Source organism: Chelonia mydas, chromosome 7, assembly GCF_015237465.2.
Source record: "Chelonia mydas isolate rCheMyd1 chromosome 7, rCheMyd1.pri.v2, whole genome shotgun sequence".
NCBI classification, from domain to species: Eukaryota; Metazoa; Chordata; order Testudines; family Cheloniidae; genus Chelonia; species Chelonia mydas.
This window is the reverse complement of record NC_057853.1, coordinates 94,939,858-95,228,215: the sequence shown is the minus strand read 5'-3', so window position 1 is coordinate 95,228,215 and position 288,358 is coordinate 94,939,858. Positions and strand designations below refer to the sequence as shown.

Sequence of the window (288,358 nt, the reverse complement as noted above, 5' to 3'; positions counted from 1 at the left end):
TGATTCTCCCATGTGACTCCAAACCCCATCTTGTCACCTGTAATTTTCCACTAGCTGTGCTGAGGACTTTGTTTGAAACAATGGGTTTCCTTCCACATATCAGAAGCTATAAAAGGCCCTGGAAACATCTCAGTTTTGCCCCTTTCCTGCTCAAACCTCTGGACTGTGGACTTATACTAATGGGATCATTCTCACCAAGGGACTGAGGTCCTTTCTTGGGAGAGCCACTCTGGTCCTTGTTCCAGTCAGGCTAACATGTCCATGCCTCTGTGCCATGAGGGGCGGGGGAACCATTGCTGCAGACAGACAAGCTGCATATGGGCCAGGGCGAAAGCCGCATTGTATTAGAAGACCCTCCCTTGCTTCCCAGGTTAATCTCAGCAGTGAGATATCTTCCAGGATGAACTCCTGTGGAAAATGTGCGGAGAGTGTTCAGTATAGGTCCCCCCTGCAGCTGTTGGCTCTCCCCAAGGCACAGAAACCTAGAGGACAGTACAGCCATGAAACAATCAGTCCCTCTTAACCCAGTGCTTACTCACCATTTTGGGGCTCCCGTGGGTTATGTGTGCTCGCTTTGGGATGGGCAAATTATGCTATTGTGTAGACTGTGCTTGCCCTTCAGTATGGGGGAATCATTGCTCTGTCTGGTGTGAACAATGCTGCTTCTGTTAAGTGTTGCATTTTGCCTTTACAGATGAAATCTTGAGATCTCAGCCATCCGTGTTATCACCGTCCAAAAAACTTCAACGAATTAGGAAGAGGCCACGTAAAAGTGAAGAAGACATGCTGCATGAAGTCATGCAGCAGTCCCTTAATGAGAATCAAAAATTGTAGGAGTGGAGGGAGAGTGAAAGGAGGATCCGCCAGCAGAATGAGAAGTGCCAGCACAAAAGTGCGGAGCTCCAGCAGCAAAGCACGGAGCAGCTGATAAGCATCATGGAGCGCCAAGTGGACTCAATTCAAGTGCTTGTACCCATGCAGGCGGAGCACTACCATGCCCGCCCCCGCCCCTGCAGCCCTTGTCCCAAAACTCTTTCCCTTGTGCCCCCATGCCACCTCCAACCCACTTTCCCCGACAGCTGGGTTCTTATTGCCACCAGCTGCCTCCAACAACTGTAGCTTCACCACCCAGCCCTGAAAACTACGACCCGTACCAGCTGTACTCAACCCCCATCACCATGCATTATAGCCATCCTGAAGTGCAGCACTCATTGCACAGCACTCCGGACAGGAAGGCTGAGTATGAGAACAGGCCATACGCACATCTGTGATTGTACCGTTCCCTACCCCACCCCCTGGCCCTTTCTGTTTCCCAAGCAGTTGTGTTTCTTTTCAGTAAATGAATTTCATTTTCAATAAATGGATTTTTTGGCTTTGAAAACATTCTATATTATTTTTTGCACAAAGTAAAAGATACCTCAGTCCAGGAAAGCAACAGGCACTGCAAGTCAGTGTAGCAATCACAGATTCCTGCTAACATTGGAACCACTGCACTTCACTCCCATACAGGGCACCAAACATTACCGGTGACTTTCAGCCTCAGATTGCTCCCTCAAGCCATCCCTAATCCTTGCAGCCCTATGATGGGCCCCTCTAATAGCCCTGTTCTCTGGCTGTTCAAATTCAGCCTCCAGGTGTTGAACCGCTGAGTTCCATGCCTGAGTGAATCTTTCACCCTTCCCTTCACAAATGTTATGGAGGGTACAGCATGTGGATATAACTGCAGGGATGCTGTCATCAGCCAGGTCCAGCTTCCCATCCAGAGAGCACCAGCGGCCCTTTAAACGTCCAAAAGCACTCCACAGTCATTCTGCACCGTCTCAGCCTGTTGTTGAACCACTCCTTGCTGCTGTCACGGCTCCCTGTGTAGGGTTTCATGAGCCACGGCATTAAAGGGTAAGCGGGGTCTCCAAGGATCACAATGGGCATTTCGACTTCCCCTACAGTGATCATCTGGTCTGGGAAAAAAGTCCCAGCTTGCAGCTTCCTGAACAGGCCAGTGTTCCGAAAGATGCATGTGTCATGCACCTTTCCAGGCCAGCCTGCGTTAATGTCAATGGAATGCCCATGGTGATCCACAAGCGCCTGGAGAACCATTGAGAAATACCCCTTCTGATTAACATACAGAGGCTAGGGGGGCTGGTGCAAGAATTTGAATATGCGTCCCAATCTATCACCTCTCCGCAGTTAGGGAAATCCATTTGTGCAAAGCCGGCCACAATGTCATGCACGTTACCCAGAGTCACAGTTTGTCTGAGCAGGATGCGATTAATAGCCCTGCAAACTTGCATCAACACGATTCCAACGGTCGATTTTTCCACTCCAAACTGGTTAGCAACCGATTGGTAGCTGTCTGGAGTTGCCAGCTTCCAGATTGCAATAGCCACCCACTTCTCCACCATCAGGGCAGCTCTCAATCTCATGTCCTTGCGCTGCAGGGTGGGGGTGAGCTCATCACACAGTCCCATGAAAAGTCCCCTTTTCTCATCCAAAAGTTCTGCAGCCACTGTTCATCATCCCAGACTTGCATGACAATGTGATCCCACCACTTGGTGCTTGTTTCCCGAGTCCAAAAGTGGCATTCCATGGTGGTGAGCATGTCAGTGAATGCCACAAGCAATCTCATGTCGTATGCGTTACTCGAGTTGATATCATCGTTGGACTCCTCACTGTCAGTTTGGATCTTAAGGAGTATCTTGACTGCCAAACGTGACATGCTGGCGAGCCTCATCAGCATATTCCTCAGCAGTTTGGGCTCCATTCCTGCAGACTGAAAGGAAAGACAGAGCGCGCAGTAGAAAAAACGTTGAAAGATGGTGCCAAGTGTGGACGGAAGCAGAGGGATTGCTGGAATGAGAACTGATGCATCACGGGGCATTGGGACAGGACCCAGAATGCCCCCCCACCCCCTTCCCACAAGCCACAGCGCCAGAATGAGAAGAGGTGTGTTGTGGGATAGCTGCCCATAATGCACCGCTGCCAATGCCGCTGCAAGTGCCGCAAATGTGGCCATGCCAGTGCGCTTGTTGCTGTCAGTGTGGACAGACTGCAGCACTTTCCCTACTGTGCTCTCCGAGGGCTGGTTTAACTCAAAGTGTGCTACATCTGCAAGTGTAGCCATGCCCCAAGATGTTCTTTAGATTTCCCCTCTACATTCCTCTGTCTTGTCTCTCCTTCGTCCCTGCTGTGATTGCCTGAGTTGTCTCCAGAGTCTGATCCTTCAGCCAGGTTTCTATGTTTTGAACTTACCTGTGGGCTTTTGTCTCCGGTCCCCATTGACCCTAGTTTAAAGACTGCCTCTCTAGGTTAGCCAGTCTGTATCTGAAGATACTCTTCCGCTTCCTTAATAGGTGGACTCCATTGCTGCTTGGCAGTCCTTCTCAGAACAGCATCCCATCTTGATGACACCATCTGTGCAGCTGTGCATTCACCGCCAAAATGTATTGGTCTCTGCCTGGGGCCCCTACTCTTGACTGGAAGGATCAATGAGAACAGCACCTGCGCCCCCACACGTTCACCCCCCGAGCCCTGTAGTCACTGCTTATCTGCTCAGGGTCATACCTTGCAGTATCATTAGTGCCCACATGGTTGAGCAGCATGGGGTAGTAATCAGAGACCTGGATGGCCTCGACAATCCTTCCATAACGTGGATCCCTGGCGGGCAGCACATCTCCTGGGATACCATGTCCGGCTGATAGATGGATGCCTCCGTCCCACTTAGAAGTGAGTCACTGACCAATTCTCTTGCCCTTCATTCCATCTTGGAAGTGGTGTGGCCATGGTTCTCCTCGCCTTGTGAGAACATGGCTTCTCCTGCTCTACCTTTGGGGGAGGATAGTTTATATAAAGAGTGGAAGTCAGCCTGATGGGGATCAAGGAGAATGTACCTATAGGGGCAATCTGGCAGTGTGAGTAAAGAGGCCTTTCTCTCAATGAGCCAATGACTGCCCTTTCCTGTCTGTGACCTCTCTTTGCGTCAGCTGGGCAAGTGGCTGGAGCATTCTGTGTTCTGATCCCCGGACTATGGAGGAGCCAATGGGTAGCTGTTCTAGGCTGTGGCTGAGGCTGCTTTAATGTATTCCAGGGGCTAAACTAGTCTCTAGAGCAGCCCAGAATGTGTGAAATACAAAAGTGGCACAAAGCCACCTCTGACTCCACCCCCCCCCCCCCCACCCCGGCCTCCCCACTCCAAGGCTGGGCCTTTGTGTTGCACTTCTCAGAAGGGGTAACACAGAATTGAGTTCTGTACCTTTTCCCATAGCTTTATCTCCCATGTGTACGGATGCTGTTAAGAGCTGATATAATGGGTTATACAGAAGAACCCATTTTCAGTGCACAATAACAGTATTAATGGCCCTGCTAAGCCAAGGAACTATGCTACTCATTCTTGAGCGCCATCTACTGTCATCAACTATATATATATAGATAGATAGATAGATTAGATATGTGGCCAGAGCCAGAGCCACCTCTGTAACACAAATTATTTCCAGAGCTACTGCTATAGATCCTGCCTCCTCCCCACTGATCATCATTAACAGTTACAACCAACCCTTCCCAGAAATAGTGGGCTGTGACATAGTGTCCTGTGTTTGTTTGCTCTGTCTTATTGAGATTTACCTCCCCATCTTTAGGGAGGGAACATTTCTTATCTCTGTTTGTAAAGTGATGTGAAAATGTACCACACTATATAAAATATTTTCGACACCACAGTGAGATTAACAAGAAAAACGAACAATACATTCTAGTAGGGTTATAGTGCTTGACTTTTAAACAGTAATTGTAATTAATTAAGCAAATGTACAGGAGCAGGGGTATAGTTATCTGGGAGCTGGGGCACTAGGCACATGTGCAGGGTGAGCATGTCCCTGTGTATATGAGCTTGCATGGAGGGAGTGAGAGGAATTCAGGGCGATGCCCTGTGGAGCCACCACTGAATGTATAGGAGCCGGCATCAGGGTGGCTTGGATGACCAGACCAATGCTTACTAGGACTGGTTTCAGAGTAGCAGCCGTGTTAGTCTGTATCCGCAAAAAGAAAAGGAGTACTTGTGGCACCTTAGAGACTAACACATTTATTTGCGCATAAGCTTTCGTGGGCTACAGCCCACTTCATCAGATGCATAGAATGGAACATATAGTAAGATGATATATATATATACATACAGAGAACATGAAAAGGTGGAAGTAGTCATACCAACTGTAAGAGGCTAATTAGTTAAGATGAGCTAGTATCAGCAGGAGAAAAAAAACTTTTGTAGTGATAATCAAGATGGCCCATTTAGACAGTTGACAAGATAGTGTGAGGATACTTAACATGTAGAAATAGATTCAATATGTGTAATGATCCAGCCACTCCCAGTCTCTATTCAAAGCAAAGTGAATGGTATCTAGCTTGCATATTAAGTCAAGCTCAGCAGTTTCTCACTGGAGTCTGTTTCTGAAGGTTTTCTGTTAAAAATTGCCACCTTTAAGTCTGTTACTGAGTGACCAGAGAGGTTGAAGTGCTCTACTACCAGTTTTTGAATGTTATGATTCCTGATGTCAGATTTATGTCCATTTATTCTTTTGTGTAGAGACTGTCCTGTTTGGCCAATGTTCATGGCAGAGAGGCCTTGCTGGCACATGATGGCATATATCACATTGGTAGATGTGCAGGTGAATGAGCCCCTGATGGCATGGCTAATGTGATTAGGTCCTATGATGGTGTCACTTGAATGAATATGTGGACAGCGTTAGCCTCTTACAGTTGGCATGGCTACTTCCACCTTTTCATGTGGAAGTTTTCAAGTTGCAGTGGGGGAGGTTTAGGTTGGATATTAGGAAAAACTTTTTCACTAAGAGGGTGGTGAAACACTGGAATGCGTTACCTAGGGAGGTGGTAGAATCTCCTTCCTTGGAAGTTTTTAAGGTCAGGCTTGACAAAGCCTTGGCTGGGATGATTTGATTGGGGATTGGTCGTGCTTTGAGCAGGGGGTTGGACTAGATGACCTCCTGAGGTCCCTTCCAACCCTGATATTCTATGATTCTATGTTCTCTGTATGTGTATATATATATATATATATATATATATATATATATATATATATATATATCTTCTTACTATATGTTCCATTCTATGCATCAGGTGAAGTGAGCTGTAGCCCACGAAAGTTTATGCACAAATAAATGTGTTAGTCTCTAAGGTGCCACAAGTACTCCTTTTCTTTTTACTAGGACTGGGATGCTTGCCCTGAGAGCTAGCACCATGGTCAAAGCCAAGCCTGACCCAAATGCTGTGGTGAGACCTCTAGATTCTGTCACATCCTGGTGCAAAAGACTGGGTTTCACTTTCACTGTATCCCAGTGGAGTAATAGTGCCCACTACGTTAGACAGGTCTTTGACTATGGTTGATTCCACAAACAATTCTCCTTCAATACAATGGACCCCTCACATTTTGAGCTCTGTGTAGCTTGTCTGTCTCACCCACAGAAGTTGGTCCAATAAAAGATATGATCTCACCCACCTTCTAATAGTCTGGGACTCTCACTGGTACATCAACACTGCATACTCTCCTATTAAAGAAGGCATAAAGCATATTCTAAATGCTGGAGATGTACCAAAGCTACTGATTCATTGATACATATTCCCTGGAACTACTCTAAAGTGAAGGGTTTTTGGAGAGACATGCATGACTAAAAGTTTAATTTGCTAAAAGGAATAGCTACATTTAAAATAAAATTAATTTAGACTGGACTAATGCAAATAGAGGCCTTATAAACCCTTGAAATCTTTGTGCTTCACTTCACTTGCAAAAGTGAAAATGCCATTCATCTCCAAAGATTAAAGCCTGGTATCATAACATCAGGAATGGAAGCCTTTGAACGATTCCCATGCAAATGATGGTGAGAACTCAAAAAGCTTCAGGACATATTTAGTTACAGATTAATCATTTACTTTCTTTGTTTAACCCCGAGAGTTTGTATTTTATGTATAAACATGGCTGAGAAGTGATTCACCAACTGGATATTTTTCTAACACTTCTCCTCTCTTTTTGCTCTAATCCTCCTGCTTCTGGGATCCCTTCCCCCTCCCCCCAGACAGTCTCTTCTTTTCTAGATCTTTCTTTTTCTATCCATCGTTCTTCCTACAATATTATTGATAATGTACTTTAATGATCCTTTGAGTGACTTGTTTGTATTCCTTCCCTATCGTCTGCAGACATTTTTAAATAAATACAGATTTAATTTAAAAAAATCAAGCCTCAAACAATCTAGGAAACAAATGGTGCTTATATTTTGATTTACTTCACTCTGTGTGTGGTGTGTATGCACGCGCTTGTGTGTAGCTAAAATACTTAGCTTTTATCTTGCATCCGCATAGGCAGTGATGGAAAATTACATGGCACTGGTGAGAGTGGATGCTTTCAGGATGAGAGCCAATAGGATAGAATTTAATTTACACCACCTGAGGGCACTATTTCCCCACGTGTTCTAATTACTCATGAAAGGAGAGTGTGTCTGAAATATTTCAGTGCACTGCATACTTGCTAATTAAGGGAGAGGGGATGTGAGAGTCAAATCCTTCTCACCTTACTGAGGCAAGAGGGCCCACTGAAGTTAATAGGACTCACCTCAGCAATACAAGTCTATTTGTTGTACAGTTAAAGGCAAGCAGGGACATTATTTCCCTAACACATTCTCCTTTGCGCACAATTTTGGGAGATACAATCTTTTTAAATTATCTGTTACTATGTCATTGATATATTATGGCTTGGCTGTACCAAAGTAACAGTAGCTCAGGGTTGCCGAGTTTTCTTTTTCGTTGTTTAGACAATCTCTAAGTTAGCCCCTCTTCTCTCTTCCTGACCCTTCCCTATTTGTTCTCTCTCTCCTTCCCTCTTCAGTTTCCTCCCCTTCCATCCACTTCTCCCTTGTTCCCACCATGTCATTCATGCCCCTTTTCCCTACTCTCCTCACTGCGTAGTTGCTAACATGTGAAACATGTTGCAAGGAACACTCCTGCTAATAAGGGGGCAGTTCTGTGGCCCTTTTCGTGAGCTTTTAGGTTATTTTCTTCTCTGAAGGTGAGGGGGAAAAAAATCATTGCAAGCTCACCCAGAATCCTGCAGAGTACAGACAAGACTCGTCGATGACCCCCAAACCCTCTGGCCAATTTGAAAAATCATCCCTGAAAATAAAGTTACTCTCTTTTTATTCCTTCAGCTTTCCCTTCTCCCCTCTGGCCTGTGAGGCTTTTCCCATTGCTTCCCTGATCTTCCTGTGGCCCCTGGTGTTTTCTTGCTGGCATAAAGAGCACTCCTTTTCCTTCCCTGTAGCTGGGCCCAGCTCCATCCCCTTGCTAAAAGAAAAGGAGTACTAGTGGCACCTTAGCGACTAACCAATTTATTTGAGCATAAGCTTTCGTGAGCTACAGCTCACTTCATCGGATGCATACTGTGGAAAAAAATTCCACTGAATGCATCCGATGAAGTGAGCTGTAGCTCACGAAAGCTTATGCTCAAATAAATTGGTTAGTCTCGGAAGTGCCACTAGTACTCCTTTTCTTTTAGCAAATACAGACTAACACGGCTGCTACTCTGATCCCCTTGCTAAGTTGAGCACAGCTCTGGAGTTAGAGTCAAAAACTGGGAGCCACCTGTCTGATGCTAAGAGAAGCAGCATGTTCCCTGCAACATTGTTCCAGAGAGCGTTTACTTGCAGTGGCGTGTCAGAATCTGATACTGTCCCAGCCAAACCTATGGGGGACAGTATCAGATTGGTTTCTTATCTCTGCCACCCCAAGCTTACCAGAGTGATCCATGTGAGATATCGGGGTGTGGGTGGGGTGGGGGCAGCATCACTCAATGCTTTTGTGTGAGCCATATGCTCCTCCAGGTGCAGAGAACAGTCATGCTGAAGAAGAGACTGCTGGAAGAGAAGATGAAACAAAGCCAGGCAGGCTTTCTCTCTGCTCCTCAGCTTCACAGCTAGTGAGTGCTTCTACAGTGGGGGTGAGGTGCCAGAAAATGCCTCCTGTCCACATTTTTCTGACACCCCAAGGGGGCAGGAGACTGGCAGTTTCCCTATTCCACGTGACCCTGCCATCCCTCTTCTCCAGCCTCTACTGACCTCTCTGGACACCACGTCCCTTTTCGGGCTATTCAGAGATCGGGGCAGGGAAAGGGGACAGCTCCTGGAGTTCAGAGGCTCCTTTTCCCCCCCACCACTTGTGCTGCATGGCATCAGTGGGCATGTGCAGTTAGAACTGTCATGCCAAGCCCAGGAGAGAGCTCAGGCTACCCTTCTTAGGGTGCAGGTTAAATATCTTCTGCTTATTGGTCATTATTTAACTTAAAAATAATCCACGTCCCTTCAGGGAGTAAAGTGGGCACTCTCTTGTGAGGTCAGCAACTCCACTGGCTCGTGCCAGGGTGGGGGCCCAGTCTCTTCCCCAGCCCTTTGGGTGACTAGTGCCAACAGGGCCATAAGCAGGAAGCAGTCCTTGTTCTTAGGTGAGCTCCAAGTCTGCAGTTATAGTTAGTCCTTGAACAGGGAGTCAATGACTGAGACGCCTTGTACTCTCCTCCCAGTTCATGCCTCTCTCTCCTTTTTGATTTGGCCTGATTTGTCTGCTGGCTTAGGTCAATGGCACCAGAACCAGGAGACCAAGGGTTAGCATTGTCCCCCCAAACTGCAAGCCTAGGGCAGGTGTACTTCGCGGTGGGGGAGCTGATCACCATAATCAACTGCTCCATGGTGAAGCACAGCTGCTGCTGGTGCCACTCCTTGCCCCCAAACTATGCGTATGTTAAAAAGGTGGGGGGCATGGCCTCCTGGGTCTCCCCCCGGTTCTGGCGCAGGTGGCTCCCCCACTTCTACAAAGGTTCCAGCATCCTTGGCTTAGGTTCCTACAAAAATATGTTATAAAATAGCTGTGCTTATTTTTATTATTATTTTATTATTTATTTATTATTTTATTATTATTGCCTTATTTTATGTTCTGGCATGTTTATTTTTGTTTCTGTTTGTGTAGGCAGCGATGACAAATTAAATGAGTTAACTGTGTCACAGTCCATACAAGCTGGCACCCTTCCTGGTGCATTCAGAAGCAGAGAGGCCAAGGACCAAACAGACACAGAGACTGAAATAACTACTCATCACTCAGAGGGATCCCTCTAGGAAGTGGTGTTGCAGTACATTGCTGACCTAGTATGGGGAAGCTTCCACTGCTTCTTCTGAGGGTAAATAGCAGCTGTATTATCCATGTTTCAAACACCATCCACAAGCATTACAGTCATCTTAAAGAACCGCCCCCCCCCGCCCGACATTTGTAACCCATAGATCTGTGTGTGTTATGTTCTGCTGTCTGCCCCGTCCCGCACTTGGTTACAGCCCCTGCCTTCATAGGCTGGCTTTTTAGCTCAAGCTATAGTGACTATAGAAGCTAGGCTTTCAGCCCTGAAAAGCCTTGCTTTATTCCTCAGTGTGTTAGCTAAGATGTCAGCTGCCACACAAGTGCATGGTAAATGCATTTATTTATTAACTGCTTTTTTTCCAGAGTAATTTGATGCTTTTGCAAAAAACTCAGTTTCTAAGCCACACATGATTCTTAGGTGAAAACAAATCTACTCTGAATTTCATGCTTTGTTATGGATTGCTATAATGTTACCCATTTGCAGTCTGTTGCTCTACTAAAGAACTCACTTTTAAATAATCATTTGGTGTTACCTTCTGTAAGGGATTGTGATAAGATGTTTAAATTAGAAACCCATGACATGAGCAGTCACTGTATTCTTTTTACTTTGCTTGGATGTTTTAGTGACCCAAGAGTAAGTCAGAAACCATTTTTAGACATAGCTAATTGCTCTGCTGCCATGAGCCAGCTAGATTAGCCCAACTCATGCTTGTAAATTGCATCCACTCATTACAGTGGCATAAGAATTCTACTGTTTCTTCTATATTTGATGATAGAAATGCATTGGATGAATTGGTTTTCCATAATAGGATTTCTGGCTAGTGCTAATGGAAAATAAAAGTCATGTTAAATAAAGCTGTTTTAAAAAATACCTCTGGAGTGACTTATTATGCAGGAATTATCATTGTACTAGGAAAAACAAGAAAAATGAAAGGAGAAAAAGAAAGTTGGATTTATAAATAAAACTACTTATAATGGTCATAAGGTGAACCGTGTATTCGGGACAAAAAATACCTTTGGTTATCATGGAATATAAAATTGGTTTTGTAGGCCTAAAGAATGCTGTGGTTTCCCAGAATCCATTGCACTGCCAACTACAATATGACAAGCTTATCAGAAAGCAAAGCAGAAATATTTGTTGAAACTATTCAGAGCACTGTAATAGAGCAACAGCATTGACTTCAATGGAGTTCAGGCCCTAAGAAGGGGGAGGAGGGCGCTCAGGATTTTTGCAGCGTTGTAGGAAACCCTATGAAAATGGATAGAGCTGGTTTTCTGAAGTAGTTAGGAATAGATGAGTCTTTATCTCTCCCAATTAGGCATTACTTAACTGAGCATGGACAAGGGGATGAGGGGAGCAGTTAGGAAAAGAAAGATAAAGAGAAAGGGAGTCATTTTATTGCAAGACCAGTAGCTATGTGAGACTGAGGATGGAGAATGCTGACCATACCAACATTTAGCAGAATGAGACCGTTTGGCTGTGGAGACTCATGCAAGTATTCCATCTAACACTTTTACTTTGCATGTCTTAAGGAGATGGTGGGTATGAGGTTTCTAGAACACTCAGTTATACACTTGGCTATGCTTCCTTAGTAAGAATAATATGGGCCCTGTCTCAGAAAGGTACTTAATACATTCACAATTTTAGGCATCTAAGTTGTCCCATTGACTCTCATGTTTAAATTAATGGACATACTTAACTACCTTGCTGAACTGGGGTGATAAGAACTACTGAGAGTCTTTCTTTCCTTTAACTGGGAAAGCCCAATGGGATTCCTTCAGCAATAAGATCATCCATACGATGAGCATTTATTTTATGTTTCCTAAAGCTGATTAAAAAGTGTGATTTGCCAGAGTGAAATGTTGGATTATTTCAGAGAGGGGCATTTGGGAAAAGACATGAAAGAGCATTTTGAGATGGAACAGAGAATTTGAGGATAGCTCAAGAGAGGATGGAAAGAGGATTTCTCCTCAGAGCAACAGGGAATGTGGACTAAGGTTGGCCAATAAAATACAATAGCATGGTCCTTTTCAGTAAGAAGCTGCAAGGCAGTATAGGGATTTAGGGCTAGATCCACAAAGGGACTTTTGCATTGCAATCCTTGACTTTTAGATGCTTCTGAGAGCCTCAAAAACTCTGCTCAAGTGCTGCCTAACATCCCTCACTGCCTAAATTTTCACTGTAAAAGTCCTTAGGAGGCCCCTTTTTGACTGCTGGGCACTGCCTAAATTTTCACTGTAAAAGTCCTTAGGAGGCCCCTTTTTGATTGCTGGGCATACACACAGCTATTTCAGTCCTGCCCCGCCTAGCAGCTTGGCCCCTATCATACACCTAAGCACCACTGAGATTGTTAAATTAGGTGTTGCCCTGCCTATCTTGCCTTGGGGGCGCAATCCCCTAGGTGTGCTCAGAGCATGCCTAACTCCACACAAAATTATTTTGGGAGGAGGACTAGAACTCCCTTATAATACCTGGTACAGTAGTGAGGATGCTTGTCCAAAATGTGGGAGACCACAGTACAAATCCCTTTGTACCTAATGCAGGGAAGAGATTTGAACTAGGTTTGCCTATCTTTCAGGTGAGTGATCAAACTACTTGACTAAGGGCTATTCTTGTGTGGTTTCTCTCAGTCTCTACTGTTGAAGCTGTTCCCCAGGGTATGATAAATAGGCATTGGTCCACACCAGCAGGGAATGAATCTATAGTCTAGTGGTAAGGGCACTCATCTGAGAGACAGGAAACTCAAATTCAACTCCTTCCTTTACATCAGGCAGATGGGGGATTTGAGCCTGGGTCTCCCACATGCTGGATGAGTGCCTTAATCACTGGGCTAAAGGTTAGAAGACAAAAATGCTTGTTGACTCAATGGGTTTTGCCTGAGCTTGAACTTCAGGACTGGTTTTCTACACTAAGCTCTAGAGAGTGATAGTTGTGGGTGGTGAAACAAAGGGAAGCATCTCCAACGGCTCCCCCAAAAAGGGTGTTAAAAGCAAAAATAGCAAGCGAATGGTGTGTAAAAATGATTGCAACTTTATACCTACCAAATATTTTCCCCTGTGTGGCACATAGCAAATACCTATCTTCTGAAAGCTGAGATCTTATACTACCCTGAAAGAGATTTTTGAGAGACATGTGGTCTCTGTATGTGAAAAGCAAGGGTTGCCTTTATCTTTAAATACTACTTACACATACTTTGTTACCCACATACTTTCTCTTCTGTTTCAAGCAATGACTGGTACATTATTTTTCTTTGCTGACATTAATTTTTGACTATTAGACATCCAATTTGCCAAATTAATGATGACACTAATCCTTAAAAGTCTTTTCAACGTGTTTTGTTGTGTTGCTGCTCTTAATTCCAGATTGTGTATTCTCAGGTTACCCTTTTCACTTTCCTGACTTTCCCCCCACAAAGAGTTGAAAGGCTGGATTTGTTTATACTAGTTAACTTAGTGCCAGATAGTATTACATTCAGTTTAATCAACTATGAAAACTGTAAAGTGTAAATATAGCCTGCCTGCTGCTTAGAACAGGACATGTGTCTCGATGGATGATAACGTAGAAAAATTCTATGTGAACTCAAACTTCCAAGTCTACAGGGAAGAGAGACCAGAAAATTTCAGACCTAAATAAAATGAAACCCTCTGTAGAAGAAAGATTCAGATTCTTTCTGTAAAAAGATTCAGATTGCAATAGTTATAAGAGATGTCAAATAGGATTTCTCCTCAGAGAAACAAGGAAACGTGGCTGTTATTTTAATATGTGATATTTTCTTTTCAAATGCTAATATTTATGATAGGGCAATATCAGCATGAAGAAAATGAAAGGAAATTAAAATGAAAAATCAAAGCTGTCTGTAAAAATGAGGACCAGTGTATCTTTTAATGCATTTCAGAGGGAAAAATCATGTTATAGTCTATAATTAAAAAATAAAAATAAAGACAATTTCAAGATCATGAAAGGTGCCAAATTGAGAGCCCAGGAGAGCGACCTCCCACGTTACCCACAGCAGCTGCACTGCTGTATGTAGATGCTTCCTATATTGATGGGAAGGGGTTTTTCTGTCAATGTTGATCCACCACCTCTCTGAGAGGTAGTATGTAGGCTGCGGGAAGAATTCTTCCATTGACCTAGCTGCATCTACAGTGGGGATTAGGTTGACCGAACTAGCTCGAACAGGTTGTGAAATTTTTCACAGCCCTGATGTAGCTAAGCAGATCTATGTTTTAGGTGTAGACCAGGTCTAAACTTCCCCAAACTGTTCACAAATATGCTGCAAACTTAAATGCCAAAATTTGGTGGTTCCCTTTGAAAAGGTAAGATATTTGGATGGCAAAGCTATTTTCTCCCAAAACTTTACGGGGTTCCTTTTCCTCTCCTTTGGCTCCACCTCCCTCACTACCATTCCCACTAAAGGCTCTCAGGAACTTGCAGACATCTTCAATTGATACTATTACTCACTTGCAGACAAAACTCAGCAACCTATTGCCTTCCAACTTCTATAATTTTTTCTTCATCCTGAACACAAACCTTGCAACCTCCCTTTCTCTGATTCCCAATACCCTATGACACTGACTTCCTACGCCCTTCCAATAGGTTCCTTCCCACTGACCCCCAAGTAAGTTGAGAACTTTTGGACTTTAATGTTATGACTCTGCAGCTTTTACTGTCAGGGATGCTGTACATTTCACTCCCCAACTTTCTTAAAGAACCTTGGAGGAAAGAGGCAATTTATTTATCTAAACCTTTGGAAAAGTATGTCCAAAGATCAAGGATTGGTCTGAGTTTTTATTCCTGCAATCTGCTTTCCTCTTCTGAGATATAGGAACAGTAGTTGTGAGTTATAAGGTTATACACTGTAGGTACTATCTTTGAGATGAAAAGTAAAACCATGACACAGACTATTAGTATTCAGGATAGATTTTGTAAGAGGAGGGATGGCCAGTCCCATGGCCAGATTCTAATGCAGGTAATTAAATTCTGCTTACTTAAATTCCTTCTGCAGTTTCAGTTTGATTTGGAGTTCTTCATTGCCTGTCTCTAAATATTGTGTAGTGTTACTGTGCATTATTAAACAACAGCCTGTTTCATCTCAGAGGTGACTACATTTAACCGATGATTGAAATGATCATTATATGTAGTTTGCACAGAGAATAAGTTCTTGTAGCAATTTGGTTTCCTCTTTTAAGAAAGAAACCACAATAAGTTATTTTATTATTAACAGGTGGGTATGAGAGATTTTTGAACAGGAAAATGGCAAGGTGTACTTAGCTTTCCTTTCACTTACAACTAAAGTATAAATTAAAAAAAAGCAAATATAGCAAAGTATAAATTAAAAAAAAGCATATATTCTGGTATTTACAATTCACTTGTTTTTCTTAAACTAGCTACTTTTACCTCGATAGCATGAGACAAAATATTTTAATGCATTAGTTACATTTAATGTGAATGCTTTAAAGTATTTTTCTCTTTTGTATATTTTGCTATATGCTATACTTTACTCAGTGTATGTGATAAAGGTAATGTATAGGTGTTTGGATCAAGGTAAAAACTGCTAAACCCCCAAAATATATTACATTAGGGTTTGTTGACACACTCTTTATATCGATACTTGGGGTTTTGGATGCTTATGTGTGACCAAGGGGGTAGACTAGCTTGATGACATAGTCCATTAGAAACACTGATCAAGCAGCCTATGTTTTCTCCTTAAATGGGAGGATCCAGCACATCCCATCTTCTGCTCAGAAATTTCCAGAATTTTTTTTTCCTCATCTCATCAAACTACAAACATTTCTAATTATTTATCAGCCAAAACCTAATTCACAAGGACAAGAGCGTACTTGAGTATGTAGATGAAAAGATTCTATGGTGTCAGTGAATTCAATCCTAGGTCATTATAAAGCTAAATGGAAGACTGAAGCATGAACTGCGATCGCTTAATTCTCTGAAAATATCTGGATCAGCTAAATGGGTGCTATAATTCAGGGTTGGGTGATTTCAGAGAACAAAATGGTTAAGGAACATAGGAGTGCCCAATCTCCGCCTAAACTATAATCTGCGTTATATAACAGTATGTGTGTGTAATATATAAATGCCATATATCAATGCCACTCACTCAATCCCTTGCCAACTGCATTATTTTTTGTTAAACAATAATGGCTATGGCAAGGGACTAATGAGAGGGTGGAGTTCATAGATGGAGCTATTTATAATTATACGTGGAGCGTGTACTGCTGCCTATAGTTAAGATTACCTGTCACTTCCCATTAGAAGACCCTATTTGCAATTGTTTATAACTTTGCCAAACTTTAACCATTTGGGCTTAAATGTCTATACAAGATCTTTCCCTCAGGCTGAGTATTTTTCTGGAATTTTTAAGCTAAAATAGTTCAGCTTGGCATCCCCCCTCCCCATTTTCCTAACTGGGAAAGGGACTTTCATTAGACATTTGTGATGCTCGATCCTTAGATTTATAACAGTCCTTTTTATGGCCAATTTGTCACAGTAGTAGCATTTAACTGAACAGCTTCCCTTTGTTTTTGCAAACAACGTCCCTTGTTTTAGAATGATCATTTTTTCTAATTGTTTAAAAATGTTATGAACCAGATTATAATCCCCTTTTCCATTGTACATATTAGACACAGATCTGTATTTGTACGCTTCCCTCTGCCACTATAGCAGCTGCTTCCTCTTCTGGTGCACTGCTGCAAGGAAAGATTCAGGTTCTGTGGCAAATTCCATAACCTCTTGGACCGTCTTTAGCTTCCTTTTGCTGATTTTGATCTGCAGGTCCAAGTCCAGCTAAGCATCTATAAATCAGTCCATGGCCAATTTACCCTTGAAGTCCTCGATGGTCTCAGTGTATACCAGGAGCACAAGTCTCTGCAGGTTCTCTGCTTTTTCAGGTAAAGTCTCTTCTTTCCCTCTTTTTCTTGCTTTGAGTTGTGCCCTGGCTAGCTCAGATTGAGGGCTGGCCCCAAATATATCAAGGGCTTGTACTAGATATGCAGAACCATCAAAGGTGGCCACTCGAGTTAGCTGCTAGAAATGCCATCCTTTTGTCTACCTCCCCAGCCATTCCTTTAGTCTGTGAGGTTGAACAGAGCCAAAAAAAACCCAGTGAATTTTCCCCTCATTATCTGAGCTGGGACAACCCAAAGTCTCTAATCTTACTCAGGTCCTTCAGCTGACCCAATTCCACATCCAGGTGGCTGCCTTCCACTGTGGTCTGCAACGCTTTGATTTCCTTGTCAAGGTGACTTCTCAGCTCCTAAAGTTTCTACTGCAGCTCATCCATGTTAACAAGTGCCAAGCTGGCTAGGGCTTTCTGGGTCTTCCCTATTTCATGGAAAACCTTCTGATCTTTGGCAGTCAGGTTGCTAGTCACCTCATTGATTTGTCTTGTCATCTCTGACTGAAAACCCCAGTTTCAACACTTCCCATTTGTCTTGACACTTTGTAATTGGTGCCCCAAGAGAAATTTCATCTCTGTCTGCAAGTCATCTCTCAGCACATTCTGGGAAACCTCCAAATGCTACTTTAATTTCTTTTGTGAGGCCTCCAGCTCTTTTTTTTTGGTTCTTATTTTAATTCCTTTTGCAAAGTCCCTAGCTATTTCAGGTCTTGTTTTACTTCCGTTTGGCCTCAGCTGATTTCTGTTACCATTATCTGTTCCATCCTAGTTCAACAGAAATACTAGCTCAGCATTTCTCTTTGGAAACTGGATCTCATTCTTAACACTAGCATTACCTCTTTTTGACCTGAGCAGTTAATAAGCGTTATGGGCCTTGTGTGTTGTTTCTGCTAGGAGAACAAACTGATGGAGAATGTATAAAGTCCAGTTTGCCTGAATACAGGAGGCATGAAGCAGCAGGAGATATTTTCTTTGCTCACAATTACAAGCCTCTTTTAGCCAATATTTAGTTCAAAGATCTCTCTAGGTTTTCTCAGGGCCATGCATCCAGTGTTTGACTGGTTTGCGTCCTTGGCTTTCTACACCTCTGTTTCTGTGGGGTTCTCTGCTGCTTCTCTCTCTCTGTCTCTTTCACACCCACCCACCCCTCTAGTTAAACTCTATTTAGCAAAACCCCTTTGCTCACATGTGCCTTTGTTGTGGGTGGAGGCTGCTATTGTTTCAGCTATCTGGTTCCATAAAGCAGTGGCTCTCAACCTTTCCAGACTCCTGTACCCCTTTCAGGAGTCTGATTAGTCTTGTGTACCCCCAAGTTTCACCTCACTTAAAAACTACTTACAAAATCAGACATAAAAATACAAAAATATCACAGCACACTTACTGAAAAATTGCTCACTTTCTTATTTTTAACCACATAATAAAATAAATTAATTAGAATATAAATATTATACTTACATTTCAGTGTATTGTATATAGAGAAGTATAAACAAGTCATTATCTAAGAAATTTTAGTTCGTACTGACTTCGCTAGTGCATTTTATCTAGCCTGTTGTAAAAGTAGGCAAATATCTAGATGAGTTGATTTACCCCCCCGGCAGACCTCTGTGTACCCCCAGGGGTACATGTATCCCTGGTTGAGAGCCACAGACATAAAGGAGCTTAGTGGTTTCTTATAACTATCTAAAATGAAGAACAGTGGTTACACCTGCTAGTTTCAAGTTGATTTAACACAAACCATAACAATATGTGGAAACAGGGTTAAAGGATTTAAATATAGGCCTCTCAGCTGTAAGAAACAGAGCAACTGTCATGCTAAGTCTTAGCCTAATATCGCAGGACCTGTAGAAGCAGGGCTCACGTCAGAAGCGGATGGGAAGACAGCAGAGTAGAGTCAGCATGACCCAGCCTTGAGATAGCGACGTTTTGAGAACAGAAGTGAGAAAATACAGGAATGGGCAGGACATAACAAACAAACTGCAGATGTTTTTAATTAATGCATGCCACTAAAATGTACAAATGCTTGTGTGATATTGCTTGTACTTTGAAGAAACTGAGGCAGAGATGCTGTCTGTCAGCTGTGTTCTTCCCTTGCAATTGCATGTCCTGAATAAAGCTGTTTCTGATTTTGTTGCTTCCAACCTGAGAGTGAGGATTTAATTTTCTTCCACAAATATGACATGCTATATAATGCTATACACTTTGAAAAACTGGGTCCTAGGCATGTCAAATTGGGCACTGAAAATTAGTGGATTTTTTGACCTTAGCTCTGTGCCTCAGTTTCCGATTGTAAAATAGGGCTAATAATACTCTCTCTCATCTCACAGGGTGTTATTAAAATAACTTCATTAATGTTTGTGAAGTATGAGGATACTAGTGATAAGCACCATAGAAAACCCCATGAGGAAATTAATGATTGTGTCTTCAGTGCAGGATTTGACTAGTGTGCAGTAAATAGGTCATGGTGGCACAAATTCAACAATATTGAATCATTCTATATGCACAGTCTACACTCTGTTCTAAATGAGGCAGGGGTCCTGTGTAAAAAACAGACTGTGATCATGTAATTAAAGTCTGTATCAGAATGCATATACACAAGGGGACTGAATTAATGTTGCATGGGGAGTCTTAATTCTGGCATTTCCACAGTGCTTGACTTTTAAACTTTAACATAAAAAGCTATGTGTCAATATTATATATAATATAAAGTATTGGTACAGGATTAGTGAATGGGGTGGGGTTAATGGCCAGAGGCGGCATTACTTGTTTCTCCCCCATCATCAGTTATAGCACCTCAGTTCCCCCCCCCGCCCTCCCGCCCCAGCCGCATTAAATTAATGTTCCCTTTCTCCAAAGAAGTTACAGAACTAGAGGGATGCCCTTCACTTTACTTCTCAACTTCTTTCCTCATTTACATGGGGTTGGAGGTACCTAATTGTTTGTCATGCCTTTCTGTCCATGGCATGGGTTTGTAGGTCTCAGAGTTCTAGCCTCTCTCGTTTCAGACTTTGCTTGATAGAGTATCCTTGATCTTCCACATCATCTCTTCCTCTCCTCTTCCTATCACGCTTTCTTTGCTGGTCTTTCTTGTCCCCTTCTTATATCATGTTCAGCCCATCTCAAATGTGCACTCCACTGCCTATTTATCACTGACTGTTCCAAGTTCATCTTCCCAGAATTTTTTTCATGTGTACTCTTGTCTACCCTCTGTTTGACTGCCTTTCTCCTCAGCATATTATTTTCTACTAGCTATACCTTCTTTTCTTCTTTCTGTGTAAGACCCACCTTTTCTAAATCATACAGCAGGCAGGGACCAACGCAAGCAGCATACATCTTTCCTTTCAGTCTGTTACTTAACTGTCAGCCCTACAGGACTCCTGCCACCTTTTTCACTGCTGCCCATGCACGTTGGATTTTTCTTTTCAGATCTCTCTCTGATGGTACTAAGTGTCCTTCCCAAAGATACAAATTCAGCTTCTCTCCTGAAACTTCAAACAGCATTTCTTCCACCTTCCCTACTTGCATTATTTCAGTTTTCTTTGTGTTTACCTTCAAATCACGATCTTCTAACACATATTTCCACTCTGATACCATGTTTACCAATGATGTTGTGAAGGCCAAGACTATAACAGGGTTCCAAAAAGAACTAGATAAATTCATGGAGGATAGGTTCATCAATGGATATTAGCCAGGATAGGCAGGGATGGTGTCCCTAGCCTCTGTTTACCAGAAGCTGGGAGTGGGCGACAGGGGATGGATTACTTGATAATTACCCATTCTGTTTATTCTCCCTGGGCACCTGGCCACTGTCAGCAGACAGGATACTGGGCTAGATGGACCTTTGGTCTGACCCAGTATGGCCATTCTTATGTTAATGCCTCTTGGCTGCCAGCCAAAAGGGTGAGATCAGCAGCATACATTAGTTTTCACTGTGTCTCCATAGGTTCTGTTCTCTTACTAACTAAAATCAATAACTTGGAGGAAGAGAAGTGGACTTAGCACATTGCATTGTCTCAATCCCACCTTCACCTCAAAACTCTGAAATTCACAGTATTGGTGCGACGCTAGCTCTTGACCATTGATTCAGCTCCTATGTCATCTGCACTTCTTGCAGTCCCCCTCCCACTCAACTCAATACTCCAAACTCCCAGGGAACCAACTCATATGCTTTTTCAAGATCAATAAATGCTACACAGCAGTTACACCTTCCAGTCATCATTCTTTCAAACTTCTGTCTCATTGAAAAATATTGTGTCTATAGTATTCCCTCCCTTCCTCCTCTCCTATATTTCCCCCACTTTGCACCCCAACCTTGCCTCTAAAATTCTCTCAAGGACTTGAAGAAGCTGACTTAACAGATTGATGCCCCAGTTGGTGATCGGAAGGGTAAGTGTGATGTAAGTGATCCAAAGAAGCACATTCAATCCCATTCTCCAGGCATCTGCTATCCTAGCTTGGTCCCAGTTGACACATAATAATTTATGAAGTAACTTTACTCCAGTATATTCAACTGCTTTGATCATATCAACAGTTATTTGTTCTTCACAAGCTGCTTTACCATTCTTCATCTTATTCAGTGCTTCTTCTACCTTCTTAACAGAGATTTATACCTTTTGAGGCTTCCCGTAATTGTCCACACTGCTCAGACTTGCAACTCTCCCCTCATTTGGAAATATTTTTTTTCATACTTCTACCACCTCTTTCAGGTTAGTTAGCAAACAGCTCCAATCTTTTACACAAAGATTTCTTCATATCTTGAATTTCATTGTTTCTCTTTTTTGCGAACCCCAAAGCAAATTTCCAGCCATCACCTTCCTCTGCTTTTCTGTATAATTCCTCTTCAGTCTCCGTTCTGACCTTACCAACTGCTTCTTTTAGCTTCCTTTTTTGCCTGTTTATATGTATGTTTCATGCTTTCATTAATATGACCTGCTTTCTTAAATTCTTTGAATAATTCTCTCTTTGTATCTTCTCTGGTACATCAGACTACTACCACCAGCTTGTTCTTTGAAAGGACCCCATTGAACCACTCGTGCTGCCACATGTTACCTCCACCATCTTAAAGAAACAATCTATAAAGTGGCTCCATTCTTCCTCCACTGACTTCTTTGTCACTGGCAAAGCTTTAAAGCCTTCCTTTCCTTTTTGGCAGAGCTCTGCTTTTCTCCCCCTGTGACAGAGTGCTGGGCAATAACAGCTGAGCCAGTACTCTGGTCACTGCAGTTCCAATTAAATAGTGCAGAACAGACCTTGTTAAGAAAAGCAGTGCCTGACTGATGGGTGGAGGAGAGCTGGAAGGCTAATTAAGTCATTAGGCAGAGGATACAAAAAGGCATAGGAAAGCAGTAGGAGAGAGGAAGCATACAGAGAGAGGAAAAGAAAGATTACTCTTCCCTGCTTACCTCACGAGCGGAGGCCCCCCTAAGACCATAGGAGAAAGGCGGTATAGTGTTTTAGGGTGGTGGGAACCAACCTCATAAATAAACCACACTAGGTGTTTTAGCAGCATAAAGCATGAGAGATTTGTGGACTTGAGGAGAGGCAGAAGCAAGTGGGCCCTGATACTCTCTTCCTGCCCTTACATAACTACCAATGCAATATCTTCCTCAATTTTCTTTCCTTTCCCATTTTCTCAGGTTGCAGTCAGATTTTAATGATTAATATCTTATGTGGTCTTCCACATATTCACTCAGTACAGCCTTTATATCTTTCTCCATTTTCGTATTTCTCTTCTTATCAAAATACAGTCTCCTTGGACTTTACTTTTTCCTCTATAGTATATCACCATGTCCAATTCTCTTCCCCCCCAAACCATGTATTCATCACTGAAAAACCAGTAAAAAAACATCACCCATTTCTTTCTGTGGCAGGAGTCACTCACCTCACCACTGACCAGGGGTATCTGCACCTGTACTCCGTCTGCTTTGGGTGACCCCTAATGGCTGTTAATCTTCTAGACAGGCTTCAGTGACTCAGCCATCTGGCTGAGTGACACACAATCTGTTAGTGTACAAACAAAACAGACCCCTTCCAAAGTAGAAGTTCAACAGGGCCTATCACAGTGCCCTTCAGTTGCAGATTAGCCACTGGATCAACAGGGTCCATGTCCAGGGGCCCCGGCCAATTGGGGGGCCCCAGAAAAATGAGCACTCCCGCACCCTGACCTGCTTTGCCTGGTGCTCCTGCTGGGGAATGGGGCAAACCTCTGTGCCCTGACCCCACTCCTTAACAGGAGCCGGGAGCTGGGGGAGGGAAGAGGGAAGTCTACAGGCAGAAGGGGTGGGGAGGGGACCCCACTTGCTCTGGCCCAGGGCCCCATGAAAGCTTAATTTGCCTCTGCACTGTGTCTATCTGTAGCCCTGCCCCTGGGCTCAGTTCTAGTCTAATAGGGCCTATTATAGTACCCTCGATTGGTATCTTTAGCCCCGACCCCAGCTCAGCTTTCAGTCAGCCTAACAGGGCCTATTATAGTACCCTGATTATCCTTAGCTGCTCCTGGGCTAGCTTCCAAACTGTGTCTCAGCCCCACTTGGGCTAGCTTTCAATGGTCCCTGCTCTGTTATGGAGCAGTGCCCCAAGGGCTCCCTTGCTGATGACTCTTCACCCTGTCGTGAGACTTATTGACCCCAGCTCTCCAGATGAACCACTAGTTCAGTTCAACCCCCTTCCAGGGGTAACAAGGGTCAATTAAATGCTGACTCTCTTTGGGGTCTTCTGCCCCCTTCTCTGGGCCCGGTTAAACTCCCTTTTCTGGGCTGAGGCCACTCTGCAATGTGGGAGGTGAAGCGGGGGGGGGGGGGGCTGGGGAAGAGACCCAGGTCTGCCCACTACTTCAGGTTCCAACCCAGTGACACTGTAAGTAGCAGCTGCCTGCTGCTTCATTTTAGCTACTCGTTGCTGTATTTCTCTTGACCACTTCCCTTCTTAGCCCTGGTACTTCCAGTTTCACCCTTACACCTCAGGGACAAAATGCGGCTTGAGTACCAATAATCAGCCAGGAGCACTGCGCTTGGTCCTCTGGCTCCAGCCAGCAACTGCTCTGCCCAAGTACTGAAGCGCCTGCATTTAGCCATGAGCACCTTCCTTACTCCCTTGGCTCCAGCCAGCAACTGATCTGGTCTGTCCAGCAGCTCCTTTGACATGAGCCTGCTGGGCTCTGATTGGCTACTTCCCTGCAGCCTCTCTAGGTAGCCTGGAGGACCCACCTCTACTGTTCTTTCCTGGGGCAGGGCTGCAAGGCCTCCAGCAGGGGGCCTCCAAGGGCCTGATACACACCATCACACTCTCCTTCTGCATTTCCTTAGCCAAAGCCAATTTCTGGGCTCCCTTCACCAGTATGGCAGTTTAAATCACCATCAACCACTAACAAGGTGTTACTCTTAACCATAACCACCAACTCCGCCCACTCATTTCTAAAGCTCACCTTTTCTTCCATAGGTCAACCTTGTTGCTGAGCATGTGTTGACATCACACAAATAATCCTACTCTCTATCATTAACCATGCTGCTACAAGTTGGGTCATTATCATCAAAGAAGAGACTAATTCATTTTTTCCTTCAAACCAAATAATTTTAAATCCACCTCTCAAGATTTTACTTTTGCCTCCACAACATCTAGTTTCCTGCAGCTAGTATATGGATTTTCCTTTTAGTCATTGCCTCAACCACCTCTCCTGCCCTACCTGTAAGTGAATTTCCAGGTTAAAAATTCTCAGATCTTTGCCAATTTGTTACTATTGCCCAGAAATTGGTGTGTTGGTTACCTCCAATGTGGTAGCATGTTTTAAATGACTAGAGCACAAAAAATCCATAATACACAAAGAACCTAGGAGCTAAATTGCCTGCTGGTGCTGCCCCACTTTGCTAACCCTGTGGCTGTTTTCATTTGGAGTTTACTTTCTCCTAGATCAGTTCCATCCAAAGGTTCCAAGTCTGAACCACCTGAAGCTGAGAGTCATTTCCTGTTCTCAGGGCAAAAGCTGCCCTACATCTAAATGCTCCTCCACCCAGCTAGCCATTGGCCCTTTTAGGGATTGCTTGCTTACACCAGGCACACAGAGCTGTATTTGCCACTCAGTGAGTGTTACCACCCTCTAACATGTGGAGTTTGTGGTTGGGATGTCTGTGATGAATATATTTGTAACCCACACATCTCCTGGGTGTGGTGTTCTGTCCCATCTAGTGGCACCGAGATCACTGAGAGAGAGACAGGTTCATGAGTCTGCTCTACAGCTTTAGCTAACAAGCAGTTGGTTTCTAGCTCATGCGGTAGAGGCTCATGCACTAAGCTCCAGGGGTCCCAAGTTTGATCCCATCTGCCAACGACCAGGGTCTGCCGGTGTTACATATTTAAAATGATTTCCTTGATTTTAATACATGGTAACAGAGCATCCGACGGAGGGAAACTTTCCCCATAAAACCTCACAAGAGAAAAGTCTAGCACAAAGTATACAGATGTCTCACACAATATCCTGTTCACAAATTCCATTTTGATTATTACATTCTGCGTAACCTAAATTCATCCCATATTTTAATTGGATATGGTATTCTTAATCACTTCCTGTCCTCAATTGTTCTTGGGGCCAAGTTTTATCCCCAAGGTGCCTGCACTTCCAGCAGGAGATGCAGTGATTCTTGTATTATGCAGTTTATAAAATACTTTGGGGTTGTGTGGGATGAAAAGCACTATGTAAATGTAAGTTATTATAATTCGTTTTTTATTCATCACACACTAGGAGAGTTTTGGCCTTTGGCATAACATTAGATCGTTACAGCAATGCCAAATGTAAAATAAAACACTTGAGAATGCCATTAACAGAGACAAAAGAAGCACACATTTACGTATGTGTCAGTGAGATGAACCTTACAATGCTGTCCAAGGGCACAAATAATATGAATGAATAGAGCAGAATGTAAGCTCCTGGAGAGTAACAACAAGAAAAATGACAGCTGTTTCACTAGTGTTCCTTTCAATGCAGCTCATTTGACATATTAATTTATGGACTGTCAAACTTGAAAAAAACCTGCATGGTGAGCATGTTCCGCACTTAAAATAAAATAATCAAAAACCTGCCAGACACCTGAGTGTATAAAACAGAAGATAAAACAAAAATCAAATGCTCTTATCACTACTTCATTGATAAGAGAAAAAGTGGGGTTGGGGGAATTGGAAGCTTAACAAGAACATACAGGCAGGTTTGGGGTGGGCGGGGGGAGGGAGGGAATGGCAGCAAAAACTAAAACAGAAAGAGTTAATGTTAACTAAAGGGATTTAGGAGATAAGAAAGGCTTTTACTAATATACCATGGGCAAGACAAGCAGTAGGTAGAAGGCAGGTTCATTAATAAATCAGCTAGAGGAATGGAATTGATATGTCTTTTTTACCTCTCATCTAGGTCCCAATCCTGCAATAAACTCAGGTGCAGGGGATCCATCCCACAGAGCTCATTATCATATTGGGCTCTTAGGGTCAGATTCTGAAAGATATTTAAATGCATACAGATGCAGATAGGTGCATTCTTTTAAGTAACTTTATTGAAATTATTCCTAATTCATAAATGAGAGGAAAATCAGGTCCACTAACTCAACAATGTTACAGTTATCTATCTTTAACAAGAAAATAAGGAAAAGTTTGCACTATTACCAAAGCAGAACATTCAAATATCATAATCAGCCCCTTTTTTCAATCCCCTTCCAAATGAGCTTTTCAAAATAACAGATTTTTGGAATCTTTTTATTTGCCATCAGGCTTTTGAGCCTTTAACATTCACATTTTCAAGCTTGTCTCTGTAACTATGAAGGCTAGGAACTTACTTTTTTACCCTCTAGAGCTGGGGCTTGAAGAAAAACACCAAACACCATGAGACTCATGATAAAATCCTGATAGTTGGCAAGATTGAGTTCAGACAATTATCTATTAAATTAATTAATATAGTTGTCACTGAGTTATTAAGAGAAGCAAGAAAAATTACACCATACGTATTTGCATTAATGAATCTCTCTGCATCTTTATTTCTAAAAATATTATACTTTTTGCTGGCTGCATAAACACATCCAGATTTTTTTTAGTGCTGGGCATCACCGGAATTATTATTATTTCTTTCTCAGAGCCAACTTCTTGTCTAGATCTGGTAATAAATAAATAGAATTTCCCTATATTTAGAAAAAGTGTGCAATTTACAATCCTTAGTACTCACATGAGGAAATCTCAGTACTTTATTGCAAATTATGAATTTTAAAATGCACTTTTCACAATCATCAAAGTGCTGTACAAAACCATGACATGAAGGCACAAAGGAATTGCATATGCTTCAAGCCTGCAGTGTACAAAACTTCACTGGGAGTTCCATGGATGGAGGACCTGTGTGATTGAACCTGATGTTACAAGATACTAACACCCTCATCATCTTTTCACTAGATAGTAAATTATGCAAATCTGGTAAAGAACTCCACGTCAATTAAAAAGCTCTCACAGATTTGGCAAAAATGCTGATATTAAAAGCAAACCAGAAGTTGAACAAAAATTCTGATTGGGTCTACATACAGAACCCAAACTAGACAGGTAAAAGGGCAAACAGGAGTGAAAGACCTTAAGGCACCTCGAGGCAACTTCAGTAGGAGTTCAGCGCTTAGCAGAATCAGGTCCTAAATGCCCAGGTTCTGTATGAGAACTTTAAACTGTATACAAAGAGAAACATGACGCTAGTGAAGGAGCTTAATGAAAGGAATCACATAAGAAAAATGAAAACAGTAAAAGGTGAAATGATTTTCAACAGGTTGGAAGTTGAATAGGATACATGCCAGCAGACCAGTAAAGAGTCTAGTCCACCAGTAACAGAATCAGGGCATGCAGCAAGGTATCAATTATAGCAGTTTTCAACGTGAAATAGTGACACGTCTTGACTACAGACTCTTTCCCCATAATGCATGTCCCAGTTAAGAGGATTATTCGATATTACTGTTAAGAGGAAGAGTTACAATAACCTAATTAATCAGAGTAACTGATATTTGGAGAAAAAGGTTTTAAAGGATTTTCCTTCCCCTACAAAACCAGTACTGAAGAAGATTACAAAACGCTTCTTGTTTTACACTCTCTTTTCCTTAGTGAAATTTAGGTGCCTGAGGGCTTGTCTATACAGTGATTTAGTGAGCAACAATTTGGGATGTAAATCTACAGCGCACCAGCCTGCCATGGCATGAAGTGACCATGTGTATCCTGCTGCTGTGCTCTAAAAGCTCCATTGTGCATTTTGACGCACAATGCTTTACTGTTTAGAGTAAAGCGCTCTGTGGCACTCAGTGCGCAGTAGCAGGGGCCATATGGCAACTTAGAGTGCCACAGGTAAGAGTGCTGTAGATTTACACCCCAGGTTGCCATGCACTATGTGGCCTTAAATATAAGCCCTGAGTCCCCTTTGCAGCTTGGGTATTTATTCATTTCCACCTGTGCAACACACAATGGTGAGTATGCATACATTCCATACAGCTGTAAATACCACGCCAGGTGCAGGCAGGGGAGAATCGGGCCTTGTCTGTTTTGAAGGACCAGTGTCCAGCCTACTATCTCCCATCAGACCCTTAGAAGGGAGCTCTGTAGATAACTGTTAGTACTATATACTATCATCATCATTAAATACATTTAGATTTTAAAATAAAAATCTAGGATTCAAGTCCATGAAGACAGACATCTTTCTAACATCACTATGTATCTTTCAAGATCTGTTTGTGCTAACAATGTGTATGCCAAGGCTTATTCAAAAAATATAATCAGATAAAACCAGGCATGCAGAAAATGTCTGTTTCACATGATTGCATACCCAAGCTTAATCCTATCATAAATATCTGAAGAAGTTACTAACTACTTGACAAAGTATGAAAATAATATCTCCAAGAATTCAAGGGCTACTCATAGACAGTTGAGGCCTTGGAAGAAACTTACAATACATGCTTCTGACCTAGCTCTCGTCACCTATCAAAAGTGATCTTCCATATTAATTTTCCACATAAGAAACCTGTCTGTAAAGGATAGTGTTGACAATTCTATTGCACAACTGTAACAATGTATTAACTTTAATTTAACTACAAGAACCAAAGGAAGAAAAATGATCTTTGAACTAAACTGTTCTGTAGTGTGTATTGAGTTTAAATATGATTACTTCAGTATAGTTTACAAAAAACATTACACAAAAGGACAGCCTGCATTTTATTTATAGACCTCTTGAACCTGACAATATTAAACAATAGTTTGGTTTTATGACCATAGCCAATAGTCTGCAGGATACTTGGAGAATATTTACTTGTGAATGTGAGCGGAAAAATTATTTTGCGTGAATAATCATTCCACTAAGATTCTGTACACTAGTCTCAATATTGGAAAGGCCCAAGTGGAGGATTATATGACATATAATTCAAGGTATGGTACAGTGCAATACAAATACCACCAAATGAGTGCAATCCAGTTTCTGTGTGCATATCAATTTTCACTTGACAATTCATTGGTTACCTGCTGGTGAGCTTAAAAGGGCTGGTACTGCAAGATGCTCAGCATCCTCAATGTACTTTGAAATCACAGGGAACTGAGGGTGCTGCATATAACAAGAGGTGCTTACTGTGTCAGAGCATCAGGCTATGAGAAACTATAGTAGTTTCTAAACAAACTAAATGAGAACACCCAGTTCCTCTAGTACCCATAAAAGTGAGAGATCATTATCTCAAGCTATGGTGAGACTCAGTATGGACATTGTTATTTTGTTTTAACTCTGCCTCTACACCTAATAATTGTGCTAAGTTTGCAATTATTTCTTACACCAAGCCCTTGCTATCTCCAGTTAGATATTATTAATTATTAAAAAAATCACAATTAATAACAAACAACTGGACAATTTGTATTGTATAGCAGAAGCAAATTTATCTGAATTAAGTTTTAAAAAATGTATTTTTAGCTTCTTTTCACCTGCTGTCTATGGTCTGAACAAATCTTGTTGCATATGGGTACCTACCCCATAAAGTGCTGAGTGCCTCTCAAGGGCCGCTGAGTGCCCTAAACTCCTACTGAAGTCAATTAGAGTTGAAAGGATGTGGATTTATGCATTATTTTGCTCACCTAGGCTCCAATCTTGCAAACATTTAGACACATTGTTAATTTTACTATTATGAGTAGTCCCATTGAAGTCCAGAGGACTACTTGCAGTAGTAAAGTTAAGCATGTGTCTCAGTGTTTGCAGGATCAGGGCCATAGGGCCTGCACTTTTAGAGAGAGGTAAGGGATTGACTCTGTGTACACAAATTTGCAGAGGGACAATAGGGTTGAGGCCTGTTATTTCTCACCTCTATATATTATTTAAAAACATTTTTGCTGTTAACAAGCATGTTATCTCTGGAGACACAAATCCACAGTTTGAGAACCGCAAAACTAAGCATCTCTGATGGTATCTTCTAGACAGAGCACTGAGTCCCATTGGGTAGATAGAAAGATTAACCTAAATAATCTATAAGAAACCCCTGGTACCCCATAAGATTGGGTCCCTAATCCATGAATTCTTGGAACTCATTTACAAAACTTTTCTTAAACATTACATGAATATATTGTCTCATACTATAGAATTAGAATTTATAATCCCTAGTCCATGATGAGATATCTTTGAGCTATATTGTATCTTTAGATAGGTTTTTCCCTCAAAAAAAGCACTTTATCAAAAAAATCCGATTTAAATACAAAAAAATCCATTTTTTTTTATTTTTATTTTTAAAAATCATTGATTTTTATCCACCCTGCTTTCCCCCATGCTCAGCAGTCTTGCTTGCAATTCTCTGGCAATTTCTCCACTTACCACTAGCCCATCTCCAAGATACTTAAATGCAGAAAGCTTGTTTAGGTGCTGGCCCTCTTTGTTGATGTTCACCTATCTTGGTTCTGCATGGGTCACCCACATTGACTTCAGTCTTTTCCTTACTCATTTTGAGGCCATGGTTTGTTAGTTCCCTATTCCAGGCATCAATTGCCTGGACCAAATCTTCCTCAGTATGCACCATTAGCACAATATCATCTGCATAAAGCAACTTCATACCACCATCCATTTGGATTTGCTTACTTATGAAGTCCACCACAATTATGAATAGTAATGGACTAAGTGCAGATTCTTGGAGGTCTCCAACGTTTATCTCGAAACCCTTCATTACACCAAAGGTTGTCCACACTTTTGTTATGGAACCATTATACAAACTCATCACCATCTGGAGAAGTTCCTCTGGTACCCCACAGAATTGTAGCAAAGGCCTCAGAAGTAGCCTAGGTACTTTGTCATGTTCTTTCTCCAAATCAAGGAACGCCCATCTGTGCTCGACATTTCTCTCTAGGTTCTTTTCCACCAACTGTCTAGTAATGAATGTACCATATGTCATAGGATTGGTTGTATATGTTACTCCTAAATGATGGGTACAATTTCAGCAGTTTAATTACTTAGGGCCTGATTCTGATTAAGTGTTAAGCGTCACTGACTGCAATGGTATCTATGCGTGCTCAGGCTCTTGGTCCAGTAACCTCTTGACATCAGCCTCTTGGTCCAGTAACTTCTGGGAATAAGGAAAGAAGATATTGTGCTGGTAAGAGACAGGAGTAAATTGAAGGGAGGATTAGACTGGATACACAGAAGCAGAGTTAGTGAACTACACAAGTGGATTTTTTTAAAATGTGAAAAAAGTTTTATAATATACCTTGGTAATTGGGAAAACAGTTCCTCACCCCCTCATCCACCACCTCCTTCAAAAAAAGTGACAGCTTCTCTTATAAGTAAGAATAATTACTAAGGGTCCAGTTCTGTACTTCATATTGCTGGCCCTGAATTCTATGATTCATGTTGTAATGCACAATCATAGGAGGTGCTGAATAACTGCTGTAAGATGCTCCCATGTAAACCAATGGAGATAAAAGATACCCTGTACCTTCTCAGATATACTCCTGCCTTGCGTGGCTGAGTCTCTAATCATTAATGGCCTGATCCTGTGAGGCTGATGAGTGCCTTCATTCCCCAGTGAAGTCACTAAGGGAGTTCATCAATTCACAATAGGGGTTAAAGTTGTGCAGAACCTCTGTCCCCAGAGGATTTCATGTGAAGGCCTCATAATATACAATATAATTACTTCACGCTGACACTTCTACAGAATTTGATTAGAAACTCTTCTCTCCACCATCTGGACTAAGCTTTCTCTTTTATATAACTATTTTGCCTTGTTCATCTGCTCCTTTTTCTCATGGTATGTATATCTGAAAAGGAGGAAAAATTCACAAAAGGAGCCATAAAAAGAACAAAAAGTATTTGCATGTGTCTAAATTTAACGAATCCTTTGGCTTTCTGTGTGAAGTAGAAGCAGCAGCAGAGGAGGATGGAGAGGAGAGGGTACGTGAGGATTAATTGGACTGAGATGGACTTTGTGCAGCTGCTCTGTGGTGTGCCAAGTCTTGCTGCTCTGTGGTGTTGTTACTAAAGAGTAGCTTGCACATTTTGTCCAAGATGCTGATCCGTGCTAAGATTCATTCTCACCACAGTCTGAATGCAAGGAGCATCAGACATTATTATTTTCAAATCGCAGCATCGAGCCAAAATGTTTTCTCTTTTGAGCTAGTGTTATATTTTCTCCCCTTCTCAGTCCATAATATAATATTTCTTGTCCTGCAGTAATTGTGCATGCCCACTGCTAAGCTTTTAAAGTGAGCCCCCCCACCCCTAGTGGTTTCAATGTAATAGCAAGACACGCTTTAATAACACAGATCAAGAGGGCCATAGCTGCAAGAGCAATGCAGCATTGTAGGATGAACAGTTTGGGGCTCAAGATTTACAAAAGTGATTAGCAACTATGGATGTCTCAGTTTTTGGGTGTTCAACTTGAGACACACACACAAAAGATATTAATAATTCTCCAGTAATTAAGCATGAGTAAAAATACTTCCTCTTTTCACAAGAAAATAAGAAAACATATCAGGATCCAAACTTCTGGGGCCTTTTGTCCTTAGAAAATATTTTCCAAATATCAGTCATTCCTTTAATTAAGAGAAAGAGAAAAACTCTGTAATATTCTTTTCTCAGGTACATTTGTTACTTCAGCCTAATAAATTATTGTATTTTCCAGCCTATTGATATTAGCCTACATCCTTCATTCGGGTGCTTCAGATCTTCATTTTAACATTTCCCTGGAAGTTTAGAATGAACCTCCAGCATGGGATAACCAATCAAACTGTCAGTTCACTAACAAAGATAATAACTTCCAATCAGGTTAGAGAAAAAAAACTTTAACTAGAGAGGTTACCATAAAATGAAAAGAATCACAAAAAGTCAAATTATATTTTAAAATGAATTTAATTCCAATACTGCAGATTTTCACCTAAACAAGTTTTTATCCAGTTCTTAGTTCAGCCCTAAGTGATCTAATTAGATTAGATAGCAGCTCAAAAGGGCAGTGGGGGGGAGGAAGGGAAACTTTTCCTCCTTCTCTCTCTCTCTTTCTGAGCTTTAGACTGCTACTGTACTCGCATCACATGGGATACAGGCAAAAACTATGCCTCTACTATTGTAAGAGAATGTGATGATGATGGTGGAGTCTCACGTTCATGTTGACATACGAGGGTTCAACAAACACTGTAGGTGAACATGTATAGGAGATCAGATCAATCCAAGAATCGCAAACAATCCCAAGTGGAGTAGACAAGATTGTCCATGGCCATTGCAGGCTGTTGTAGCTTTCTCTTGCGCTGTTCGTGCTTTTCACATAAGGTGTTAATGTGCCTTGCTTCAAAGTGGTTAACAGTAACATGACAGATATGCCATTTAGGAATATGGACCTACATTTAGGCTGAAGTAAATTATGATTTTAAATTGAGTTTGAATGTTCACATGATCAAGAAGCTCAAAGTGTGAGACCAAAAAGAATAAAATTATGAGAAAGAAAAAATGTGTTAAATTTGTAGTGACCCTGGAAATACCAGCATCATTTTATGTAAGGCTTATGAAATAAGTTAATTGCACCTGATTAATTGGAAACCAGGTGCAGATGTAGCCCTAATACTCCCTTTTTTATTTTTGGCTAGGGTTCAATAATGTCACTTGCTTGTTATAATATATTAAAAGCAAGACTTGTGGAAGTTTGTTTTATCAGAGCTTTTTTCCTTACCCCGTTGGAGTAATATCCTGATGGGAAGGAATCTCCTGGGTCTGACGGTATTGTGAGTATTTTGGCCAATGTTTACAAGTGTATTGCTGTTAGGATATACAATACAAGTGTGTATATGCATATATAGATATTTTGGATGTAATCAATACCAAGTGACAGTTGAACTAATAAAGTAATGCTTGTATGGAAACTGAGTCATGGTAAACCTTAATAAACTTAAAAGGGAAATTATTTCCAACATGCCACCACATTGCTCTGTAATGGTCTGTTGCTTCCCAATTGCTGGGATCAACCTGACATGCTTTCAAGTTTGACTTCAGTGTGTCTTTATATCGTTTGTATTGGCCACCACAGGCACAGGTGCCTCATGTTAGCTGACCATAAAATATGGCCTCGGGTATTCCTGAGTCATCCATATGAATGAGATGCCCAGACCAGTGCAGCTAAGCTTTCATGAGCATGCTTTGAATGCCAGACATCCAGCAAAGATTAACTATTTTGATATTGGGACTCTTGTCCCAACATAAGATTCTTCAACGAGACCAAAGACAGCACCTACAGAACTGATAACATTTACTAATGTGGCAGTGATATGTTGTCCATATCTCACAACCATATAGATGCATTGTAAGCATGACTTCCCAATAAATATTTAGCTTAGTGCTTATTTTTATGCCCCTAACATTCCAAATGCAGAGCTGGCCTTGGCTACACAATGGATAATCTCATCATCAGTTGTGGCACTCTGTGACAGAATACTCCCTAGGTAGCAAAACTTCTTTCCAGACTTGAGAGGAGCCTTGTTGATCTTAATAATTGGGTAGACATGCATGGCCCCAGCACAAGTTGGTACAATGTTTCAGTTTTCTTTAGGTTGATTGTGAAACAAAAATGATTGACTGTACAAGTGAGGGGATCCGTTATAAATTGAATGTCATCAATCAAGTGAGCTATCTGTGCAGTCATCAGCAAATAGAAGCTCCTTAATGAGTAAATCTGCCACTTACATGCGAGCATGGGAGCGTTGCATATTGAACAACTTCCCATCACTGCCAAACTGGATAAATACTCCTTTGTCAATGTCATGAAATGCGTCCATAAGGATAGCCGAAAAAAGGATAGAAAAGTGCGTGGGAGTCAGCATGCAACCTTGTTTGGTGCCATTGATGACAGGAAAGTGGTCCTATATCTTACCATTTTCCAGCGCTCTGGCCATTATCCTGTCATGGAAGGACTGAATGACAGAAATAACCTTCACAGGACAAAAGTTTCCCAAATCCCTCATTATTTACAGACTCAAAAGCTTTAGTGAAGTTGACGATCACTATATAAAGACCACGGTTTTGATCTCAGCATTTTTCCTGAAGCTGGAGAGCTGTGAAGATCATGTGTCTACTGTCTCTACCAGACTGAAATCCATATTGAGATTCAGAAAAATAAGAAGACGATAAGAAGGGAGGATGGTTTCCAAAAGGTAGGTGTTAAGTCTATTTAACATTACCTGTGAAATAATTTTCCCAGAAACAAAGAGTAGGGAAATGCCGTGGTGATTATCACAGTTTGTGCTTTCACCTTTGCCCTGATAGAGGTGGACAGTGTTGGCACTGAAATCCTGTGGAACTGACTCTTGCTCCCAGAGAAAGTGGAAGAGCCATGTGAGGTGCCTTGCAGTGTGATAGCCACCCTGCTTATAGATCTCTGCTGGAGTGCCATCCAGTCCAGGCGCTTTCCCTTGTGACATCTGCTTGATTGTGTTATGGTCTTATATAAGGTGGGGGCTAGTGTAAGTTATTTTAACAGGTGTTGTGGAAGAACATTACCTGTAATTGCTTCCTTGAAAACGTTGGAAGGGTGATTAAGAAGCAAACTGAAATGTTCTATCCACTGGTCAAGTATTTCTTTTTGGTCAGTTAAAAGTTGATTGCCATTCAGTGTGCATATAGGTGTGATCCTGTGCACCAAGGGCCATTCACAGCCTGAAAGCCAGCAAAAGAGCTTTGGTATCTTTGCGGTCTGCTGCCATTTTTAACTGCCACTCTCTTGTCTTGCATTTGCAGCCTGGTCAGAAGTCTGGTCTGAAGAATCTATTTTGCTTGAAGACATGTAGCTTTCCTAGCTGCCAAAACTTTGTCCGCTATGTAGGCTCTACGGGTGGCACGCAGTGAGTTCAAGAGCCTATATATTTGGGTGCCATTCCCATCAAGCCTGTCCTGATGTTTCCTCTTAATAAAGCCAAGAACTTTAGCAGCCATATTATGTCATGTAAACAAACATGTAAACTGGGTCCAATATTCACTATTCACAGTTAATTCTTCCTGAAAATCAAAAATTTGTGCCCTAATAATGAATCTAAAAATCTACTTCATAAAGCAGACATAAAATCTAACTTGTTCAATGGCAAAATATAACAGTATAGTTCTAAAGTGGGCACTTAAATAATGAGGTTTCATAAAAAAATGCTCAACCTATCTGGGGAGCTTATTATTTCTCTTTCCTACAAAGTTCACACATCCCAAAGGACTTGTTAGTGGATACTAACTCCCTATAAGATTATATAGATCTAGAGATATTTTAAGACTTGAGAATCTTTTTGGATATTTCTGTTTGTATTAGAAAAAATGTTAACATAGAGGATATAGCATTTGAATTTGCACGTGGAATATAAAATGTGCAGTAATGGTTATAACAACATCTTCAAATGATTTATGATTATTTTCATATTCTGGGGAATCCTATTTTAAGATTATAACTAAGTGGTGTAAGGATGCAAATATTTTACCAGGATGGTTACATATGTGCAGAAAATATTTTGATGTATTTTAACTACAAATATTTTTATTTTGTAATGTTTGTAAAGCGTGCAGAATTGAAAGCCCTGGAGAGTACTGTGTTGTGTATATCATCACAGGGTCTGATCCTCTGGTCTGATCAAACTGTGCATGAGGCATGACTAGAGATGGGGCAATGGTGGCTTTAAGATCTTCATGCTTCCCCAATCCATGGGCCAGCCAGGGACAGGCTCATCCCTGGTAAAAGTTAGAGCAAGCTGAAGACTATGCTTATGTCTCGGGGTTTGTTCTGAAGAGCCTGTTTTGGCATCTAGGGCCTTGTCTTCACTACAGCGTTAGCTGTAACTTTAATGTTGCCCCAACTTGACTATTGTCATCACACAAAAATCTCAAGCTGGTGTTAAGCTGACCCATCAGGGAATGTGGGTTGAAGCTTGAGTGCTGCCGACCCTCGAGCTAGTAATGCAGTGGGAATGCAGCTGCTCTGTGCTGCTAATCCAATCACACTATGCTGCGCAAGTGCTGCTTTCCAGTGCAGCTGCTCTCACTTGAGAGCTAGGTTAATACAAGAGACTTTAACTCAAGCGGTGATAACATGAGCTAATTCTGCAGTGGCCAGGGACACTGTCAGGACATAGGGACATTCCTTGTTCGTGCCCCTGCATTGGTGAAGCAGCCCTGACCACCTCCGGTTACCCCCAATATAATGGAAACTGTTAGGTGGGACTGATCTTCTGGGTTTATGGCTTAGCAGTGCAAAGCAGCTGGAGTGCACACAGAATCAGGCCGTCAGAGGTACAACATAAGCAGTGGCAGTGCATGCTGCTTCAGTAACGTGCTTCTGTCCTGACCAGGAGTGACCACCTCTTTCAACCGCTGGACTCTTTTCCGAGATTGCCAGTTGTGGTGGTGGTGGTTTTGAGGTGTGGCACCTCTTCACTAGGAAGTGTACTGAGTGAGATTCCATTTAATTTGTGTTGTGATCTGGCAGATTTTTCAGAATTGTGAAAAGTGTAACATCTGTGGTAAGCCGCAGCTGTTAGCTTGCACTATGTAACAGCAAACAACTGAGTATGTGAGATGCATTTTAATTCACTATGCCATAGTGTAACTTTTTGAGCAAACTGCGGCAACATATATTGGTCAGATTTATTATATTGGTGGGCGACAGTCTGATTTTATGGATTTTTGGGTCATATTTAGGATATAAGATTTGGAGGACAAAAGATGTTTACTGAATATTAGGCGTGTCGCGAGGTCAAGACTCACTGGTGCAGCGCCTCCTGCTGGTCGTCTTGGGAATTAGCTCTTTCAGCACTCGGAGTGTCCTCTGCTGGACACCTGCCTCAGGCCCCGTGTCCCTCCCCGACCCCGGTGCCCCTTTACCTCGGGGTTCTGCCCCAGCAGCACCCACTCTCTGGGTCTCTCCTCCCGGGTAACCACCAACCCTCTATCCCCACCTTGCCTCAGTGGCTACTGCCAGTCATCATCTAGCCCCCTTTCACTGGGGCAGACTGCAGTCTGTAATGGCCACTCATCACTGGCAAGGGGGGTTTGGACCAGCTGCCTCTGCCTAACCCTGGACTTGCACTTCTGCAGAGCCAGTACCTTCTTTAGGCCTTGCACAAGGCCTGCAGCCTTGGGAGTTGCCAGGCTGGAGCTCCCCAGCTCCTCTTGCCTTTCCCCAGCACTACTCTACCTCTGGTACCCTGCTCCCAGGCAGCTAGGTCCGTCCGTCCGTCCGTCCGTCCGTCCGTCCATCCATCTCTCATTCTCTCTCTCTCTCTCTCCACCGCTAGAGAGAGACAGACCCATCTCTTCCCTGAGCCCTTATAACAGGGCCAGGTGTGGCCTGATTGGGGTGTGGCCCCAGCTGTGGCTGCTTCCCCAATAAGCCTAGCCTTTTCTCTCAGGAGTGGGGTAACTGCCCTGCTACAAGGAGGTATTGGCTTAGTTAGTCCTTTGTATATGGCAATTTCAGCTAAAAGTTTATTCATCTTATAATACTAATCACAGGTACTAGAATGGTCTGTTATGTCCACATAAGATATGCCTATAAAGCAGAGAGGGAACAGATCAGAGCTAAATTTCTGCAAATTGCTGAGACCAAACCAAAATCTTGGAAAATATCACCCCCCCCCCCAACAATTTTGGGAGGCCGGGATGTGTTGATGCAGTTCTGAATATTGCAGCTTGGGCCATTACTTGTTATTAATTTTTGAATTTTGACTGGAATTTCTTAATTTCTATATACTGCTTCTATACATACAAGAATTAATATGCATTACAAAGTTTATCATGTTAAATAAATGCATCATCTGTTTTCAGAGTCTATATTTCATATTAAATATAGCTAGACTGGGCTGTTCTTACTTCTAAAAGTGCTAGACTATTTCTCCAACTGATACCACAGTGTTAGCTGTGTGTGTCAAGTGAGATAAGAAAAATTAATAAAAAAGGCAAAATAAAACTCTCTCTGGCAGACATATTCATAAATATAGAAGACTGCTCTACCTAATATGCCATCAAAAACAGACATCAAATTTTTCTTAGTCAGTGAAGAGATAAAAGCATCCAGAGAGATTAAGGCTTCCACAGATAGTGTCTAGAAGCAAATCACAAGCTAGGAAGAATTAGCAAATTGGGACAAAGTTTACTTTTTGGTACAGAGACAAAAATATTTGATACACATTAAAACCTCCAATTTCTTTGTATTTTAATAAGCAATCCAATTACACTTAAGTGACGAAAAGGTTTCTATGACCCAGTTTCTATAACATAAATTAATGGGTAAATTGCCTTGCCACTAAGTTATCATATCAAGGCTCAATTTATTTCTTTTGCTTTGGATTTAATAATTTATAACAACAAACTGTGTTAAAAGGTCTTCCTTCTTATTCCTTTGCTTTACAAGTAAAAAAGCCTGCTTGATTTCCAATTCTAATTTATATTACATGATTGAAAACCTGTAAAATTACCATAACATGACCAAGGTCAGTTTAGGCAGAAGAGAAAGCAGCAGAACCACATTAATGGCTCTGTGCTATAATTGTTTTAATTAGGGCTGTCAATTAATTGCAGTTAACTCACGTGTTTAACGCAAAAAAATAATTGCGATTAAAATAATTAATCCCAGTTTTAATTGCACTGTTAAACAACAGAATACCAATTGAAATTTATTAAATATTTTTGGATGTTTTTCTACATTTTCATATATATTGTATTCTGTGTTGTAATTGAAATCAAAGGGTATATTATTTTTGATTACAAATATTTGCACTGTAAAAATGATAAACAAAAGAAATAGTATTTTGCAATTCACCTCATACAAGTACTGTAGTGCAAGCTCTTTATCATGAAATTGCAACTTACAAATGTAGATTTTGTTGTTGTTACAAAGCTGCACTCAAAAACAAAACAATGTAAAACTTCAGAGCCTACAAGTCCACGCAGTCCTTCTTCTTGTTCAGCCAATGGCTAAGAGAAACAAATATCAGGGGGTAGACGTGTTAGTCTGTATTCACAAAAACAACAAGGAGTCCAGTGGCACCTTAAAGACTAACAGATTTATTTGGGCATAAACTTTCGTGGGTAAAAAACCCACTTCTTCAGATGCAAGGTTTTTTACCCACGAAAGCGTATGCCCAAATAAATCTGTTAATCTTTAAGGTGCAACCGGACTCCTTGTTTTTTAAGAGAAACAAGTTTGTTTACATTTACAGGAGATAATGCTACCCTCTTCTTATTTACAATGTCACTAGAAAGCGAGAACAGAAATTTGCATGGCACTTTTGTAGCTCTCACTGCAATATATTTACATGCCAGATATGCTAACCATTCATATGCCCCTTCATGCTTCGGCCACCATTCCAGAGGACATGCTTCCATGTTGATGACGCTCGTTAAAAAAATAATGTGTTAATTAAATTTGTGACTGAACTCCTTATCACATGGAATTACAAGCCCACAGCAAGGATTTTCAATGACTCGGGGGGGGGCGGGGGGGTTGTGTTTCATATCCTATCACTGGAGAATTGCTAATATAGTGCCTATTTTTAAGGAGGGGGAAAAAGTGATTCAAGAAACTACAGGCTTTCTAGTTTGATCTCAATTGTATGCAAGATCTTGGAACAAATTTTGAAAGGGAAAGTAGTTAAATACATACAGGCAAATGGTAATTGGGATAAAATACAACATGGTTTTACAAAAGGTAAATGTGCCTGACAAAAATGGCTTTTTGATCAAAATGAAAATTTGAAAATTAGTAAAAATTGTCCAGTTTTTCAACCAAACCTGGTAACATTTCTTTTCTGATAAACATTTTAATTTGGTAAAAATAATAATTTTTGGTTTGGTTTTAGCCTCAAAATTTTGATGTTTGGTTTTGAAAAATCAAAAATGTTTCTAAATCAAACATTTTTTACCTAAAAAGAAAATATTTTACTGAAAACGTTTTTCATAAACTTTTTCCATTCCCGCCCCCCTCCCCCCGTGGTTGAAAGCAAAACCATAGAAAATTGTGAAAACAATTATTTAAAATTTTTTGCCATGAAAAGAAATTAGTATTTTTAACCACCTCTGGTAAAAATCTTAATAATTAACATTTCTAAAACACTCTTAGATCCTTGGATGAAATTTTAAAGTATAAATTATTATTTAGTTACAGTGCAATTTCTTAAAGAAGCTGGTTTTGTACTCTTATACTCATTCAGATAGAATGTCTTCCTGAATATTTATTGAAACCCTTTATAAAGGTTCAGGAGGTGAGAGGAGAGCAAAATTTGTTAATATTTTGACTCACAGGTCTTTCTCAGAACATTGCAGAGCTATAAAAAAAGCAATGCAATTGATAGCCAACCAATGTGATCATAGAGACAGCTTTCTGAAACAAACATACTCTTCTTCTGTGGAAGGTAGTTAGTAAATTACCTAACAGGTAAATTGTTCCTATCTCATATAGCAATGACCTGGGCAAATAAAATAAAAAATAAAATAAAATAAGTTCTCAGGCAAATATACAATTCAAAACTCCAACCAGAATGAATATCAAAAGGTATGTCCTGATATATTTAAAAATAAGACAGAAGACATTGTGGACATCTCAAAACATATACATCTGAACTCCAGTATTCAAAGTGAGATCAAATTCTTTCATAAGTTAATAAAGCAGAAAGATTGCCAAACAATAAGGTGGATCAAAAGGTCCAAAGACTAGTAATACTCCAGAGATTCTCAAATGCTCAGTGAAAATATCATTACATAGCAAGCTGAAAAGCCATCCCCGTGGTACAAAAATAAAAATCGCTGATATTTAACTATTTCCTTCATTTCACAGTTAGGTCGAATGCAGCTTCTATTACAAGTTTCTCTGATGCACAGGGTTCTTTCATGTAGAATGAAAGAGAAGGAGACACATATAGCTACAGTACTCGTTCTCAGCGAAGTTTAGTAGAGGTTGGGGGTTCTCCTTATTCATATCTGACTTTCAGAAAGAAATTTAATGAATGAAGCATCTGCCAGCATAGATCATAAAAATCTACCCAAACTCAGACCATGTTCTTTGTGCCTGTGCCTCCAATAAATCTTAATCTGCCTCTGACACAAACAAACAAGCATGTTACTCCATTTGATCCCTCAGACTAGGGTTACAGGCATCGCAGCAGTACGTCTTGAGGAGGGATTTGCAGGAGCAGAGAGTAGCACCTTCCAGCTTTCTGTACTGATTTCAGGAATGGGCATCTGTGAGCTCAGCGGCCCAACACCTGGGTATCAAGGTCATTTGCTACTCCTCCTTCAAATTTGTCCTCACCACTTCCTTTTACTGTGATGCCTACAAGGCATCAGCATCTTAGTTTATACTCATTTATTTAATGACTGGATTGTGGCCCAACCCTCCGTGGGGTTCCCTTTCATGACCTCCCTGCATCTCCACTGCAGGCATGGAGCGGTAGTCTGGGGCTGCACACCTAGTCCTCCCATGCAGATGAACAGGGATTGCTAAAGCAGGATAGGGAATGGACACAACATTCATTCACTGCCTCCAGTGGGCTGGCCAGCATAACTGAACCTGTGCAAGGGTTAGTAGTCTGGTCCTGGGCAGGGCCAATAGTCATTTACTACTTCTAGGGAGCAAGGGGAGAACAGGGAAGGAATTGTGCCTCTGTGGGTACTTCCTGGGCTCCTGCTGGGGCAGCACAGCTATGAGCTCCCCTTTTACATAGGCTTGTGCCTAAAAACATAACCCTTATTTATGTATTTCTATTAAAAAACTCCCATGCTTTTTACTGAGAAGTTATGCACAGACATTGTGCACACTTCCATTGTGAACTGGTTATTGTTACCCTTGTCCTCCCTTGCTGCTCCTCATCTACTGTTTGTCACACCTGTTTAATCTTTTCTTAAATTACATTGTAAGATCTTAGAGACATCAACTATTTCTACCTTTGTGTTTCTTCAATACCTGGAATAATGGGGGCCTGATAATAATTTAGGGTCTGAAATACAAACACAATACAAATGATAAATAAATACAACAATTAATACCAATCAAACGTTATCACACCACACCCATCATGTTAGGTTCAATCCATGAAATTCAGATCTGGAGCCAAATTTCCCCGAAGTTCAGTCATATCTGGGTCAGAGTTTTTGGTTACAGTTAATCTTTATTAGGAACTACTTTTTAAATACTGTTATGAGAGAGAGGCCCTGAACCAAAACCCTTGATCCAAACAGCCCTGAACTTTGGGGATGTTTGGATCTGGAGCTGAACTTCATGGCTCAGGCGCATTTCCAAATGAATTAGACACAAATTGACTCCCCTGTGCAGACATGTGGTCCAAATTACAGGGTAGCTCTGAATACTTCTGCTGCTCTGAGCCTTCACATTTGCTTCTGTCATCCCCACTAATACATTATTATGAGATAATTGGGACCTTTCTGTATGGAGGTGGTGTGGCTGTATTGGTTCTGATGTATGAGGCAGCTTGAATTTCATGGGGGCTTGATAATGAGTTTCTTGACACATTTTAAGTCTGGATTAAAAATGAGTTCAGTGAGTGAATGACAGATTGTTTGACTTTTGTTTGGAGGCTTTTTATTCACTCTTTATTGTGAGCCTAAGAGACCAATGAGCTCGCGAACTAAAAGCTTGTGAACCCAGAGGGACTTTTTTGCTAGGTCTTGGCTTATTGTGATTTAGAGCCAGCTGTAGATCCCACATATAAATCTCCATGAATCCAATTTTAAAAACACATAACTTTGATTGTTCCCCCTTGAACAAGTAATAATAAACTGAGATGAATGTGTCTATTACAGAAGCCTACATCTGTAAAATAAAAAAGTGTTGTCTCTTCTGTGCCAAGAAAGCAAATTCTGCTTTGTGAGACACTGCTGTTTCAAGCAGAGTCTGATCATGAAAAAAAATCTGACTTCGTTATAAAAGTCAATTAAAGTTACAATTGCATGTTGGAGAAAGGGCTTGTGATAATTACAGGAGAGACAGTGGAATAATTGTTTTTCTCCATATTTTGTCCTGGTGGTTGATAGCAGATTAATCACTGCCCACTGCCTCTTCCTCTGCAAAGGTTTAGTCACATAAATTGCTGAGTAGCCAGTTGCTATCCCATTAAATATAGTCAATAATTCTTGTCTACCTGCAATATTTGTACTTTGAAGATGATAAAGACAGTCCTGTTTAACCATTGACTTTTAAACTCTGATCAAGATGGACATGGCTGAGAGGTAAATTTCTTCACCATATATTTTCACTGTAGGTAAATATGATGAAAAAATGCAACATACTGATTTCTGACTCTGACTTTCACTTCTTCATAGCTTTGGTCTCAATATAATGCCAATGTTTAGTGCAAATACCACATGCAATCCTTAGAGAATGTGAAATCTAAAGCAATGTTTGAAGTATTTGCAAAGGATTGTAGATATCTAATGTCAAATTAAAAACAGATAGTCTTTTTCTTTTTAAACACAACGAGGAACCTGGCTAAAGATTAGATTCTACCACCCTTAGTCTTATGGAATCATACTGAAGTCATGCCTGTGATCTCACTGAAGTCAGTGGAACTTGTTGAATGAGTAGGAACTATCTAGTGAGAGCGAGAATTCCAAAATCAGGCCTTAAAAAAGAACATGGTGTAAGTTTTGGAATTATATCTTAAATAAAAACCACCACACGAGTAAAGACACATTTATTTACAGTTCAACGATTAAAAAGTAAATATAATTGATACAAACTCTTTCTGATCTTTTGGTGTTCTCTGTGTGTATGCTCTATGTCCTAATTCTTGCCTGCAATTTGATATGCACTATCAATTCTATCATATTTTGGGATCTTATTGATAAATCAAACATAATGCTGGGAACTGTGAAGTATCTACCTATGGAATTTATTCTCTATCTGATAGTGCATGATCTCAGGTTAGGTTCAGAGCTCTTGAAAATCTGCCATGTGAGACAAAGACCTGGATTACAGGAAGCACCCTTTCATTTTGTTTTCCATCTATTCTTTGCTTATCTTTAGTAGCAGATAAGTGGATTTTAACTGGATAACATGTACATCTGAATCCTCACAGAACATGAATCAAGGACAATGAGATCAGACATCAACAAGATGTGTACACGAGAATGCTCAGACAACCGGCTGATGCAGCATTAGAGCCAAACTGGGCTTTGAAAAAAATCAGTTTCCAATCCAATGACGCACATTTTCAAGTTTTGCCAGCAGTCAGAAGGTTGAGAGATGTCATGTTACAGAAGACTGACCACCAGCCTAGAAACCCGGAGCTCCTGAGTTTCATCCCAGCTCCAGTGTTGCCTGGTAGCATGGCCTTTGGTAAGTCACTTAGGCCTTATCTACACTACACAGTTTTGTCAACAAAAGTCGGCTTTCATCGACAAAACAGTGGAGGTGTACACATTGAAATGTTTCTCCTGCCGACGTGACTCCCCTGCTATGCTGACATAATAAAGCTATTACGACGAGAGGGATAGGACTTATGTTGGTTTAGTTAGGGCAACAAAGTGTCTGTGTAGACACTGCGTTCCTTACATCAGCTGTTGGCGGCCATTCTGGAGCTGAAGCCATGAAATTGACAAGAAAGCCAGCTCCTGGCTCCCCTTAGACTCTCCAGTCTATCTTGCCAGCCAGGCAAGCTAGACTTAGTAAAAAAATGGTCACTTACAACAAAAATCATACAATATTCAGGTTTCTTCCAGTCCCAAGAGACCAGTCACTTACCGCAAATCAAGTAGTACCCTATATCTTACATCAAAGACAAGGCCAAGCCTGTAATAAACTATCTAAAGGTTTATTAACTAGGAAAAGAAATGAGAGTTATTTGCAGGTTAAAGTAAGTAAACATATACATAAATGAATTGTAATCTATATCCTAAGAGTGACAGAGTTGTAGTGATCTGTCAATTCAAAGTGTCTTTCAGGGTAGAGTCAGGATGTAACCCCTGGAGATCTCTGGCTTCAGTTTAGTGTCTCTGGCCTTGTGGGAGTTCAAATAGCAAAGAGATAGAAATTTTTTTTAGGTTTTTGTTTTATTTCTTTTATTCAGCTCCAGATCCATAGGATACGCTTCCTTGCACATAGCAATTCTAACATGCGATATGGCCATTAACTAATCCTTTGTACTGCAATGTTCCTTGATGGCCCATCTGACTTTGATAGTTCTTCTGGATGGGCAGGGGGAAAACACTCTTCCCATCCGAGTTCACAAGTTTAGAGCAAATACTTTCAAAGTTATAAAGCAAAACTTACATATTTCCTTATATCATGGAATATAGACATTACAAATAAGATTAATGCATGCAACAACTTTCCAATATTCTATAGAGTGAAACATTAAATACATTCTTATAAGACTAACACCTATTTTGAGCAACACTAACACAGAAGTGCAATGGTTTGGTCTCCTGCTATCAATTTGTGACTTGTTAGCTAACGTCTGAGGCCTTAGCGAAAGCTGGCACTTGGCCTGCCAGCATCACAGTGTGCTCCTAAGAGTCTCCCATCTAAGAGAATTGTAAAGGGTAATTGTCACCCTATTGATTTGGAAACTGTAGAAATAGGAGCTGAACCCATTGTAGGTTAACACAGAATCATTAATTCAGTTCAAATAAAGAAAGGCTACACCTTCATGCAGACCATCTGCAGACATCTCTCTCCTCAGCAGGACAACTCGGGAAGAAACAGTGATAACAGAGAGTGACTGTTTATGTGCTTCTCCTCAAAAACTGCAGAGCTCCCAAGGAGGGAGACAGCACCCTGGAGAAGGCACTCCTTGCCTCCATGTCCCAAGGAGGAGTGCCACCTGTGTTAAGTCCCCTCTAGTTGCATAAAAGCAAAGGAGGTGATCTGGGCCCATGTGAGTTCAGTGAGCATTGATCAAGGATGAATTTAATCCACTCAGACTATATTTTAATAGGTGCAGATGGCTTTTTAGACACATAAAAGCATTAGCATTATTATATTTTAATGCCATCCTCCCCATTAACCTTCACACAGGCTCTTTATATATTTGTAGAACCTCCACTAGCTCTCTAAATAAGCAAAAGGGCAAGATCCCTCCCCATCACTCAAGAGAATGTTAGGACTGAACCTAGTTCTGTGATGGCTGAGGCATCATTTTCTATAAGGTTGTGCTATGCCATATTTGATGGATACAGTGAATCCCTCAGATGGCTGGTGTGCATTCTGCAGTAGGTCAAATATTCTCACCAGGGGAGTATTTTTTTCCCCACCAGAGGAGCAGCAGAGTTCACCTAACTTCCCCTCCTGCCCAACTAATCCCCACTCCATGAAGTCCTATCCTGGCCAGCACAATTTGAGGTGCAGATGTAGATGTATCTGCCAGAATCCCTGCTCTTCTAACAGTGTGGGCAAGGGTAAGATTTAGCCTTTATGGAACGTAGGACATGATCCTGTGAGGTGCTGAGAAGCTCCTGACTTCAAAGTGAGATGGGGTGAAGGTTGTCTCACAGGACTGGGCCTTAAAGTAGACCTCATCAAATCCTATTAGAAATGTCTCCATGGGTTGAATACAGTATGAATTACAACTAGAAGCTCTTAGAAGAATGAGCTAAGGATCATAAGGTGAGACTGAAACAACAGATCACATATCAGTTGTGGATATTTGGCACATCTCTCTCTCTCTCTCTCTCTCTCTCTCTCTCTCAAACTCACACACACACACATTTTGAAGAGGGCCCAGTCCTGCTCCCGTTGAAGTCAATGGCAGTCAGACTTCAATGGGAGTCTCTGATGTACCCTTTACCTCTCCAGGGACACGTGACAGTTGAAGCACAGAAAACTTTGCAAAGCCTGTATGTTATAACACAATTACTCTTTAGATAGCGCAAGACATGTACAAATCTGGACAAAATAATAAACACCTATATGCTTTTCTCTGCTTCAGTTTCCTCACCACTCTTGAGCATTCTTTGGGCTCAGGTCAGAGTCTTTATAATGAGTCCAGAATTCTTCCTCTCCTCTCTCTTCTGCAGATGGAACATGGAGTCTCCCCTCATGCCTTCTGGTCTCTTCTCCCTAAAATGGCCAGTGAACGATCCTTTCTTTTACAACCTCCTCTCCTATGTGTCAGGTGACCAGTGATTAGAGTCCTCCACCAGTGATCCATTGCTTAGTTACCTCCCCACTGGAGTTCAGGCTTGAAAAACTGGTTTGCCCTATGTGGTAGCCACCTTTGTCTCAGGGGGCTTCCATTGGAATGGAAGACTATCAAGGTTTAACAATGCTTCATTGTTAGCCTTCTTGGAATTTCAGTCCAGCGCTGAGGTACCAAGACAAAAGAGACAACAGACAACCCCACATTCAAAATGGAATTTGCAGTTGGACACAGATACAGTTGGAAAGTCCCCAATATAAAACAAGAATGCATAAACTGTACATAGATTCCCCAGATTGTCACACTGAGGTTTTGTTTTTGTTATTGTGATCTATTTTTCCACACACTGTGTAGACTATAACAACCTCAGTGGCTAAAATCTATTATTAGCCCTACAGAATGCAATGTCAAAGAAATTTCAAATAAATAAAAACATTGTAAAACTAATTACACAGCAGCCTGAATATGGGTGATGTTTCTTTTTCTACTGAACTTAGGAATTGTCACATTAGACTTTCAAAAGTATGACAAATGGCAAAAGTTTATGGCAGTAGTTTTCTAGGGTACATGTGGACACCCATTTTACACAAAACTTTATTTATAATCTTTCTATACTCATAAAAGAGCTTGTTGGACCCACACAAAAAGCCCAGGTGAAGCACACATGTATGATCAGTACACAATAAAGTATCTACATTTTAATTGCAACACACTTGAATTAGAAAACTTTCCAACCCCAACACACTTATACTGTATTTATATTTATTGCAGAAAGGACAGAAAAAAACCCAAACCAGTTCTTCATTCATCACACCCTTTGACGGCAGAGGAGCTAATTTTTAAAGTTAAAATGATTCTCTTTGAAATGAGAGATTCTGATGAACAGAGGCACAGATTGATTATATCCTGCTTCCATAAATGTTTTACTTTAGCTCAGAGTTCATATTAATTAATCTCACTGTAGATTTTATAGTTTGAAATTAATTATGCCCTTCAGATTTTCTCCATAGATTTTTTCAATGTGTATTACATAACAAATAATTTACCCATTCAAGCTTTAATTTGACATTCAAGGATGACGGAATATGTTTTTACTGAAGATATCGGGAACAGCTGACTAAGTTCCGAGTTATAAAGTCACAGACATCTATTTTTTTTAGAACTTCTGAAAATGAACTCACTCCAATACATCTTCAGTATTTTGTGACAATCTGTAAGTAAATATAGTTTGTTTTCATTCTTAGTATGGTATTTCGAGAGAGCATATTATATTCTTATCACTTTCAAGAATATTTTTAGTCTTCCTAAAGCCAGGTTTATGTCCAGTCACAAAGGTTAACAGATTTTCCCCTTAACCTTTTTGTCACCTTTGGATTATTTCCCACAATTATTCCCTTTGGGTTTACTCTAAGTGAAATTAAGTACTTTTTTCATATTTTACCTATCTCTGGCTGTTATTTAAAAACATCAGGTATTAGCACTGTTGTCAGCAGGTTTTTGTGCAGCGTTCCCATCCTGAAGAGATGTTCCTTATTTTAAATTTTAAAAAAATGCTGTGTTAGATCCCTGCCCCTCCTTCACCCATGCAGAAGCAACAGAAAGCTGCCTACAGGAATAGCTGGGACTCCCCTGATATAGTAGAGTGGCTGTTGATCAATACAGAATTAAAGGAGAGTAACATAATTAATGATGTTAGTATGGGCTTATGGAAAACAGATCCTGCCAAACTAACTTGGTATCGCTTTTTGATGAGATTTTTAAGTATGGCTTATAAAGGCAATAATGTAGATGTAATATACTTAGATTATGGTAAGGCATTTGACTTGTTGTCACATGATATTTTGATTAAAAAATAGAATGATATAAAATTAACATGGAACACATTAAATGGATTCAAAAATGGCTAATCGACAGTTCTCAGAATATAACTGTAAATCCATCATTGAGCAGATGTATTTCTAGTGGGGTCCCACAGAGATCAGTTCTTGTCCCTATGCTATTTAACATTTTCATCAATGACCGTGAAGAAAACATTAAAGCATCACTGATAAAGTCTGCAGATAACACAAAGATTGGGGGATTGATAAATAATGAAGAGGACTGGTCACTGATACAAAGTAATTTGGATTGCTTAGTAAACTGGACACATACAAACAATATGTGGTTCAATGAGGCCAAATGTAAAGACTGTCGGCCATACTTACATGGTGGGGGGGTCTCAATTCTGGGAAGCAGTGACTCTGAAAAAGACTAGGGAGTCACGGGTAGTGATCAATAGCTGGATGTCTAGTTGGCAGCTGGTATCAAGCGGAGCACCCCAGTGGTTGGTCCTGGGGCTGGTTTTGTTCAACATCTTAATTAATGATCTGGATGATGGGATGGATTGCACCCTCAGCAAGTTCGTGGATGACACTAAGCTTGGGGGAGAGGGCAGACACGCTGGAGGGTAGGGATAGGGTCCAGACTGACATAGACAATTGGAGGATTGGGCCAAAAGAAATCTGATGAGGTTCAACAAGGACAAGTGCAGAGTCCTGCACTTAGGACGGAAGAATCCCATGCACTGCTACAGGCTGGGGACCCACTGGCTAAGCAGCAGTTCTGCAGAAAAGGACCTGGGGATTACAGTGGATGAGAAGCTGGATATGAGTCAACAGTGTGCCCCTGTTGCCAAGAAGGCTAACGGAATATTGGGCTGCATTAGTAGGAGCATTGCCAGCAGATTGAGGGAAATGATTATTCCCCTCTATTTGGCTGGTGAGGCCACATCTGGAGTAGTGCGTCCAGTCTCGGGCCACCCACTACAGAAAGGATGTGGACAAATTGGAGAGAGTCCAGCAGAGGGCAACGAAAATGATTAGGGGGTTGGGGCACATGACTTACGAGGAGCGGCTGAGGGAAATGGACTTATTTAGTCTACAAAGGGAAGAGTGAGGGGGGATCTGATAGCAGCCTTCAACTACCTGAAGGGAGGTTCCAAAGAGGATGGAGCTTGGCTGTTCTCAGTGGTGGCAGATGACAGAACAAGGGGCAATAGTCTCAAGTTGCAGTGGGGGAGGTCTAGGTTGGATTTTAGAAAAAACTATTTCACTAGGAGGGTGGTGAAGCACTGGAATGGGTTACCTAGGGAGGTGGTGGAATCTCCATCCTTAGAGGTTTTTAAGGCCTGGCTTGACAAAGCCCTGTCTGGGATGATTTAGTTGGGATTGGTCCTGTTTTGAGCAGGGGGTTGGACTAGAAGACCTCCTGAAGTCTCTTCCAATCCAAATCTTCTATGATTCTATTCTATGATAGTCTGCTGAACAGGAGCTTCCAGGGTGATGCTGTGGCCAAAAGGGCTAATGAGACACTTGTATGTATATATATGTAATGTTGTAGCTGTGTCAGTCCCAGGATATTAGAGAAATAAGGTAGGTAACCTAATATCTTTTATTGGACCAACTTCTGTTGGTGAGAGAGACAAATTTCAAGCTTACACAGAGCTCTTCTTCAGGTCTGGGAAATGTACTCAGCGTGTCACAGCTAAATACAAGGTGGAACAGATTGTTAATCATAAGTAGTTAACACACATTTCAAGGGATCATTCAAGGTGAAGTGGCTTGTTAACACCCCTTCAATCATAGGGGGGAAAGAAAGGTGGTGGAAGTCACCTGGGTGGCAGGGGGGGGGGGTTGTTAGTGAGCTATAGCCATAAATCCGGTGTCTCTAGTCAGACTGTGATTTTTAGTTATGAATTAAAGCTCCCAGACTCATCTTTTGAAAGTACGGTCCTGGTTTCCTTTGAGGATTAGTGGAGTTAACCAGCAATTTCATCTTGAATGGTCCCTTGAAATATGTATTAACTACTTAATTAACTTATGTTAAACTATCTGTTCCACCTTGTATTTCGCTGGGACACTGAGCACGTTTCCCACATCTGAAGAAAAGCTCTGTGTAATCTCGAAAGCTTGTCTCTCTCACCAACAGGAGTTGGTCCAGTAAAAGATATTACCTCACCCACCTTGTCTCCCTTGTAGGTATAAATGGGGGAATATTGAGTAGGAATAAAGAGGCTGTATTATCTCTGTATTTGGAACTGGTATAACTGCTACTGAAATACAGTGTACAGTTCTGGTGTCCACAGTTAAAGAAGGATGGTGATAAATGGCAGAAGATTCAGAGAAGAGCTACAATAATGATTAAAGGATTGGAAAACATGCCATATAGTGATAGACTCAAAGAGCTCAAATTGTTTATCTTAACAAAGGAGAGCAAAAGAGGTGACTTAGATCACAGTCTATATGTATCTAGTTGGGGAACAGAAATTTGATAATGGGATATTCATTCTAGCAGACAAAGATATAACAAGATCCAATGGCTAGAAGTTGAAGCTGGACAAATTCAGACTGGAAATAAAGATTCAAATTTTTAACAGTGAAGATAATTAACTATTGGAAAAACGTTCTATATCACAGGCAATTTAAAAATTAAGGTTAAGTACTGCAGGACACACATTTTAGGAATGGGAAAAAGCTATCAAGACAAACAAAATTATCTTTTTATTTTTGTATTATTTTAGTTACACCTCCCTGCTTGTTCATAATTTTAGGACATAGGATGGTCATGTTTTCTGCCATTGTAGAGTTTTATCAAACACAAATACAGTAACTGGATCGATTAATCCATGGAACAATGATACTGACTCAATGGATTTACATGAGGGTAAATTTATCCTTTGGTTGAACCAATGACATAATGGGGAAAAAGAAAAGGAGTACTTGTGGCACCTTAGAGACTAACCAATCTATTTGAGCATAAGCTTTCGTGAGCTACAGCTCTATTCTGCCAGGCACGTGCCCCAAAAGTGGGTAGGTCTGGCTCAGGAGTAGGTAGGGCCAGACTTATCAGACAAGGACCTGATTCAGCAAGATTCCCAGGAAGCTTCTGCCAGCAGATTTTATAGCTTCCCTTCTTCATGGGTAAATCCTTTCTTTGCTGAAGCGACATCTCCATGCACAAATAAGCAAAATTGAGGATAGTGGGGGTAAATGTGGTTTTATAACTTTCCCCTTTGCATAATGTAAAATAACCCTCAGCTGTTGTAAATCAGCATAGCTGCAATGAAGTCGATCAATGTATGTTTATTTACAACAGCTGAGGCTCAGGGCAAGGTTTCTAGACTTGCAAAGTAATCTATAACAATCTCAATCCAGGAAACACCACTCATTCTGCCATTAGATGCGTAAACAGCTTCCCTTTGTGTGTGCATTTGAGTGCAGACATTGACTTTACAGCTGCAGACATAATAAGATGTAGCCCCACTCTCTGAATTTCTTTAAAACACTTTATGAATATTCTCTCAATGAAGTATGTTGCTGTTTTCACACCAGGGATGCATGGTAGGGAATGACATTATCAATATACAATTCTAGAAATTCATCATCAGTATAATTATGTCAAACTCATTCATATTTCTTCCTTGATGCCTCTTCATATTGATATAAATGATGGTGTTTTATTTAACAATAATTCAATTAGTAAGGTTGATTTCTACCTGATGTTTAGTAGAACCACATTTTGGCTCCCAGTGGAAGGTTCCCCTTTGTGCTTGAGTGTTTTCTATCAATCTTCCCCTTGTCCTTTTGATCTTGTCCTCTTTTTTGTCCTTCTGAGGTGAAAGCATCCATTCTGAGTAGCTAATAAAAAAAAAATATCCTGGAATGCAGAGTCCTCTTTGCTTGACAATCATTGGAAGGGATTCAGAGACTGCAATCTGTTATTCCTGTTTAGAATACTACTTTGCTGTTCCTTCTGTGGGTTATTATATCAATCCCAGAGCAAAATTTGGAGCTTCCCTGTAGACTTCATTATCTCTTCCCTTCTCCCCAATTCCTTTTTTATTTTTATGTTTCTCTACACCATAGACTCGTGGAAATTAGAGATAAAAAAGCCGTGTTAGAGTGTATACTTTGCTCCCTGCCAACAGTTTCCAATAGGGCATTGTGAAGTGCTATTCCCAGTGAGGTTTCCACAACATCTCTTAGGAAATAGGTCCACATTTTGGTTCCAAACGTCTGTTTTTACTGGATTATGTGTTTTACTTCATCTTTTTCACTTAATTCTTTACACAACATGTTTCTTAGTAACGGTAATTCCAGGAACATTTGCGCAGCTCTTTTCCCCTGTTGTCATATGTTTTGATATAACAAAAGTAAAAGTCACAGTTGAATATTCTTACACTCTCAATCCTCTAGAGCAAACTGTTCTCAGATACTCAAGAAGAGATGAACTGTGACAAGTCAAATTTAAGGCTCCTCTTTGTTTGGCCCTATGTCAATGTATCTTGTATTTATGGTTCCCTATACTGATTAATGGATGAATTGTTGCTCCAGTCCCCTTCAGTTTTAAGGAGGATGAGCATTCCAGTAGTTGCAGAAAATCTAGGAGGAGAATGGATATTATTATTTAGCTGAGTCACTGTCCCTCAGTAAGACCCTGTGTGAGACACAGGATTCCTTCTGCCTCCATATATCACAGCAGATAGAAAACCGAGTTCTGCAGCATTTCTTTGTAAACCAGGTACTGCATCTACAATGAGTTCCCCTGGCTTAATAATTTGCTGTTTATTTCCAGACTAATCTTCTTACTGCACAAGAATGTTAAGCTTGAATGTCACTATTTTTCATATTCTATTTTTAGATAATGAAAAGCAAGGTCATGCTTGTGATGGTTCTCAGGGTACCCAGGTCTGCGAGCCACTTTGTTACCCCTGCCTCCAGAGTGAGAGAGTCTTGCTTGTCCTAAAAGAATGTTAGCTCCCTAACACCAGTAGCCTTTCAGCCACTCAAGCCCTCTCCTCCAGGCTATGCCAGCACTGTCATTGTCTGACAAGTTAACAAGAGGTGCACTCCAGTCCCTGACACCTTTGAATTGTTCCCCTATGATATCTAGCGGCTGCATTGGCTACCCACAGAAATCCCAGCTCCTCTGCCTCCAAAGGAGCAGTGTATCCCAGTTTACCAGTTTTGCCTTAAAACCACGGGTCCGGTATAACACACAGCACTTGTAATGAAACAAAAGAAGGAATAGAGATTCACTTAGAAATGAGAAAGTGATGGAAACAAATGCTTACAATACAAACCAAAATAATAAAATGCAAACTATGGCCTGTACTTATTAATAGTTAACTTTCCTATCTAATAAAGTAGGGTTTCTCTCCAAAGTTCAGTCCATTGTAGAGCTGGCAGGCTTCATAGAAGCAAGGATCCAATCTTCCAGGAAAAACACCTTGCTCAACAAAATGGCTCCTCAGTAAACAGATCCAGAGTTCCCTGTAATACTGAGACAGTCTTATCTTTTTTCATAGGCAGGGTGAACCCTGTCTATTATAATGGTCCTTTTTAAAAAAACCCTCCAAGTGGTTTCAACTGTTTGCAGTTGTGTTTGGTGGTTTTCCAGTAGCAGTTCTGTGATGAGGCAGCAACTCCTACACAAACAAGCCATCACCAAGAAGTATCACTCCTTTGTGAATCCTTTTAACCTTAAGAGCACAAACCATAAGACCATAAGGGCATTAACTTCAATATAGTTACATTATTCCTCAATATTACCTGTATACACATCACAGTATGTTTATGAACTCGATAAGTTGCAAACTACGTTACCATTTCAGGACAAATGCTCTGTAAGCAATATATTTGATGTTGTCAGTTTGTCATGTTTGAGACAAGAGTTGTTTCAAAAGAATAGGGGACCCTTTTCCAAGGGCCCTGTGTATCACAGTGTTCATCTCACCTTTTGCCATCTGTCAGGATGATATGTATACAAGCAGGTGCACACCTCTGAAGACAGGTGAATACTGTCTAATGAAGTTGTATAGGTAATCAAAGGGTTACTGAAGCTGCCATTGTCAGTTTCAGGGGTCCCAGCATTATCATGCCACTGGTATTTGGAATAATGGACTAGATGAAGGGTTATTGGAAACAAAATTCTTATACACATTATAAGGGCCAAATCCAGAGATAGTAAGCAGCTGATGAACATCAACAATTCTCATTGATTAAAATGAGGTTTATTAAATTAAATGCATACAAATCACCCACCAAATCTCTAAGCACTTATACAAATACATTGAAAATCCACAACTAATCAAAAACAGTGTGCCTGGCTTGACCCCCTCATAGTTTATAAATCAGTTAGACAGCTGATGATAAACTAACCCCTCCTTGAATGCCCAACTATCATATACCCTGCAACTTACCACCTTATTAAAACCCTGGGACAATGAGAAAGCATTGCAGAACATCCAAAAATTGCACAATTTCAGGCTATTTCAGACTAAGGTGGGCGATGACAGAATGGAGCATCCCTTATGGAAGTGGCCTGCCCACCAGGGAACTGGTACCTTAAGCTCCTCTATTAAATACAGCTGAGGCATCACAGAACAAGGAGAAAAGTGGTCTATAAAAGAGGCAGGTCCCAAACCTTTTGCGTTGTTATAAACTAAAATCAACATCCTAAACTACACCCAGAAACTAATAGGCAGCCAGAATAGATACAGGGTACTGGTATAATGTATTCTAGACCAAAAACTTTACTTAACAGGCAGGTAGCCACATTCTGCATTTGCTTGAGTTTACAAATGGTCTGATGATACAGGACCATGTAGAGAGCATTCCAGAGTGTAATTTTAATTTGGAAAGGCACAGATAGTTGTAGTGAGGTCCACATCCAAAAGAAAGGGTCATACCAGTCTCAACAAGCAAATTTGGAAAAAAAAAAGCAGTCTTGATCACATTTGCTAACTGATCTTCCAGCTTTCAGAGTAGCAGCTGTGTTAGTCTGTATTCGCAAAAAGAAAAGGAGTACTTGTGGCACCTTAGAGACTAACCAATTTATTTGAGCATAAGCTTTCGTGAGCTACAGCTCACTTCATCGGAGCTCTGAATTGTGAACTTGTGTTAATCTTGACATGAAAGTGGTGTCCTGATTTGTCAGCATCACACTGGGGATGCCTACCTGAGAGAACATTTTTAGCAACTCATCAACAGTGGAATTATACTGGCGCTGCAAGGGGGCCTCCACATCCATGGAGATGAAGAGTGGATTAGTCCCCGACGAAACTTTGAAAATAAAAATTAACTAATGGGGTGGTGAGGGCATTTACTGACATGGTTAAACATCACCACCATTGTAAATAGTTTGGTTCTATCAAAAGTAAATTCCTCCACTTTTTCCAGATTTACACTGAACCTCAGCAGAACTAAGAGCCCCACCTGCTTTCATAAACACTTGATTGGACAAAGCAAATGCTTCACAGCCACTTATGTGAGTGAAGGCCATGGCTGTTTACAGAGTAGTATCCTGTGGGACTGACTTTCACAGACTCAATTTTAGCATACTGAAGTAATTCAAGGATACCATTACTAGTATCACATTGATTTAATATCCCCTTTCCTTCTCTAGGTCTCCTGGGACTGGTAAATTCAACCCAAGTTCAAAAACTGACATGTACAATTCCAGACAACAGACTTGATCTTAGGTAGCACAGTTCTTATCACCCTGAATTTGTCTTGCAGTTGGAATTACTGAGCGCATTTTACACAAACGTTATTTACATCCGCTCCTGACCTCTGACCTTATGTTACCTGCTCAAACCAACAGTAATTTAGCCACAGACTGAAGGTCTTGTCCAGCCTGCAATCTCCCCTCTTTGTTTACTTTATATAAGTAGTATTAGTCACCAGGGTCTTTGGTAAAGAAACAAGTCAGTCCCTAGCACTTATTCCAAGTAAAGCAGAGACTGCAGGAATGGGCTAAAAATCTGGAACGTGATAAATTCTTACATGGCAGGGCAGTTCACATTAATGTGGAAATGTTAACAGTTTATGTATACAGCAAAAGAAAAGACTCGTGAAAGGCCAGGAAGAAAAGACTGACCATTAATAGAAGTGGAAAAACCTAACATCAGGAAAAAAACCAAACAAACCTAGGAGTACTTTTGGCACCTGAGAGACTAACAAATTTATTAGAACATAAGCTTCGTGGGCTACAGCCCACTTCATCGGCTGCATTGAATGGAACATATAGAAAGAAGAAAAGGAGTACTTGTGGCACCCGAGTATGCATCCGATGAAGTGAGCTGTAGCTCACGAAAGCTTATGCTCAAATAAATTGGTTAGTCTCTAAGGTGCCACAAGTACTCCTTTTCTTTTTGTGAATACAGACTAACACGGCTGCTATTCTGAAACCTGTCATATAGTAAGAAGATATATACATACAGAGAAGGTGGAATTTGCCATACAAACTGTAAGAGGCTATGACCCAGCCACTCCCAGTCTCTATTCAAACCCAGTGGCTGGGTCATTACACATATTGAATCTATTTCCACATGTTAAGTATCCTCACACCTTCTTGTCAACTGTCTAAATGGGCCATCTTGATTATCACTACAAAAGGTTTTTTTTTCTCCTGCTGATAATAGCTCATCTTAATTAATTAGCCGCTTACAGTTTGTATGGCAAATTCCACCTTCTCTGTATGTGTGTGTATATATATATATATATATAATCTTCTTATAATGTGTTCCATTCAATGCATCCAATGAAGTGGGCTGTAGCCCTAATGCTCTAAGTGACCTGTAGCCCACGAAAGCTTACGCTCAAATAAATTGGTTAGTCTCTAAGGTGCCACAAGTCCTCCTTTTCTTTTTGCGGATACAGACTTACACGGCTGGTACTCTGAAACCTAATAAATTTGTTAGTCTCTAAGGTGTCATAAGTACTCCTGTTTTTTTGTTTTGTTTTGTTTTGTTTTTTGGATACAGACTACATGGCTTCTACTCTGAAACCTAACATCAGGAGAAAGGATTAAGGGTATTTGTTTTATAAAAGGAACTAAAAAATCTTGTACACTTCCTGGTTGTGTAAATATAAGTAAATAGCTGCAGAACTGTCTCTTTAAATGACAACAATTAAGAACAGCCCCCTGCTGACCAGAGCATTGCTTTGGCTTTTTAAATTTAATCATTATTAATTTTCAAGAAAAATAGTCTCACGAAAAAAAACAACAACAGAGAAAGCACATATAGCTGTGTTATTTGGATGAAAGAATGATCTGGAAAATAACATCCATAAGTAGAGCTGGATAATATAATTTTATGAAAATTTTTTTCAGTGGAAAATGCAGACTTGGCAACACCAAATAGTTCTATGAATTTGTGTTGATGTTGCTGAATTGTTTTGGTAAAAACTAACCAACCAAAAAACAAAACAAAAAAACTCTAAAACAAAAATCTAAATGTTACATTTTGATATTTTCTAAACAGAATGTTTTGCTTTTTCAATTCAAAACTACTTATTGCTTAGAAATTTTATTTTAAAAAATTTAAAATGCTCAAAAGTGCTCTAAATTGAAATGAAGTATTTCATTTTAGGTCAAACAAAACATTTTGCTGAAAATTTAAAAAAAAATATTTTCAATTCTATCTGAAACTGTTTTTTCCACCAGACAATTTCCAGTGACCAAAAATAAAATAAAATAATTTTAAAAAATCCAATATTTGCTCATCTCTTCCTGTAACACACCAAGACAGGAGAACCACTCCAGGATACAGCAAGTGTATATTGTAAAAATTAATAAAAATACACATCATGGGGAATCATATTCAGTCATAAAGTAGACCTACCAAAGAAGAAGAACAAGACAAACAAAATATAGATAGCCAAGACAATGAGACATGTGAAACCAAATTTCTGAGAATGTTGAACAGAAAAGGGTAGCACAATATCAAGATAGAAGGGAATACATTTAAATTGTAGCTAAAGTTACCAGTGATACAAATTAGCAGTACAATACAGCAACAGCATAAAAATGCCCAAACAGTAACGATCAACATATAGCCAAGGAATCTGTAACTGTCATGCAAATCTAGCTATGAACTAATTTCCTCCAATGTAAGTTAAATCCCACTTACAAAAATTACTTTTCAGGATAAAAACTTAGTATGAGGAACAGCATGCAGTGTGTGAAAAAGAGCTAAAGGACAGTATCAGGGTTTGGTTTCATTCTCACAGCTAATGGCATTTAAGGTGATGTTACATCATTTTAAATAACATGATAATATGAAACATTAATTATAAATTCCTAGGCCAGATCTTCAGCTGTCATGAATTGGCATAGTCAATGGAGCTATGGTGATTTACACCAGCTCAGCACCTGGACCATCAATTTTAACCAGTGTATTTTGATTTTTAATTATGCCACTTTTTGCTTTTTAATATTTTAGTTAGCTTTAAATTATTTATGAAGTTTGTGCTATTAAATTTGATCTGTTTGTGTATTGCCCAACCACTTCAACTGAGTGTATGCTGATGCTTTGTAAATAAAAATATTATTTTAAATGATGGAAGATGGGTTTGGTACTTTTGAGTTAAAAAATATTCTAGTATCTTCCCCACCATCTTTCCATCATCAGGTCCAGAAATTCTTATAATTCACTCTCTCTTAAAAAAATAGAAATCAGTTCTAGTTGTTTTAGTTAACAATATAGAAAAATCCCACTGTGACCAGTAATGCCACATATGAAAATGCTATGAAAAAAGTGAATGGAAAAATGAAATGAAGTTAAACTTAAAATTCCAAATCCAATCTTCTGTGGCTTCTTCTGAGGAAAAAGCATAGAGAACCTCTTCCCTTGCATTATCTACAGGGAAGACTGTCTCCAGCACTTGCCAGTAGAGATGGCTGACCCTTTTATCATGTCCTCCTGGGGCTTAGACCTTTGTATTCCTGTGACTACTGAAACCACTAACCTATGCAGATGCATTTTTATATTACTTTGTTCTCACTGCCCCCTAAACCTTGCCATTGATTCATGTTGTAGAGTGTCAAAATCCTACACTGTGAGCTCCTTAAGAAGAACTGTCTTTGCTTTTGGGTTTGTACATTGGTGCTCTGACTCCTGATTGGGATCCTTAGGCACTATCTCAGTAGAAACACTAATAAATAAATAATCTCTATATTCTCGGGCTGTTAAGGGGCATCCCCACCTGTGATATAATTTAGAGCAGCTTCAGAGACCCATCCATACGGCACCAGATCACTGGCTTGAAATGGGGAACTGAGCAGGCCAGCTTGGAAAGAGTAACATAACTAATAAATAGTCATAATGGTGATGAATAAAGATGAGTTAGAGACTGGGCATCTGATCATCTTTTTTAGAGGTATATGACTGATTATTAGGGTTCCTCTATATGCTACTATTCCGTGGTCATGACATACCAATTTCATTTGCTCATGTGTGTTTGTAAATTCTGTATTTGCAGTTACTAATGTGTGTATATGAGATTTGCTGTTTCTTTTTGCATATTGTGTTAGAGCTTGGACTGGTATAAACTGACGTAGCTGCAGAGCCTCAAAGGAAATATGCCAAGTCACAACAGTTGAGGATCTGATCCATAGAATTTGGTGATTGTGTCAAGTTATTTTCCCCAGTATTTTACATAGTGAATGATTTTAAGCAATTAAATCATAAGTGTGTGACACACACAAGACATCCTGGTGCCACTTGCTAAAAATATCTGGGAAAAACAGATACTCTTCTTGAGGAATAGAGTCTGCCACCCTTATTCCTGCTGAGTAGTAGCCTTATTTGTCAGGTAGCCTCAATGGGTGCAGGAGTATATTACTCAAGAAGTAAGGTGCAACTCAGTGTGAGTAAGGGAGCAGAACTTGACCCTTAATTAGTATGTGCTGGTTTGGTGCTGAAAATATAACTTTTTGTATGCTTTTATTACAAAATCAGTAAAAACCCCTTACTGAAAAAAATGTGTACAGTACAGTGGAAAATGACTAAGGAAATTATGATGAATATTACAGGCAACTGGTCTGATGTCGCTTCAGTTTTAGGGAATGTAAGTTAGCAATCAGAGTAGCTTAGATTTGGACAATTTTACACTGCAGTATCGTTGCCACATTTTACGCCTGCTCTGGCATGCCACCTAATGTTGTCAGGTCTGCCCTCTCTCAAGCAGAGGGAAGTAAGAAAGGAGGCTCCACTCTGTTGTGCTTCCAGCAGAGAGAGACATGAGGAAGATCACCCCTCCCTCATTAACAAAGGGATTGTTTCATTTTTACAAGGCTGTTTGGCAGACAGGGATTCCAGCCACAGCCTCATCTTCCCCCACAGAACAGGGGTGATCAGAGGTGTGTTTCTGTGTTGCTGTTGGCTGTGTCAGAAGGAGAAATCCTGCTGCTCCTGTAGTTGGGCTTTATTGCAGACGTGGTTACAGTAACAGCTGCCGTGAGAGGAAGACTACATTACTTGTCAGAGATCTCCCTGCTTGGACTTGTTCCCACTTCCCATGCACAGCACTAAATTTTCCTCTAGCCAAAACTTTTACTTCCTAGACTTCATTTGGAAAGGAAGATTCATGGAGCTTTTGTTTAAACGACTGTTGGGGATGGCAAATTCCTCCTTTTAACCTGAATATCTACCCCTTATACAATCAAATACTATCTGAGATCCTTCCCTTCTCTGGCGAGGGAGAGAAAGAAATGGATGTGTTCAGAGCACCTGAAAATGAGTCTCTGCTCTCTGGTTCCACTGCAAGCTCCACGCCTTGGGATCCCTTCCACCACCCCCTGGAAATCATCCAGCCCTGGAACTTCCAGCTTCTAGCTGCATTAATGTTCTTGGTGACATCTCTGTCACTCTCTGAGAATTTTGCTGTCATACTGGTGACCTTTAAGTTCAAACAGTTGAGGCAACCTGTCAATTATGTCATAGTAAACCTGGCTATAGCTGATTTTCTGGTCTCATTGATTGGTGGCACGATCAGTTTTTTTACCAATATAAAAGGCTATTTTTATATGGGACATTGGGCTTGTGTACTGGAGGGATTTGCCATCACATTCTTTGGTAAGCTTAACTTTGTTTATATTTTCATATTCATTTGTCTTAATATGAAGCCTTAAGAAAAGAAGTTTCCCTCAGGCTGAGGTCTGTGTTGTGTAGGTTTAGAATCAAACAGGAACATCAAAGTGGTTGTGTACACTGCAACTTTATAAAGTCACTGACTTTACATGCAAATGATTTCACTGGCTCTTTCCAATAAATTATGTTCTGTAGTTGCTGTGGCTTGCTGAGTTCATGTTGCTCATTGAATGTCTTTATCTTTAACATATGTTCGGTTATATTTTTCTGTAAAACAATGGTAGTAAAATATTTTAACAACAATATTTAACAATTTTCATGGTGTGTATGTGTGAGAGAGAGTGAGAGCAAGCACGCACCTGCTGTTCACAAAGTATGAAAAAATGTTTTGATAGTAAAACTCCTCTTATTTTATGAGGATCTTCCTATAGTTTGGGCAGGATTGTGATATTGCTGCAATAGTAATCTCTGACATACTATGCAGTGTCATAAACAAAGATCAGAAACTAATTTCGACATGATCTATTTCAAATCAGTCATTTTTCATGTCCCTTTCTTGTTGTGTTACTTTACTAAATATAAGAAGTATATTAAAAACTGAAAAAGAATAGTAAACCTAGCAAGTGATAGCCTTTCTCCCTACACCCCTTCACCTCCCAGGTCTTCAGCCCAGATAGGAAATTAAAATGAGGCATCCCATACAAAAAATAAATCAATGCCTGCATTCTAACTGGCTTTTTCTCTTTTTGCTGTTTTATAGCTGGGTATCATTTTTTTGAAGTCACATAGCAGTGGTAATCTCCTAACCAGGTCAGCTCTCGTACTCAAGGACAGTGCTAGAGAGTGAAGTCAGAAATATTGGTGTGCAGCCGTAACTATCCATACTGATGGATGAGAGCAGCCCGCTGTGAGTGACCCATAAGGAAGGTCCCTTACCCTCCACTGATAGCTCATCCATTCTAGAAGTTGCCAGATAGCATAAGGGAGACTGGGAAGAGCTGAACCTGCCAACTTTCTTGAATTATTCTGAAATATTAAGTACCTCAAAGTGTGAAAATTATATAGTCAGGGGATTGTATTTGTTTCTAGCAACCATATTTAGTTGGGGATTGGTCCTGTTTTGAGCAGGGGGTTGGACTAGATGGCCTCCTGAGGTCCCTTCCAAACCTGATATTCTATGATTCTATTTTGCCAAATAGAATAAGTCCAAACCACACAAGATCATGTACAAACCCTAAATAGGTAATTAGTACTATTATTTAGCAAGTCTGTAATTTTTTTCTTCTTCCTCAAAGTGCTTTACAAAAATTGACTAATTAAACCTTTCCACATACCTCCCTATGAGGTATTATCACAGATGGGATAATGGGACAAGGAATGTCATGGCAGAGCAAATGTCATTAACTCAGGAGTTGTTGGCTCCAGGTCTTGAGCTCAGATGAGGAGATATTGGAGTACTATGGCCTGCATTACAACTTAAAAAAAAAATCCATACATCTTTGGGCATAGAGTTCTGCAAATGAAATTGGCAGTGTGCGGGGAGTCAAAAGCTTTTGGGAAGGATTGCTGTGAATGTACAGGGCCAGACCTGTAGAGTTGTATTTGTGCAAGATTACAATTTAGAGAGGCTCAGTCTTAAGGGACAGTATTATGAATATAGGAATTTTGAGATGTGCCCTGGAAAGAGATTTGAGGACACAGTGTAGCTGTGTACAGCAGTTCGCTACAGACACTCTAGTTTTTTAAAATAGAAGTTGTATACCTTTCTCATTCACTGTTTTATTGTTTAATGAACCCCAAGATCATTACATGGTGTCAGAACTGCTGAATGAGAAAGAAACTGCAGTAATTCTGAGGTTAACTCCTGTGTTTGAAATGAAAGCAGAGGAAAGGGGAGCACATGGAGAAGTAAACAGAGAAGAACAAAAGGCTTTTGGATGTATTTTATGAGCACAATAGTAGCTTGTCTAGCTTAAGAAGAGAAGAAAGCCAAATATGGGTGTGTTGCAACCTCCACCCAATCTGCAATTATCAGGCAATATTGCAGAAAACTGGAATAAATTCTGACAGAGATTTGAATTGTATTTGTCTTCCATAGGAGAAGATGAAAAAAATGATAAAGTGAAATCAATCTTTTTGCATGTTGTTATGGAAGAAGCACCGAATATTTATAACAACTTTAAGTTTGAAGAAGGTAAAAGCATGAAGTTAAGTAAAATGTTGACTAAATTTGTGGAACATTGCATTGCAGAAAGGAATGAGACATTTAAAGAGAAATTTTTTACCTGCATGCAATGTGTCACACAATTAAGTAAACTCAGTAAAACCTGTGTCTTTGGTGAGTTCACAGAGTCACTGCTTAGAGACAGAATCATTTGTGGCACTAAAGACAATGTGTTAAGAGAGAGACTGCTCTGTGAAGGAGATTTAACTTGAAAAAAAGCCCTCCAGATATTCAGGGGGGCAGAAATTGTGAAAGCACAAACCAAAGAGCTGAATTCATCAGAAGGGGTTATCCATGTACTAAGTACAAAAGAATATAGCCAGAAAGGGTCAAATTAAAAAGTGGAACTACCAGCTATGAAAACGACAGCTAGCAGGGAGACTGGGTACAGGTGGTTATGTGGAAGATTTGGATCTCAGAAAGACCCCAAACATTGTTTTGCCTTTGGGAAACTCTGCCATAAGTGTGAAAAAAATAACCATTTTGCAAAATGCTGCAAATCCCAGAAAAGTCAAGTGCATGTAGCTGAAAACATGGTTGGGGAGTTTCACATAGGCGTGCCTGGATCAAGCAAAACTGATGAGATGGACTGGATGCTGCCAATGAAAGTGAATGAAGCAATTATTCCACTCATACTGGACAAGGGAGCTCAGGTTAATAGTCTGTCTGAACAAGATTATGAGGGAATGAAAATAGACCAACAAATATAAATATAATTGGTTATTCTGGAACAAATATACCAGTGAAGTGGAGGAGCATCGCTCGCGTCAAATATAAAAGCACCACATACAGGCTCCCGTTCCTTGTAGTACCAAAGCAGGTGACACTAATTTTAGGTCTGGCTGCCTGTGAAAAACTCAATCTGGTAGAATAGGTGCTCTCATTACAAGATCATACTGAACCTGGCTAGGAGATACTCATTTGGGAATATCATGATTTGTTTCAAGGATTGGTTGCTTGCAGGGTGACCATACAATCCAGATAAACAAGCTGATCCCTCCAGTTATCCATCCATGTAGAAAGGTGCCGTTTCAACTCTGTGATAAATTTAAGGCGGAACTCATAAGAATGGAAGCAATGCACATAATACAAAAAATTGAGGCACCAACAGAATGGGTGAGCTTCCTAGTCACTGTGGAGAAAAACAACAGTCAGCTACACATAGGCTTAGATCTGAGAGACCACAACAAAGCTATAAAAGGAGAACATATCAAACTGCCAGCCACACAGGAGATTATTGCTCAATTTGCGAATGCACAATATTTCAGTAAATTGGATTCCTCCTCAGAATTTTGGCACGAACAATTAATGGAAGAAAGCTCAACATTATGCATATTTCATATCTCATTTGGAAGATACAGATTCTTATGCCTACTCTCAGCATAGCTTCAGCACCAGAAGTGTACCACAAAACCATGCCTATGATATATGAACATATGAACGGTCTCAACACGTCAATGGATGATATCATAATCTGGGGTTCAACTAATGAAGAGTGTTATTTCAGGAAGTCTTAGATGCAGCTAGAGTTGCAAACTTGAAACTAAATAGGGAGAGACATGTTTCAGGGGTTCCAGAACTGACTTTTTTTGGAGATACTATTTCCAAAAAAGGTGTAAAACCTGACAAGAGGAAGGTTTCAGCCACTGAAATAATGCCATGTCCCCAGTCAAAGAAAGATGTCCAGCGGTTTCTGGGAATGTTAATTATCTTGGAAAATTCATATCTACAAAAGCAGCAGTTTTGAAGAAACTTCTAGAAAATAAAAGTGAATGGTACTGGCAAAACAGGAGGAATCATAGAGAAGGTTTGAAACAACAACTCATACAAGAGCCAGTGTTGAAGTTCTATGCACCAAGCAGGCCTATTAAAATTTCAGCAGACGCTTCACAGTCTGGGTTAGGTGCAGTGATTTTACAGAAACACGACGATTGTTGGCAACCAGGGGCGTACATATCCAAGTCAGTGATTGATGTGGAAAACAAATATGTCCAGATTGAGAACAAGCTTTTAGGAATATTGTTTGCCTGTGAGAGCTTCAAGCAATATATTTATGGCCAGACAGTGGATGTTGAAACAGACAGGAAGCCTCTCATAGCATTATTTGGCAAACTGCTAAATTACTGTATCTTAAGTAGTCAAAGAATGATGATAAAGCAGCAAGAGTATGATTTGGTTGTGACCTAAACACCCAGCAAATTCATGTTTACTATGATGCACTTTCCTGAGTGGTGACTCTCACTATGAAGCCAGAGAAGACCCAAGCGATAGAGATGCAAGCCTGTGTAGATCTGATTGTAAAGTCAATTCCTGTAGCTAACAAAAACCTGCAACAAATCAGAGGGGAAGCGATGAAAGATGAATCACTGGAGATCCTTAATGTGATAATTAAAGGGTGGCTTGAAGAAATATGCAGTTGCTGTCCAAGTATAAGAGACTATTGGTAGAGCCCTGTGCGGATACAAATTTATACTCACAGATGCAGATATCCACAGATATAAATTAATATCCGCGGAACTGCAGAGCTCTCCTGGGAATCACAGCGGTGAAGGGAGCAGAACATGGGGCCACCACTCCCAGGAGCCATTGCTCTGCACTGGCAGCTCCTCCAGTGCGGCTGTACTGATCCCAGCCCCGCTCACTGGGGCGGGCACCAGGCTCACCAGCAGCTGTCCTTGGTCACATTAGTGTGTGCAAGCAGACAGGAGATGCAGACAGCAGCAGAGAAGGGACGGAGAAGGGGTACAGCCACACCGGAAGAACTGCTGGCATGGGGCGCTGGCTCCTGGGATCAGTGGCCCCATGTTCTGCTCCTTTCACCGCTGCAGTTCCTGGGAGAGCCCTCCAGTTCTGCGGATACCGATTTATATCCACAGATATCCGCATCCGCGGGTATAAATTTGTATCTGCACAGGGCTCTAACTATTGGAACTGCAGATATGAACTTACTGTGATAGACTGAGTGATTTTCAAGGGCAGCAAGGTTGCAATACCAATAAATTTTCAGAAAGAAATGCTACAGAAGATCCACAAGAGTCATTTAGGAATTGAGACGTGCAACCAATGGGCATGAGAGGCAATGTTCCCTCTAATTTTTCCATCCAGGTATGGAATAAATTTTGTTATGTGCACCGAGGTAAAGTGTGCATGTGCGCCACCAGCAGAAACAAAAGATCTAGATATAATATATATTTTTAAAAAGTTACCATAGGGATAATTACTCCAGGACAGGTTAGGCATTTTAGAACTCACTACTCAAAGAACTAAATTTAAGCGCAAGAGAGAAATAAAAATGATGAAGTGCATAGACCAGTCAAAAAACTAAAATAACACACTTTGAAAGAATAAAATTACAGAGAATATATGTGCATTGCAGGAACTACCAACTACCAGACTCTCTCTGTGTGTGTGTGTGTATATAGACAGAGATACACACAGACTCTCTCTCTCTCTCTCTGTGTGTATAGACAAAGACACACACAGTGTGTGTGTGTGTGTGTGTGTGTGTGTGTGTGTGTAAGAGAGAGAGGAGAGAGACAGACAGTCAGAGATTGTGTATGCTGGGGAAGTCTGTGAGAGACTGTGCACTGTCTCTTTAAGGTAAAGGCACTCACTCACTGCCCAGTGTTCAGACCTCAGACCCTCTCTTGCTTGGAGTCCTGGGTAAGGCTGTTCTGTCTCCCCTGCTGGGGTTCAGGGCCGGGTGTAGGGGAACACCCTGACATCAGCCCCCCTCTCTCCCACTCTGCACAGCCAGCAGGAGGATCCCAGGAGCAGCAGGGGCTCCAAGGCAGAGGGCAGGAGCAACGTGAAGCAGCAGGGGGAGGGGCACCTGAATATACTCTGGCTCTGATAATCAACTGCGCGGCACTTCAAACATTCCTGGGAGGCCACCCCAGTGCGCAGCTTAGAGGGAACACAGATGAGAGGTGATGTATTGACTGTGGATCAAGCACGAGATTACTAATGCAGCAGGAAACTGCTTTTTGTGATTGAATTAAAAGCCATGCCTTGCACAGTGCCACAAAGGCCTTATGAGAAAGTAGGCACTGACTTATTTACCAAGCAAATGAAAGAATTATTTAATAGTCACAGATTATTATTCTCTGTACCCAGCACACTACTAGTAGTAAGTCAGTGATAGCCAGCATGAAGGGAATATTTTCAAGACACGTCATTCCAGATGAAGTCTTTAGAAATAATAGACTGCAATTTTCCAGAGCAGATTTTAGTCAATTTGCCACAAATTGGGATTTTCATCACAAAACATCAAGTTCAAATTACCCCCAATGAAATGGACTTGTGCAAAGGTCTATATGGACAGTAAAGAACCTTATGAAAAAAAACTTTTGATAGTGGGGGCATTTGAATAGCTCTTCTTCTGCTCAGCTGTTAATGGGAAGGATCAGATCTAATTTACCAATCTCTGGTAATTTACTGAAATCTCCTGACAATGAAACCACATGGAAGATGAAAGAAAATCAGAAGTGGAAGAAGAAATATTTTTAGAAAAAAGCCCATGATCTCCCATCTCTTAACCTAGGTAGTAGAGAGTGCCTGAGGAATTATACCTCTAATATTTGGAGCCAAAGCGATACCATTAAAGAACTGCTGCATGCCAGGTCTTACATAGTCCACACAGACTAAGGGGACACATTTTGGACTAATCAAAAGGATCTAAGATTAATTGCAGAAGTTTCCAAAACAGTGAATGTGGATTCTGGCATTTACTAACTGACTGATGGTTTATCATCAAAGGACAAAGGACAAACTGGAAAGCAACAAGAGAACTAGACACTAATGAAAGGCTGATACTGAGATGATTAGAGAGTGAGATCAAACATCCTGAAAGGCTCATAGAGACTTGCTAACCTGGCTGGAGAAGGGGTTGTGACAGTCTGTACCATTATCATTACCCTTTTTATAAAACTATGATAAATTTTGTACAAGGTATGCCTTGTGAGGTTTCATTTGAAAATTCATAATCTGCTGAACATTATTTTCCTGGTAAAATGTGTGTGGCAACATTGTATGTAAAGTTATAAGATTCTATTTTATAACTTTGCTATAATAGGCTCCAAGTTTAAGACAAGCAGGCCCAAACTAGTTTTTCAGAGACAAAGACACACTAGTGCCCCATCAAATAATCAGCATAATCAGATAAACTATTATAGACTATTACCTAGTTAAGCAGCCATTCTGTAGCAGGAAGAAGGATGTCAGTGAGAACTTTACATATTGACAATGGAACGGCTGGGAGCAGGGCTTAAATTCAGCAGAGCTTCGGTAAATATTTTCAAACCCGCAGGAGCCCCGGTGCCTCCCACGGGGCTGACACTCTGAGCCCTGGTGCCCCCTCCCCGCACAGGGCTGAAGCCCTGAGCCACAGCTCCCCCCAGCTAAAGCCCCAAGAGACCCCCCTCCCGGAGCTGAAACCCAGAGCCCCAAATTGGAGAGGACGTGTGGAGCTCCGGGAAATAGTCTCTGAGAATTTAAGTCCTGGCTGGGATCTTCCTTGTAAACTGACTGCCTGTCACGTGAACCCCAGCTGTAGATAATCCTCAAAGAGCAGAGAATGGTATAAGAATGGAGGACACTCACAACACAAATTACATGTCTCCACCATCTCTACTCACAGCAGCTACAATGCTTGAAAGACAAAGGAAACATCATTTGGGGAAAGGGGTCCTGGCTGGGATGCTTTTCATCCAATACAGACTGCTGTAGGCATATGGTGAGATTAAAACCTTTGCTTTGAATCTATTTAGTTTACTAAATTAGGTATTAGTTTGCATATTATCTTTTAATTTCTTTGTAACCAATTCTGATTTTATACCTCATTACATGTAGTCCCTTAAAATCCTTCTTTCTGTAGTTAATAAACTTCTTTTATTGTTTAACCTAAACCAGTGTGTGTTGGGATTGAAATGTTCGGGAACCTCCACTTGTGATAACAAATCTGGCCCATATCATGTTCCATTAATGAAATGACAGACATTCTATGATCTTGTATTGTCCAGAAGGAGAGAGCTGGGCAGAACAGGATGCACATTTCTGGGGACAAGTCTGGGACTGGGAGTTTGCTGGTGTCGCTCTACATGTAATTCATGAGTGGCTGGTCAGAGCATTCATTTAATTTAGCTGGGAGTGATTTTGCATGCTAGAGGCTGTGTGTGAGCAGGACCAGGAGTGGTTTGTTCTCACAGCAAAGCAGTGTAAAAAGCACTCCAGGTTGGACACTTAAGGGGACACAGCTGTTCAGCATTCCAGATTGTACCTGGGTAATGTCACAGGGGTATTTGAGGAAAATGAGTGGTAAAGAGTCATGTCAGAGTGATATGCAGGTAACCCCTCCTCTCTAGATAGTTGATACATTTTGTATATGGATTATAGTTTATGGAAACATATTAGTTGGGTCAAATTTAATGTATGTGTTATTAGATAGTTCTTCTATATACAAGAAATAAGAGCTAATTTTCTTTTAGGAGGGAAGATGTAGAAATAAGTTTGTGCAACATTATAATTTAGAAAAGCTCCCTCATGAGGGACAGTATTATAAATAGGAATTCTGAGATGTGCCCTGGAAGCAGATGGCCTGAGAACACAGTGCAGCACTGTACAGCAGTTCATCACAGACACTCTCTAGTTTTGTTAATAAAAGTTTCATTCCTTTCTCATTCACTGGTTTGTGACTTAATGAATCCCAAGATCACTACAAGACCCTCAGCCCCACCAAGACTGGTTTAACTGCCAAGCATGGGGGGAAGCTCTGCATGGTCTAGGTCTCCAATGACAGCTCCTACCCTCACTACTCTGGCTCCTTGGTGCATGAGGTACGTCTGGGGGGAAAGGAGTATCTACGATCCATGGGTAGCAGAATGGTTCCTTGAGGCGGCAGACAGCCGAGTGTAAGACAGAATTGCATGACAGTTTGAGTTACAAATGGGCTAAATCTGTTTCAGACTTTTGAAAAGTCAGCTTTTTAAGATAGATCTTACCCAATTATTCTTACAAGCCACACATGGCTTCCCTTGCACTCTGATAAGAAAAATCTTTCCGTGGCACACAAGGAACAAGAGGAGAAATCCGATGCAATTAAAACAATCCACACTTTGAGTTGGGTTTCTAAATCTGTGTACAGCAGGCCAAAGCTGTAGTCCAGTCTAAGAGCTTTTGCACACTCAAAATGAAACTCAAATATGGGGTAATTCTTTTACACATCCAACCTCTGCTTGAACTAATAGCAAGGGCTTGTGATGTAGGATGGAGTTTGCTTTTTGATCTACTGCTAAGATGGTATTGTAATGTCCTCTTTTTGACCAAGATGCACATTTTCATTACAGGAATCGTTGGTCTCTGGTCTCTTGCTCTGCTGGCTTTTGAGAGGTACATTGTGATCTGTCGTCCACTGGGAAATATGCGCCTGAGGGGGAAGCATGCAGCCCTGGGCATTATCTTCGTCTGGATCTTTTCCTTTATCTGGACCATCCCTCCTACCATGGGCTGGAGCAGCTACACCACCAGCAAGATTGGAACTACCTGTGAACCCAACTGGTAAGGTAACTCCGATAGCACATCAGTGAAAAAACAAAACCAGAGGCTACGCTAACTTAGGACTTGGCTACACTTGCGAGTTACAGCGCAATAAAGCAGCCCCAGGCACCCTAGCTTACTCCACATCCACACTGGCAAGGCACGTAGAGCACTCTGACTCTGTAGCTACAGAGCTGCTGGTACTCTACCTCGGCGAGAAGATTAACGCTTGTTGCGTAGTGGCTGAAACGCCAGGACGTCAGTGTGAATGAGGTGTTGCATTACTGTGCCCTGATCAGCCTGCGGAAATGTCCCATAATCCCCTTAAGTCAAGTAGCTACTCTTCTCATTGTTTTGAACTCGCCCTTTGAAATGTGGATATGCCCTTTGAAAGCTCCGTTTCTGACAACCATCTCCGAGACAAAGCAAGCCATTACTGTGGAATGCTGTGTGAGGAGAGAGGTGGAGAGGAGGAGGAGGTCTGCTGCTGTCTGAACTTACAAGACAGCATGCTGACATGCTTTAAGCCCCCCCAAAACCCACTCTCTCTCCCACCACATACACACAACACACTCCCTGTCACACTCCACCCCACTCGCCACCCCCCCATTTGAAAAGCACATTGCAGTCAATTGCATGCTGGGATAGCTGCCCATAATGCACCGCTCCCAGTGCCACTGCAGGTGCCACAAATGTGGCCACGCCAGTGCACTTGAAGCAGTCAGTGTGGACAGACTGCAGCGCTTTCCTTACTGCGCTCTATGAAGGCTGGTTTAACTCAAAGCGCTCTACATCTGCAAGTGTAGCCATAACCTTAGAGTCTGAAAGTACACACAATAGATTGTGTGTCCATTTATGTGCACCTCATTTGTGCTCACACAAGTCCAATATGTGCGCAAGCCCTCATTTGTGCATGCACAGAGGTATTTGCCCACAATATTCATAGAAATGTTTATGTACCAGCAAAAGAGCATTATATGTAATGTGTACCCTTTGAAAATTTAGACCAGAATATCCAACAGGTAGGTGGCTTGAGCCACCTATAATAAAATGTTACATTTCTGTACATCCCTGCATTTCAAAGGGTCACAAAATGTTTTATAATTAAATTCTGTTTATAAAATATATCTGTATGTGAGAGATACTGATACTCAGTGTCTTGTTAGACTATACTGATCTCTGAAAGCATCAGCCTTCTTACAGCACAACATATAAGGTTTGCTTTCTAATCTAGTAAAGACACACACTGATATTACTGGAGAACATGAAAGGATTCTTTTCCTCTCCACAAAACAAACTGAAGAAGTAATAATGTAATATTAAAAATATAATACATTTTGTGTTTTATACAGGTATTCAGGAGCCTATAATGATCATACCTACATTATTACATTCTTCACCACCTGTTTCATACTGCCATTACTTGTGATTTTGGTATCCTATGGAAAATTGATGAGGAAACTAAGAAAGGTAGGTACAAACACTACAAAGTAAACAAACAAAAAGGCATAATTACACAGTTGTTTGGAATTTTCAGCACATAAGCACTGTCCAAGACCACCAAACTGTGAGCAGATCGAATTTCCAGACAGAGCGTATAGTCAGCAGATTTATCATGGCTTGTTAAATACCCATTCTTCCACAGAGAAATTCATACAGATTAGCAATCACTCTTCAAAAGTCTGACGTTTGACTCATTTATCAGTACATCCTGTAAGTTAAATATCAGAGGAGTGAAAGAACATGCTACACTGTGTAAACAAACAAAGAAACGGAACAAGCCAATAAAGCTTTATTTACAGTTTTACTTCAAATCAGTGGAGTTTCTTCAGATTTAAACCAGAGTAAGTCAATATCTACTCGAAATTTCCAGGTTTTGGAAATGTTAAGAGCTGTGTTGTGGAATATGACAGTAATGCTTAAAAACAGCACTACTTAACACTCTGACACAAGATATTTACATGAGCTCGTAGAAACTGTAAATTACAGAATACTGTGCAGCACATATCATGGAAGGCAATAAACTGAATCCAGAAGGTTCTCCAGGGACACTGGGACCTGAAAAGGACAATAGGCTTAAAAAATGTTTTTGTTTGTGACTTAAAAATTATGCCAACTTTCTCAAAATAGTACACATACAAAAAAGGAATGCTCACAAATTTGCTTAAAGTGTGTTAATAAGCTACTCACTATGTTTTCCACCTAGGAAGAGAATATTACCACCTTTGTTTCATCAACAATGCAGCACCATCATAATCCTTCATCTAAGATTTAACGAAAGCAGGCTACATTGTACTGGGATTTTTTATTTAGTGTTTGAATATTTAAATGTCTGCTTTTATTTATTCTGCATGTCAAAACAGGTCCGGTGTGTAAAACAAGACAGAAGAGAAAAGTTAAGGAAATGAGTTTCTGAGCTTTCATCCCAAAGACAAGTTTTAATTGTCTACTGGGATAAGTTGGATAGGAAACTACATGTTGTGGGTGAAATCCTAGCCCTATTGAAGTCAATGGGAGTTTTTCCATTGACTTCAGTGGGGCCAGGACTTCATCCTGTAAATATCCAGGGGAGGCTAGCTGAAATAGCTGCACAAAGATTCATGTAGGTCTTAAAACAAAAAGCGTTCTCAAACTTGGGTGTTAACTGCAGAAGAACTTGTGCTTCTACTGTGCACAGACACTCTGATGTGGAACTGGACCCCTTCAGCAAAAGAGAGAAGTAAATTGCAATGTAGTAGAACCCCCAAAGCATTTATGCCTGTGTTGACTTCAGAACAACCCAAAGTCTCTAAACATTGTTGATAAAGGTGATGAACCTCTATTTCCAAAATCCATTACTCGTGGTTCCCCAAACAGTTTTTTTGTGCGGCTGCGCCAATGGGGCTGCCTTCCTTGGTGTAGTCAAAGCTGATTGCAGGACCAAGAGAATTTTTTTTTTGACATCCAGAAAAGAAAATTAAAATGTGGAGAGGAAGACGGGTTTCCTTCAGCACATGCAGCAGCTTTGATCAGCTGCTCTTCCTCGGGAGATGGTCACTCAGACAGGCATTTCTCCATAGAAAGGGGGTTTTCCTGTAGACTCCAGAAGCCAAAAAGAGAAATGGAAAAGAGGATATAAGATAGAAAAGGAAAATGACTTATTAACGAAGGGATGATAACAGGAACCTAAGACTCACATTACAGGTGCTGTTCAGGATTTAGCCAAAACTAGTGATGTTCCCTCTCTCTGGCTTGGTTTAGTCAGGAAATCTTTCACTATCAGGACAACGAAGACCCAACAGCGTCATGGTGGATTCTGGGGTTCAGGAATTATCTTCAAACAAGCAATGTCCAAATCTGTGACTTTACTAGGAGCGTTCAAGACCCCTTAGCATAGTTCTTTTAGTGAAGCCATTCAGTTTGTACTAATCTTTGTCCACAACTTTTGCCAACACTTTTATATACGGGACTGAGTTGGGGTTTCATTACTTTTGACAGGGTAAAGTACAGGCCTCTGCACAACAGTATGTTGATACTGGTTTCTTGCGTAAGGAGCTCTGTAATTGCCATTAGATTGTATTAAATACAGCAATTCAATACAGTAGAGAGGGATGCAAGCCTCAAAACTGGGGTCCTGAATGTTCCTAAATGCAGGTGTTTGCAGCTAGTGATTTTGTCTGGGGCCATCTCTGTTTGGAAACATGCTGCTCTGGGGTCTCATCAGTTTCTTTCCAAACAGAGCCACTCACCGCAGAACTCCCATCTCTCAATATTCATGTCTCCACGGATCCAACAGAAGGTTTAAAAAACCAGTTTGAAAGTTACTAAAGGACTGAACAATTTAAGGAAAGTTTTTAATTAGTGGTTTACAATAGAGATAAAGACCTTATGCGTCATTCCTTCATTTGTCATATAAAGCACCACTTCAGCGCTCCTTATCAATTAATTGGTCCTGGGTTTAGGAGGAATACATTGTCATCTGTGACAAGCCAGAATTAGAAGGGACAGGCTAATGTGAGACAAGTAGAGATGGAGCAGAGTCAAAATACTATCCAAACACAGTACCAGAAAAATACATCCTAGCTGTCATTTACACACGGGCACACAGTGTGGAGTAACCCACAAAAGCTCCATTAGGATTAATGGGAAGGAGTGGGTGTGTGGAAACAGAGTTTATAGCTCCTGTCAAGACTGCATTTCTGTTTAGATACTTTGCATCATTTGCTCATCTGTGGCTGAGAAACACTTTGCATAGCTGAAGGGAGAATGAGGCAAAAAGGCATCTCTTTTGTATTTTCTGAGTCCTGGAGACACTGCACTGGGCTAGTTTTCTGGCCCAGGTTAGAGTACCCTTTGGCCTTCAGCCTGCTCTCATCTGTGACAGCTGCCAAGAGCTCAAAGGGGACATTCCGGCAGCTAGGGATTGCAGAGGAACACCTCAATCATGCCATCGATGGCAGTTCTATGCCATCTGAAAAACTTACTTAGGTGAGAACCTCTGAGAACTGGATCTGCTGGGTTTATCGTCAGTGTGTGCCAGCAGAACAGTACAAAACAGCTGGAGCATGGCCCAGAATCCAGGCCTCTATTTATATACTGCAATACATCCCAAAACTTCAAAAAATCATGAGATTGGCCCCAAAAATCAAAAGATTAAAAAAAAAAATTTGAATCATGTTTTCAATCCTTCTTCTGTTTTCTGAACTTCCCTGTACCTGCCCTGTAATGTGTGTGGGATAACCCAGTGTTGCCAACTTTCACAAATTTAGAATCAGAGAGATGATTTTGCCCCCTCCCCCCAGTAGGAGCTCTCACTGCAGCCCCCAACTGAGTTTGGGGCCACACTGTGCGACTTGCTGTACAAACACAGAGTAAGGAAAAGTCATGAAGAATTTACAACCTAGTGCAAAATGTAGGGGTGAGTTAGTGGTGTGGGAGCTGGAACTGGGATTTGCTAAACGTATCGCATATAGGGGTCATCCAGCTTCCCTTAGATAGGAACAAGATCTAATCCCTGTTGAGCTAAGCAAGATACAAATAGATGACCTACAAGTGAAAGGCTCTGGAGCTCATTAGCAATACACTGAGGCACCCCTTAAGCACTAAAGTTACACATTCAAGAATGGGGCTGACTTTCTGGAAGGATAAGTTCATTTGAAATCAAGTTCTGACCTTTTATGGAGTTTACACAGGCAGGATCTTCTCCTTTCTGGGAACAGAGGCAAGATCTTCCACACATGTGTAGCTTAACCAAACTAAACAGCAACAAGGTACTCTTGTTCTTAAGAGTGTTCACTCTTAATCAGGAGTAACTCCAGGTGTAGCCAAGCCCTTGACAGTCTTGAATACATTCTGAATCTGCCACACGGTTCTTAAAAGGACAGCTCCCACTAACCAAAATAAAAACACTAAACATACAATCATGAAACCAATGTTAACACAACATCCAAATTCACTTCTAAATACATCCTGCAAGTCACTCCTTGGACTAATTATTACACAGACGTGTATAAATTTTTCACCTCCACACACACATCATCATCATTTGAACCCACAACTGTCAGCAACATAGCACCAAGCTCACCCACTTGAGTTACAGGAATAATTAATAGATGGAGAGTATGATATTTTCATCTGGGTGGGCTATGCCATATATGGAAAAACACCACACATATATAGAGTGGGTTATACAAGTATTTGAGAGACAGCAGTGGAATACTGAGAGAGCAGGCTTTGGCTCTCCTCTTCCCTTTATAGCTAATACTGCTCCTCTTATCTGTGGGCTACAGAATTCACCCTTCCTCCTGTTCTCGCTCCTAGCACTTGTTCATCTGTTTTCTCTACCTCTCTCTCACCCCATTTCTCTGAGCATCCGCCTCTCCACTTTTTCCTGCATCTGCTTTCTCTGTCCCTTTCTACCTGCTCCTTTTTTTCAGTTCACAGAAATGTTGGGGAGTGTAACAGGGAAATGGGATGGAGAAAGGAAGAGAAGAATGGACATGAAGGGAGATGTGATTTAGGATCACTGTCAGAGTTGGTGATGAAGTTGGTTTGTGAAAGGACTGCCACTGCATGGAGAGAGTGTGTGTGCCTTGCACATTGTGTCGCAAGCATCACCAGACCATTACACAGCCAGTTAAACATACTGTATTTGCCCTCTGCTCCTATTCTCCCTTGCAAGAATCACCACATGAAAAAATAGGATTGGCTTCTCCAACCTACACCTTAGGGGTAGGTTCCCAGAGCTCAGGGCTCTTTTTTATTGGCTTCTTCCCCACACGGCTTGTTCTGCAGTGTAAGCATGACCACCTATGCTCCAGGAAGTACAGACTTCTCTTGGTTGGCATCATGTGATGATGCTGTCACATGACACACTATGCGATACCTGTCTGCTGAACTCAAACCCGCCATGATTCAAAGAATTACTTCGGAAATGCATTTGCAAATATCCCCAAAGTGTTTGTCTTGTCCTAGTAGACACCATAGTCATAATGTATTAGCTCTGCCTTGGAATCAGGCGAACAATTTTTGGTACTGGAGATGAGCCTTGCTTGCAAAGTTTGGAGGATGGTTGGATCCTTCCCAAAATTTAGCAGTGCTTGGAACTGAGGTTTTGGGATGAGTCCCTCTCTATTTTGTATATTAGGAAATAATTAAAAGGAGACTTTGAAAACTGCCGAGTACAGCGTAAGAAAAATGCCAAATATCTTTGAGCTCCTGTGGGCTGGCTTGTATGCAGCTGAGACATCTTAACTGTGTGGGGACAGCTGGTAGGCCTTTGTGGAGCCTATAAAACATGTTACAGGTTCATTTTCTTTTGGTTTTGTGCTGAACTCCATTCTCTTTCTGGTTAGTCAGTACATTTAACAAATACAGTTCTCGTAATGCAGCTAGACTTTCCATTCTGAACATACAGTTCATCTTTCAGAGGAAGACTCAATCCTTGAAAAACAAACAAAACAAGTCCTCTCCGCATCTCTACAGAGAAAAAAATCAGTACATCTCCCAAAACAAAATCTTCTCTGAAGGCTTGACTACTTAACCTTATTTAATTTGGCCTTACAGATCCGATCTGGCTAGAAAACAAACTCCTTCAGTAAATATATGACAATATATGACTATTTCATTTAGGGATTTAGGTTTTCAGTTTAAAACTAAAAATAGCTGATAAAACAACATTGATTGTAACTGTTTTAGAATCTGCTTTTTAAAGAAATAAACTACTGAAAACAACTACCAAATAGAAAGAGGCAAGGTTCCTCACTAGGCACTCTGCTGATTTCACCCCTTATTACATCCAGTTCTTACTCTCTGTAGTTCGCTTCTTGGTAATGTATAAGAGTAATGCGGAAGCTCAGTGTATGGGTGTATAGGTGTGGTTACACACAGCTTACAGCACACAATGCAAACTATAAATGATCGCTTTTATGATTATTTGTAAAAGCGCTACATCTTTCTAATTACCCAAATGATATTTGCTCAGATGCAGGCTGTCACAGTTCAAATAAAACCATAAAAATTGATTTCTCTAGGAAGTTATAAGGCCTTAAAATAGCCAAAATAAACAGAAACGAGTAAAAATAGGAACTGAGAACTGGAATTCCTAATTCCTTCTAGAAATCCGACTTGTTTGGGAAGCGGTGCAGGAATTTAAATAACTTAATCCTTTAATCATCTGTTTCAAATGTATATATTACTCTCCTTCACCACCTTTCCTAAACCGTTACTACTGGTTAAAATACTCTAGTGTTCTTCTTCAGAGGTGACTGTATTTCAAATATGGGTGAAGTGATTCCTAGGTATGTGTAACCCAGGCTGCTGGGTGTTGCACTCTGTCCCCCTTTAGTGGCACCCAGACCAGCCAGAGACTGATGAGCCCGCTATAGCCTTGGCTAAGAGACATGTGTCTTTTAGTTCATACAGTAGAGGCTCTTGCGTTAAGTTCCAGAGGTCCCAGATTTTATCCCTGCTGACAATGACCGTTGTCTGTCAGTGTTACATAGGTACATATGAAAAGCACCATATAAATGTCATGGGCTCTTCGGGGCAGGGCCTGTCTTTTTGTTCTGTGTTGTACAGTTCTTAACACTGGTCTATGACTGGGGCTCCTACACACTAGCACAACATACATAAATAATTATTTGAGATGTATCATCATTACCATTAAGTACTCTTAATTGCTATAGTTTTAACTCACCTCACTCTTTGTTTCTATGCTTGACTGCAAACAGCCATCATTTCAAACATATCATAGAATGCCTCTATTCCTGCTAACTCTGGGGTTCCAAATTCACTACTGAGTTAGTCAACTTTAGGACTAAATAATTTGGAATCTTATGCAAAATCATAATGCCACAGAGCCACTTTTTTAAAAAAGGAAAATACATTATTGTAATCAAGCAATCAGTTTCAGGTATGTATTCCAATGAAAGGGGTAACAGCAATAAACCAATCTCTTTTCATACTAGATGTTATAAGCAAAACAAAACAAAATCATCCCTGCTAAATCAAGAGCAAATGCAATCAAACCAAGTGGAAAAACATATAGTGCAAAATTTAAAGCATTCCCCATTGGGAGTTAGGTGCCTAGGTGCTTTTAAAAATGCCATTAGGTGCCATCTGCATCTTTTGGAGCCTAAATACTTTTAAAACTCTGCCCCTAAAATGCCGCAGGAACAGGGGAAAATGTAGGGTTGTAACCGTTCAGCTGAATCTACTTTGTCACGTGCTATCATTTCCCTTTCCTCAGGTTGCCCAGCATGGGAATATCCCTCAACATCCTATGTCAAATAAATACCTCTAAGCTTCCCAAGTGCTCTTTGCAGGAAGACAACTTACCACATATGCGGTCTTAAACCTGCTGTGCTCAATTCACAGTGCTTCTTCCCTGCTCTCTGGTGGTGAAGGGCATGCAGCAGCAGAGTGTCTGATATACACTTCTGGCATCTCTGCTCCTTGTGCTCTAATGATCACTCCTGGTGACTAGGTAGGCACATGTACAACTACAATAAGGATAATTCCTGTTAACATTACTATCACACTTTTATCTGTCTCCAAAGCACTCTGAACAATTAGCACCATAATCAGGTGCTGCATATCTGCTATTTGACTCACCATGATCTCTTTTTTTTCCAGGTGCAAGCTAAACAGGGTGCAGGTCAGGCTTAAACTGGTTTAAGTGTCCATGTGCAAAGTTGCACTGGTTTAACTAATTCAGTTTAACATCAGACCTTTAGTTAAACTGGCACAATTTCTGCGTTTAGACCTATAGGCAGGATCAGGATCATAAAATGAAGGAAAAAGAAGTCTGAAATTGACGAAGCTGGTGAAGGAACTCATAAGGAGTGGTGCTTGGTTGGACTGATAGACAGAGAAGATGATTTTGTAGACGAGATCATAGCTTTAAGACAGGTGTGGGCAAACTTTTTGGCCCGAGGGCCACAACGGGGTTGCAAAATGGTATGGAGGGCTGGGTAGGGAAGACTGTGCCTCCTCAAACAGCCTGGCCCCCACCCCCTATCTGCCGCCTCCCACTTCCTGACCCCTGACTGCTCCCCCGGCCCATCCAACCCCCACCCTGGGACCCCCCCACGCCTAACCCCCCCCAGAATCCCACCCACTATCCAACCCTCCCTGTTCCCTGTTCCCTCTCCCCTGACAGAACCCAGAACCCCCAACCCATCCCCGCTTCTTGTGCCCTGACCGCGCCCCCCCAGGACCCCTCCCCTGCTCCCTATCCACACCCCGGCCCCCTGAATTCTGAATAGAGGGCCAAATCCTGTGCACTTTGCACATGACTAAAGTCAATAGGATTAAGTATTTCACTGGGATTGTGTCTGAGTAAGGCAGGAAGAATTTGGCTGGGAGATTGTAAAATAAAGAATTAGTGCTAAACTCCTTTGTAATCAAAGATATTGTCCTTTAAACCCCCCAAACTTTAATAATGATACTACTTGTAATTCACATAAGTCCTCAGTGAACCTCACATGCTATGATCTAGTCACAGCAACCTTACAGGTTGTCTTCAAAAAAGCAGCTAGTTTTCTTACTAGATTTACAGATCCGTGTCTTTGTTTCTTATAGTTAACTAATATATGCTAGTTTGCATACATATATATTATACTGATAATACTACCCACCATATATAGTCCCAGCATTTAAGTCTACACATTATTAAAGCAGTTATTTAGCCCAAATTGGCCTGTATCTTTGTTATAATCCTGTTCACTTAGGCTAAGTATCCCATAACAACTTGCATGAGCTGAAGCAAGCCTTGGCTTGAAGTAGTTAGGAAAACTGTCAGTATCAGGACATATGATTATTTCCTCATGGCAACAGGAAAGGAGTTACCCACACAAACCTATGAGATGTCTTGAGGCCCCTTGGTACCTGGAATGCATGTGCTCAGAACAAAGATAAAGGTACATCATGACCTGAATGCAGGGGTTCAGACCAAAAGATAAAGGGGTACCCCCATGGTACCAGAAACAAACAAGGTAAAAAGCTGTTTAATTGAATCTAGTTTCAGGTGACGTATATGGTACCTTTTACTGGTAAACAGGTAGGGTATAAAAAGATGGCTTTGGGGATGTAACTTCAGGGAGCACATCTTCTGCATAAGGGGAATGTAACATCACTGCACGGGACTGATCTTCTGAGATTGCTATCGTGTAGATCCTTTTTCCTGTACTATATTAATAAATCTGACTGACACGGATTATTTCCTCTGTTGAGTATATTTCATAACAAAATAACAAACCAAAGCGTGGTCAAGCAACTGACTATATAATTCATCAATATTATTTTCTACCAAATTTTCTGGAACCTTATATGTTTTTCTTTAAAGGTGTCAGATACTCAAGGCAGATTGGGGACTACAAGGAAACCTGAAAGACAAGTCGCTCGAATGGTTATTATTATGATCCTTGCATTTCTATTCTGCTGGTCTCCATATGCAGCCTTTTCCATTCTTGTCACCGCCTGGCCTTCCATTGAGCTGGAGCCTCGTCTGGCTGCAATTCCAGCTTTCTTTTCCAAAACAGCTACAGTTTATAATCCGATTATTTATGTCTTTATGAACAAACAGGTACTGTATGCCTTCAATACTCATATTTTGATATTTTGTTTGACTCATTCCTGAGTGAATGGCATTGTTTCAATAATTAATTATCTACCTACATGTTAATTCATTTAGATAAATATTGCTCCACTTACATTACACATCTTTCCGAATTAAAATAACCCAATATTTATATCCATCTACTGTATATTATGTATTGTAGACTCAAATTTTAGGGCAAGGACCCTGAGCTGGCTGGTCTCTAAGCTTTGCTGCAATATAAATATTAAATAAAATAACAATAATTAGTAATAGTAGTTGTAGAAGTTAGGGTTGGAGAAGAATGGGAAAAAATACCCTTACAAATTATTCTGGTTCCTTAATGAAAGTTCAGTTTGCAAGACTCTCCCATTCAATTTTTGTCGTTTTCTGGGCATTGCAACATTGGTGGATGTTGTGAGGTGTGTACATGGAGGAGCAATGCTAGGGTGTGTTTGCAGAATTTGTGAGAAGGGGAAGTGTGTGTGTGTGTGTGTGTGTGTGTGTGTGTGGAAGGGGAAAACGTTGGTGTGCGTGAGATAGCATACATTTTTCGGAGGGGTGGGGTGGGGAGGATTGGCTGCATGGAGCTGAAGGAGGGCTGACAAGGGGAAGAAACCTGACTGCTTTGCTGATAACAGACACAGTAATAAGAAACTCAGTGGAAAGGAATGGTTTGTGGGATGAACAGTAGTGGTTCGTGGTATTAAAAATCAGAATGCAGAGTATTATAATAAAGAAAAAAGGACTTGAAATGGAAGTTGTATCTAGGTGAGATAATGAAAGAGCAGCTGATGCATTTACTGGCACTCATGACTTTATTTGTTGTGTCAGCTGCAAATCTAAACATTTGCTGGTTCTGACAGCTATTTCCACACATTCCCAATCCTGAAATGTTGATTCACGCAAGGATTTCCAAGTGTTTTCATGCAAAACACAAACAGCCTCACAGAGATATTTTAAGCTTCATGGTAAGGTTTAAAAAAAAGTTAATCTCCTTTATTTTATAATTCTAGTTCCGGAGGTGTTTCATTCAGCTGTGCGGATGCAGTGACCGAGAGACTGCAACATGCAATATGAACCCAACTTTGGAGAGAGTGGTGCTAACCCAGGACAAAGATCGTGGTGAAATGTTCACAATAGCAGCACCCAACACCATTTCAAACAGGAGAAATGAGGATGAACAGAGGAGCTGCCATTTTTTTACTCAGTTGACAGTTTCAGAAAACAAAGTCTGTCCGATGTAAACAGAACAAGTTTTGAGATAAGAAATGCAGCACTACAGAATGTTCCCTTGTTATCAGTGGTTCATTCAAATGGTTGTCAGCAAGACTGTGAGGGCCCACAGTCTGGCAGAAATTTGCCTCTGGGGTTGCTGAGCCACAGAAGCACCAAGGGCCTCCAAGCTCTGCAGCTGTACGTATTCCTTGTATTCAGAGGGCAAAGAATCAGCATGCTATGTGACAGTGGAATGCCCCACTATTAACTGATTCCACACTATCCCTTTTCCAGTCCATCCACCCTCCTGGCTCCTGGGAATGACTTCAGGAGACTCCAGTGAACATATACTGGGACTTGACATGCTAACAGGGAAGTAGGTTCTCATTCAACTGACTGAACATTGTGAATTGGAAGAAAACAAAGGATCCCATGGCTCCAAATTAATAAAGATAAATAAATAATACTTAGTACTTGGCTGACTGGAGCTCAAACAGGTAGAGCTAAGGAGGGATTATGAGCTCTAATAACTTCAAAAAAGAAGAGAATGCAGAGTGCCCTGTATTCACTTATGATCTGTGGTACAGTTCCTTTCCCAAGCCACAACACTCTATGGCAATCAAGAGATGCCTCCAGATTCCCAGCCACTGTTTCATTAATGCAAACCCAGCCAGGGAGACTTCCCTAGAGCCCTTCAAGTCTCTCCTTTCCCCCATATCCTTGCCATACAAGAAAGTCCCTAGAATCCCCTGAGGTGGATTTATAACAGCTGACAATGATTGTGGTGGGGGGAGAGAAGAGGGCTAGGATGTAGCGCAATAAGGGAAATGTCACACCCCATTACTGTGCAAGTGACCTTTCTGAGGAGAAGTTCTATAGCTGGCTGACCTTCCCCTGTAGAAGTCTGCCTGATGCAGAGCTAGGATCCATTACCTTCCAGAGATCACATGGATCGGGAGGCTGCTGCTATTAATGATCTTTGGGTTTTTTAGTGAATGCCATTTGTAAAAGTCAACCCCTGGAGGAGATTATGGTTAAAAGGCTCAGCTCCAACAAAACTTTAGGCAGACTCTGTGTGTCCCTTTACCCAAGATGAATTCTTTCCCTTATCCCATACTTACTTCCCTGGTCCTTCTCTCATGACCAGAGAGCAACAATACCCGAAGTCCAAAGTGCAAACAATTCGATGTTTATTAGGGTGAACTTCCAGCAAGCATGATTCTAGTTTCCCTCCTTAGTGGCCCCCTGCCCAGCTCTGACACCACAGAGCCTTACACCTGTGTCCCTGTTCCCATTCCTGCCCTTAGCCAAACATGATTCCAATTTCCCCACCCCCACTCTGAAACCTGGGTCATGATGTACCTCTCAAACAAGGCAGCATAGCCCCAGGCCAGCAATCAGCTGTGAGCTGCACCATCTTCACTGCTCAGCCTAACAAATTTATTAGAGCATAAGCTTTTGTGAGCTACAGCTCACTTTATCGGATACAGTGGAAAATACAGTGGGGAGATTTTATATACACAGAGAACATGAAACAATGGGTTTTACCATACACACTGTAACAAGAGTGATCAGGAAAGGTGAGCTATTACCTGCAGGACAGTGGGGGTGGGGAGAAACCTTTTGTAGTGATAATCAAGGTGGGCCATTTCCAGCAGTTGATAAGAAGGGGATGGGGGGAGAATAAACAAGGGGAAATAGTTTTACTTTGTGTAATGACACATCCACTCCCAGTCTTTATTCAAGCCTAAATTAATTGTATCCAGTTTGCAAATTAATTCCAATTCAGCAGTCTCTCCTTGGAGTCTGTTTCCCCCCTACTGTTCTTGTCAACTACTGGAAATGGCCCACCTTGATTATCACTACAAAAGGTTCCCTCCCACCCCTGCTGTCCTTCAGGTAATAGCTCACCTTTCCTGATCACTCTTGTTACAGTGTGTATGGTAACACCCATTATTTCATGTTATCTGTGTATATAAAATCTCCCCACTGTATTTTCCACTGAATGCATCTGATGAAGTGAGCTGTAGCTCACGAAAGCTTATGCTCAGATAAATTTGTTAGTCTCTAAGGTGCCACAAGTACTCCTGTTCTTTTTGCGGATACAGACTAAGGCTGCTACTCTGAAAACTGCTCAGCCTGTGATCAGCAGCTAAGTCTACGTCTCTGACCTTGGATTCTGGATCTCAAGGATCCTGCCAGCATCAGGCCTCATCTATTCACTGTAGCATTGTGTTCCTGGGCCAAACACTTCAAACCATTATCTTATCTAAGCTTGGATGTCAGGAGCAGGGAGTGTAATGTAAATACAATTTCCATAAACAGTGAGAACAAAAAACTTACCAGCTTTGATCCTATGTGTTTTTGCATGTCAAATACTTAACGTTATTTACTAATAATGCAGAAATAAAATCTGCTTCCCCTGGACAGCATACACGCTCACCTCCAAAAATCAGGCTAGCACTTGAATGCAATAAGGAATTTAGTTTTGATGCAATCTTTGGTGTACATTGTATGAAATATCACTAAGGATCAGGCACAGTAGATTTGAAATCCTATATTTGTTCTTTTGTAACTGAGTGGAACTAGATCGATGTCAAATCAACATGCAGCGGCCGGCAGTGTTCATGGCAGTAAGGTGTTGTGAGGCAATATGTCCTTAATGTGGAAAACCATTATTTCTTGATTCAAGTGTTTATTAAATGCTACTAGAAGACAGCAATTATTTCACTGCATCCATGCTAGCCATATTATGTACTGGCCATAGCAATGCCATAGTGATAACAAAACCAGTCACCAAAACCCAGAGTTTTCATTTAAGTTTTGTTTTACTTCAGAGCAAAATAAGAATAAAATTCCTTCGCTGTAAATAAATCAGTGTTGTTTCTAGCTGATTTTTCCTCTTTTTTCTGTACAACATCAGATTACAAGGAACACAGTATGATAGAACCCTGAACAGTGAATGGATGTGTGACTGACACCAGCATGGCTGGCATATGAGGGATTGAATTGGGGACTTTCAGAAAGAAAAGCATGAATCTCTTCAGCTTGAGCTAAAGTGCCAGTTTCTGTAACAGACCTGTACCTTTGGCAGGTATAACTATACCTATAACTCAGAGTTCATCTCACAGCAGTCCTAGACAAGACTCCAATTACGTGATTACCACACCAGGGACTGAACCACAGAACCAAAAGCTTAAGTTGCCACAGCTTGAGTGAGAGTGCCAGACTCTCTAGCACTGGGATCCTCTGTGGACTGGGCACTGAGGGTGACACATCACATATGCTGACCGGTGGGTACAGATGCATTGATTTTTCTTTCACAGTTTAAACATCAACATTTTTATAGAATAATTTACCACTCCCAAAAGCTGCTGACATATATTCGACACTAACTTCACCAAGCCAGTGTATGTTAGCTCATAAAGAAATACATAGCCAAAAGGTGGGAAAATGCATCATCTCTTCCTCATCTGTCTCTCTTTTCACCACGACCTTCTTGTCTGAAACTTCATGTTAACAGGATTTACAATGTATATTCTCAGAATACAGGTTCTACAGAACCAATGGGATGCTGTGGGTGCCCTCTAGTGGTCACTATAACACATGACCATTAAAAGAATATATTACAGTACATGTATTTTGCTGGACAACTATCTAAGCTTACTTTTTTTTTTGGAAACCTTGCTGCTGGTGTTTTTTCTTAAAACGGTCCTGGTTCCTGGGCCAGATTCTGCCCTCAGTGACTTCTGTGCAGCCTTCAGTGATGATGCACGGGTGTCTCTGAGGGTAGAATTAGGTCCATTAGTTGAATTTCTGTCAGTTTTATTTGATAATTTAATCAGGACCTCCTTTAAACCCACACCTAAGGAACTCAAACTACAATATTCAGTAAAGAACCTCTCTTTTTGTTTTACATTTATATTGTTTTATGTGTAACTTTTTTCAAAAATCAATACCACAGAAGGTGGTCTGACATTTGCAACTTGAACCAATTTAGAAAAGGGTTACTTGTTTCTGAACAGTATGTATATTATATTCAGGATTAGTAAGTCTTTCGATTCACTGGCCATATACTGTTCTATCTAGCTGCAATATTTTTGGGGTGTTATTCTGCACAGGAGAGCCAGGGCTTTCTAGGGCAGGTAATTCCCATGTCATGGGATGGTTGGCTCATTATGCATGGAGGAGGAAAACAAATATCCTTTTGGCAGCACTGTGCAATGTGGAGATGTAATTCAAGTTCTACTAACCTCAGTTTTTGATATGTACTTCTCTTACCTCCTGCTCAAGCTGTGCAGGGTGAGAAAATTTCTCTTTGCCTCAGGCTATTGTAACCTCTTCACATGTCTGCGGAGAGGGGGTAAATGGGTGGGCCCTGGCCAATTTTCTTGGCAAAATTAAAAATGCACTAACCTGCAGTTGAGATTGGTGGACTATTGTCATCAGCTGGGGAAGGCTGGTTCAGAGACTGCTATATGTTCCCTGGTTCTGCATTGTTGTGGTGAGGGGAACTTCCTTCCTTCCTTCTTCCCACCCTGGGTTATTCCTTCCCCTTTGATTGTCACCGGGAGGAGGAAAATCTGTGGCTCAATAAGCTCCAGTCAGCAGCTGTCAGGCAGGGTCGTCTGGTACTCAGAATAAAGCTGGGCTCTCCCCAACCACGAGGCAGTAGAGCCCCTGCTAGCTAAAAGACCACCCACTGTCAGGCAGCAGAGCCATTACAGCTCCCCCACAGCAAAAAGGATCCCTCCTCCCCACCAGCCAAATGCTCCTTCAACAAGCAGCAAAGACCTTACCCAGGCAAAAGCCCTCACCAGGCTGCAAATCTATGCAGAGGACCCCCTCTAGTCCACTGGCCAGAATGCCCCCCACCCGATTTCAGAGCTCCCTAGAGCTTCCTCCTTGCTGGATGAGAGGTTCTACCCCTCAGACTCTCAGGCAAATGGCTCTTGCGCTACCCTTGCGGCCAGCAGAGCCCCTAAGTCTCACCTGTGCCTCCCCAATGGGCTGCAGCTCCTTGCAGAGCCCCCTCCCCCTGGGCAAAGAGCAGCAGAGACCCCTCTTCCTACCAAGCTCATTTGGTGCTGTTGCTCTTCAGATGCAAAGGATGGTGCTGGCAAGCTCCTCGGCCTCCCTGGCTGTCTGCTATACAGGCTCTTTGTGTAGCTCCTGAGGTGGGGGTGGAGCTCGGCACCGTGACTGCTCAGACTCTTTGGGGGCACATTCTTTTTAGCTGACATCATCCCTGTTCCATTCTTTCAGGGCGCCCCCAGAAGTTTTTCCCATGGTATGTGTAGTCAGTCTTCGTGGAGCCATCCCTGCTGCAGCTGCTGGCCCTAGTGCCTCACCAGCTGAGTCACCACCATGCTCAGTTCCTGCCTTCCAGCCTGGACATCCAGGTGCAGAGTCCCTCCCAACCTCTGAGAGGAGAACAGGCTGCTGGAAGTGGGGTGAGGCCCGGCTGGCCTCGGGAAGCCCTTGTGCAGGAGATGGTTGCATGGCAACAGTGAGAAGGAGTATTACTGTCAGACCCTCTGCTGTGTGCGCCCATTCAGGTTTGGCCTCGTAGCCCTCTAATTTGATGGAGAGGCAGTGGGGCCAAACCTGGGCCTTGTTGTGACCCCCCATGCATGGGGGTCACAATGTCACTCACTTAATTTTGGCCCCACAGCCCTGCATCATGACAGAGGGCAGGCAGGGCCAAACTTGAGCAGGCAATAGGATGGCCAGCACTGCTGCTCCTTGCCACTGCCAACGGTGCTCACCATGAGAAATGTGCACGTGGCTGTGGGTGCCACAGATGAGGAGCTTCTTTAGGATCAGGCAGCCACCAGCCTGTCCCTTCCTGGGCTGCACTTCACCTTCTTGTGCTGGGACTTGCCCATCATTATCAGCCACAACTGCTGTCAGCCATGGAGAGGTGGTCTTGGGCCTGTGGCCCTTTCCAGTAAGATGTACAATAAATGAGGTGCTTGGAAAGATTTAAAAATGGTTTTAAAAAACTTTTCTTGCTGACAGCTTAGTGTGCAAATTCTTTTCATTCTGGAAAATAGAGAAGTATAAGCAGCAAGGAGTCTCTGTAAGTCATGGATACCTTGTGTTACTAAGATTTCATAGACTTTCAGTAATATTTGCTCATCACACAGGTAAGAAGACATTTAAGGTCAAATACTAATATGAAATGTACATGGGTTTATGCTCAAAAAAGAATAAAATGTACAGTCAGAGTAAGACCAGGAAACCTAGCTTCAAACCCAGAAAACAGAATTCTATTCTATATAGATTCTCAGATGGTGCTCATCAGTGTAGAACAGGGGTGGGCAAACTACGGCCCCAGGGCCGCATCCGGCCCTCCAGATGTTTTAAACTGGCCCTCAAGCTCCCACCTGGGAGCAGAGTCAGGGGCTTGCCCCGCTCCGCGCGGCTCCTGGAAGCAGCGGCATGTCCCACCTCCAGCTCCTACGTGTAGGGGGCTCAGTGTACTGCATCTACCCCAAGCACAGCCCCCAAAGCTCCCATTGGCCAGGAACTGCGGCCAATGGGGGTTGCAGGGGAGGTACCTGTGGATGGGGCAGCCTGGTCGCACCTCTGCGTAGGAGCCAGAGGAGGGACATGCTGTTGCTTCTGTGAGCTGCTTTAGATAAGCGCCACCCGGAGCCTGCATCCCTGACCCCCTTCCATGCCCCAAGCCCCTGCCCCAGCCCTGATCCCCCTCCCGCCCTCTGAACCCCTCAGTCCCAGCCCAGAGCTCCCTCTTGCACCCCCAACCTCTCCTCCCCAGCCTCACCCCAGAGCCCTCACCCCCACCCCAACCCCCAATTGTGCGAGCATTCATGGTCCGCCATACAATTTCTATGCCCAGATGTGTCCCTCAGTCCAAAACATTGGCCCACCCCGGTGTAGAATCTGAGTTCCTACCAGTAGTGCATTAGGGTGCATGACTAACATCTGTCATGTGATGTTTGTTCTCTCATCCTTTTCCCAGGGGGAGAAGTGGGGACAGTGGAGTGTCTTCTTTTGATAGAGGGAGGGTTTTTTTGTTCCTTTTAAATGTACATGTTACTGTGTGTTTCTGTTAGAGAAGTGAAGGTCAAAGAACATTGTCTTCACTTGGAGCAGAAAGTCATGAGGTCTGTAATGGTCCTTACTTCCTGGGGGAATTCATTCCACAGTCTTGGACCAGCCCTGAAAAGATTCTGTCTCATGCACAGATGAGCCTTACCCTCTATTGTGCCTGAGCCATGAAGTTCTTGACCAGTCTTCATCCTTGACCTTTAGGTGATCTTTTAAATATCCTGGGCCCAGGCCACTTAGTGCCTTGAGAATAAGGACTGAGACCCTGAACTTTATTAATAAATAACGGGGAAGCCAGTATAGAGAACAGAAGACAGCTGTGATGAGCTCACAGTAGCTTGTGTTGCTGAGGAGATGCACTGTAGTGATCTGTGCTAGTTGGAATTTCCTAAATGCTGAAGGCTTCATGCCCATGTATACAGCATTGCTGTAATCCAGCCAAGAGATGAAGGTGTGAATAACTAAGGACACAGGTCAAGGGTTGACAGGATGAACTGTGTCTCCAAGCATCATACAGCCTCTGGAAATGCCCCCTTTCACTTGCTAAGCCCTAGACCAGGGGTTCTCAAACTGGGGGTCAGGACCCCTCAGGGGGTCACGAGGTTATTACTTGGGGGTTTGTGAGCTGTCAGCCTCCACCTCAACTCCCACTTTTCCTCCAGCATTTATAATGGTGTTAAATATACAAAAAATGTGTTTTTAATTTGGGGGGGGGGGGGTGGCACTCAGAGGCTTGCTATATAAAAGGGGTCACCAGTACAAAAGTTGAGAACTACTGCCCTAGACCTCTACAAGGGCAACTCCACAAGACTGGACAGCTAGATTCAGCACCCATGTTTCTCTCTGTAGCTGTCCAGCAGGTCCAAATGAGTTTAGACCCATGGTAGAGACTTTATCCCTGTAGGAAGCAGTACAACCAGTAGCTATTTGCAGCAATGCAAGACAGCATTTTCAAAACAAGATTGCAGTTACTAGTCAACTGAAATACACTATTCAAGCATCCTTAGGCGAGTTTGGAAATGTAAAATTTCATTACATGCCCCTCTTTTCCAAAGCCTTCTGGACTGCATCTCTGCTGCTGATGTGCAGCAGAAAATCTTAGAACCAAGTGACCTCTCACCTAGTCCTTTGTCTCAAGGTCTGTCCTGCTGCGTTCACAGGTTCTGCTTCCCTTGGCTCCTAGCTGTTAACAGTTAGTGTCTGGTCATTGGTCCTCCATTGTATCTCCAAAGCAACTTCATCCATATGTGGACAGTTGAAAGTTCATTCATACCAACTCAGACCTGCCTATATAATGAACACCCCACCCCTTATTCCTCCAGGCCAGAGGAAAAATTAACTCTTTCAGACCTACTGGGAAGCAATACAAAGTGAGTGGGTAAACTGAGTCATGCATATTTTCCATAAAATATTACCAAATTTCCACATTTTCCACACCAGGGCATCATCCACCAGTATGCGACAGACTTTCCTAGCCAACCAGAGAGGATAGAAAGCATTACTCCTGGATGCTGCTCTTTGAGAGCTTAGTGTTAAAAAGGAAACCAGGAGCAACCCTGAGCTATGGACTAAATGGACCAATTGTGGGTGTGCACCTTTAACCAAAGGAGACTGCAAACTCCTCTAAAGGCTTTCCCCTATCCCCTAGCATTACCGCTATCTTGCTGTGATTTAGCTTCAACCAGCTGTTCTCCATCTATGAGCTGATCTCATGCAAGCACTGGACCATCTTGATGATAATGGTGTTGACCTACAGACTGAAAATTTGCATCTTTGAGGTTTTATTATTTCCATGTTCATATGGTCTTGCAATTCTTGGCTTCACATTAGATTTTCAAGCTCACGGAAACCAGACAAAACTGAAAATCTTGGCAGAAAACCTGGGATTTTCACTGTATAAGGAGTCAAAAAGATTCACATACATGCCCACTGCCTATCTGAACAAATATGTTTTAATTCTGCTAGGACTCCTCACCTGATCCATCTATTCACCCTCAAATAATTTCTGTCTATATTCTGTCCGCAGATAGCACAGCCCATGTTCTTTATTGTAAGGTCTTTGGAGCTCATCAAATTATGTGTATTGTGAGCACATTTTTGAGTATGATACAAATTAGAAATAGCAAATATATAAATATACCTGTACTACCAAAAATAATGGGTAATATTTTCTGATCCTATCCTTCTTGTGTTTACTTACTATATTAACCCATATAAAAGCCAAAGGCCATTTTGCAAAGCTTTTTCTTCCTTAGCTGACTAATGTGAAAAATAAGTTATTATTTAGCACTTTTACAAGTACTGGAAAATAAATAGGAAAACTTTTGTATCTACTTTTGTAAAAACTACATTTGATTGTAGTGCAGTAAATGCCATTCATGACATCCTGATCTAATTTGCATTCTTATCATTGCAGTGTTATATAGCTCCTGGTAAACAGCGCAACATTCTAGAAACAGGATACAAAGATCCTCATCAAGGCACTTAGATAACAAGAGCAGAGTATAAAAACACAGGCCTGTCCACACTGGATATTTGCCCTGGTGCAGCAACTGACCACCACTGTTGGCTGTAATTGGGGGTCCAGCATGGACAAGACTTCAGGCAAACAGATCACATGAGTGACCTTTTCCTTGGTGCACTAAAAAGCAAAAACAATAAAACAGCAGCTATTATTGACCATTGCTTGATTCAAATCTCTGCTCTAGAAGAGACATACTCCATAGCTAATTGCCAATCCATTTTGCTTTCTAAATGTACTGGTAAGACATTTTACTAAAATTCCCTACTGGAGACAAGACTACAGTGCATTTCACCCCAAAGTCTTAAACTTTTGTTAATAAGCTCTCATCATTCATGATGTGTACTATGATCCCTATTGTACATATGAGTAAACAGGGGCACAGAGAGGTTAAATGTCATATAATAATACAGTGGCAGTGCTTGGTAAAGAACCCAGGAGTTCTAATTCCATTCAACCCCTTGTATCAGTAAATGACAATTCATCTCTTAAAAGGTAGTAAACAACAAATCTAATTCCATATTAACAGGGATGGACATTTTCTTTCTGACCACTGGTCAGACAATGATTTCTTTGAAAACTAATATCTTAGAAGCTGCTGTTTCTAGCACTGGTCGGTCAGAGACTATTGGATCTTACAATGTTATGATGCCTACGTTTATTAAATTGGTTTTTCCAGTATTCTTCAATTGTTGTGGAATACTAACTTTGCAAAAGTTCTGTATCAGTAGCAACATGAAGCATACATTAAATGTTTATCTGCCTCCACTGCAGTTCCCTTTTGAGTCCCATGCTGCTGCTATTTCATAAGTAGCGTCTTGTTTCTATGTTCAAGAGAAGCCACATTGGTCTAATAAAATTAAATTGAGAAAATTCAGGACAATGGATTTGCACAGGTGTTTCTGAGGGCAGATAAGACCAAGAAAGTCACTTGTGAAATGGTCCACTACAGAAAATATGTCTCTTATTTGTTCACAGTAAAGGTACCCAGAATTCTCATAGTAACTCAGTATTTGAGTGAATCTCAGCACGTGGAGCAGGAACACACAAAGAGACACTGATTTTTAGAGGCGCTGAGCACTTACAGTTCCCATTGGACCCAGGTTACTAACTTCAACGGCAGTTGTTTGAAAATAAGGTCTATAGTGCATTGTACATCCTGGGATAAAACAGACATTTCATTTGCTCTGCATACAGGTCATTACTTGCATCACACAGGTGAAATGTAACTACATGGCGAGTTATGAAATGAGGACGCTACCACTGCTTATTTGTTTGTTAAATCTATTTCAGGTCTAACTAAATTCAAGTGCCACAAATGTACTGTGGCCTTAGCTACTGTTAAATATTTCTATATAACTCAATTTCAATTATTTTCAAATTATGAGCCAGAGAAAATTAAACAAAAATATTGTATGATTTACAGTGGTGACACCTGATTAGTTCTATTACTTAATGACAACACAACACTAATGGTATGCCCTGCCATGTGCAAACAATTACTTGTGCTATAGATGGGGGACAGTCATGTCAAGAGTTCATGACTGGAGTATAACTTATGCATATTGCCAAACAATATTTGATTATTAAATAACTTTGCATGTAATTGAATTTATATTTTATTGTCAGAAGTTGTCATCAGAAATTACACAGATTTACTGAAAACTATTTTACAGCTTTAACCATGGTTTGGAAAATTAGCATCCTAAAGCAACAACCTCCCTCTGTTTTGTGATCATTTATTACATTTTAATGATGCAGCCTAGACAAACTAACTGACCTTCTTATAAATCTTCCATGACATCAGAGGATAATTGCTTTGTGTTTTTCCTTAAAGAATGTGTCAGCAGTAATCCATCACTTTACTTGTTTACAATGGAAATAGTACTTTTGTTTTCCAGAATGCAATATATAAATTATCCTTGTCATGAGCCTTACTCTTCACTTAAAGTTGTGCCAGCATTCTTTTGAAAACTCAATTTTTAAGGGCTTATGTACCAGAGCAGTAAAAATTTGTTCCTGACTGAAAACTGGCATAGACAACGTTTCTTTAGAAATTAGTTATTTCAGCAAATCTGAAAAATGACTTTGATTTTAAAATGCGATTTTGTATTTGAGTGGAAGTGTTCTAGAAACTGAAAAGTGAAAGTGCTACTTGCTAATTTTTAATTTACACATTAAAATTAATTTTGCAGGTTATTTTCCCATTACCTGGACTAATGCCTGGGGTATTTTGAGGGGCGAAAGGATAAAAATGAGCTAGGGCCAAATCATCCCCTACATGGGGAAAAACATATAGGGGAGATAGGAATCCTTGGTTTGTCATGTAATGTTTCTGTGTGCTGTTAAACAGCTACCACAGCCCACCCTAGTGGTAGATGATATAAGGCTCTGTATCGAGGACTTCACTAATACCTTTCTGAGTGGTAGAAATATTAACTACAGTCACTCAACTTGTGCACCTTTCATAATCATATATGCCCGTGCAGAGTGGATGGATGTAAAATGTTGCCAGATCAAACTGCTAGTATTTTACACCCACTTTGCACAGGTGTTAATGACTTACACAAGGTGTGAGGGCTTGGTGAATACCACCTTGGGTTTTCATTAAGGACCTGCAGTATTTATATTAAACTGTATTCAGTCCTCATTCCAGCAGTAGTGGTAGGCAGGTCTCAGCTGGCCTGTAAAGCACTCCACTTTGCCATATGATAAACAGGTTGCCACTTTTGCAGCCAAAGGGACATTGCTATATGGTCAGCATGCATTTAATCACTTGCGGGCTGTGACTCAATAGAAATGCACATCCAGCGTTCCCAAAGTGCCACAGAAATCAGTTGTCCTTCAGATATTTGCTATTAACTGATATGTTTGCCCCTGTGAGTAATTTGAACATCCCCACAGTGTTGCACACACACACAAACTTTAATCAGATAGAATCCCAAGTGCTTTCAAATCAACTTCTTTCATGCAAGCTGCATAGGCATGCTGCAGGAAGATGAACAATGCATTCACTAGACCTTTGTGAAAAGAGGTCTTGGCACAGGTGAATGCTCTACCCCGTATTCACACCCGACTGCAATGATTTTTTGTACAAAATATGCCCTGTGAGGTATCATTTGAAAACTAATCACACATTAGTCAAGAATATCATTGTAAAATATGTGTAACAATGCTGTGTGTGAAATTATGGATACTCACTAGTATTATACTTTAAAGTCTGACTAAAAGGTGTTTCAACTGGGCATGTCAGGGTGAATTGATAAACAGGTTTTTTTTCCCGAGACAAAAGGAAAAAGCCTGACACCTCAAACCAGATGTGGCCCAAATTCAAAACCCCATTCATTGTATCGGAGGTTGCAGCAGTAAGAAATATTGTGCATGGTAGTAACTACCAGTGGGGGAGGAACTAGCATAGAGCCTTATCTTCTAGACCTCAGGGGTCCTTTACTCAGCATGAAGTAATTAACTTAATCTGGGGGTACCCTTCAGAAGAATATATTTAAAATGTTCAAATTATAAAGAGAGGGGGAGTGAACCCTCAGCTATCTTGCACTTTAAGGAGACAAAGAAACAAAGCAATTTGATCTCTGTGGGTCCTGGCCAGATTGTCCAGTGAAAAGCTAAAAAGAAGACGGGGGGTGAAAAACCACCTTGAACAAAGACCGTCTTGCTAGATTAAGTTTTAGACTTTTAAATGTGTTTTCACTTTTATTTGCTTTTAACTACCTTTATCTTTAGCTCTTTTACTTGGTATCACTTAAGCCATGCTCTTTTGTTAATAAACTTGTTTTGCTTTCATTATAAATCACCAGAGCTGGGTAAGTTTGGTAAAGTGTGTGCTTCTACTAAGCTGACAAGTTAGAAATGCAAGACTATCTTTGTAAAGGCAGCCAATCTACTGCTTTTTCTGGAAGGGGCCAGTGAGAGGGACTGGTCTCTGCAGTAGGACAATTTTGGGGTGAGTGCGGGGCTGGAAGGGTACTAAGGTCAGCCTGCAAGGAATAAACAAGTTGGGCAAAGCCAGGCTGAGGTCAGTGGGCTGCTGGTAGGCCATTGGGGTCAAAGTGCTGAACCAAAGCTGCATAGTTACAGGACACCCAGGGCTACAAAGCCCATGTTAACTGAACACCTTAGTGGCCTGGGTGAACCCCAACATGTCATAGTGTACAAATAAGGAACTGAATGACAAGACAATGATTTCAATGAACAAAACTCCTGTCCACGGGAATCCCTGGGTGATGGGTACATCCATCATAGCAATCTGTATGCCAACATCCCACACCTGGCTCCTGGTGCAAGAGAAGTGTTTGGGTGAAAGGGGACATGGACAGGGCTTCCCTATGCCATGGTGATCCATAGCTGCCAATCTGCCCTGGGGGGTAATGGACAGCCAGGCATAAATTAGTGCAGTCTTCAGGCCTCTTTAATTTATGGCAGAAACTAGGCTAGGCACCTTTGCCCACTCCTCCAGTCTCCTGTCAAGCATAGCTTGGCCAAACCAGAAAATCTGGCATCACATTTGTAATATACAGGGTGTTGTCCAAATTGAATAGATTTGTTTTATTAGTTAAATATCTTTGATTGGGTATTAAAACAGCTTGTTCTATTGTTTCATCTGTTAGAAACGCTTCCCCTTTAATGGGGACTTCTTTATAGAAAACCTTGGCTGGCCTCTTGCAGATAAGCCACTGGGAGGCTTTGTTGATTAGTAAGGTGCTGTTATTGAACAGTCTTGTGGTATGACAGAATCAATACTACTAATCATGTTATCTTCATCTTTTTCATTATTCCTTGAAGGTTTTTCAGATAAGAAAGGACAAGAGAATGAATTGCCTGAAAAGCCGAATTTGCTGAGTAGAGGGAGTTATGAGCAACTCCTTCCACAACATGATGGAAATGGGGTCCAGACAGTTCTTGCTACTGCTGCTCTTATGATATTAATTACATCAGTGGAGTGATTTTGATTTTTCAAACATATGTTCATTTACTCTCTTGTTATCCATTACCATCAGGTGAATCATTCGCCTATCAGACACCAGTGATAGCTGCACTGTAAAATATGAGCTGTTCCTGAGCGGCTTGAAGAAAAGACTAATAGAAGCAATTGCAGTGATGGGAAGAATTGTATTCCATAAAGGAGAGACATGGGGGGAGGTTAAGGGGAGACATGAGCTAATATATTGGGGGAAAGGCAGAGAAAGGCTAATTGAGGATGGAACAAAAGAAAGAAGAGCCACTAGTGATAAACCAAGTCCTACAGCCCCCTTCTCTTATGTTTCCAGCATCAGCTTTCATGTATGTTCCTGCTTCTGCTTTATTTTCTGCTCCTACTCCCCTGTTTCTCCAGGTGCAAACTAGTGCTTAGACTAGAACAATAATATAACTTCTATGCTTCTCCTTTCCCTTCAGGCTCACTGTTAGCCTGAGGATTCTCAATGCCACTCTTGAGAGACCATGCTCTCACAATCCACTTATTTACATATTTGCTGTTGCAGGAGATGGCTTTAGATGGAAACTTGACTGGGGTTAGATGGGAGGTGTATTCCAGAATGGATGATTAACTGGGATAAGGGCTTTGGTCCTCTAGGTATTTCTATGCACTGGCATTACTGTGGATACTCCTTCAGGGGTGTATGTCACTAGGAAGTTTGTGCTCAGCCTAACTACAAGAGTAAAACCCTCAAAGCTGGTCAGTCAAAATGGTGGTGAAAGTATTTTCTATATATTTTGACCTTAGTGAAAATTATCTAAGAAAATAATTCTAATATTAAAAGGATTTTAAATTACTCTGTCCTCTACCCTACCACCTTAAGAGGATTAACAGTAATCCTCATCTCAAATGTTCAGAAACAAAGTTTTAAGATCATTAGTGAAGAAAAGATTTTTATGAAGAATTTATGGTAATCCTCTTTATTATATTTCTCATTATAGTTCATGTTTTTCTTTTTCTTTATTATATTTATATTGAAGTCTCTCTCCCTTTGCTTGTCACAAAGAGTTAAAGCTGTAAGAATTTAAGAGCTTTTCAGTAATTTGGCACATCAGCTTTATCCCAGCTATTACCCAACTGCATCAAGATATTAATGTAGTCATCTCTCTTTAGTCTCAATGAATTGTGATAAAAATGTCAAACAATTAGATTATATTGGCCAACGTAGCCCTGTTTGATTGAGTATAGATGTAGGCCATGTCCCTTGAATCATACTGATGAAGAGGCAGAAAGGCTTGTAGAACTCCTCTGTATATTTATTTCAATATGCAATAGCCTTTAGGTTTCTACTGTCAGTAACGTAGATAACTAAAATATGCTAAACAGGTGTTTTCAGGCTGCATAAAGGTCAATGTCATTCAAGGCAAACAAAACCGATCGCTGCAGGAGGAAAAAAACCTACCAAAGCCGCAAAAGATTATGACATAATGGGTCAAGTTAAGCAGGCAGTAAACAGTTTATGACTACAAATTTACAGACAGCAGGTACATTGCACAAATTTTACCTCAACCACCTGAGCTAAAGAAGAGTCTCTGTTAGCCATAGGAGTATTAGTGCTTATATCCTCTCAGCCAGTTACCAGAGTAAACGGTATATATACACATTCTAGCCATTACAATACACTGCTTATAGATAATTGATATGGATATCTGGTTATGAACTTTTAATGCTAGATAATGTGTATTTACTGGAAGGGCAGTAAGATATCTAGGATGAAATTTTCAGATGGCCTCCCTTTTCTGCATGCACAAAATGTGTGCCCTATAGCCTGTGGAAATGGTACATCACATACTGACAACTCTGAGCATCCACATGGAATGCACATAACCATTCAATTTGCACATAGAACAGGTACTGATTCCTCAACGGATAAAGTTACTGCAGAAACTGTCATTTATGACTTATTTAGGAGATTACAATATGCTCAGTGCGGTCAGGACACAAAATCCAGACAGTTCATGCCTTAAAGAGATCTACACAAGATCCATTAGTAATAGATCCGTTGTAGTAAGAATCATTGTTAACCTCACTCCCTTCCGCTCCAAGTGTAAGGTGAATTTCCATTAGTTGCCTTCTCCAATACAAACACAGAAGGGTGTGTACGTATTTTAAAACAAAGACAAAAGCTCCACCCTAACATAACACTCCACTGGACACACACTTTCCCCCTTGGTAGAGGATGAGAGAAAGAATGAACCACAAGCCTTGTGGATGTGGGGAAGTGGTAGATGTGGTATATTTTCACGTTAGTAAGGCTTTTGATACTGTCTTGCATGACCTTCTCATAAACAAACTGGTGAAATAGAACCTAGATGGAGCTACTATAAGATGAGTGCATAACTGGTTGGAAAACCATTCCCAGAGAGTAGTTATCAGTGGTTCACAGTCAAGCTGAAAGGGCATATCAAGTGGGGTCAGGCAGGGATCAGTTCTGGGTCTGGTTCTGTTCAATATCTTCATCAGTGATTTAGATAATGGCATAGAGAGTATACTTACAAAGTTTGCGGATGATACCAAGAGGGGAGGGATTGCAAGTACTTTGGAGGCTAGGATTAAAATTCAAAATGATGTGTACAAACTGGAGAAATGGTCTGAAGTAAATAGGATGAAATTCAATAAGGACAAATGCAATATACTATATTTTGGAAGGAATACTTAATTGCGCAAATACAAAATGGGAAATGACTGCCTGGAAAGGAGTACTGAATGGATCTGGGAGTCATAGTGGATCACAAGCTAAATATGATTCAACAGTGTAATACTGTTGAAAAAAAAAAAAAAGCAAATATTCTGGAATGCATTAGCAGGAGTGTAGTAAGCAAGACACAAGAAGTAATGCTGATTAGGCCTCAACTGAAGTATTGTGTCCAGTTCTTGGTGCCACATTTCAGGAAAAATGTGGACAAATTGGAGAAAGTCCAGAGAAGAGCAACAAAAATGATTAAAGGTCTAGAAAACATGACCTATGAAGGAAAATTTAAAAAATTGGGTTTGTTAGTCTGGAGAAGAGAAGACAGAGGGGACATGAAACAGTTTTCAAGTACATAAAAAGTTGTTACAAGGAGGAGGGAGAAAAATTGTTCTCCTTAGCCTCTGAGGCTAGGACAAGACACAATGCACTTAAATTGCAGCAAAGGTAGTTTAGGTTGGACATTAGGAAAAACTTCCTGTCAGGGTGGTTAAACACTGGAATAAATTGCCTAGGGAGGTTGTGGAATCTCCATCATTGGAGATTTTTAAGAGCAGGTTGGACAATCGCCTGTCAGGGACGGTCTAGATAATACTTAGTCCTGCCATGCGTGCAGGGGACTGGACTAGATGACCTCTCAAGGTCCGCTCCAGTCCTATGATTCTATGTGAGAGATGGTAGTCATATTGCTTAATGCATTACTGGAAGGTGCTCGGATACAATGAAGATGAAGGCTGTATTAGAATCAATATCAAACAAAACCAAATAGCTATGGCCATGGGGACTGAACTCCCCATTCCACCCTAGAAGGTGTCCCTCCAAAATCAGGATAGAGGATTATTAACAGGAGGAGAGGAGGGAATCCTGCATTATCCATGCTGTGCGTGTTCGATAAACAGAGGACTTCATTTTGCAGTAGTATAAATCTGACCTCATTCACAAGCAATAAGTTCACACAACCACACATCATTAAAGAAAAACACATTTCTTAAATAATGGATCTGATTCAAAATTCACAGTGGCAAATGACTTTAGGGGACTTACCCCTGACTTACTTGAGTGTAAATGAGACCCCAGAATGCTCCTGGATCATCTCCTAAAATCTAAAAAGATGTTATGGGCTACAGTATCTCTATAAATTGTTCTCTGAAACTTTCACTTTAGTCAGTAGCTTGTTGTGTGACCTTAAAATAATCCAAGCAAAGGAAAAAAACCAAACAAACAAAAAACCCAAATAAAAATATAAAACTTAGTAGAAAAGTGTTTTGGTTGCAGGATGCTGCTTAATGTATTTAATAACCCTCACTTTAGCGGTCAACTATAGAGGTATTTATTCAGAAAAGAAAATAAACACAAAGTTCTAATTAGCACTGCATTATTGAAGATTTCTGGAAAGGCTTTTCATCCTTATTGACTTCTGGCCTTTCCTAATAATTTGAAATGGTAAACGCCAAGCTCAAGAACATTAAATAAAATGATAGGATGTGACCTTCCAATTTGAAAAAAGAATGTATTCCTGGAGTTAAGTAGTGATCTCATTTTCAGTTTCACCTTGCAATTTTCTGCCCTCTTCTGCCATCACGTGTCAGGCCCAAGCATTAAAAGAAATATAGGAAAAATAATTCAAGTTAAAAATTCAATGATAAATAACTAGATTTCTCAATGTTTGACTTATTAATGCACACTGCCACCAAATTGAAAATCTAACTAAAAAAGATCACATTATGTTTAAAAACATTTCGGAAAGATAACAAAATAAAAATGCGGTAAAATCTACTTTTATCTATATTTTATTCTAGTAAGGGGGACACCCAGACACTTTAAGGCTTACAGCTATTTGCTGTGTTCATCTTCTTCCATTTACTCTGCTGAAAGTACTTCTGAAGGATTTTTGCTTCTAAAAGGAATTTTTATTTTGTTGGCTGCCAGTACAATGCTAGAAGGTATCACATGCCTACCACATGTATATTCTCCCTACAATGCACATGTACAGGGCATGCACACAATGAGAGAATACACTCCAGCCATCTGTACCAATGCTATTGTTATGCTGATATTTATTTTCAAGGTATATTATTTATATAGAAAATACAGACTGTGGGCTTTAGCCTTGGAGACTTTGCAGTTGTTATTTTACACTCCAGTAAAGTTGTGTAAGGTATTATACTGCACTTTGGTTTATAAAGAAAAGAAAAAAAAAAAAGAAGGGGCCAATCAGTCTCTGTACCATAAGAGCTAAGCAGCCCTTCTATAACCTGCAATACTTAACAGAAATGTTTCTCTTATTAGGCATTCTGCCTCACTCTCTCCTCAATATGCTGTAGGGAACTAACCCAAGCAGGGCTTTTGAAGACGACATTCGTCAGGCTCACTCAAGTCCCCCAGATGTGCTAATGCAGAAGACAACTCTTACCAGCTGGCTGCACACCAGCCAACCAGCAGACAGCTTTATGTGAGCCACAGCCTAATGTTCTTGATGTTAGTCAGAGAGACCTCATTTATGCCAATCATTCACTCAACCTCTCTCAGTACTGGAAAATGGATGGCATAAAGTCTCACTGTTTGACCTCAGGAATGAATCTACTATACATGGACGAGCAACAAAAGGGAACCATGGGTTTTAAAATTTGAAACCTTCAAAACATTCTGGTCTCTGACTATGTATCTGCTGCCTCCCAAGCACTATAAGTATGAGACTTAGTGATAGGATGGTTACAGAGCATGTCCATTCCCCTCACCTATTGTTGCACGTGAGAGCAATATGCTCACATGTGAGGGATGTAAAATCTATCACCATGCAGCATTGTTGAGTCTGGGTAAAAGGTTAAACTCATTTGTATGCACTCACCCTGCAGTGAGTTCCACAGTGATCAGCCTTCACTGGAAATTGTTATAAACATTTTAGGGAGAGGCTTCTATGTCAGCCCACCTTCTCTTCTCAGTAGGTAAGTTTCATTGTACAGAAGGTTGTGAACAGATTTAGCTTGATCACATTCTTAGAACTGATGCATATACCACCTGGACAAGTTTTTGGTTAGTTATGCATGTTCCTTAAAACTAGTTATGGGAGACTGTCACGGGGCAAATACATCCTGTCACTCTGGGGGTGGGGTAAGGATATGGTAGCCCCGAGGTTAAATCTACATGGCTGCCCTCAGCCTCAGGGCTGCGTGGTCCAATGGCTGGTGCCAATAGGACTCCCCTTGTCTGCAGGGAAGCACAGCCCAATGGCCAGAGTCAGTAGGACTCCCCTTGGCTGCAGGGTAGTGCGGCCCAATGGCCAGAGCCATCAGGAGGGCATGTGCTGGGCACCCTTTAGGGGGGTGGCCAGGTAGGGGAACCTGGACCCTTCATGCTCCACTGGGTCCCAGCCCAGGTAGTGGCAAATCTGTTTGCCACTAAGTCAGCAGGGAATCTGCCCGCTATACGCCGACTGCTGCAAAGACACTGGCTAGTCCCTCCCTGGGCTACTTCCTACTGTGACTCCTGCAATTGAAGTCAGAGTGTCTTCAGAGTCTTAGGGCTCCTTTGGTGGTGACTACAATCTCCTTGGGGTGTCTGCAGGTACCTGTGTGCCTGCCTGCCTGGGCCTTGGCATCTCCTGCTTCCACAGTCCAGGATCCTGGCTGCTCCTCGGTTGGAGCCAGCGAGGTGCGTCCTTTCTCCTCAGCCATCAGCCCAGACTGGGCTAGGGTACTCCCTTTTATACTGCAGCAGCACTTGGAGCATGCCCAGCAGGGTTGAGGGGGCATGGCTTCCACTGCTCAGAGTGCTGCCTTAACCCCTTCCGCTGCAGTGTGGAGCAAGTACGCCCCATCACAGAGACCCATACCATACCTATCTGATTCCTTTAACACAGCGGGATTAAATATTTGGTGGACAGTGTAGAATGCTCAAGTTGCCTGTTTTTGAGTGCACAGTGCTTCTTTGAACATGTGGTGTTTCAGAAGAAATTTTTGGCAGAAAATATTTTTCACTGTTTGGATACCTGCAAAAATGTCGACAGCTTTTCACATTTCATTTTGAATGGTGAGTTGGGGGTAGGTTACATGATCAAAGTTGATACTTCTCTGTCTGTAAATCATTTACCTCCCAAGACATGTACTGTGGACATTGTGCAAGTTTTCAAATGAATATGCAACATGTACTGAGAGTACAATACAATTCATTGGTGCATTTTGTAGATTTATAGTGGTTGATTCCATGCTTTGTATACAAATGATGGTAACTACTGCTTTCTGTGCTTCTAAGGTATCTGAGGTTCAATCTTCAAATGGGCCAAGTTTACTCCTGGTGCAGCTCAGGAGAGGCGGAAAGAAAGAGGCTCCCCTGATCATGGGCTGGCATAACTTAGAGCAGTCTCAAGGTTATTCTAAGTTATACTGGGTGCAACTCTCCATCACACCAGCTGAGGATTTGCTGGTGTGCTGTACCCTACCCCCTTTGGAAAGTGGCGGGGAGTATGCAGGAGTAGGGAGACAGACACCTAAGTCAGGGGGAATCTTTGTCTGCCCCATTATGGCAGTTTTGTGGCAGCATAAAGCAGCCAGATCAGGGACGATTATTTTTGTTATACCCTTCTCTAGCTAACTGGATGCATTTCTTCACTATGGTACATTTAGAGCTATGAAGTTTTGTCACACTTTTCTTGGACTGTTACCTACCACTCAAATTATGTTCTTGTCCTGTAATATTATCAATAAATTCAACATGATTTTTTTTTCTCCTCACATTTTTTAGGTTACATAAATTTCAGCACAGCAATTTTTTTCATGCTCAAATATATTATGGTATGTCATTTCTGTTATAAAAGCTAATTGATAATGTGATTTGTTATGTTGCTGAGACATAATTCAGAAAGTTATTTTAAAGCCTTTGATACATGGAATAGCACTAACTGTTTAATATTTCTTGTATGAATGGACACAGCATCAGGTAAAAAATGTGGTGGCATGTAGATGAAATATTTCCAGAAGCTTTTATTCTTGTTGTTTGGGCTTGTGCCAATGTCTTTCTAGTAGAAAGCTCATATTTCTAAGAGGCTTCTCCTAGAATTTATTCCTTGGTCATTTGTTAGCTTTTTTTTTTTTTTTTTGGTTGCTGAAAAAAAATAATTTGAAAAAAATAATAGCTTGCAACCAAATACTGAAGCGCATGTTCCTGCAATCCTAAGAACAAGCCTTCAAAACAAAACAAAAAAACCTATTGAGCAAATGTTTTTGGTTAAGATTATTTATAATACAGTATAAACATTTAGAAAGTGCACTTCTGAAAAATTGCTGTATTTGTGTGCATCTAATAATAGGTTTGGTGTAATCTTATCAAAATCTTTCTATCTGTGACCATTCTCAGTGTAGTTATCTCCAGGGAGTACTTTTTCTATACAACTTGATAATGGAACTGAAGGTTAACTCAATTTTTATACTTGCACTTGAACAGTTTGGCTGAAAAGATTAAATTCACTCTTCATATTGTAAGATGCAGTCCCTGAACATGGGACCCCACCTCAGTTCCCAGTAGTTCTCCAGTTAACCCACTTGCCACCAGGAGTTTTAAAATAACCTTTCCACTCTTGGGGTCTAATGAATTAAGTCTTCTCAAAATAAATATACAATTCCTTTGGCCCTTGCAGATTCAAACTCGTATTTCCTCAGGGCTTCTTTGTTTCAGGGCTTCAAGTTCTGGCTCTCTTGGCTCCCCAGGTCCTTCCATTCAGGGGGTCTCTGCCAGTCCCACTCTGGCTTCTTGCTCCTCTCTTCCTAGTCCTGATCACTGAGTAGCTCAGATCCTTTTTTCACTTGAGGCAGGGTCTCTCTAGCCCTCCTTGCTTAGGCTGTGCTTGTACTGTGCAGGTTTCCTTAGCCCACCATTATCCTAGTGATGACACCAGAGATCCTCCCTGTTGGTCTCTCCTGACTCTAGTCTCTCCTGAGTTAAGAGCACTCATTTTTAATTCTTAGCATGTGGTCACATGACTTAAGACAGCAGGCCCCCCATTTCTAGCTTGGTCTGGTGATCCTTCCCTGAACTTACAGGGGCCATGACTTGGAACAGGGTTGGCTGGTCCCAGGCCCCCCGCTGGGGAAAGCCCACTCTCTTGAACTTCAGCAGAGCTTTCTATAGAATGGTAGGTGCTAAACTTGCAAACAAAATTCATATGACTGCCCAGACAGAGAATTAATTTCAAGAGTTATTTGGCTTGTTCAAAGTTAAGACTCTCTGGGCCTATCTATGCTACAGCCATGTTAAATGCAGCTAGGCTTTGCCCATCTTAAATAGTTAGAGCCAGCTCAACTCACAGAGGGTCTCTTCTGCAGTGACTGGGGGAAGATGGCGGAGAAGCAATGTGCGGCAGTGAGCAATCCTCTGCTAGGATCTTTGCACAATCTCATAAAGAATAATATTCCAGTGACTGGTATATTCAGGGCAAGAGGTCAGTTTTGCATAGTTGGTAATTGTAGCACTGTTTTTCTAAATTGCCCAAAGTCACTACAGTTCTTGAGTCTACTAATTTGCCTTGAGTCACTACTCAGTATTTAATAAACTGTCTTTTTAAAAACAGTCATTAAGCTTTTCTTAGCTTTAGTTTGTGTCACTTGTCCTGTATTAAATAATAGGTAAATTAGTCTTGTAGACCTTTAGCTTTATTGTTCTTTCAGGAAAGTGTTTGTAATAATGAGGATCATCTGTATTGCAAAGAACGTATACCTAGTTTCCTTAACCTTTTTGAGGAAGAACACTCTCAAATTCCCTCTATCATGCAGAGTAAGCTCTGTGATATTATAAACCCCTTCTATTCTTTTAACTCACCCTTTTACTAAGGGTCACCTCAAGTGTGTACTACACACATAAGGTATCATTTACACTAAAACCCCATTACATCACTCTGGCAGGTTAAGGTGACCGTATACTGGATGTAAATAATATTTTCCACATATTTTAAGATCCCTTTACACTTCCAGAGTGGTGTAAAGGGCCCTTAGCCTAAGTGAGAATCAGCCCCATAGAGCATTTATGTAGAATGTGACCTTATGAATTGCTTAAATATATACTAATTTCTGAAAAGAGATAGGGATGGCAAAAATGATTTGGCCAAAATAAGAATCAACTTAACTTTCAGTCACAACTCAAGGAAAGTTTGGGAAAAACTTCAGAAAAGCACTCAGGGTTTCAGGTGCTTAACCAACTCAAGCCTTTGAACCTGCCCTTTTCTCCACCACTTTTTTCAACTGTTTGTACACCCCATAATTTGCCCACCCTCACTTTTTATTTACCAGCTTTATTGCTTAAAAACTCACCGCTCTAGATTTCTATCAGCAGTACTGATGAATTTTTTCCTTGTACAATGTATACTAGTTTTCCTTCTTGTTACTGTCCCCTAGTCCTTACATTTCTTTGCAGTGAAATATAAAAGCTATTCATTTGTCTGTGCTGTTTGGTTCTCCAAATCATTCTGAATTCTACCAGCTTGTGCCTTTGCACTGAGTGACCCTCTGCTTTTATAGTATCAGGAAATTTAATCATGTTACTGCACATTGCTTCTACCTGATAATACAGAGGGAAAAAACCCACCAAGTACTAATCATTGTGGCATTGACTAGTAATCATCCTAGATCACTGCATGAGTACCCACTTTCATTGATATTCAAGGCAGTTTATTATCCACTCAAGCAGCTATACTATATTTACTGATCTTACTAAGTAGTCTTTAGTGCAGTACTGCATAAAAAGGTTTTTTAAAGTCCCAGCAACCCATGTTTATTGCTGCACACCATGGCCCCAAGTCAACTACTTTGGTTACTTTCTCAAGAAATTTGATCAAATGTTATGCGTGCCCTCTGCTCTGACTATCCTTAATTAGTATAAATCATACATTTCTAGGTGTTCCGCGCTGTATCCCTGATTAGCGTTTCCAGTATCTTCCTCCAACAAGTCAAGCTTACAGGTCTATAGTTTCCTGGATCTAGACATTATTCTTTATCAAAGTTTTATGATAAAGTAGTGCTGTCAGACTGCAGAGAAATTTTCAAACGTACTCATTCATCTTTTTGACAGAGGTTGCCGCTTGGCAGTTAGGGACAAAGCATCCAATACCAATGGGAACATTTTTGGGAAAAGTCACTTCAAAAGATAAAATATTTACATCAGTTTCATAAATAAAATTCACAATTGTAAACTACTGAATAGGCTAATTACACTTTGATATTAGACACTGCTAAACAGTCTCTCTTAACCTTTTCAGCATTGCACCTTTTATCTTGGGTTATTATCAAAGAACATCCTTTGTAATTTTCTGAATGGGTGAAGAAACTTTTCTGGCCCTGTCATAAGTCTGGAAAGCTGGTACTTCAAGAATACTAAAGTTAATGCAGTAAGTTCATTAAGACATACGTAGCAAAATAGGAAAGGATTGTTGATTTACAATTAAAAAAAGAGTACCCTCTTTTTCAAGTCCTTTTATTATCCATTATAGAGATAAGAGAAGAAAAAGTGAGTGGGTGGCACCATATGTCAAAAATACTTACAATGCCAACAAACTACAATTTGACGATAAATAATGTGATGAAGAAAGATGTGGGTAAATTCTCTCGGTGAGAATTCAAGAGATAAATACCTGTGGATATCTGCTACAGGCCACTTAGGTACTCCAGGTTACCAAACACTGCACTCACGGGGAATTTAAATTATCTGTATGGGTGCTGGCAAATGTAGCCGAACATGCATTGAAGAGGCTCCTTTGTTAAGATACAGTAAACATAAATAAAGGAAAAAAACCTTGGTTCAGAAAGCACAGACTTGAAACAGAGAAGAGATATTGTTGAATTATTTCATACAGATTGGGAAGAACTGACTGAGAACATGTGTATACTGAGAAAGATGCAACCAGTGAACACGATGAGTAACTTAAATTCAGTATTGGAGACCATGGGTTCCCAGAATGAACAAGAATATTAGATTTCAGAAAAACAAACTTTGTGAAATTAAAATAGTAAGTATTATTAAAATCAATCATGGTGGAAGAGAGCTGGGAAAGCCTAAAACATATCAAAATTCAGACCTAGCAGGGTCGAGTTCCTTTCAAAAAGAAAAATGCCAAACAATGGAGTGGCTAATGTGGCTTCAAACTGCTCAAAGATCTGAGGCTAAAAAACATCTTGTCTTGGGGAAAAAAAAAAAAGTTGCAAGAATACTTAGTTAAAGCTTACAGGAAAAAAAGTTACCGCTGGCTAAAGGGATCAAGGGAAATAAGAAGGGTTTTTAAGAAATATATCAGAGGATAAGGAGAAATAGGGATAAACAGATACATTAATAAAATGAGGATGATAACATTAATGGTAATTCAAAAATGACTGAAACTGAATACATTTTAAAAAGCCTAAGTGGAAAGGGAGAGAAAGAAGATTGAAAAATTGGTAAGGAAGGAAGGCTCTAAAAGTAACTGTAGATAAGGCGCAGATAAAGGAGTACTGGGAAATTCTGAACATACACAATTAAGGTGGTCTGGATGATATGCACTGTAGGTAAAAAGAGAATTAGTTAATGAACTGAGTGTACTACCACCTATTTTTGAAAAATCATGGCCACTGGGGAAATATTGCAAGACTGGAATAAGGCAAATAGAATCCAAAACTACAATAAAGAAAAGTGTAACCCTGGCAGTTACACTCTGTAACTCCAATTTCTATACTGAGTAAATTAGTGGGAAAAAAAAATCATGTTAAAAACATTGGTAAACACCTAGAGGATTATGGAACCATGAGCTACAAGCAAGATGGGTTTTAGGAAGAAAGTCTATAGAAAAACCTTGGCATTTTAAGAACAGAATTACAAAACTGGTGGGTAAAGGGAATGCAGCAGATTATGATTTTAGTAAAGCATTTAATAGATCTTCACGCAAAATTTTGTAAAGCAGCAATTCAAATGGGCTTGGATATGAACATTCATTTGGGCTGAAAAGAGGATGATGCAGGCTGCTACCAGGATAATGCAATGTATCAAGATGAAGGGTAGTGTCTATTGGGGTACCACAGGGATTGGTATTACATTTGGTTTTATGTAGCATCTCCACTAATGATCTGTAAGAGGAAGTGAATTGCAGAGCTGACCTTTGCATTTTTCGTTGGGCTTCCACCCACAGCAAAGATTAATATGGTCTGCCATGATCACTCTACTATGCACAGGGCTTGCATGAGGATTTTGGAGAGGCTTAGAGAGTTTGAGAAATTTCTACCTGATAATTCTCTTTCTGTTAGCAGAGCTTTACCATTAGTTTCCACAATTTTAGGGTGTAACCGAATCATTACAAGAGTATCCTTCAAAGGGCACAATCCAAAGGAAATTAGCTTCTGTATTTACTGAAACACACACACACACACACAAACCATAGGCCTCTCGGTCCCTCAGAGACTACTACATTTTGGTGTATATTTTTGAAGGCGTTCAGGGGACTTAGTCACATAGCTTTGAAAATCTCAGCCTTTATGTTGCCACCCTCCCAACTCCCAAAGATAGATTTACCATCCTGATTGTCACAGAAACAACTGAAGAATGCCACTGGGGGACTCATGAAAGCCTGAGGTGTGTTCTGACATCATATTACAAGCGCAGGAGTCTTACGAGTTTTTTGACTGAATGGTTGTCAGTAAGGAACAAATAACCGAAACTCTGACCTCTTCTCTCGATGACAGGTTCATTCTGTATATCATCCATGAGAAGCAATACAGGGGCTACAATGCCCAACGATTATTTCCTGATTACCATATCCCCCTCACTCCTGCCCCCTCTTGAGGCATCAAAAAAGAGCAACTGAAGAAAAAGGGAGAAATTCCCTTCAACATTACAGCTAACTGGGGTAGAAGACACCCAGTGGACCACAACAGTAACTGAAAGTGTACAGGATTCCTAGGCATCCCTCAATCAAGTAAGGAGTCCCTGACCTTTAACTGCATGTATATTTGATTAAATATTTAAAACATGCAAAACAAAACAAAAACAATCCACACACACTCAAAAAGAAGATAGCCATTACATATTTAACTGTGACAGGGCAAGAGTAGCTGCATTTAGATACCTGGATTATCTCCTAGGACTTGCATGCCCATGGGAGAGAGAATTCGTGTTTCTGAGACTCAGGAAGAAAAGAGCATAGGAGGTTGGGAGCTTTCTGTCTCCCGGACAGCTACACTTGCCAATGGGGAGCAGATTTTTCTGAGTGTGCAAGACTATGGGAAGTTGGGAAATAATTAAGTGGGATTCCATGCTAAATATGGCCATCTGCTGTGGCTGTCTGAATCTCGAAAAGTACAGAAGACTGAAGAGAAAACTTATTTTGCTGAATCAGTCCTATGTTTTAACATTGATAACTTAAAACGTTATATGCCATCATTGCCTGGTTTAATTTTGGCATGTTCCCAAAAGCCTAGATGAAAGCAAGACAATACATTTACAAAATGTGACTGAGTCAAATGTTTAACTAGAGAAGAAAATTCAATTTAAATGGAATACATTTGTTAAAAAGCATTGTGTGTTTTATAACAAATAATTTGATGTAGAAGTTACAGGTCATATAAAGTTATCTGATAAACCTCTGGTAGTGGAGAAGAATTTATTGATATTCTTGTGTGAACAAAAAAGATGTTTCGCATGTCGTGATTTTATAATAATGTGCTACAAATCTTTAAAGCTCTATCAGATTCTAATTAACGTTAGCACAGTATGGTAGCCAGGAACAGTATCTTTTTAGTGACATTTTAATGCCTTAAAAGTGAGTACAAACAATTTATCACAGGGAACAGGCTTGGCTGTCTTGCTGGGAAAAAAGGGTATTTTAAAACTTTTTTGTTTGAAATGATGATCAAAGCTTTATATTTTCACTAAGTTCTAAATTATTTTGCATTTATTACTATTGGTACAAAAAAGGTTATAAAAACTTCCACCGGTGACTGACTAAGCATAAGGCAAACTAAATCTGCCTATTTACAATTATTTCGGAATATGGTTAATTTAGTAGTTCTACATAAAAGATGCTTTTATATTATCAATGAAACCTATGAACAGACAGCACCAATCAAATATTACATCCCTATTTTAGGTAGTGTAGGACACATAATTTATACTCCCTTGTTAGTTAGTTAGTTAATTAATTTTATTTTATTTCATTTATTTTGGAGGCCAGCACATGTTATCCATGTTTACTGCTGTACACTAGGGAAAAGATCAATTACCTCATAATAGGATACCTTAGAAAAATTTTCAGTCAGGTTCCATGGACATTAAATGGTCTGTCTGGGTGTCAAGCTTTTTTTTGATGTTCACTGTTAAAGTAATACAGGAGAGAAAAGGTTAAGTAATATACATCGTCCCCTAAAATGAGGCACAATCTACTAAGTAGGATAGGGGAAAGGAATTTTAGTGACTTGTACCTGTACAAAACTCCACTGAGTACTTCTATAATTGCTGCCACATCACTGGCTTTAGAATGTGCCCAAATCTTGTGTTCTCTAGGCTGTCACTGTAGGACAAAGCATTGTCAGCAATATAGTAAAGGTGTGACAAGATCAGGAGTGCAGGTAAGAGGCTGGCCTTTCCCATTGTTGCAGGTTGGGAGATCATAGGTAAAGTTCATGGAACCACTTGCTATATCTATTTTATTCTTTATTCTGCTTGGAGCTTGTGGGGAGACACTGTACGTACTTTCTGGCCATGCCGGTGGGGTCCATGTACTCCTTCCTTAGCCCGGAGATCCCTGGTCCTGCATAGAGCCCTTTGTGAAGTCAGAGGAAGAGAAGAATGCTGCTGTAGAGGAAGCTGAGCTCCCTTCCCACATGTGTGTGTGGCCCTGGAAAATCCAATCACTATTTATACCATTGTAGGTGAATGCAGAGCAAGTAATGCAAAAAGAAGTGGAAATATACCTTATTTTTGCTCAACACAACATAGTTGATTGCGAATGAGTTTTCTGGAATTTTGTGAACCACAGGAGAGATTTGAGAACTTCGTCAATGCTATTATAAATTATTCAAAGGAAAGTTAGTCAATTAAAAAGTACTTTTGAGTCTCATCGCACAAGTTTGTGACGTGAAAACCAGTATGTTTGCTCTTCTTTAAGCAGAAGGTAAATAATGGAGTAATCACAAGCAGAAATCCAAGATTTGTTTTTAAAGACTTTAATCAACAACAGAAGAGCACAGAGAACTACATATTTTCAATAACAGAAAGCTCTGATGAAAACCTTCTTTGATACTTTAATATCAGTACACAAAACTAAAACAAAGTAAATTAGCTAACACGCTTTGCACATTCTTAAACTCAATTCTTATTAGTCTACACAAAAAGTACTTAAGATGACTGACTAAATGCTAGCCTTCAAGATAAGGCCAATATCATGTATTCCTATTTACATATAGAAACCTGATATGAGTTCACGTAACAATTATGTTGGGTAGCCCATATAATACACAATTGAAAGATGAAGGCTGAATTGCAGGAAGGTTTGACTGATTGGGAATGATTTGGTTTTCGATTTCATCACTAGAAGAATTCTTAGAATTCTCTTCCACTAGAAAATATTCAAAAAAACTGTTATTTACAATTATACCTATTAGAATATTTTACAATATAGTATTTTTGCCTTCTGTTTGCTTAAATATTCTAGTATCTTTTGCATTCCTCTGTTTTACATTGAAATTATGATCAATACACACTACGGACATTTAAGTACAGAACAGAGAGAACTCAGACAATACTTACGATTTTAGTCTTCCCACTACCCCAAATCATTACTACAATAAGTCAGCAAAGTGAGGATTTTGTTGGCTTTTCACCAAGAACAATTGCGTTATTTTATTGTACTTTACAGGCATAAGCCTTAACTTTGGCAACTTCTACACAACTTTGTAAATGGAATATGATTTATGATGCTATGTTAGTAACAACCAATAAACAGATAAGTCCAGGACTGCCCCTGTGGGGGTCTCCCCCAAAGCCAGCAGGTGGAAATTCCTCTATAAATTACCCTGTACAGAGAAGAATTTCTAGTAGCTGCCTTCTACCAAGCAGGCTGAACTTATTTTGTGTTTGTAGAGATTTTGCCATGATCTGCAGCCACATCACTGTAATTTACTACTTGCTGTAAAATGTAAAATTAATGAGTATATTTCATGTTTGTCATGCTCTTAGCACTGCTTGCCACTCACACAAATGAAATGTTATACCAGTCAGACTTCCTGGGAAATAATCACACTATGTTGGTGAGGATTTTGGCTAATTGTGGTAAAGCTACCAAACAGGAAGTTTTACATAGGCAAAATGTAATTACCCAGACTAGAGTTTGGTCATATTACTGGCCTTGGTACCCCTAACTTTTCCAAAAATTGCCACGGAATGTCAGCACATGTAGTCAGGACCTTAGCTTTAGTTCTCATCTGTTAGACTGCACTTATACCAGCAAAACACCCCCTTTAAACATAATATGTTATTAATTCAATACTAACTAAGGCCCTCTGCCTGCAAACACCTATGTACATGTATAATTTTATATTTTAAGTGTAGTCTCACTGATCATAATGGGACTGCTAATGTGTTTAATGATAAACACGAGTAACTGTTTGCAGGATTGGGGCCTCAGAGGGGAGAGTGCCACCAACTTAATCACCAACCATATTGTATTTTCCAGGGCGGTGTGACTTACGTATTGATCTGCTCTGACTCTATTTCATGTATGACAGCACACCCAAGGCAGTAAGACTGCACACAGTACATTGTTGATAAATACAGATTGGAAACTGCAGAGAACACTATAAAGAGTGAGTCACATTCATTACTTCCTACTGAGAATTTGCATTTTTATGGAAGTAATTTTATATAATAATAGATTTACTTCATGCAGAGATAGTTCAGTTTACTTTATTACAAATACATACTGCATATGTCAAATGAAACCAAATTCAGAAGTTGCTGGAATCAAGTGAAGAAGTTTTCATAAAATAGTAAAGATTAATTAAGCTTTCCATAGAAACTAAACTTGAAAAGTACCTTACTAAATTATAGAAATTTTCCAAATATCCATTCTCCATGGCATATGCATAAATTAAAGCTTGATTTTCAGAGACTCCTTGCACCAGCAGCTCCCACTGCAGTCTATGGCAATTGCAGGTGCTCAGCACCTCTAGAAATGATGCCATTATGTAATAAGCTATATAAAATGTACATCATTAGATTAAATAGAATGGATTTTTATCAGCCTAAAAATAGAGTAATGCAGCGATTTATCAGGACCCAGATTATGAAGCACAATCAACGTCTTGTCCTGGATAGTCCAAAAATGTGAGATTAAGACTTATTTGTCTTAATATATGTTGAATTAATATGTTTCTTATATATATTATGACTATATGGTGATTAAAACAATTTATGATTTGGTACATATTAGACACTCTAAGATATTAGTTCACCTTGACTATTGTGTGTTTGCATCAGTCTACAAGGTCTGACTTTTAAGCTCTTCTCTTTCCCCTAATTCCCTCCATGAACTGTGGATGTACATATCAACTGCAAAATGTTTTAAAAATTTTTGTAATTGTATATTCCTATCTCCTAGTTAGTGGAGGCCTTTTTTCAAAACCACAATATTCTCCTGATGTTCCTTTGTTTAAAACATACTTATTTCCAGTCTTAGCTTTGCAGTAAATCAGCTGAGGGAGAAGTGCAACTGAAGACAGGAGCCACTTGATGTGGCCACATTTTTCCTCTCTTGCATTGTAACAAAGAATTGTAATAGTGGTTAAACTACAAGCATCTAATTTTGTTAATATCAGAGGCCAGTTTCTGTACATTATACAGAAGTGTATTTCTTACCTCCAGTTGGTGATTTTTCCACTCCAATCGTATACTTTTGAAGAACACGAATGGTCTGCCCAGTTGTTTTTCCAGTTTGTAACAAATCTAAAAAGAACGACTGTCATTTTTATGAACTTTTAATGAGAATTTTGAAAAACAAGAAGATACAAACCCTGGTTTTTTTAGACCAGTGCCTCAGCTTTTAAAAATTGAGCAAATCAAAATGATAGAGATCACTAGGAGTTAGTTATAGTTCTGTGATTGTGCTAGTAACTTTCAGGTAGTTTCCCATTCTCTGCCCTAGCAGCACCTACGGATTGCTCTGTGGCTCTCATGATTCAAGACCTTGCTCTTAACTATAAAAGTCTTGCTCTTAATTTATAACCAGCAGCTTGTCCTTCACTCACATTCATTTTACATTCTTAAAGCAAGAAGACAAAGTTAATGTTCTACTTGAAGGCATCACAGAACATTTTCTCAAAATAGTAAACTGCTACTAGTGTCCGGCAGCTCAAGGCCACTTCTCTCTCCATTAATGGGGGACAGGCAGGGCTCTGAGCAGGGTTTTTAGAAGGAGGGATCAGAAAGCCCGCATAGCCAGCCAATCCCTGCTACTCATTAGCATGCAGGTCTTCACAGCCTCTCTCTCAGCCCTCGATCTACAGAGAGGATAGCACAAGAATTGTGCTATTCTACATAAAGCATCAGAAAATTTTAAGGACTAATGTGTTAAGGTAAGATTTGCCACAAGTACATACTTTCAGACAAGATTTCCAGCCTTTTTGCGTTCTCTTGCAGGGGTGTATACCACTGGTTGGCCATAATGGAACGAACACCAGTAAGGCTTAGAAGGATTGCTGTCTCTGTTGGTCTCTCTACAGATATATGTAGACGACTAAAGAAAGTCAATAGTATAAGAATAATAGAATCAATTTTGAATATAGAGGACAAAAATGACTTTTATTCAACTTTCGCCATACAAAACATATCAGTAAATGGTGGATTGCATTTTTCTCATACATTTTTAATTCTTAGTGAAAATGTGTTGGAATGTTTTGTATTAAGTATGGGATGCTATATAAACTACTATGTTAAGTTCTACTTCAACTTTGCAGGGTGTGAACTCTGACCTCGCAGACTGTGCACTGCCATGTTACTGTTTAGGGAAGGATAATAGAGTAAATTAAAGGAAAGAATAACAGACAAAGCACATTAGTTGTGGATAAGGGGCTGTGCAGTAGGCTTTAGGATCCCGCTGAGTTCTTTGGAGACAGGCATGCTGAGTTGTTGGCAATGTTTACCTTCAGGAGGAGGAAAAAGAAGAAGAGAAGTGACTTCTCCTTACATGAGATGCATGTCTATGCTTCATCATATCTGGAGATAGGGCTGCTAAAAAAGTTTTACTTTTTTACTGCTAAAAAAGTTGTGTTTTGTTTCCCTTGTGGTAATAACATGTGTGAGCTACCCCAAGGTAAAACAACAATGAAGACAAGGCACTTCAGGCTGCCCTTGCAGTTAAACTAGAGTCCCTGGTCTTACTGTATTTTTACCTCAACATAGGTCACACATATTAATTACCGACAGTAAAAAATGCAGATACTTTAGCAGTGAAAACAAGCGGTTATAGCGAGCGCTGAAAATTTTGGAGACTCAGAAACAACAAACAAGGAAACACGTTCTCCTCCCTGGAGCTGGATTAAATGAAATTGCTGCAACTGAACATTTGGAGATTTGGAGTTTTGATAGATATTTTTTTTTTAGGTGAAATTTTACAGTACTGGAATTGTAGTAATTTAAAAATGGAATTTGGCTTTTTGTCAGTGTGCATTTCATCGTAATCCCTGTATAAAACAACAGTTAAGGTTTTCTATAATCTCTTTGGAGGATGCTATCTATTTCTTGGGGGAACATGAAGTTATGTGATTTAGCTTCTAATTGAAGTTATTCTAAACTTTCAGGGAACTGTCACAGTCAGAGCCATAAATCATCCACTTAAGAGATGCAGGATGACAACAACCGGCTGGTAAATACAATAATCTATTAGAATGAGACTGCAAATGTACACAGTTGGAAAACCTACATTAAGAAATTGTCTTTTGACTTAATTTAGGGAACGACTGTGTTTGGGGGAAAAAGCTTTGAGAAATAAAGGCACCATTCTTAATTGTTTTAATGTAAAAGAGGGGGATTCAGGCTTAGTTACTGGATTTAAATATTTAGTTATTTTGTGTGCATGTGTATTTATGTATTAGATATCTTACATCCAGCACATTTTAATTTGCAAGGTGTACAGGTACTTTCAGTGGAAGTGGCGATACTCACTGATGACTCTTTATATTTTTAGGGGGACTTTTCTATATATTTCCTATTAGTGGGACATTTATCAGATGAAGTCAGAAAAGTGGAAAGTATTTTAATCTCTCAATAATTTGTATTAGATATATAAAATAACTGTGTAAGCTTTGTCTCTTTAAATTTAGAAGCAAGGCAGATACTTAGCTGTCTTCAAGGTTAACACCTTTAATCAGCAATACTAAACATCTGGAAGGAAGTTAATTAGCATTCCAAAACAATTTATTCTAGTAAAAGACAAACACTTGGCTTAGTGTCTAAGTATTAATTGTATAAACCTTCAGAAGGACTCTAAAGTATCTTTCTATGCTAGAAAGGCTGTATCTGTTTAACTAGATTGATTTAAAAATCCTGAATTCGGAAGACAGTGGGGAAGGTTTCTGCCCCCCGGCCTTTGTCTCCTCACAACCTTGATCTGTCCTCATCTGTGGAACCCTGATACAATGCAGCACCTGCGAAAAAGGCTTCTGTAGGATCATGAAGAAAAGCAGCCAAACTCCCCACTCCAGACTCAGATCTGAGTCCACCCCACTTTCAGAAGCAGAGGAGACAATTTTAAATTTGCTTTTAAAGACAAAAAATGTGGCACTGTGACTATCTGCAGGATAAAGTAAGATTTATGCTACCTTTTGAGTGTATCAAGCTTTGCCAGTCGTTGGAAACTCTGATTTGACTGCATCAGATCTAAAAGTATCATCAACTGGCATTCTGGAAAAATAAAGTTAGTTGTTTTAACAGCATTTACAAAATGAATATAGATAACATGTGCCTTTCTGATGATATTGCTCTGGTGAAAGTATTGAATAAACAGTTTTCAATATAAACATTTATTGTTTCTTCTGCCATAACTGTATATTCAGCTCTTTGTTAAGGAAAAGCATTTGAATAATCACTTTCTACTACTACCCGACGTCTTTTTGTTTTGTGTTTGTACAGCACCCAGCACAATTGAGTCCTGGTTCATGAACAGGGCTCCTACGTGCTTTGGTAATACAAATAGTAAACGAATAATAATAATAATAATAAATTTACAGGACTCATTTCTGCAACCCTTTCAAGTTCAGTAGAACTGATTTCAGTAGGATTTACTTGCATGAGTAAATACTGCTTAAGATTGCAAAATTTGGTTCAATGTGATTTTTATCCAGAAGGGTCCTATATATTCTTACAAACAAATGACAGGGATCTCTGCTTCATTTGTCAGTTGTCTGTCTGAAAGCAAATTAAATTTAAGTGAGATTTACGAATATTTCTACTATTCAGATAGATAATCACATTTTGCAAATCAAATGTGATTTTTCCAAATGCGTTAAGTTAATTTACATGGTCAGTGAGACCAAATCAAGGAATATATAGCAGACTAATTCACTACCAATGCCTTTTCTGTACTGTTTTTGAATATTTGTTAAGGAAAAACACAAGAAGCTATTGGAATTCGAATAGCTAACTTATCCTTTCTAAATAAATATTCATGTCCTTTGGAAAACTGTGAAATGTGGATAATTGTAGCCAGGATGGCAAGAAACAATCTCCACTTACAGAAAATTTAGTGAGAGAATTATAATGCCATGTTTGCAGACATAGGTCAGTGGAGGCTCATAAGAATTAATACTTATTAGCTTCCATGAAAATTAGCTCTGTACCCAATTCAGCCTACAGGTAACATTAAATGACCTCATGGGCTGTCAACCTGTGGAAAGTTGGGTAGAGGACCAGAAAGTGGAAAGATTGTGCAGCTACCCCGACAGATACACTGTGTACAGTGGATATTTAAGGGCTTGAGGCCAGATTTGTAAAGACACTTGAAATTAATGGGTGTTTCATGCCTAAGTCCTTTAAAAATCCCACTAGGTGCCTAACTGCCTCTTTAGGTGCCTAAATACCTTGAAAAATCTGGCCTCAAATCCTTAAATATGCCCCTAATGGATCTGTCAGGATTAATTCCCTGTAAAAGGTATACTGTGCAGCCTCTAATAGGAATAACTATATTTTAAAGGAATAGAAGCGGTAGCCACATGAAAAGAACATTAAGCACTCAGTAGCGTAGGTGTTAAAGTCATTTTTGAAAATGAGACTTTGGCTTCTAAGACACTTGGGTGCTTCTGAAAATAGAAGACTTTGCTCTTTCAACAGGCTCAGAGAAATTTAACAGACACAGGAAACAGACTTGTTTTCTTTTCCAGTGAGGGTGAAAGCCATCACCACATTGGTAAAAATGCATCTGAGTAACTGACAAATCTACCAAAGCTTTCTGAGAAAATTTAAGATATTGTATCACTAGCCTCTGTGTTTTCCCTGCACTATGGTCTCTGTCCATGGAGAAGTGCTGGAAATCACACAGCATCTGTCTCACATATTTTCTGTTCCAGTGGTGTCTTTGTCAACATGTTTAGAATTTCCTGTTGATAAAATAGGGGGACTAGACTTTTTCTAGCACTTGAAATTTGATTCAGCATTCAAGAAGCACCATCATTCTAACATAGGAAAGGCATTTCCCTGCTTTTTCAGGGGACTATAAAACAAGACTACCAGAGACATATCATTTAGGCCCATGTTTTCAAAAGTGAACTCTAATTTTCAGTGCTCAACTCTAAACATGTAAAGTGTAATTTATAAATACCATCTCCAACTCTAACTCAACTCAACTCGGAGCTGTCAGCACTCAGAAACTCTGAGAATCAGATCTTGGACTCCCAAAATCTGAGGCAATTTTTGAAAATTTTACTCCTAACCTTATAATATGTGGCTTTTTGAGAAATTTGGACCCAATGGGAAGAAACTAAATTTCAGGAGGAAGAAAAATATGTCCAACAATAAAAACAGTCAAGCAAGTCTGACAGTAACCCCTCTGTCCCAAAAGTAGTGTTAAATTCTCACTGCTTAAATTCTAAGACTATTCTAACAGATAGCAAACAACAGAAATTTAAATGGCTATTTGTTCCACATGTTGAATGAAGAACATGGTCCCTTAGCTCTGTGTTAAACTGTACCTTTCATTGCATAAGCCTAATATTCTCATAATTATTTGGCATGGAATAGAATTTTATGACACTTTGCAAGGTAAGAGAACACAATATTTAGTTTTTTCAGCTTCCTTATCTCACCTGGGATGTTCATAGCAATGAATCTGTTAAGTAAAATATGAGACAAGAATCTTTCCATTCCATAGAACAGAAACGCACTGCAGTTATTCAGAAGCTGCTCCCACTCAGATTGACTGCAAAGAAAGGTAAGCTATTTAGACCAGACAGTTGTTTTACAGTAATATTTTTCTGGATACATCTATACAAAATATTTCAATGTCAATTACTCAACAAACAATTGTTTGAAAAGTAAAAAGACAAAAGAGAGAGAAGACTTCAGTTATGGTACAGAATTTGAACAGCAGTGTGTGTGAACTGTTACACAATAATTTACTTAGCTAAATTGTATACTTTACCATAGTAATACAACACCTCACAGTAAATAAGACACGGACTGCGCTTTTGAGATTTAAGGGACTATTCTACAGAGGAACAAGGGAGTATATACTGTGCAATCCCCAATTCTTTGAGATACAGTATTTATTTTAATGTTCAAAGGGAATGCTCAAGGACTAGCAGAGATACACTCATTAGGGAGCTAAGGAATTGGGGTGTGGAAAGAGATGATCCTAAAATTGAAGTAATTATAAATGAAGCTAAGTGAACCACCTATATGAAACAATATTAATTCCATCATCAGGTCTTCTTGAAATTGTAAACTACAGGATGAATCTGCACTATTGTATTTCAGAAGTCTGTGCTACAATATTACAATCCTATAGTTAGTGTGAAAATGATATAGTTTTCAAATATTTGGTTCCAAAATTGTTGATTTATTAACTCAGTGAAGATGAAAGTACTTGTAAGATGGATGGGTGGTGATCTGAATTACCTGAACTTGTAACCTCCTGTTATTTTGTCAGAGTGATATTGCTAGAATGCCAATGTTATAAATTTGTCTATGTATATACTTTATAACTTTCTCTCAAACTCCTTGTATATGTCTTCTCCAGCTTTCCATTATTTTAGATAAGAAGGTTTTTTCCCAAGTTCCATTTATGGTAATTTTATTACAATCAAGAAGGACAGTGCCATTTTGCTAACAATAGAATACCCCTATACATACTATAACCTTGCTTGTGATCAATATGGCAAAATGTATTACAGGTGTGTCTTCTGCATTCTTTCTTTAAATTCTTCCATCTATAAATCTGTAGCTATGCTTAGGGTAGGGGCGATGTCTTCCTATGCATTTGCACAGCACCTAGCACAATGGCATCCTAGTCATGACTGGGGCCTCTGGGAAATACCTCTTTGAAAAAAAGAGAGAAATACAGAAGAGCCATAACAAACCTTGGAACATGCATGCTACCAATAACTCCTTCCCAGTGTGGTGTAAATTGGTCATGGTATTTTTCTAGGATTTCCTTTATTTTTTGGGAAGGACTTACTGCTTCTGTAACATAAGAATTTAATCATTTAACGTAATATAGAGTATGCAATGCAGCCTAAATTTCTAACACGCAGAGGCTGGCAATACAATTTTTTTATTTCTATCATCCTTCAGTCTAAAGTTTTTCATGAGAAAAGTCCAGTGGATATGCCCTGTCAATTGTAGGTCTTAATCCTGACTAAAGCTAAAGGTGCCAGCTAGTGCCAAGCGTGATCGCACATTTTATGACTGAGAGGGATACAAAGATAACCTAGGAGAGAAGTCAAGGATAGAATAGGTATAAAAATGAGCTCTAAAGATGGTTCTTCTATGTCAAGAGTTAACATAAGGTTGCACTGCTCATAATATTCCTGCTTTAGGGGCTCAGATACTCTGGTGATAGGAACTATATAGCACCTATATACAAAATGGAATTCAATTTCCAGAGCTCTCAGTTTAACACATTTCACAAGACTAAACTCAAAACCAAACAACCCTTCAGTTTTAGTTACAGTTTAATTAGTCTTTTCCATATTGATTATATTTTCTATGCACATGTAGCTATAATTTCCTATGTGCAGCTCCTCCAAAACTTCAGAATCAGTTATTTCTGCTCTGCTATCAAAGAGAAATTAGGTAGAGCAACGTGTCCCAAAGTCATAACATTTGTTATATGCTAAGGCTGGAGCAATATTTTCCCCTTTGTTAAAGATTATTTTTTTATAACTTTATCTGGTTCAAATTCCAAATTTAAGTATATTTTGAGCATGCTGAATAAATTAGCTTTTGCTAATAAATTTGAATAAAAATTAAATTAAATTATTGTCTTCAGTGGGGAAAATAGGTGACATTGGTAGTTATGAAAATATTTTGTGTCAGACTGTACAAACACAGTAACTGATACACGTAGCCTTGGTAAATACACCCCACAAGAAAGAAGTGGCCATTTTTAAATGACCTTACATTGACATTCTTGATTATTGTTGTATCCTTGACCTCTTATAAAGAATCACAAGATAACATGCCACTTCAAGGCTTTAATCACTACATGAGTTTTATTTATAATCTTTGGCTAGAGGACTTCTAAGTATAACTCTTGTTAAAAGTGATAAAATATACACAGAATTCTAGCATAATGGCTTTTATTTATCAATAGAATGCATAGAATTTTGTTTTTCAAACTTTAACTAGAAAATGTTATTTTCAATTTTAAATGATTAGTTCTAAATCACAAATATGAAATTTTCAAATGTACAGCAAACTGGTATCACATTTCTAGGAGGTTATTTGGGAGGTCTAAGTGCTTTTGAAAATCTTACTCCCAGCGTTTATGTAAGTTTGAAACCAGACAATTTGATTTTTTTTGTCTTCTATTTCTTTACACAGGTTTTAAGTGTCAAACCTCCAGGCTGGATTTAAGTGATAGAGTTACATTATTATACCAAACATTTCAGGTACTTTGAATGGATACTCAGGGTCACAGAAGATTTTATGTATGATTACATTTCAAAGAACGCAGAATAAACACCGATTTTTAGAAATGTGCTGATTCACTATTTGCTGTCACTTGTAGATAACCATTTGATACTTATGAAATGCTGCTTTTCTATAAATTTAGAAAACATGAAACTATTAACACCAATTGTTAAGCGAGGAAAAGGGCTACATACTAAATACTGTAAGAATTTCAGTTTTACATTAATTATTTAAAAAAGAAAAAAGTCCAGCTTATTCCCCTGGGGTGAAATTCTCATCACCAACATGAAGTCAGAGTGATCAGGCTCTGTGCAGGTGAAATGCCAAGGGACAGTGGGTTTGGAAGCTGAAATTTGCCCTCACAACCTGATGCGAGGGTATGGAGTTGCAGCACAGACCTCCACTGCAGCTTATGAACTGGAGTAGCAGCTAGAGCTCCTCTGTATCAGTTGCATGTTATCTAAGTATGACTGGCTCCCGATGTAGATCACTCTACCTCTCCTCTACCCCACTCCCACCACTACCCTTTGCTCTAGCCCAGTGATACTCAGACTTCAGTGGTTCGGGAGCCAAATTAGTGATCAACATTACCCAAAAGAGCCACAGTAGTGTGAATTCATTGTTTCATTTACTATTTTTATATAACATATATATTATTCTCCCAGCAAAATGCCTACCAAGTATTCTACAATTGCTTAATAACATAGTAAAAGCATCCTGATTGGTTAATAACTTAGATTAGTTAATAATTAAATCACACAGTGTTTTAATATCATGTGCTGGAAAGAGCCGCAGGAGACACATTCAAGGGTCAGTTGCAGCTCGAGAGCCTTAGTCTGTTCTAGCCTATGCAAGGCCTGCATGGAGATCTCTTCTGCAACACATAGGAAAATCACATAGCACTCATTCCTGTGGCTCCTCATGAACCTCCAATGCATGCTGAAGTAGTGCTGAGGCCTTAAGTTTACCAATTTAATCCAAAAATAGCAAAACAAATTCTTGTTAAAGAGCTATACATTTTGTGGGGAAAATATAATGAGGAAGTTTATTTCAATAATTATTTTCTGGGAGATGTTGGTTCCATATTTTATTAGTTATATGAAGAAGGAAGAATGCAGCCTAATTTGACTGAATCTGAAACAGGTTTTTATTTTTATAAGAAGCTGAGAAAAATAATTAAAACATAAGCAACATTATGAGGATGAGCTGTTATGTCAATTACCTTGTCTTAAGTTCATCACTTACTATAAAAATGTTCCAAACCCACAAAACCTTTAGGTTGTGGAGAAAATATTTTCTAAATATATTACCTGCTTCTTTTGCTTCATTATATGGATCCACAACATCTGACCTATAGCTAAGGAGGTGTAAACAATGAAATCTATCATCTGAACCGATACATTCTGGTTAATAGTTCCTTTTGAAAGGATACATTTAAAATTGTGTGTATCAGCAGACAGGCAGTTAGGCGGTAGAATACGGTTAATGGGTACCTACAATTAAATAACAAAGATTATTTTTTTTGCCATGCAAAAATATTCCGTAGTTATATCAATATTGCACAACATTGTGTCCAACAAAATGAGCTACACTAAAATGCTTTCCTGAAGTCCGGGGGCTTAGACCAAAAGTGGTACAATATGCCAGTGCCAACTGAAACCAAAAACATAAGCACATTTTGTTGGGGAGAAGCAGTTCAAGTCCGTTTGAAGCTGCTTACTTTGATCTAATGCTGGATACTTTGTTCATACACAGAATATGAATTTAAATGAAATGGAGGTTAGTTACCTGTAACTAGATATTCTTCAAGATGTGTGGTCCCTGTCTGTATTTCACATGTGGGTATGCATACGTGCCATGAGCCTGAGTCGAGAAATTCTAAGCAGCAGTGTCCATTGGCCTACAAATGTGCAGTAGATCTCTCCATACCCAACTGATGGCATAAGAGGCAGTGTGGGCCAACACCTCTCCAGTTCCTCTTCTGATTGCAAATCCAACAGGATTTGAAGCAGAGGAGACAGAGTGAGATTTGTGTAATACAGAAGGGATCACAAATCTCAAAAAACTTCCTGTTACAGGTAAGTAACCTTCATTTCTTCCTCATGTGGGTGGATTGACAAGCCATGCTTAGACTGGAGGGAGTGAGAAGCTGGAAGCAAAGATGCTTGCAGTACTGCAGTTCCCACAGCTGCATCTTCAGCAGAGGCCTGAACTAGCTCATAATGTCTGCACTTCCCAGAGACACACGTCTCACCCAAGCAGTAGAGGCAGCATTGATGACTGTCACTCGTGGAAAAGGAACAAGGGCAGGAGACGCAATTCTTGAACTCTGGGACTCTGGGCATAGTTCCAGGCGACGGGGAGGGAGTCCCCAATACAGGGAAAAACAAGCTATAATAACAATACTATAAAACTCTAACTAGATTAATATAAAAGTTATGAAACATAGAAACTATTAAATATTTATTTACAGGTTCTATCAAGAGAAAAAGCTGCAGAATTCTGTGGACACAGAGATTCTGACTCAGGCCATGCGGCAGTAAGATGGAACTGGAGAGGTGTCAGCCTGCGCTGCCTTTTATGCCCTTAGTCGGGAACACAAGTGGGCCAATGGACACTGCGTGTTAGACTTTCTGGACTCGGGCACGTGGCACTCATGCATACTCAGGTGTGGAATACACATAGGCACCAGCACTCAAAGAACTAACTCAGCAGTTACTGGCAAAGATTAATAAAAAAGATTCTAACAAATTCTGTGGTTTTTACTCCATCTCACACTTACAGTGTGTGTAACAAAGACCTTGATAAGAACAACAAATTACCCTATTGCTTTTCTTAACTCATGTGTCTTAGGAAAAATGTAAGGAAATAAATTAAAAAAAAAAAAGGCTGAAATATGTTTGTGAGATAGTTTGCGATTATGGTCCTAACATAGGGACGAATGTCTCGCTACACTTTTATGTAAAGCAGTATGAATTTCTCTTGCTTACCATTTTGACGTTCTTTTTCTGATCCACTTTTGGTTTTGGCTCCTTTGTACTTTTAGGGTCTTTTTTTACTTCATTCTCTGTGAAAGTTCAAAGAATAAAAACTTTAAAATATAGGTGGTATTTGCTAAACTGCTGTGCAAATGTTCCTTCATTGAAAAAAAAAAAGTAATGATTTTAAAAGATAGACAATATGTGGAATGTTTTGTATCTGAATAGGGACTGCTGAACCCAGCGTCGTCTCTGGCCTGCAGAGGGATAGCATAATGAGCTGTGAATGTGTGGATAGAGGACCACGTTGAGGCTCTACAAATGTCCTGGATAGGGATGTGTGCCAGGAAGACCGCTGAAGATGCCTGAGCTCTAGTCAAGTAGGCTCTGACAATTGGAGGATGCTTGCTACTGCCTAAAAGACGAAGAAGAAAAAGGCAAGGGAAAGGTTGAGAGCAAAGAGAACTGCTACTGACCATTGCCACAGGGGCAGATGATCTGGCAGTAGCCTGGAGAAAGTGGTGTTGGCTCTGCTACAGCTTTGAACTGCCTCCAGAAACTGTAGACAGGAGGGAATTAGTTCATAGGTAACAAAGTGTGGGAGACACGGGGCTGCAGAAGACATTTAGAAGAAGAACCATTTCCTGAAAGATTACTTGTTGTTTCTGAAGGTCTATTCTGAGAGAATAGATTAAAAACAGGAAACAATTTCATTCCAGCGAATAACAATGCATAACTATCTGTACTACCCACTTGTCCAAGGCTGACGCTTGCCAAATGGAAAAAGAAGTGAGAAAGGTGGTCACCTAGGCATACAAAAGTTCCAAGAAGAAAACCACACATATTCATTGATTATTGTACTGCAGATTTAGGAGTGGTGGGCTGGGGAAGAATTGTAGAAGCACTGTCTAGGCTTATCATAGGACCAAGCGCTAGTACCTATCCCCGGAGTAACTACAACCTTTTAAAAAGAACTGGAGTCTTTGTGAAAGAACTAAAGTGAAGAACAAGGAAACAAGGACTGCCTGTATTTGTAAGAGGCATTGCATTTTTTATTTAAGTGGTTTTGAAGGATCAGAAGAAAAGAGCTTTCATTTCTCAGTGCACTCTGCAACAACTACCTGAGTCTGCTCTAAACTATGAATAATTGGCTATTGTCCCAAGTGGCTGTACAGCAGTCAGGTATTGATGGAGCACACTGCAGCATGGGGATAATTTGAGGTGCCCCTTATTACTCACTAGTTGCTTTTTACTCCTCTTTCCTCACTCTCAGTGGCTGCTTCCATAATTGCATAAACCAAGACCTTTCCTTCAGGCTACACACACTCATTCCTTCAACACCCATGAAAATAGCTTTCCATGGACTCTGGAGTGTGTGTTTGGGGATGTGACTCTCTCCTCCTTCCACCAGTGGAACACAGCAGCAGCGGGCACCAGCTCTAGCTGGCCCCCTACATGTTGCCAGCACCATCAGAAGCAGCAGGGCAGTGACCTCCAGTCACTTATGAAAATTTAAAAACAGAAATTAAAAAAAAGACATTTTCTAAAACTGCCTTTCTAACAAACATATGGCAATGTGTTTGTGTATCTGTGTATTATACAAACATTTGAAAAAACAAAACACTTCTACCCCTGGGGAGAGGATAAGAGAACAAATGTGACAGATGTCAATCACATTACTTAATGCACTAGTGGAAGGCACATGGATACTACAGTGACAATCATGGTACGTATTAGAACTTATATAGAATACATTCTGCTTTCTTGGTTTGGAGCTAGGTTTCCTGACCTTACGCATACTTAAGCCCCTTTGTTTTCAGTTTCAACCGATTTTTACCGAAAATTCCGGGTTTTCCAAAAAGTGTTATTTGTTTTTTTCCAATTTTCACTCTACTTTTGTATCATTCAAATATATAAAAATAACTTGTTTTATTAGGAAAATACAATACATTGCATGAGATATATATATTACGATAATACATTAATCTGTGTATACGTGCAAAGATGCCTGTTGAAGTAAGGCTACGTATTCGTCTATAAATTACACAATAAACGAACAGCCACGCATGCATGTTCTGAAGTGCATATGCATCTGAACGTACTAATGAATCTCACACCCACCACATACACATTTCAAGCTGTTAGCAGATAATGTTTTACAGATTTGATATACTAAAATGTGAAGAAAACAAAAATCTGTATCAGAATAAGTTTCAGAATGCAAGGAAGTATTTGAAAGTTAAAAAAAACCCAAACAAACAAACAAACAAAGAGAAAAGGATGAAATTGAATGTATGCATTGCAAATGGTGTGGCCCAATTATTAAATGTAAATATTTATAGGATAATAGATCTTTTATTTACAAATCTGCAAAGGCTTATGATTCTTCTTATTCACTAATATTTCATACTGACAAAGAAGTAATTGTTTTCAGAGCATGTTGTGAAGATTGATTTTTGCAACACACAGAACTATATTTGGGTAAGAGAATATGAGATGTTGTCGAAGCAAGGTCTATGTTTTATAATAATGTCTTACACTGATAAGTGCTTTTCATACAAACATCTCAAGGTGCTTAGTTGCAGTCCACTCCTGCATGCATTTTCTCATGGGCTTCAATGAGAATAGGATTAAGCCAATTGTGCTCCCTGCCACATTCCAGTAACCCAGTTCTTGACCTTACCCTCAGCATCTCCTGTAGATTTCTCTTCCAGTATCTCTTGCAACCCCTGCTTTTTGCTCCTTCCTATAACCTCCATTGTGTGTTGCTGGGACAGAGTCTTCTGCAGCCCTTCTAAGCCCCACTTTCAATAGCTGCCTACAGCAGCACAGAGATTCACAAGGCCCTGTGCTTAAGGTCATACTCTAACAAATAATCAGATACCAGCCAACCAGCACCACATGGCTAGGTTTAGCTCTTTGATACCTAGAAAAATACTGGAACAAATTATTCAACAATCAGTTTGTAAGCACCTAGAATTAATAGGGTTATAAGGAATAGACAGCATGTATTTGTCAAGAATAAATCTTGCCAAGCCAACCTAAATTCCTTCTTTGACAGGGCTACTCGCCTAATGGATCGGGGGGTGTGGGAAGCTGTAGATGTGATACATCTTGATTTCAGTGAGGCTTTTGACAGAGTCCCACGGACACTCTCATAAGCAATCCAGAATAATGTGATCTAAATAAAATTATTATAAGGTGGGCGCACAACTGGTTGAAAGACCATACTCAATAGTTTGTTTTCAAACTGAGTGGGGATATCTAGTGGAGCCCTGAAGGAGTCAGTCTTGGGTCCAGTATTACTCAATATTTTCTTTAATGACTTGGATAAAGGAGTGGAGAGTATCCTTATAAACACCAAGCTGGGAGGGATTGCAAGCATGCTGGAGGACAGGACTGGGATTCAAAATGACCCTGACAAATTGGAGAATTGGTCTGAATTCAATAAGATGAAATTCAATAAAGACAAGTGCAAAGTACAGTAGCACCACAAAGATACGAACACCAGAGTTACGGACTGACTGGTCAACTGGACACCATGTGAAACTGGAAGTAACCAATCAGGCAGCAGCAGAGAGAAAAGAGAAAAAAAAAAAAAAAAAGCAAATACTGAAAAGTGCCTGCATTGCATCTTAAAGGTAGGCACATCTGGGCTGCCTGTCCCCACCCCCACCCCCACTTACAGCTACAGTAAGAGGTGAAGATGCTGGGGCTGCCAGCCCAAGGAAACCAGAGCCAGCAGAACTGCTTACACACCTCCCACCCTGCCCTGCAAGGAATGGGACTCTCTCTCACACACACCCCCCCATCCTGCTGGGAGGGTGACAAGCTTGCAGTCCGACCCAGGGAAAGAAGCTGCCTGTCAGAGCTGAGGAGGGAGCTCAGCTGCTGCTGAAGCCTGGCCTGGTGTGTCAACCTCCATTCCCGAAGTATCCGTAACTCTGAAGTTCTATTGTATGTCAATTTAGGAAGGAAAAAGCAAATGCACAAATACAAAATGGAGAATAACTGGCTAGTACTGTTGAAAAGGAACTAGGCATTATAGTGGATCAAAATTGAATATGAGTCAACAATGTGATGTAGTTATGAAAAAGGTTAATTTCATTCTGGGGTGTATTAACAGGAATGTTTTATGTAAGAACATAGGATGTAACAATGCTGTGCTCGACATTGGTGAGGCGTATATTGGAGTACTGTTTCCAGTTCCAGATGCAACACTTTAGGAAAGATGTGGACAAATTGGAGAGAGTCCAGAAGACAGGAACAAAAATGATAAAATGTTTAGAAAACCTGACCTATGAGGAAAGGTTGAAAAATGGGGCATGTTTAGTATTTGTCATGACTCAGGGGTCTCAAAACTATGTCCTCAGGGTCCAGGGGAGAAACCATATTCCAACTTTCTACCTAACAGTTTCCTAAAACTGGCATACCTATGAAGCCCAGCCCCAGGGTGATGCTCTGCCTCTGAGGTCAGACTGGCAGAGCCCAAGAGCAGGTGATTGGGCCTCTGGCCCTACTTAAGCCAGTGGCAGGAACAGGAAAGTTTCTGATCAACTAGGCTCCACCCTGCTCCGTACTGTGTGCCTTCTGCTCCTTGATTTCCTGGTATCCTGACCTAGCTTGACTCCTAGCATCTGACTTGTGGTTCAGGACCTCCAATTTGTTTCCTGCCTCCGACCCCTTGGTATCCTGACCCAGCCTGACTCTGGTTTCTGACTTGTGGTTATGATCTCCAGTTTGTCTCCTGCTTCTGATCTCCTGGAATCCTGACCCAGCTGACTCCTGTCTTGTGACTGCAGACTCTGGCTCTGACTATTAGGTCTGGATCCCCATGATGCGGTGGTGACAGCCTTGAGAAAAGATGACTGAGGGTGACCTGACAACAGTCTTCAAATATGTTAAGGGCTATTATAAAAAGCATGGTGATCAGTTGTTTTCCATGTCCACAGAAGGTAGGACAAGAAGTAATAGGCTTAATTTGCAACAATGGAGATTTAGGTTAGATAGTAGAATAACTTTCTAACTATAAGTGTAGTGAAGCTCTGGAATAAGTTTCCAAGGAAGGCTGTGGAATCCCCATCATTGGAGGTTTTTAAAAATGGGTTGGACAAACACCGGTAACAGATGGTCTAGATTTACTTGGTCCTGCCACAGAGCAGGAGATTGGACTTGATGACTTCTGGAGGCCCCTTCCAGTCCTATGTTTCTATGATTCTATGAATGCTGGTTGCACAGAGGAATATGCAAAACAATCAGGAGATGATCTGATTCAGTGAGTACCCTTAGAAATCAGAACAGCCCTCTCAACTGGGTTTGAGTTCTCTGGGCATGTAATACAAGCCATCCTTTTCACACAATTCTCCCATATTTTCTGATCACAGATTTTGCAACAATAGCTCAGTGGATCAAAAGAAATATGTAGCTCACAGTGTAATCTCAGCTAAATATAACGGAAAATGGTTCAGTAGTTGTGAGGTAACATGTCTTAAAACTTAGTCACATACGGTTTTATGTTAGGGCTTGTCTGTACAGCAAGTTAGTGTGTTGCAAGACAGAGTGTGAATCTACAGTGAAAAAGCTTACCATGCACTAACTGGCTTCATGGACCCTGCTATTACACACTAAAATTCCACAGTGTTCTTTGACACAGACCTTTTAGTGCATGACTGTAGGGTCCTCCTGGCAAGTTACTACGTGGCAAGCTAGTGTCCTATACATTCACACCCCGGCTTGCTGTGTACTAACTCACTGCATAACCAAAACCCTAAATCGCTTTCCTTAATCTGAATTTTTCAATTTAGCTTCTTTGTTCTGTTCTCTGTTCTGACAGCCACTACAAATGTTATGGCTCTAAGAACCACTTGTGTAATCTAAAAGGTCTTTCAAAATTTAATGTCTAACAAACTTTACAAGCGCTTTAAGGAAGTCCAGGATATTTTAAATTAGAGGCCTTGGAAGCAGATATTGTACTGACACTTTTTTTCTTCTTTCATATATGATCGATGCAGCAGTTAGACGACAGAATATCGAGGGCAGCAAGGTGTTGTAATCCACCCTCCAATCTTCTAATTGTGCACTCCTCCACCACATATTTGACCATCTGCATCGCTACCCTGCAGTCACACTGTGAAGTTTGGGCGAAGCTAAATTTCTCCATTGTGGCAGCCACTCTGGCTGTTCCCGTCACTAGTCTGTTAAGCCTAGTCCAGGATCACATCCCACATTGCAAACAGGGGGATGTAAGTTAGAGCTTCTGAAATTTGTCACCATTCCTGTCTCTATCCCAGAATTGCTGCCACAATGGGAGGACATAGCTGTTAGTCCTGATATGCCTTTGTTCATCTGAGATTAGCACTAGGCTGGCAATGCTGAGCATGAACAGCTACTGCAAAAGATGTTGCAAAATCAGTCATGCAGGAACTGCAGGTAAAGTGGCTGTACATAGAACTTGGATAAGTTTTTCAGCTGTATGGTCAAAAGGTAGGTTACAGAGAGGTGACAGACTCCTAGCGTGGATTCAATCTTGGTGGCTTTTTTTTTTTTTTTTTTTAGAAAAAGAAAAGCTCACACTGTAATGATATTATAAATCTGTACATTACTGAAAAACTATAGTATGTTTTCATATACTTTTCTCAATAGATATTCCAGCCAATATTACTAGGAAACTTTTGGGTATGAAATTTTGTCTCATAGTCAAATGTATTCAATGTAAAATAAATGAATAACATAATAAATAATTGATTTTATGATATCATCATTGTACCTGGTTCTTCTACATGTATTCGATTGTAGAGAATTTGGAGAGAAAAGTCTCTGGATACAGAACTTATTGCCTCCTCTTGAAAGATACTTAGAGCTTCCAAAGGTAACTCCATAAGTAGTTTGTCTGCTAGTAATATCACGCAATCACCTAAATCCGTAAGTCCACCTGATATAACAAAAATGAGATATTTAGTAATTCTTCATAAATATGTTAATAATTAAAATTACCTGGGAATATGGAGTTTCTTCTTTATCCCACTGCACAAAATGCAGTGATTTTATATACACAGAGATTTTATATACACAGAGAACATGAAACAATGGGTGTTACCATACAGACTGTAACAAGAGTGATCAGGAAAGGTGAGCTATTACCAGCAGGAGAGTGGGGGGGAGGAGGAGGAACCTTTTGTAGTGATAATCAAGGTGGGACATTTCTAGCACTATACAAGAACAGTAGGAGGGGAAATAAACATGAGGAAATAGTTTTACTTTGTGTAATGACACATCCACTCCCAATCTTTATTCAAGCCTAAATTAATTGTACCCAGTTTGCAAATTAATTCCAATTCAGCAGTCTCTCGTTGGAGTCTGTTTTTGAAGTTTTTTTGTTGAAGAATTGCCACTTTTAGGTCTGTAATCGAGTGACCAAAGAGATTGAAGTGTTCTCCGACTGGTTTTTGAATGTTATAATTCTTGACATCTGATTTGTGTCCATTTATTCTTTTACGTAGAGACTGTCCAGTTTGGCCAATGTACATTGCAGAGGGGCATTGCTGGCATATATCACATTGGTAGATGCGTAGGTGCACGAGCCTCTGATAGTGTGGCTGATGTGATTAGGCTCTATGATGGTGTCCCCCGAATAGATATGTGGACACGGCTGCTACTCTGAAACTTAGCGAAGACTATCTTCCATCGGCATAGCTGCATCCACACTAGGTTTTTCTTGACAGAACTATGTTGGTCAGGGGTGTGTTTTTTTTCACACCCCTGACCAAAATACCTATGCCGCTGTCACTTTTCAGTATAGACCAAGCCTAGGACTGTACTAAGTGATACAGACTGTGAGGACCCCCACAGCCTAGAAGAGTGGAGGAGAAGATGAATAAGGAGACTGATGGATCCCAGAGAAGTTCTCTCTTTTTGACCTTCTGCAGTGGGTCATCTTTTCTCCCAAATAGATTGTTTTGCTATGGGCTTGTGCAGCTTTGAAGGCAGTGGATAATCTAAGCAGCTATTTTGCAGGCATAATCAAGTACCTGGAAATGTCCGGTAAATGGCCTAAACTGCACTTACAACTATTTGTACTTACAAACTGTTGCCGGCGGGGGGGTTTGTGTGTCAGTATTTCAAAATTTGTCCCTACATATTATTTTCTAGATATGACATACCTTGTAATCCAGTATGTTTTGTGTCCTTATCTTTGGCTTTTGTTTTTCCTGATTCTGCTGTTGAAACTGATGGACTCTGCTGTCTGAAAATAAGAATTATATCTCAAAATACTACATATATCATGGCAAACTTGGATTTTCAAAGCATTGTGAAGGAAATAAGTGTCTCAATGTCACTGAAATTTAGTGGATGTTGGAGGGCCTACCTCCCTTACGTTCCTTGGAAAATGCAAGCCTTAAATAGTTTAATGATAATGTTTCAACTCTGATTTTAACACTATATAACTTTTGTTATACAGTAACATTCAACAGTGATGGCCATTAATCCTATTTAAGACCTGATCCTGCAAAGATTTACATATGTTACCTTTAAGAACATAAGTAGTTCCTTTCATGGGACTATTCCTGCTTAAAACTAAGCATGTGTGTATGTTTTTGCAGGATCAGGAACTAACTTCACAAATATTTTTAATGTTAATTTTAATATGATTTAGGAAAGGAGATGATAAAACATTTGTAAAAATCTTACCTAAAATCAGTAAAATCAAATACTGGCAAAACTGGTTTCAGATATTCTTCCATGGCTTTTAAAATATCATAGAAATCTGATGTAAAATTTTTCTCATTTTCATTTATGTTTTCTGTTAGATTCTATCATACAAATAAAAAAATCATTAGAATGCTTACAAAGTTAAATGACAACAAAGATGGGAAGTACAATAGGTTAATCAGGGCTAAATGGAATCATCATAGTTTGTAACTAATTGAAACATCATAATATTAAAATAAACAATTTTCCTTAAATCACTGAATTAATTATGTTTTAAAATTGCTCTCTCTGAATGCTTTATTAATGTCAGCATTTTGATGACAATCCCTTCTCTAATGCAAGAATCAGTGCAATAATGCCTGGGGATATAAAATAAGATATTTTAGCTACAAATACTTTATACTGAATAACACTTGAATTGCTGTAAAGGAGCTAGCTGGAAGGAGGAGGAGGAGAAAGAAGAGAGAAGACCAGAAAAAGACAGAAGTAAAGTGATGGCACAAATCAAGGAAGGAAAAGTAAGAAAGGGGAAATGTGAATAGTAGATGGGAGTAGTAGAGAAAAGGTATGGCCCCAGAGGGAGAGAGGCTGATGAGGGACTCAAACAGGCTGAGGAAAACAGATGGGAAGAGAACTGACAGGCAAAGATGAAAGGAGGTGAAAGAAGAAATGGACAGAGAGGAGGGAGAAAGTAGATTAGAAATAAAAGGAAGAGGGAAATAATTGAATAGCATAGAAAGGAAAAGTTAAAGACACATACAATTTTAATTTTACACTGAAAGGTCCATTTTTATAGCTATCTCACCCCAGTCTCCATTTATGTGGGTGTAACTATGTGTGTGCATGAACACTTACACATGCTATTGTGAAGTACTAAATGTCTGTATGTACAGTTGATAAATGCTATCATATCCACATGCAGCAGATGGGTTCTGTGAAGTAAATTCTATCCTTTGCAGGCAAGTGACAGCATTTATTAACTGAACAGGCAGGTCTTAGCCTTTCAAGTACATACATACAATACATACAGTTCATATGCACACATGGAGGCCAGTGTTTTAAAACTCTGGCCTTGTTCATTCTAACCTATGTTATCACGCTATTGCTATTCCTTATTGGTCAAAAGGAAGGGAGAGGAGAGGGAACCAAAATAATTATCAGATAGGTCTCCATGACAACTAAGGCTGGTTATGGCTACAAACAAATTCATCAATATTTTGCCCACCAGCTTTAATCAGGATTTTTGCTGAGGGACACTGGGATGGAAAAGATATGGTTCTCCTTTTAGTTTTAAAATTCCTTCCTGATAATTGGTGGTATTCAAAGGTTTGTTTTAAACCAAAAATAAGCATTTAAAGTTTTTAAAAAGCAAGGGTTCTCGTTTCAGACATGTTATTTATCACCCAGTTACATATGCATCGTCACCTAATTACTAGAGGCCTGCTTTTATTAGTAGTGATGTAGCAACCTCCATGAAACTTGGAGAAGTGCAGATTGCAGGAAAGAAGTATCTGGAAAAGGCAAGAAGAAGTCAGTCTGTGTGCAAATGGCTTGAATGCTAGCTGCAATTGCAGCAAATCTGTAAATAGGTGCTTTAAAATAAACTACCATTTCAGCTTTACAAGCATGCAGTCTTCTCACGTTATTATGCTGCACACGGGACATGAAACACTGACAATCTCAGACAAAGATTTATTTGATCAACCTTTTTTATTAAATTATAGATGTTTTTCAGTGCTTTTGTTAGGAGGCTATAAATTAAGAAAAAAGTTTTGACATTTGAACATCACATATTGTATGCCTGTAAGAAAATTAACTACTGTGTGTAAAAGCATATCTAATCTAATGAAGCCAGAATTCTTGAGTTGACATCAATTTCCTGTGATCTTGCAATCTAAACACAAATGAATGCATACTAAGGACCCAATCCTGCAATTACTTATGCAAGAGCTTTAACTTTATGTACTCTGAGCAGTTCCATTGACTATTTAAGGTTAAGCACTATGTAAATCTTCACAGGATTAGGGCTTAATAGGGACCTAATGATTTTCAGGAATGCCTAAGGGAATTAAAGCCAAGGGGGAGCTTGGTACCTAACTCCTATAGTTTCTTTTCAAAACCTTTTCCCTAATTTTTATATATAAATATAAATGAAGACCTCTTAAGATATACAATATTCCATTTGGGGACAAATTATGAATCTCATTTTACATCAACATTCCATCAGTCTAAATTGTTAAGGAAGTTCAAAACTGTTGAAAAAAATCTCAACAACAACAACAACAGAACAACACTCTACTATTTAAAGCAAAGAAAATAACGGTAAGTTTCAAAGTAGAGCATACACAGGAGATAACAGTTACAGAGCTTATAAGAAGTTGCATTTGAAATAAATGTTAGAAACTGTAGATGAGGGCTATTTTGCCCAGCTTTTTGTTTTATCTTCCGTATATATTTTAATGTCTATTTTAAAAATAAAAATCCTGAATCAAATATATTACCATATCTATTTTGGGAGTAGTTTCTTGCCATTTTTGAAAGTCAATTTTCTCTACATGGAATTTCTTTTCCATTTCCTGTCCGAGGAGATTGTTCATCCTTTCCTGTTTGTAAAGATGTACTTTTCCCAACAAAATCAAGATTGTATCAGGATTCACAGGAAAACGAGAAACTTTAGCCCGCACTAATAAAAGAAAAAAAGTATTTCTTTCTAAAAAAATAAGTTCCACATAGCCACAGATTTTTTTGTATTCCACTTTGAATAATTCCAGTATATAAAGGGTTAAAATATAGCATTAAACAACAGCACAATTATTTAGGTATGGTCAATATCGAGGAAAAAAACAGTAATATAAGTCTGTCTTGAACTTGGAGACACAGTGGCAGAAAGAGAATCAAGTATCTAAAAGCACATTCCCTGGTGCTGCAAGAAAAATTATTTCTCCCCCACGCTATTAAAGATGTGTTTGCATTTTATTATTATCACATATAATACTTTAAAACACACAAATCACACCTGACCTATAAGAAGGGTATAACAATAAAAAGTTTACAATAACCATTATTCTGACTTTGACCATTTTTTGGCCCTCATAAACAAAGCGATTAGATTATTGTAAATTTGGACTAGTGATAAGCACAGAAACAGTACATCTGTTATGCATATAACTTCCACGGGCATTAATGGGATTTATGTACATAAATTTCCAGGTATCAAGATAAGACTATACCCCTTAGCACACTGTCTTAAAATTATATCCATTGCTTGACAGCATGAGTTGGATTTTCTTGTACTGAATGCAACAGAGAGAGCTATGGATCTCCTAACATCACCATTTTGATCACTTTATTTCTAAACAGAGACACTCACCCATTGGCTGACCTGGTTTTCCTTTCTGTTGTCCGCTACTGAGTTTTGGCTTATCAATCATTGCACTATACAACATTGATCTATGGAAAGCAATAAAAATAGAATGGAATATTTGACTATTCACATATTCAGACCTTTCAGCCTTTCAAAGCAATAGTTACCACTACCCTGGTGGTCTTTGAATTGCTGCACTAATTTTCTTGTCCACCCCCTTTGCCCCCGCCCCGACACTTTCTCAGGGTATGTCTATACAACAGCTGGAAGGATGCGTCCCAGAGTGGGTAGACAGATGCACTAGCTCTACTTGAGCTAGCATGCTAAAAATAGCAGTGTGGCCACGGGCAGTAATTTGGGCTAGCTGACTATGTACCCAGGGGGTTGGGTGGGCTTATACTTGGGTGGCTAATTGAAGTGGCCACGGCCACACTGCTATTTTTAGTGCGATAGCTCAAGCCTGTCTATCTGCATTGGAAAGCAGTCTCCCAGAGGCTGTATACATATACCCTTATGAAAAAAGGAAGAAAATCTCTCCTTTCAGGGAGCCTGCAGAGTTGTAAGCAAACATCACCCAAGTGTGTGTGTGGAAGCTTGGGGAGAAGATTCTCTGTTAAGAGACTTTCACTAATACACATCTGGTCCTTCAATCACTGAGTCTCACTCTTCCCACAGTCTCTATAGGGATGCATAGTGAAACATGGGGGCTGTAAAGTGGACCACTTTAAAGATTTTGGCTCTCTCCTGTCCACCTGAGGAACAGAAAGAGAGAGAACTGTGGAAACTTAAAAATGACTTTAGGTTCATGTTTGAGTTTTGGTCAGTTCTTATTTTTTCTGAACTTGTTCACTTACCCTAAATTACAAAATCAACATAATTAGAAGTAAAAGATAAAAAACAGTCAAAATAACTTGGGAAAAGGAAAATAAAGTTTGTACAAAACAAAATGATAAAGTTTTATACCTGTCATTTGAATGCTGGAGAATGAGTATATGGAAGTTTGGTGGCAATTCATTTATGATGTTAAAATGTTGTGCAAGAACACAGAGATTTCCCCATGCCTGTACAATAATTTAAAACTGACATTACTTTTCCTATCTTTTTATGAACAACACTTACAGTGCATTCATCAAGAGACTGATCTATAATAGTTCCAAAAAACAAGGCACTGTTATTTCCAGAAGGCATACTTAGAAAAGAATAGTGTAGTGCACAATAAATGAAGTTAAAGCAATAATTCATGGCTAACATTAACATGAGTTATTTGCCTACTATACTGCATATCAAGCTAAAAAACTACCAAATGCTGAAACCGATTTATATTATCAGTAGAAAGGAATAGCAAAATATTTCAACTCAACATTTATACTTTCTAAAAGCAATTCAAGCATTTCCATAGGAATATAGACCTGGACCATTTATACTCCTCTGTAAAAGGAACTGTATAGACTATAATACATATGTACAAATATTATACATCATAATGTATAATTTGGGAGAAAGAATAAGATCTTCCGGAGCAAACATTTTGCCTACCAAACAAAGGAGCAGACCACAGCTCTAATCTTGTAAAAAATTAAATACATATGATTAACTTTAGTTTAAGTGAAAGGAACTTTTCACGTGCTTAAAATTAAGCATGTACATAAGTGTTTATAGGACCAGGGCCAAAGGAATTAAAGGAGGGGCCATTATTTTGCTCCAGAGCAACTTCGTTCCACTCATATATAGTACTGTTCAAAAAGTTACCTTTGAGGTAGCAGTTAGCCTCTGCTCCACATTTTTGAGAAGATTACTGGTTATGTCCCCTTTTTGTTTTAAGTGATGTTGAAGATGCAATAGTGCTGCCAGCTGAGAGCTGCTAGTGTTAGAAGTGGCTGCTAGCAGGATATCCTTCATCATCATAGATGATGAACAGCTCTGTAATATTTTAATATTCGTTTATTTTCCCAAATGTTTCATACAAATAGTTATTGAAAAAGCTTGTCAGATAAAAGGTGAAATGAAATGGCAAACATATTATCATTATTTACAGTTACAAAACAGTGTAAAAGCTTTGGCGATAAATTATGAGGACTGGAAGATTTCTTAGCTATTAATTTCCTTTCTGAAATTGATCTCTCCGTCAGTCCTGATTGCTGGAACGCTCCTCCCTGCACTGAGCTAGGGAGAGATCTAATGAGTTTATGGGAGCCTGGGCCTCCAAATCAGGCTCACTGGGATTGTGTCAGAAGAGTACTTCCAAAGGTGTGCGGAAATTTATTTCAGCAATTCAGTATCTAGTAACTATAAACACAAAGTAACTAGAAGAAGACAGCTTAAACCACCTTCAGGAAGCCTGAAAATTAGTTGCTGGAAAATGGTCAACAATGCCAAGGGTTAGACATACTGATGTTGATATCAATCTGACAAACCAAATGTACAGGTAAAATTTTCCAATCCGCTTTAACACAATGAATGCAGAAACCCAGGGCATCATTTTCACAATCCTAGAAACCCAGCCATTTTTACAATCACTTTAGAGGGCAGAATTGCACTTTGTATTGCAGTATAGTTTTCTTTCATTTAATTTTATTATATTTTATACATAGTAAAATGATACAATAATGGCATCTACCAGTGAAAACCTGAAGTCCATACTATGAAAATTATCAAGGTTTTACAACGGTCAGATGTCAATAATACACTGACAAAAACCACTAAAATCAGCAAACATATTTTATATTTAATTATTATTAATAATAATACCACTACCTAGTTCTTACATAGTGGGTTAGTAGTTAGTTGTCATGCTATCCAAATAGACAAATTTACTTATGGTACTCAAAGCTCTTTTTTTATATTGTAGAGGGACTTAAGCAGCAGTTGTGTTACCTGATGAAGGGCCAAAAACTGGCTACTTGAAACTGGATCAAATCGTCCAATGCATTCAATGATTTCAAGACTAGCAGCAGCCAGAATATCAATTATGTTGTTACTGAATGCAACATTCATGCACTGAAGCAAAACTTCACTGGATTGAGAGAGGTATCTTTGGGCCAAAATCCGTTTTCTCTAAGTAATAAAAAAATAAAAATAAAAATGTTCTACATTAAAATATTTGTTAAATTACATAAATACATTATTGATGCATTTTTGATCACTACAATCTTGGCAGAAATATCTGGTTTTGTTCTTGTATAATTGAATTTTTTTAAAGTTTGATGAAAAATTGTACAAGTTTAGTCTCCTTGTAAGGACTACATTTAATATCTATTAACATCAGTGAGAGTTAATAGTGTGCAATCAAGAGACTAGACTGAATGATCAGTTAGTAGAGAGCTATACCGATGAAACTATTCTTTTTAAAAACATCAAATCTTAAACATTTAGTTTATATTTTTCTTTTAAAAGAGAAATGTCTACAATAAAACATCTACAATTATGCATATGTACTAGCTAGTACTATACCAAAATGCCAGTCATTATTAGCCAATCAACACTATTGGCATATGTATAATCACTATAGTTGTTTCTCACTAACCACTTGTGAATGAGAGTAACTTCCTACTCTGACTGGCTTGTGTAATTTTCAAGCTGTTTGCCGGCAATAAAGACACTAGCCCAGCTTCTTGATCCAGTCACCTGAAGCAGAAAACTTCAAAACGTTCAAGAACAAGAATGTACCAAAAATATGCCAAAAGTAAAGAATATGGGATTGTACACACTCAGGCAAGTTAAAAACTCTTTAGTCTCAATTCCCCCTTCTCCTCAAGCGGGTTTCCTCTCCTATAATTCAAAGTTCTTACAAGAAGAATAGGCACATTTATGTTTGCCTTGTTTATTTACTGTACATTGTGCAAATCCCAGACACTCTGTCCCAACTCAGTTCTGAATACAAATTAAACCAAATGACAGCTAGTTAGGGAAGAGGAGGTTAGCTAACCTGTAGCAACCAGGGAGATGGGGAAAAGGGGTAAAAGTGAAAGAAGAGGAAAATGTGAAGGGAGAGCAGGGGAGATGATGAGAAAGAAGAATCCAACAGGTTTTGTAACTTGTATTTGGAACAATATGCCTTTGGCAGCTTGCCAACCCCATTTTCTGTTTGCTTCTTTACTTTGGATATTTAATTAAAAGCTTCAGTATTAAAATGTTAATTGTCTGTAAGAGCGAATTCTGCTACAACACTCATTCTTCAGCCTCAGATTCTATTTGCTAAAAACACCTCACCCATGAGGCTAATCAGCCCCAGCATAAAAAGGAAGCCCTCAAGTTATTTATATAAATATCTATGTAAAATACCTTTAATTCATTTGCTTTCTTCCTTTGCTCATCATGTTGGTTTTTACTAATTGGAGAACTGCTACTTTTCATTTCACGTTCATTGCATTCTGCTTTGGTTGTGGGAGGCTTCATGGTGTTCAATGGAGTTTCTTCCTACCCACCAGTAACAGAGAGGATTCATTAATATATCTATCCCACTAAAATTAAGTGGATTAGTTATTGTGCTTAAAGTTAGGAGGAGTGAAATTCAGCTGGATAAAGAGGAAGCTAGTTTCAGCCTTAAAAATGGAGAGAGGGTGTATCTCACCACAATAATACCTTTATAATATCAAGTGAATTAGCAAGTTTATGAGGCATTAAACTCTGGTTAGCATGTGATAGTGATGAATCTGCTAAGTACCTAACATTAATCAGGACTCGTAGGAGAATGAAACACAAACACGGGGATGGATTTTTAAGCAGGAGACCACAACTTTATTAACTTTAATGGTGGGACATAAACTGCCCACCAGAGCATGAGGTACTTACTCAGGTACAGTGCAGTGTTAAAAGGACTCATACTAAAAAACTAGGTTTCAGAGTAGCAGCCGTGTTAGTCTGTATTCGCAAAAAGAAAAGGAGTACTTGTGGCACCTTAGAGACTAACAAATTTATTTGAGCATAAGCTTTCGTGAGCTACAGCTCACTTCATCGGATGCATCCGATGAAGTGAGCTGTAGCTCAAGAAAGCTTATGCTCAAATGAATTTGTTAGTCTCTGAGGTGCCACAAATACTCCTTTTCACATCCGAAAAGGTTATATTTGCCTTTTGGTTTTTGAGAATTAGGGTATATATTTTCAAGTTTCTCTCTACAACCACGAGAGCTAGCTTACTTTTATATTTTTAAATGAAAACAGATTCTCACATATTCCCTTAACTCCAGGAGCCAGGGCTTTAAGAAAAGCACCAAATATCATGAGACACATGATAAAAATCACAATAGTAGGCAACACTGTGCTACACAGTAATGTAGTGGGGAAGCAGTGGTGAAAGAGTTAAAGAAAACCTTCTCCTCCAGGCCCTGACATCACTATTTTACATTCTGGTAAATGTTCTGCTCAATTCAGCTCTCATGAACATTTTTATTCAGGATTTGAAGAGGCTCAACTCTTTTCGCCCAGTGGTCAAAATATTGTAAAAAGACGTAAACTTGAGCTTATCAAATAACATTCACTGCATTTTATATATTTTCATTCAGAATCAGATTCTGCCTGGCCCATACAGACAAGCACAGAAGTCTCCCTCTCACTGCACAGCCTATACAAAAGACATACACAATTTTACACCCTGTGCTCTGGGAGAGCACGGACTGCTAAGTCCCTCCCAGGATTTGTCTACACAAACAGTGCATGGCAAGATGGGATGTAAATCTACAGTGCACTAATGCGCTGTTCAATAACTGTTCATGTGGACCTGGCTAAAAGTTCCCTAGTGTGCAATGACCTATTCCCATTTAAAAGTGGATTAGATCAAACTACCCAGAGAACTTTTAGTGTGCAGTAGCAGGGTTCACATGGACAGTTAGTGTGTGGCATGCTACTGTGTTGCAGATTTACTCCTCAGCTTGTCCTGCACTAACCATTTGTTTAGACAAGCCCCCAGGAACACATCTCAAAGGGAATGAGGAAGCAAGGCTACAGCAGAGGTGGCCAGCCACGTGGGGCTGCAGAACACAGGCGAAGGTGTGCACCTAGGAGCTCTGGGGAAGGCAAGGGTCCTTTAACTATGGGTTCTGACTAATTTGCACAACTATCCCTCAATTAAAAAAGCATTAACAGTACATAAAGAGCAACATTCTAGTAAGCACTTATCAATATATATCTAATAATCTTAATTTAGAACCAAATTCATACCGTAACAGTTTCATTCCAGTAAATATCTGAATTTAAGGGGTCCACATTAACCGCAAGTAAACGCAGAGTTTTCCCAGTGAGATACAGGTACTTGGCTTTGATATCAGGACATCCTGTATAAAGACTCTGTAGACTTGCTAACTGAGCCAGCGCAACGTGACCCACAGTCCGTCCTATGTCTATCCATCCCTGGTAAAATCAAAAATATGTTAAATCAAGTCACATTTTCATATATAAAATAAATGTTCTCTAAGACATCATGAATGAATGAACGATTCATAGATTTATATCGCCCTTTAGCTTGAAATATTGGGTTTTGGGGTTGCATGTGAAACCTAATAATTAATTCTTCAACTTCATGTAACCTTCTTTTCTCTGAAAACATAAAGATAGTTTCAGCTCTATTACTCCCTTTTTTGAACCCTGAAGCAATAATAGAAAATGAAAACAGAAAATAAATCTATTTTATTTTGAATGCTGAAATTCAATATACTAAAATTTATAAATATGAGAATTTCCAAAATTATCGATATTGGAAACTAATTTCCACTATTTGCTTTACCAAAGCATGTCAAGGGCTCTGTTAATTTTCAAGGCCAAATGGGACAATTTTGATCATCTCTACTCACCTGCATAATGCAGGGTGTAGAATTGCACCAAGTGATTCATACATCAATGCCTTCTGGACAAGTTATAGCCTGTCTTTTAGAAAGACATACAATACTGATTTAAAGACTTCAAGTGACAGAGAATCCACCACATCTCTTGATAAGTTGTTTCAATGATGAATTACCCTCACTGTTAAAAATTTGCACCTTATTTCTGGTATGAATTTGTCTAGCTTCAGCTTCCAGGTATTAGTTTCTTAGAACAATCCTGATCTTGTTATGTAGAGAACCATTGCTTTTTCTTCTAAAATAACTACATATCTTTCTGGAGTGTGCAAGGTTAACTTCATATACTCACTAATGGACTAGTAAGAGTAGACAGTGTCAGAGGGCCAGATTCTCAACTACGGTGAACCAGTGTAGATCCATCTACTTAAATGGAGCTATGCCCACTTATACCATTCAGATAACCTAGCCAAAAGAGCAGGGGTTAATCTAGGGGTTGATCCTCTAAACTCACTATAGTAAGCACTATACCTGGAGGTACTGGGTGGCCAGTGATGCAGTATTTATGAGGATTCATAGCAGACAGTTTACAGCAGGAGCGTTGATTGGGACTATTAGGTGGAAGATGAGCAAAGGCCTTTCTAGTCAGGTTTATTACAAATATTGAAAAATGAGTGAAAATCGGTGCACAAAGTTAACTTCATGGTTTTCAGGGTAAATTTTGGGGTTAATATTCCGGAATGGGAGGACAGAAAAAAAGCAACAAATAGAAAAAAGTAACAGCTCTGAAAGTAAAAGTAGTTAAATACTGTGGTTTATTTCATGAAGTATATTAATAGAACATATACATATGCATGTGCATGTGTGTGTATCTTCCATTACATTGCCTTACTTTAACAGACAGCCCTACATTTCTACTAAGACTAATTTATTATTAACAAACCTAATGAAATATATTGGATTTTCTTAAAATAATCAGTATTTTCATGTTGTTGAGTGGTCCAAAATTCAGGTGAAAAAATCTGTAAAAAAAACTGAATTGTTTTTTTAAAAACCTGGGAATTTCTCAGTAAAAAACTGAAAATGAAGGGCCTTAAGGATGAAGTACAATGCTGCAGTCATAGTATGTGTATGGGTGGTGAAAAGAGTGTGATTTAATGGGGAAAATATAGTTCAGTGAAGACAGCTCAATTTCACTCAACTTTTGCTTCTGACAATAATCCTTAAGCCTTTGCCTTGGAGAGACAAGAGCCTTTTTGGCACAGAGAACAGGCAAGGTCTTAACAAGCTAGTGAAAACCCATACTTGAATGTTCTGTGCCCCCGTATTCAAATGAAAGATTTGCCAGCCCTTTCTCCTGTTTAGCAGTTATTAATCAGTTATTAATTGCTGGCTAAGGCGATCTCTCTAGCCTAACACAATTATTTTTTTTTAAAATATAACATTTATAACTAAATCACAGGAAGGATCCTATGTAATTACCTGTTCCACAGAAGCACTATCAGGTGTTAACCTGACAAATTCTTCAACAACTTGATTAAGTGATCCCTCTCTCAGCTCTTTCCGCTTTTTTTCCGCATTAACAAGATGAAGAATATCCAAATTAATTTCCACAAAGCTTAGCTTCAGATTAGCAAGCCGTCTCATTAATGGCATACTAATATTTCTAATCTGAAATATAAAAGAATTGAGTGGAAGTCCATCTTTAAATCACCATAATCGATTGGTCCATCAGCCCTCACAGAGAGAACACTGATCGCAACACATCAGTAGCATTGTTCTAGCCAGTCCTTCAGCCACCTGCTGGCCAGGCTGTCAGTGGCTCTGGACATCCGATCAGCATAGTGCACCGCAGCCCACAACCCGAGCAATCCGCCAGCCTCAGCCTCCCAAGCAGCTGGGATTACAGGCACACGCCACCGCGCCCGACCTATCTTTAAATATACAGTGTTAATATTTTTGTTAATTTATTGGATTAAAGTTAGAATTTCAGAACTCCTTTAATTATTTGAGGCACACATTTTAAATAAATAATAATGAGATCACTACATTCAATCATAGAATCATAGAATATCAGGGTTGGAAGGGACCTCAGGAGGTCATCTAGTCCAACCCCCTGCTCAAAGCAGGACCAATCCCCAATTAAATCATCCCAGCCAGGGCTTTGTCAAGCCTGACCTTAAAAACTTTTTGGATTGACTTCAGCAAAGCTTTTGACATGGTCTCCCACAGTATTCTTGTCAGCAAGTTAAAGAAGTATGGGCTGAATGAATGCACTATAAGGTGGGTAGAAAGTTGGCTAGATTGTCGGGCTCAACGGGTAGTGATCAATGGCTCCATGTCTAGTTGTCAGCCTGTGTCAAGTGGAGTGCCCCAGGGGTCGGTCCTGGGGCCGGTTTTGCACATTATAGCACACTGACATATTTCTTTGAAAATAATAAAGCAGGGAAAGAAATAAGGGTACAATGGACAAGTAAAGTGGACAGGGAGCAACTGCCCTCATCTAGATAATACAACCTACTTTATTTTTATACACAAAAATATACAGACTATCCTGAAATTCTTCATATCCTTGCCAAAATCATTTGCATCACAGTAGAAGTGGGTCTTCAGGCGAGGTCAGAGGACAGTGGCATTTCAGACCAGCTCACAAAAATTTTTCCACATGTAAGAAGTCACTAAGGAAAAATCATGGAGAAACCTGTGGGAGAACTGGACAAGCAGGGTATCCAGACCTGCATCACTGGCCAAAAAGAAGGAACTGACTGGCACACATGCATCCCTTTTCAACTAGATCTTTGATTTTTTTTAATGTATCCTGCTCTATTCTGTGGAGATTTTTGCCCCATACAATAACTCCTTGCTTAACGTTGTAGTTATATTCCTGAAAAATGTGACTTTAAACTAAATGATGTTAAGCGAATCCAATATCCCCATAGGAATTAATGTAAATGGGGTGGGTTAGGTTCCAGGGAAATTTTTTTCACCAGACAAAAGACTATATATATATATATATACACACACACACACACATACACACACACAGTATAAGTTTTAAACAAACAATTTAATACTGGTACATAGTGATGATGATTGTGAAGCTTGGTTGAGGTGGTGAAGTCAGAGGGTGGGATATTTCCCAGGGGATGCCTTACTGCTAAATGATGCACTAGCAATCAGCTGAGCCCTCAGGGGTTAACCCACTGTTGTTAATGTAGCCTCACACTCTACAAGGGAGCACGAATGGAGGGAGGGGAGACAGCATGGCAGACAGAGACACACACAGTGTGTGTGTGTGTGAGAGAGAGAGATGCGCATTGCCACTTAAAGTACGCTGACCCCACTGCCTTTTAAGTAGATCAGCAAGTTGAGACAGAAGCTGCTGCCAGGAAGCTTCCTCTGTCCTGAACCCTGTCGTGTCCCCCCCGGCTCTATGGAAATGGGGTAAGTGGGGTACAGGAACAGGGGGATACCCTGACATTAGCCCCCTTTTCCGCCCCCGCACAGCAAGCAGGAGGCTCCGGGGAGCAGCTCCAAGGCAGAGGGCAGGCGCAGCCCATGGCAATTGATAGCCTGCTGGGCGGCTGCCACACAGGGAACAGGGAGCTGATAGGGGGGCTGCCGGTCCACCCTAGCTCCACGCCGCCACCAGTTAGCTCCAATGGGCTGCTCTTCCTGCAAGCAGTGGACAAAGCAGGTGGCTGCCAAACCACGTTATAAGGGAGCACTGCACAACTTTAAACGAACATGTTCACTAATAGATCAGCAACGTAACAACGAAACAACGTTAACTGGGACGACTTTAAGTGAGGAGTTACTGTACTTATCGCTATAGTATCTGAGCACCTTTCAGCAGCTCTGTATTTGTTAGACAAAGTAAGATCAAAGAAATGGACCTTGCACTTGGGAGTAGAAAGTGGTGAAGTTTATAATGGTCTTTAGTTCTTATCTGTGTCTTATTTTAGGGTTTATCTCACTGTGCATTCATAGTATTAGGGAGTGACCCATTTTGACTAGTTAGGTAACTATATAATGGTCTTCCCTTACCCTATATATTTCTGACAGATCTAGATATTATTTTTATATCATGACAAACCATACAGAAGGGTATATTTCTCACCTAATAACTTACTGTATGCTAGTTCAAAAAGAAAAGGGATATATTTCCTAATACCCAACACAATGCTTACTTCCCTTCCTTGACATTTCACTTCTAGCTGATCTAGACAATTCTAGCAGAGTAAGCCCCCACAGCAGGGAGGCACAATTCTTCTTGGTACTGTCTTAGCCAGGGAAGTGCTTTAGCCAAGTAACAGCTAACTGTGGTTTCAGAGTAGCAGCCGTATTAGTCTGTATCCGCAAAAAGAAAACGAGTACTTGTGGCACGTTAGAGACGAACAAATTTATTTGAGCATAAGCTTTCGTGAGTTATAGCTCACTTCATCTGCTGGAAATGGCCCACCTTGATTATCACTACAAAAGTTTTTTTTCCTCTCCTGCTGGTAATAGCTCACCTTACCTGATCACTCTCATTACAGTGTGTATGGTAACACCCATTGTTTCATGTTCTCTGTGTATATAAAATCTCCCCACTGTATCTTCCACTGCATGCATCCGATGAAGCGAGCTGTAGTTCATGAAAGCTTATGCGCAAATAATTTGTTAGTCTCTAAGGTGCCACAATTACTCCTTTTCTTTTAAGCTAACTGTGGTGTCCATCATAATTTATCATTTAACAGCAGAAATGTGTCTATGGGCTAAAAACAACTTGGACAAATGAAAGCAGCTATTCTTCAAAAATATGCTATCTGTACCATTTTTAGAAGTACTAGCAAAAGTCAACTTATCTCAGTATGTCAGACTTCTGAGGGGAAAGGTGGGGGAGGATTCTTACCCTCGTATAGATCCATTTGCAGGATTAGGACTTAACTATTTACTCTGTACTAAGGGCCAATTCTGCTCGCAATTACACATGTGCAACACTAACCGCTGTCTAAACAAACAGTTAGTGTGTGGCATAAAGGGGTGTCAATCTACCTTACACTAGAGTGCCACACACTAAGTTTCTGCGTGGACCCTTCATTAGAGTTGCACAGAAGTAAACTATGGATGGAATCTGGTTTCTCGTTTCATAATGAAAGTGAAGAAATGACAAACTGAAGTTATGGTATTTAACAGGAAAACTTGGTTTCATGTGCTCTGCTGGCAAAAGGCTTCTGAGTCTCAAACAATCAGGCATAACACTGGGTTAGGCAAATATAATAATACTCCTTTGAATACCTAAGCACATTTTTCACCTCACAGATTAGAAGGTGGTGTGCTAGGGGAGGGCAGATAGTCTATAGTGGAGGGAACTGGGGAAGTTTGGGCTCCCTGTTTTTTTGCCCTTGCCCAGTGCAGGTTACAACAGCCTGGAGACTACTCTAACTTTTGGCAGCTATAAGTAGTCCCCAGAGATCTGCTAGCTGAGATCTCTGGCATGAACTGGGAGCTGCAGGGAGGGAGGTGTAGGAACTAGCTATCCTTGCTCCATGCCCATTAGCATGCATTTCTAGGTGGTAGTTGTGAGCAGGGGCTGGCCATACTGTGCTACTCAAGTTGCACAAAGGAAGCAGAGTGGGCTGAAGAATCTAGCCCATAATATTTAGAATTGGGATAAATGAGAAATTCAGTTTCACATGGGAATTTTTTCTTTTCTGCCTTATATGAAGCATAAAATAAAATAAAGTCTTTTAAATTTTGTGACAAATTTATCCTGTGCTCATTTTTAAAAAAATTTAATTTCAACTTTTTTTATTTTCATTATCTGACAAATCATTTATTGAACTCTGGTGAACTGGTTTACAGCCTGATCAAAAACTGTCAATACAAATTCCTTTTAGTTTTTTTTAATCTGAGTTATGATGATTTTTCATTGTAAATGTCATATTTTTTCTTTTGAAAGGTTTGCGTGAAACCATCGTTTATCTTTTAGAATGTCTATTAGTTGGCATTCCTAATTTGCTTTTTCTTCCTCAAGTTTGCTGTAGTTTATTATGCAGGGTTTCAAATTTATGATGGATTTATAGTGAATGTTTGTGAGAATAATGTCAAATTCAGGTAGTTCTGTTTTTGATTGATTTCTTTAGTATCTGGATAAATATTGGAATTAAATGCTGAAAAAATAAGTGGGAAATTAGCTTACTTCAAAAGAAAGAATATTTTTGCAATGTTAGTATCTAATTTCCAGTCAAATTTTACAAAGAATGCTATTGGTGTAAAAATATTACAACAGGATTTCCAGGAAACAGGATTGGCAGTATTGCTTAGTGGACAGGGCACTGGACTGTGACTATGGAGACCTAGATTTGATTCCCAGCTCTGCCAGTGGCCTGCTGTGTGACTTTATACCAGAGGTGGGCAAACTACAGCCCGTGGGCCACATCCGGCCCGCGGGACCCTCCTGCCCGGCCCCTGAGCTCCTGGCCCAGGAGGCTCGCCCTCGGCCCCTCTCCCGCAGCCTCAGCTCACTGAGCTGCCCGCACAATGCTCTGGGTGGTGGGGCTGCGAGCTCCTGGGGCAGCGCAGCTGCAGATCCCGGCCTGACCCGGTGCTCTGTGCTGTGCGGTGGCATGGCTGGGTCCAGGGGGCGAGCGCAGCTGCAGCGCCGCCAGCCACCGGTGCTCCAGACAGCATGGTAAGGGAGCAGGGAGGGCGGGGGGTTGGATAGAGGGCTGGGGAGTTCAGGGGACGGGGGTGTGGATGAATGGGAGCAGGGTCCCTGGGGGGACAGTCAGGAAGGAGGAGGGGTTGGATGGGGCAGCAGGGAGCAGTCAGGAGCAGGGGTTCCAGGGGGCAGTCAGGAATGAGGGGGGGGTTTGGATGGGGCGGTGGGGGGCACTCAGGGGACAAGGAACGGGGGTGCTGGATGTTACAGGAGTCCCAGGAGAGGCGCATCAGGGGGCGAGAAGCTGGGGGGAGGGAGATAGGGAGTGGGGGCCGGGCTACACCTAGCTGTTTGGGGAGGCACAGCCTCCCCTAACCAGCCCTCCATACAATTTCCAAAACCTGATTCGGCCCTCAGATCAAAAGGTTTGCCCACCCCGCTTTAGACAAATCATCTCATCTCTCTGTGTCTCCATTTTTCCTTCCATCTTTTTTATGTCTTGTCTATTTAGAATCTAAACTCCTTTGGGCAGAGATTGTCTCTCACTTTGTACCCTGCCTGCCACAATGGGGCACCATCTCAGATGGGGACTGCAGGAATTTCTGTAATACAATTAATAATAATCCTAATTGAACAGATCTCGCATACAGTAAAAGTATCCCATTTACCTCGTGAAGTGGAAGCAAGCTCCAGATATTGTTAAACACTTCTTCTTCTTCATATACTGCTCTCTGAGCTAACTTGTATGCATCTAGATAACAACTATGTTTTTCTTCTTCATCTTCTGTATGTGTTGCAATTGTTCTGTAAAAAAGCAAAACAGAGTTTTACAAGAGTAGTAGTATAAAAGATTATTACTTCTATAATGCTATAAATATTCAAAATGCTCAACGAACAACTAACTTGCATTGTTTGTGTATATTGTTTAAGACTCAAATACAAAAAGTAAATATTTAAGCATTTACTTTTTAAAGGCCTTATTCTTGGAACAGGTTAAGTCCCTTCTGCAACATAAAGAGGACTTAAAGCGGCCCTAAATGGATAGCTGGAGAGTCTTCTGCCAGACGGTATGCCCCCGTGGCATAAGGCTAGCGTAGCTGGCTTTATTCTTCCCATTCTCCCAGTCTCTGAATAGGGGTGTCCTGGGGAAAGCTGGAAGTTGGAGCACACTGTGCTCTGGCAATCTCTAGCCATAACAGCAGACCATAGGGAATTGTTCAAGAGACATCAATGAAAGGAATCCTGTGGCTAATTTAACTTATGCCAAGGGTGCTGGTTCAGCAATCAAATGGCCCTAAAATAGAAAGAATCCTTGGTGCTTTATTCTGACCTCAAAGGTAGAGCACATAATCATAAATCTTGTGCGAACAGCTGCTACATGCATAGGAACAGTAAATCCTTGATTTTACAGAATATTTGTTGATATATTACATCAAGAATGACAATGTGAATCCAAAATCAGGATATAGAAGTAGGTGATATTATTAACCTTCATGCACTTTTTCCCAGACAGCTGAAATCTTACTCTAAATCAGCACCTGATGAGTATTTTAACTAAGGTGTAATAAACATTTCCAGCAAATGTGTAACTTTACCTGTGAATATTTGCACGTTCCAGCAGGATCTCAGCACTATGATCTTTATATCCATAACGAAGGAAGTCCTCTTCAATCTGAATTAATTCGTCATATGATTTCTGTAGCATACTTGATAACTGAGAGGACTCAGCATTAACCTTCATGAAATTTTGGGCATATTTTATTTGAATAAGTGTTCTCCTTTGGAGAATAATAGAATATATGCTAGCATGGGATTAAGAATTCTGATAAACAGTTCAAGTATCAACCTCATATTTGTGTCCAAAAACTGATGTATTATTTTATTTTCTGCCTCCCTTTCCATTTTTCTGTTTGTAATGGATAGGGAGGAGGACCCCTTCTAATTCTTTATATAATCTTAATATGCTTTAACAATTAGATGTAGTTTTAAAATAGAATACACAAAACATGACTTTCAGAAACAATGTTTCAACACCGTATGAGCGATGCCATGGTGCAATTATTAGATCCATATTCATTTAATACATTTACCTAGGCCTAAGCAGTCATTTAAAAGACAGCTAAATTAAGTCGTCCATATTCAGTTAAAATAAAAACTACTGGAGTGATTCTATAATTATAAGAAAAAGGAGACAACTGCATATGCTGTTTAAGAAAGAGAAATAAAGGTAAAGGTGGTGGAGTAGCACTGTATATCAATGATGAGGTAGAATGTAAAGAAATAAGAAGCGATGGGATGGATAAGACAGAGTCCGTCTGGGCAAAAATCACATTGGGGAAGAAAACTACTAGAGCCTCCCCTGTGATAGTACTTGGGGTGTGCTATAGACCGCTGGGATCTAATTTGGATATGGATAGAGACCTCTTTAATGTTTTTAATGAAGTAAATACCAGCGGAAACTGTGTGATCATGGGAGACTAACTACCCAGATATAGACTGGAGGACAAGTGCAAGTAATAATAATAGGGCTCAGATTTTCCTAGATGCAATAGCTGATGGATTCCTTCATCAAGTAGTTGCTGAACCGACTCAAGGGGATGCCATTTTAGATTTGGTTTTGCTGAGTAGCGAGGACCTCATAGAAGAAATGGTTGTAGGGGACAACTTTGGTTCAAGTGATCATGAGCTAATTCAGTTCAAACTGAACAGAAGGATAAACAAAAATAAATCCGCGACTAGGGTTTTTGATTTCAAAAGGGCTGACTTTCAAAAATTAAGTAAATTAGTTAGGGAAGTGGATTGGACTGAAGAATTTATGGAACTAAAGGCAGAGGAAGCCTGGGATTACTTCAAGTCAAAGCTGTAGAAGCTATCGGAAGCCTGCATCCCAAGAAAGGGGAAAAAATTCATAGGCAGGAATTGTAGACCAAGCTGGATGAGCAAGCATCTCAGAGAGGTGATTAAGAAAAAGCAGAAAGCATTCAGGGAGTGGGAAGGATCAGCAAGGAAAGCTACCTTATTGAAGTCAGAACATGTAGGGATAAAGTGAGAAAGGCTAAAAGTCAAGTAGAGTTGTACCTTGCAAAGGGAATTAAAACCAACAGTAAAAGGTTCTATAGCCATATAAATAAGAAGAAAACAAAGAAAGAAGAAGTGGGACCGCTAAACACTGAGGATGGAGTAGAAGTTAAGGATAATCTAGGCATGGCCCAATATCTAAACAAATACTTTGCCTCAGTCTTTAATAAGGCTAATGAGGATCTTAGCGATAATGGTAGCATGACAAATGGGAATGAGGATATGGAGGTAGATATTACCATATCTGAGGTAGAAGCGAAACTCAAACAGCTTAATGGGACTAAATCAGGGGGCCCAGATAATCTTCATCCAAGAATATGAAAGGAATTGGCACATGAAGTTGCAAGCCCATTAGCAAGAATTTTTAATGAATCTGTAAACTCAGGGGTTGTACCGTATGACTGGAGAATTGCTAACATAGTTCCTATTTTTAAGAAAGGAAAAAAAAAGTGATCCGGGTAACTACTGGCCTGTTAATTTGACATCTGTAGTATGCAAGGTCTTGGAAAAAATTTTGAAGGAGAAAGTAGTTAAGGACATTGAGGTCAATGGTAAATGGGACAAAATACAACATGATTTTACAAAAGGTAGATCGTGCCAAACCAACCTGATCTCCTTCTTTGAGAAGGCAACAGATTTTTTAGACAAAGGAAATGCGGTGGATCTAATTTACCTCAATTTCAGTAAGGCATTTGATACGGTGCCACATGGGGAATTATTAGTTAAATTGGAAAAGATGGGGATCAATATGAAAATTGAAAGGTGGATAAGGAATTGGTTAAAGGGGAGACCACAGCGGGTCATACTGAAAGATGAACTGTCAGACTGGAGGGAGGTTACCAGTGGAGTTCCTCAGAGATCGGTTTTGGGACCAATCTTTTTATTACTGACCTCGGCACAAAAAGTGGGAGTGTGCTAATAAAGTTTGTGGATGATACAAAGCTGAGAGGTATTGCCAATTTAAAGAAGGACCGGGATATCATACAGGAGGATCTGGATGACCTTGTAAACTGGAGTAATAGTAATAGGATGAAATTTAATAGTGAGAAGTGTAAGGTCATGCATTTAGGGATTAATAACAAGAATTTTAGTTATAAGCTGGGGACGCATCAATTAGAAATAACAGAGGAGGAGAAGAACTTGTAGTATTGGTTGACCACAGGATGACTATGAACCGCCAATGTGATATGGCCGTGAAAAAAGCTAATGCGGTCTTGGGATGCATCAGGCGAGGTATTTCCAGTAGAGATAAGGAGGTGTTAGTACCGTTATACAAGGCACTGGTGAGACCTCATCTGGAATACTATGTGCAGTTCTGGTCTCCCATGTTTAAGAAGGATGAATTCAAACAGGAACAGGTAAAGAGAAGGGCTACTAGGATGATCCGAGGAATGGAAAACCTGTCTTATGAAAGGAGACTCAAGGAGTTTGGTTTGTTTAGCCTAACCAAAAGAAAGTTGAGGGGAGATATGATTGCTCTCTATAAATATATCAGAGGAATAAATACCGGAGAGAGAGAGGAATTATTTAAGCTCAGTACCAATGTGGACACAAGAACAAATGGATATAAACTGGCCATTGGGAAGTTTAGACTTGAAATTAGATGAAGGTTTCCAACCATCAGAGGAGTGAAGTTCTGGAATAGCCTTCCAAGGGAAGCAGTGGGGGCAAAAGACCTATCTGGCTTCAAGATTAAGCTCGATAAATTCATGGAGGAGAGCGTATGATGGGATAACATGATTTTGGCAATTAATTGATCGTTTACTATTCATGGTAAATAGGCCCAATGGCCTGTGATGGGATGTTAGATGGGGTGGGATCTGAGTTACTATAGAGAATTCTTTCCTGGGTATCTGGCTGGTGAATCTTGCCCACATGCTCAGAGTTCAGCTGATTGCCATATTTGGGGTCGAGAAGGAATTTTCCTCCAGGGCAGATTGGAAGAGGCCCTGGTGGTTTCTTGCCTTCCTCTGCAGCATGGGGCTCGGGTCACTTGCTGGAGGATTCTCTGCACCTTGAAGTCTTTCAACCATGATTTGAGGACTTCAATAGCTCAGACATAGGTGAGAGATTTATTGCAGGAGTGGGTGGACGAGATTCTGTGGCCTGCATTGTGCAGGTCAGACTAGATGATCATAATGGTCCCTTCTGACCTTAATATCTTTGTGTCTATATGAACGGTAAAATGAAAAGAGACAGCCCTTAGTCTGATAGACAGGGCTGTCCTTAGAGGGGTGCAGGGTCCAGGGCGGAAGTGATGGATTCATCTCTTCCGGGACTGACCATGCCGGCCAATTGCACCGGCCCGCGGGACCCCCAAAGTGCTGGGCGCGGAGCCGTCGCCCCGATTCGCCCCACCCAAGGGACAGCTTTGCTGATAGTTTTGTATAGTCTTCTTAGCTGAAAAAAATTCAAGTAAGAAAAGGACCCAGTTAATAGTTCCATTATATCTTGCCCATATAATACAAAAGCTACTGGACTTTGGAAATTTTTTTTATTGATCTGAATATTATGGACATCCCTCCTCTTCCTACCCACCCAAATTCATACTTTAACATCTCAAACAACATCTTTCAAGGAACATGATTTAAAATATATAACAGAGGGTAAAATAAATATGGGTTTTACTATCACCAAATTAACCCTTACGGTATGTCTACATTTGAGTTGGGAGATGTGAATTCCAGCTTGGGTAGACATACCTGTGCTTACTCTGCTTGAGCTAGTGCACTAAAAATAGCAGTGTAGCCTGGGTAGTAGCATGGGCATCAGCTCAAGCTTTTATCCAGCGTAAGTTCCCAGGGGGTCCAAGTGGATTTTTATTTTGGTGCTTAGCCTGAGCTGCTGCTCAGGTTATCCCAGCTACATTGCTATTTTTAGCATGCTTGTTCTAGCAGAACGAGCATGGGTACATCTATGTGAGCAGGGAATCACACCTCCCAGCTCAAATGTAGATGTATGCTCTGTTTCAGGGTTTAAATTCACAGGGCAAAGGGCGTTAAAAATTAACACTATCAGAAGAAGTTAACTAAAGAAAACACACTTAAGCATGCATAGAAATATTGAAGTAAAGTTGGGTTGAATGATAAATGACATCCATATTCCTATCGAAAAGTCATAAAATAGGTTATTTCTTACACAGATGTTCTGGGCTGGATCCTCAGCTAGAATAGACCAGCACTGCCATGGAGAATTTGAGAAGGGACAGTAGTCAAACCCACAGTGTAAGCTGTTATTTGCTTCCCAATGAGGAAAACGGCATCATTAAGCTAAGAACTCAGTCCTTCATTCCAATGGGGATGTTTTGAAATTTGCCTTTATTCAAAAAATGTTCTCTCAGACTGACAACCTTCCCCAGAGGAAAAATTCTAGAATGTGAATCTTTTGAGCATCATTACTTGATGGCTTGTGGCTACTATAACACTTTGTGGTACATGCTTATTAAACAGCACACTGACGTCTATAAAAAAAAACGACCTGTGATTCATATATAACAATTTAAATGACAAAACTGGCAGAAGGAAAGAAGCAAGGCCTACTCATTAGATCAGGACATTGGGTGTTAGGACTCGTGATTCCTGATTCTACTAGAAATATTAACCAAGTGTATAAAAATATAACATGATATATGAGACAATGTCTTTAAGGTGTTTTCAGCTTCTTGGAGGAAAAACACTATATAGTTACAAAGTAGTAGCTGGACAAAAAAAACATATGACGGATACACTCAGGGAATAGTAAATTGTATAAAAAACTCTGATGACAGAATGTCCATAGCAAAGGCAAACAACTTTATAATTTTAAAATTTACATCTAAAGTAAAGAAGCTTCTTTACTAAACATAACATATATAGCTAGTATCATATCCCCCAAAAAACAAATACTACAGACATAATGCATATATATATAATAAATTATATAAAAAGTTACCTGGCTTCAAGGGATGCAATTATAAAACCCAGGTCAGACTTTCTGTTAGGTCTCTCCTCTAACGTAGATCTAAACACCTTCACAGTTTTTTGTAAAATTTTGCATGCCTGCAGATAACATTATAATATATGTAACTGTCTTTTTATATTTCTATATATGTTAACCATTATTTTAGAACACACAATTGAGAAGAAAATCTTTGTTATTTTTTCCTAATATTCTCCAAGATTATGGAACTTATCTTGTACAATTTGCTCAGAATTTTAAAAAGTAACAGTATAGACAGGACTAAATTTAATTAACTATACTGATTTAATTAATCTATAAATATTCACCTAGGGACAGATTCTGATGCCCTTATGCTCGTTGAGTAGCACATTACTCCACCACTAGCCACACTGGGTTAAATAAGACTACTCACTGAGTGAAGGCTTGTCTACACATGACAGTAAATCCAGAATTAGATAGGGTGTGAATTTAAAGCTGATTAACTATTCCTGATTAGCTCCATGTGTGGACACTCTTGAGAATACAGCACTCTTATTCCAGAATAAGAGCATCCACACATGGAGTTAATCAAGAAGAACTATTCTGGAACAGTTTCCTGTGTAGACTGTACTGGGAAAGGGAACAATATCCATTTTATTTTCTTACCACTCTCTCTTTTCCTTCCTTATCTTCCTCTAGAACTGCCTGTATGAGACTCAGAGTGCTATTGTACCAAAACTGTTCATTTCCTCCTATCAGTTGTGCCTTCTCAAGAAGTGCCTTAGCTTGCCCATGGTTCTTTTCCAGGTTAGCCAGTACAGCAAGAAGGTACAAGCATCTTGACACTGCATGTATGTCATTCATTTCCTAGGGGGAAAAAAGATATTTCAGATATATTTAAAAGCAGAGATTCTACCTTGTCCTAGTAACATTTAAAGACAAATACTGGGATAGGCACTGAAGCACAAAATCAGTGAGAGTTTTGTGCATGTATCTGGCAGAAGAATTTGCTCTTTAGCATTCATGCTACTTCCTAATGCTTTTTCAGGCTACAAAAATTTGCCAGCTCATTTTAAGCATATTTTCTATTCCAAACTATTGCCTATTTTCCTTTATCTCCCCAAGTGGATTCTTCTACACCATAGGTAAAATAAATCCTCTTTTTCCCTTTTATTAGATATTATACGTTCTGTTGTCAGAATCTGAGGCAGAAGAAATGTGATCACAGAGAAGAGTTTCAATGGGTCATATCCTCAGCTGGTCTCAATCAGCATTTCTCCACTGACTTCAATAAAGCCCTGCTGATTTATATGAGTTGTGAACCTGGCCCAGTATCTTTTATGGTATAACAAGATATTTTTTCATTTCACTGGACTTTGTTCACTGCCCAATACTAAATTCATGCTGTATGTAAAAGAAAAAATATTTGTTTAAAATATGATTAAAAATAATAGTTGATATTTGTATTTGTCTAAAAATATAAAGACTCATTTGAAATGATGATGAAGGGCAGAAACAACTATGACAGATTAACATGATTTTCATGAGGAGAAAGCCACATTGCACGCTGGAGAGCAGCAGGATGTAACAAGACAGGACTTAAAGATATCTTTCATGCAGATCCTTTACATATTGAATTGGCAGGGGTCAGACTGGTGAGTGCATGGTAGCACTGTACTTAAGCTCTGCTCAAAATTATAAGTCACACCCCCACCCCTGCGCACACACTATTCCTGCATAACTGGATGTTTGTTTCTTTTATTTTAAAAAAAGACCAGCAGTGAAACAATTAGCAATATTGACTTCATATTGCCATAACTAGGTTTCAGAGTTATCACACACACTGAGATGAGTAGGGGCAGGTCACATCTCTCAAGAGCAAATATTGAACTCCCACGCAATAGCTAAATAAACAGATCCTGGATTGATACATTGCTTCCAGTAGTACTAGAGGAGCATACACAGCTGCTGCCACTACTTCACAGGGTGCATTGCATGCTCCATCCTATGCCCCCTCAGCTGTTAGGACAGCCTCTAGAGGGTAAGAGTTAAAGTTTTTGGGTGTCATAAGTCTGAATCTCCATACTTTCAAATGTTCGGGTTTCTTTTAAGTTCTTTTAAATACAAGACCTAGGTTTCTAATGGATGTAGTCTTTTTTAAAGTAACTTCAGAGTTCTTTTAAGGATTTTGTAGCTTTAAGTATATGATATATACTCTCAGTTTTACAAGGTTTATAAATTTAAACTCTGAGAGGTAATTTTCCAGCCTTTGGACAGTGTTTTTGCATTTTGACTACCATTAACATAAGTGACATTTTAATCATGCTAAACATTTTGTTTTTACAAGCTTGAATTATTTCTGATTGACCTGTGTTGCACTGTGTGCCTCTGAAAGGAGTAGCCTTGCTGGTTGATATAAACCCAGCTGAATTAGTACTTCAGCTTTGTCAATCCACAGGTATGGGAAAGAAAGTCCACTCAGCCCTTTTCCAGTTACTGCATCTAACTCCAAAATCTGAAAAATAATAAAACTTTAAATTATTACAGTCTTTCAGAAAATTAATCCAAATTAATATTGAAAACCCTACTTAATATTATACCTCATATTCATCTGACTATTTTATAACCTAGAAATTAGAACTTAAACTATAGTAGAAAATGTGTTTACTGGGGCATTTGGACTTCACAGAACACAAAAAGAATTTGCATAACAAATGTATAAGATAAATGCAATACTGTAACTGACTTTTGGGTAGTGAAAATAATTTAGATTCTGTACTGTCCAGAAACAAAACTAAGATGGGAGAAGTTAACTTATTTTGTCCAGAACTAAGAGAGAAACAGGAGAAGAATATGTGAGAGTTAAATGAGCGGGTTGAGGAGGAAGTCACTAATAAGATGGAAGAACTCGTGGGAGCAGAGGGAGAGGAAGATAATGAAGTAATACAGGGAAAAAGAGGAATGAAATGCAAATGAAGAGAGGAGTGGAGGAAAGCAACAAGAAAACATGGGATTATTTTGTAAGACTAAAGTTAGGGGAGAGGAGAATTAGAGCTGGAATGTATCTCTTCAGAGCTGCTTGCAGGGGGAGTGAAAACAGTATCCAGTGATGTCAGTGGAGGGAAAAGAAAAAAGAGAAGAGTGATATTAGAGATGGGAGCTCCTTTTCCTGTTCCTCGATCTTTGCTGTTGAGCTGGGCTAGCCTTAGAGAAACAATATCACTGCCAGATACTGGAAAGAGCAGCAGTCAGTGGCTTTAAATACAGCTCCCGTTCTTCTTGCTCTGCGTCAGTTCTTGATGATGAGCAACTTCAACTCACATCAACTCACATGCTGGTAACCTAGGTCAGAGGAACCTAAGTAGCATACAATTTTAAAGAACATCTAAGGTTCAAGAAATATGGTTCCTACAGTTGAAAACTGTAACTGATTGAAATCAATAGTGTATCATAATCTGTCTAGAAAAAACACAGTGAAAATAGAAACTTTGTTCAATATAGCATGTGTGGAATTGAATTAAATAACCTTTTCCTTTGCAGTAAGTGAGTTCTTATATCCATTATTATGTGATTTGGTACATTCAAATAATCCACTTCTTTCCTCCTCCTTAGGTTGCACATTTTCCCCATTTTTTAATGCAATCTCTTGTCTATACCTAAATTGTAGTGGCAGAGGGGAGGGAAGGAAATTAAAAATATTGTTTAAAATATCTTTAATCTGAAGTGTTATTATACTACACAGATTTATGACAGTAATTCTGTAAATTTGTGTGAAATGCTTCATAGACAATGTTGTGCTGTGTCACAAGTATATTAAAAGTGGTGCTAGGAAATGGTGTTTTAAAAATAAAATTATTATCATTCTAACTTTATAATGCGCTGCATAGTTTCCATGTTACCAGATGACTAGATGACTTCTCCAGGTCCGTACCGGTCCTATGATTCTATGAAAACAAAAAAGCTACACAAAGTGCATTGCAATAAAAACACATACTTTGCCTGTTCCACTTCGTTAAGGTATGCTTCTCCAACTGCTTTCTCATGATATGAGAATGCCTGACTCAATTTTATATCTGAACATATCAGGGAGATTCTGTGAAAATAAAAAGATTAGTGTGCATAATGATCACAAAAATGAAAATATTGCCTGATAGAAACAAAATTTCTGAAAAAGTGTATTTTTATGCTTTCCATTTTTTTTTTTTTGGTAACTTTGACTAATATAGCCAATAACAACAGAATTCTGTGAAGTTTAAATCTGGAAAAAATTCAATACATTTTGGAGAAAGTTTTTAACATCTAACATGTTAGGTCCCTAACAGATTTTATGCTCTTAACAGAAGCATAAAAAAAAGTGGGGAGCTGAGAATTTTTGCCATCTGAAAATGTACCCCTTAAAAAGAGAATTGTTGCTTCAACTGTGCATGCAAATCTGAGTATAGCAGTTACAGAGAAAGACATAACTACTCAATACATCGTGGGGGTGCAAGCAGGGATGCTTGGCTTCAAACTATGTTAAACTATTTAACCAGTATGTCTCTTTTCAAAAAAATGAAGTTGTTTCCTAATTCTTCAGCGTTAAAAGAACTACAAAAACACTTTTCATTTGGAGATTTGCCTAATCCTGTAAACACTTACTTTGGGACATAGCACTTAATAATATAGGTACCTTTATCGGATTTCATGCGAGAAAAGAAAGAACAAACCATGCTGAATATTGTTAAACATTATGTATGTTAATAAAGAGAACAAATCAATTTTAAAATCATGAACAAGGTAAAACAATGTAAATCATAAAAGGGATGGTTTACATAGTGTAATTGAGGATCAGTGAACAAAACGGAGGGGACTGGTAAGGCTTTTCATAAACATCTCCCATTTAGCCAAAGCAAGTAACTTATACAAACCGAAGATGGTAGAGATCAGACAGACTTTTACTTTCCACAACATCGTGAGCAATAACCTCAGCCAGCTGAAAGATGGGAAGAGTAAGGTGGTTGCAAGAAATTTTCTGCAGCTCCTTAGCCAAAAGGTCCATAAAATATAAAGTGTAAGTCTAAAAATAATAAAACAAATAATAAATTCTGTACCAATTATTGGTATTTTTAATTTAAACTATACATTCTTCTTTCTTCAACTGTACAAGCTAAACAAAAAATCATGACATAAATCTTATCCTCCAGACATACATATGGCTGTATTAAGACATGCTTAATTGGACTTCAGTCTTTGATGCCAAACAGATCAGAATTTTACAATTCTAAGTTTTGAGCCACTGAAATACCTCACTTACAGCTCCCTGTGCAGATCGCTGGTTAGTGCTTTAAAAGACAAAAAGAGTATTAAAGAAAATAGTCAGCACTTAGCTAAGGAACTGGCAGACAATCACTAACTCCCCTATTTCTCCCCACAAAAAGCTGATGTAAAAAGATATGTAGGGAGCAGTAACTGAATGCAACTCTGAACCCAAGTGCAGGCAAAGAGGGACTGAGGAAATGAGAGTTATTTGGTAATGAGTTGTACAAGAAAGCAAACATGTACTTCCTCCTGGTATGGAAGATGACTTTTGAAGTTCTGACCTCTAATGAACCAGAGCTATGAGACCCAGGAAGTGGGCCACCTGTTACCACTAGCATTTTGATGAAGAGGTTACTCATGTTGTAGAGTAAATGGAGTTCTTCAAGATGTGTGTCACTGTGAGTGCTCCACTTCAGGTGAGCTTTCTTTGACTGGAGATTTTGGTAACAGTGCCCATTTGACCCAGGCAAGCACCCCACACATTTTCATGACCTGCACTGAGGTTACATGGGGCAATGTGGGCAAACTGCCTTCAGTTCCTCCTCCATTGCAAAGTCTCACTATGGAGACTCTGAAGCAGAGGGGAAGGAGGGAGGGTAGAGGAGCACCCAAAAGGACACACATCTTGAAGAATTCCAGTTACTGCACAACGTGAGTAACCTCTCCTTTTTTGAGTAGTGTGCCTGTGGGTGCACCACTTCAGGTGATTCCCAAAGAATACCCCCTCTAAGGAGGTGCAAGGTTCAGAGCAGAGTCCAATACAGAAGAGGGAACTGCACTGCCTACAGTTGCATTTGATCTTGTGGCAGGCACCACGGCACAATGACTAGACAAGGTATGCAAGAGGACCATGTTGCTGCTTTACAGTTGTCTGCAATGGATATCTCCTTATGTCAGGCTATAGAAGTAGAAAGTGCTATAGTGGAATGTGCTATCATTCTTGAAGGGGGTTGAAGCTGAGCTTGGTCATAACAAATCTTAATACATCCAGAGATCCACTTTGATAACCTCAAATAACCAAATAACCAAACCCTTCTGTCCACAATGGAGACAAATAGTCAAGGAGATCTTCTAAAAGTTGTGGCCCTATCTAAGTAAAAAGCTAAGGCTCTCCTACCATCTAGGGTATGGAACATGGTTTCTTGACAAGCCTGAATGTGGTTTTGGGGAAAAAACCTGGGAGATGAATAGTCTGATTAACTCCAAGGACGCCTTCGGTAAAAATCTGGAATGGGCCTTCAGCGATACTTTCTCTCTGGTGAATGGGGCAAAGGGGGCGTGGAGTGTTTCCCATTAAAGCCCCCAGTTCTCCAGCCATTAAAGCTCCCAATTCTCTAGTTATAGCTACCAAGAAAGCCATCTTCATTGACAGATCTAACAAAGAATATGTAGCTGGTGGCTCACAGGCAATTAAGGACTATGTTCTGGTCCCAGCTAGAGCAGCGCCTCTGATTTGTGGGAAGAGATTTGACAAACCTCTTAGGAATCTTACCATGGCTTGGTGATGAAGAGTGGAAAAAACAAAAGCAACTGTGTGTAAATGAAAGGTAGTTATTGCTTCTAAAGGGTTCCCCAATAGAGTTCACAGAAAACACACTATGTTTCCAATTCCAACAAGTAATCCAATACTCTGAGAAGGGAGGAAAGAATAGGTGAAATCTGATGACTGCTACACCAAAGAGAATAATGCTTCCATTTCTGGAGATAAGTATTTCTTGTAGCTTCTTTTCTACTGTTTAATAAAATGTGTTGTACCTCTGATGAACAGGAAACTTCTTCTATTCCTAGATTCATTGAGGAACCATGCTTGGAGCCTCAGAACCTGCGGGCTGCAGTGAAGTGTTCAACTGAGTCAGGAGGAGAGAAGTGATCGGAAGTCTCCAATGAGGGCAAGAGGTTAGTCTGATTAGGTAGGAATACCAAATTTGTCTTGGCTACGTTGGTGCAATCACTATGACCCTGACCTGACCCTGGTTGAGGACCTTTAACAGTAACAGTGTTGCTGGAGATACACAGAGAAGTCCCTTCTTCCTTGAGATGAGAAAATATCTCCTAGGGGCTGGGGATTGAGACCCCCTCTGGAACAACAGCTGATGCATTTTGCTTTAGCTACCATGGCAAACTGATTGACCGCCAAGACTCTCCAGACTAGGAATATCATGTGGAGGATTTGGGAGTTTAATTCCCATTCGTAATTTCAAGATAAATGTCTGCTGTCGTCATCTGCCATGGTGTTCTGAATACCTGGGAGATATGAAGCTAAGATGACTATCTGCCAATTGCACAATCTTATTGCTTCAGCACAGAGAGGTGGGGAACGTACTCCTCTCTGACAGTGACATAATATATGCATGCCACATTGTCTGTCATTATCTTTATAGACTGGGACCTAATTAGCAGTAGGAAGTGTAAGCAAGCATTTTTGACTACTCTCAATTCCGGTAGTCACCATTTGCTCTGAACCAGATGTATCCTCCAACCCAAAAATGAAGTGTTGGATGTTATGACTGTCACAGACAGATTCTGGAAGAATGGAACACCTGCACATGTTTGAGCTGGGTCCTTCCACCAGTTCAGTGTTTGTATAACCCACTGGGGGAACAGATAGTAACCTGTCTAGACTGTGCTTTCTTGGTTTGTAAACCATTTGCAGTCATCCCTGTAGACTTCTGAGATGTAGTCTGGCAAGTTACACTATGAAGACACAAGCTGACATGTGTCCAAGCAGCTGAAGACAACCTCCTACTGTTACTTGAGGACTTCCCTGAATCCTGGATATGAGATTTGTTACAGCAAGAAGTCTGCTGCTCTGTCTGTCAGTGCATCCAGGAAAGCTCCTATGAAGTCTAGATGCTGTGTTAGAATAAAAATGGACTTTCTGGGATTTATCTGGGAGGCCCAGGCTGCCAAACAGAGTATACATCATCTTTATTGCTGCCAACACTTCCTGACATGATGTGCCCCGATCAGTCAATTGTTCAGATAAGGTAAAACTACTATATCCAAATGATATAGGTGGGTGGTGACTACCACCAGAATCTTTGAGGATATTCTTGGGGAGAAGATAGATTGAAAGAAAGCACCCTGTATGGGCAGCGCTCGTTGTTGATCAAAAACTGAAGAAATCTTTTGTGTGAAGGGTAAATAGCAACATGAAAGTGTGAGAGTCTTGTTGGCTAAGAGTCATTGTCATAAATATAAAGGGAAGGGTAAACACCTTTAAAATCCCTCCTGGCTAGAGGAAAAACCCTTTCACCTGTAAAGGGTTAAGAAGCTAGGATAACCTCACTGTCACCTGACCAAAATGACCAATGAGGAGACAAGATACTTTCAAAAGCTGGGGGGAGGAAGAAACAAAGCCTCTCTCTCTGTCTGTGTGATGCTTTTGCCAGGGACAGAACAGGAATGGAGTCTTAGAACTTAGTAAGTAATCTAGCTAGATATGCGTTAGATTCTGATTTCTTTAAATGGCTGAGAAAACAAGCTGTGCTGAATGGAATGTAGATTCCTGTTTTTGTGTCTTTTTGTAACTTAAGGTTTTGCCTAGAGGGATTCTCTATGTTTTGAATCTGATTACCCTGTGAGGTATTTACCATCCTGATTTTACAGAGGTGATTCTTTTTACTTTTTCTTCTATTGAAATTCTTCTTGTAAGAATCTGAATGCTTTTTCATTGTTCTTAAGATCCAACGGTTTGGATCTGTGTTCACCTATGCAAATGGGTGAGGATTTTTATCAAACCTTCCCCAGGAAAGGGGGTGTAAGGTTTGGGAGGATTCTGGGGGGAAAGATGTTTCCAAACGGGCTCTTTCCCAGTTATATACCTGTTAGATGTTTGGTGGTGGCAGTGATAAAGTCCAAGGGCAAAAGGTAAAATAGTTTGTACCTTGGGGAAGTTTTAACCTAAGCTGGTAAAAGTAAGCTTAGGAGGGGTTCATGCAGGTCCCCACATCTGTACCCTACAGTTCAGAGTGGGGAAGGAACCTTGACAGTCACAAACCAATCTCCTAATTTTAACGAGGGAATTATTGCTGCAAGGGTTGCCATCTAAATTCCTCTAAGCTGAACAGCTGCATAGCAGCCTATTAAGTGCTGTGCAGGTGCTCAGGGCTGTGGCAGGGAGAGGTGCCTCTCCCCCAACCCTGGAGCTGCTGCAGCAGGGAGAGGTGCCTCTCCCCCAGCCCCAACCCAGCCTGGCCCCGGAGCTTCTGCAGCGGGGAGAGACCCCTTGCCCGCCCCCTCCAGCCCAGTGCTGCTGTGGGGAGAGAGAGATGGGGGGAGTCCTCTCTCCCTGCCATAGCCCCTCATCCCCAGCCCCACCCCCAGAGCTGCACCCCCCTGCATCCCAACCCTGTGCCCCAGACCTGAGCTCCTCATCGCTGGCCCCACCCCAGAGGCCGCACCCCCGGCCAGAGCCCTAACCCCCTGCACCCTAACCCTCTGCCCCAGCCCTAAGCCCCCTCCCACACTCCGAAACCTTTGGCCCACCCCCATCACATGAATTTTGTTATGTGCACCAATATGGAGGTGATGTGTCACACATCACCTCCAGTGCACCAATATGGAGGTGATGTGTGACACATCACCTCCATATTGGTGCACATAACAAAATTCATTCTGCACATGTGTGGGAAAAATTAGAGGGAATGCTGATCACCATCCTGAATTTCTGCTGTTTTACATATCTGAGGAGGGCCCAAATGGAGGCATTCATGTGTGTTCCTGCCATGTGGGTTCCATCTGGGATCTATCTTGCTGTAGTACGTCAGTATAAGAGGGACAGCAACGTGTACGGGAATAGATAAGGGAACCCTAGACAGATACATGAGAGTCCGAAGATTCCTCCTTCACATACACCAACCGTGGAGATAGCTGTTCCATTTACAAGAAAAATGAGGGTGAATGTGGTGGTCTACGAGATAGCGGGGTCAGTGACCAAGAGAGTCTTGATGTTGACAAACCGCCAGCACTCATTAACAGAGGAGAGTTCGGTTCCCAAGATACTATCAGTCCACAGGGTACCTACATTCATGCGGTAATGATGGTGTCCAAGAGTGGGTTGAGAGAGAAACTGTGGAGGGCGACTCTGGGGGATGGATCACTTGATGATTACCAGTTTTGTTCATTCCCTCTGAAGCACCTGGCATTGGCCACTATTGGAAGACAGGATACTGGGCTAGATGGACTGTTGGTCTGACCCAGTATGGCTGTTCTTATGGTACTGAACAAGCTGGTACTAAGCCCTTTGCATGGGAGATAGTCAGTGTCAATTCCCTTGGTACCATAAGCACCTGAGTGGTCTTTGCTACCCCTGACTTTCCTGTTACTGGTACTGAATGTTGTTCATGGCTCAGCTCAGAACTCTTCACTACCTTGTCTCTGCTGCTCTGCATAGTGGTGCCCGAGCTTGGTACCGTGTCTGTCTTAGACAATTGACTCCTCTTCGCCTTTGTGGTATCAACATGGTTCAGAGTCTGCATGGAATTCCCCTTGGGACCTGAGGTCTCCATACTCTTCTTGTGTGTCAGTGACTGAGATTTTCTTGGAGTTTTACTCATTCCCTTCTACTTAGAGGCAGCTATTGGAACTACCTTTGCTGAAGTCTTTGGTACCGTAAATGTACTCAGTGTCACGGTACCACCTATGTCTCTAGCTTTGTCCAGGGACTGAAATGTCGATGTGGATGGGGGTACTAGTGATAGTGGGAGGCCTATGTAAAGGGAGGTCCACCAAAGCTCCATCATCAGGAATTTAAACTTGAGCTCCCTATTCTTTTGGGAATCTACTCTTGAAGGAAGTGCAGATCTTGCACTTATTAGGAATATGGGTATCACCCAAACAGCAAAGACACCGGGGGATTCCCTGCTGACTCAGACAGCCTCACAACAAGAGATGCACCTTTTGAATCCCAGGAAGCCTGGCATTCCCAAGCAAATTAACAACAAACTGACCTCTCTTGAAGGAAAAACACATTTAACACTATCTAACAATATGCATGAACAACAAATTAAAAAAATTTTTTTTCCAAGGGAAGGAAGGAAGGAACAGCTGTTCCAACAACTACAAACACTATATACTAACTAACAAACTGAATTCTGAATACTAGTAGAGAAGAGGCACAGTTATAGACTCCGCCTCAGGCCAAAGGCAGCTGAGAAGGAACTGAAGTGGTTTGCACGAGTGGCCCCATATAGCCTCAGTGTAAGGCACAAGGATGTGTGGAGTGCATGCACAGGCCAAACAGGCACCGCTACCAAAAATCTCCAGTCAAAGGCACAGGGTGCAGATCACCTGAAGTGGAGCACCCATAGGGACACTACTTGAAAAAGAATTAAAAGATCCTCAGGCCAAAATGACTGTTATCATTAGAATTTTCATAATTACTATACAGCACTTATAGATTTGCATAATTTCTCATGAATTAGTTTGTGAACTTCTTACTCCTATTGATGAGCACTTATTCACATGGCCAGTCCCCCTGGTTTCATCAGTGGGAATAATTGGTCCAAATCTGGTTCATTATGTGTGGTACACACATCTTCTCTTATGAAGGATAAAATCTGCCAGAAAAATGAAGCTGATAGAGATTTATATCTGATGAAGAAAATCTTATGCATTGACTATTTGTTGTACATATGTTTTCAGTTATGATGAATAACAGCAGAAATTTTTTAAAAATATTTTTTAAAAAACTTGCTAGCATACCAGATCCACTCAAAATTCACCTCTACCAACAACTGAGGAGATACAGGGTTGTTTTAAAGATATATATAAACAAAAGAATATGCAATTGGTGTGAACATTTTTCATGAAGCTGTCACTCTACATCTGACCAATCAGTCCTCATTCTCAAAGGAAACCTGTCCAATAGTTTCAAAAGACAAATCTACAAGGCTAAATTCATAACTTTGCTAGACACTAAAAATCATTGACTGAATAGAGACCCTGGATTTATGGTTTATTATAACAAACTAACCCACTAACAACCCCCATACCTCGCTGTCTTTCCCCACTTTGACTGCAGGGGTGTTAACGGACCATTTCACCTTGAACGGTCAGTCCCTTGAAATATGTGTTAACAACTTATGCTAAGCAATCTGTTTCACACTGCATTTAGCTGTGACACTCTGAGTATATTTCCCACAACTGAAGAAGAGCTCCATGTAAGCTTGAAGGCTTGTCTCTCTCACCAACCTTGTCCAACTGGCATAAAGGAATTTTAACTAAAGACCATTTACTTAATAATATTTGATTTAAAGAAACCCAAACAAAAAAATTCAAATGGCACAAAATCTAACGTTATGTAAAGTTTCACGTAATGTTAGAACACTTACAGAATTAAAAGGAATGTGTTGCCCCTTTTAAGCCTGTTTCAGAACATTATAATTATGGAGTTGCAAACAGCACCTTCATAATATAAAAGCAGACAAGGGAAAGAAAAAAAAGTCTTTTTAAAAACTGTCTGCAAAATATACAGACAAAAACTAATGTCTAGGTGTCACGGAGTCCCTGGGCAATGCTCTGGAACTGCTCCCCATGAAGCCAGTCAGGACTCTGGGGAAGTCTCCTTTCTGTAGCAGACTGTCTGCAGGACACACAGCTCACACAACTTCCACTTTCCTGGGTCTGACCTCGGAGCATTCAGCATCCTCTGCCCCTCCGTGCGCTTCCCACAGCGAGTCCGCCCAGGCAGGCTCCTGGCGAAGCCAGAGAGTCCTGCACGCAAACTCCGCAGTCAGACGTGACTCTCGGCCAGCCAGTAAAACAGAGGTTTATTAGATGACAGGAACATGGTCTAACACAGAGCTTGTAGGTGCAGAGAACAGGACCCCTCAGCTTGGTCCATTTTGGGGGGCAGTGAGCCAGACAACCACGTCTGTACTTCACTCCATGTCCCCAGCCAGCCTCAAACTGAAAACCCTCTCCAGCCCCTCCTCCTCTGGGCTTTGTCCCTTTCCCGGGCCAGGAGGTCACCTGATTCCTTTGTTCTCCAACCCTTTAGCTCTCACCTTGCAGGGGGAAGGGCCAGGCCATCAGTTGCCAGGAAACAGGGTGTCGGCCATTCTCTGTGTCCAGACCCCTGCACACACCTGCCCTCTAGGGCTCTGCAATGATCATACACCCTTACCCCACCACCTAGATACTTAAGAACTGCATAGGGGAAACTGAGGCACCCCCACACTATTCAGAGGAAACATTAAGAACAGTCCCACTTCGTCACACTAGGATTGGTCTCAGCTTTTGTTTTCCTAAAATAGAGCAATGATTTTGAAATGTTTACTTACAGGTACCAGAATATTATCCCGGTTAATAACATAACAGCTTGTTTCCTGTTTAAAAGCATCTCTAACTTCATCAGGGCAGTCATAGCTAGCCCATTCCTCCACACTCGCTGGTAATGCTTCAACTGGTCCTTTTCGTTTAGGCTTCTCCTTCATAACTGAAGACTGCACCTTTAATTAAAGGAACTCTTTAGACAGTTTATTTTTCTATAAGCAATAAATATTTACTTAAACAGAACTGTTTCAAAGAGGAAAAAAGAAAGATACCTGTTTGGCATTCTTTTGGGCTTGGTTCTTTTTAAGGGTGGTTGATTTTGGGGTCTGGAAAGCAGCAGGTGGTGAGTTTTAGCACTATAATGCCAATTTCTATAATTTTGTGCTTGAAGAACTGACCTAAGAAACACTATTTATTGAAGTAAAAATATCTAGATTTTTCATAAAGAGGAGTGCCTTACTTGTTTTGCATCCTTTTTGCCTTTATCTTTCTTAGGTGTGGCTGACTGTGCATTCTGGGAAGATGGTGAGGATTTTGGTAATGCTTTAATAATAGATCCTGCTGCAGACAATGAAACCTAGAGAAAAATAATTACAATTATTTAACTTTAAAGTGCTGTCCTTAGCTACTAGAAACAGAATCACACTCCATTATGTTCACTCAAGACTACTCTCCCAGAGACAGAAAATTTCAAAGGCTTCTAGAACCCTCACATTATGATTATTTCTACAAGCATTTATGGAAGCATGAGTCACCATAGTGCACTTAAACAGCTCAAGTGTTATGATTGAACACAGCTGTTCAGTTTGGGTACAGAAAGTGAGAGTCTTTGAAATAAATACCTAGATCATTTAGGACTTTACAACCATCACCTTACTTTCACAGCACCATGAATTGGGAGCCTGTGCACAGATGAAAGACAAGTATAATATGCTCCTCCAAGTCTGCCCTATTGCAAAAGTGTAGTGTAGCATAGTGTATGCTGCATTAACTGAAGCTCCAGAATATGAAGTATCTGGAGAAAATCTTTCTTTCTCTTTGTCTTGTGGAAGCAAAGCTTTGATGTTCTGATACTCAAGGAAGGAGAGAACTCCTTACTGAAGCTCTTTTTGTTATTGATCTTGACTAAAAATTAGGATAGTAATTTGGTAGGACATTTTAACAATAATTTCTGTTAGAGGTGATCAAAGTCCACAAGACATCCTGTGGACTAAAACTGGAACACCGGCTACATGTTCCATAACTTATCAAGATCTCACACTGGGTCTTTACCATATGGCACTATGTGGTTTTTTTTTTAAGGCATCTAACATTTCATGGTTTTTTTTAAGCTTTCAGAAATTACTCCATTGCCTAACAGATAGTTACTGAAGAGTCTTAAGATTCTAGAGTCTCACCTGGAAATGAAAACAAGCATCAGGATCCCCGAGGAGTTCAAAAGATTTTAACCTGTCCTTCTCATTCATCTTCAATCAAATCTGCTCTATTTTCAATCCCAAACAAGCTTCACATCACACAGTCTAGCAAGCTTTTCTGTATCTCTTTATAAACAACCTATTTTCAATCCTAAAATGCCTTATATGAAAAGTTTGAAGCTCACAGCAATGTTAATATATAACAGTGACACTCAGACTGAGACTCGCAAGCGGCTCTTTAATGCGTCTCCTGCAGCTCTTTACAGCACATGATATTAAAACTCTGTGTGATTGAATTATTCATCACCCTAAGTAATTAAGCATTCAAGATGCTTTTACTATGGTATTAACCAATTGTAGCTGATAAAATAATAATACTTGGTCAGTCATTTTGCTGTGAGAATTTATATATATATATGTGTGTACACAAACCCACACACCCACCCACACTATTTCCCATCATACTGTTTAAATATGAATATATAGTACTATAGTAAATGAAACAATGAATTCACACTACTGTGGCTCTTTTGGGTAATGTTCGCTAATTTGGCTCCTGAACTGCTGAGGTCTGAGAAGCACTGATCTATAAGCATTAGCCCAAGACAGCTACTGCAATTGTACTATAACAGACACTGATATCTGCACTAGCTACTTTTGATGTTTATTCATCTACTATCATTATCTAGAAATCATCCTGTTTCTCTTAGTCAACTACAGAATATTAAAAATTCTGATGATGTGAAATTTGGAAATGTTAGTCAGAATTTTATTTTCTAAAATTCCTGTTTTCCAAATTTTTATATGTTATATAGTCCAAACTAATTTCACAATGAATGTCTGATAATTAGCAACATATGTATGTAGTAGGGTTCAGCTACCAAGCTTTTATATTAAGCAATTACTTAATCACTTTGTAAGCATTTGTAATCACTGGAAAAACAATAATACAACCTGGAACATACTGATTTGGATACCAGCTTCACTTTGCAGATCTCTCACCCACACCACTCAGGTGGCACTTACGATGGCATGTGGCATATACTGAGGTAAAGTACAGCTTTCACCATTTCGAATATTTAAATAAATTAAAAAAATTTAACATGCAGTGCAGTCCTTCTGATGTTTTCCATAAATGTCACTGGAAATTAGGCAGCCACATCAATGAGAAAATACAACATTTAATGAGGTTCATTCAATTTGATTTGAAATGCTGCAGAACAGCCAGAAGTGATTACTTTAGAGAATTACAACACTCAGTGAATATTAGTGTTATGGTTTCATCACAAAATGTAATTGACTACTCAATTCACAGGGTTTAAGTAAGGGTTTGTCTACTTTACCCGCTGGATTGACGGGCAGTGATCGATCCAGCGGGGCTCTATTTATCACATCTAATCTATGCGTCTCCCGTCAACTCTGGTATTGCATAGGAGCATGCGCAGGTGGAGTCAACGGGGGAGCATCAGCTGTTGACTTACCACAGTGAAGACACCGTGGTAAGTAGATCTAAGTACATGAACTTCAGCTGCGTTATTCACATAGCTGAAGTTGTGTAACTTAGATTGATTCCCCCCCCGCCCAGTGTAAACCAGGCCTGAGTAAGATAATTCCTGTAGTTAAATGACATACCCTTTGAAATGATCTAAGTCACTATCTATCTGTAATTATTGTTCTTCACCAATAGTATTGTGAATTCTGTAAATCACCAATCATGTTTCTTATTCTACCCTAGCTATTTAGATAGTAAAGTTTAGAAACCATTGGTAGAAAAAGTGGATCCCCAGGCTCCAAAGAATATACACACCAGTAGAGAGTAATAGCTTTAACTGAGCACTGTCTTTCTTCCATATGGTTGTTGGAAGAATTTGAACTACATAGAGGTACTCTCTAGTTTCTTGTGATAATTTTCTAATTTAAAGCTTAGAAACTGTAAAACTATATCCTAACAATATTGTAAAATTGGATTGTCTGTATTATAATAAAGACAGTTAAAATAACAAAATACTGTCTCCCTATGTATTCATATAGTAGATAAATTAAATGTGATTGGTAAATTCTGATCTTCTCACCTGCCAGATACGAATGATGTTAGCATAAGCCATCAAACAGTGTTGTTGATGATAAGGTGAACTATGGCCAGAAATTATAGCCATTAAAGTATGTGCTCTAAACAAAGTTTCCAATTGCCTTATGTTTTTTAAATCTTCATTAGCAGTTTGGGGAATTGTAACATTTACCCCAAAGTCTACCTTCAGCTTTGCTGGAGATGGTATTTCTTGTGTGATGTTTTTCTCTGTTAAAAAACAACAATGAAAACAATGTCAATGGTCTGACATTGTACAATATTTCAAGGCTTATTTAAAGTTGCATTTCTAAGGTGGAAATGAAAAAGAATCCATTGACAGCAAGATGACATTATTAGAAAAATGGAAATCCAACTTACCAAAGATGACCTTGCTATGATAGAATAATATTACTTCTATCATAGTTTCAATTATTAATAAAAACATAACAATATACTTTAAAAAGAACTGTAAGCAATGACAAAGCAAAGAAATGCAGAGTAAGGGTACCCTCATCTAATTGTGCCTGGTTTAAGCAGCCCACAGGTGGATATTCTAACTTTCTGTTCTGGGGCCCCTTAAGAGTGTTGCTCTAACTGTTATGAGTTAAATATGGAAGATTGTGGGATCTGAGATTTTAACAAAAATATCCATATTCCCCTAAAGGGGCAGGAACAACTTTAATAAGTTCATAATCTGATCTGCTTTTTTTGTTCTATTTTTCTCAAAATCCATTAAAATCTATATACATTTTTATACAAAATGGTTAATGCTTTTCTTCTTAAAAGAGAACTGATGAAAGGGGCCCAGCATTCATCAACAACCAGCAAGATTATGTGGAATGGAAGGGAAATACCATGAAAGAATAGAGATTAATTTTAAATTGCCATTACACAAACAATGACAAGTAATATTTAAAGAAAAAAAACATGAATAGGACATTTTCAGTGCCATTTTAATTATGCAGTGTTAACAGAGGAATCATGCATCTTTCACAACTGCATCTCATCACTTGTTCTTTTTTGACCCATCTCATCTGTCTACATAAAAATACGACACAAGTGGAGAAGATGTCAGTTAATGTCACACATCATTCGTCTAGAAATTAGTTGTTTTCTTCAATTAGACTGGAACATTCTATCAAACTAGTCACTGAGGCATTAGCAATGTAAATGGTTACAAAGGGTAAAAACTTAGGGGCCTGAGTTGCTTCTTCAAAAATCACGCTGGTGCTTCGGAGGCTGAAGTCCCATTGACAATCATGTTTTAAAATGGGACCTAGGCACTTTTGAAAATTTTACCCAGAGATTTCATAAAGTAATGGAAATAGGGTAAAGGGATAAAGAAATGAGGTGTAGTTTCATAGTTGTAATAAGGGTCTGGGAGTCAGAACGCCAGATTCTATCTCTGGTCGTTGCATTGAGCATTCATGGAAAAGTGACAGTCTCTCTAGGCCTCCATTTCACAATCTGTAAAAGGGGTACAAACCAGTTATTTACATCAACACTGGTTCTTGAGAGTCTCTGGCAGCTATCTTTGTGTCAACCTGTTCCATTTCTTCTGTGATTTGTTTAAGGGCCTGATGCAAAGTTCACTGAAGTTACTGACGTCAGTGAGTTTTGAATCAGGTCTTAAGTGAAGAAGCTCAGGTTTTTCATTTTGACTTCCTCTAAGTCTTTTGTAGATGAAGAAACATGTTCCACATAAAGAAAAGGAGTACTTGTGGCACCTTAAAGACTAACAAATTAGTCTCTAAGGTGCCACAAGTACTCCTTTTCTTTTTGCGACTACAGACTAACACGGCTGCTACTCTGAAACATGTTCCATATAAGGTCTTTTTATATACTGAAAACGATCAGGTGCTTTTATTCTCTAAAAGATAGTAAGACAAAAAACATATACTGCATTCATGTACTGAAATTATTTTGAAGGATAAGTACATCAATTACACACCTTCTTCCTCAAGAGGTCCTTTGGCAAGTTTCAAATGTAGCAAGATATCTACTGCCCAGTCCAGATGTTTAATAGCATCATTAAGAGGAAACTTATTGCAGTATAACCATTCTGCAAATTCCATTAGATAATCAACTTTCTGCCACTCACTTTCTTGTTTCTACAGAAAAGACAGAATGATTTAGTTCACATATTGTAGTCTGTAACATCAAATTACTGATACTAAGATCTATATAGATTTGTCAGTTTTTTTTGGAAGCAAAAATTTAATTTTAAATAGGTAGCAAGCAATTTACTGACATTGCCTAATCAGGGAAAATGTCTAACTGAATGTAATTAAAAAAATCAGTATTAGTTAAATTTCTTTGCTTCTATTAAAGTCTCCATCAATTAGTCACTGTTAGGCCTTTTCCTCCTCAAGAGAGACCAGGCACCAGTTCAAATGTGTTGACACAGAGTCCCAGGACTTAAACTACATCCACTTGGTTTTCCATCAGAAAAATAATTTCAAAGTTGTGAAAAATAACCCTCACCAAATTAACAAACTGACAAAATAATTTGGACAACATTTATTCTTTCTATTAAATTGAACTATTTTAAACTATGATGAAAAGTAATGCTAAATGAACATGTAATTAATGGTTTACTCTTATGTGTAATTCTAAAGTGATGGAGATATCAAAGAAATTAAATTATGTAAAAAAATTACTCTCTTTTGCTCATTATCAGTCCATCACTATTGGGAAGGAGCTAAGCAGTGAGACAGTAGAATGGAGGACTGAGAGAAGATGACTACAAATGGAAGATAAAGAATTGAAACTAACAATGACCAGGTGTTGCATTAAACATCTCCTTGACTGGTGTTAAAAAGAAAAGGAGTACTTGTGGCACCTTAGAGACTAACAAATTTATTTGAGCATAAGCTTTCGTGAGCTACAGCTCACTTCATCGGATGCATGCAGTGAGCTGTATATTCCATTCTATTAAGAGTCTATTAAAATTAACAACATAGAGACCTGTAAAGCTTCAATGGCATTCTGATAACAGGTTAACTGCCCGACAATGTCTTTGGAGATTGGTGCCAGACGATGCCACATATGTGACAAATAGTCCTCACTTTCATCCTTGAATTTCTGAATGTCCATCATAAAATTACGTCCAAGTCTTGCCTTCACTATAACCATATGTTTGAAAATCAGGCTAAAAAAAAAGTTTAGAAATTACTCAATTTCTTATCTGTAAAATTATGGACTGTATCCTACAGTATGTTACAGTTGTGAAGGTAACTGCACTTCACTACTCATCTTTCTTTTATAGAAAAGTCAAATTCCCTGCTCCTCTGGATATTTACAAACCTTAACTTTAGAAAATAAATTAGACCCTGATCCTGCAAAGATGCACATATGTAACCTTATGCACTATGACCAGTTCCTTTGACATCAATGAGACTACACATAGGGGAGATCCTCAACTACTGTTACTTGTCATAACGCTGTGCTTAAGCCTTTGCACGTGTAAGTCTTTGCAGGATCAGAGCCTTAGGCTGCTTATAGTCTAGTTTCAGAGTTTTATCCTAACTGGAGTTAGAGCTGGGGAAAGTCCAAATTCCTGTTATTTTATCTTAAAAGGTGGTAGTACCCCCTCCTCCACCCTCACTCATCTAATATGAAATAGACATTCAGACATGTGAAATTGTAGCCCTGCCGCAAGCAACACACTTAGACGTAAATGTTGTCATGGATTTTTATGCAAAACAAACTGAATAATAACTAATCATTCAAATATACTTTTACTAATGTATTAGCCAAACAATGTTTTTCAACCAGACAACACATGCCTTGATGTTCAACAAGCCTGGTCATTAAATAAAAGATAGGTTAAATATAATGTTTTAATATAGTATTTTGACTTAAATAATGAAATAAGCTATGTGAGGAGTCACCCTCTGCAAAACAACCTCAGCTGAATCCACTGTAACCAATGAAGAGGCCTGACCCCAAAGTCAGGAACAAGAGACATAAGAACTTGACGGAGAAATATGAAACGTACCTCTGATGGGATACTATCTTAACTGGTTAAGCCACAGTGTTTGCTTGTCAACATTGTCTGGAGGGTTTACTTAGAGAAGTAACATATCATTAGCAAGCTCCTATCTTGGCAGATGATATAAAATAGACAGGTGTCATGAATACTAGTCAGGACAAAGAAATAATAAAGAGGGGAGCTGGAGAGGTTAAAACGTGTGGAACTCTCATTGAAAAATGCAAGGATAACAAAATCGGGGGGAAATAACTGAGATTATATATTTTATATTATTTTATTACAGTAGTGATCAAAAGGAGCACAAAGTCTAAATTAGAGGTACATATGCATAGAGAGGGAAGACTAAGCTGCCTAAGATCTCATTCTCCTTAGCTCAACTTCATTTCAATGGGTAATTTGAATCGTAACTCATCCTGTGATCACATCTAAAAAGCTTTTCTTACAACATCTTGCTTTTAAAATCTGGACTTCAGATAGTAATTAGAAGAGAAGGAAACAGAGCAAAGTAAGATCCATAATCAAATAGTTGAAAAGGTTATACAGTACCTACTTAGGAACTTTTTTAAAGATGACCTAGACAAACATTATAAACATTTTAATTATAAGAAGCAATCAAAGATCAAGCCTTTCTTTGATACTCAAAAGCAGTGTGAAAAGCCAGGGAAAAGATACAATATTGTCTTCTGTTATAAAAATTGTCAGCTCAACAAAAAGGCAACCTCTATACTATTTTATTAATGTAAAATATATATTTAAATATTATCCATATTTTTATATTTCTCAAGAGTCAGGATGCTTAAAATGTTTCAGTAAAAAAAAGAGATCAACCAACTTACAGTCTATGTTTAGTTCGAGGCAGAACTTGAATGGCTTCATCTAACACTTTTAGTCCTGTCTCCCAGTCTCTTTTATCAGCATACATGTGGAATAATAACCCATACAGGGATGTCCTTAATGTCAGATCCTCTTCAGTACCTTTGAAATACATTCAAATGATAAATTAACATTGTGAAATTAGTGCAGCCATCTCACAGAAATATTAGACTATTCATTTTTGCATGACAAGAATAAAATACATGCCTGGGAGAAAATGACCTTCTGATGATCCACTACTTTGAAAATCCTTTGTAGGCCACTGATGAAGCTGCAACGTATTTTCTGTTCCCTAAAAAGAAAAAAAGAAAAAGAAAAGTAGTGCATACATTTTTGTTAGCACAACTCTTCAAGCTCTGGTACTGTTTTCTATGTATAAATAGGATCAATTCAATTATAATATTTAAACTATTAATGCACTAAGAGTAATAATCATTAATTGAGAGGGTGATTAGATCAGTTAATAAGAATATGGGAGTTGAAAACTAAAACAACTATTTTCCTCCAAATCAATGTTTCTAATGGCATAGTGTATTACACAATTGCACCGATTAATACAATGAACTACATAATACATTCCCATACCATAATGTTGCTTGAGGTAACTAGATTTTGTCAGTCCTGTCTTGGCTTAGCTGGCTTTAGTTATGTAACTGGATGACCACAAATATCACAGAATTAAGGGATTTTTGGATGGATTTTTTTCATCTTGTTTCCAATGTGACTGACCTCAAAGCTAATATTCTCTAAGCACCTGGCTGTTTCCACATGCAAACCCCAAAGGTATGGTTCTGCTGGTATACCGACCACAAATTACATAGGGACTACACTAGTAAATTCTCTAAACTAGAGTTATAGCTGTTGGACAACGGATCAGTTTTGGACAGGCCAACACATGTCTTCCTAGAAGTGATGGAATATCTAGGCTTTACACTGAGAGTTGAGGAGAACCCCAACATAGCTTACAGTAAATTGGACATTGGTTTTTAAAGCTCTTAGTCCTCAGCCGAGTTGGTCCTTATCTCAACCTCAAATTTTGTTTTGATTCAGATACCACTCACCTTTCCAGGATGGTACACATCTTAAACCAGCTGTCAACTGTGTCTTTGCAGTGTTGGATCACTGTATTACCCTGCCCACCTGACATATATCTTAGGAACATATGAATTACTATACTGGATCAGTATACACAAGTTGTTAGTGTGCACCATTTTCTGTCTCTGATAGTAGCCAGTACAATATGCTTCAAAGAAATCCTGAAGTGGACATCTATGGCCTGACCTGCCTGTAAGGGCAACTAACCACTATCACTCTGTGGCTGGCATATGCTCTGAAGCATGAGCATTTATAACCTTTCTGAAAAAAAAAAAAGGGTTTTGTTCTGTCTAATGCATATGTGTGGATGTTTTCATGATCCACATAAATGTCTAAATCTTTTTTATGACTCCTATTAAGGTTTTAGCCCAAATTATATCCTCTGACAATGAGTTCCATAAGTTAATTATGAGTCATATAAAAAAGCATTTCCTTTTATCACTTGTAAATGTATTGCCTTGTTAAGCTCTGGAAATAGCCAGACCCTTAGCAAAAAGTGTCTAGTGGCAGTAGCTACTGTGATGGGGCTAGGCCAGATGGCTATAGAAAAGTAGTGGGAGATAGATATATTAGCTCCAGGGTAAACAAATCCCTGGTACCAGGATAAGTGAAATGGCAGCTGCTCCAGGTCAATTAAGACACCTGGGGCCAATTAAGAACCTTCCAGAAGGCAGGGAGAACACTAGGTTGATTGGGACACCTGAAGCCAATCAGGGGCTGGCTGAAACTAGTTAAAAGCCTCCCAGTTAGTCAGGTGGGTGTGCATGTACAGGAGCATGTTGGAGAGACTGAGTAGTACACACCATATCAGGCACAAGGAAGGAGGCCCTGAGGTAAGGGTGAAGTGGAACTTGAGGAAGTGAGGGCTGCTGTAGGGGAAGTAGCCCAGGGAATTGTACATGTCATGTTTCTAAAAGGTCAGCTACCATAGCTGATACTATTAGGGTCCCTGGGCTGGAGTCTGGAGTAGAGGGTGGGCGTGGGCTCCCCCCTGCCCTTTGCCCCCTGATTAATCACTGAGACTGGGAGACAAGAGACTGTGCAAGGAAGGATAACTTCTCCTCACCTCCCTCGCTGGTTTATGATGAAAATGGCTCAGTAGACTGTGACCCTTGTCTCTAGAGAGAGAAGGGTTACGTGGAGGGTCACAGTGAGCCTCTGAGGCTAGCGAAATCCGCCAGGAAACGTGGGACCCACGGAGGCAAGGACAGAGCTTTGTCACATTACCTTATCTATAAGACATCAAAACTCTTACGTTTACATCTGTTCTCATCATTATACTATCAAGTACAGAGTAACACTCATCAATTTTGTCTTCTAATCACTTTGAAAGAGCAGACCAGACATCACGCTTCTGATTACTAATGATTTATATATTACTTGGGGTGGAAATAAAATTCAGTTTTTTGTTCTTTATTATACTCTGTTACTACATGATCTAAGATGCAGCCTGAAACTGAAATGGTACACTCTGGTATTACTGAGCCTGAATGCAAAAGATATGAACAAGATTTTAAGGGCCTGATGCAAAACCCATTGACGTGAAAGGAAAGACTTCAATGGGAAATGTATTAGTTTTCTAAAGAGAGAATTCTAAAAACTCCAAGTGCTTTTGAAGAACAAAAAGAAAAATATCTCAATAAATAGATGGTTATGTTTCATCATGACAGTGTGCACATATCAGGAGATGATCTGGTGGTCTCTTCTGGCCTTAAACTCCATGGCTCTACGAGATTTGAAGAAAATTAACGTGATACCATCTAGTACACAGCAAGTATTTCCTATCTACCTACTACTACCATCTACTACTAGATGGTATTTAGAAAGGTGCCTATTTCCACATTGTGTAAAGGGTTTTACTGAAAAGGTTTAAAAAGTATTTCATGTTATTATTGACTCTTAACACCCTTTCGGTTATAGTTTTCCCCTCAAAACTGTTCAATATTTTGTTGAATACCAGCCCCCTCTGAAGAAAGTATGTACAATAAAAACTCTTTCAGGCAGGTGGAAGAGAAATCAGATATTCTGCAGTTATGAGGAAAAAACAGTTACTCACCTTCTCGTAAGGTGTTGTTCTTCAGGATGTCTTGCTTATGTCCATTCCAATCAGGTGTGTGCGTGCCCTGTGCACGCCAGCCGGAAGATTTTTCCTGTAGCAGCATCCATAGGGTCGGCCTGGGCGCTCCCTGGAGTTGTGCCTTCATGGCGCCCAATACAGGGTCCCGCCGACCCACCATCCCCTTAGTTCCTTCTTGCCAGCTACTCCAACAGAGGGGTAGGAGGGTGGGTATTGGAATGGACATGAACACCACATCCTGAAGAACAATAGTTACAAGAAGGTGAGTAACCGTTTCTTCAATTGTTCATTCCAATCAGGTGACTCCCAAGCCCAAGTTTAGGAGGTGAGGTCGGAGTCGTCCACTGATTGGAGCACTGCTCTCCCAAAGGCCGCATCGTCTCTGGCTTGCTGAGTGATTGCGTAGTGCATGGTGAAAATGTGTATGGAGGACCATGTTGCTGCTCTGCAGATTTCCCTGGGTGGGAACCTGCGCCAGGAATGCTGCTGAGGAAGCCTGATCCCTGATGGAGTGCGCGGTGATGGAAGGAGCGGGCACCTTTGCCAAGTTATAGCAATCCCGAATACATGACATGATCCATGACGAGATATGCTGAGAGGAGACAGGAAGACCTTTCATTCTGTCTGCCACTGCCAAGAATAATTGGACAAAACTTCAGAACAGTTTCGTTCTCTCAATGTAGAAGGCTAGCGCTCTGCAGACATCCAGTGAAGCCTCTGCTCCCTGGCGCTGGAGTGCGGCTTAGGGTAGAATACAGGGAGGAAGATATCCTGATTGATGTGAAATTGGGAGACAACCTTTGGGAGAAAAGCCAGGTGAAGCCTGAGCTGAACCTTGCCCTTATGGGCTACTGTGTAAGGGGGCTCTGATGTTAGGGCCCTGAGCTCAGACACCCTTCTGGTTGAGGTTATCGCTACCAGAAATGCCACCTTGTATGAGAGAGAGAGCAGGGAGCACATCGCCAAGGGCTCAAATGGCGGTCCCATAAGTCTGGAAAGGACCAGATTGAGGTCCCAAGCCAGGATAGGCTGTTGGACCTGTGGGTATAGTCTGTCGAGACCTTTAAGGAAACAGCTGACCATCTGGTTAGCAAAGACTGAATAGTCCTCTGCACCTGTGTGGAAGGCAGAGATGGCGGCCATGTGAACCCTTACTGACGACATGGACAGCCCCTGCTGCTTGAGATGGAGAAGATAGTCCAGTATAAGTGGCACCGAGGCGAGCATTGGGGACAGAATGTGCTGCGCCGACCAGATTGAAAATCTCTTCCACTTGGCAAGGTAGGTAGCTGTTGTAGAGGGTATCGTGCTGCCAAGGAGAACTTGTCTGACTTGATCAGAGCAAGAGAGCTCCACTGCATTCAGCCATGGAGCTTCCACGCTGTAAGGTGGAGCGACTCGAAGTTTGGATATTGGTGGGGGAGCAGGAATCGATGAGACCCTGGGAGGTGGAAGAGCCAAGGTGATGTGGATTGAATCGGATCTCCCTGCTGCAGGCTCCTCGGGCTTGGAAGGGGGAGAGTGACCCCTCTCCGGCCTTTTCTTTTTGTGGGGCACTGGGGACTGAGACTGGTGCCGTACAGAAGACTGTCTGTGGATGGAGCCGTGGCGGTGCCGTGACTCCTTGGGGTCCTTCCTCGGCACCAGCTCGCACACCATCAGCGCCGGATCACTGCGCACAAACAAGGAGGTGCTGGGTGTGGGTTCTGCTGACCCCAGGTTGATTGCGGCTGGAGTGCTGCCTTCATTAAAAGGATCTTGAGTCTTTGATCTTGGTCCTTTAAGGTCCTAGGGTGGAACCCTTTGCAAATTCTGCACTTCTCCTTGTGGTGGCTCTCCTCGAGACACCACAGACAGGAAGAGTGTGGGTCACTTTTAGGCATAAACTATCCACAGTCCTCACAGAGCTTGAACCCTGGGGATCAGGCATACCCCGGACCCTGGGAAGCGTTGGTGAGGGGAGGGCTGGGGGAGGAACCCAAAAGGAAACTTAAGAACTACTACCTATCTACCTACCTAACACACACACGGAACTACTATAAACATAAAGGGTGGACACTGCCCAAACGTGCTTGCAATGCAAGAGCAACAGTTTGTTCCAGCTAGCCACCACCAGCGGTAAGAAGGAACTAAGGGGGTGGCAGGTCGGCAGGGCCCTATATTTGGCGCTGTGAAGGCGCAACTCCAGTAGGTGTCCGGGCCGATCCCACGGACACTGCTAAGGGAAAAGTATTCCAGGTGGCATGCATGCGGCACGCACACACCTGATTGGAATGGACATGAACGAGCACTCGAAGAACCACCTCTATTCACTGGAGATTTTCTTTGAATATGTCCTGTAGATCAAGAGCAATATGACCAACTATCATCACCAATCTGCAAGTTACTGGCTGATTTGTCCCGTATTTTCTTATATTAATATTTTGTATTAATACCGTTTTTGTAAACTTCAGAAAGGGACACCCGAAAGTGTAAGTTGCAGCACATCTTTTTGAAGAAAACAGTTCCAGTTGAGAGGCTATTGATGAGGTGGCTCAACGTGTGTTCAGATGAGAGGAATATAAGGGCTCATAAAAGATGCTAGACTGATAAACTTGGAGTTTTTTCCTCTCCCGCAGGAAAGAAAATCCTGAAGTAAACATCCCTAGTTTCAAATAAAGCAACATTTTGCTTCAAAATCACAACTGGTCAGTAAATTCTACTAAAATATTGCTACTTATTAGATAATCTTACCTGCTTAATTTTAGATTCTGCTTTAATGATGTTTTTGAGAATTGTTTCTGTGGGCTCTTTAAGCTGTTCTCTGTCTAGTGAAGAACCTATAAAAGGTAAACATGCATTCCAGAAGTGTCTAGCTGCCAGCATTACAAGGGTACAGTTTCCTGTTTCACCTGCATATCTGAGGGAGAAAAGTATGATTAAACTGAGAAAAGACTGCCATTCATGCTAAACTGCATGCTGTAGTCAATGTCTGCTAAGCATAACCATGGAACCATCCAACTCAGCTCCCTTTGTGTCCTAATCAGGATTTATATGTCTCCCTCAGATGAGAGGCTTTTGAATTAACCCGCTACAGAAAGCATTTTCCATTTTGGGTAATGAATATGTTCACACCCACAAATAGCGGCTGTAAGAAATAAGTAAAAAGATATCCTTTTATATGATATCAGTAACATCTATGTGTTATATTTACTTGTAACCCATTTGAAGATTCTTTATTACTAAAACTGTTGAATTTGTACTTGGGAATCATAACAAAACTCTCTATTTTTAAACTATTGTGTTTTGTCTCCCAACCATGTTAATTTCTCATTACAGTATCATTTAAAAAAAAAAACCTCTTAAACTACTATGTGGTTTCACACAGTATAATGAAGTACTGAAGTAATAAGACGACACAACTTGAATGTCCCTAGTTCCATATAAGAATAGTTTCTGTGACAATATTCCATGCTATTGCTATTTTTGTGTCCTGAAGTTAATAATTCTTTCCCAGTTGTGGTACCATGCCATCTTTCTACTCAGTGGCTTAAATCCCATCACATAGCTGTAAGTAGGAATCTTGTGAAATAACAGACTGTTACCAGACGATGATGCCTAAGGCTTGCTCACTATGCTTACCAGAATGGTCATGGTTTCTGACAAAGCTATGCAATTTTAGCATTTTTTAAAAGTCTGTATTTCCTTTCATATAACTTGTCACTGGATATATTATTATAGCCAATGTTTTGTAAACAATATTTCTTGCTTCCCTCTTAGAATCTCTGTCCAGCTATGCCCAACTCAGTACAGAACACTTGATTTTGTATGAAGTAGTCTCTGTTCATCACTTGCATTTAAAAGAGCACAGAATTGTTTGCTTTAACTGGATATCCCCAATGATTCTGTTACACTGTTTCCTCGAACTTATCCCGTCACACACTTTTTACTGGTTGATGGAAGGGAAAGAGCTGGAATATTGGCAGTCTCAGGGTAGAGCTTCAGATTCTCATCTATTAAAAATTCAAATCCTATCTACTTTTGACTGCCAGTGGGACCAATTATTTTCTCCTTTTGTTTGGAAGACTGATATTTTTCACTGTCCCCAGTACTATTTCCTACAAGTATTAGATCAGGGATCGGCAATCTTTGGCACGGAGTCCATCGGGAAATCTGCCGGCACATCCCTTGGCCCACGCTACTTCCCACAGCCCCCATTGGCCTGGAACAGCAAACCGCGGCCAGTGGGAGCTGCGACTGGCTGAACCTGCAGGATGCTGCAGGTAAACAAACTGTCCTGGCCCACCAGTGGATTTCCCTGATGAGCCGCATGCCAAAGGTTGCCGATCCCTGTATTAGATAATAGGTTCCCCCTCATTTTGGATCTGTGGCTTCACCTTCATTGATTAGTAGTGACTTTAAAGATACTCATTTTGAAGCTCTAGCATCCAGCTATATGGGAGACATGAGTATTCAGTATTTTTCTGAACTGGAAGGTTCCACAAGATGGTTTGTTAAGTATTTCAGCCCACAAGCCACCTCTTGGAAAAGAAGAATATGTTGATCTGGTTCCAAAATAGGAATTATATCAAAATTTAAAGCTGCATTAAATTATTCTGCTGAGCCCCATCAAAATACAACATACCTTGCACTTTGAACAAAGGCTTTTGATGCTGCTAAGCGCAAATGTTTTTTTCCAGCCAAATTTTCCATGATACTCCTCCCCTGTATACAAACAGCAGTGCTTAACATTTCTTGTCTTGCTGTGTAATCATCCCTGCAAAAAGACAAATAATTCACAATGTGTTCTAATCTTTCAGAGTGAGAATGCATCCATTCCCATTGACTGTTTGTCTTTTACAAAATGGTGGTGTTACAGACTCTACTTAAACATTTATTCAGTTTCTACTAAAACTAAATTTGAAAACTTTTTTTTATAATCAGATACCAAATTATGAAACTAATATGAGGTGTAGCTTCACTCAAACATTACTCTATACTTTACCTTTCTGGTTCTGTAAAATAATACTGTAATCATATTAGGGATACATTACAGAGATAAAATATGTTAGGGTTAGGACCCCCAATTTGAGAAACACTGGTCTCCTCCATGAAATCTGTATAGTATAGGTAAAAGCACATGGAAGACCAGATTTCGAGGGGGGGGAGGCCAGATTTCACGGTCCGTGACGCATTTTTCTTGGCCATGGATTTGGTAGGGCCCTATATATGTTACACCAACATGAACGCTTGTGTGCACAGCAGTATGTCAGTGGGAGAGCTTCTCCCACCAGTATAGCTTCTGCCATTCACGGAGGTGATTTTATTATGCTGACAGGACAGCTTTCTCCTGTTGGCATAGACCATCTTCACCAGACATGCTGCAGTAGCACAAATGCATCGATATACTGCACTGCTGCAGCACTGTACATGTAGACATGTCCTAACACTAATGCAGCTTTCTCTCTCTCGTTCTCTCTTTATATATACACACACACGCACACGCAAATGCAAAACCCTATTCAGACTTTTACTGGGGCTCCAAGATTAGGCCACAATCTTTAGACCTCCCACTACAAAGTATTTCCAAGGCTGCATAATACAAAATGGGAATTGACTGCCTGGGAAGGAGTACTGAGGAATGGGATATAGGGGTCATAATGGATCACAAGCTAAATATGAGTCAACAGTATAACACTGTTGCAAAAAAAGCAAACATCATTCTGGGATGTATTAGCAGGAATGATGTAAGCAAGACACAAGATGTAATTCTTCTGCTCTACTCCTCTCTGATTAGGCCTCAACTGGAGTATTGTGTCCAGTTCTGGGCACCACATTTCAAGAAAGATGTGGACAAATTGGAGAAAGTCCAGAAAAGATCAACAAAAGTGATTAAAGGGCTAGAAGACATGACCTATGAGGGAAGATTGAAAAAATTGGGTTTGTTTAGTTTGGAGAAGAGAAGAATGAGGGGGGGATCTGATAACAGTTTTCAAGTACGTAAAAGGTTGTTACAAGGAAGAGGGAGAAAAATTATGTTCCTTAACCTCTGCAGATAGGACAAGAAGCAATGGCCTTAAATTGCAGCAAGGGTGATTTAGGTTGGACATTAGGAGAAACTTCCTAACTGTCAGGGTAGTTAAGAACTAGAATAAATTGCCTAGTGAGGTTGTAGAATCTGAATAATTGGAGATTTTTAAGAGCAGGTTAAACAAACACCTGTCAGGGATGGACTAGGTAATTCTTAGTCTTGCCATGCATGCATGGGACTGGACTAGATGAGGTCTCTTACAGTCCTACCATTCTATGATTCTATAAAACACTGACATTTGTTAGTGAGAACTTTAAACTTAGGCAGCAACTTTAAACAATAGAACTATGTACAAGGCTCCAGATGAGCCCACTTCTGATCTTCTCCCTGTGAATTTATTCAGGGTGGGGTGGAATGAAAGAGGTCAGTTCAAGGAAAGAAAGAAATCAGGTAAAAATGTTCCATTCTGAGACATTTGGATGTCAAAGCTTTAAGAGAAAAAGGATAATATATGTATTTTTGCAGGGAAAAAAATTCTGTTGTATCTATATTATGCAAACTTTTAAAAACCAAACTGTATGCATAGAAGAGAATAAAAAGAAACATTTTCAAAGTGAACTTACTTTTATTGCATTACCAGGTCCACCTGGCCTCGCACCTACCCTTTAGAGCAAAAACTATTATGCAATAATGATTATGACCACTAGAGGTTATCAGTGTTCCACCGTTCACTTTTACACTGAAAAAATGAAAACCAAAGCAAATTTAAGCCCTATTTTACCCTAATGTTGCTCTTTAACATACCAAAATGAAAAATGAGTGTTCTTTGCATTTACACGGGAGAAATTATGACACATCCTGGACTAAAGTTCTCTGTCAAAGATGAAAATATTTTATCCATTCATTGTTTTATGAATTGAAAAGCCTTCAGAGAGCTGCTCTCTATGATATTCAAGATCTCTATATATTTGAATGTCTCATTTTGCTGAAAGATTTGAAAAAAATGTAGAAAGTCAATTTCCTAGTGAATGGCTGCAGATGATAAAGAGCACATGTTTTTCCAGTTAAGGTTAATGTCAGCATTTAATTATGCTCAAAATTTTCCATCCAGAATTACCTTTTTCCCTGACAGTATAAAACCATTATTATTAACTGGGCTAATTTCATCCATTTTTGGTCAAACCACATTTCCTTTTTGGGCTGCATTTATACATCTGGGGATCTTCCTTTCTGGATGATAGGGCTGTATCAGCAGATCCTCAATCTAGTGTGGAAGTTGCCTTAATCCCAGATATGAAGCCAGTTTTCAGACTTCAACTCCTTTGTTAACATTCTCATTGCACCTAGGTACTGCACCATAAATGACAAAGCCTATCTTATATGGGCTACCTCCATCTCCATCCCCCATGTGGGGAAAGAGTAGCTGCCACTGGGCTCGGGCTCCTCCTCCCACAGAAGTGGTCAGGGAATGGATGAGAAAAGATGTGGGCAGTCTTGGCACCACCTCCAAACTGCATAAATTCAGTCCATGCATCAAACCCAGTGCAGTCAGGGACATAACCCTGCATCACCAGAAGGGCTAGCACAGATTACCTTCCCCCTGGAATGAAGTGAAAGCAGGAACAAGATTGTGAATGTTAGAGGCCCTAATTTAGGTGAGCACATGCTTAACTTTAAGCATATGATTTACTTCAATGGGCCTTTAGCATGTGTTTACATGTTTTCTTGAACTGAGTCAAGGACACTCAATCTGCTTCCTGCATTGCTCCTTACTCAGGCTGCATTGTAAGGTTATAATCTAGCCCTCAATGCTCTAACAGTGCTGGAACTGCTAACCACAATAGAGTGAGTAAGAGGGAAGTTTCAGCTTTTACTCTTAAATACAGTTTTTTACTCCTTAAACCAGATCCTTACCTCTAACAATTTTGATTATATAATCACAAAAATGTACGTATCTTACTGAATGCTTTGATGTTATTTTATGTTATCATGGAAAATTCTGTATACTTACATTTCATGTTTCTTTACATCTGTATCATACAAAACTGCATCATCTAGTTGTAAGGTTCTTTGGGAACAAGTCATCACTATTTCATGGTCATGTGATGCATACGCAAAATGTGTAAGTCGTGTCAATGTCTGCAATTCCACTAATGGATCTGACCAGTTGCATTCTAAAGTCATTTTCACCAACTGCAAATAATAGCAAAAGAAATATGTTCTGTTATGCTATAATTTTGATTGTCAATCACTTTTCATACACAGTATGCAAGGATATATTAAATATTTTATAAGTCATGCAACAACTTTGTAAAGATTCAAAGAAAACAACATATATAAAGGTATGATTACATAATTCTATTTCTGTCCTTCACTTCGTACTGCCCCATATATGATATGACTTTCTCACTATCAGTGTAGAAGACAAGCCCTGATTCAAATTGCAGTTTGCAGACCCACCACCCTTTTTGATTCAAATCATCCTGATTCTCACAAACACAAACTTTTAAAAAATGTATATACAGTAATTTAAAGTTATCCCATCTTCTCTTTGTTGGTCTTTTAGATTGCAAAATCTTTGGAACACAGCCCATCTATCTTTGCATCTTGTATAATATCAAACACACTGTGTTCACTACACAAACAAAAAGTTACTAATTACAGGCAAAGAAAAATATGGAATGTGACCTACAGAATTAGAATTGGGAAAGAAAGGTTATTTATGACGACTATAGTTCTTGAAGAACACTGTTGGCATAGTATCAGAGGGGTAGCCGTGTTAGTCTGGATCTGTAAAGGTGGCAAAGAGTCCTGTGGCACCTTATAGACTAACAGACATATTGGAGCATAAGCTTCTGTGGGTGAATACCCACTTCGTCGGATGCATGTTGGCACAGATTCCTACTCTTGGCATATGCCTGCAATCCATACATTGAGTCAGAATCTTCTAAAAAGAAGACGTGTATTGGGGCTTGGTGCTGAATGCCAAACAGAAAGATTGAGGTTTCCAACTTTATTTTTAATTCTTTCACCTACTGGAACCTCTATTAGAGCCAAATAAGAGGAGTCAGATTTTAAAAATGGTGCATTCAACATTATATTCTGTTTCTGAAACTAACAGAATTATCATTTGAATCTTTAAGCTGGCCCTGAGGATCTGTGGGACAATTTACTCAAAGAACTATAGTTACTGGTGTGCAACATTTCTGCAAACGGCAAGGATACTTATATATAGGCTTAGTTATATGTCTAGATAGTAGCTAAGGGTCTTCTTAACATACAGACCATGTAACCTGAATTCCCTGGTATTTGAGTAAAGCTTAGTGAAAATTACTGAGTTGGTTGGTGGATTGGTACAGGGGAAATTTAGTCAGGATTTTGGGGGGTTGCAGCATCATTTTAGTTTATGAAACTGGGTATGGGAGCTCAGCCATCAAGACCTAGATCTCATGAACTCTGTGGAGACTTATGCCTACTAAGAATCCAATCTTTAGGGACAGTTGAAGAGCAACTGGCTATGAACACAATAACTAATAGCAAAGACTGTTTTAAGTAAAACAGTCAGGTTTTTTAAGTGACAAATCTGAGGAACTGTTCCAGACTGAGACGTACAGGAGGTTTTGGAAAAACATGATAAATTAAAGAGCAATACATCACCAGGACAAGATGATATTCACCGAAGAGTTCTGAACTCTACTAACAGAACTACTAACTGTGGTACATAACCTATCACTTAAATCACCCACTGTACCAAATGACAGGAGGGTACCTAATGTAATATTAATTTTTTTAAAAAGCCACACAATTACAGGCTGGTCAGAATAACTTCAGTACCAGGCAAACTGGATGAAACTATAGTAAAGAACAAAATTATCAGACACACACAAATATGATATGTTGGGATAGCGTCAACATGGCTTTTGTAACAGGAAATCATGCCTCACCAATCTATTAGAATTCTCTGAGGGAGTCAACAAGCATGTGGATGGGGTGATCCAGTTGATATAGCGTACGTGGACCTTCAGAAAGCCTTTGACAAGGTCCCTCACCAAAGGCTCTTTAGCAAACTAAACAGTCATGGGATAAGAGGGAAGGTCCTCAGATGGATCAACAACTCATTAAAAGACAGGAAACAAAGGGTAGGAATAAATGGTCAGTTTTCACAATGGAGAGTGGTAAACATAAGGGTCTCCCAAGGTTCTGTACAGGCACCTGTGTTGTTCAACATGTTCATAAAATGATCTGGAAAAAGGGCTGAATAGTGAAGTGGCAAAATTTGCAAATGATGCAAAATTCCTCAAGATAGTTAAGTCCTAAGATGACTGCAAAGACTCACAAAGGAATCTCACCTAGCTGGGTGACCGAGTGACAAAATGACAAATGTAATTCAGTGCTGATAAGTGCAAAGCAATGCGCATTGAAAAACGTAATTCAAACCACACATACAAAACTATAGGGTCTAAATGATCTGTTACCACTCAAAGAGATCTTGGAGTCATGAATAGTTCCCTGAATACCTCCGCTCAATGTGTAGCAGCAGTCAAAAAAGCTAACAGGAACCATTAGGAAAGGGATAGATAATAAGACAGAAAATATCATAAAGCCACTGTATAAATCCATGGTACACCCACACTATGAATACTGCATACAATTCTGGTCGCCTCATCTCAAAATAGATATATTAGAATTGGAAGAGGTATAGAGAACGGCAACGGGAATGATTATGGATATGGAACACCTTCCATACAAGGAGAGACAAAAAAAGACTGGGACTGTTCAGCTTTGAAAAGAGACAACTCAGAGGGGATATGACAGTGGTCTATAAAATCATGACTGGTGTGGAGAAAGTGAATAGAAAAGTGTTATTTATCCCTTTCCATAACACAAGCACTAAGGGTCACCCAATGAAATTAATAGGCAACTGGTTTAAAACAAACAAAAGGAAGTATTTCTTCATACAACAGTTAACTTCTGGAACTCACTGCCAAGGGAACTTGTGAAAGACAAAAAAAATTAGGTTAAAAAAATGAGGTAAGTTCCTGGAGGATATCTCCATAAACAGCTATTAGCCAAGATGCTCAGGGACGCAACCTCATGTTCCAGGTGTCCCTAAACTTACAACTGCCAAACGCTGGGACTAGATAACAGGTGATGGATTACTCAACATTGTCCTGTTCTGTTCATTACCTCTGAAGCGACTGGCAATGGCCACTGTCAGAAGACAGGATACTGGGCTAAATGGACCATTGGTCTGACACAGTATGGCATTCTTATGTTCTTAATTTCTCACAGTATCCTTAGAAGACCTTACTGTACTAAGTTTATATATTATTGTGGGCTGTGATCATGTGTAACCTCTCTGGGGGCAGATGTGAGATTTGGGAATTCAAATGACTACACTGAAAATGTGCTAGACATGTACGAACTTTGGGACAGTAAGTGTTAATTGGATTTCCTGGGCAAACCCTACAGCAAGGATAACGCAAATTTCCCAACTCTCGTTATACAAAAACCAAGACTTTTGAAGCTATGACCTGAGAAGAGGGTTTGTCTGCCAATTACCTGTTACATAAGGCCACGATTAAAGGCTCAAGCTGTATAAAAAAAATGGCTGATCTGCCCAGTCTGGGTTCTGGTTCTAAGATGGATATGTACTAATATCCACTTGTGGTTTTTAAAAGCCTGAAACTTACAAGAGCAAGAGGTTGGAACTGAGGGTGACCTCTGGTAAGCTTTTTAGCATGAATGTAGTTTTTTCTTAATATGTTTTCTATGTAATGCTTCTACCTCAAGGATAAATGTGCTTGCTTATAAGGAGCTTAAAACTGGAGGGATACACTAGTCATAGCCCTCCAAGGGAAAGCAAAGTGAAGGCACAGGCCTTTTGGGCAGTCTGGCTTGGTGGGGATATCCAAGTGTACAGCAGGGAACTGTGCCCCTTTAAGTCCCTGGTCAGGAGGGAGAGAGATGTGAGTTTCCACCAAAAGAGGTAATTGCTGAGAGCCAGAAGCCTGAAGTCAGTGCCCTTGGTGGACCATGGAGGGGGAGTATAGCCCTGCCCTGAAACTGGGGGATATAGCTGATACCCTGTACTGTGGATGATATACAGATATGACTACAAAATAGACCGACAGAACTCAAAGACAACTTTGACAGCTTGGGATATAGGCCAGATTCTGTCGCCCTGACTCATGCTTAGTAACTCAATGGGGTTTCATTTGGAGAATGGCACTGATCAGCATGAATAATGGTGGCAAAATCTGCCCCAAAACAAATAGTCACATACTAAAGAAATTGTGGATAGTGATGCATTACTGCCTTCCTGAGACACAAATAATGAAAACCTCTTCATGTTCCCTTAAATGGCCACAGGTTCTATTTGTGCCCCACTCTCAAGACCTCAAGAAGTGACTAGAGAATGCTTGAGGTATGTGTTGGTTTGGGTTTTTGTACAGTATTTTCAGCACAGAGCATCCGTTAAGTAGTCATCTTTGCCACAGAGATGAGAGACCAGAAGTGTGGTCTGATGTTGAATGCAACTTTACTAGAATCTGGCAGCTCCCAGAACAACTTGGTAGAATATCAGGGGGAATCTTGCACTCCCACTATTTTATTGTACCCATTTTGTGGTTAAATGTAGAGATTTAATCTCCAGGGATGTCAATTTACTAATTGTTGTGATCATTACCTTAACTTTAAAAAGTTTTAAAAGAAAATAAAAAACAGTATAGCTCTCTAGCAGAAATAATTTTGTATCCAACTATGCAAAACGGAGATTACAGAAAGATACCAGCAACATTTACAGTATGTAGACATACATATTATCACAAGAAAAACCTAGTAAAATAAAGCTAAATACCTGAGACAAACTGGGAACAATAAAGTCCATGAGACCCAAGCCATTACATGAGTACATTTCCAAAGCAACAAGAACTTTTGTGATTGGATTTTGTCCCTCGCCAGTCTGAGAAGCAAGCAATGTCACATTTATTCCAAACTTTATGCATATATAAACATTATAAAATAATGTCAATTTATTAATTAGACAAAGGATATATTTTAACTATCTTTGGGAATATATATGTAGAACTCTCATTGGCATTAAAGGGTCATTTAGCTAAAAGAAAAACTGTTCACCTGTTTTTTATTGTGTTCCTAAAATGTAAATTTTTATAATTTTTATACATTTAATTTCATTCATAACTCCTGTCAAATCAAAACTCCAATAGTTTCAATATGAAAGAGATTAGCAACTATACAATGAATATATATATATATATGCTACAAAATTCTGACATCATGGTTTTATTAGATATATTTTATTTTTATGTTTTTATTTAGAACAGGCATTCCCATTGAAATACACCAGCAAGAACAAAAACTCAAATTAATAATATAATTCAAATTAATAATAATATTCATAATTATATAATGAAAATATCAATATTATATGTTTATTGAAATATGCTTGAGGTCTCGTAGCAATTTATAACTCTATAAATGTATATCTTTAAAAGATGGTTTCAGAGTAACAGCCGTGTTAGTCTGTATTCGCAAAAAGAAAAGGAGTACTTGTGGTACCTTAGAGACTAACCAATGTATTTGAGCATGAGCTTTCATGAGCTACAGCTCACTTCATCGGATGCATACTGTGGAAACTGCAGAAGACATTATATACACAGAGACCATGAAACAATACCTCCTCCCACCCCACTCTCCTGCTGGTAATAGCTTATCTAAAGTGATCATCAAGTTGGGCCATTTCCAGCACAAATCCAGGTTTTCTCAGCCTCCGCCCCCCCTACCCCCCCCACAAACTCACTCTCCTGCTGGTAATAGCCCATCCAAAGTGACCACTCTCTTTACAATGTGTATGATAATCAAGGTGGGCCATTTCCAGCACAAATCCAGGTTTTCTCACCCCCCCCCACCCCCATACACACACAAATTCACTCTCCTGCTGGTAATAGCTCATCCAAAGTGACCACTCTCCCTACAATGTGCATGATAATCAAGGTGGGCCATTTCCAGCACAAATCCAGGTTTTCTCACCCCCCCCCACACACACACTCACTTGCGGGGGGGAGGGGGTGAGAAAACCTGGATTTGTGCTGGAAATGGCCCACCTTGATTTTCATACACATTGTAAGGAGAGTGGTCACTTTGGATAAGCTATTACCAGCAGGAGAGTGAGTTTGTGTGTGTGGTTTTTGGAGGGGGGTGGGGGGCTGAGAAAACCTGGATTTGTGCTGGAAATGGCCCACCTTGATTATCATACACATTGTAAAGAGAGTGGTCACTTTGGATGGGCTATTACCAGCAGGAGAGTGAGTTTGTGTGTGTGTGTGGGGGGGGGGGGGGGGCGGAGGGTGAGAAAACCTGGATTTGTGCTGGAAATGGCCCAACTTGATGATCACTTTAGATAAGCTATTACCAGCAGGAGAGTGGGGTGGGAGGAGGTATTGTTTCATGGTCTCTGTGTATATAATGTCTTCTGCAGTTTCCACAGTATGCATCCGATGAAGTGAGCTATAGCTCACGAAAGCTCATGCTCAAATAAATTGGTTAGTCTCTAAGGTGCCACAAGTACTCCTTTTCTTTTTAAAAGATGGTATAGTTATGATGTCATCATATGACAGTTACCACTATTTATTTCTTGTAGCTAAAAACAGAAGGTAGAAATAAAATAAACTCAAGAGAGTCATTTCTACACCCCATACAAAAAACTAGTTGTCCTTTGTAAAGTGTTAATGGGAACAACCAAATCTTATTTTCCATATTGCATTCAAAAAGTGTACATATTCTCATATTTTCCATAGTTAAGTATGTTATATGTATTCATTTTTCACATATGATTTCACAGAATCTATACCTCATCATCAGTTCCAAGTTTATGACCAATTTGTTGCTGAAGTAACTGTTTTGCTTTCACCCAGGTAGCAATGATCTGTTGTCGTACAGCAATAGGTACCAGCTCATTAGGTATGTTTCTATTTGTCAAATTCAGGGCAAATTCACAAACCTAAAATCCAAGAATAAAATTAAACTTAGAACATGAATCCATAGCCCAGCACTTGTTATGAATACAATGCATTCCTCAGAGGGTATGCTGAGAATACCGCATATCTATCTGTCTAACATCTCTATGGGGCAACTGAGTTAAAGGATAAAAGCTCCAATTTTCCAACTTGAGCTGTGAGTGTGTGCTTGTGTGTGTGTATGGTGGGGAGAGGTTTTTTCCCCCTCCAAATATAGTGGTTTGATAGGAAACAGAGCAATGAGAACTTTGTACCTCTAAGGCCGCTTTAATATCAGGGAGTCCATTTGGATCCACTGACAAAGGTTGGACACTGTTTGTTTTTTCAAGCCCCTTTATTGAGGACCTTTTACTTTTGTCTGTTGCTGCATCTATCTTTTTCTTCTCATCAGTTTTCAAAACTGATTTTGGAATCCAACAAAGAATTAGGCCTCGAGCCAAAGCATTACATAACATCACCAAAACAACAGTATTTCTGAAAGACAAAACAAAAAGACTAAGTGTTAGAAACATCTCCTTAGAGCAAAATAAAGATGGCACAGAAAGATGATTAATACTTCTCTAAATTCTAAGTTTCCCTTGGAAAGCAAACTTATGAAACATTTGCAAAATAACCTTAAAGAAACACTTTCACATTGGAGAAAAAGTTAAAATATACCAAAGTTAAGCTTAGCTAAATTTAGCCTTCATGTTTTTTCATAATGTCCTTTCCAAGGTGTTCTACATTAAGATCTGCCATTGCCTCCTGGAAAATATTCTATTTATGAAACATTTTGTCTATGTATCAGTTCAAGATTTTTATTACTCCTCTGCACTCTCACTTGTATTAATAAGAGTATTTGCACAAAAACACTCTTATGTCAACTCCTCTTACGTGAAATCATACTTCTTTATTTGTAACATTGCATTAATTTCTACAACAATGAATTGTTGAGCTGCAATTAACAACAGCTATAGCAGATATTCCTTCTGGTAAAGCACAGATCAACATCTGACTGAGGTATCTCACAGTAGCTGTGGTGCCCCTATTATTAACTCTTCTTTCCCCGTTAATGTGCATTTTACATAACTACATGAGGTCCTGGCAAAGGAGACTCCAGAACAAAAGATGATTACTGCTTCCTTGGCATACTCTAATCTGACAACATGAAAAAAATGTTCTTCTGTGTAGACTACTGGAAACAATATTAAGGCACATATTGTAGAAAGTGAGTACCAGAAGTAGTAAATGGAGTTTAATTTTTTTATTTGACTTTTTGCCATAAGTCAGGCATCCTTTTTTTTCTGCCACCTGTGGTTGTGCATAAAGTATTGCCACTGTCAGTGATGGAGTCCCCATCATCATTGTTGCATTCTTCCTAAATGCTAGCAGTACTGGGATTTCCATATTCCTCATCCAAAATTCCATCTCTCCAATAATCAACAGCATCCTCACTTCCTCCATATCAGTATCAACAATACTTGTTTGTTTTTATTGAAAAACTTTCTTCTGGGTCTCCAAGATTCTAAGTGATTAGCTCAAAACTAAGAATGGCAACTACATAAGGTACAAGTTAGAGTTAACACATTTTTGCAAAGAGATAGTACAATAGCTTTAATCACTAACTTCTTGTTCCCATTCATGAGTTTTCAGTTTCAGAGGCAAGATGGGATTCTTTATACCAGATCTTATAAGAGAAGATATTCCTACACTGCATTCCTCTCCTTATCATGTTCAGTGAAGCCTGACTTGGATCTTTATTGATCCTAATTATTTAGACTTTAGTGATGATTTAATGGCAGTTACAGGTTTAATGGATATCCCCTGGACTGCAACCAACTACTGTGTGTTTTCCTTTTACTTTCTTTCCCTCCCCCTGCTTTAAATTTTACAAAGCTTTTACATTCATAAAAAATAATAGACCACACTTGCTTTGATTATTAAACATTTACAACAAATATAATGCATTAAATTTGAGAGAGATGGACATCAAGTGAATACATTTCAGGGCATCCTGCTTTGGCAAGACAGTGTGCAGAGTAAGCTTTTCCTTTTGATTAGCCACAGAAGCCCTGCTGCCACTCCAAACTAAAAAGACCAGATCAGCTTTGTATAGTCACTCTTTAATAAGGTTTAGACAGGGCAGAGTGAATATCATGCAGTGTTAGACTGGGGAACTTCATTTTAAACCAACTAATCTACTATACCATCTCAAATATCCATGCACAAATCAAATAAAACACTAACAACATTTCTTTAGTGCTACTGGAATATGGCACAATGAAAAAGTGATTTATGATTAGTGAAAAAATATTTTTAGAATTTATTTTTAGCTTCATAAAAGGCTTAATAGAAAAGAGAAAGGTAATAATCAAACTCAACCATCATACTTACCCACTGTGTCCAGTATTCTTGATTGCACTGAGAAGACTCTGCAGGGACTCAACAATCTCTCGCTGTCTTCCTGAAGCTATAAGATGTTTATTGTGATTTAAGACATACACCACTGTGTTGTGAACAATCCAGGCCTCATTTAACTCTTCTCCCATTTCTGCAGCCCGCAGAAAGTTTTCCATAGCATATTGGGATAAGTGGTCTACCCAGATACTATAAAATTAATATTAAGTAGCTATTATTCCAAAACTACAAAACCAAAACAAATATATTCTAAGAACTAGAATTTACAAGCACTCTTGCTTGACCCAGCAACCATTTTTTAAACATAGTATTTTGTATGGAATTTTCTAGTTTGTTTTTCAAATAAGAAATAGATGGGGGGAAGAGAGAAGAAGGAAAATCAACATAAGGAAAATCAGTCTCCAGAACGCTAAAACACTACTGTCATCCAAAATAATGCAAATAGTGTGTTCCATAATCCAAATCTAATGTCTTATCCCCAGGGCACCTTATAAAGTGTCCATGAGTCCATGTCTCAGTCCCAGAGCTCATTACAAACTTCAGGTTAAAACTATAATTGAATATAGATTTTTAGTGTCCATTTAATTTTGCAGCACATTCCTAGCTTGCCTATCTGGATAGTTAGGTTAAAGTGCACAGGAGGGCACCCCGATGCTGCACATGTATCAAGAATTCATAGATTTTTATGACCAGAAGGGACCATTATGATAATCTATCTTGACCTCCTCCATAACACAAATCATAGAATCAATCCAGTAATTTCTGCATCAAGCCCATAACTATTGTACTTTCTATACAGCAGGCTCATAATTACTGTTCCGTCTAGGTTGAGCACATGCATGGAAGCACATCCTTCTGACAGGTGTCGTACATAGCTAAGTGCTTGCTGCCTAGGAAAGCATTCTCCCACTACTTTTAGTGTCACTGGTCTGAAGACAGTGGGGTGAAAAAGCTTAACTGCTCAGCATGTGTCTGGAACCATCAAGGACATTTTGGTGCCACATCTCATATCTTTAAATTGCTTTTTTTTCCCCTTGTGCCATATAGTTGATTGAAAATGAGAAGTAAAGGAATTGATGTAAAACTAGCTTGGAACCCCAGAACTCCACAGAGGGGAATAGTCCAAAATCACTTGATAACACGAAGAAGACTGTCGAGAATTCTGCAGCAGCACAGTTAGCAAGTAGTTTGGAACCTGCAACAGCATACTTCTAAAAATAATTCTTTGCATAGTAGACTACAAATTACAGTATAAACACAAGTATCCTCAAAATAACAAAAGGAGAGGGATAGATGAGTTCAAGGTCAATACAACTGATGTAAAGAAGATGTTTCTGACACATATTGCCTATGACACAGGAAAGGAACTAACGTTGGTTTGGGACACAGTCCCTCTCACGAAACACTCTAATCCCTGATGGGCTCTACATGTAGCCAAATGCTCACTACTTTCTAGTTGCAATCTTGTGGCACCAAGGCGCATATACTCCTAAAAGTAGAACAGCAACTTTTTATACTGGAGGAAGCACTACCTAATCATAGAGACTTTAAGCTTCAAATCATGATGAAATTGAATGTGGGTAGAAGTATTAGCATCCCTTAGTTGATGTGTCTTTAATTATTTCTTTTTAGATCCTTCTTTAGTGAAAGCTTTTCTTGAGAGCATATTGAATAAAGACGTCCAGAGGATGCCCTAATTATTTTAATAATGACCCACCACATACTTTAGCTTCTTCAGGGTCTATGCTAATTTATCTGAACTGAGAGTGTCCCTCCACTACATGAAAGATTGCTGAGCCACTCTGACCTTCCTGCTGCAAACCTGATACATGGTGCCAGGAACTTCCAAGCAGTATTTTCAGTGGCAGGGGTTCACAATGTCATGTCCCATGCATCAAATGTATTTTTTATTTAACAAATGCATGTCTCCATGCCTTCTAAAATATCCCCAGTTGTTTGGAATTCTTTGATTCATTTTTAATTAAGATAACATTTTCCCCAAAAAAGAAAAGGAGTCCTTGTGGCAAATTTATTAGTCTAAGGTGCCACAAGGACTCCTTTTCTTTTTTCGAATACAGACTAACATGGCTGCTACTCTGAAACCTGTCATTTTCCCCCAAGTGCTTCAGGGTAATACAATAATAAAACAAATCTTTTAACTATAAAATCAGTTTTGAGGATGCACACTCCACTTATTAATCTCAAGGCAGCATAACTCAAAATACAGCTAACATTTTTATACAGCCTTACATGGCCACATGGAATCTGACTGCTTCATTCATCTGACCAAAACATTTCATTGTTGTTAACTGTATTACTGCAATGCCTACAGCCCCCAACTGAAATCAGGGTTTTACTATGCTAGTATAGACAGACAGTGTAAGACACAGTCCCTTCTGCAATAATATAATTACACAAAACAGATAAATGGTGGGATGGTACACAGAGAAATGCATTAACTTGCCCAAGGTCACACAGCGGTTAGTGGCAGATCTTGGAAGAGAATCAGGTCTCCTGTGTCCCCTATTACTGGCCTCTTTCCAAATCTGCACACTAGTCAAAATATTTTTAAATATGCACCAGTATCAAAAATAAAAGCAGATTTTCTGCTGTCCTCTACTCCCTGTGCATTGCTCAGACAGTGTAAAGGGAGTAGAGACTGGCTATAGGCCCCCATCAAGCATACATCCAACAGAGCTCCTAAGTCTCTCTCCCAAAAACTATAGGAGAAGGGGGTATGAATGGGCATGAAGTGACCAAGGAGAGGTGGAGAGTTAGTATGGCTGAAGCATTCCTCAACTGGTGGATTGTTCCCTGCGGACGATAGTCAGATGGCACATTGGATCATCCCCTGGGCTGCTCTAACCTGTGATTGGAGCAGGGAAGACAATTAGAGATAAAAGCAGGGAGATAAAGGCAGAGATAAAAGCAGGATGGCAACAGTAAACCTGTCTCAAAATCCCTTTTCCTCCCTCCATTGCTTTTTAGAAAGGGCTAACGTACTGTACTCAGCTTGTTCGTACCACTAAGTTGCAACAAGTACTGGTATTCTCAGGGTCATGATGTACCTCCGCATCCTTTCAGCTGACTACTGCATCTTCTCCTTTCATGTTCAACAGCAGCCAGAACAAAGGATCTTGCGGCACATTTGTACATCAAAGACAGTGATTTCAGATACTCAACAGGAAACCATAATTTCGGCAGCCAATTATCAGTCTAAAGCAGAGGTGGGCAAACTATGGCCCCTGGGCCACATCTGGCCCAAGGGACCATCCTGCCCGGCCCTTGAGCTCCCAGCCAGGGAGGCTAACCCCCCGGCCCCTCCCCTGATATTCCCCCTCCCCTGCAGCCTCAGCGCGCCGTGTCACCAGTGCAGGAGGGGCTGCACTGTGGGGGCAGGGGAGAGCAGGAAGGGAGGCTCACCTGCAACCTCAGGGGAGCAGGCGGGCGGTGCGGGTGGCGGAAGTGCGGTGAACGCGGACGTAGGACTCAGGAGGAGCACCAGGCAGCCGCGCAGACAGCCGGAGAGAAGCGGAGCTTTAAAGGGGAAACCGCAACTTCTCTCTGGCTGCGTGGCTGCCCTTGCTCCTCCCGAGTCCTCCGCCCATGTTCGCAGGGCTGTATTCTGAAAGGGGCTTTAGAGGGGGGTTTGGATAGTGGTTGGGGGTGTAGATAGGGGTTGGGGCAGTCAGGGAGCATGGGAGGTTGGATAGCGGGTGGGGACCCGGTGGAGCGGTTAGGGGCAGGGGGTCCCAGGTGGGGGTGGTTGGGGACAAGGAGTAGGGGGGGTTGGAGGTTCTTAGGGGGACAGTCAGGGGGGTGGGAAGTGGGAGGTGGAGGATAGGGTTAGGGTTTGGGGAGGCACAGCCTTCCCTATCCAGCCCTCCATACAGTTTTGGAACCCCGATGTGGCCCTCAGGGCCAAAAAGTTTGCCCACCCCAGTATAAAGGGTCAATGTGTCCCTCCAATTTTATTATTTAAAAGAGAACAGAAACAGAAGAGAGGGAAGGAAATGAAGGGAAAAAGAGAATTTACTCAGGGATATATATACTTGCTAGGAAATGGTTACTCTTCACTCTCAGTTTTTCAGAGTATAAATATATAAAATTTGTAGTGGAAATGACTGTCCCTCAGCCTAAAACTTTCAGCATTATATATTTATATATTATAATGAATGATGATGATAATCTTAACTTCTACAGAGCTTTCCATCTGAGGATCTCAAGGAACTTCAAACATACCTAAGAAAGGTTGTCTTGTTTTTTACCTCAGTACCCATTCCTTCATTATGGTGTCATGATAGTAATGCCATGGTCAAAGTTCCATTTTAAAAAAGATGATAAATGTTTCCCCACACAACCCCCTCTAAAAAATATGAAAAAAAAATCTGCTTTACAGACAATTTCTCTTGTGTAATTTATGCCCAGAGGTGAACTTTTCTTTTAAAGTTTGATGTTAAGCAGACATCTATTTTTGATATTTTTTTCACTTTGATTTTGATCCTTTTTAATGTCTAATCATAATTCAGTACCAACCTATTTTAAGAAATTCTATGTCTTTTTTTCATTAATTCTCAGTGAGTATGAGCATACACTTTTTTGTTTTTGTTTTTCCCCAAGTTTGAATGCCAACTTACTAGTTATTAGAGGTGGCCTTCAGTAACATTATAATCTCCTTGAAAGGACTTCAGTTCCAAAGGTAAAATTTACTACATAGATCCCTTTCTCTCTTGATTTTAAACAGAAACAAATAACTTAATAGTATTTATGGAGGTGGGAGAAAAAAAGAAACCTGAAATTAATTTCTCTTCATTTCACTCCCTTTGGATGGAGGGAATAGAGAGGAAGTTTTTCCAATTTTAGTCATTTATTATGTATTTACATAGATGCTCAGATATTATTACAGTGATGGGCATTGTACAGAAAAAGACAGAATGGAATACATTGGTTTTGGAATTTGAACAGAAAATTTTCTGAGTTTTGGCAATTATGTTTTTCTTAAACTATGAAATCCTATTTTTTTTTTAAATGGACAGCACAGTTAACCTTAGCTTTAAAGAGTTTTTGTGTGGCTATAAGCTTCTTAGGTCTGACAGTTAAAATGTTCATTGCAAGAGTGTATGCCAGTAGCTATTCCATAATGGAGCCAACTCAGAAATGGCCACTTAAAACCTTTTCCTTTAGCTTCTCCCTCTCTTCCCACTAGAATCCATGCCTTTGAAAATGAACCATTTGATAACAATGGATTTTAAGAAGTAACAACTTTTGAAAATATCTTCATGGTGTGATAATCAAACAGAATTTGCCAAAGTCCCCAGGGTTTGGTACAGATTAAAGAAAAACACCTGTATGTTATCCAATCTGGATCATGTTCAGGAAGTTTGGAAATATATCCTGTGGGATGCTGGCTTGTATCTTCAGGCGGAACAGCATGGTCATTCAGCTGAACACCCTCCAATCTTAACAAATGAATAGTCACCTAGAAATATATATAAAAAACATATATATGAAACTGCAATTTCATCAAACCATATCACATTGAAAATAGAGACTGGCTTCTGCTCAAGTCACAGTCTCAATTCTACAAGAAAATATTAGCTGCACAATTTTGTCAAATACTGTCTAGGCATATAGCAATTTATCACAAAATATATTAAATGCAGTCCTTCAAATTCCTTATAACCTGACAATGAATTTAACATAATTCCTGTAAAAAAAACCAACCACCACACTTTATCTCAGTGAAATTTTAAAACTCCAGGGCTCTATGGGCAGTTGTCAAACATTTGCAATAAATTCACTGAGAAATACATTATCTGTACTGTCACGGAAAACATTAGTATACTTACTTTGAATGGAAACTTCTTAGACATTAGCTTCATGAAACTCTAATTTTTTTTAGTTTCTCTGCAAACACATTATTGTTTACAATCTCTAATAACTGGCACATCATTCCTTAAGATGAATGTATACCAGCACTATAGATAAAGCCAAGGATGGAGGACACAAAAAATGAATATCACAGCTGTAGCATTTACCAACCTCTGCATTAATGAATCTTATTTCTGCTAATGTTCTGAGTAAATCTCTTTCAGGAGAGAATGATTTAATGGGTAAGGATGATTCCATTTGTAGGCTTCCACCTCGATTATCATCCATCACAATTGTACTAGCTTTCTTCTTTTGAGCTAAGAAAAAGGAAGCTTTACTTATTATTGTTGTTATGTAAATCAGAAAGACTTTTTACTTTACTCCTAAATAAGAAAAATGCCGAGTTACATTAAAATCTATAAAAGGGATAGAATGAATCAGAATTAAAATTGCTGCCTCCAAAATCCTTATTCATTACAGTTTACTGCAACTGAAAATACCTCTCTGCAGGCAGTGCCGGGAGACAGGTACGTAAATCAATTAGATGGACGGTGGGGTGAGTGGGACAGGATGCTGTGATCAGGAAATGGCAGCTTTAAAGAGTCTTCTCTTGTCAAACCAAGCACCTTTCTCACATTTCTGGGTTGCTGGCATGAAGCTGTGACTACAGAAAACACAGGGGGACAGAAGCAGCTCCTTTGTGCTCCACTTCTTGCTTCCTGAATCTATCATTCTTCCACAGTTGGGTTGTATAGGTTAGACATCTTTGAGTGCTGACACATTACAGTTTATTACTTTTTCAAATTGGTTAACATTAGGGTTGCTAATTTTCTAATTGCAGAAAACCTAACACCCTTGCTCCATCCCTTCCAAAGGCCTCTCCCATTCTCTGAGGCCTTACCCCAACTCACTCCATCCATCACTCGCTGTCCCCATCCTCACTCACTAGCTCATTTTCACCAGGCTGGGGAAGGGGGTTGGGGTGAGGGCAGAAATGAGGGGTTCAGGGTGCAAGATGGGGCTCTGGGCTGGGGCTTGAGGTGCGGGAGGGTGTGAGGGCTCCGGCTGGGGGTAGGGGCTCTGGGCTGGGGCTGAGGGATTTGGACCGCGAGGGGGGGTGAGGGCTCTGGCTAGGGGTGTGGGTCAGAAGTGGGGCTGGGGATGAGGGGTTTGAGGTGCAGGAGGGAGGTGAGGGCTCCAACTACGGATGTGGGTCTGAGGTGGGTCTGAAGATGAGGGGCTTGGGGTGCACGAGGGGTCTCCAGGCTGGGGCTGAGGGGTATGGAGTGTGGGAGGGGGCTCAGGGTTGGGGCAGGGGGTTGGGGTGTGGGAGGGGCTGAGGGGTGCAGGCTCCGCATGGCGCTTACCTCAGGTGACTCCTGGGAAGCGACCAGCATATCCTTCTGGCTCCTAGGGGGAGGGGCAGCCAGGGGGTTCTGCGCGCTGCCCCCACAGCAAACACTGACTGCAGTTCCTGGCCAATGGGAGCTGCAGAGCTGGCACTCAGGAAGGGGGCAGTGCACGGAGCCCCCGTGGCTGCCCCTCCCCTAGGAGCCGGAGAGACATGCCAGCCACTTCCCGGGAGCCGCATGGAGCCGGATAGGGAGCCTGCCAGCCCCTTGCCAACCGGACTTTTAACAGCCCACTCAGCTGGCAACCCTAGTTAACATGCACTTTTATGTTTTGTAAGCTTTACAGTTGTGATTTTGCTCAGTTTGGGCAGGTGTGAACTTTTCAAGATTTGCTCCAATAAGAGTGTGTATGTTTGGATTTCACAAATATGAGCCCGGCTCACATTTTCCAGTTCACCTCTTTCATTATCTTACAGGGATCAGAACACTGGGCATCATGTCCTGGCAGAGGAAGAGAAAATCTCAAATGGTGTTAAAATCAAGAAGGGGAATGATGGTCTGTCAACCCCACAGTAATTAAGAGAAAACAGATTTCTCTTTTCCCTCGGATTAAGCATTAATCCAACATCCTGGAACATGGCAATTCTGTCCCCTGTTGTGCCCTAACTCTTGGTGTAAAATTGTGAATGTCATGATGAAGTAGCTAGGGTGGTACTGTAGGGCTGTTTAGGCAGGTCTATTTAGGCACAGGGATTAAGTAAATCTGTTTGTGTGCAGAACAATTCATTGTGGTGACTGAAACAATTTACTATGGTTGAGGTGGACTTTTCATCACTGGCAATTTTAAAATCAAGATTAGATGTTTTTCTAAAAAGCCATGCTCTAGTTCAAACAGAAATTAATTCAGAGAAGATCTATGTCCTGTATTATGCAGGAGGACAGACTAGATAATCAAAATGCCCTTCTGGCTTTATAATCTATGTAGCATTCAGTGTCTCATAAGTGTCAAGGGGTGGACCAGTGACAAGCAGGGAGGCCATCACTTCCTCCCAGGACCAATTTAAAACAGTTTTATCCTTTTAAATGTGAGTTGATAAAGTTGCAGATTTTTGACCGATTTCTAGATAAACAGAGACTATCCTCTCTGGTGATTACCCTCAGCAATAAAATAGTCTTATTTCAGACCCCGTACTTTTTTCTTGAGATTTTCTTTACTAAAAATTCCAGCCCAGCATGTTATATTCCTGCATTAAAATAACAGAACACTAAGACAAAAGAATTCCAGTTTACAAGATATGTAATATTGTTTGTGCACAAGACACAAATGATTTGTATTTATATGCATACAACAATTCTGATCCATCTACAAACCTCCCAAATGAACAATGATATAGCTTTAACTAAACATCCTATGAACTATTAAATAAATAATAATGCCACATAAATTTCATTTATATGCTGGAAAACATGCTTCATGGCTCGCTACTTGTCTAACAACTGATTAATTGTACCAAATATTATCCTTTTACATCACTGATAACTGTGTAACAAACATCAAATTCTCTGCCGGTAAAAACTGGCACAGTTCCATAGATTAAATGGCACTGTACCAATTAACACCCATAGAAAATTTGGCCAATTACTCCTCTGTTATTTCCTCTTTCTAACATTTACCTGTTTAAATAACTTTAAGTAGACTCTGTATATCTACTGATGAAAACTGCTATACAAGACCTAAATATTATGATTATGTATACCTAACCATATATTTGTGGTTTTACCTACAGTTATCCCCCTGAAACACAAATAGATATTATTTAAGGAAAAGATAAACATGAATAAGAACAAAGTATGGTCACCCTTTTCCAACTGCCATGATTTCATGTTGCAGCACAGTGAATAGTGCTTCCCTAACACTGTAATGTTGCTCTTGGAAAAGCCTTGTTTGGAAGTATCAGTAGGTTTCTATATGTATGCGTGGTGTGAGGAAGAAAGTACACATATTTACATCCTGGAATCTTGTTTTAAGTTCAATTACTGGAAAGAACAAATAATCTTATTGTAACACAATTGTTTTGATTTTAACATAATGTAACATCAGAGATTTAACTAGTATAAGGAACAGCTGTGCAATTAGAAATGTGCTTGGTTCAGAATGTTCAAAATGCACTTTTATTATATACATAAAAACATGAGGCACATTACTGATGGCATTGATTTGTAAAAAGGACACAGTTGTTCAACTAATTTAAAAAGATGAAGTTTCTGAAAATTGCCATTAACACACTCACATAGCTCTAAATAAAATACATTCCTCAAATAGGACTGCTTTGTGCCAAGCTTCTCTATTTCTGCATTCCTGATGCCTCGTACAACTATTCATGCTCAAACAGCTTTTCAATTAAAAATCAAAGGCACTAGAAATGAAAACTTTTGGAGTATATAGTGTCCTCAATTCATGTATACAGTTGCCATTAATGGAGTTCTGCCTGATGTTTGAGAGCAATAGGCTATATAGTCCTTAAATATATAATTGTCCACATAATGGAAAAAATGGATTAAAAATTCACTTTTAAAAGGACATCATTGATTTGAAAAGAAATGACTTGAAAGTAGTTTCTGACACCCTGTAAATCCTCCCTGACAAATCTATGAATTTTACTATCACATTTACCTAATTTTTTAAAAATGCTTCTCTCCCATGTTTCTGAGAGAAAGACACACACTAACAATAGGAGAAACTGACTACCACTAATACTGGATAAAAACCTACTGCTAATATCATCTAATGGAATTATTCCTTTAGCTTGACTGCTAGAGTTCTGCAATTTGAAGCTGAATGTTCCAAGGTTCAAAACCTAAAGACAATCCATACATGGGGTGGTTATATACACAAACTGCTATCACAGTATGAAATAAATACACTGAAAAAAGAGAAGCTCCATTTGCTCTAATCTCTTTCAGTGATAGGAACCTCAGGAGTTATAATAGTACATAAAACATTCTCGAATACAATTCCAATTTTTAAACTGATGATGTGTTTTTAATTCTTTGCTAACGCAATATTATGGCAGCCTAATACCTTGTAAATTAGCAAAATAATAGACTATCTCAAAATTTTGCAGACTAATTTAAAGTTCTATTTTACTACTAATTTACCAAATCAGAAGCGTTGAATTGTTTAATAATCAATTATCCCTCTGGGGTTAAAACAAATTTAAAGTAATTTATTTACAATGTATGACACTGAGTTCTCATTTAAAAATATTTTTAAAATATCAATTAAGAAAAGTTACAATGTAAGTAATGTGTTGACTTACATTTTTTAGATTTTGGTACCTTCCTCATCTGAGTATCATCATACAAGAGACAGAATCTGCATGCTGCCCGGCACACATCCCATACTCCTTGTTTCCGTGCAACTTTAGCCAAATCTGCCCAAAGTCTTATTCTATCACACAAAAAGCACATGTAAAAACTCTTTAATTAGCTAATTTATTTCCTAAATTCTAGATTCAGCCTGAAACTTCAGGTTAATTGAAAATATCCTTCATCATAATACAGACTTTAAAGCCTGGTAACAATTATTTTAATATTACTAAATTGAGGGTCAATTTTTATTACTAATAAAGATAACTTATAAATCATAAAGCATCGACCATCAACTGCAGAAGGAGGATGCAAGTTACTGAAGACTCCTTATACATTGGAAATCAAGGAATAAAGCTGTTATTTCTAATTATATCAGCATATAGATAAACAAAACAAAGCTAAACAAAATGTAATGGCTTATGATATGGCCACACTGATCCCTTGCTTAAAAGTAAGTACATGCTTAAATGCTACATTGGATCTGTACCAGGGTGCTCAGCACCTTGCAGGATTGAGCCTCAAATAATTTCAGAGTCCTAATATCAAAACTTTCCCCTTTGGCATTAGTACTATACCACTTTTAAAATGAAAAAAAAAAAAAATATCTACACCTTCTTTATGGCAATTACCTCTCCTTGTCATTTCCATGCCCTAATCGTTTCAAATGTCCATTGGTTTTCTCCACACTCTTAGTATGATGTTGTGCTTTTGCACAGAGATAACTTATTTGACTCCTACTTTTACCTGAGGAAACTTAATGGAGACAAAGGAATGCAAGCAAATTTTGAAGCATTACAATGCACGTTTTTCATCACTACAATAACTTCATTCATAAGTAGGTCCTTATATATTTTAAAATATCTATATTATACTAATTAAAAAATACTAACAATTTTGTTTGGAATTAGTATATAAAAATGTTCTATAATTTTCCAAATCAGCAAAAAACAGTTTGATTCAGTGCAGCCTAATTAAAAAGAGAAATATATCTATAATTGGAGACCTCTGCTGTATGGGGTATATGTGATTTGTGTGAGTATATGTGATTCATTCGTGTGATTTTGTGTGCTAATTGGAATTTAGAATAATATTTCAAATCTCATTGATAAAGCAATCTATGTCGAGTCAGTGAAAAGTATACATACTGGTTCACAACAAAATTTGTGAAATATTTGAAATTTTGCCTCTTATAGCGCTCAGAGCTTCCTTCAAAAGGCCCTAATTCAGCACTTGACAAACTGTGCTCAAGCATCCAGGGACCACCAGGGCTATGACTCCCTAGCTATGCTCCCTCTTCCTTGGACACGATCTCTACACTGTGGTGAAGGAGGGGAATCCTCAGAAGGCTGCTTAAACTGACATTATAGGTGCTTTGTACTGCTAGAGTGGCACAAAGCAGCTGGATTAGTATGGACAATCTATCTTCTGATGGACGCTGTTTAATGACAGAGTGGGTAGCCTTTCACAGGATAAAATGTCCATGGTATAACGTACAAGCAATGAGCTCAAATCCTGGGGTCCGTGTTTTAGAAGGTAAACTGTGAATTTATATTTAGTTCTTTGCATAATAAAGAAACAAGAGAGCACTCAAAATTGAAAGGCAACAAATTTGAAAGTAATAAAGAACATATGTATTTCAATGCCACAGAATATTATTGAGTCAAACAGTAACTTGAAACAGCATTCAATAGTTACCATGTATGACTAGGAACAGCTTCTGCAGTTACAAATTTAAAATAAAATTATACAAGACATCAATTTTTTGTTGAGAGCATAAGTTTATAGTGTCACACAGTTATGTGCATCGGAAATGGGACTACAGGGTTTCCTCCAAAAACATGATGACCCTACCGAAGGCAATGGGAATTTTGCCACCACAGCAATGATTTCACTCAAAGGCATATAGTCTTCTAAACATTATGATTGGCCCCAGTGGTCAAATATCTTTCAGGCTGGGTAAAGAATCAGTAACAGACAAATCTTTGACCTATTTTAATCACAGCAAACATACCTTACCTTTAGCTTCATTTTCACTGTCAAGGACTATTTGAAATGCATCAGGAGCCAGTGCAAGACCTGCATTGACCAAAAGAGACCGCTTTTTCCTCACACTGTCTTTCTGCTTCCCTTTTTTAGCCTACATAAAGAAAAGGGCTAACTGTCATGGGTACATTCACAGTTGTATTAAAAATAAGTACATTTTCATTAAATTGGTGTTTGTACATCTGTCAAGGCTGATTCCACACTCTGGCACTTCGAGTGCAGAAAGTGGGAGCCCGCAAGGATTCTAAAAATTAATACTGGCCACTCTACGCTTGTATTAAACTCCCAAGATTACAGCTTCTCTCTGACCTTGAATGGGTAGATGCTGCCACCACCCAAATGCAAAACCCTCCTTTTTGGAACCCAGGAAGGTGCCCTTGGGAATTCCCTCCTTTGGGGTACCCTCAAGCCCTTTCACCCCCCCCCCTCCCCGGGGGAAGATCTGAGAAAGAAAACAAAGGAAATTAGCTGTTGCCCCAGCTAATTAAACAACATGTGCACAAATGTCTTAGGACACCAAAAATCCAATCCTGTTCTTAAAAAAGGTATATTTTATTAAAAACAAAAGAGAAAGAAAATACATCTGGAACTTAGGTGTTGCTAGATTTAAAAAAACCACTTTCAAAAATTATACATCAAGAATAACCTTCTTGAGGTCCACCTTAAAGGTTACAAGCAAAACAAAAAGCATTTGAAGTTAGCACAGAGGAGTCCACAAACCAATGAGAAATAAAAGAAATAACCCTAATCGTGTCTTCTTAGACATTCCGTGATTTACTTACATATTTGGGGTTTCAGATAAGTAGGTTCAAGGTATGAATTGATGCTTTTTCATACCTGGTTTTAAAGCTGCTTACAGCATTGCTGTTCTGTGTCTCTGCTCTCCAGAGAGCAACAGACAGACAAAGGGAACGTTTTTTTTCCCAATTTTAAAAAGTTTTAGCCCTCCCACTGGCTCTTTGGGTCAGGTGCCCACTCCCTTTCTTTTACCTAGCCAGGGAAGACTTTTTAACCTTTACAGGTAAAGCAAGCAGAGACACCAAGAGGGACTTTATAGCGAACTGGCTGGCTGGGTGTCCATAAAAGGGAGCTACCCCCACCTTTATTTGGTCACAACATCTCACCCATTAAATAAGCCACAACACTGGTCACAGGCTTATGTACCACAGGAATTGCATTACAGTCCAGAAACACTTATGTACTGTTCTACAATGTTATTACTGGATAGACTTACTCTGAAACCTTGGTTCTTGACATGAACATTTTGAGGCTAACTCAGAGCATATGCAGGTAACTACATTTTAATGTTGCTCACATTCATGGCTGAATTTTACTATTTAATTTTTAATGTATGAACTGTCACTATGATATATTCTCAAAAATAAAATGGTTCAGTTAAAGAAAATTACAAAACAGTTTGGTTATGACCAAATATAATTGAGAATTAATATGCAACATATCAACCAAAAAAACATCAGTGGGCCCATTTCACAGCACATTGTGGAGCAAATGCAAATTAGTTATTCCAAAAACAGGTCTGAGGATGCAACCTGAGGAAATCCCTTCATGCAAATGATGCAGGTTGGTGGTCTGCAGGAATCGGAGAGTCATGGCTTGCCAGGGGCGAGCAGATGTTTAGGATAGTATGGTCCTTCAGGAAACCTGTATAATTTCAGCCAGAAATCCTCGTGTTTTAACATTAAATTATTATTTTCAGCTTCTGTTCCACATGTGAGGAGTAACTGTGCACATCCGTACACTAAGGGACCAGTAGCAACATACACAGGTGATCTTTGTAGTCTTTAAAGACTACATACATGTATCCATCCCACGCTGATTTGGACCTTCAGATCGAAAGGAAACTCTCAGCTTTCATCTACAAAGCATGTTTCTAGGCTTCTTCCTTGTGAAGCTAGCCTTAAAATTGTAACCCTATATAAACTGGTTGCTAGAGTTGGAAGCTTGTCACTGGCTTGTCCTAAAGATCACATTCATAGCCTAACTGTAACTGCCCAGCACTAACCTCTAGGTTCTATGACAACCATGGCCAAGGATCTCTGAATTTCTGTGAAGACTCCAAATCCGTTTGTAGTTGCAGGAAGCAATGCCTCCAAGGTTGACAGTGCAAAGGCTGCTGCAAGTTTCCTCCCAGCCAACCTGCAGCTGAGCAAGCTAGTATGATCCGTGATCACTATCAGCGGCAGTTCAGTAAAATGAAAAGCAACACAGGCTAATGGATGAAGCAATATACTCCTGTCTTCTATCCACAACTTTGACATTGATTCTCACTTAAGTTCTCTGTGTCTTCATTTCTCCAATTGTAAAACTGAGGTAATAATTACCTGGCCCACAGGAGGTGGTGGTTGTTAGGCAGATGATCTTTGTAAAACAGAATATAAGTGCTAAAATTCACACAAAATCCACACAAAACCTCTAGGGGCTAGGTTCTAAATGCACAGGCCTTCAGTTTATTTAGACACCTGACCCCTGAAATACAATTTTAAAAGTTGACAACTATGTAGACACCCAACCATAAGCTGCTGAGCTCCACTTTTGCAGCACAAAGATATAAATGGGGAAGAACCTTAATATTCTTAATATTTATATGCTTTTGTTGGTGCCTAAAACACCAGATTATTTGGGGACTATCACAGCTGAATTATCTGAGATGGTATCAGAGAAGTTGCTGGAGTCCTGAAACTATGCTATAGTGGTTCAAATCATACCTAAAATACAGCAGTCCACCAACGCTGACAATTGTATGCCAACACAGAGGGATCTGAAATGCAGCATTCCTTAATGTACTTTCCTATCTCCTTTATTGTACATGAGTGTTCTTAGTGTATACATGGGATGGAATATTATCGGTATGCCGATACACAAGTTTATTTTCCCCATAAACCCTGCTAGTTCAGTCTCTTCCTACATGGGTGTATGGACGATATTGCCATCTGGATGCATCAGAACTGCTGCCCTCTCCTTTGAATACTGTCAGTAAAGATTAACATTAACAGTTATTTATTAAATAATTTTGCAAGAAATTACTCAAAAGGCTAAAACTTAATTATCTTAGAAATCTTGGATCTGAATATACACAACTCTTAGAATAGAATTATAAATGAATATTTCTTTTGGAGAAGTTTAATAAGCAAACTTTTTGTTTCTACAAATGAAATTGTTCTTTATTATTACCTGTTCAATCATTATAATTGCTTGATCCTCTAGGCGCTCAGGGGACTTGTACAACATAGTGCATAAATGAAGACGATGAAAAGCCATTTTAAGATGTTCCTGGTATTGCCCATTGTTATCTAGATATATAGCCTTCTGAAAATGTTCCATGGCAGCCTCTATTCTATCTTCATCTTCTTCAATACGAGCAATTTCCATATGAACTTGGCAACGTAGCAAAATCAACAAGCTAGGAAATTGGACAATTTTATAGGTAAACTGTTAAAACAGTAAGAGACAAAGCTGTCTAGACTTAAAATTATAAAAAATGCGGCTGAAATATGAATAATGTATGTAACAAGATTCCATCACTCAACTTATCTGTTCCTTGCATGTTTTCTGTGTCATATCATCATACTGAAGTGACTAACATAACCATTTACTACATTTTGCTTTCCTTAGCCCTGAGGAGCCAACACAGCCAAGAAAGAACCGTATAATCTTGCTGTTGAGTTGTTTCTTGTGTATCACTGATAGAGTTGTTCAAAAAGAGCCTGATTTTCAGTAGTTCCTATTTAGGCACTTAAATGACATGACCATATTTTCAAAAGTGCCCTGTAGACATACCCTGTGTGACTACGCAGTTACTTAAAGTTAAGCATGTCATTAAGCACCTTCCTGAATCAGGGATGGGACAAGACACCTCTAAGGAAAACGTCACAACTACTACAAAAAACGGTGCTGGCAATACAATACATGGCACCCCTCCTTTTGACTAATGAATCAATACCCCAATGTGGTGTTAGAGGACACTAGGCTGCAGGAAGTGCTGTCTTTTGTCTGAGATGTAATAGTCAAGCTCTCACTTCTTGGAAGAAACAGTTACTAACCTTCATATAACTGTTGTTCGAGATGGGTTGCACATGTCCATTTCACTATAGGTGTGTGTGCGCCCAGCACACAGTTGTTGTAGACTTTCTTCCCTCAGCAGTACTTGTTGGGATGCAGTGAGCTCTCTGCTACCTCATGCTACTCTACATAGGTATAAAGAGCGGAGTGCCCCCCACCCCCGACCCTCCTCAGTTCCTTCTTACCAGATAGACTTTGATATGGTCCTTCAGGAAACCATATCAAACCGGTGTCATGGAATAGAGGGTGAGTCACGGACATACAACACATTTCAAAGAACAACTTACAAGAGGTTTAACCATTTTTTCTTTGAGTGACTGCACATGTCCATTCTTTTGCAGATGAATCGCAAGCAGTTCAAACAGGGGTTGCGCTTGGTGTCTACTTGAACAAAGATTGGAGAACCACACAACTAATCTGGTATCGTCCTTGGTTTGCTGAGAGATGGCACAGTGAGAGGCAAATGTATGGCCTGTCAACCAAGTTGCCACCTTGCAGACGTCCAAGATGGGCACATGAGAGAGAAAGGCTGCAGAAGCTGCAAGAGACTTGGTTGCACCAGCTAATATTCTACTTGGGGGAGTCACATTAGCCAATTGGCAGTGTAAACAAGCTGGAGCAAGCAGAAATCCAAGATGAGTTTCTTTGGGAGGACACTAGACTGCCCTTTATTCTGACTGCAACTCAATAAAAACAGCTGCAAGATTGAGCTAAATTACTTAGTTTGATCAATGTAAAATGCCAGAGCTCTTTGAACGTCCGAAGTGTAGAGCTTTTCCTCATCTTTATGGTTTTGAGGCTTTGGAAAGAAATTAGGTAATAAAATTGCTTGAGAAATATGAATATTGGAAACCACCTTAGAAAGGAACTTCAGGTGACGGTGAAAGTAAACTTTGTCTTTATAGACAACAGTGTAAGTAAGTTCAGATATCAGAGCCAATAACTTCCCAACTCTCTTTGCTGAAGTAATGGCTAACAAAAAGGCCACTTTCATTGACAACGGCAATCAGGATGCCAGCAGCTCAAAGCGGGGGAAGGGGGGGGAAGGAACCCATCAGTTTTGCTAGTGTAGGTATAAGTCCCACAGGGGAATAAGGTCCTCTACCTGTGGGTAAAACCTGTCCAGACCCTTTAAACACCTGACAGACATTGGGCTGGAAAAAATAGAGAGGTTACCCATAGAAGGACAGACAGCCAAGATAGCCACTAGGTGACCCATGATGGAACTAAAACTTGTTGTTTCAGGAACAAAAGATAGTCCAAGACATAATGGATGGGAGCCCACACTGGGGAAACACTCTTCTGTAGGGACTAGATGGAGAATCTTTTTCATTTTGTCAGGTAAATATGCCTAATCAAAGGCTTTCTGCTATTTCTGCTGCTGTCCTAAGCAACTGCTTTCCAAAGGCATCAGCCATGAAGCATGTACACTGTCAGTTGGAGGACAAAGAGGTTGAGATGGAGGAAGTGTCCATGTCCGAGAAGATCACATCTGAATCAAGTGGGAGAGATTGTGGAGGTCTGACTGATAGGGCCAGGAACACCGAGAATCTGAGTTGATGGAGCAATGCTGAGGTGAACATGGTCTTGTTTGACTTTGAACAAGACTCTGGGTAGGAGTGGAATCGGAGTGAAGGCATGCAATAGGTTGTACAAACAGGGTAGCAGTAAGGCATCAGTCAAAAAACCCAGGCTCTGACTCACTTGGGAAAAAAACTGACAGCAATTTCTGTTGGCCTTTGTTGTAAACAGGTTCACTTGGGGAATTCCCTACAACTGGATGATGGAACTGACCATGTCCAGGTAAAGTGACCAATCATGGTGAAAGTCCTGCTCAACTGATCTGCCAGTGTATTCTGCACTCCTGAAAGGTAAGCAGTTCTCAGGTGGATGGAGTTCATTATGCAAAACTCCCATATCAGAATCACCTCTCGGCACAATCGAGTGGACCAACTTCCTCCTGGGCTGTTTACATAAAACATGGCTGCCATATTGTCTGTTAGCACCAGCAGATTCCTTCCTTCATTGTGTGGAAGGAAGACCAAGCAAGCTAGATGGACAGCCCTCAATTCCCTGACATTTACATGCATTTTCAAGTCTTGTGCCAATCAAAGACCTTACGTTTGTAGGAATCCAGGATGAGCTCCTCAACCCAGAGCTGAAGTGTCTGTAACTAAAGTGAGAGCCGGATGCAGTGGAGCAAAGGGGAACCTCACACAAACTTGTAAGGAGTCCAGGGAGTATAAAATGTGTACTGGTATCTGAACCACCATGTTTAAATGATGACAAACCAGTGAATACACTGACACTAGCCACCCCATAAGTTTTCTGAGATATTAGCCTGGCGTGCTGCACTACATAAAAGTACACTACCATGTGCCACAGGAGTCTGAGGCAGTTTCACACTCTGCCTTTAGGTCTAGAGCAGTAAACTAGAATCTCAAATGCGGAAGGAAGGTGTCGGCCTTCGTTGAGTCCAGGACTGCTCTAATTAATTCTATATTCTGTACAGTATTCAGAATCAATTTGTAGAAGTTGACTAGCCACCCCAGTGCATTGAAGTTGGACAGGATAATGGATACACTAAATGATACCTGAGACTTGGACCAGTCTCTCACCAGCCAGTCATCCAGGTACCATAGAATATCAGGGTTGGAAGGGACCTCAGGAGGTCATCTAGTCCAACCCCCTGCTCAAAGCAGGACCAATCCCCAATTTTTGCCCCAGATCCCTAAATGACCTCCTCAAGGATTGAACTCACGACCCTGGGTTTAGCAGGCCAATGCTCAAACCACTGAGCTATCCCTCCCCACCAAAGGGACCACATGGACTCCTGACCTTTATAGGAACCTTTCCAGTGCCATGCATTTCATGAAAACGCAAGGAGCTGTTGACAGGCCAAAGAGTAGCACTATGAATTGGTAGTGAGATCTGCTCACTACGAACTTGAGGAACCTCGAGCTGCTCTGATGGGCTGCCATGTAGAAGTGTGTGTCTTTTAAACCAAGCGTAGCATACCAATCCCTGGGTAAAGGGAAGGAATAATTGAAGCCAGAATGACCATCCAGAATTGTATTTTCTTCAGAAATTTGTTTAGCTCTCTTAGATCTAAATAGGGTCTAAGCCCCCCTTTCAGAACAAGGATGTAATGGGAAATAAACCCCTTCCTCTGAGCAATGTGGGAACTTCCTCAGTGGCTCCTACATGATGGAGAGATTGCATCTCCTTCAGTAGGAGATGTTGTGAGAGTGGTTCCTGAAGAGGAATGGGGAAGTGGGCCCAAGCCCTTAGGAAGTGGGATAAATGATTGGCAAATAGAGAGAAAGGAGAGGATGGTACTTTAGGGACTAGGAGGCTATCCTCGACCAACATGCTTGTTGGCTTGTTTAGAAGAGCCAGTTCGTCTAGGTGAACAGACCGCTGCAGAAGAGGAGGGAAGTGGTGGATTCCTCTTGTGACTTCTGCGCCTCTTTCTGGACAGGTCTTGGATACAAGGCATAAAAGACAGATATCGGTGGAGTTGCTGTGGGCAAAATTGATTTCTTTTTGTCACCAGTGTGTAGATACCAAGAGACTTAAGCATCACTCTTGAATCCTTGAGGCTATGGATCTATTGTCCATTTTCTCTGAAAAGAGTGAAGGACTCTCAAATGGGAAGTCTTGAATAGTTTTCTGCACCTTGGAGGGAGAGCGGACACTGCAATCATGAACACTGCTGCACAGTGATGGCAGAAGTCATGGCCCATGCTGCAAACTCAGCTCCATCTAGACAGGTCTATAGAACCTTTCTGGCAATGAATTCGCCCTCATCCACTATCACAGTGAATTCTTGTTTCACCTTGTCAGGCAGCCTGTCTTTAAACTTTAAAATATTATCCCAGAGGCTAAAATCTGTAACAATGCAGCAGAGCCTGCTAGTTCACAATTCTAAGCTGTAAACCTCCTGTGGAATAAAGCTTCCTTCGAAATAGGTCCAATGTGTTTCCCTCTTTCCCTTTCAGAATTGAAACCTGGTGCCCTGTCTCTCTTTCTCATTAGCAGCCATGACAACCAGGATGCCGAGAGGAGGATGGTTATACACATGATCAAACCCACATGAGGACATACAGGATCTCCTCTCCACCCTTTTAGCTGTAGCGAGAAGGGAAGGATGGGGTCTGTCAAAACGTCCTAATGGGTTCAAGGAAAACCTCATTAATAGGGAGAACCATAGGCGCCTTCCTCTGTAGATGGGGAACAGGTCACTTGCTGGAGGATTCTCTGCACCTTGAAGTCTTTAAAACACGATTTGAGGACTTCAATAGCTCAGACATAGGTCAGAGGTTTATTGCAGGAGTGGGTGGGTGAGATTCTGTGGCCTGCATTGTGCAGGAGGTCAGACTAGATGATCATAATGGTCCCTTCTGACCTTAATATCTATGAGTCTATGAACTTCTTCTGGCACCAGTGGGTGCTCAACCCCTCTCTGGTCCCGCCCCTGCCCCAACTCCACCCCCTCCCTGCCCCTATTTGACTCCTTCCCCAAATCCCCACCCCGGCACTTCCTCCTCCCCTGAGTGCGCGACATTCCCGCTCCTCCCCCCTCCCTCTCAGAGCTTGCTACAGGTGTTTGGTCGCGGCAAGAGCTGGGAAGGAGGGAGAAGCAGAGATGCAGCGCTCAGGGGAGGAGGCGGAGGTGGAGGTGAGGCGGGGTGAGGAGCTTAGCTGCCGGTGGGTGCAGAGCATCCACTAATTTTTCCCCGTGGGTGCTCCAGCCCCGGAGCACCCATGGAGTTGGCACCTATGGGAGAACTACTGTAGAGGGACCCTCTAAGGCCAAAATGTCCACCTGTGTGTGTGTGACTTTTCCTGGACCTCCTTCAGCTGGATATCAAGATCCGCAGCCATCCTCTTCAACAACTCCTGATAAGCTCCGTAGTCAACAGAGGGAGAAAAACAGACTCTGCTACTACCGCCTCATCTGGCGATGAAGAGAAGGCCAAAGGCTGTTGAGGTATAGCCTCCTCTGACTCCTCTGCAGATCCTGAGAAGGAATTTCCTCGTGTACAGTACCGGGTCCAATACCAGAGGTGCACAGCTGGTGTCCCTAGTGCAGATGCTCCTGATGCCTAGTCTAAGATGCAGAGTGTGAAGGATGCAGGGATGACCTACATTGCAGAGGAAAACCCCAAAGGTTCCAGAAAGCCACTGATATGACATTGGGACCCAATTATGCTCAAGTCATTCATGCTTGTGAGGTGGGCAATATTGATGCTCTGGGTAGAACCAGGATGGGTAGGCATTCACTGAGGGCTGCTGTTGTGACACGTAAGAGTTGATCTATGAATCAGATAAAGACTCTGCTTCCTCTGACTAAGAAGGGACAAATCCTGTCAAAGAGCCTCAGCCAGAGCCTGGAGATGGAAGTGCCAGTGAAATCATGGTCGGTTTCCCTCTAGTTGGTACCAATCTGAAAGGCACATTAACTGAAGACTCTGATGGTACCACATGGTGAGCCAGAGTGGAGTACGAGCAGTAGACTTTGGTACCTTATACACTAGTACCAGGTGGGAGTCCGAAGCAGCCAGGGAAACCAGTACTGACAAGTCTATGAACTTCCCACCTGCAGCATACGCCTCAGGAGTAGATGGCACCACGAAAGACTCTTGTTCCTGCAGTACCAAAGGTTGGGCTGACAATGATGAGATAGACACTTCAGGTGTCAGTCTTGATGGGCCTGTCCTAGGCTTTCAGGATAACAACATGCCTGGACTCCAGGACTGTCCCTTGGAGCGCTTCTTCTTTGAGTGCAGCTCCATGCCCTTGCCTGCACCCAACATCTGTGGTGAGGATCTTGAACTCTCCAGTAACAAATCCTTAGTAGTCTTACAGCATTTCTTCTTTGGTACTGGTGATGAAGGACTTGTCTCTTGACTCAGCCAAACCAGGAGAGTATGCCTAATAGATGCAGACCTGTTTGGTGCCTGCTTTGAGCAGGAAGCTCCAATGGTGATCAGCACACGGACTCCATTAAGTGAAACTTGAGTCTGGCAGCCCTGTCTTTCTTAGAACAGGGCTTAAAACTCTGAAAAATATCCCCCAGGCACTTAAGACAGTTGGCATGAGGTCACTCACAGGCACTGATTTTCTGCAAGAGCAACAAGACTTGCAATCTGGAGACTGAGGCATGACCCCGATACCAGTCCCGATATCCAGGCAAAAACCAGAGAGTCCAAACTATCAAAAACTAAAACTTAACTCTAACCTTAAAACTATGAAAAACCTTCAGACTACTCTAGAATTATAATAAACAGATACTATGAGGGAAAGACTTGAAAAGGCAAGAAACACCACCTCTAACAACTGCCATGAGCGGTAAGAAGGAACTGATGGGTGGGTGCGGGCCACTCCACCCGTTCTACCTGTGCATAGTAGCACAAGGCAGCAGTTGTGCTCACTTCACCCCGACAGGTGCCATAGACGGAAGAAAGTCTCCAACAACTGTGAGCTGGTGCACACACCCCTATGGTGGAATAGACATGTGCAATCAATCAAATTATTATATATTGTGCAGTATTTTTCCCAAATGCAGGGATGTTCTTGTCAGAATCCAGGCCATATTCCAACATATTTTATCACATTATGATGACACAATTTCCACATATAATTTCAATTGGATACATTATTCCTCACTTCCTGTCCTAAACTGCAGTGTTTCTGTATACCATTAATCATTTGTGATATTTCATTTGAGAGAAGGCTGCATTTTAGTGATAGATAGGGTGAGATACAGATTATCCAGATATTAATTTATTATAATCTGTTGGGAAATTTTTCAGAGATGTTTGAGATCTACATAAGGGAAGGCTACAATAGGAATGCAATATTATTTAAGTGTCCTGTTTAAATATTATTTTTACCCACCTTTTACTGATGCCCATAATTACCTTTTGGTCTTTACATTAGCTTTCAAATGACCACTATTTTCCAAAGTAACAAATAACAACGTACATAGCATAGTAACTTACCTGTCAATCTTTTCTAAGCTATCAGCAACAGATATTAATGGTTTTCGTACATGTTGATGCAAATTGTGTTGTAGCAGTGGAAGGCAAAGATTCCACTGCGTAGCACAAACCACCTGAATAACATTAGGGTCTCCCAGTCGAACTGCATGTTGCAACGCTTGTTCAAGTCTTCTTATCACTTTCAGCTGAGTCTGTAAATAAAAATTTACTTCACACTGATTACATATACATATAATACAAATGATTTGCTAAATATTACTGTAAAACTGCAATTTTAGGTTCTTTCCAACAGAAAACACCCTCTGTAGTTTCTGATTTATGAAACTTTCACAGACCTCAAGTGTACCCCATATTTCATGCACAGTACATGAATTCTTTTTTTTTTTTTAAAGTCTCATTTTGACTGCTAAAGAATGTCATTTTAGGTACTCTATAATGTTACAGCTACTGCCACGCTCAGCCAAGAGCCTGTCTATCCCTATTGCCTATGATAGCAGAAATCCATGATTGTGGATTATTTGTGAATTCTGAGGATTTAGTAAATTCATCAGATGCTGAGGTTCTAACATGGGGTAGAAAGAAGAGAAGAAACATTATAAGTGGGATTTTCCAAAAGAATCAGTCTTGGCTTAACTCTGCTCCATTCAAATCAATGGCAAAACTCCCATTGACTTCAATGTGAAGCCAACACAGAGCTCTTTGAAAATCCTAGCCTACATAAATAGGGCTCTACAGCAGAAATTTACAAATTCATAGCTTTCAGTTGAGTTTTAACACAGTAAAAACTAAAAAGAAATTTAGTAATATGCATTTGTTTTATGGATACTTCTTAAATATATCTAAATTTCTATTACATTTATTCAAATGATAATAGCACTGATATATCTTTTTCTAATTATTCAAAAATTGAAATAAGTGACTGATATTTTAGGTTCCAAACATGTGAACACTTCTATTCAGAAGCAACTTTACTCACGTGACTAGTCCCATTGAACTCAATGTGACTACCTATGGGAGTAAAGTTACTCCTTCATGCACGTATTTGCAAAATCTGGCCCTCAATGTGTGTGACATTGCACTCCATATGTTTATGTAAATATGCTTAGGAGTGTGAATATAAAGTAACTGGAATATGGTTTATGCAAAAGGTCTCTTGTAAGGTATCATTACAAAGCTTATGATCTACTAAGTGTGGTCATCCTATTTGTATAAATGTATCATTCTTGTATCTGAAACTAGCAATATGAAATATAACTCTGAGGTCCTACTGTAATTATGCAAAGTGTGGACCATTAACGGTGGCTTAGGATCTTGATGGCTCCCATTAACTAGAACAATTGGTTGTAAATGGCTGTTTACTTGTAAATCTGCCTGTGTTCCTGTGAGTCAGGCCTGAGAGAATGGAGGCTTGGGGTCTTACAGTGACGTGTGATCATGTCACCTGAACTGGAATCCATCTTAAACCTGGTGCTTTTCCATTTAGAAGGAGGGGTGGGAATCCAGAGAGACAAAAGATTCCCGCCTTGTGCTAAAGCTATAAAAGGGGGTGGAACAGAACAAAGGGGGCTGCAGTCATAAGAAAACCCCTAGTTACCACCTGAGCTGGAACTAACAAGAACTGTACCAGGGGAAAGGATTGGGCCCAGACTAAGGAGGAGTCTAGTGCGTGAAAGAAGCTTATTGGAACATCCCTGAAGGTGAGATTTACCTGTATTCAGTTTCTTAAATGTATTAGGCTTAGACTTGCGTGTTTTATTTTATTTTGCTTGGTAACTTACTTTGTTCTGTCTGTTATTACTTGAAACCACTTAAATCCTACTTTTTATACTTAATAAAATCACGTTTGTTTATTAATTAACCCAGAGTAAGTGATTAATACCTGGGGGAGCAAACAGCTGTGCATATCTCTCTATCAGTGTTATAAAGGGCGGACAATTTATGAGTTTACCCTGTATAAGTTTTATATCGAGTAAAACAGATTTATTTGGGGTTTGGATCCCACTGGGAAGTGGCTGTCTGGGTGCTGGAGATAGGTGACTTGCTGAGCAGTTTTTGGTTGAAGTCTGCTGCTTTGCGGGCGTAGACCAGACCTGGGTCTGTGTTGCAGCAGACTAGTGTGTCTGGCTCAACAAGGCAGGGTTCTGGAGTCCCAAACTGACAGGGAAAACGGGCTCAGAGGTAATTCCAGCACGTCAGAAGACAATCCCAAGGAGGTCTCTCTGACCGAACCCATCACAATTTGTATGCAAATAGTTTCCCTCGATATGATGCAAAATATGAGTATGACACAGCATTCCTTTGTCCCCTTTTTTCCATTGACTGCACACCTTTAAGCTGGGGGAATTTGGCTGGCTGGCTGAATGAAGGGAACAGTGCTTTATGGGAGGCGAGGGAGAGGTCAAACTGCTGCAGAAGGGGCCAGCATGGTGTCACTGACTCATCTCCTGAGAACTGGGTGGACATAAGGGCTTAAAAGGAAAGGCTGTGTGGTGAAGCCCCCTTTTACATGGAGCAGGTGGAGGCAGCACCCACCCTTCTTCCCCTTTAGGTGGTGAAGTACCAGGTTTGGTCTAGACCTGCTGTAGGCACTGCACTAGCAGACTCATTTTAGGGGGGCTGGGAAGGAATTTTTTCCTTATCACCAAATTGGCATAGGTGGAGTTGGGGTTTTCTTGCCTTCCCCACAGTGGCTTCAGGGAGAGCTTTGTTGATGTGTGGCACGAAGGGAGTTAGGCTATGTGTCGCAACTCATTATGTAAGTGTGGGGCAGATATCCAGTGCAGGTATTCCTTAGGGAACGTGTACAGTGACCAGATAAATGGCTTGGTAAAAGACTTTAAAAGGAGATGTTGGTTAAATGAATGGAATGGGAATAGAGAGGAGCTGGGGTTCCTATGAATGGTACAGCAGGGAGCCAAACCGCCTTTCTTAAAGCCCACCTTAAACCCTCCTACAAGGGGGGTGGATAGTAAGGTGCCAGCAATGGGTTGGCTAGGAGACCTGGATGGAAAAAGAGAGAGTGGCTGATGGAAGCCCCCTGGGAAGTTACTGAATAAACATGGGGTTACCACCACTGTACACTTTTATCTGCCAGGTAGTTCCAGACATCTAATAGAGCTGCAGCATGATTAAAACCATATCAAATGTCTCCTATCCTTCTTTTGGTATAGCCAGACAATTTGGTTCCTTCTTGTGGAACAACATGATATGGCCCTGTTCTACTGAATTGTTGATATGATGGTAGAACAGAGGATTCTATTTATTTCACTCAATGTTCTTTTGTTCAGGCCCATTAGAAAGATAATATATTAAAATTAATGGATATAATTGAAAATGATCTGGGTTTTTTTTTTTACAAAGTTGCATGAGATTGAGACACACAGTTAATGTGCAACTTTTGAAAATTTAACAGAAAGTTAATGTTCACCTTCTTCATAGAAATTAGTGCTAATTAAAGAACATACCTCAACAACACCTTTAGTATAAGTTGCAATTTTAGTGCCAAGTTTATGGACTTCATATTCACATTCCAGACATTCTATTTCAATCAGTTTTCCTGGCGCCTATAAAATATGAATATATAAAATATATTTGTAAAATTAATTACAAGTATAGTGATTTAGACCCCAACCTTACAAACAGATGTGCTAGTGAAGTCCACCCCACCTCCCCATTCATATACATAGCAGACTTTGGGAGAAACTGGCACAGGAGATGGACATGCCAGTACAAAGGGAATTCTCAAGTGTCTATCTCCAGTGATGTAAGGTTCACAAAGAGGATTTGGAAGGTAGGAGATTTCAACCCATTATATTTGCGAAGTATAGTAGAAAAGGCAAATGGAACACCAAAGATTTTGTGTTGATTGAAAAGGACAGGTACCTTTAATTCTTTTTCCATTAGTTTACGTCTTTGGTTTTATTTTGAAAACTTTTGTTTTCCTAGCTTTATGGTTTTACTTTGACAGTTTAAATTAAATCTTTTAACTGATAACCCTGTTCTATTACATCTAAAACATGCAATTCTCAAGAGCAAGACAAAAGAGTCAAGAATGATGGTTGATTGCTTCTGAGCTGGTACTGGACAAAATTATCTGATTTTACATGCTGGATGGGATCCAATACTATTGTTGATATTTGATGCAGATGTTTGCTTCTGAAAGGTGCAAAATTAAAATCTATATGAAAAAATTATTCCAATAGGTCTCTCAATAGTACAGCAGGTCAAGAATTTTCTGACAAAACAGAATTTCAACAGAAAATGCTGATTCATCAAAAATAAACTGTTTAGCAGAAATTTCTCTGATTCAACAAACTTTCGTCTGATCTCAGTTTCCCCCCCAGTGCTCACTAGCTCATTGCCCCTCTCCACCAAGCACACTTTACTCCCCAGCTCCAAGTCTCCTTGCCCAACCAGGATCAGTCTTCACACACTAGGCTCCTGCTCCCAGTATACTCCCCCAGTCCATCCCCACAATCCTCTAGGTCCAACACTTGTCCCCTCTGCATTTGAATCAGATGCTTTCCTCCACACTGCCTGAGTGACAGAAAGCGTCTCACTGAAAGCATAGATGATCAGGCTCCCTGCTCTCAGATCTAGTGATCAGCCCCATCCTGGCACAGAGTAGCCAGAAGCAGCCAGTACCAGGAAAGTGCAGGTTTGCCCCATATCCCTGGGCTGCAGTATACTCAGTCACTCTGTGGAGATGGTTCATTCCACAGCCAGCTAACATGCTGGAGCTATGAAGGGCAGAAGCATGCTCAGTCACTTTGTAGGGGATAGTGCATGCACAATTTAGTCAGCACTAGGAGCTGTGAGAAGCTCAAGCATGCTCAGTGAGGATGGAATCTTTGGCGATTTTGGGTGAGCCATGATTTTTCAAAGTCTTATAACTTGGCCACATTTTGGCAGATTTTCTTGGGGCAGTAAAAAGACACATCACTGACAGCACCCCCTGTTGCCAAATTTCAAGCCCCATCACCGACAGCTCCCCCTGTTGCAAAATTTCAAGCCCATATTCCAAAGCATGGAGGGGTGCAATAGTTCTCCAAATTTTATTTTTCCCTACCCTCATTCTTGGAAACGGCTAAACCATTTTGGTTGAAATTAAAAAAACAAAAAACAAAACAAAACAAAACACAATACCAAAAAACAATCAGCCTGAGGTAGACAGCTAACGTGGAAAATATCAGCCTCAGCAGTTAAAGTTTGGTAAAGTTACAAGCAACTGAAAATAGGGGTTTACAATGGAAATCACCAGGCAACCGTAATCATATTGGTTCAGAGGGACACAGTTTTTGAATCTGTAAATCCCCCTCTTGCCCCACGGGAACAGCAGCTCTTCCACACACTATAATGCCTGAGAACTTTAGGGCTCCCTGTGTGCAGTGGTAGACAATAAGGGGACAGAAAGAATAAACAAGAGAGTCCCCTTCAGCCAGTCTGGAAGTGAGAGTGGACAGGGACAAACACCCACCCAGACCAACAGTTATAGTGAGAGCATACAGGACAAGTACACAATACTCCGCTCCAATCCCCTAGGTATATGCTTTGTTTGCCACCATAATCTAATTACTACAAAATAAGAATAATTAAAACAATAAAATGTCAGGAGAAGAGGCTTGGGGAAGGAGCAGGACTCAACCCCTCAAATCCAGCAATGGGAGGGGATAGCAAGAACAGCTGGTTTCACAGCCTATACAGACTTGTGTGTTCATTGAAAGAACAGCCCTATGACCTCCCAGTACCAAGAAGAGAGAATAACCTGAGGTATGTTTTTGGCAAGCTCCTCTTGAACTGCCCCATACCTTAACCCTAACCAACAGCCTAGCCTTGGCACATATGAATGCCCCACTTCCCTCTCAGCAGGGCTGGAATCCACCTGCTGTATACTGAGGTTGATTACACAATATTTTATTCAAAAAGAGTGCCATGAATATTAAGTAAAATATCACTGCTTTTACAGCTTACATATTGATGGCTGACAGAATCTTCCATGGCTGGGCTGGTTACATCTTTTCTAAAACTGCAGACATCGTTTTGGGAGAGAGATACCTCTCACATGAGGAGTTTTGGAGGTATCCCCAATTAAGACTTTCCACAGGAGACAGTTTCAAAATATAGACAAGAATCTGTATTTAACATTTTATTTAACAAAACTTTTCTTTTAACTATTCTGAGATAAACTCTTTTCCTTAATCGTTCATCTTTTCTCTAATTTAGGGACAGAAAATTTATGCAAGTATCTCCTATTCATATTAATGAGGGTTAATTACATCAGTACCTCAGTGTGAGAATAGGCCTTGATGCATACAGAATTGTTTTGAAGCATAATAACAATAAAGTATTAGACCAGTGTAATCCTAGCATTTACCTTAATCCCAGCTTGCTTCAAATCATGTATGCAATCAAATGCAAGTTGGATACAGTTTAATTTCAAAGAAAGACGAGCCAATTCTAGAAGCAAAGGAATTCTGCAAAAATAATAAAATCATTAAAAGATCATTTGTCTCATCCAATTAACTTGATAAATTCCTTGATTAAGGTGATAAATCTCACTTGGATTTCTCTAAAGTATCTGAATTAATACTGCAGGCCATTGTGATTTAATACTAGCACTATACAGAATCAATACAGCAAACAGTAAATTAATTAAAAGCAGGCTAACTGATCAATACTAAAATGTAACTGTCTATGGGAAATTATCAACCAGTGAGGGTGTTTTAATGGGATCCTGCAGGGATTGGTTCTTAGCCCAACACTATTCCTTATCACCATCTTCACTGATCTGGAAGAAAATATAAAATAATTGCTGACAAAGCTTGCAGATAACACAAAGACAGTCAAGGTGGCAAATAATGAGGTCAAATCATTGATACTGAGTGATCCAGGTCAGTTGGCAAACTTGGTGCAATCAAATGTCATGCATTTTACTACAGCCAAACATAAGGCCATACATCTTGGAACAAAGAATGTATGTTATGCTTACAGGAAGGGGACTGTATTTTAGAAAGCTGTGACCGTAAGGAGGACTGAAAGATAACCTAATTAACATGAACTTCCAGTGCAAATTATGACTAAAAAAGCTAAGGTAGCACTTGGATGGATTAATAGGAAAATATCAAGCATGAAGAGTAAAAAGAAGATATTACCTCTATATAGAACATTGGTGAAACCACTGCTGGAATATTGGATCCAGTGTGGTGTCCGCACTTCAGAAATCATGTTGAAAAATTAGGGAGGGTTCAGAAAAGAGCTGGAATGATTTAGGTCTGGAAAACTGTATTAAATTGAGAGACTAAATTCTATCAGCTCAATCTATTCAGTTTATCAAAGACAAGGTTAAAAGAACATTTAATCATGGTCTATAAGTACCTACACGGGGAGAAGACATTTGATACTACAGGGCTGCTTAATTTAACAAAATGGGACCTTGATCCCTCATTTGAACATCTAAGTACTATTGCAAATAATGATGATGAAGAATAACTACTTTCACAAAGATGAATAGAAATTGTGCCATGGACTTCATGGGATCAGAATCAGGCTCATCATGATCTTTCAGAGGGCGATGACCAATAAAACTTACTTTTCATCAAGAACTGAAATTGAAGAATCCTCGTCATACTGTTTCAAAAATTCAAACACAGTATTCAGACTTGTGGTGGCTTCTCTTGGAAACTCATTTGTATCCAATTGTCTGCAATTATATTAGAAACGGATGGTTATTTAATCAGAAAAATAAATATTTTAAATATTCTTCTGTAACACCCTGTGTACACCTACACTGCAAAAAAACTCCCAAGGCAGCGAGTCTCAGAGCCCAGGTCAACTGACTCGGGCTTGTGTGGCTCACACTGTGAGGCTAAAAATATCAGTGTAGACTTTCAGGCTTTGGCACTGTGTCCTGGGCTCTGAGACCTTCCCTACTCACTTGGTCTCAGAGTCGAAGCCTTAGCCCAAGCTGAATGTCTACACTGACAAATTTAGTCCCACAGTGCAAGCCTTGTGAGCTCAAGTCAATTGACCCAGGCTCTGAGGCTCACTTCTGTGGGTTTTTTTTTTCTCTGTAGATGTATCGTATGTCCCCTAACCACAGTAATGTTTCTACCTCACCATTTAAGTGGAATGTACTGCTGCTTACTGTAATAGAATTATTCAAAATGAAAGTAAACATAGCAACGTGGCAAGAAATAGCTAAGGATTCCCAAGAAACAAGATGCCATATAAGAAAATATCCACATGAACACCATATGATTGGATATCTTGAATAATCTAGATTCAAATGGAATCTGGAAAATGTTTTGAAGCCCAAGCAAGGAGAAAATTTCAGAGTGAGAGAAATGTTAGAGATGGAGAATGAAACTGAACGTATGGGCAAGGAAAAGGGGCTCAAAGAAAAGAGTGCTCAATTCCGCTCTTATTTACATAAGCAGAAGTTATTCCAGAATTACCTCTATCTACATAAGAACAGAATTTGCCCTTAAATGAATGGCTCTTTGGTTTAGAAGTTGGGAAAATTAAGTGTTTAAGTTTTTGGGACCATGGGCTCAGTTCTGTTTGATAGTTGCTAAGAGAAAGCAAGGTCTAGATGCCTGTGTTTTGTTCTTCGTTTTTAAATTTTTAAAAGCTATAGGTGATAATTTCTCCCTTTATGACTTGCCCCCTATATTTAAGATGTGACTTCCACAATTCTCTCTTTCTCTCTCTCCTCATTTAAAATTTATGTACAGTTATCTGTACTCAGCTACATTTATGCAATGATGGCTTTCAGACATCTTTAAATTCCCTCCGTTCTCAGCATAATTTTCACATAATGGCACATTGTCCCAATGGATCATTTCACCTCTTTCCCTTGTGCTAGGTGCTGGGAGAAGGATGGCACTGGATCCATCATGGCTGCTCCACAACACCCAGATTTCTAGGATTCCTTTAGGCAAGAGGATTCCTCTAATGATCAGCTAAGATGGCTTTACAAGCTGCTTTGTGCCAGAACAGGAGCTAGGATCTGGATTTACATATTTATTGTCATAAATCAAAATTCAAAAGGACAGCTGGATTCCAATACTTACGATTTTATTGTTTGAATTTTATAAATGACTGACAAACTGATGGAGCTTTGTATGTCTTCCTCTATCTGGGAAGCGTTCATTAGTTTGTGATGCACCTACAAAAATGGTAACAAAATAATTCACCATTTTAATAAACCACAAAGGAACAGGTCATCAGCTGGTGTAAATTAATGTAGGTTCATTGACTACGTTTTTCCTTCCATAGATTTTAAGGCCAGAAGGGACCATTGTGCTAATCTAGTCTGACCTCCTGCATAACAGGCAAGAATATTTTACCTACTAGGGCTATGCCAATTTACGCCACCTGAGGATTTGGCCCATTAAGTTAAACCTCTACATACTATTAGGATTTGATTTAAAGTACTAACTAAAGCCCTAACAGTCTCCTCCAGTTACTGTGGATGAACACTGTACCACTACTGTCACACACCTGTATACTATTAACCACAGCACACAAATTCATCTGCTCTGATTTACCTTGATTTACTGCCTATTGTACTCACCTTCCACATGCCAACAAACATGACCACCTCAACTTCTCTCACACCTCACCCTGCCCTCTATCCTCCCAACCATCTCACCCTTTGTGAGGAAGGCTCAGCTTCCCACTACCCCTAACAGAATTTTTCGTTATTTTAAAAGCTCTTCCATTCCTGCATTACCTTCCTTCAATCTCTTTATCTCCTTCCTGACCCATCTCCCACTCAAGAATTCTCTATGTTTATCCCCTGCGGAGTATTTTTCCTCATGCAATGTTATTTAAAAGCTAAAAGCTTAAAAGATCCTGGAATCAATTATGCTACTACTAAAGCACTAAAGGGAGTGCAAAGCTTGGTGGCACTGCTGAGACATTCAGTCCAGATGTAATTTTAAAACCATTTTATGTTCATTTTAAGGCCACTGCCAGGCTGATTTTCTCAACAGTGTCTCCAAGCAGCTAACAATGCACAGCCTGGCTTTGCCTCCATTTTACTGCTTCATTAATATCACAATTGCAAGGAGTCCTGCACCCGTTTTAAAGATTTGGGATCCAATCCCCCATTTTGTAATTCCTCACTGAGGTACGAAGTCTTGCCAAACAATAAGGATGTGGAGAGCTCAGAATTATTAACATTAATTAGTGGACATGAGTTGAGATCTCATAGTCTCCTGGTTCACACACAGTGCATCCAATCCTAGGCCAATCAACATTTTGAAGATGAAGAGGATCCATCAGTGGCACACTGAAGTGAGATGCTGGAGAACATGCTTAGGGTAGGTGCAATGGTGATCAATTTTAGCAGCAAGTCTCTAGCAAGCTCTGTTAAGCAGAATGCAGATTGCAAATGACAATTTTTGACAATTTGAGACTTGGCCAAACCTAAATGGATTTTAAGGGAGACCACAAGAGGTACTTCTGTGACCCCATAAACATCCCCTTGCCAAATTTCAGTTCTGTTGCAAACCATGGAAATGTTATAGCTCCCCAAGAAATGTTTTGGATAAATTTGGATAATGGGAAATGTAAGGCACACTTAATAAAGAATTGTCCTATAGACTCATCTTCATTCATTCATTTCCCCGAACACTTTAGCTGTTCTGGAATTTTTGCTTTTTAAAATAGGACTTTCTCATATTTAAATAGTTTAACTTGAGTTACTTTATTTGTGAGCTTAGAAATGTAAACTAAGCTTATTAACATATTGGATGAAGAAGAGTTTATTAACCCAGGTTATGCTTATTAAGTTATTAACATGGAGTCCCCATATATTATTATTAGCAGTAGCTATCCTTATAAAACTGATTTATAAGAATAACCTGGTATAAAACCCCAGTGACATTACCCCAGGGCTGACTTTAGCCTACAACAGCAAAATGAATAATTATGCAAATTATTTTCACTGTTGATATCTGCCTTTGTAATACATCAGTTCTATGTTGCTTTACCTTGCATTATTTGTTATTTCAGTTATACTCAAAGTTCTGAAATTTCTGATAAATGGAAAAGAGAAATTCAATAATAAAATTTACCAGAAAATGCATTCTGGGATATTTTGTGATCCTTATGTTTTGTGATAAACCACTTTTAAAGTGCTGAAATCCTTTATTCATGATGCTGGGAAAACTCTCACTGACTTCATAGGGCATTTTGCTAGTTCTAGAATCAAATTCTGATCCTTAATTTAAATATTACAGATTAGATAGATACAGATATAAATATATAGATATATTTAGAATTACCATTAGCGAAAACATGTGTTGGTATTTATCTGGAACATTATTTTTAACGAATGCAGCCGCTGTAGATGAAAAATCCACTGCTTCTTTAATTTTCGAAGCATCCAAGAAACATTCAAGTAGCTCTCTGCAAGACAAACAAAAATATATTATATTAAACATCTAATAACACTTTTTATTATCTAAAGAAAATTTCAGTTATTTACATTCTATCAGGAGACTTTATAAATTCATACTTCACCCAGAAGAGCTGCATGCTCCCCATTACAGTGCTATAGAGAAGAATGGTACTATAAGGCAATAATTCCCAAACAGGATGTTAAACTACAAACCTCCTAGCTCCAAGCCCTTTCTTCATCTACAATACCCTATAACTTTTATCTTCTATTTAATGCAGCTTTTTCAAAATCACAATTACAAAATTTTCTCACAAGTGACTAGATTTGAAGGTTTTTTGAATACTTTTCAATCAAAGAATTAAACAGAAAAATTCAGAAACTGTGAAATCAAATGAAACATGCTGGTAAAACATTTCAGTGAGCTGTGTTCTCAGATTTCTTTTTCTCTACCTGATGAAAGGATTGGATTCACAAAGCTGTCAAGTCAGATAAATCACTATTCATGCCAGGAGTTGGATGAAGTATACCTGTTGCATTGTCAGTATTTTATCAGGATTTAACAAGTAGAGACCCATTGTTAACTCTTAAATAACGCATTTTAATGTTTCTATCAAATTAAATGTCAAAGATGAAAAGGTTAATGCAAAGAGACTACTACTCCTGCAGGACATACATTTAATATGCATTCACAAGTTTCCCCAACATTCCCCAAAGAGGATATTTTCATATAATGTGATTTATTCATAGCATGGTATTTTTCACAGCCTTTAGCATAACCTTTGGATTTTTTTCTCTGTTGGATTCAACTTTTCATTTCCCCCCCCAGGGTCCACTTTAAAAAAAACCCAAAGAAAACAAAATAGACACTGTAGTGCAATAAAAGATACTATCAGATGTACAAGGGACCATGTTACATAAATGTTATTTTCCCCCCCAGTACTAAAGCAGAAGACTTGGTGGTAAATCTCCCACTGATGTCAATGGTGCAGAATCAGGACCCAAGTAAATGACTGCATAATCAAAATATTTTAAATTGTGTAACAGTTTAAAGACTATAACTAAAGGCCAAATTGTGGTCTGTCTGGTACAGCAACAGAGGGGTACAATGTAAGCATTGTGCAGACTACGCCTCACCTCACACAGGTAAACAGGAAGGGATAGACGGGGGGGAACTGGGAGGAGCTTTAGCGCCACCCCCTCCCTAACATCCCTGCCAGAGTAGCTGTGTCAGCACAGAAGGGAACATATGCTGCACTGAATATATACCTGCATGATTTACTCACTCACTGGAACAGTGGGGAGACCAGGATGGAAATTGTGATTGAGTCATAAATCTCCCTCCTGGGCCACACATGGAGCAATGAAACATCATAGTGTCCCTTACTCTGGGCTTGACTACAAGCCATAAGTGTCTCTACATTAGAAGAAAACTCAGTGGAGCAGCAATTTAATTCAAATTCTCAAAATGAAAAGTTTTCTGATTTTCATCTCAAACTCCGCAACAGAATATACCTCGCTCTTGGGAGAGACCACTTCTTTAAATTCAGTCTTTATTTTTTGCAAGTACAGTGAAAGCACAGTATAGCTTGTCCTACTGTACTGCTGTATTAGCTCATGATAAATGGTGTTTGTATGGTGGGGAGGGGAAGAAATCAAACACTGATTTATTGCTTTCTTTAATATGAAAACTGGAAAAAATATGGGAAAACAGAATGTATTTATCTATAGTATAATTTCCCACAGCCTTGTACTTCTTGCCTCTAGCTGGCTGGAGTTCAATATTCTAATTGCTCTCCAGTTATTCCATTTTTCTTTTACTTCACAAACAAGGAAATTAGGCCTTTACCTAGAAAGGCACTTAACACATGCATAACTTTAAGCCTTTTAGCCTTTACTCTCATTGAAGTCAACGAAATTAATCCTGAGTTTAAAATTATGCATCTGCTTTGCTGGATCAGCACTTTTATGAGGTTGAAAAGATGACAGCTGTTTAGTTGGCCCAGTAGCATGAGGAAGAATTGGTAATTGAACTGAAGGGAATTTTAAATTGAGCTAAATTCAGGGGGAAGGGCAACAAACATTTAAATCAGATCAGAGATATTTTAGAATGGATTTTTTGTTTGTTTTTAAGAACTTGCTTAGGCAGAACCAAGAAATGGTTAAGTTACTTGACTATAGGTCTCCTTACTCCCACACACTTTATATCTAGAGTAGCTATGTTTTCATCTTACCATTATTGTTTTGGCTCCTGCAAATATTGTTTGCCATGTTAGGGCAATTAGGTAGGAAAAAAGAACCACTTTCCAGAAGGAGGAGACCAGTTTTTAAGTGAAAACAGTTTCGTAAAACATACCAGTGGTAGCATGAGTGGAACCCAAGAGTTTTAAAAGAATAGGAAGAAGGCCCCTGAGTCCCTGATGTAGCTTTTTAGCAAATCTTGGAACACTGTGGAAATTCTAAAGAACTGGAAAATTGTGCAAATATTTTAAAAGGGTGTACAGAATGGCCTGGTTAACTATGGGCTGGCAAGGCAGGCATCGATCTCGGGCACAGTTTTGGAAAAGCTGATAAAGGATGCAATCAGTAAATAATTAGAAGACAGTATTATAATTAAAGTTAAACGTGGTTTTATGGAAAATAGGTCTTGTCAACCATTACTGTATCAACCAAATTTGTGATCTCATCAAAAATATCCAGTTTATTTGGCTTCTGTGAGATGTTTGACTTAATACTGTATTCCATTCTAATTAAAATATTAGCTCTACACAAAATCAATGTAGCACATTTTAAATGAATTAAAAACTAGCTAACAGATATCAAAAATTGTAATGAGGAAAATTATAATCCAGTGGGGATACCTCTACTGTCAGAGGCTCATTAATATTCTTTGCCAGGATGGCCTGGAATTCCTTGCAGTGTCTTTGGCTCATATTGCTAAGATCAATTACATTCAAAGAAGGGGGAAAATTCTGAAACAGATTTTAAAAAATTAATTTTGTAGCCTTTTTGGTTAATGCTCAGACCTATTCATTGAAGGTATTTAGGGGACATCAGAGATAAAAAGCTTTTAGTTTCCCTCCCTAAGGAAGGTCCTCAAAGTAGGTAGAATGTCCTCATTTTCTCAATACTGAGCACTCTTAAATCAAGGTTCAGTTATATAAGCGGACTTCTCAGTTTGTGCTTATTGCTCACACCTCTGTGGTGGAGAGGGTGAATAACTGGACAAAAGACCATCGGAAGTGACTATAAGACTCTTTTGCTTTCATCACACTGGCTTTCACTTTTTCCCAAAAAGAGAATTTTACTCCTCAACTTTCTGCTGCACTTCATTATAAATGCCAGAAATATGCAGTCATGAATACTTGTGCACATCTATGCCCAAGGCCTCGCATCGCTACCCATTTGGGGATGGGGGCAGAAGGGACAACTCATTTTCATTCTCTGGGAGATAAGGTTAGATATTTGAGACCTATAGCCATTAGGACTGTCTGGGCTGGAATCAACATATTTGAATGGAAGACCTTACAGAGACAGTGGAAAACCTAATGACCACAGATTAGCACCTTGCTGCAGAGGCAGCTGAACATATGAATATAGCATGGCTGGAGCTGGAGAACAAAAACAAGGTAACAGGCGGCTGTATTAAAACCTGAGCTCTCAAAGACACAGACACATACCCGGAGCCAAAGACAAAGGGACAGAGCAGAGAGGACGAGCCAAGATGGTTTCACCAGCAGCATGCCTTCAGGGAGCCCTTGCATTGGCCAGTCTGATCTCTGTCTTGACCTTACCTCTCTTTGCTAACTTAAGGACTTTCAGAATTTATATAGCAGAGGACTAATAAATGGTTACCTTGTTTTGAAAAGGCTGGCTAGTATTGCTGCAAGTATTTACGGACAGAACAGTGACCAGAAGGAGTAGAGGACAAGTCTCCCATAGGAGTCTGGCTTGGCTGGATTTGCTGCAGGGAACCACAGAGAAAGACAGGGATCACTGGTGCCTAAAGGCCCAGTTTCAGAGCCTTAGAGGCTGAAGACCTGTGTGTGTCCTTGGGGTCTGGCACACTAAAGAGGTCACTCCCAAGGGCCTGGTTAGGTTTTGGTCTATGATCAGGCTGTATAGATCTGTGATACCTGGCAAGTCCGAAAGCAAATAAGCAAACAATTTGTCAGTTTCTGTTGCCATACTGGCTCTTTTTTGGCAGGGATAATCTACATACTTGGCACTTTGTTCCTGTCAGCTTTCATTGGTTTGCAAAGATTAGTAGTGCTGTTCCTTTACTGGCCCTCTGATATACTGGCTCATCCAGACAAGGTATAGTTTGTTTGGAATCAGAAAGCCCAGCTGTGAAGGAAATTCAATAAAGTTATTTGTACACGCATGAAACTAGTGACATTTCAGAGGCTGATGACATTGGCAGAGAGTGCAAAGGGAATGAGTGTGCTCAGGAATAGCCAACCATTCTTCAGTTTTAGAGGTGGTTGGCTAAGGTTTCTGGGTTTGATACTCAGGCCCTGTCCAGGAGATTCCTAGAGTCATGACTGACAGTTGCCAAGACTAGACTGGATAAACTCAGAGTGCATCACCCCAAACCCAAATGAGCTGGGAAGCTAGGTTGCCCATGGGAAAAGGGTTTGCCTTTTTGCAACAGCTGCCATCTGTGGTAGCTATGTCTTACAAGGGCAAGGCACAGTTCAAGCTATGGAAGCAGGCTGATACCTAAATGAATTTTCTGGCACCTCCCAAAAAGCATAAAGATTTCAAGAAGATTATCTGTCAGGGTTTGGACACAGCCAGGCATCTGATGCACAATATCTTATGATGTTGGTGACACAATAATGAGGGTGATTAGGTACAGTGTCACAGAGACAGCTTATAAAAATATTATTACAGAAAATTCCCACATTTGTCACACCTGGTAAATGGAAGAACTGAAAAAGCCACAAAGAGATCAAGGGAGAAACGAGGCAGAAATACATCATGAGCTCGAATGGTCTGCAAAATGGTTATTTCAGGAACTACTGCAACAACAGTCAATGAAAAATGGGGGCAGCACTGGTACAGTTAGTTGGTGCACATATGGAACAGCTTCAACCAATTCAGTGTGCAAAATCCTAAAGAGCTTTTGGATTTTACACCTAGTCTTATTCAGGGAATCCATACATGATAGTTCACTATGATGGATATCTTTGGATAAAAAATTCACTGCATTCATTTAAGACTTTCCTTATCACTGGCCTAGGGGAAAAACAACACATTTCTATGTTCAGTTCTACAAAACTTCAAATGAAATACTAATCTATGGACAGAATTACAAATGTCAAACAACTACAATTTCTCCATTCTTGTTTTTCCTCATAGGCAATACACCGGACCCTCGCTAGAACGTGGGATTTGGGATCCATGACAAGTACCGTGTTATAGTGGGGACCGCGTTAAAATGAAATTACTGTATACAGTAAATGTCACATCCATAAAGTATAGAAAACCTTAGAAAATAAACTCCTACTTGAAGGAAACAATGAACGATAAAAAAAAGTGTTGCTTTATTACAGATTTAAAGTTGACATTACAATAAACTAGTCTAGTTTTTCTTTAAGAAGTTGGTGAGTTGCTTTTGCTTCTTGCTGCTGTGCTGCTTCCGCTTAGCAATCTGCAAAAGACTACTTAGCTGCATAATTTTTATAGGCTCAATGTCTTACGTCTCAAACCATTTCAAAGCAGTCTCTAAGCCGGCTATGGTTGCAGTTGATGTTGGAACGACGTCCACTTCATCTTCCTCCTCTTCTTCCATGGCGAAGGCCAATTCTTCAGCTTCTGGAATGTTGTTTGGTCATACTACCTGAAGAATTTGGTCATCCATTAGACTTTCAGCAACGGGACAAAATTCTTCTGCTTCATCATCGCCTCTTATCCAGGACTCGATATTTTGTGGCAGTACAGTTACCCCGAGCCAAGACAGTTGCTCGCACAGTTCCTGCATCCACTCCATGTCTGTTCTTCCAACTTCCTCCTCTGTAAATCCCTCAAAATCGAATTCCTTGTCAGACTGTGATCTGCTTTCTTCATTTTCTTCCAGGAGCGGGTGACCAAACTACTCTCTCAGTCCCACCATCCAACAGTGGTTTATTGTTTCAGCATGTAATAAATTCCAGGAACCGCCACCAATGTAAAAGAAGTCTTTTATAGTCAACTTCTTCAGAAAATCGGTGACAGACAACTCGCTTTCTATCATTTGTTGTACCAAGTTCCGTCAACAGTGCTGCTTAAAAATGGCGATAACACCTTGATCAAACGGCTGGATTTTGGAAGTCGTGTTTTTAGATAAGTATTCAACCCGTATTTTACCGTCACAGGTTTTGAGTCTTTCGGCCGGAGGATGTACTGGACAGTTGTCTAGCAAAAGAACGGCCTTTTCTTCTAAGCGTTTTTCCCGCAAATGCTTTCGCACAGAAGGGACAAATTCGGTGAAGAACCATTGTTCAAAAATCTCTCTCGTCATCTGGGAATTTTTGGAGTTCTTGTACAGGCAACTCACATTTACGTGATGAAAGCACAGAGGCATGCGAGACTTTCCAATGCACAATGGTTTTGATTTATGCTTGCCTGTTGCATTCACACAAAATAATAAAGTAAGGCAATCTTTTGCCTGTTTCTATCCTTCTTTCTTATGTTCATCTGTTCTGACCACCAGGGTTTTAAACGGGCAACATTTTATAATAAATTCCTGTTTCATCTGCATTGTAAACCTGTTCCTCCGAGTAACGCTCTGCCTGTAAAATTTCCCTCAGCTTCGCAGGGTATGATTGCGCATCGTTGTCGTCAGCAGAGCGTTTTTCCCCCAAAACTGCAATCTGAGAGATTCCGTGTCTTTTCTGAAATCGTCATAGCCAACCCAAACTTGCCTTAAAATTCAGCCAGTGAAATAACATTTGGAAAGCACCCACTGAGCATTGTTTAAACTAGATTCTGCATGGTAATGCTACAACTACCATGCATCTTTCTGCTGTTCTCATTGCATTTAAATGCATCTTTATGTAATTTTTCTAAAAAAAATCTTTCTTGGTGGTCATTTGAAAATTTAGTGGCACTAGCAAAAAACAAACAAACAAAAAAACCCACACCAAAATAACAAAAAACACAACAACAATACTCAATCATAAGCTGGTTCGTTTATAAGCCGACCCCCACAAGATAAAAATCGAAAATTTTTATGACCCATTCATTAGTTGACCCTATAATTCAGGGGTCAGCAAACTTTGGCTTCTGGCCCATCAGGATAAGCAGCTGGTGGGCCAAGATAGTTTGTTTACCTTGAGCATCCGCAGGCATGGAGGTAAATCTAAGTAAACAAAATGTCCTGGCCCACCAGCGGCTTACCCTGACGGGCTGGGACAGCAACTGGTGGGGAAATTTTGGGGATGGAGGAGAAGCTGGGGGTCAGAAGAGTAACCCCTGTGAGGACCCCCCACATGACCCCACCACTAACCCGGGATCTCCCCACATGACCCCTCCCTGTGTAACCCCTCCCTACCCCATCCCTAGCCTGGGACCCCACACTCTCCCCATCCCATCCCTTCCCACCTTACCTGGGGAGGGCCAGGGGAAGATGCCAGCCCCGGAGCTACAGCTACTTCAGAGTCTGGGGGGAGAGCAGCGTGGCCAGAAGAGGAGAGACTCTGGCCCCACCTCTTCCCTTCTGGCTCTGCTGGCTGTGTTGCCCCCTCTGTTGGGGGGTGTAGGCGGGGTTGTGTCCCACCTCTCCCCCTCTCCATACCTGTTCATAAGCCGACCCCCTTCTCTGATGCTTCCACTATTTACTGAAAAAATTCGGCTTATGAACGAGTATATACAGTATAACAAAATCCCATATTTTTATCTATCTTTTTAAGTGACATTCTACTTTGTTTCATGTTGAATTTTCCTCTACAAGCAATATGGACTTTTTAGATACCCTTAGTATTTGCATCTCTGAAACAGAGATGATTATAGACTATATGGAACTACATCAAAAATTTTTTATTATGAGCATCAATAGTTAAATATTCTGCCCACAGATAATTGTTTAATCTAGTGCTCATTACTCTAATTACTGAACAGATAAGATGTACAGGAAAAATCTAAAAGTTATATAAATATGAAAAAAAATCAGCTGGTTTAAATCTGATCTATGGCACTAGGGAACTTTTCAGGATGCCAAAATAACTAATCACTTCTCTCAGTGTCATATGACTTAAAATCTAGGTCCACAGATAATTTCAGAGAATAAATTTAAGTATTTACTACTGAAATGGCTGAACACCACAATGAGTTCCTCTGCTACTGTCAGGGAAGATCAAAACTGATGGTTTAAATCTAACAACATGGTATCTGAAGTTCTTTCCCTTCCTTTGTCTATTGGCTCCTGCTTTGGAAAAGAGGGTTGCTATAGAAATTGCAGAAGCTATGACAGCACTGCTAATGCTCATGCCAAAGGTGATGTTAACAAAGACTGTGGATCAAAATTTAGCTTTAGAGAATAATTAGAATGAGACCTACTACTTTTATACTTTGGGACACGAGGCCTGTGGCTTTGGTTCAAATTAGTAAGAAAGAACCTTTAAGACACCATGGAAGAAAAATGCTACTAATACTCACTAATAAAAAATAAGCTTAAACAGAATCAGGTTACTTTGATGAGAATTTCCTTCTAATATATAATCCAGTAATATATGCATGAATTACAAATTGCAAAATGAGTTCACCATATTTTACAGTCATAAAATGTGCTGTCTGATAATGAAGAATAATGCTTATACCCAAGGATGTCTCAGAAATATTATATCTCAGATAGCTCTTGTAACAAATGATACATAGCTGGTCACGTGGATAAAAAAAACCCACATACCTCAACTGATTGAACACTAGTATTCATTTGTGTGCCCTTTACTCTAAAATTTAGTATTTAGTATACATTTTCCAAGTGTCACTTGCTAAACACACTTATTTCATGAAATTTCATTTTGACGTACAGCTACATTAAACAGGAGAAAAAGTTAATAAGAAAATTTAACCTTTCACAAATTCACTTGACCTTTCACTCATTCATCTGAGAGAAAGGGAGCTCCTCTGGCTACTGGCCAGACAGCACTTCAGGGCCTTCTTAGCTATGCAGCCAGAGACTGCCCCTATTCTTCCTCCTTGGTGACAGTTTGAATGTCAATTTTTAAGGGGTAAGGTCATACATTTTGCCAAACCCAACTACCATATAACGCAATCAGGCAAAAAAGAAGGAAATCAGAAATACTGAATATGCTCCTCTCTGACTCTTCTGGCAGGGACAGGAACCTCCCACCCTCTCCAAGGATCAGGGGACAGGAGATATGTCTGTTGCTCCAATGTAGGCAAAGGATTTTTATCTAAAGAAAAATGGTTCTTAAGCCATGATGTAGCTAGTTTGTCTCCTAACCTAAAAGGACACACACAACAGTTAATTCAGCACCACAGCTGATTTAATCCAACAGGTTATGATGCCTCAGACTGGAACTGACTAGATATAGAGAGTAAAAGTTTCCTTCTAAGAGTAATTCCACAACTCCTTTACAGACAGGGATTTTTTAAATATATATTTTGACCATTTGAAGCAAGACAACCTGTTGCAGAGACAGTGACTATAGCTTTCTAACTCTTGTGACGTGTCAAATCCATGGATGTCACTACCATTTTAACCACAATACAAATATGAAACTGGAGTACCTTTCGTACTATATATACAGTTTTATTAGATTTTATTAAAGAACAGTTAAACAGTCTGATCCTGCAGTTTTCTCTATACAACTACTGGTCTATGTACAAATTATGAAATTCTGCTCTATGATTTACAAGTTGTACTATACTCACAATATATTTAGAATAACATTTAATATGCCAGTTTGTGATCAAAGATAACCACAAATGGGAGCTACATGCAGAAAAGGACTACAGGACCCTGGTCTTAAAATAACAGTTCAAACTTACATCATGAGTTCTGCTCGCCATTGCTTGTCTTGCTCTTCAGCTTGATTTAATGCTGTTACAATCTGAGATAGGCTGGGAATAAGAAGGTAGCGGAACCCAGGCTTAAGATATGGCCTTACAACCTGCCAGTAAAGGACTGAAGCATTATATATCAAAAAATAATATCTGAAAAACAAGAAATAGGATTTTATAATCTGAGATAAACATATACTTATTTAAAAGGCTCTTTATGTAGTTTCTAAACAACAAAAGTAGGGACTGCGTCTTTCTATTGTTTGTACTGCACCTACCATCCTGACTGAGGATGGTGGGCACCTCAGGAATACATCAGTGAGAGCTAACCCTGCACTCTCCTTCCCACCAGCAGAGTTATAAAATGGAGGGACATAATCAGCCATATATATCACATTAAAGCACATTTATATTCATCTTGTCTCCCTAACACTGTTCTACTATTATTTTTCATATGGTGAAGCACTAATGTTGTTACAGGAAAGGAGTAGGACTGAGACAGATATGCTCCACAAAAAGATCTGTGTTACCCAGAGCCCCACAAAATGAAAGTATGAGAAGCAATTATCTTAAAAAACTAGGTCAGTAACACTGTTGAGATTTGGAACTGTAACCCCTATCAGATAGTTTTACCTTGGATCGTGTATTGCAAAGTCTAATGCTTTCATAAGGTACATCACAAAGTTCTCAAACTTTTCCTAAAAAAAACAAAGAATTGTTAAAGCTCGTTTGACACATATCTTTATTAATCACTGCCATATTACTAATAATTTTCAGCCTATTATCAAATTACTTTTATTGCTACAGGTGGGGCTGCCAGTACCATATAATATTAAGGTTGTCTAATTCTTTCCATTAATAAAGACCCTACTAGAACTGCTTATAACATTGCCAAACTTTAACCATTTAGGCTGAAATTTTTGCTGACAGATGTTTAGAAAATTTCAGCTTAAAACATTCCTTACACAAAGACCACTCTTCCGCACCCCTCCCCCATCCCAGGGGGTCAGTCATTTCCAAGAACAAGGACAGCCTGTACCCCATGTTCACCACTTTTATAAGATTATGATAAATTTTGTACAAAGCATGCCTTGTGAGTTATCATTGTAAACTCATACTCTGCTGAATATTATCATTCTGTTGAGATATGTGTAGTAACACTATGTGTAAAGTTATAAGTTTCTACGGCATGATTGTTACTGAAATATGTTGTAATTCCAGGTAACACCCACAAACCAGTTTCTCAGGGTATGGCTACACTATTAGGCTTTTAGTGACACTGCTGTGCCGCTACAGCCATGCTGCTAAAAGGCACGCAGTGTAGCTCCTGTTTGTCAGCAAGAGAGAGCTCTCTTGCTGACAAAAGACTTCCACCTCCCATGAGTGGCAGCGGCTTTGTCAGCAGGAGAGCACTTCTGCCGACAAACAGCTGTTCACACCAGCACTTTTTGGCGGTAAACCTTTTGTCGTTCGGGGGATGGGGTTTAGGGGGTGTTAACACCTCTGAACGACAAAAGTTTTGCCCACAAAGTGCCAGGGTAGACAAAAGCCTTAGAAACAAAGACCCACTAGCACAACAGCAAGGTGTTAAGGGGCCATTACCTATTTAACTGTCTATTCATCAGCAGGGGGGAGGTATAAACAAGAAATTTACACTGCAACACAGGTATGTTTCTAACCTCAAGACCACAAGGGACTGCCTGTCACCATGACTCAGCAAGAATGTTTCTAGCACAAGAAATTGAGTTACAATCTCTCTGCTCATGTCATCAATGAACACATGAAGAACTGAACAAATGGGGGAATGGTCCCTAGCTGGAAAAGAAATCCAGCCTGTGAACTGTTGCAGTTTATGGTGAGAGAAACATTCTGCTTTTGAGTTCATTTAGGTATTAGCATGTGGTTTTATTTCTTTTGTAACCAATCCTGACTTACGTGTATCTATACTTGTAAAAAAATCTATCTTTCTGTAGTAAATAAATTTATCTTACTGTGTTATGTTAACCAGTGTGTGTTTGAATTAAAGTGTGTAGGGAACCTCTATTTGAGAATACAAGATTGGTGCATTATTACTTCCCAGCATTGGAATGATGGACTATCTATGAGCTTGTACTGTCCAGGAGAATACTGAGCAGTGCAAAATGCTCATTTCTAGGGAACAAGGCTGGGACTAAGAATTTGCGGGTAGTTCATGCGTGGCTGGGAGAGCACTCATGTATTTAGCCGAGAGTGAATTTACACGCTGAAGGCTGTGTGACCAGACAAGGAGTGGCTGTTCTGGAAGTAAAGCAATATAAAAGGCACCCCAAGCTAGAGAGTTCTGGAGACATCGCTGTTGAACAGTTCAGATTGTACCCTGGGGAATCTGACACAGGGAAAATACATTTTTTTTTTGCTCACTTTAAAATTCTGTTGACCTTTTATTTGAAAGGCCCCGGTAAGTCTATAATTTGGAGCAAGCAGTTGAAATTTGGGATGGGGAAGGGGTGCGGAAGAGTAGCCTTTGTGTAAGGAATGTGGCTTTTTTCATCCCTGTAAAAACCCACTCAAATTTGGCCAAGTTATAAACCTTTGAAAAGTCACTGTTCGAACACGCTAAGTAGCAACCTGTTATATTTCAAAGATTCATGCTTGTCATGCTCCAACCCAGGACTGTGCAAAACTTTCCCTGTAATGGGAAAGAGCTTTAGACTGAGAACCTGAACTGAGAGCAGGGACCCTATCTCTCCATGCACTCAATGACCCTGTGCCTGGATGAGGCAATTTGGAGGAGAAAGCTGCCTGATTCAAACCCAGAGGGGACAAGACTGTACCAAGGGGTGTGAAGATTGTGGGGAGTAGATTGGGACAAGACACCTGGAAGGCTGGGACTGGATGCTTGGGGGAGAGAGGGAAACTAGGACTGGGAGTTGGGATAGAGGGAGAAACTACGACTGGCTAGGCAAGGAGACTAGGACTGGGAGCTGGGGAGAGAAATAAGTGGGGGAACTGCAAGCCAATAAATTGGGGAAAGATTGTGATTGTACGAGGAAATGGGTGGAGTGAACAGGGACTCTGAGCAAGGATGTTGGGGACAGAGCACCAGTTGGGTGGGGAAAGTAAGTTTGGGGACAGAAGACAGATCTAATGAGGAGCCAGGGTGTGGGGGAACAACTAGGAATGGTTGGGCAAAGAGACTGGGACAAGGAGAGCTCTGAGTTACTACAGAGAATTTTTTCCCAAGTGTCTGGCTGGTGGATCTTGCCCAGCTCAGGGTCTAACTGATTGTCATATTTGGGGTTGTGAAGGAATTTTCCCTGGGTCAGATTGGCAGAGACACTGAGGGCTTTTTCGCCTTCCTCTGCAGCATGGGGCACTAGTCATTTGCAGGTCTAAACTAGCATAAATGGTGGATTCTCTGTAACTTTAAGTCTTTAAATCATGATTTGAGGATTTCAGTAACTCAGTCAGAGGTTATGGGTCTATTATAGGAATGGCTGGGTGAGGTTCTACGGTCTACAATGTGCAGGAGGTCAAACTAGATGATCAGGATCATCTCTTCTGGCCTTAAAGTCTGTGAGATGAGGGCGGTAGGAGGGGGGGACCTGGACTAAATGGTCAAGAAGACTGGGAACAAGGAGTTGCGTGGGGTGGGGGGGAAGACTAGAACGGGGAGTCCAGACAGATGAGACTAGAATTAGCAGGGCAAGGAGACTGGGATTGGGAGAGAGAAGCTTGAGGAATGGAGACTAAGATTTGGTGACAACTTAGGAGTTGAGAAAATAAGGAGAATGGGACTGGGAGAAGGAGCCAGGGGTGGGAAAGAGTCAGCACAGGGACATACTGGAGAGGGAGGGGCAGAAGGGGTCACTCTTTGGGGGTGGGAATAGGCAGAAGTGTCTCTGGACTGTTCCCATTGGAAGGTACTCCCTCCAGAGCCTGGCCTAGAACCCAAGATTCCTGAGTCTTACCATTCTTCCACTGTCAGCAGATATCAGTGAAACTGACTGGCAAAATGCCCCATTCAGCTCTAGGAATGATCTACTTACAGGATGACAATCTATGACAGTTATTTACTCCATTAGCTCAAGTGACAAAGTTTTGGGTGATGGATCTAAAGGTTCTAACCTTATGATTTATGTAGGTATAAATGTGATGCAACATGATGGAATTTCTGTTTTTTCACTTAGGTTTTTCAGAAACCTGGGAAATTACACACAAATATGTTAAAAGAACATTTTTAAGGTTCCAGAGTCAAATACTCAAAGGCTAGGAAATGCCAGAATTTAAAGTCACCTGTGCAACTTAATTTGCTCCCCTTTTGTGAATGCTTTATGATACTGTCTTTAATTACATTATCACATACTACTTTTTTCCAAAGGACTCCTGTCTGATTCAGTGCACAGTGAATAGACTGCCTCTGAAAACAGTGCTGTGTAGTGAAGGAGACTGTTTGTAGGACCCCTGTTTCATCTGCTGCAGAAGCTGGAAGATGCATACTGACAGACAGCGAATTGCAGGAAGAGTAAAGATGCTGGCCTGAAGAATTTCTGAAAATCTAAATCAACCAGAAATCTGTATACTCACTGAAAGGAATTTTTAAAAAAGTAGTAATATAAAAATTCAGTGTCCTCCATTTTAGGAAGTTGTCACACATAAGTTACTACTATAGAAGGTCAGAAATTTTCTGATGAAACAGTTTAATCTGAAAATACTAATTCACTGAAGCAAAATGTTTCATCAAATCTCTCAGAGATTTGACAAAATTTCTGTTGAAACACAGGAAAACCTGCTAGTTTTCCAGTGTCCACATCTCCAGCAGGGAGCATGCAAGCCCCCAGAGCCAGGGCTTTTGGGGCTGGCAGGGTCCCTGATCTGCAGCAGCAACCTTGGGAACCCTGCCTGGAGTCAGCATTCTCAAGGCTGCTAGGCTACCAGCTCCATGGCAGGGACCCTGCCATTGTCCAGAACCCCAGCTGGAGCGAGGACTCTGGTGCCTGTTAGGCTTCCCACTTTGGGGGCAAGGAGTTTGTCAGACCCCGGAGTCTCAGCTGGAGCTGGGGTCTCCACTCTATGGCAGCAGCCCTGGGAGCTCTGGCTGGAGCCAGTCCTATGACTTCCAGCTCCATGGCAGGGGCCCTGGAAGCCTTAAAAGCCCTGAGAGCTCCAGCTAGGGGACTGGCTGCTGTGAGAGCTCCAGCTAAAAGAAACTGACATTCTTGTCAGTTTCATGGCTGCTATTCAGTAAATTACAAGAATGTCAGTTTTGCATATTTGTTTGGGTAATACTAGGTCTTGGTGTTTCTAAAACAAAAATTTCAGGTTATCTTCAGTTTGTGGAGAAATTTTGGTAAATATGCTTTTGTTCTAATTTGGAACAAATGTAAATATGAAAGTACCAAAACTTCTGGTAGACCAAAATCTCTACGTTTCAGCCAGCTCTACCTACTACCCTTACAAATATATTTAAAAAAAAAAAGAATTGAGAACAAACATTATTTAAGACTCACAATTTAATTTAACATTGAACTATCAACATTCTTAAAATGAGATGTTACCATAATGTTAAAATTCACAATATTTTCTCACCAAATTATCTGTGGAGAGTGGGGTGTACAACTGGCCTTGGCACAAGTAGGCTCTACCCATAAACTGGTTTACAGGATGGCTTCCTTTAAAGTACATCTGTAGACAGTCACTGCTAATTTCTGGATACCCCAACTAGAACAAAACATTATTTTAAAGTTATTTGTTTTTGTTGGGTTTTTTTTTTTTTTTGTTAAATGAACAACAATCCAATAAACAGTTGGTCATGAATGGTCAGCTTTTAAAAGTGTGTGTTTGGTGAGACAGCAGCATGTACATTTATAGGTCCATTTACAATTGGAAAGTAAGGCCAGCATAAACAACTCAAGACATTAGGATTTTAAAGTTAACCATTCTTCCCCCCACACAAATTATGGGAAATGGCAACTTTTTACACAACAGATCTGGTTCCTAGGTTTATTCAGAGTCACACAGAGGTTTACTATAGTATAAAAAATAAATATTTATTATATGTTATACTTAACACTGTATTGCACATCATTAAAAGAACTGTTAACTGAAAGGTCAAATTCTGAGTTGCATAAGCATAACCAAGAGCAGAATTTAGCCTTCAGAATCTTTTTTTGCTGGCAATGATGCACAACCCCCAAATAATGCACATTAGATTTCAGATCTCAGGTACAATTTATATGGATGGTAACTATGAAAAAGAAATAAAAATCTTTTACTTGTAAACTGAACACATTGGAACTTCAGATGCCACTTTTCAGTGCAAAATCAGACTTTAAAAGTATTTCAAACTTATAAAAATCTGAGTCACATTTTATATGACACTCAGAGGTAGCAGCAACAATCTCTTGTGATTAGAATGTTTTCTCAGTTTCTGCATGACAACAACCATTCATCAGCAACTCCTCTTCCATCTTGTTCAAACAGCTCACACTAGCATTCTCATAACAAAAGAAACAATTATCACAAAACTATTAATATACATTTGACTTGTCTACCTCTCTTACTCTGTGCTAATCAGAGACTTCAGAAAGTACAGCTTGCTGATTGATGAAGTTTACAAAAATACTGACTTTGGGAAGAGGCTGGGGCAAAGGATAGACTGGCATAAGCCAAAAAGCAAGTCTAAGCAATTGGTCTGTAAAGTAAGAAAATCGCAGCATAATTTCAGAATCTTATTTCAGAATCTGTATTTCCAGTGGTCCTGGCAATATCTTTAAATATTAATTTACCAAAGCACTATCATAGTATAATTCTAGACAGTTCTTTTTATTTATTTCAGATAAATACCCTACCTAGAAAATGTAGTTACCTGGAGTGCTTGTTCTGCACACAAGACATATAAATCAGAGCTAAAGCTCTCTGATGAATCAAGTGCAGATTTCCCTTGATTGACTGATTTGATCAACTCATAAGTATTCTTCAAAGCTTGAATGTCTGTTAATAAAAATAACGTATAAGGAAGATAATAAATAATATTCTTTGTTTTATGCCAGAATGCACAGACACTTGACTGTATTATTTCAAGTGATCAACCCAACAATAAGAGCTCTTATTTTTACTCATAGTAAAGAATCATATATTTGCAGGGAGAAGTTATCAAAAGACATTGTGTAAAGCTAAGCACATGCTGGATGGGAGTTTTAATGAGTCTCTTGCAGTTTTAAATAAAAAAAATCAAGCAGACAAGAAAACAAAGGACATATAAGGCCTGTTCTGAAACTCCTTGAAATCAATGAGAATCTTTCTACTGACTTCATTGGACCTTGGATCCAGTTGAAATAAAATTGTTTTGAAGTAAACTATTTGACTAAAAAGAGCGTTGCATTATGGTATTTATTTCATGTCCTCTAAAAAAGACATACAAAGTAGTCATAGAAAAATACTGTGTCTACAGTTCTGTATATATAAAAATAAGAACTGGTGAAGGTCCATGTACTGCAAGAACTTTTACAGTCCTCTTTAATTTAAAATAGCTGCCAAGTAACATTTCTATACATTATTCAAGCATTTACCTTGGTGGTTCTGTGCTGCAGACAACTGCTGTCTGATCACCAAATCCATGTTCTTAGTCGCAAAGGCTCCGATTGAACAAGTCTGCTATGAATGCAATAAACACAATTGTTTCAAACAAACACTATTTACATAGATGCTTGAATTAATCAAATCAGATTCCTTTTAAAAACCCACTCATTTATTTTTGATCCACAATTATTACTATGCGATTAAATCTCCATTCTGCACACCGCAGAGTCTATTTAGATCACAAATACAGCTAAAGCTGCCAGACAGAAAGGGGTGTATTTTAATTATCTTTCTGTAGATGGCCCTGGCCTCCCTTGGCTGATCACACTTCCCAGCCAGAGACTCTCGGAAACCAGCAGAACAAACGAACGACACATTTACAAACAGTCGAGTTCCCTGTCTGTAAAAAGCGCTACAGTATTGTGCAGCGAAGGCACACGCACAAGGGGGTGGGGGGGGGCACCCCATGGTGCGGGGGCCACTGTAGCGTCCGGGCACGGCCTTTAGAATAAAGGGCAGAACACAAGGAAACTTGTCCTGCCAAAGCGTCCACGCCGCCGCCGCCCCCCAACGCCGCCCCCGCCTGAGCCCCGACTCCGCTCGCTCCCCCTGCCCCGCTCCTCATCTCCCAACAGCCTCCCCGTCCCAGGCCCGACACCCTCGCTCTGCCCGCTCTCCCTGCCCCCCTAACTGCCCGCACCAGACGCTATCAGCAAGCGGCGCCCTCCATCCCCTGCTCTGCAGCGCTCCTCACTCGCTGCCCAGCGGCTCCTAGCAACGCACCAACATATCTCGCTTCCCCCTACGGAGTCCTGCCCGGGACACACTTCCCGTCCCAGCCCGGCGCTTTCCCGGCCGCGGGGAGGGAGGGGTGTGTGTGTTCTAATTCCTGCCTCCCGAGTTCTGGGTGAGCCCCAAGGCGGGGACTGGCCCGTCACTGGGAATGGAATTGCTCAGGAGCTGGCACCAGCAATAGGGATGTGCTGGACTCAGCCGCCCAACTCCCAAGGCAGCGACTGCCAGTAGTGTGGGGCTGAATCCACACAGGCGGGACCCAGATTCAGAGCACCGTCAGCCCCAAACACTCTGCTTCCTGCTCTCAGGGGAGTGCTTGGGATGGCCTGGAGGCTCACACAGTGCTTTCCAAGCCCACAGGATGTGTGTGTTTGGTGAGACAGCAGAATGTACATTCATAGGTCCACCCCGGCCCATCTCCGCATCCCCAGGTAGAGAACCAAGACAGACAAAAGGGGACAAGAAGAAAAGTATTAACTGTTGAGGATGTAGAAATAAACTAGCAGAATATATTGCTTTAAAGTCACAGAAGAAGTTTCAGGGAAAGCAAACAATTTAGTAACGAGGGCCTCCACAAAAGGATGTGCTACAAAACATCACAGTCACTGATATTTTTATTATAGAAAACGGTTATAGCAGTAGATGGGATCAGGGGGTTATAAGAGAACAATAGGAGCAGAGCCTAGCCACATAATCAATCCAGTTAAGAAATTATAAAAGAAACATTCTCTTACTGTGTCCTTCAAGAACAATCCTGCTCTTGTTTTTTAGCAGGATTCCAAAAATCGCAAGTGGGAGACCCTGCTCAGGTCATAGCAAAAACATCCTCCTAAAATGAATGCATCTGTAAAGCACACTTTCATGAAGAAACATACTGTATATAGATTCACTTCTGAACAGGAATTAGTTAACAAAGACAGTGATTGATAGTTTTACACTAAGAGTGTTTGCCAAGAAAAGTGATCAGCACTGATGTACACCTTTGCCTTTAGTACCTTTGCCATGGAATCTTTTGAAATAACAAGATATGCCACCAGTGTCCACAGCTTTAGGCTGAAATCACATGTAATGGCAAATGACATTACATCATATTTACCAATGTAGACAACAGCCATTGGGTATGAATAAGTGTCTTTTGAAATCTAAGGTTTTATTTTATCTAGACTCCTTTCACAGTATATCAGTCAAGCGCATTTCCATTCTTCAGAGAACAGCAGTACAGAAAAAAGATTCAGTCAGAAATGAATTGGTTGGAGTGGACCTTCAATGAGCCTGCTTACATCAATTCAAAGATTTTCAAAATGAAATGTTTGGGCTATCCCTATTTCCAAACTCCCGTTCAGCCATGCCAGCATCCATAGTGCTCAGAAGCCACAATGATAAAAACAATATAAATGCCTAGATAGGGTAGAAAATGAATCTAAGTCTCTTGCATTTCAGGCTAGATGGGAATTCTGTAAAGGCAGCATGTTCCAACCTATGGGATAGTAAGAGGAGCATTTAATATCGTTCAGAAGTGCAATAGCACTGACAAGCTGCCAAAGGAGGTGTATTCAGTCCTTCTCAGTCCCACTCTGATAGAATAATGGTCAGTATGAGAGGCTATGCAGGTGAAAAGTGATAAAACTAGGGAGCATAACAAATTATGTGGCAGGCAACAGATCCAGACAAGTTACTAAATACATTACATATGTATGTGACTAGGACCCTTGTCTTTCAGCTCCAAAAGCATGGGCCTCGACCACTTATGCTTTAAAAAAAATCCTAAACAAGTGCTAGAAATATATCACCATCCTCCAGGTTCACCAAGAAGGCAAAATTGCACGCACTTACATAGTGAATCACAGGACAACCTCAAAAATACAACAGGATAGCTGAGAAATTCTCCTATCTGTCCTTCCCCACCAAAAGTATTAATGTGTCTATGATATATATAAATGTGCCAAAAATAGGATTGCAACTCAGCTGACAGCCTGAGATAAGATAATAAGTACAGCGATGAAAGAAAACCCTATAGCTGAGCTTTAGAAAATGCTAAAATAGAGCAATAAATTAGACTTATGAAACTAATCCAAAATTGGAGGAAATCTTGCATGTAGTGAAAATGGAGGTTTGTACATTCCCTTCAAAGGATTGCTAGTCAGCATTTCTCTGGCTTTCCACATAACTGAACCAATACCACACCTCCACATGGGCTGTATATGAACAGTGAATGCAAAAAACCAAAGTGAATCTATCATGTGGAGTCAATGAAAGTGCAAAAGAGTTTTAGCAACTCTTTTAGGATCCCAGAATTCCAGTCAAGGAATGCAGATGTCCAAAATTGCACACACTAAGAAAATGGCATGGTGTTGATGTGCATTTCAAACGTCTCCGAAAATATAACAGGTCTCAACATAAATGGCAAGTATCTGAGTTTTGAGGCATACAGTAAGAAAAATGGTTTCACAGTAGCAGCCGTATTAGTCTGTATTCGCAAAAAGAAAAGGAGTACTTGTGGCACCTTAGAGACTAACCAATTTATTTGAGCATAAGCTTTCGTGAGCTACAGCTCACTTCATCGGACTATTTTTAGTAACTATTTTTAATAGTCTTCCACAACTGCATGCCCAGTTACTTGAACGTTACAGTTAGAGATGAACCTAGACTGGAACAGCAGGTATAAACCTTGCTCCTTCATGAGATATGGAGAAGTTCAGATTAGAAGCTTACCATTTCTAGTGCACAGTATGTTTATCTTTTTTATTATCTGTCTAGTGGCTGAACAAGAACACTGCATCTGAATCCACTTGAACATGGGTGAGTAGAGTTTGGATCCAATTCTAGCACCAGCATTTCCCAACTCAAGCATATCTCTATTTAGAGTATCTTGAACTGGCTGCTGAAATGGGTATTGGCCTGAAGAATAGCATAGTTCCAAGTTGTGTAATACACATATATGTTGATTTATTTTTCAACGGACATAATACATCTATCAAAAGCTCTAGGCCCATATACAATAAAAATTAAAACACATTTCAAGGTAAGCAAATGAAGTAATCTTATAAAAGATAAGGTTCACAGCCACACTCAGAACCCTCCACTCTTCTTAAAAGCTTGGGTTAATAGGCAGACTTTACAATATGTCCTGAAAGTCAACAAATTCTGGCTCTGTCAGAGCCTATCACTGAGAACACTCTGCCTCCATTCCCCAATTTACAAACCTGAGGATGGTCAGTTCAAGCAATTCAGCTGATCTTTGCCACTGGTAATGCAAAGAGAGAGAGACAGTCATTATAAGTTAAAATCAACAACTTGTATTCACTCAGAAATGGGCTGAAAGGGAATTCATTCTGTGTACCATTGCAAAAAGCACAGAGTAGGACAATCAAGTTTTGCACTATCTAAAGTTTTTTAATTGTCTTTAAGTGTAACCTAGTGTAGAGTAATTGTGGTAATCCAAAATGGAAATGAAGATGAAATGAATAACTGTGCTGAGATATACACCTAAGAGAAATAGTCACAAACCCTTGGTCAATCACAGACGGAAAAAAATACTCCTGGCTACTTCAGCTATCTGACTAATAATTACTGCCATACTAGTGCCACGCATCATTTGATGTGGCCCTGGCTGTTGCTATAATAACCTCCATTTATATGGATGATGAGAACATACAGATTTATATCACATCAATAAGATTAAAACTATAACAGATAGAAACTCTCATGCTCCAGGGCATAAACCAACCACTTATTAACAGGGTTAGAGAAGAAAGTTCCAGTAAGGGCAGGTTATTCCCTATTCCAGTTGTTCATTATGGGGATCCTTTCACCTTCCATATAAAGAGACAAGGGAGTAAACTGATCCAACACCCATTGAAGACAATGGAAACCTTTCCATTGACTTCAGTGGAGGATGGATCAAACCCCTTATGCATCATTGGCTTTACCCATAAAGCAATTATTTCTAATATTAAGTATTTCCTGGTTCAATAATGCTCCAGTTTGCAAATGCAAACAGTTGTCCTCATGCATGGCAAATTAATGATTCTCTAATGACTTTTTCTGTGGGAGCTTATTTTTTAATTAAAAAAAAAAGATCTGAGATGGCAGCATACCACTTAGCTTTGCTCATTTAGCAAGGAGGCTTCTGTGACATATTTCCCATATGTTGCTTCTTTCCTTTCTCCTCTGGGTCAGGCATCTCAGGGGAGGATTGGCCCACTGTGACGGTTGGGCTGCATATGCAGATGCATTGCACCGTGAACAATGGAATTCATGTACAATACTCATGAGATCATACCTAACATACTGCATTTATTTCTGATCTCCACAGTAATAGAAAGATATTGATCCACTGAAGGGAATGCAAAGAAGAGCAACAATATGATTAAGATGTTGGACAGATCAACTTACAGAAAGTGGAAGTATCTATTGTGGATACTATATTGTATGGATCTGATCCTTTATGCTATTCACAAACTGACTGTGAATAGACAACAATTCTTATTAATTTCAACATAATTCATAACTGTTTTTAAGAACAGGTTTCAGAGTAACAGCCGTGTTACTCATCCGATGAAGTGAGCTGTAGCTCACGAAAGCTTATGCTCAAATAAATTGGTTAGTCTCTAAGGTGCCACAAGTACTCCTTTTCTTTTTGTTTTTAAGAACTTATTTGGGCCTATGGATTTTCATGAAATTTTCATAGAGAGCAATTCTGTGAGCATTTCATACTTGGAATTTGGTTTGTGGGAATGGTCATTTTGTCACATGCTATGTTTTGTTTCCTTGATTGGATGACCTAACTTTATAAACAGGAGAAATGTCTGAAGAAACAAGTGGGCTCTTGAATCTCTCAGAGAAAGTAAGGGTACACTTTAGGGAAAGAAAGATATAGAATCATAGAAATGAAGGACTGGAAGGGACCTCAAAAGATCATCTAGTCCAGCTCCCTCTTATCCTGCCTATACCTAGACCATCCTTGATGGGTGATTATCTAATCTGTTCTTTGAAGCCTCCAATGATAAGGACTCTACAACCTCCCTTCATAACCTATTCCAGTACTTAACTATCCTTACAGCTGAAATATTTTCTAATATCTAACCTAAATCACTTCTTGTCTTAGCTTCAATGGACATGAAGAACAATTGATCACCATCCTCTTTATAACATCCCTTAACATATTTGAAAACAGTTATCAGATCACCTCACTGTCTTCTTTTCTCAAGACTAAATATGCCTAGCTTTTTTACCCTTTCCTCATAGGTCAGGTTTTCTTAACTTTTTATCTTTTCTTCTTTTTTTTTTTGCTTGCTGTGGCTTCTCTCCAGTTTCTCTCCATCTTTCCTAAAGAGGGGTGCCCATATTTGACACAGCATTCCAGCTGAAGCCTCACCAGTCTCGAGTAGACTGGGACCATTACCTGCCATATTTTAAATATGACATTCCTGTTCTACATCTAGGGATGACATCAGCCTTTTTTGCAGCTGCATCACATTGTTGGATTATATTAAATTTATGATCCACTGTAATCCCAAAATTCTTTTCAGCAGTACTACCACCTAGCCAGTTATTCCCCATTTTGTATCTGTGCTTTTGATTTTTGCTTCCTAAGTGTAGTACTTTGAACTGTTTTTACTGAATTTCATCTTGTTGATTTCAGACCAATTCTCCAATTTGTCAAGGTCATTTTAAATCCTAATCCTGTTCTCCAAAATCCTTGCAATCCCTCCCACCATGGTGTCTTCCACAAATTTTCTAAGCATGCTCTCCAAGTCATTAATGAAAATGGTGAATAGTACTGCACTCAGGACAGATCTCTTCAGGACCCCTCTATATACATTCTCCCTGTCTGACAGCAAACCATTGATAACTACTCGAGTACAGTTTCTCAACCAGTTGTACACCAGGCATACAGTAACTTCATCTAGACCAATTTTCTCTAGTTTGCCTCTGAGAATGTCATGTGTAACTGTGTTAAAAGCTTTACTAAAATCAAGATATATTATGTCTACTGCTTCCCTCCTATCCACTAGGTCAGTAGCCTTGTCAAAGAATATAGCAGGCGATAAGCAGCCGCAGGAAATGTTAGGCCAACACATTGCTGCTGATGCCCATGCTGTGGCACCCCCTTCCTCTCTGGTTCTGCTTGCCTGCAACAGAATGGACTAGCTGACCTATTATTGTCTCTGATGTCATCTCTAATGTCTATAAAGCTCTGCTTAAATCTTCAGTTTGCAGATTTGCTTCCATGCCACCAATTAGAACACTCTGACTTTACAAGCAAAATTCTGACTGACTTCAGCCCCAGTGTAACTATTGTAAAGCACTGGCTATTACGGTGAACCCAGGGTTTTCATAATGTCCAAATAATAACTTATTTCTTTCCATCTGAGCCACCATGTGAGATTTTTATTATAGTAAGTCCAACAGATGTGAAATATTACATTTTCCTCCACGCAACTATGCAGGTGAGACTCTGCTCTCATTACACCTTGTAAATTAGGCACAATTCAAGTGACATACCCAATTTACAGTTGTGAAAAATGAGAGCAGAATCTGATCCACCATTTTCAAATGTTGTCAAACATAACTGTTATAGCTAAGACTATCATTATGCCCAAAGCAACTCAGACCTTAGAATCTGGTATTTTCTAGTATTCTATAGTGTACAGTACCTAAATTCAGCTAGAATGAACTCATATTTATACAATACAAATGCCCACAAAAACATATTGAATTTAATAAGAGATACAGTTTACTAGTATTTCCACATAGCTTCCATGTTTTTATTGGCAATAACCTTATGAAAAAGTTGACCAAAATAATTTATTTTTACAGTGAGATAGGCACACTATTCAAATGCTCCAGGCAAGAGGCTATTCACACAAGACATCTCTTGCAAATATTTTACTACAACCACACAATGTATTAGGTGCTATTCCTTACTTGTACATATGAAATTCTGTGTAAAAAACCCTTTCAAAAAGAAGCTTACCCTCCTGAGATCAGTATGTTCTTGTTTGACACTGATTATCAATTTTTCAGCTTTATACCTTCTCTTTCTAAAAGAAATAACCACAAATTATCAGTTTCCATGTCTTTTGAGAAGTGAAAGTGTATGTGTCTCCAGTGCTTAATATTTGATAGTTTGTTTTTCAGGCCTACTGCAAGTTTGTAAACCCAACTGGCAAGAATACTTCTGTTAGCTAAACTAGCTCGGCCAAATTCAGCTGCTTTTTATAGCCTGTACAACATGAGTGGTACTGTCTGCACTACAGAAATGTGCAAGCATTTTGCAGCAATGCCACAGCTAGGTTGATGCCACCAACATGGTAAGAACACCTGGAACCAGTCTGCACAACAGTTTGCACTACTGGTAGCAATCCTGTAGCTGTGCCTATGCAGGAAAACACTCATAGATTTTCCTAGTGTATACTCACCCAGTGAGGTCACCTGCATGATTTCAATAGCTCTGCATTGTAATCATGGCAGGATTAGGCTCATAAGGCCAGATACTCTTTGGTGTAAATCAGTGTAGCTCCACTGAAGTCAATGCAGCTACACCAGTTTACACGAGATGAGGATCTGGGCCACAGTGTTAAATTTTCTATGTGCAGCTTTCAAAAAAGTATTACATGTTGAAGAGTGCCTTATCCAACCAGAAGAGCTAAACTTGAAGTACTTTATCTAATACTCTTTCCGGTAGACTTGGAACAATTAAAAAACTTGCACATTTCCTTCTGCTTGGAGGAGTTATACGAAAGGTTAAAGACTATAAAAATTTTGCCTACGATAAAATAACTTTAAACCCACATATGTTAAATATATTTTCTCAGACTTCAAAGAGGTATAAAGTCATCAGTTATTTGCTTTTAAAAAAATCTATCCATGGGATAAAACGCTAGAAAACATAACTTAAAATATTCACTCTAGGAGGTTTTTAAACATTATATTTTACTAAGGTCTTTAAAAAAGAAAGCATCACATAGATATTGTGAAATATTTGCTTCTGCCAAGAAGAGCCTCTTAAACTTTACATAATAACAAATCTTCCTACAGAATAACTGCTCTGCTCTGCTAAGCCATTGCATATAAAATAAACATGTTGTTTTGGCTACTGCATATACCTAGAGTATCTTTAAATATGAAAAATAAAATTACTTTTATGGTATTCTGTTTTATTCATACAGGTAAATTCAAGGCAACTCAGCTTTGTCTGTGGCTCTTCCTCAAAAATGTAGTGAGGAACTATAATGGATGTTCATTGGTGAAAGGAAATAAAGATTTTAATGAAATGCAAAACCAAGGGCTTGTCCCTTTTTGATCCATTCTATCTTTATTTATGGGGAAAGTACAATACATGGGAAGCCTTTGTGATGCATGCATAGTTGCTTAGATCCTCAAAGGTACTTAGGCTCCTAACTTCCACTGAAATCAATGAGACAAGGTACGTAATATCTGCTACTGGACTAAGACCATGCTACTGGACGTAATGTTTACTACTGGGCCAGACCATGCTACTGGACCAAGACCATGCTACTGTACGTAATATCTATTACTGGACCAAGACCATGTCTCAAGAATCACAGGAGCAGTACCAAAAGAGATAGACAGAATACTTAATGAAGATATTTACTAGCAAAATAGCAGTGACAGACAGTCGTGCATAAGGAATTGTGGATTCCACTCACAGTCTTTCTTTAAAGCTGTATACCAACCAAATTAGACAATGACCAAGTGATCTTGAAACCAGCATGAAAAATAGATACTGAATTGGATAGCAAGCAATGTATTAGGAAGTACAGAATGAAGAAACCATTTAAAGTTTACAAAGATGTGTTGTTTGCTATAGGGTATTTCTCTTAAAGCTTAGCACTTTAGACCAGATCCAGCACAGGACTTAAGAATATGCCTAATTTTAAGCTTGCAAGCAGCCCCATATATATCAATGGGACTACATATACGCTTAAAGTTAATCATGTACTGGATTGCTGTGTTGGATCAGGGCTAAAGTGGGCAGCATTTTAAAGGATCACAGCCTTAGTTTGTCTCTCCCTACCATGTCCCTTTATAGGAGACCATGGGATCATAGGGTAGGGAGACCCAAGATAGACCAGGTCCAAAAGCACATGACAGGAAGCCAGGAGACCTAAATTCTATTTCTGCCTCCGCTACTGACCTGCTTTGTAACCCTGAGCAAGTCTTGTATTATCTCAGCCTGTCAGTTTCCCCATCCATAAGATAGGAATAATAAATTAATATGCCTGCCACAAAGGAGTGTTGTGAGGCTTAATTAATTAAAATGTATAAAATACTTTGAGATCTTCCAATGGGAGGTGGTATTACAGCAGAAAGCATTATTAACAGCAGCTTGTGCTAAGACATGAAAAGCTGCTTTGCAGACCACATAAAAGTATCAGTGCTGTAGCTGAAGCTTTGATCAGTGATAATCTTTTCTACATTTGCATTTTATTATAAAATATTAGACATGTTGATCCTCTCCTTTTCTGATACTTTCTGTTTCAAGCACAGTCAGATGCCAAAGGGACATAATTGACCAGGGGGTTGGACTAGATGACCTCCTGAGGTCCCTTCCAACCCTGATATTCTATGATTCTATGACCAGATTTTCCCATTTCTCCAGGGATGTTTCTAGTTCACATTAGGTGAAGCAACAAAAGAGCAATTCCTCTCCTTGTACCAGTGGAGAAAATTTTGCTTTCCCCTTGTTTTTTCCTACCCCGCCCCCCGACGTTTTTGTTAAACCCTGGATTTGTGCTGGAAATGGCCCACCTTGATTATCATACACATTGTAAGGAGAGTGGTCACTTTAGATAAGATATTACCAAGAGGAGAGTGGGTTTGTGGGGGGGGGGGGGGGGGGGGAGAGAAAACCTGCATTTGTGCTGGAAATGGCCCAACTTGATTATCATACACATTGTAAGGAGAGTGATCACATTAGATAAGCTATTACCAGCAGGAGAGTGGGGTGGGGGGAAGTATTTTTTCATGCTTTGTGTGTATAAAAAGATCTTCTACACTTTCCACAGTATGCATCCGATGAAGTGAGCTGTAGCTCACGAAAGCTTATGCTCAAATAAACTGGTTAGTCTCTAAGGTGCCACAAGTACTCCTTTTCTTTTTGTGAATACAGACTAACACGGCTGTTACTCTGAAACCGAAATATATGTAGACTTCTATTAGTATATTGTTTCTTAAATGTCCAGACACAAATCACTTTGTTGCTAGTTGATAAGAAAGTACAGGGGCAGAATATACCCCACATTAGAGGGGGCAAAACAATGTAACTTTCAAAATTATCTGTGCATATGGTGATTGTATCTAAAGATGTATAGAACTTGCGTATGCCTCCTTATGGATTCCTACCTCCATTTTTTGCTTTTGCTTTGCAAAACCTGATGTGAGTTTGCATGAACTAGGAAATTTTTCCATTACTGAAGATTAAGAAAAATTATGCACTTTCAAATATAAGTGATCTTGAGATGCAGATCTTTACCAGTACCTTTAATATGCATATAGCAATCTCCTCCTTTTTTTCCATATAGGCAACCTGAGAAAAATAATTGGATTCTGGCATTATTAGGATAGACTTTGCTGATAACTAGTGTATTTCAGAAAAGAGAAATAAAAGCTAATGTTCCACATTTTTAAGATAGGATATTTTATTAAAACCATATATGCCTCTAAAGGATAGTACATCCAGTTGAAACCACTCAAGGAACCAAATGGTTTAGTCATTGTTTGGTTGACCTTTCACATTAGAGTAATTCTACCATGGATGGAAATAAAGTAAGCTTTTGAGGGTTAAACATAAACATACAGAGAGAAGGTCAGGCATAACAAGTAGTTCTTACAAATACTGTACTGTCAGATTTATTAAGCATAAATATCTGCAGATAAGGAAAAGCAGAAATTCATCCAGGACAGAACAGCACACTGAACTGGAAATGTAAAAGGTATATCAGGCAAGTGGCACTCGAACAAATAATAGTAGTTTCATGGCACACAGTTTGTTGTAAATTGCAGTGCTAACAACCTGGTAGCCATAACACCTTTACTAAAAATGAAAAGCTCTAATGTATCTTATTTATTCTTAAACAAATATTAGTCAGCACACAAACTAGGCTAATGGACTTTAACATTTTTGTAGGCTGGTGAATGTTAAAATTATACTCCTGCATTTCTGTTATTGAGTGAAAATTCACATCCATTGTAGAAAATTAGTTTTTGAAATCTTTTTTTCCTATTGTATCTCCTAGCACAGCAACAAATATTTCAATAAATTTGAGTTATGAATACAAAGCCAACAGATTTACTCTTTCCTCTGACAATAAATCAAAGATACAAATATTCCTGCTTCAGAATACTCAGAAACCCTAAATAGGATTTTTCTACATTTGGGCTTTATCCCGTTTCGACTGAAGTCCATGGCAGTTTTGCCAGTGACTTCAATGGGTTCAAGGCTCAGATCATACCCTGCACTGGAAAACCTAATGGGAGGATGATAGCTGGTGGCAAAACTCCAAATGTTTTGGGGCTGCAGAGATTCTGGGACATCCCTGGGGTTTTTCAGAGACATGATTCTGAAACCCTTGGGGTGGAATGGGGCTGAGGATGTTCTGAGACCTACAGAGAAATCTTACGGACCTTGGTACATCTGTGTATCCCTACACCTTTTTCCAGTACTCTCCTGGACTCTTTGCCTATGTGGAAGCGCGGCTTAATGCTCTCCTATTGGCATCTGAATCGAAGCTTCCCTTCCAAGGAGACAGGAATGTCCAGAAGGGTAAGTATTATCAGTGATTATTTAATAAATACTGACAATACAATATGTAATTCATGGGAATTAATGTTCAGAGAATTCAGAAGTACCTCCGGGTATTTCCTTATGATTTTACCATGGGATGCTATTGCAGAGAGCCCCCACTCACCCACCTGTGCCTCACCTAAATCTGACATTTCCAAATGCATGGACTTCACACAGGGACTTCCTTGAAAGTCCCCAACCTTCCCTCCCTGCTCCTGAAGCAGCTCCTAGCCTCCTAATGAAACTAGCCTTGGGAACAGCTCATAGCTACAGGGTTGAGGCTCAAGCCACAACCTTCCAGCTCAAGCTTCTCTTCTCTGAAATCTCTAAGGAGTCACCAGTGGGATGCCCACCTTGAGAAGCAAAGAGTTTCTGAGAGAGAAAGGAGGAGGGCATAAAATAGAGAAACATAAAAATTAGAAAGCAAACAAAAAAATGGAGAGAAAAAGAAAGAAATGCTGAGGACAGGAAAAAAGAGAGATGGGTGGGGTGGGGGTGGGAGGAGAGAAAAGATGGAAGAAAGGAAAAAAGGACAGTTAGGAGAAACAATGGCCTCCAGTAGCCAGGTTGCAGATGGTTAAAAAGGCCAGATCTCAGAAGTAAAAGAGCTGGGATTTTGCTGATGGACATTGTACCTATGGGATAGGATGAAACCTTGTGGCCTTCAGCGACCAAGGGCTCCTTTTTAGTACCCTTTTCTCTCCTTGAGGGGAGGAGTGTGTGAAAGGATTCAGAAGACCAAGCTGAATCCTAGAGTTAGGCTGCTGAGAGTCTACCTTGAGTTATGGATTATATGGCTGGAGCACTGTAAACCCTGCACCAGAACCACTTAAAATGCCTGGTATGTGAGAGTATGGGTGACGGAGTGAGTAGCATCCCTCCACATGCCAAGTTTAATGAAATTGTGGTCTGCCATTTAAAGTCCATCTCTGTGCCTGATCAACAGCCACTTTCAAACACTATTCACACACTGACATCAGGTTAAAAGTCTCTCCCACTCACTTTCATATCTCTTAAATGAATAAAACTAGTGAGTATTGTAGAAGATGTGCATAAATTGAATACATACAATTTTTTAAAGAGGCTAACAAGACCCTGTTTTTATCTGCAAGAAGTTGATGTGAGAAACCAACACATTTTTTGTTGCTAAAGTGATTCATCCTGTTGTGAGCACACAGGAAAATCACAAACTCCAATCCCTCCTCAGCAGTATTTACACACACATCCAGTGAATCACTGCGCCTATAGAAAAAGTGGAGCTATATTTATGTTTCTTGAGACAGAAGAGAACTAACTAAAGACAGTGTATGAAAGTGGCTGTTTTGGAGGTCCTGAGTATCTTTAATTTCATTCTTCTTGGTTTCTGAATCCATATCCATGATAAATCAGTTCACCTGCTTCTCAGTGTTCTAGAAGGATAAAATTCACTGCACTTCTCCCTGCACAGAACGAGAGATATCAGCCTTTGTGCTGGGAACAAATTGTTGGAGTGTAATTTAGCACCCCAATCAGAAGAATGGCCACTAGATCCTCATAGTTAAAATCCTGTGGCCCTCCTTAGGCCACTCCTATTCCCATTATGGGCTTTCTACTGGCCTTCCTCAGATGGGTGAACTTCACTGTGTGTGCAAACAGGAGTTTCCAGATTTGTTTTTAAACCATCACCATGAACTGTATCATTGTGTGAATTTATATATTCCTTAATCATCTCTGTTTAGATACAAGTGTTTCATCTTGTTAATTTTCTCTTTAACACTCAACCTTTGTTGGCCTTCATGATTGCTCTTCTGCAAAGCACTTTACACTTCATCTTCTGCATTTGAAAAAGTATCCTAATGCTGAGAGAACGGACTGTAACTTTGGGTATAAGAACATAAGAATGGCCATACTGGGTCAGACCAAAGGTCCATCCAGCCCAGTATCCTGTCTACTGACATTGGCCAATGCCAGGTGCCCCAGAGGGGCACCTAACAGGTAATGATCAAGTGATCTCTCTCCTGCCATCCATCTCCACCCTCTGACAAACAGATATGATACGATATGTAATTTTTGATGTCATATTGATATGTAATTGATATGATATTTTCATTAGACTTGACATGGAATTTTTCATGTTATATATGTATAAATCTATATTTCATATTTTATTAATTGATCTCCTAGGTAGAGCAGGGTCTGTGCAGGGCACCAGCACTGGTGATGTTACCAATTGTGTTAACTTCCCAGCAGAAGAGTTCCCATCAACTGTAATCTCAGAAATAGCATTTTTTAAAATGTGCTTAATTAAGTGGGTGAAACTTTCTTTACCTTTGGACCAATTCATTATTTTCTGAAATAATCTCATATTTTTCATCTCTTCACGATGACTACTAATTGGTCAACTCTTCTCAACAGAGACACTGGTTTTATGCCTTCCATACAACAATTTTCAACCTATTAACCCTCTTTTCTCTTATGACTGCAGAAGTGTTAATTGCCCACTTCATTTTAAGTGGTCTACTGCAACATGTGTTAACCCCTTATGCTTAATAACACTCTGTTTACCTTTCCCAGATTGGAAGAAGAGCTCTGTGAAGCTCAAAAGTTTGTCTCTTCCACCAACGGAAGTTGATCCAATAAAAGATACTACCGCACCCATCTTGTCTTTCTTATAAGTTGAGTCATTTTTAATAAATAAAATAAATATTTATGGAAAAAGACAATTACTGAGAGCCAAATTCTGCGCTCAGACAAATGTCTGAGAACAGAATTTGGCCTTTAGTAAAACATCTATTTGGAGAGCAACTTTCCTGGATTGTCACAAAGGTTTTAGTCTTCAGTACACTCAATTTGGAAAATAATCTTGGTCTTCTGTGAATGTTTAGTAGATAAAACTTTTCTTTTTTTCTTTCACATATGTATTTATAACTAGTCTAGCAATATGTACAATAAGTCTATTCAGCAATCTATTGGTTCACGTTGCTTTAGGTAAGTGCCAAATTGCCAAAGCTTTGTCATATTTTGAAAAAAATAGTGAGGAAAGACATGCAACTGTGATCCTTCTGCCAGGGCTGGGTTCAATATCTTGAGGTCCCTTTTCAATAATACAACACAGAACCAGCTCGAGCCCCCACCCAGTAACCTGGGAAAATTACACACTGCCTCTGTGCGCCTCTGAGAGGCAATACTTTCTCACTCACAAGCACAGAGTCTGAATGTAGAAAAGAAACTTTTAATGAAAGGAGGGAAGTCACCTGACATTAATTAGGGAAAATGCCACAAGCTGGACTCATAATCATAAAACTGTGAGCAGGACACCCACCCCAGAGTGCATGGGGCCTCATGTTCCTGAGTTCTACAACCAAAAGTTCCTTTTCTGTGCCCCTCTATGCTACCTCACCATACCCCACTCAGTGGTTGTCCTTGGTCAGCGAGGACCCAGGGTTCAGAGGTGCATCTGTGTGAGTTCACCTCCCATCCAGGGAAGAAGGCACCTTGCTTGCTCTGCCATCTGAGCACTTGCTGTGGCTGCTCATTCCGCTCCCGCCAGCCACTTCTGCTGACCGCCAGCTCATTCTGCTCCCGCCGGCCGACTGTCAGTTACCTTCTGCTGACACCTGCCTCTCTGCTGTGACCTCTCCAGGTCAGTCTCTTAGGCCTGGTCTACACTGGGGGGTTGGGGGAATCGATCTAAATTACGCAACTTCAGCTACGTAAAAGTAGCTGAAGTTGACGTACTTAGATCTACTTACTGCGGTGTCTTCACTGCGGTAAGTCGACAGCTAACACTCTCCCATCAACTCCGCTTGCGCCTCTCATCATGGTGGAGTACCAGAGTCAATGGGAGAGCACTCGGCAGTCAATTTATCACGTCTAGACTAGACCCCTGCTGGATCGATTGCTGCCCGTCAATCCAGCGGGTAATGTAAACAATCCCTTAGTGATTGTCAGCTCTTAGTGATTTTTCAGCTTTTAGCAGGCTGGGCAGAAACACTGTCCCACCCACATGATTTCAGCTCTCATTTAAGCACTTAAAATAACAGAGGGTCCTAATGGTGCCTATTTAGCTCTATCTTTGAACAGTGGGGAGGAACAGGTTAAACCATACTGGGGACCCTTAAGGAGAGTCCACACCTCTTGGCTGGATACCTGTCCCAACCGCTCTTAGTTTCAGAAGGGTCTGGCATTTTAGGCCCTGGCTTAACTAAGTCCTTTCAGCTGAGGGTGACCCCCTCATTTGGGACAGGTTAAGCACAGTTCTGTTCTCCTTTATCCATGCAACAAAGACAACAACATTGCTAACAACATTTTACTACCCCTGCATTCAGTATTAAAGTGATTTGTAACCCAACACCAGCCAAAGCTGATCACTTTGAGCAACACCACTCTATCTGCTGGATATCTCGGCAGAGTAGGTGTGTTCATGTAAATATAATTTGCTCCTGAAGTCTCTCCCCCTCCCAGCAAGCTGTCAGGGGAGAACTCATTCAGATCCTGCTTACACAACCTTGACTGCTCAGTCATTTAAAATGTGTTCATTATTCTTTTTTGTATCTATTGTTTTTAAAAGAATATTCTACCTTACCAAAAACAAAATGCAACTGAGAAAAGAGATCTAGCTAATTTTATGAGACTCAGTATGCAGAAAGTAAGTGACAATCATGAGAATGAAAAGCAAGCTATCATTCCATCAGTCTACTATAAATTAGGAATATCTGAGAGACAAATTATAGGTCGTGTTGTGGCACAAATTAATAGATAAGAAGATTTATAATTTAATCTTCAGGATTCCTGGAGTCAGCAACCAGTATGACCAAAAACTGTTTACTCTGTAGGTTAATAAATTCTAATTGAAAACTGAAGGATTATCTGTGATGGTACCAGGAGTACACTTGAGCCTATTTATAGTGAATTTAGGTATAGTAAAACCCTATTGATAGTGAAGTGGAGTGAAAGTCAAAAATTGCTTTATTAATAAAGCTTTATTCTGATTATAGACAAATTTCATTCCATCGGGCTAAGCACCTAGAAATTCAACAATCATCTACCAAATAGATATGTGCTGGGTGATTTTTCAAAGGAGTCTTTTGGTATATGCTGCAAAGAACTGGATTGATTAATTAAGTATGGATGCTCTTAAAATTGGGGGGATTTTCAAAAATGTGTGTAGCTGGTTCAGAATTTCTGAAAGTTTGGCCCCTGCTCTGACTGCCCCAGCTTTATGGTGTTCTGAAACTGCCTGAGCAGAGTGCTTTACAGGTGAAGTCCCTGGTTACTGTTGTCTCTAGGTCTGTGTATTTGCAGCACTAGAAGAGTATCTGCAGTACCAGCCCATATCACCCTTGTAGAGCAACGCTGCCTCTCTTCCTGTTAGAGCTTTCTGGATGGGGTCTGCACCAGCCACTGGCTACAGTACAACAGCCAACAGGCCTTGCTTTTTCTCAGTGCACTTATTTAGTGGTGCTCAAAAATTTATCTTGTCTTTTAAAAATCCTGGGGCTTATATTACTGTCTCCTGTGGAAGTGAATTTTAGTGTTGCATGTAAGAATTACTTTATGCTTCATATGCATGAAAAAAAGTCTTAAACTGTATAGATGAGATTCCACTACCTAAACCACACTTTAATCCCTTACTCCACAGATAGTTTCTTTGAAATCAGTGGAGCTACTTGCGGAATAAAGTACCACTCAATCTGGGTAACTACCCTTTTGTAAGCAGATATTAATTGCAACCTTCCCACAACAACCGCCATCACCAAAAAATCTAAGTAAAATGCTTACAGCCTCCTATTTATTATGTTTTTTTTAAAGTCCCTCAACTGGTGACATATTTTAACTGTCATCTGTATTGAATGTTAGATTTTTTGTATTGAAAGCATGCTTCAATGACAGTTTCATATCACAAATGTCACCTATGAGTTATGAAGTTAAATAGTTTTTAAACATTAAAATATACTTCCTTTAAAAAAGTGAAATTCTCAGCATTCTGCAGAAAATACCTGAACTTCAAGATGACTTCAGTCTCCTTGATTTTGCTGATGACAGTATTTTCTAAAACATCGTGAATAATTTTAATTGCAAACCCCTTAGGGAATGCCAAAATTCACACATGGTTAGATATTTCAAATTTACATATAGCTCCTGAAACTTTAACTTGAATTCTGGCTCTGAACTGATAGAAAATGCCCTTAAAAAACACTTCTTGATTAATGACACATATTGACAAACACTCATTAAAAGTGGCTAATGAGGACTAGTATTCAGAAATGCTACTTCATTTCATCTCTAGTGTTAATAATTGCACCTGGAGAAGACCTACTGTGAATTTAGTTATATATATTGTGACAACACATAGCATTAATTAAACACAATTTAGAATGTTGAAAAATATGCTGTGGACAAAATCTTTCCTATTGTACTTAACTAATGTTTGCAGGAGACCCTTGAAGATGAAAAGCATTACATATGGGCAACAATGACACAACACAAACAAAAAAAAGTCTCAAAAGATCAGTAGTTCCTGGAGGGCTTTGAATGTTTTACATTATGATGAGCTGCAAAATGAAAGTACAGTATGTTGGCCCAAACTCTGTGCTGACTTACTTTCCATGTAATGTAATCAACAGAAATTGGTCTGACAAAGATATTACCTCACCCACCTTGTCTCTCCAACCCCATGTAGCCCACAGAAGTCAAAGGGACTGCAGGAGGTGGAAGTGGGCATAGAATCCAGATCATTTTTATGAAGTAAAAATTTATATGTTTACACTTTTCTGAAAGAACGTCATGGGGTATTATCAGCTTATTCTGTGGAAAGTACTCAAAGGGTTGAAAACACAAAATCAAACTGTTCTGTATTCCTTGTGCAACAAAAACCAGGGCATAGTTTGGAGGGCGGGGGCATTGGCCCCTCAAACTGCAAGCCTTGGGCAGGCATGGAATTTACACACACAAACGTATGTGTGCGGCCCCATTGGCCTGACTGGAGCTTCCCACCAAAATAGAGAAGTCAAGCTATACCTATGCCCAAAATTCCCACTGAAGTTGGTGGGAACTTCAAGTGTTGGCCCTGGTACAGGATATTAAAACTTATGGAATGACTTTCCCTATGCTGGTCCCTGCAGTGTGATCTGGTCCTTTTACATCCTAGGCAAGTCTTCTTTTTTGCAGGGATGATATGTATGCTCTATTAGTACCGCCACGTTTGAGGTATTTGTGTTGGAACTAGAGAAAAATGAGAAAAAAAAAGGGGAAAATGTTCATGAAAATTCAACCCTTTTCTTAACAATATTTGAAATTGTAACCAAATTTGTCATCAAACATTTTGAAATTCTGAAAATTTCAACTAGCTGTTTGAACTGAAAGTGGGACAAAAACCACATTATTTCCAGGTCTATCATAATACCAGCATATTGGCTAAGCAGTTTGACATCATCAACTGTAGTCACACTCCCAAGTCTGGTCTCCCACATGGTAATGGGGTTTCATCTGTGGCACAACCACACAATCTTTATTGCACTTTAGCTATCATGTTCTGCTGTATGCAACATGTAGGCCTGAAAGAGCATCACGTAGGTACTGGAAGAGCATCAGGCTCTTCTTAGATACTTCAAGTTATTTTGTGAAAATGAGAGTTGATCAGGTTCTGGGCAGCTGTTTTCTGCTTTGGCTTCTTCCCTTCATGATTGCCCCTTTCAGCTTGTGGTAAAATATGAAGAAAATTTTAATTCATTCCCAAATTTTCTTTTCAACGATTTCCATGTGTAATGACCTAACAGTATGGACAGGCCCTCACGTGCCTTGTGCTCCTCTTGTTTGGAGGTAATCATAGCCTGGACAGCTGATAAGAAGGTTGGGCAGTGTCACTGCCCCAGAAGGGCCTCTATGGCCCCAGCAACCTGGCCTGGAAAGGCGTCACCACTAGCTGCTTTCTCAGCTGCCATCATCTGGGGAACCACTGTACTTCGCCAGCCAGTAGGTAAGATGGGCACTGCTTGTGGTTTTATAAATCTAAATAAATACTGTAAATAACCATTTTTGGCAAAACCCTTGCCCTCACCTGTGACAACTGACCAGTGGCCTGGGCAGATAGAGGCCTACAGCTATTTAGCTAGATAGGTACTTATTTAGTGACCCTCACAGTAGCATATGGACATCATACCCCTGATCTACCAGGCAGCAGGCCAGGGTGCATTACTTATGAAGAAGCTGCCAGCCAGGCACCACTGATGCTAGCAGGAAAAGGTGCTCCTGGTGCTATGAGTCCTGATTGTCTGTAAGCTGGAAGGGGTGCTCCTAAAGGTAGTTCTCTGATACACACTGTGAGCTGGGGATAATAAACAGGCCCTTATGATGAAGGTGCTTTCCCTAGGTACAAACCAAAACTTTGAGCTACCTCTTACCCCTGTTAACGGTCCCTGTACCTTTGGGCAGTGATACCAGCACTGGTTCTGCCTTCTACATGGCAGGAGTCACCGCTTGGCCAGAAGCTGACTGGGAATTTTTCCATTTACCCCTTCAAGCAGTAATACATAGCTCCTCAGTCTACTCTGAAATGTGCTGCTTTGTTTGAATTACAGAATGATTTTGATAGAATTGGAGTGGTTAGGTGCAAAACTCTGCCAGCACTCAAGGTGATGTCTGAGGGGACATTACAGAATGCAAAAGACAAAGTAAAATGCTTTTTTTCCATTTAGACTTTATGTGCTTAAATACACCGAATGGGAGCAGGGGCAAAAAGGACTTCATTTGTGTTGCTAGTTGCTCATTATATTCACAGAAACTGAGGGCCAAATTCTCGTTGCCTTACCAATGCCACTAGTCCTATTAAAGTCAATTTTGCAATTCTTTATAAACCTAGAGGCCAGGATACAGCTTTTTAATGCGTTGCGCTGACCCCACTGGGATTCGGACCTATTTATGAAGGTATAAACCCCTCTTCCTTATTTATACTTCTATACCCCACTAAACTTGAGGTGTCCCATTTTTCATAGGCTAACTTGTTAGTTCCCCTTGTACTCATTAACATTTACATCACTGAGTCACCATAATTACTTGCAAAAAGAAAAGGAGTACTTGTGGCACCTTAGAGACTAACCAATTTATTTGAGCATAAGCTTTCGTGAGCTACAGCTCACTTCATCGGATGCATACTGTGGAAAGTACAGAAGACATTTTTATACACACAAACCATGAAAAAATGGGTGATTATCACTACAAAAGGAATGCTGACAAGTTATGGCCACACAAATCACCAGAATATTCTAACAGGCATCCAATGAAGTAAGCTGTAGCTCACGAAAGCTTATGCTCAAATAAATTGGTTAGTCTCTAAGGTGCCACAAGTACTCCTTTTCTTTTTGCAAATACAGACTAACACGGCTGCTACTCTGAAACCTGTCAAATGTTTCATCTTGTGATATAGAATCATTCACCAGTTAGCTACTCATGTCAGCCTATCTCTGGGCCTGAGGCTATGTTTGGCTAAGCTAAATATCTTACAGGCCTGAGGCCTCTAGGATCTGTTACACAACCTTAATTAATACTTCTATTTCACCTCTATATCCAAAATATACCAGATATCTTATCCTTGGCTACACTGAGCACATCTAAAAACCCTACCCCAAAGAGCCAAATGCTCAATGAAGCTATGCTAGTTTACAACAGCTAGAAATATGGTCCAGAGTGTTTTAGTAATATTATAAGACAACTGAGTTTTAAATGTGCGTGTTTTGTTTTCAAATAGTGGACAAAAAGCAGGAGTTCTCTGACATAAGGAGCAATAGGGTTCTTTGTGACTGAGGGAACAGCCTATCTCCCCCCAACGGCTGGCAAATTAGCCTCATTCTTTCCTGTTTCCCTTTTTGGGTCCCTTTCATTTATTTTCAAATTTTATTTCAAAGGAGGTTTTGGAATTCAGGGGAGAATACCTGTATTGCCTACCACTGTGAAACATGCTGGTACTTTAAAAAATATCTGCCTAATATTATGAAATAAGAAAGCTCAAATCTCCAAAGCGACACCTCCTTTCACTCAAACTTTTGGTGCTATGGGAACACCTGCCAGGTAAATACAAAAATATGTAGGAATAAGTGAAATACAAATCACTAACCTCAATTTGTTTGTTGTTTCCTGCTTAGTTTCCCTTTTCCATTCCTGAACTCCTTTGTCATCATCCATTTCCCTTTCATTTTCTGATGTTTTCCCCCATTTAGTGCTTGTTTTCTCCCTTTTAACTATCTCCTTGTTTTCTCGTGTTCCTCCTTTTTCTCTTTCTTAGAAAGAAAAATACTCTTCCCTTTGCTTCCATTAAAAAAAAAAAAAGTATTTCCTTTCATCTGGCTCTCTGCTGACAGAGGGATAATAGGAATTTGGTGCCCTGTGTGACTGGCTGTATTTTGCAGGCCTAAGATTAGCTTTGAATAAAATGATTATAAACTATGCTTAAAGTGAGAAAAATGGTCATACTGACCAAAAAAACCTCTGCTAAATTAGATTTTTCCTAAATGTATAATCTAGGGATTGACACAAACATGGCAATGATGATAATACACCGTATGACATAACCAAAGCACTACATAATTTATACTATTAGTCTAACCGAACTCCAAACTGTGAATCAATTTAATAGCTAATTATAATTGAATCCTAGAAATCATACTGTATACATTAAAAATGTTTATCTATTGAAATGTAATAATGGTGGCAGTAGTGGGTGACATTCTTTAATGAGCTGAAAGTCTGTCATAGATTGTATCCATTTATGAATAGTTGTTTGCTCTCATTTCTGATATATCATGATATATAGGCTTTTTTAATGAAATGATGGAAGTAGTTCTCTGTAACAAGCAGGTACTTATAGTTTTCATTTAGCCGCTTTTGCTTTTAGTGCTAGTATTCCAATAATTGCACATCTATAGACTTTGATAATCTGGGATCTTTACCCTCACTAGTTATATTAATTCTATTTATGTATATTGATAAGTGGCATATCCAATGTTCTAGGCAGGGTGCAATAAAGTAAAAATAGTACAATGCAATGTGTCAAAAGACCAAAGAGTATTATATAAGATCATTTTGTTTTGTATTCTAATGCTCACTTCCTTATATTTCACTTTATTGTCTGAAATATTATTTATTTTTCCTGACAACTTTAATTTCCAGTCTTTCCCATTCTTCTCCCAATGCATCTGTAACACCCCATATTTTAAATCTGTGCTGAATACTTCAACAAAATAATTGTTTTTCTGAAAACACAATATACAAGCCCTTGGTGGCAGACACCTTTAAATTTTGTTATGGCTGACTCTGCAGTCGCAGTAAAAAAAAATCTGGACTCACCTGTTTCTTTACCCCTTGTTGTTGGCCTTCATGCCTCGGTATTCATTTTTAATTGGCTGCACATCAATTCTTTCTCTGCTTGTTAATACTTTCACTAGTATGCAAATAATAACTGTTCTTTGCAAAGTTGAGTTCATTTTTCACAACAACCTTGCTCTGACTGGCTATTGGTTATTCCAGAAATAATCTAATCTTTAACCCACCAACTAGATGTTCAAGTTCACATGACTTGCTTAGACTTGCTGGGGCCCAGGGCCGAAGCTGAAGCCTAAGCCCCACCACCCGAGGTCAAAGCCTGAGGATTTCAGCCCTGCATGTCGGGACTCAAGTTACAGGCCCCCGTCCTGGGGCTGAAGCCCTTGGGCTTCAGCTTTGCCACCCTCCCTACCCTGCACCCGGGGCAGTGGGGCTCGGGCGGGCTCAGGCTTCGGTCCCCCCTCCTGGGGTCGTGTAGTAATTTTTACTGTCAGAGGGGGTCGTGGTGCAATGAAGTTTGAGAACCCCTGCACTAGATGGTAGTTACTAGTAAGAACCCCCAGTGGAAACTAATGTGCTGTCAGCATACAAATGGAATGTTAGACCATAATCAGAGATAATACTTCCAAATGGGAAAATCTAAACCTTAACTTTAAGCATGTGGTTATATCCCATTGCAGTTAATAGGACTTAAGCACATGCCAACATGAGTTTTTGAATAGGGGCCTAAGAGAAGATGAAGAGTGAAGAAAATGTTATCACATTCAGTCCTTTGCTCTGTTGTAAAGGGGTGAGACTCCATTAATTTCAGTGGAGTTCTACACATTCACACAAGCAGCAAATTATACTGACTGAGTATATTTCCTCCTTGCTCCATCATGGAAAGGATATTTTTAATTTACTTTGGATCATTAGACCATCTTAATGGAAGTAACAGTGAGCACATACAAAATAAACCTAAAATAGAGAAGGTTTATGACACCAGTCCTTCCCCATAATGATCTAGATTAATTGTGAATGGGTCTCTCTCTGCAAATTTATATTTGGTGTTAACATCTGAGAGTCACTGCTGTATATTATCTATCTAATCAGCAGTGTCCCCCAGATGTTACATATATATTTCCATTCAAATTCCCAGCAAGTCAAATATTAAATATTTTACCATTTTAGTTTGGTTCATCACACGTCTTCAGTATTTTCAAAGTTTTTTCTTATAAGTTTAAACAACAGAAGATGATTTTTAAATGTTTTTTCTGCTATTTATATTAAACCTGACTTTTCCCCCAAGATCTCAGAAAACATTTTGACTCCAAGATATTTTACAACTAATAGGAGCAAAATATCATTTGTAAAAATCCACGTTTTATGTTTTCCACACCCTGACTGAAATCCTTTACTATTTGTTCTTTAGAAATAGCAATGGAGTTAGCAGACATCTTGTTCAGGTATTCTTCTATAATGTATAGTATATGGGGAGAAGTATTTTAATCCATTATCAGCACACTGCTTTGATGCTACACAGCCTAATCCAGTGTAGGAATTGTGGTCCTAATCCAAAGGTTTTATAATCTTAAAACAAATATGATCACTATCTGACCATAACTGAATACATTTCTGGTGTTCATTGGCATAGCAGCAGCATCAAAAGACAAAGGCAGCATTCTAGCCTTTGGGAAACAGGCAGAATGCTCAGTTCCTCTTATGTTGTATATACTCAGGACCAGAATGTGGTTGGCTCTGATGTGTGCAAAGGGGTGGAGGAGACGATGCAAGGAGATAGACTAGCAGTGGTACTAGCATCCCCAAAAGGTCCAGGGAGAGTGGATTGATGGCCCTGTCCCTCCATGGTGAAGCCAAGGCAGCACAGAGGGATGGAATTCTTGCTCCTCTAGATCCCCTAGAGGAATTCTGGGAGAATACTGTCTAGCTGGGCCAACCAGTCCTGTAGTTGCAGGGCTTCTCCTTATCTCCCCCCCCCCCAGTGCAGTCAGGTTTACATCTGGCGCTCAGCTTTAGTTTAAAAAAAGTCAACCTGTTATTACACTACAGTTAAGGAATGCAAAAATAAACTATGCAACATCCTCCTCATTCCACCAATCTACTTTGTAGAACTTAACGCGCCTTTTGTATCTTCCCACTCTCATCTCTGTGCCTTCTTCTTTGCAACCCCTACATCTGTAGCCTCCTCACTAATCCTCTCCTCCTCCAAGGCCCTCCTTGGAACCCACTTCTTGTAAGAGGCCTGCAAATCCTAGCTCACCTCTCTAGGAATTCTAACAGGATGGATGTGAGGAAAGAAAGTGAGCATAAGAAAGAGACATCAAAAGACATCCTTCAAAACAAAACCCCAAATGTAGACCCACCTAAATGCATGCTAAACATCACCCCTCAATCACAGCACTTGTCACTGAATTCCATTCCCTTTAATTGAATATTTTGTTTAGATTTTAAACTTGTTAGTTCAACAACCTTGTTATCTTCCTCTATAGATCACCTAGCTCACTTCTAGAACTACTGTATGGAACATAAAAACACTAACACACTTTTAGTAGTTTGCCCTGAAAATGAAGATAATTTCCAACCCTCCACAACATGGTTTATAATACACCAGTGTAACAGGGTGTAGCAGGGTGCTGCTCGGTCCTGCCTCTGCTCTGCTCCAAAAACCACTCGGAGACCCTCAGTTTCAACAATCACTGGTGCAGTTTATTTACAGGGTGTAATCCCACCACTTTCTCATCCTATGCACCTTGGGGTTCTCAGCCTTGAGGACTCCTTAGCCTCTGCACCCAGAAGAGAAGAGCTACCCCTTCTTTGGCTGCCTCTGGGCCTGTATATGGCTCCAGGCTAATTGGGCTGGCAGTTGTTTCCCCTTTGTCAATCAGGTATAGGTGTCTCTAGCCAGCTCCAATTTACTCCCTGAATTGGAGCTGGAGTGACAGAGGGCTGGCTCAGCAGTCCCAGCCCAGCGCTCTGTCACAACCAGAGATTCTCAAACTTCTTTCACATTTTGAACCACAACTTATCAATAGACCTCCTCTCCCATTCACAACTGCATGGATCACTTTCTCTCCCAGTCATTCTATTCTACATAGATTCTTATACCATGATTATCACCACAATATCTGAGCACAGTAATGATCACATACATTCTTGTGGCAATTGCCTATATAGAAAAACATTAGAAATGTTTTGTTTTGTATTTTCAGTTGTGTTTAGTGCACTAAGGATTTTTCCCTTTTTGAACTGAGTTAATCTCACCATCTACTTTTGCCCTCCTTTTCATCTCCCTGCTTCATCCATTCTTTTCCTCTCTGCAGGATACAAAGAGAACAGCAGCATACCCAGCCAGATATTTATGAATCACCAGCAAGTGCACCATGGACCACCAATGGCCCATAAACCACAGCTTAGAAACCTCTGTAGTATACAGTTAGATCTGCAGTTCTTCTGTTCAGTTATCTGCCAGCCATAGACCCATAGTGACAGTTTTATTAAGCGCTTTAGAAAAAACAAGGGGTGTGCTCATAAGTATAGTGCAGGCAGGAAAAGAACAGAGGTGGCACACTGATCCTTGCTATTTAGACTAAGAGATTCTCATGAAAGGGACTGTGTCCCCTTGTTTTTCTGTAAAATGCCTAACACACCTTTGATGCTATAAAAGAAACAATAACTGCAATATTTACTTAACAAAATTGGTAGACGTGATTGAGGGTCTTGTAGACTCAACAGCATTTTCTTAACTATATTATTTCCCTTTCTAATTTATTCAGAAGACTAATTGCAACATAAAAGTATAGCTGTGTCTTGGAACAAACTGATATTTAAGAGCTGTGAGAACCAGCGTTATTTAAGAAATTATCTACGGATAATTATCTACACTTAATAGCTCACATGTATTATTTGCAAGTATTTTGTGAGATTCTTAATGGAAAGCTAAAAATAACAAGGTAGAACTTGATTGTGAATCTGACTATGAGTCCCCTTAGATTCTTGTATGGGTTATCTGCATACTTGCTTATTTTCCTCCCTCCAGAGTGGGTGGAGAAGCGCAGAAAAATGATCAGAGACTTGACATTTTCTGGCCAGTTGAGCTAAGCCATTTTAGGGAGTACTGTAATTTGTTATTATCAGTATTGTCAACCCCAAATATTAAAAAAAACCCTGAGTCAGGCTCACCAAAACCCATTAGATTGGCTTTAAAATCATGAGATTATGCAAAAATAATAGATTTGGTGTTTTTATTTTCCTTTTGCTTCGTTGAGCTTTTAGGATTCACTGGGGGGTGGGGGGGGGTGCGTGGTCACATTTTGAAATTTTCTTCACAGCCAGCAGGGCCAGAAACTTACTTTTTCTTTAAGAATGAAAGCTGAAATCATCACATATCCACTTGACTCCAGGAGCTGGGGCTTTAAGGAAAACAATAAGCATAAGAGTTAGCAACACTGTATTAATATAGGCTGCAAGCCTAGGGTCCCCACTATCACCATAGGGCAAGGAGGAAGCAGGGGAGGCACAGAGAATAAGAGTAGTGTCTCTGAGTCATTATGTCTTCCAGGCTTACTTCTAGGTTGGTGCAGTTTATGCACTACCACTTGTTCCTGAAGTTACAATCTAGCCCTTAGCATTTATATAGCACTTTCCATTTCCAAAACTCCCTCTAATTAGCACTCATGGTACCCATCCGAGATATGCAAGTAAATATTATTATACAGGTTTTAAAGGTGAAGTGCAGAGAAATGTAATGACTTGCCCAACACTATACAAATATTGCCTACAGTAAAGAAATACAACTGCAACTGTGCGATGTTTTCATACTAGTCACCCTGTTTCAGGTGTATGCAACACACTGCATCCACTCACTGCAAGAGTTGTAGGACCTGTGGATTGTTACACCATATCCCCCAATTCCAAGTGTATGTATTCAGACCTGACATCTGCTCAGCGAAGAAGGGGAGGAGTATCAAAAAGACAGTTATAATTCCCTGTTTCTCTGCTATGTGCAGGTCTAGTCCCAGGTCTGACGTAGTTTAAAGCCACTTAGGGGCAGCAGTAACCTATGGCAGCTGGTAGCAGTCTACAAGGATCTGTTCACCAGCGGAGAAGTAGACATAGCTAGGACTGGAAATTTGGGTAGGCCCCTGTCATAAAGGGAAGGGTAACCACCTTTCTGTATACAGTGATACAAAATCCCTCCTGGCCAGAGGCAAAACCCTTTCCCCTGTAAAGGGTTAAGAAGCTAAGATAACCTCACTGGCACCTGACCCAAAATGACCAATGAGGGGACAAGATACTTTCAAATCTGGAGTGGGGGGAACAAAGGGTTCTGTCTGTCTGTGTGATGCTTTTGCCAGGAACAGATCAGGAATTCAGCCTTACAACTCCTGTTAAATTAGTAAGTAATCTAGCTAGAAATGCGTTAGATTTCCTTTTGTTTAATGGCTGGTAAAATAAGCTGTGCTGGATGGAATGTATATTCCTGTTTTTGTGTCTTTTTGTAACTTAAGGTTTTTGCCAAGAGGGATTCTCTGTGTTTTGAATCTTGCCAAAATTGTCTGGGGCTGGGAGAAGGCAGCGGCCGGGCCGGTCAGGTTGCTCTACTCTGGCCATAGCATTCTGCAGACGGGTCAAGAGCCACCACTCTTCAGACAGGAGTTTCTGATCTACAACCACACAGACATCAGCTTTTGCTTTCATATAGGCTTAAATCTGGCTATGCCCCTAAGCTAGAGGGATATTAGCTGGCTAGCTAAGCAGTGCAAAGAGGCCAGATTGAGTGGGAGAATTTGGAACAAGACATCCGGAGGCATCTGTTCACATTCTGGTTTGTTTCACTGCCAGTTTAAAATGGTTCTGTCCTGTATGAGGACCAGCATGTGCATTTTGAATGACAGAGGCTATGTCCTGCTATCCACTGGGACTTGCAGATATCATGGTAAAGGGTCAACAGCTTCCTTTGTACCCATTACCAGAGTGACTGTGGCCTGGTGGCTTGGGGTGTACTATGATGTACTCAGAGTTCCTCCAAATTTTCACCTGCATAATTAGACCTTAAATCAACTGTGGAAAACATACTGAGCCTGCTGACCTACTGCTTTATTCCAGTTTGATATTGGTGTAATCTCATTTAAATTAATACAGTTACAGTGGCATAAAACGGAAGTAATACATTGGTGAATCACGCTCAGTGTGTATTTTGAATCTGGAAAGTATAGCATCTAGTTTATAAGGAACAAACCAATAAATGATAAATTTGTTTGTTTCTCTCTGACTGTACAGATGAAATGTACTGTACTGCCTGGGTAATATAGGAGAAAGGAATTTCATAACATTTAAAATTTATTCTTGATATAATTTTCCTTCATTATTATCACATTTGAGGGCTATTTCCCTAACCAAAACTATGTTTAGTGATTTCTAAAAGGCTCATGGGCAACACCTGAGACTTACTTACCATATTACACCATCCCTGAAAAGCTCATAAAAATGTAATTACTTCTTGAGCTTAAAAGCTTCTGTGTTTGGTTTGAAAGAATTCTAGGTGGCAGATGTACTTTTCTCTTTAACACAAATGGAATGGAAAGTAATTTAAGGAAAAAAGATGACTACAGATATATAGATGAATTAGAAACATTTCAGAAATTCTACTGAGTGGTCACCTTTTTCTTCAGAGAAGCTGTGAATTCAGGTGGTAAAAGT

General features: G+C 40.0%; 2 protein-coding genes across 6 annotated transcripts; one reads left to right on the top strand and one right to left on the bottom strand.

Annotated features, from left to right (window-relative positions):
- Window positions 1-63,221: 63,221 nt before the first annotated feature.
- On the top strand, window positions 63,222-85,710 carry LOC102948174 (vertebrate ancient opsin). The gene is made up of 5 exons (XM_007053023.3): window positions 63,222-63,585; window positions 73,168-73,378; window positions 74,710-74,827; window positions 84,183-84,422; window positions 85,451-85,710. Exons 1-5 carry the CDS (start codon window positions 63,222-63,224, stop codon window positions 85,679-85,681), a joined length of 1,164 nt encoding a protein of 387 aa, XP_007053085.2. The 3' UTR covers window positions 85,682-85,710.
- Window positions 85,711-116,090: 30,380 nt separating this feature from the next.
- CFAP46 (cilia and flagella associated protein 46) lies at window positions 116,091-258,885 on the bottom strand. Of its 5 annotated transcripts, none has more exons than XM_043551765.1 (60): window positions 258,541-258,885; window positions 257,748-257,829; window positions 257,045-257,169; window positions 255,766-255,897; window positions 250,831-250,895; window positions 250,186-250,350; window positions 240,074-240,197; window positions 237,854-237,948; window positions 236,371-236,481; window positions 235,156-235,255; window positions 232,247-232,345; window positions 228,783-228,973; window positions 220,888-221,116; window positions 217,669-217,789; window positions 216,282-216,405; window positions 215,601-215,731; window positions 211,100-211,245; window positions 210,403-210,536; window positions 205,034-205,246; window positions 202,915-203,134; window positions 202,495-202,644; window positions 200,482-200,586; window positions 195,634-195,815; window positions 192,237-192,368; window positions 190,346-190,511; window positions 184,648-184,732; window positions 184,404-184,542; window positions 182,541-182,724; window positions 181,525-181,684; window positions 179,578-179,801; window positions 176,551-176,667; window positions 176,099-176,266; window positions 167,423-167,571; window positions 166,510-166,608; window positions 166,042-166,171; window positions 164,884-165,030; window positions 163,182-163,382; window positions 162,528-162,634; window positions 157,115-157,297; window positions 156,188-156,323; window positions 150,356-150,544; window positions 148,260-148,448; window positions 146,385-146,519; window positions 144,978-145,157; window positions 143,853-144,023; window positions 143,067-143,164; window positions 142,110-142,189; window positions 141,241-141,422; window positions 138,719-138,840; window positions 138,190-138,272; window positions 136,797-136,961; window positions 130,043-130,119; window positions 128,485-128,545; window positions 128,363-128,398; window positions 125,498-125,600; window positions 124,226-124,338; window positions 121,748-121,829; window positions 119,528-119,664; window positions 118,788-118,874; window positions 116,091-116,490 (listed from the first exon to the last, which is right to left on the bottom strand). In XM_043551765.1, exons 1-60 carry the CDS (start codon window positions 258,544-258,546, stop codon window positions 116,354-116,356), a joined length of 8,004 nt encoding a protein of 2,667 aa, XP_043407700.1. In that variant the 5' UTR covers window positions 258,547-258,885; the 3' UTR covers window positions 116,091-116,353. The 5 variants fall into 5 exon arrangements, with proteins under 5 accessions (XP_043407700.1, XP_043407702.1, XP_043407701.1 ...); XM_043551767.1 differs by lacking the exon at window positions 258,541-258,885 and adding an exon at window positions 258,458-258,514; XM_043551766.1 differs by lacking the exon at window positions 258,541-258,885 and adding an exon at window positions 257,951-258,224.
- Between the last annotated feature and the right edge of the window lie 29,473 nt (window positions 258,886-288,358).

What these genes read in the sequence shown, in the direction of transcription:
- LOC102948174 (XM_007053023.3), top strand. Translation starts at nt 63,222, where the DNA reads ATGGATGTGTTCAGAGCACCTGAAAATGAGTCTCTGCTCTCTGGTTCC. An exon ending in ATTTGCCATCACATTCTTTG is followed by an intron (nt 63,586 to 73,167) that starts GTAAGCTTAACT and finishes TTTTCATTACAG; the next exon opens with GAATCGTTGGTCTCTGGTCT. An exon ending in ACTACCTGTGAACCCAACTG is followed by an intron (nt 73,379 to 74,709) that starts GTAAGGTAACTC and finishes TGTTTTATACAG; the next exon opens with GTATTCAGGAGCCTATAATG.
- CFAP46 (XM_043551765.1), bottom strand. An exon ending in GGTAGCATGCATGTTCCAAG is followed by an intron (nt 124,339 to 125,497) that starts GTTTGTTATGGC and finishes CTTTCTTTGCAG; the next exon opens with TCAATCTGAGTGGGAGCAGC. An exon ending in GCTGGAAATCTTGTCTGAAA is followed by an intron (nt 118,875 to 119,527) that starts GTATGTACTTGT and finishes CGTTCTTTTTAG; the next exon opens with ATTTGTTACAAACTGGAAAA.